At 44.0% G+C, this 251,530-nt stretch overlaps 2 protein-coding genes, 1 non-coding gene and 1 pseudogene across 3 annotated transcripts; 1 reads left to right on the top strand and 3 right to left on the bottom strand.

The window, feature by feature from the left end:
• Window positions 1-25,869: 25,869 nt before the first annotated feature.
• Window positions 25,870-170,538, bottom strand: VAT1L (vesicle amine transport 1 like). The gene is made up of 9 exons (XM_033128944.1): window positions 169,969-170,538; window positions 147,997-148,126; window positions 143,423-143,638; window positions 106,613-106,755; window positions 98,653-98,756; window positions 96,435-96,490; window positions 92,559-92,753; window positions 30,218-30,301; window positions 25,870-28,482 (listed from the first exon to the last, which is right to left on the bottom strand). The coding sequence occupies exons 1-9, from the start codon at window positions 170,193-170,195 to the stop codon at window positions 28,384-28,386; spliced, it is 1,254 nt and encodes a 417-aa protein (XP_032984835.1). The 5' UTR covers window positions 170,196-170,538; the 3' UTR covers window positions 25,870-28,383.
• On the bottom strand, window positions 131,159-132,213 carry LOC117035191 (high mobility group protein B1-like; annotated as a pseudogene).
• On the top strand, window positions 144,267-144,414 carry LOC117035675 (small nucleolar RNA SNORA15). Its single transcript, XR_004425245.1, has one exon. It is a non-coding gene; the product is annotated as a small nucleolar RNA SNORA15 (small nucleolar RNA).
• Window positions 170,539-207,110: 36,572 nt separating the features above from the next.
• NUDT7 (nudix hydrolase 7) lies at window positions 207,111-218,019 on the bottom strand. The gene is made up of 7 exons (XM_033129225.1): window positions 217,926-218,019; window positions 214,814-214,995; window positions 213,586-213,835; window positions 212,989-213,277; window positions 209,914-210,067; window positions 208,952-209,110; window positions 207,111-207,779 (listed from the first exon to the last, which is right to left on the bottom strand). The coding sequence occupies exons 1-7, from the start codon at window positions 218,017-218,019 to the stop codon at window positions 207,411-207,413; spliced, it is 1,497 nt and encodes a 498-aa protein (XP_032985116.1). The 3' UTR covers window positions 207,111-207,410.
• Window positions 218,020-251,530: the final 33,511 nt, after the last annotated feature.

Genomic DNA, 251,530 nt, shown 5'->3' with positions numbered 1-251,530 from the left:
AGAAACCATCATTCTCATTCCTAGGGAAGCTCTGCTTGTCTTGTAGGTGCTTGGACCTGAGGCCAGACAGGGAGGGGAACTTTCCTTTCATTTCTCTTCCTCCTACAGAGATTCCACGTCCAGTTCATCCTCCTTCAGAGAAAAATCAGTGGAAACTAAATGGCTGCAGCACTGGCTAGAAGAAAAGGAAGAGGGATGGGAGTGAGGGGTTAGAGTTGGATCTGAGAACATTCTCAAGATAAGGATTTTTGTCCCTGTCCCAAATGTCAATTGACATCAGACATGGTCTCCCCGTCAGACATGGCCTCCCCGCTTTGGGTGAAACCCCACTCCCAAAACCTCAACAGGAAAAGAATTGGAGTCATGGGGGGCGGGTATCACATCAAGAGCTAACTAACATACATCAAAGATCATGGGGATGGGTGGCCTTGTCCCCACTTTGTCCCTGGAGAAGGCAGACCTCACCTGGTTTTCTTGGAGGCTGAACAGTCCCTTTTTTGTGCAGCAGGATGATGTCACCCGCTCATCTCCTGGGCTGGACCTGGGCTTCTGAAAAGGCTATTTAAGAAGAAGCACACATTTATAGCCAGGGAATAGAAACTATAAAAATATTGCCTTTAGTCAAAAAGCGTTTTGGTGAAGATTTAAAAACTGTCACCAGCGTTTTACTTTCTTTAATAAATTGCTGTTTACAACATATCCCCTGACCATCCTGTGTAACCGGTGTGTTTATTCCACTGCTTGCCATTTTAAAGTTGCTCTAAGCTGTTTTCCCATGTCGAACTCTAACAAACAAGTCCATCTGGCTTCATTGCTGTTTGTCTGTTCAGACTCAAGGCTGAATCTGTTTGGAGGCTGTATTCAGAGGTTCAAGGGCAGCATTTAGGGGGAGTGATTGCACTGAACTTGACTATAGTACAAGCGCGGTTGAAATGCTTGGAGGGAAGATTGGTTATGGTGTATGTGCAAGTTTTCTCATTTCTTTTTAGAGCTATTACTTGTACCTGTGACTCGTAAAAGCGTCAGGGCATTTGAAGAGAAGGCTGGGGATAGGTTATAGGGAAGAGGATTCAGAGACTCTGCTAAAATGTGGCAGCATTGAATATAGGTAAAGAACAGAGACTCTGATAGTTGGGGTTTAAAATTTCAGATCCGTTACTTATTAGTTGTGTGACCAGGGTCAGACTTTGTCATATCTCTGAAACTTGGTGTCCTCGTCTGTCTTGCAGAATGGTTGAAAAAAATGAATCTGTATGTAAACTGTTCAAATCACATCTTGTCACAGTAGGTGATCAATCAGGGGGAGCTTGGGCTTCTCTCACTGCCATCATATAGATGTATGAAGCATCATAGCCATACAAGGTCGTCAGACTCACCCTTGCCCTGACCCCAACCCCACAGATTGGACTCATTTGAGCTCAGACTGAACATACATCTATCACAAAACTTATAAGCATCTTATACTTATTTTCTACTTGGCTCCCCACACTTTTTACCTTGGACATGGATCTCGCCCTGTTCTCTTCTGATTTGCTCCATGACACCATCTGACAGTGGCTAGTGGCCGCCACATTGGGTAGTACAGTTTGAGTGCCTCACAGAGTGATTAGTGCTTAGTGGACATTGAATAAGTGTGTTACGGGAAATGGTTCGACCCTGAGGATTTGGAGTACAGAGAGTGGTGATTTAGATTCAGTTAACCTCATCCTAACTATTGTGTTAGAATTTTTCATCTAAATCCAGTAAAGGAAGGCATTGTTTTGCCTGTTTATAGAAGATGAGCCCTGGCCTTAGAGAGTGAAGTGACTTAGAATCCTCAGCTTCCAAGTGTTAGTCAAGCTTGGGTTTCCTACAGCAGAACTCTGCTGAGGTGTGAGGCCCCCCGGTGGGAAGGAGATTTGGGGCTTCCTGGGCTCACCTAGGAGGTCGGTGTGAATATTTCTGGTAAAATCAGGGTGGTGGGATTAGAACAATGGAATCCCCAGTGTAGGAGAGACAAATCTCTGCTTTGAACACTTTCATGCTGGAGAATTCACTACCCAGCAAGGCAGCCAGTTCTATTGCTGGAAAGTTCTGCCTTACCCAGAAGACACCCCTCTTTCTCTTCTTTGTTTTCTCCCTTCTTATTGTGACCCGCTTTCTTTCTCTGCAACCAGGAAGGGAAAATCACAGCCCCCAGTTTATGACTCACATGACTGCCTGGCTTGCCTTGTTGACACTATTTCCATCCTCGCTTTAATTTCTTTGTGTTCTTCCTGATGTTAGTGACAACAGCCTCTGCCTGAGTCCATCTGCTTCCGCTCTAGGCCTGTGGTAGTTACTTCTCTGAGCTGGTTTCTGGTATGTGATCTCATCTTGAACCAGCTCCCTTCCCTCTTCTAGGAGCAAGTGTTCTTCTGCCCCCCTGCATTTTTGTAGGGCCTCTCAGGCAGTGGCCGAAGCCACTGCATCCTTGGCTGCAAGCAGTCAGACACTTCACTTCAGTCTTATTTCCTGCAGCAACATGCAGTCGTGGAAACTGCACAAATGACATCATACAGACCTGGGGTTGGATCGTGGCTCTCTCCTTTGCCAGCGATGTGATTTGAGTAAGCTCGTTAGCCTATCTGAGCCTCACATTCCTGTAAACTGGGGAGCAGAATGACTATTTGCCAACATTGTTGGGAAGATTGAAAAGCTGCCCTAATAACAAGCAACAGAGTGGCGGATGCATTAGAGATATTTCATGTGTGCACTGATTACCATTAGCACCATCAGCATTATAATAATGCCCCAGCTCTTAATGACTTCGCCGTGAAATTGTTCCTCCTCCGCCACCTAACCTGTCCCATCTGGATACCCCCGCTGCCCCTGCCTCCAAGAACTCACTGCGGTGAACAGTGCATTTTTTAAGTAAGGCAAACGTTCCGTTGGTCTGTTTTTCCTAGGTGTACCCATGTTTCAAATTTATTGTGAGTGTTGCCTGGCCTTGCTGCCAAGATAGTCCAAGAATACAAGTAGGTCAGTATTCACCTCCCTTCCACCGAGAGCAAAGGCAGCACACAGTGGAAAACCTTCCTAATTCCTCCCTGTGGGCCTCCCAAGGTTGGACGGGGTGAAAGGAGTTTTCGACCTTCAGGGGACAACAGTGAGGTCCTTGTTCGTCCTCAGAGTTCAGAGGCTTGCAGACTCTGCCTGTGCTTGGAGCGAGATGACTGCAGGTCACAGAGTGAACCCCTGAGAAGGTCTGCCTTCCTGGGTTTTAACTGATTTTCCAGTTTTCAATCTATGACCATTTTACTGGTGAAAATTTAGTGACAGAACCAAAGTCATCTTGTGTTCCCCTTGAGCTGCCTCGAGCAGACAGCCAAGCTGTTGCTTTTGGTGTAAATGGCATAAGAAGGGATTGCCTTTTGGTCACCTTTCCAGCAAGTGCTTCCTGCAGCTAAAACCCTGAATGGGGAAACTGAGGAAATTGTCCTTAATGGGTAAACCAAGGAAATGATGTCCATGATATCTGTTTCTCATAAAGAATAGGAAACGAAACCAAATAGCTAGATAAATTGTATGTGCAAGGCATTACATACTTATATTTCTTTTGAATCTGAGACGAATAAAGAGAAAGAGGAAGAAAAGCAGCCGGTGGAGAGGATGGAGGGGTTGAAATAAGTCTGATAACAGTATTGATCTTAAGGTGGGCATGACACACTCAGCGGGGTTTATCTATTCGAGGATTGGAAGTGATAGTTGGGCCCTTCAATGAGGTAGAAGAAGGAAAGAGTTGAGTGAGTGAATCAGTAATTTATTAATAGAGAATCGATGGTATATTAACAGTGGGAAACTGATGACATGTATGAAGCCAGGATACTTATGTGGGAAGAAGAAGAGGATCAGGCACAAACCCAGATATTTAAGGGGCGGGTGGAGACAGGAAAGGGATTCAGTGGTCAGGAAAGCTAGAGAAAAACTGCATTTCCTTTTCACTGATTCAACAAACGTTTTTTTTTTTTTTCAGCGTAAGATGAAGGTTCTTAAGGAGGAGGGAGAAAACAGAACTGGCAAATATGTCAAAGAAGTAAAATAGGAAAAGGGCTAAAACATCGGTCTTGGGAGTTAGAAAATGACTTCAAGCCATTTCTGTAATGCATGAGACATGGAAGCCAGATTGCAGTGAGGGACATAGTAAGCAGAGATTCAAAAGTTAAATTTGAATAGCTGTTTTAAGAGTGGTTTTAGGTTCACAGCCAAAGGGAGTGGAAGTTACAGAGATTTCCCATATACCCGCTGTGCTTGTGTGTTAGGGCAGATAGGTAGGGTGTGTGCGTGCAGGGGTCTGGGGAAATCTGTCCCTTTTCAGTCTCCTGCCTGAGTCTCTGCGTTTACCCCATTCCTGACAAAGACCCAGGTCCAGACCCACATTCTTGCATTCCTGCACAACCTCTCAGTGCAGGAATGTGCCGACCATGGGGCCACACACATCCGCGCCCACAGGCTGGTGGGCAGAGCTCTTTGCTGAAAGGGCTGTGTGGGGTGGTGGTGACAGCTGAAGACTCTGGAAGCAAACTATGTACTTTGGTTTGGATTCGGGCTTTATGACTTCTCAGCTGTGTGCCGTTGCTGCGGCATCTCCTATCTCAGAGGAAGAGAAGGTGTAACAATAGTTATTAGGTTGGTGCAAAAGTAATTGCGGTTTGGGGCAGTTATTTTTAACCTTTTAAACTGCAGTTATTTTTGCACCAACCCAGTACCTACCTCCTAGGTGGAGATTACATTAGTGAGTGCACAGTCGTGCCTGTCCAATAGTAAATGCTAACAATGCTTATTAAATAGGTGGAGATGTTGAGGTCCTAACCCTGGGCTGCAGTTTTTTGTGTTTTTGTTTTTTTTTCTGTCGGGGGTGGGACTAATTGTGCATTTAGTGAGTTGTCCTAGACCCTCTCCTAGAAGACTAGTAGGCTGATTCTTCCCTAATATTATAGGACAGTAGGGGGCTGGATGAGGGCTCAGAGGACCCCTGCTCTTTGTATCAGGTAGAAGCCTTGGGTAGGTCTACAGTAGACATAGGTTTATACCTGTTAGCCTGCCAACAATCCAAGTGACTACACATCATTTTAATGGACACATAATATTTCATGTATTTCATTTTACAAAAGTTTCTCCAATGTTTTAACTGATTTCAAATTTTCCTTTATAAATAATGATGAGCTACACCTCTTTGTGTGTTCATCTTTTTTTCCCCTGTACTTTAGATTATTTTCTTATGACATGCTGTTCTGTAAGTGGATTTGCTGCAAGGTAGCATAGTCTAATGCTTAACAATGCAGACTAGAGTCTGGATTGCTTGGAATCAAATGTTGTCTCTGCCACCAACTCTTGAATCATGGGCAGTTTGCTCAAGCTCCCCACACCTTTCTTCATCTATAAAATAGGAGGCAATCGTAGTACTTACAATATAAGATTACTGTGGGGCTTAAATGAATTAATACTTGTAAAGCACTTAAAACAATGTTTAGCCTAGAGTAAGCATTAATAAATAATAATTAATATTATTGGGTCAAAGGGGATGACTAATTTGAGACTCTTGGTACATATTGTTACTTATACTTGTTGGGAAAGAGGAAGAGGTCTTAGCTTATTTTCTTCCCAGGAGGAGGGACCAGTAATTAGATTGGGTCAGTTTCAGGACACAGATTGCACCACATGGACCAGCAGGCATGGTCACTGATTCTTACAAGGGTTCCACATGGACATGGCTGGCCCTTTCTCTTTGCTGCTTCACATGAGCATGTCTCCTCGTCTCTTTGCTCCTCTGTGACACTATGTGATATCCCCTGGATGGATGGTGCTAAGGCCCTGAGATGTGGGTCTGGGCTAAGAAAGACACAGAGGCTCCTAAATTTGGGGCAATTTTATGTGTTCCAGCCCAGTATACTGAGAAGTGCTTTGTAGTAGAGTTTGAGACACCAGCTCTGTACTAGCCAAGCTAGTGTCCACTCATCATTGTTCCTCATGCATGGATGACGGGGTTTGGGGGGCCAAGGCAGGACCCAGGTATTTCTGTACTCCTGGACCACGATACCATCTAATAATGCCCCAAATGTTATCACCGCACATAACTCTATTTAAAAGGGATGTGCTTGTTTTCCCACCAGGAAAAATGTATGTAAGAAGCACATTTCAATTTTATATCTTTTATTAGTGGTATGGAGAAGTCCCACAGGTTAGGGAGCAAGATGAAGGGCTTAATGCAGAATTGTGCTGGTGCCGAGAAAACACTGTTCTTTTTCTCAGAGGCAAAGCCTTTAGGGCTTTAGAATATGAAATTTAGAATGTTTCTTTTCTTTCAGGAAACCATTAGTACGTCCATTTTGAAAGTCTGATAAACAGTGAAGGAGTCAGTATTTTATGAATGTCTAGGTTTCATCTCAGGAGTCTTTTTCAGCTTCTGCTTTCTTCCGATGAGCAGAGAACCATCCAATTTGCACTGGATACTGTTTTTTTGATGAAAGCTTCCTTGCAGTGGAAACCAGACAGGAAACGTTCCCAGAGCCTGGCTGCTTGGGTGTGGAGACAGCAAGTCCAGGAGACAGCCTGATGGCTCTGAAAGACCCACATTCACCACGTCTGTTTCTTTCTATAATTTATTTCTGCACAGGGAGGCTAGGCCATCCTCCAAAATATATACCAGATATCTGGGAGTGTTGAAAACCCAGTACTTACCTTAAGTATCTCTTATTGGAAATAAAGGAGCAAACGGTCCTGGCTTAGGTCTGTTGACAGTAGTTTAGATGGAGTAAGCAAAATAATTATTTTAACAACCAAAAATTCAAAGAGGATTACTCAAAGGGGATCAATCTATTATTAATTAATTAATTTCCTATGCCATCATTAAAATTCTATTACAAAATAATATTGGTTGACATGGAAAATACCCAGTGAATTTTTAAAGGGGAAAAAACAGTTATAAAACCGAGTCACAGATAGAGAGGTGCACATATGTGAGTTTCTGTATAGATTAGGGATAGGTCAAAATAGCAATAATGGTTGTATTGGGTGAGGAAATTAGTTTTTTTTTTCTCTTTGGTTTCCCAAGTCTTCTGCATAAAATATATATCACTGAATATAAAATATATATACATATATATACATTTATGTATAAAATATATATACATAAACTATATAGATACATTTCACTGAAGTATAACACACAGGAACATGCCTTTCTGATTATTCATAAAATGTAAGTATGGCTCTGCTACTAGTACCTAGATAAAACAAGCAGGATATTCCCAGCACCCCAGAAGCTTCTTTGTGCCCTGTTCTAGTCACTATTCCTTAAAAGGTAAGCCACTGTAGTGGCTTTGGAAAATATCAATTCAGCCTGGCTCAACTGTTTCCCAGAATCCCCTTCCCTGTGTGTTTTAGATTATGGTGAGGCACCACCTTTCCCTGCAAAATGCCCACATCCTCAAAGTAGAGGGCACGAGAGACTGCTAAGTGTTCTGGCTCATGCTTCTGGGTTCTAGTTTGTCCTCCTTCTCTTCCACTTTATTTCCATCTTCCCTTCCCCACAGCCAGCCCTGTAGACTTCAAGTCCCAGCCTCAGACATGGACACTACAGCCTTGTGGAGATTCTTTCGCCAGTTTCAACAATTGCATCAGCTCAAATCTCTGTAGTAAACTCTTTCATGTGTGTATGTGTGTATCTCCTAATAGTTTTGCTTCTCTGACTGAATCCTGTCTCATAATAGATTTAGACAGGGAACGATAGTAGCCAGTCTTCAAGATGGCTCTCAATAGCTGGTCCTCACTTGTTGGTGTTCACACCCTTGTTGGTCCCCTCCTATGAGCAGGACTGACCTGTATCACTGTTAGGATATTGTGAAAATGGTAGTATGTGACTTGCAAGATTAGATCATAAAATATGTTGCCCCTTTCACTTCTTTTTCTCTCGGTTTTCTTGTTCTGGAAGAAGCTGGCTGCATGCTGTATCATGAAGCTATTCATTCAGTTCTCGGAAGAGGTCCACCCTGAGCCAGAACCACCCAGCTAAACTACTCTCAAATTCCTGACCCACAAAAACTATGTAAAATAAAAATGTATATTTATCTGGAGTAGCTAAATGTGGTGGTAATTTGTTACACAGTATTAGACCCAGAGAATTGTGAGTCGATGCAATGGTTGTTATTTAAGACCACTAAGTTTTGGGGTGGTTTGTTACCTAGCACTAGATGCAGAAAATCCTTTCTAACATCCTGGCAGTCATGGTACAAATTTGAATCAGTTAGGTGTGCGTTCTGCTGTAAGTAACATCTTCTTGAACAAGTTTGGTTGGGGAGGGAGTATATTTTTCTGACACAATAAGAAATCTAGAGGGAGATATTGCAGTGTGGGCTCAGCAGCTCCACGTTCGGGTATCAGTTCAGTCACCTTTGCAATCCTCTAGGCTTTCTCCTCAGTTCTAAGATGGCTGCAGTAGCTCCAAGCTTTGCATCTTCACAGCATCACTCTGAAAGCAGTGAGCAGAGGGCTTTGTGGGACAGAAAGCTGGTCCTCACATGCGTCCCTTTTATCAGGGCGAGAACCTTGCTTTCAGATGTTCCCTAGCAGATTTCCCCTTCATGTTTAGGTCGCAAAGCCCCTCAACAGGGACCAGGTCCACTTCCCCTGAGGTGGCAGGTACATTACCAGATACTTGAACAAACCAGGCATTCTGTTAGCAAGGAAAAGGGCAGGGGGATGGCTTTCAGGTAGATACCAATAGGGTCTGCCACAAACTCTTTACCTGCCCAAATCCTATTTACCTTTCCGATTCCCACCCCCTTGGGAAGGACTTCTCTGACTGCGTCAGAACTTTTAAACTCGTGGGGGCGTGAAATAGTGGGTACTTTCTTTTTGGAACGACAATCACTGTAATTTGGGTAGTTTGTTATTTCACACCACCTGTATCTCTTGCTCGACTGCACATCTCACGATTCATACCTAAGGATGCAAGATCTGATACACTGACCCCAAGAACTTTATTGTCCTCTCCCACTCTCCCTCTCTTGTTCTTTTTTGCTATTTCTGATCAATGGGCATCATTGTGAGAAATAACACAAAGTCAGTTTTCCACTGACTTTTATTTGTATATCTGTCCCAGGGATGTTCAATTGATTTGTTGGGCATAGCTGTTTAATAGAGCACGATGTTGGATGTTTAGCAAATGCAGCGTTCCATTCTGAATGAGAAGTCCCATGACAGGGGGATTGGATTTATCCTTTACTTTACATGACTGACAAGGCTTGATGAAATATTAAACAGACTCTCCCGGAAACAGGGCCTGAGTTTAATGATACAATTCTGGCTCTTATTCGTAACTTAGGATTCACCCTCCTGACTGCTTTCTCTGGAATAATAATGCCATTTTCCCTAAGGCTTGTCAAGTCAAGGAGAATAGACAGGGGCAAGAAGAGGACATGTGTCAGACCTGGTTTGCTGGACAGTGAATGGAGAAAATCATTGATTGGTTTTGACTGGAATACGGCCTCTATCTACATACATCTTTCCATTTACTAAATATCCGTTGGGCCCGATTATGTGTCAGGAAGTGTTCTAGGTACAAGGATACAGTAGCAAACCGCACAGACGAAATCTCTGCCTGCAAAGAGCTTACATTCTAATGTTTTCTGATACCTACTATTTCAAGAACTATTACATGCAGTCTTTATCGATGTTCACAATTACCCGTGAGATATAATTTATTATCCCCCATGATGGACATACACAGCAGTATTTTTTTCTGCCCAACATTTTTTTTTTCTTCCTAGTTACAAAACATCTGCTGTAAGAAACACACCCTTTGTGGTTTGGGTGGAGATGAACCATCCCCATGCCAGTGTTCCTGAAGTGGAGAAGTAAACTAGATATACCCAACCAGGAAATCTTTTATCCAGGTCAGGCCAGAGTCCCTGGGGTTCAACCACCAGAACTATCACCAAGGCCTGATTTTCCCCTTGCTGAGATTACTAGATAGTCACTAGCAGCCAGAGAGTCACACGCTATCTACTGCCCCTCCCCCCACACCCGAGAGAGAATGAAATTGTCTTACTGACATCTTTTTAGGTTCCGCATTCAGTTGTGCTAAAGTCAAATATCTTCCTGAACGGACCTGCTTACTTACGGTTTCTGTCTCCCATTTTTCTTCCTTTTTACTTCCCTCTCTCATCTCCCCACTTTTCAGCAAAATTGTATTGAACATTATTTCAGTTTCCTATTGCTGTGTAACAAGTCACCACAAACGTAGAGATGTGTTTATTATAAACATAAGTTGATATTATCTCCGTGTCTGTGGGTCAGGAGTCCAGGCTCAGCGGGTCTGCTGCTCAGGGTCTCACAAGGCTGCAATCGAAGTATCAGCCGGGCTGTGTTCTCAACTGGAAGCCTGACTGGGGGAGAATCTTCCTTCCACACTCACTCCTTGTAGCTGTATGGCTGAGAGACCCATTTTAGTGCTGGTTGTCAGCCAGGGTCCACTGTTAGCTCTTAGAGGCTGCCCACAGTTCCTAGCCATGTGACCCACTCACAGGCACTTTCTCAACCTGGTAACTTACTTCTTCTTCCAAGCCAGCAAGGGAGAATCTCTTGCTTCAGTTTGCTAAGATAGACTATTATACGAGATAGCCTAATCTAGGGGCTGCCATTATCATGCTTGCCGTATTCCTCTGGTTGGAAACAAGTCACAGGTTCTGCCCCACTCAAGGGGAAGGGATTACACAGTGTGTGACCATTGGGGGTCACCAATGAGTGTGTCTGCTATAAGTACCTGCTTTATGTACCAGGTGCTATGTACCACACTGGGGGATGCCAAAGTGAAAAAGAGAAAAGAGATATAACTCCTGACTTCTTAGAGCTTTCATTCTCATAAGCTTGGTACTTGTTAATTATATAAGCCAATCAAATACTCCCTATTCCCCAGTCCCCCCGTCCCCGAGCTAGCTTGAATTCTTGACAACAGAAAGAATCCTGACTGACACAATTCTGTTTTGTGGAAGGGACAAGTGTGTAGGTTGTAGAAATGCAGGATCCCAATGTAGAGCTCTTTCCCTGGGTCCCTACTCATGGAATGAGGTAAGACTTTGGGGTGAGATGTTTGGACTTAATTGTCTTTTATCTTGGCTCCACCCTTTACAAACTACCTGACTTTAGGCAGACACAGCCCCAGCTTTCTCATTTTTAAAATAAATGTAGTACCTGTCCAATATAGGTCCATGCTGTATGGGTCCTATGTGACAATGTTTACAGGAATAGATGTAGACTTAGGTAAATGTTGCTAACAGTCCTTGGAGACCAGCACTAACATTATAGCTATACACCACGTTTCTATGCCACCTGGTGGTTTACCTGGATCTTCCCAAAGTCAACATCTGGAGAATGGGAACTCTGCCCCTTTTTAGCAGCTTTGCTTCTTCAGTGTCGGACACACAGAATGTGCTGAACGAGTGCTGGTCCTTCCAGGATTGTGTGCATTCTTTCATCAAAGTGTTTGTGGTAGGCAGAAACAAAGTGTTTGTTGTAGGCCCCTCGAAGATGCTCTCATGTCTTAATCCCTGGAAACCTATGAATATGTTATGTTCCGTGGCAGAAGGGAGTTTCCAGATGTGATCCTGTTAAGGATCTTGAGATGGAGAGATTGTCCTGGATTATCTAGGTGGGCCCAATGTCATCACAAGGGTCTGTATGAAGAGGATGGCAGAAGGGTCAAATTAGAGAGAAGGCTGTGATGATGGAAGCAGAGGTTAGAGAGAGGCCAGGACTGAGAACGACTGACCACAGCCTAAGGAATGTGGGCGGGCTCTAGAAGCCAGGAAAGGCAAGGAATGAATTCTTCTCTAGAACCTCCAGCAGGAACGCAGCGCTGTTGACACCTTGATTTGGGCCTGTGAGGCTCATTTTTGAACATCTGACCTCCAGAGTTATAAGATAATAAACATGTGTTGGTTTAAGCTGCTAAATTTGAGGTAATCAATTATAGCAGAAATTGGAGACGAATACAGTGCTAGTCTGATGTGGTATCGTGTTACCTGCGTGGCTGTCGTGTGTGCAGGAGTCAGCTCCCATCAGCACTCCAGACCAATCTTTAAGTACTCGGGAATTTTGAAAGCTCACTGTCAAACTCTTGAGAGCGTGAACGTGACCATGTTGGGATTATTTACAGAAATCAGCAGCTACAAAATAGAGTTTTAAAAAGATGACAGAGAGCTAAGTCGCCAGCACAGCACTGTGAATGGATGATTGTGTCTTCCACAAGGGTACTGTGTGGGCAGCGAGGACTAAGTGGAGATACAGGTGACAGTAATCTCAGAGGACAATCTCAGGACCTTGAAGGCAGGGTATGTGTCTTGTTGATCTCTAAGACTGTTCCTTCCCTATGTTTGGACTTTGCAGGTTTCCAAAACATCTATTAAATAAAAAATTTTAGATACGTAATTCTTTAACAGCTGGTCCAAACGGGGATCAGTCCCCAGTCTGGGCCTCATGCATAGTATTGTCCAACTCACCGTCCAGGGACAGCCCACGATAGCAGAAACGATGAGATCTGAGAGCCTGCCTTATTGCTGATTAGTTATGCGACCCTGAGAATTAACCTTTGTAAAGTCCAGTTGCCTCGCCTGCAAGATGGAAGTTATGCTTGCACATGGTTGTGTGAAGGTCAAATGCAATAACGCCTGTGAAGGGCATTTGCAAACTGTAAAATGCTATGAGCAGAGATCCTTATCAGGTAGAAAACTAGGTAAGAGCCTCCTGATATAAAACCAAACTTTTCAACTTGGGGTGTGTGTGTGTGTGTGTGTGTTTGAAGGGACGCAGAAGGAATACATATCTGTGGAGCTTAAAAAATATATTTACCACGAGGAGGCCCATTTTAGGCTTTCCGAATATGAAACTCTAGGAGCGGGCCTCTGGACAGGTGCATGTTATAAAAAAAGCCCACAGGTGATTCAGACTTCCACTCCCCCAACCCCCCACCCCCACCCTGTTTTGTGGAGGAAAGCATGAGTGAGGTAAGTTGTCAGAGATGTTGATGTGGGAACTCTGCAAGTCCCCTCAGCCCCCAGGCCTCAGCTTCGCCCTGGGAGTGACTCGACTTACCTAAATGATTGGTAGGGTTCCTTCCAGCTTTATAAACAGAGTCTTTTTTACGTCTGGAGTCCGTCAAAGGGACTGGCAACACCATAGGTGCTTGACCAAGGTTTTCTGGATGTAGCAGGACTGAGTGGAGGGTAGATAAATTGACGGTGTGTTTTGGACTTACCTCTAGGTGGCAGGAGGATCATGCCAAGCCCAAGCCCAGGTGCCCAGCTGCCCGGGGTGGGGGTGGAGACACCTGGCTGGGAGCCTTCCTTGGGAGGCCTTGAATATCTTTTTTTGTCTAAGGCTTGTCGTGGGGAAAGGGGAAGGGAGCAAGGAGACCTCTTTCACAATAGGCCTCTGCCTTAGACAAATGAATTTACTTCCATTGTCATAGAAATTCACAGATAGAATTGGGAAACTTCATGTAACTCTAGATCTGTATATTTTTCTAAATCTAGCATTTCTTCAGTTCTTTAAATGTATGAACAGTCTCAAAAGCGGAAGGGACAGGCCCTCCTTCCTCTTTTCCTGCCTCCCCACCAACATACAGGCACACCTGAGGGGTCCCGCCTCCTGACTCCCTACAGAGCCGGGTGTGGAACCGGCCTGCTGATTGTGAAATGGCCCTGGGCTGTTCAGCTTCGGAGCTCATTCCCATTGCAGGATGAGCCTGGCTTTTAAGCAACGTTTTTCAGAACACACCTGCATCACTTGGGGCTGGAGTGTATAAAAATGCAGATTCCTGGGAATCACCAGACTCCCTAAACAGGAATCCCTGGACGTGCTTTAGGCTGCAGTTACATTGGCTTTTAACAAGCTCCCGTGATTTTCTTGTACAACTGAAGTGTGAGAACCACAGCCTTAGGCTTTCTCGGAAACCTCTTTGGGGCCCTGTCTGCCCTCTCAGAGGTCCACTGATGACCCAGCCACCTCTAGTGTATCTCTCTCTCTCTCTCTCTCTCTCTCTCTCACACACACACACACACACTCACATGCACATAGATACATACATATACTCACAAGTTGTATTTTTGTTTGTTTGTTTCTGATTACATGTGCAATAACGCCAGGGGCACTCAAAAATGTACACCAACTATATAGATCGATTGTGGAGTGAGACAATAAAGTCTCACATATATATGTATATATGTGCGTGTATTATATATACATACATATGTGTATGTATGTATGTATATCCACCTACATATGGCCATTTCATGAATATTTCATCATCACTTAGGATGACGGTAAGTGTAGGAATTGCTGGGCTAAAGATTTTCCTTTTCATGACAGAGTCTTTCCCGGCTAGTGGCTGCACGTGACTGTCTGGGAGGGGTTCTGATAGCCAGTTCCCACAGAAGCTTCTATCAGAGAATTTTGGGTATACTCTAGGGAACCCTGATCTAGGATCATCTAGTCCAATTGTTTATTTTCCATTACCATTTTCAATGTATTAGTATATTTTAAAATTGAGGTATAATTCACATGTCATAAAATTTACCATTTTAAAGATATAATTCACATATCATAAAATTCCCCGTTTTAAAGTATATAATTCAGCGGGTTTTAGTATATCCACAAGGCTATGCAACCATCATTCACTGTCAAATTCCGGAACGTTTTCGTTACCCTGAAAGAAAACCCCACATCCATTAAGCAGTCACTCCTCATTCCTTCCTCCCTCTAATACCCTGATCTACTTTTTGTTTTTATAGATTTGTCTGTTATGCACATTTTATATGAATGGAATTGTATATTACGTGGCCTTTTGTGTGTGCCTTCTTTCAATTAGCATAATGTTTTCAAGGTTCATTAGTCTAGTTGGTCTTATACTTTAGGATGCATCGGAGTCTATTGGAGCTCTTATTAAAATGCAGTTTCCCTGACTCTTACCCTAAAATTTCTGGTTCAGTTGGTTTGTGATGGGAGCCAAGCGTCTACCCGTTTGAAAAGTGCGCTGGGTGATTCTGGTGCAGGCAGCCTGGGGATGGCACTTGGAGAACTCCCCACCTAGACCAGTGCTTTCACTCCACATATGAGGGGGTTGAGGATCAGGAAAGGAGAGCAGTGTAACACAGGTCCCACAGTGTCACACAGGCCATAAAGCTAGGTCCAGGGCTTATCTGGGATTTGAGACTCGAGGCTCAGTCTTTTCGGTGTCACTCACCAAACCTAGTACTGCAGGGTCACTCACAAGCACACCTTGGTTCTTTATAATAATTACGTGTGGGATTCTCTGACATTTTTCTAGAACTCATATGTCCCCACCCAAAAGTTCTGAAATGACCAGAAGAACATTGGCCGTGTCGATGTTTGTGAAAGATTCCAGAAGACCTAGGTCCTGCTGAGCCCATGTCCTAATGGTTAAGCCACGTGTCTTCTGAGCCAGGAGCTGTGGGTTTGGGTGCTCCCAAGCACAGGGTTTCCAGATTAGCAACTTAAAATACAGGATGGACGCCCAGTTACATGTGAGTATCCGAGAAACAAGAAATAACGTTTTCGTATAAGTATGTCTAATGCAATACTTGGGGCGTACTTATACTAAAAAGGTATTCATGGTTTGTCTGAAATTCAAGTTTAACTGGGCATCCTGTATTTTCCCTGGCAACCCACCAGCGAGGTGCCTTGTTTGTTTTCCGTGGGGCAGTACAGCTTAGTGGGTGGTGGTGGTTGAGAGCACGGACTCTGGAAGCAGACAGCTTGGGTCTGAATCCTGGCACCACATAGCTGGCTGTGGAATCACAGCGAGTTGTTTAACTTCTCCTAACCTCAGTTTCTTCATCTGCAAAATGGGAGCATATAGTGAGAGGCTTAAATGAAATAATCCATGCAGGGTGCTTAATGGGCCCCTGCCTTGTGGTAAGGAATAAATAAATATGAATGGGGATGACGCTGGAAATCCCTAAGACTCCTGCCACGGCCACAGTGAAATGTTCAATGGACATGGTTATGGTTTCCTTTCCAGCGCTCTCTGGTACCACTGACATGTAGCCCTTTCAAACTACGGGGACCATTTTAGGGGGCCACTTGGGGGATTCAACCCCAATTCAGGGACTACAGGTGCTTGGCAGCTAGAAATGGGCTGCAGAAGTGGCTGACAGATGATTTGTCTTTCCATCTGAGGTTCCTGGTGTGGAGGAAACAAAACTTTCGATGATTCATTGTTGAAGTTGGCTTTAGCCAGCATTTAAATAGAAACGGCTGGCTGTAGAAAATAGTGTCCCCACCCAGAAGCAAGATCGGTTTCCAAACCGTTGTGAGCAAATTTCTTACAGAGGAAACCTGGGTGTTAAATTATATGTGTTGGCATGCCTTCTCAGCCAAGCACTAACAAGAAAGTCAGATGCCCTGGCCTCCCCCTGACACCATCTCCCGCCTCCAGCTTCCAGCTGGTCAACACATCAAAGCTTCTGCAAGCCTTGCTTTCTGGAGAGCAGTTTCCCCAAAGTTTGATATTCATACCACAGGGGCCCATATGTTAAAGAACCTGGATCACACAGCGTGAAGGCTATTTCCTTTCCAATACTCTTTAAATCCTCGTCCTCTTTAAATCCTCGTCATGATGTCAAGGAGACAGTTTTCATTTGATGTTGCTATGTCTTTTAAAACCTTTCTAAAACTTGCTAATCTCTTTTTTATTAAGAAGAAACTGGCCTCGAGGTTCTCTGAAATTTGCAAAAATTACTGCTCTTGCATTGTGGGTATGTTGGTTCTCTTTTTTTTAATACCTCAAATATTTGATCGCTGTGTCCCAATTAAACACTTGGAATGTTTTTGTATTCTGGCACGCACACGCACACTCTGTCTCTTAAACTGCCTCTTTTCCCCAATGCGCAGTAATAATCCTTTGCCAGGCTCCGTGTCCTGACCTTCCTTTGGGAAGTAAAGGTTCTGTGTATATGGATACAACCAGTACCAACCCAACCAGTTTATTCAAGGCCCAGTTCAAAGGCCCTCTTCGGGTCAGGTGGGGTCCTTTAGTTGTGTGCCATAGAAATCAGGTCTGGCTAACTTAAGTTGTATGTATGGATTGCTCACAGACTCCAAGACCAGCCTGCAGACCTAGGCTAGGGAAAAAAATAGAAATATGGGCAGCTTTGGGTCTCTGGGTTGCAGTGAGTCATGGAGAGTCTTTTTAGGGCACCACCATCAGCCTGGATGGGCTCCATTCATTCCCTGTGCTTGCGTTTCCCTCCTTAAGCTTCAAATTTGTAGGAGAACATCCATTTCTCCTTCCCCGAGTCATGAGTCCCATTTGGCTAGAGGAAGGCAGAGCACTTTTATTCATAGGATCCCCAACACAACATACAATGGGTGGGTCACTCCCCAGAGGAAAACCGGATGCAGTGGACAGAACACCTCACAGGTAGAAATGCTTATTGTGTGTTAGGCATTTGGTTAAACATTTGACATCTGTTGATTCGTTTAATACATAGCACAACCTGACAACATTGTAATGTTATCCCTCTTTACAGAGGGGGCAACAAAGGCGCAGAGATTCAATAACTTGCTCAAGGTCGTGCAGCTGGTAAGTATAGGAGTCAGAATTCAAACTCAGGTCATCTGTCTTCAGAGTCCCGCTTTTGACCACTGAGTTATATATAAGTAGGTGCAATCAATTCACGACAGGCAAAACTTCGAGTGTCCACCCCACTTCCATTCCGTAGAGACTGTGTCATCCTTTGTCCAAACAATACCTCTCCCCATTTTGCCCTCGAGCCCATGTACCTCTCCCTTTTGGGTAGGTAGCCTTTTTTCTGGTCATTGGTGTCCCAGTCTCACAGCCTTCTAGACAGTGGGCTCTTGGCCAGCAGTGACCAGGCAGCATTTTTCTCTGAATCCTTTACAACGCGTAAAACAGGGCCATGCACATAGCCAAAGCTGTAGCAAATATTTGTAGAATTAAATTTAATCTCCTTAATAATATTTGCCCTAGCAGAGATAGATAGATAGATATTAATAGATAGATGGACAGACAAATCACTTGATCCTGAGTGAGAATGGCAACTGTGATATACCTTTAATTCATCTAGTTAATAAACACTGTAAGTGCCAATTTGATGGGGCACTGACTTCCCTGTCTTGCTGGTTGATTAGTCTCAAAGGATCATCGGGGTATCCAGACTTCTGCCCCTACACAGAGACAGTAGTCAGACCAGCTCTTACCCAGCAGCAGTCAACCTGACCATTAGTCTTGACTCTGTAAATAGGTATTTAGGCTTGTTTTTGCAAAGGATGAAGAGATCAAAGGTATTGTGATTGTGTGTGTTGGTCCGATTCCCTATTTCACAGCACGGCCCTTTGACTCATCAAGTCTGCTGGACCCCCTCCTGCTGGCCTGGGGTAGAATTCTCCAGAGTCAGGAAAACAGTAATAATCCCGTCTCACTCCCTGGGCAGGCGTTTGAAAAACTGAGAAGTGCCGGCTCCAGAAGTCCTTTTAATTGACACGACGAGCTTAGCTTTTGAATCACTTTTTCCAACTTGTTAAGTGGTATTGTGTGTTTTCAGTGACGTGGGCATTAGAGAGAGCTTAGCTTGATTTCTCAGCCCAGTCCTGAAATCTCAGTTGCTATGTGTAGTTTTAGGTGTTTTATTTAACTTTTCTGAGTTCATTTTGTCATCAGTGAAATGGGGATACTTTATAGGGTTGTTATGAGTATTTGGCAAGTTAATACATGGAAAATGGTATTTTGTCACCTGGGTGCCCCCAAGATAAGATAAGACTTGGGCTCAGGTAGTTTCTTTGGAAGGTGGTGTCAAGAAGCAGGAGTGGGGGCGTGGGGGCGTGGGGAGAATGAGCTAAGGAAGGAAGAAGGGCCAGTAAGGACGTGCTAATGAGTAAGTTACCACTGTGAGTAACTTAGGCCTGACCCCAGCAGGAGACTCTTGACATACCGTGTGGAACGTGCCTCAGAATCGTGACACCAAGAGAAAGGGAATCTGGACATTTACCCACTGGCTCCCTATCCTCCATGGTTGAGGCTGCCTCGGGGGTGTTATACCCCACGCCCCACCACAGAAATTCCGGGTTACCTTTGTGCACTTGTGCTGATGGTACTGGAGTAAGCCTATAGGCATCGAAGAAGAAAGACAAAGGCAGGTGCTCGAGGCGGGAAGCTGTCAGCATGCCGGTAACTGTCTGCAGCTGGGGGTGGATTCTGGCGTACCCAGACAGTAAGGGGTGGGGCAGCAGTGGTGACTGCTCCAAGACCATGAAGCAGTATCTGGTGCGTTATGAGTGCTCCATATACTGCAGCTATAGTGAACACAGTTTTTTCTTTCTTTCCTTTTTTTTTTTTAAAGATTTTATTGGGGAAGGGGAACAGGACTTTATTGGGGAACAGTGTGTACTTCCAGGCCTTTTTTCCAAGTCAAGTTGTTGTCCTTTCAGTCTTAGTTGTGGACTAAGTTACCGTTTCTAGTTGCAGGAGGCGCAACCCACTATCCCTTGCGGGAGTCGAACCGGCAACTTTGTGGTTGAAAGGATGCGCTCCAACCAACTGAGCCATCCGGGAGCTCAGCGGCAGCTCAGCTCAAGGTGCCGTGTTCAATCTTAGTTGCAGGGGGCGCTGCCCACCATCCCTTGCGGGAGTCGAGGAATCGAACTGGCAACCTTGTGGTTGAGAGCCCACTGGCCCATGTGGAAATCGAACTGGCAGCCTTCGGAGTTAGGAGCACGGAGCTCTAACCGCCTGAGCCACCGGGCCGGCCCTGAACAGTTTTAACTCCATCTTCCCTTCCTGTGGGGGTCTATCCCCGTGTCACTTGATGTGGTTTTCTAGGGTTGTCAATCAGGTTGCCAGCTCCTACCATAACCTGTCACAGGGGTAGTCACATGACTCAGGCTAGCCAATCAGAATAGCCACCCTTCTTCATCGATTGGTTTAGGATGGCCCTGTGACCCAAGCTGGGCTAATCAGGGCCTTCCAGAGAGCATCTTGATTCACACCAGAGCTGTGGGAAAGGAAGTTCTTTTTCTTGGGGGATGGAAGGGAAGGGGGGAGAGAGTGTGGGAAGGTAGGTGTAATGACTAGCCTGCCAGGAGGATGTTAATTTGGAACTGTGGGCCCCATCTTTCCCAGCTGCTGGGGAAAAAATCTTTCTGCCAAATGGAGTCCTGGGTTCTAAACAGGGTTCTTCTACTTCCTAGCTGAATAAACATGGGCAGGCTACCTAATCTCGCTGAAATGTAGTGTCCTTGTCTGTAAGTGGGGATGATGTCTACCTTTCAAGGTACTGTTTTTGTTCAGTGAGGGTATGTGTACAATTCCTGGCAAATAGCAAATCCTCAGTAAATTTAGTTTTGTTGTGGTTTGCCTGGATTTCATTTCACTTCATGGAAACCTCTGAACTCTTAAGCTGGGACAATTTCTTGACAATGAATCCTATCTTTACGAATGTGAGTGTTTGTGGACACGTCACAGGGGCCATTGGCCTACTGTAACCACAGAACCAGTCCAAACTGGCCCTCTCCTGTTTCTAACAAGACCCAGAACCAAAGTTTAAACCTTGGATACACCACACACGAGTAACACTTGTGAACCCTTCACTGCTTCCCCCCATGGAACCCAAAGAGCAGGACATGACCCGAACCTGAATGCCAAAACCTGGCACAGGTGAAGGGTCTGAGATCCATGAAGATCCAGTGCAGAAACCCCTTAAATCTTGCCCGAACCCTGGATGGGGGAAACAGATGTGAGCCTTGCCTTCTGTCTCCTTACCGGTTGATCTCACAGTAAAAGCCTTTTTATTTTCTCAAAAACAGTGCCATACTATTGGCTTCAGGCACATCAGGCAATGAGCCCTTGTTTGGGAACATTATGTTAGTTTGGACTCTCAGCTCTGATGGGTGGTGATTTATTTCCTTGGGGCCTCAATGGACAAGCATGCCCACTCACCAGGAAAAGTGTTCATCACCAAACCCTGTATTCCCACTCCTGAGAGGGAGGCATGTTCCTTTCCTCCACTCACGCTAGTTTCATGGCCGTCTTAACTCATGACCAAGTAGACTACGATGGACCGTGGGGGACTAGCCAAAAAACTATTCTAATATGGCCCACCTATCTGTTCCAGCTCCCAAAACTTGACCAAGTAAAATGGTGAAGTTCATTTTGGGAAGATTTCTCATGGTCTTCTCTGACATTCTCCAGTAGCCCCTGATGAGTCCCTTTGCTTTAGTACAAAATCCAGAATGCTTGAAGGGACAGTCAAGGATTTCTACAATCCAGTCTTAATCTTTTGTTTCTTCGCTCGATACACGCAGTAGCTAATGGGCCATGCCATGAACCTCCTTGCACTTCCCCACTGTGCCTAAACATAGTTACTTCTCCTAGACAACTCTCCTCAGCTACTCCCAAAGGCCAATTTTCACCAATTATACCACTCTGTCTCATTCCACCCACAGAAGCTCATAGTTCCAAGGCAGGCTCCACCAACAAATTGCCATTCGCACAAGAAGTAAAGCGTATTGTTATCACATCATTAAACTCTAGGCTCCTGGATGGCAGAGGCTATGTATCTTATTTTTCCTGCTAAGACACTAAAAATGCTGTGTCGGGAACATGCTAGGTATTTGATCACTGTTTGTTGAATGAATGTAAAAAAACAAACAAACTTGTTTTGAAAGCATCTACCATCTGGTTTCCAGACTGGAAATTGTGGGTCACGGTTTCAGTCTGGTTACACATACACTGTTACATTTGCTCTTCATAACAATTCTAGGAAATAGACAATACGATCATCCCCATTTTAGTAAGGGAAAGCTCAAATGCCGAGCAATTTGCCGACATTTGATCCCTGATTTGTAAGATTCCAAGGCGTACGCTCTGAATCACTGCACATGGGTGGGTGCATATGCATGTGGCCTGTTGAGGTTTCAGCTGCTCCTGTCTGAGTCACTCCTTTGTTTGGGTGTTTGGATGCCAATCTGAATAACTCATGGGATATACTTCCCAGCGTTTTTGCTTGGCTGGTACAGGAGCGCTGATCATTCTGTTCATGGCAGAGAGAACGCAAAAGCACGTATGTTTTAGTCCGGGCTGCTCTAATGAAGTATCATAGACTGGGTGGCTTATCGACAACGGAAATTTATTTCTCATAGTCTGTAGGTTGGAAGTCCAAGATCAGAGTGCCAGCAAGGACAGATTCTTATGCAGGCCTTCTTCTGGGTTGCAGACTGTTGACTTATTGTATATTTACGAAAGGGAGAAAGAGAGGAAGCCAGTTATGTCATGTCTGTTAACAGGGGCACTAATCCCGTTAGACCTCATTTAAACCTGATTACCTCCCAAAGGCCCACTTCCTGACACAATTAAAATGCTGGTAGGTGGTAGGATGGGTGGTAGGGTTCAAAATATGAGTGGGCGGGGGCACACACACACATTCAGTCCATAACAACTTATTTTTCCTCTTGCAAACAAATTTGGGTGCAAAATATTGAGACCTATGTATTCTCTTTTGCTAAAAAAAAAAAAAAAAAAAAAAGGAGGAAAGCTACTACTGAGTATTCCCCAAGTACCTCATTCTTCCCAGCACTGGTAAATGGGAGTAGGGAAAGGAAGCTCATGTTTATTGAGCACTTACTATGTACCAGGCACTGTGCTGTGTGCTTTAAGTACCTTACTCTCAGGAACAACACCGACTCATCTTAAAAGATGTCACTCAGCATCCCTTTCTTCCCGGGTGCTGTCTTTGCCATCCCCTTCCATCACAGAGTTGACCCCTTTCTACTTTGTGCCCCGCTCCGCCGTCTAACATTGCCTCATTGGAGTCACGTTCCATATCTTGTTGTCCTTTTCTGCCTTTCCTCTCGACCTACCTGTCCAGAATGGAAGCCACTAGTCACAAGTGCCACTGAGCATTTGAAACGTGTCTAGTCTAAGCGGAGATGTAATGTAAGCATAAAATACACACCAGGTTTTGAAGTCTTAGTATGAGAAAGAGAATGTAAAATATTAATAACTTTTACGTCAACTATGTGTTGAAATAATAACATTCTGTATATATTGGGTTAAATAAAATATTGTTAAATTTCCTCATTTCTCTTTACTTTTTAAATGTGACTACAAGAAAATTTAACTTTTTTACGTGGCTCCCAGATATTTTTATCGAATAGCATAGTTCTGGACTATAAATTTCTTGAGGAAAAGTCTGTATCTTTTCTTTCTATTTCTAGAACCCGGAACAGGATCCTGCACCCAGTAAATGTTCATTAAAATTTTGTTGAATAAACATGTGGTTTCATGTAACATAGAGCCCCCAGATTTTCTGGCCCCAAATGAAGAAGAGACCTGAAAATTGGCAGGAAGATCCCAGTGAAACAAGTCATCATGATGAGATGGAGAGGCATTTGGCTGTGTCTTCTGAGCAGACACTGTGCTCTCTGAGACAAGAGACCAATGGACAAAACAAAAGCAAAAAAGAAGGGGCAGTGTGAGTTAATAGGATAGCTGGAGTCAGGGGTGTGGTGAGCAAGATGGGAGTACAGTTCGTGGAAAGCCTCCAAAGCTCCCCCTTTCACTTCAGAATAAAGAGTAAATTCCCCGAAGCTGTAGTAGCAGCACTTGTTCCATATCTCCTTGCTTCTCCCATATGCACCATAACCAAGATATGGAAGCAACCGAAATGTCCTTCGCTAGGCAACTGGATACAGAAGAGGTGGTATATAAACGATGGAATGTTACTCAGCATAAAAAAGAATGAAATCTTATCATTTGCGACAACATGGATGGACCTAGAGGATATTATGCCAAGTGAAATAAGTCGGGCAGAGAAAGACAAATACCATATGATCTCACCTGTATGTGGAATCCAATGGCTGTCTGTCTGAGGGCATTATCTGGCCACAGCAATGTGCTTGGTTCACACAAGGGGAAGGTCAAGAGTGTCAGGGAATCAACACGTTTCCCCGGGGTTCCCCTCAACCAGTGATGTATGGGAATTGATGAATAAACACAACTTCCTCACCTTTCAAGTGTGACAACTATGGGGCACGTTTGTGATCTCCCACAGTGCTAACCTGCTCATCCACACACCGGAATGGCCTTCCTCCCTTTCCGGCTTTATGTTCCCCTTTCCTCATCCATGTTTCTTGGGATCACCTCCCAACACTGCCGACAGTCAAATCCCTGTTTCAATGTCTGATTCTGAAGGACCCAAACTAGGGCAGAGGGATCAGGGTACTTGACATCTAACTATGGACCACCTTTAGGCACCTCTCGTGTCCTTCTTTCCATGACACCCTGCATTTACTCTTAGGAATTGCCTCCACACCCCAACTTTTCATGGGACAGCGTCACACATTCTTCTTCCTTTCCGTGAAAATCTTAAATGATCAGATTGGCATTCAAAGCCCACCAAACCTGATACCACCGACTTCCCACCATGCACGTCTCCCACGCCACTCCCTCCCTGCATGTCTGTGTTTCATCTACACCGTTCTACTCTCCATTCTGTCAATGTGCCCTTCAAAAGTTCACACCTCTTTGCTTTTACACAAATGTTTTCGCTGTGCCCTAAATGGCTTTTGAAGGGTCTCCATGACTACCCTAATGTCCTCCACACTGCTGAAAAGAATTTTGTTTCCAACTGCTAGACCTCTTCTTCCCCATTTTCAGTTACAAGTAAAGTTGTGGAATTTAGTGGAGATTCCAGTTTTTGTTGGTGGCCTGTGTTTAAATGTGACAGTCCACCAACACTACCTATGTGAGGCCGTGAGATTTACATGGACAACATGAGCATTAAACGGGAACACGCCAGAAAATCCTTTGTGCAGTGACTTTGTAAGAATTTCATTGGCAGTGTGACTAACTTTCCTACTTTGTAAATTCAGGTTTACATATGTGGCGTTTTACTGACATGCAACTAGTTTTTTTCTTCTTCTTCTTCCTGCTGAAAAATAGGATAAATACAGTAAAGCCTCCCTAATCACACATTCTTCTTTCGTGAAATCTTAGCCGTTGGAGATTTACTTTTGTGTATCTCTTTGATAACCTTGAGGATATTTTAGAACAGAAAAATGAAAATGGTTGAGATGTGTGTTTTAAAATCAGTACTTCGCTGAACACTTGGATGGAGGGCCAGAAAAAGAAAAAAGTGCTTTTTGATATGCATATTATTTGCTACAAAGCAAAACAAACTTACAAACATATCCTTGAAATCAGAGGAAACAGAATCCCCGAAGAGTTTCTGGTAACCAAGGGATGGTAATTTGAAATGCATCATATTTTAATGTTATTTAAGCCAAGACAGCAAGATAGGGCTGTTAAGGGCATGAATTCTAGCTTGGTTCAAAAATCCTGGCTCCATCACTTACTAACTGTGTGATCTCAGGCAAGTGTAAAACCTTCCGATGCTTCAGTTTTGTCACCTATAAAAGGGGTGTAATGATAAAGTCCACCTCTCAGGGCTGTTGGGAAGGTAAGAGAATTAATACATACATAGCTCTTTTTCATAGCATATTATATATAGTATATATAATAGCAATTATAATGGCACTGTAAATGCCATTATAATTATACTTTTTGTTATCATTACTATTATATGACGTCTTTAGTAGCTCTTTTATTTAGTGGTTTTATTTTCTTCCTTGAGGGAACTTGAATGTCTTTTTAAAGGCTTGGCTCATCTCAACCCCAGTTTTTCTGTGTAGTCTTTAGTTTCTCATCTGGAGATTCTTCTATCACATGCTTTTTATTTTCCTTACATTTCAATGGGGTCGGGGGAGCGCTGCTTTTCCAACAACTATTTATATGGAGTAACTGATGCCAGGCCAGGGTATGCTATGCTGAATACTTTATTTATATTTTTATGTAAACATAATTTGCTTTGTAGGCACAATATAACAAAAGCTCTAAAGCCACAAATACATTAGACAATGTTTCAGTTCACTCCAATCAAGCTTAAATTACAGAGAAGCCTTCACAGTTCCTTTAAGGCAAACTGAGACATTCTTTACCCTTCCTTCAGAAAAACAATCACGTGATGGGAAAGAAGGTGCTTAAAATGACAGTGCCCTAATTGGTTAATTTTGATATATATATAGATGTAGTTTTTATTCTTCGTGGCATAAATCGATCAGACTCTCTTGGTCAAACTCTAGTTGTTTCTTCTCATTCTGTATTCTGAGGATACGATAAAGGGTTTTCTATAACCGACTGGTATTTTTTGTGATTATTATATTAACCTTGCTAGTTGTAAAAACAGATTTGGGGAGGAGTGACTTTTTATGTTTCTCCTCTGGATATAACAAAGGCCGTCTGGATTCTGAATCTAGAGTTCCCTCTCACCTGGCAGCAGAGAGCACTGATATGGCCAGTGGCTCTTTGTTTCCCCAGCCCTGGAAAATGCCATTCCTGTCCAGCTCACCAGGGGTATCACTTGGGTTGCGGCTCTTCTTAAGACCCCCACTGTCAGCTAGGTTATGGGAGAAACATGACTAACAATACAACATTTGGCAAAGGTATTTGGGGGAGAAAACATCAACATTATCTCTCTAAATGGCCCAGAACTGGAATATTGGTGAGTCCTGGGGTAGGAAGAGAAGAGGATCCTGTCCTCTCTGAGACACTCATCTCTCTGCACGTCAGATGGCAGCACCCTTTCTCGGCTTCATTTTTCACACGTACAGTCACAATGAGGAGAAACTCCCTTCAGATAAATATTTGGCATAAATAAGTCATCATCACAAGCTTAGGATAGGAAAAACAGAACATGATTAATGAGGTGACATTTGTTATAAAAGGACTTTGGACATAAAACAGGTACTGGCTGAAATGCGTTCATTCCCATCACTTTGGGGGAAGAGTTGGATCTACCCCAAGGCTCATTGCTGGCGAGATCGGGCAGTGTGGGAACCCTCCAGCGTCTTCCAGGAGGGAAAATGAGTTGGGGGCGCTAATCACCTGGGCTTCTTGGGTCTCCAGCATGGTGTGTGAGTGATAGAGTCAGCATTTTGGGCCAAAAGAACTAGGAGGAGGGAACGAGGCACCCCTTGGTGGAGACATGGAGCCTCTTTCTCTTCCTGCAGGCGAACTGTTCACCTCAAGCCATGTAAAGTCGGGTGGGGTTGAGGATGGGTTTTCTTAGAAGTTTAGGAGCTGGAAAATGGGACAAGCGTGTACAGTCAAGTAGTTTGGTCCCCATTCCCCAAACGAGGGGTCCTGCAAAGAGTAGGCACCATAATTTCATATTTCAGAGGAGAGGAACTGCACGTTTGGCATCTGATACTGAGCGTCAACCTTCGTATCACTAGAATTTGTCACATGGTAGAACGTGCCTTGGCAAGTAACGAGATACTGATTGATTTTTTTCCAAATATGGTCTACAGAGCGGTCTTCCTTGGGGGATCCACAGCACAGGTGGCTGCTCACTACTAGGAAAGGAATATAGTAAAATTGGTAAAGCCAATGGCAAGTGTGCAAACATAGGCGAGTCTCAGTAATGACTTCTGAAATAGTCCCACACGTGGTGAATTTTCTTAGAATTAAAATGAAATATATACGGCGGATATCGGGGTAGGGGGAGAGGATTTTGCTTGTGAGATGTGGTTTCAGAGGCGAAATCTCCATGGCTGGTCCTCAGCCTCATGCTGTTGACCCATCCTTTATCCTGAAAAATTCATATCTGTTCCATGTGTCTATGGCTAAGAACCAGTGAAGGGATCAAGCATCAAAGGGTAAGAGGCAAGTAGGTCAAACTTTGGACCATGGAACAACTGAATGGATGTAAGGAAGTTGTTGCCTCTTAAAAGGGGAGAGGGAAAGTATTATTTGGAGAGGTCTTAAGTTTACGGGCTCATGGAAACATCTCCTGGCCTACCCTCTTTCTGCCAGCCAAATCGGCAAAAGCTCTCATCAGAAGCATGGGTGGCTGGCAGTGAAAAGTGTCACTGGCCTGAAAAATTCTAGGATGTGGGTCGCGCTCTGTGACAATACCTTTCGATCCAAACTTGTCTTTGCCCACATCTGGTCTCTTAGGCATAGGGCCTGGGGGCTTGTATTAATTTGCAAGGCTGTTCTAGAACCATCCAGAAGGACCCAAAGATGAACGGTTTTGAAACAGGGGAGAAGGGAGAGTGTCACACACAGATGGGGGAGGGACATAATACTATATGGAGGGGGTTGGCACTTAATTTCAAAACACAACAGTGATCAACAGCTTTATAGCTCAGCTGACTGCAGACAAACACGATACACTGGACTACAGCATTTGTTCACTGGGGCACAGAAGAGCTTTCTCAGCTGGCTTCTCTTCTTCCAAACCGTCCTTCCTTCTTCTGCCTGGGTCCTGGTTACTGGATGAAGGGCATCCGCTCCTTGTTCTCACCATCCCCCTCGTGGTCTTCCTCCTCTTCTCCCGCCTCGCTGGTCTCTGTGCTGTCGTTGGCCATCTGTAATTCAACAGAGGACTTGTGAGAGGGCTCTGCAACCTGACCGCCACCTTCTCTAAGCATCTGACGAAGCCATGTGGGAGGGCGTCTTTAAAGGCCGAGAGCTAGCGCTGCTTGCTTCCCCAGGAAGGCAGTGTGGTGTTAGCTGCTGTATGTTGGGCACCCTCAAGAAGCAGGCTCTGAGATAAGCATTTGAGTGCCAGGATTTGGAATTTGGGAGACGATTCCTTCGAGCCCAGTCTTCTGTCCAGGTGGGCAGTGGCCTCCACCCACCACAGAGACGCTCCAAATACCACAGATCTCATAGACCCACTCTCCATCATCTCGTTGTTTCTTTAGGTCCCAGGGTAAAAGTCTTCCCGAGATTCAGAAACAAGGATAATGGCATATGCCAAGGCAAGTTTGGAGTTGTCACCATGAAAGGTGGGCTTTTCATCTCCTGCTCTAATAAAATCCTCCCCAACCCCCCACGCCCCAAGCGTGGTCTAGCAGGCCTTCCTACCGGCCAGAGGACCCAGCAGGACCTCATGCATAATGGAAGCAAGTGGGAAGCCACTATCAGCTATTTGGCTTGAAAGCAATAAGCAGTCCAGGACCTGTCTGCCTTGTACTGATGGACCTGAAACAGACTTGGTCACGTGTTTAAAGAACATAATGCAGTTACATAGAAGACCCGGGATCCCAGCTGCCTTCTCCTCTTTAACCTGATTCCCTCATCTGCCTTCATACATTTGCTGGGCACAGTCCCGGAACTTAGTAAGCATTTCATAAACTATATCCATATTGCTGTCCGTCACTTACACGTTGTAAAATGCCCTCTCATTAAACCGTCCGTTGAGAGAAATGGCCATGATACATAAACTACGTTATGGTTATAAAATCCAAATAAACACTTTAAAAAATACACACGTTGGACGATAATATGCAAGAAATTTTAATTCTTTCTCTTTCGTAATGACTGATGCAGCTCTAAGACTAAACATGTGAGAAAACAAAACAAAACAAAAAGCCTTCCTAAGTATTTTCTCTGTAAAACCTTTCCTAGGACTTAGTGTGTATGCGAAAATGTTTTATGCATATCCTTCTAATTGACTTGTGAGATTTGATCGATCTCCAAAATACAGACGGGGTCGCTGAAGCTGGAGCGGCAAAGTAATTGCCCGGGGCCCACACAGGGGCTCAGATCGTGGCTTTGAATCCTGCAGTCTGGTGGCAGTCTGTGTGGTGACCACCACACTACACAGCTCCCTCAAGTGGTCCTTGCAAGACCAGCTGGGATGTGAGTTTGACAGGCTTCCCCCCGTCAGGTCCCTGAATAGAAAGGTTTCATCCTGGTAAAAGCTAACGAAAATCAATGGAATCATCAGGAGGCATCTCGAAGCAGTTGGCATCAGCCTGTCGAGCATGTGAATGTGAATTTATTGGATTTTACCAGGAATTCCTTCTACTTGTGGCAGCCAAGAGATAGCACTTAGAGTAGACACAGGTCGATTGTTTCTATCCTTTCCCGACTGCCCTCAGAGTGCTCTTGAAATGCTCTCACGGAAGCATTTTCCTTTCTTTCTCAGTATCTATCTCAATTTGTAACTAACCCCTCATTTGCAAGATCATTTGTCCACCCCTGGTCTCCTGCGCCGGCCCAGGAGCTGCCTGGATTTCCCTCTGCTCTACCTGTGCCTGCACCTGATAAGACCTCTTGTGTTGAACTGAACGGATCCCTCTGCTGTTGACTCACCAGTGGAGTTGGGGTCTTCTCTACATCCAGAATTAACTTGCCAATGTTCCCTCGGTCGTGGATCCGCTGCATAGCCTCCTTCACCTGAGAGATGGGGATTAAAATGGAAATGCTGGTGAGGTGAAATGTCACCCAAGTATAAAGGGCTGGAAAGCCAAGCCACCGGATGCCCACCAGGGCGCGCTGTGGTTTAAGTTTAGTTGCTAAACCTGAGAGGGTTTTGGACATTGGGTGCAAATAAATTCTGGTTGTGTCACTCACATACTCTGATCTGTACAAGCAACTTGGTGTCCAGGGTCTAAAACATGAGAGTGATAGCTCCTGAAATAAGTACACTAAAATTTCCTTTTAAAAGGGGCGGAGGCAGGCGGGTTCTGTGAAGTTCCAAGAGGTACACGCTGCAGAGTGGCAGGGCACATCAGTGTCAATTTTGTCCACTAAAATTATTTTTTTGAGGGTCATTTGTGCCCTGCTTACCATAGTGTTATATCACTGTGACTCATAATTTGGCTAAAGTGACTCATTACTCAGGCTGAACTACATTCAAGAAAATTCCCATGATTTCTGGTATTGGGTGAAAATTTTGTCTCCACTGAACTAGTTCAATGGAGTATATTTCCCCAGTATTAGTATCTCCCCAGAAAAAAGGACCTACTTTTTTTTCCCAAATGATGGGGGCCAACAGATGTCTAATGGGACATCTTTATCAGAGCAAGAGTGTGACATAATCTGATTTATGCTTTGAGCATCGCTTTCTGCAGCCCTATGGAAAATGAACTGCAGGGGGCGCTGTGAGGATTAAATGAGATAAGGGAAGGCAGTGCTTGGCATCTTACGTCCTCTGCATTTCTTAGTGATTTCTAAATGGAAAGTCAACATCTCTTGATTTAAAAAAAAAAAAAAAAACACAAAACAATTTCAATAGATCTAGTCTAAATATTTTCCCTAAAGTCTCAGATTTTTAAAATATTTTTGTATATTCATTCAGTCCACAACACTCATTAAATGTTGCTTATAGGCTAGATGCCATGGCTTAACAAACAAAAAAAAAAATTAAAAGCTCAGCTACGGTATCTGCCTTTGAAGAACACACTGTGGGGCTGATAGAGCAGTGTTTGCTTATATAAAAACCAAAGCCGTTTTCTCATTTGGATAAAAACTTGACAGAGCCATTAAAATATGTGTATTCTAATTGCTTTTTTAAGGCTTTATCCTAAAGACATAATTCAAATTATGGGGAGAAAATCTTGCCGCACAAAAGAAACTCAATCACAACATTGCTTTTAATGGCAAAGCACTGAAGCGACTTACGCATCACAGAATACAGGAACGCTTAAGTAAACCATGGCGCTTACATTTATCAACTGAATGGAGCTCTTATATAGCTGTTAAAGTGCTAATTATAAAGAATGTACAACGGGATTTAATGCCTTTATAATGGTGTTAAATGGGAACATCAAGATGTATATTTTTATCTGCATTCCCGTAAAAACATGGACATCCTAAAATAACTACACTGGGATTCAGATATATGATAAAACATTACGTAGGGAAAATGAGTGCCTTTTCACTCTAGTGTCCAAACGTTGTTGTTTGGTAACATGTTATGAAATCTGTATTTCATATAAATTAAACGGATCTTTAAGAGTAGACTTTGGATAACCTAGCATGGGTTAGCATCAACCTCTTTTATATACGGATAGTGTCGTATGATTGGTAAATTTCCTGACCCTAAAACATAATCCGGTAGATTTCTTCTATTTCCGTGTGAATGTTGCTTTTCCAATTTGGTCATAATAATAGCTACCGTTTACTGAGAATCTTTAAATATCATGGCGGAAATCTTCTAAAATGGCTCCTAAGTGACCCCACGTCCTGACACTCACACACATGTGTCATCCCCTCTCCATGAACGTGGGCTAGACCTAGTAACTTGCTTCTAACCAGTAGAACACAGCAAAAGAGATGGGAGGTCACTTCCAAAACTAGGTTATAAAAGATGGTGACCTCTCTTGCAGTCTCTCTTTATCTGGCTCTTCTTACCTTCTTGCTCTGATGACATAAGCCACCACATTGTAAACTGCCCTATGGAAAGGCCCACATGGCAACTCTTGCCAACAGCCAGAGAGAAACTGATATCCTCAGTCCAAAAGCCCCTGACAGACTGGATCCTGCCAACAGCCAGAGAGAAACTGATATCCTCAGTCTAAAAGCCCCTGACAGACTGGATCCTGCCAACAGCCAATGAGAGAGCTTGGAAGCAGATCTTTCCCCAGTTGAGCCTTGAAATGAGACCACAACCCTCGCTGACACCTGAATTGCAGCTTTGGGATAGACCCTGAACCAAAGGACCCAGCTAAACCATGACCAGATTCCTCACCCACAAAAACTGTGAGATCATAAATGTTGTTTTGAGTCAGTAAGTTTTTGGGGTAATTTATTATGTAGTAATAGATAACTAATACATTCTTACCTTGCATACGTAATTCTTACCTTGAAAGATATATATTACACCCATTTTACAGATAAGTACCTGATGCTCAAGGATATAAGCAATTGGTCCAAAGACTCTGTGGCTATCGACAACAGAACTGTGGTTCAAATTCAGGTTGTCAGACTTCAAAACTGATGCTTTTTCCCAATTCCACCCAGACTGTGTTGCTTCCTTTGATTCTCAAAGGCAAGGGAAGGTGGTAGGTAACATCTCACATAATGGTTTCCCAGAATTCAGTTGTTTATTACCCTGGTAAGTCATTAAACACTTGGAAACTCCTTGGAGGTTAAGAACAATTTTTAAAGCTGCTTCTCCAGTAAGACAGAGCCAAAAAAAAGGGAAACGCTGTTTTCCTACCAGTTAAAGCTTATTGTGCTGCCAGAAAAAAGTCCCCTGCAGGGCTGGCTCTAATCTGCATATTTTTTAGACATTTCTTTCTGAAATGAACTGACTCTTTGAAGTCTCTTACATGGGGAAATGGAGAAAGGGTTAGGAGTCCTTCCAAGAGATGAGGAAAACAGTCTGACCCCCAGCAATGCTGTTTGAGTTTACATCTCTTGGAGATGTAAAGTCTTTTATGATGATAACTTAGAAGGAAAGAAACTATGACTTCTTGATCAGTTCTTTATCAGTTGCGGTGTAAGGCATTTTACATATGTTACTTCATTTTATCTGCACACGAAGCCTTTGAGGTGAGTACTGGCATTATAGCATTATAGTTTCACAGATGAGAATCCCAAAGGTGAAAAATGTAAGGCATCTGTCCCAGGTTGCCATCTGAAAGGTGGTTAGAAACCACATGGAAATTCAGAGAGGAGCTTCCGCTTTTCAGGACTCTGGACAAAATCCAGGACAGGGCTCTGCAGTCTGCGCCCTAAAACTACCCTCAAATAATAGCATCGCAGGGTAAAGTGTGCAAAAAGAAATTTTACTCCCAAGTTACCAGTTTACAAACGGAGGTGCTCCAGCAGATGACAGTATCCAGAAGATGGAGGTGACAGCCTCCATGAAGCTACTTGTCTCTCTTGAGGCTACCAGAGAGATTTTTCTAAGGCGCCCTTCTGCTTAAGACCTTTACCCACAGCACTCAAGAGAAAAGTCTCGGAGACCTGCATTGCCTGATACCGTAGCCGCTCGTGGCACTGAGCACTTGCAGTGCGGTTAGCACAAACTGCGATGTTCTGGAATGTAAAACGCACACCAGATTTCAAAGACTTCATCACAGTAAGAGAGAATACCACCGACCTCATTGAGAATTGTTGACACTGATTACATGTTAAAATGATAAGATTTTAAATATTCTGGGTAAGTACAACATATCAGTAAGGTTCATCCCGTCTGCTTTTCACTTTTCTGAATGTGGCTGCTAGGAAATGTGACACGTGGCACGAGGCTCACGTTATAATCGTGCTGGACGGCACTGGACGCAGTTGTTAGGAGCTGACATCTCCTCCCCTTTCTGGCTTTATTGCTTCTCCTTCTCCTCTGCCAGCTCTCTCACATCCACCACTGCAGACGTACGTGAAGTTCACGGGGCCTCTCAACTTGGTGCCTCTGGGTTCCTTCCTGGAGTGCCCCGGTCCTGCAGCTCACTCAGATTTGTCTTGCGGCTGTCAGTTTCACTGTGAACTCTGCTAGGGAGCTGCTCTGCTCTCCTCACCCCTGCCCCTCACATCTGGGCCAGGTCTCCTTTGGGCTCCTTCAGCCCCTCGGAGCAGCTATAACATCCCCCTGACCCTCGGCTTGGGGTTTTTTTGTCAGCCGCTCTCGTCTCCGTCGCAAGTCTAGACCATCTGCGCTGTGCCACAGATGTAACCAAGATTTCTCTAATTAGTCATATTAAGCAATGTAGAGAGAAACCGGTGAAATTAATTTTAACCACATATTTCTTAGCCAAAGCTATCTAAAATATTAGCATTTGAATATATGCTCAACATAATAAAAGTATTGATAAGATATTATATATTCCTTTTCTTTTGTTACCAAGTGTTTGGAAGCCAGGATGTATTTCACGCTTATGGCCTGTCTCAGTTCAGACTAGCCTCACTTGAAGAGCCTAGCGGCTGCCTGTGGCTCATGACGGCCGTATCGGAGAGAGCAGTTCTTAGATGGGCAGGACAGTGGCACCAACCTCAGGACACCAGTGCAAAGGAGTATCTGGCTTATGATGGACTACAGAACGAATGAATGAATGAGTGAGCACCTGGATGTGTGGAGAGAGTGAGATGCCGTGTTTCCATCTTGTCTATCTCACATCCCAGAGTCCCTGGCCCAGGCAGCTGTCTGTTGGTGGCCTGCTCGGTGCTGCCTGGGGTGCCCAGTGGCTTCTGTACATAATCAGGCCATGGTCCCCCACACCCCATCTGAGATACCACTGCCAGCTGCATGGCTGGCTACGTATGGTCTTAGCAGCTGGATTTTGCAGAGCTAAGGATTCTGGGCACACTCAGGCCATCTCCACTGCAGCTGGTTTCCCGTCCTGATAGTGGGAGTCATGTCATTGAAACACCTCAAGATGCCAAGATCCGGAGTACAGAGGCCATCTGAGTCTTTTCTGACGCTTCTTCGTCCTGGGAAGCCGCCTCAATACCATCCCAAGCCGATGGTGGCAGGAAGCAGTGAGAATATCCCTGAGTTCTCGGCTCTGCTTTGATTCAGCGATGTCACTCTGGCAAGTCACTTTGTCTCTTTGCCCCTCACTTTCTCAATATGGTAGGTGATAACAGCTATTCTTCTCTCTCTTCTGTTCAGTCACTCATTCAACGGTGTCAACACCCTGTTCTAGCAGCTGAGTATAGAGCAATGGGTGAAACAGATATGCTTTCTCTGTCCTAAGGGAATCACAGCTTCACTTATTAAATAGGCTAATAATAAGAAGAAATTCACAGTTTGAAAAATGTGTTCCTAATGTGTTTATTTAAACTGCTAGAGTTGGTCCTGTACCGTTGGTTCTTGCTTCCACAAAGTCCACTGGCATTTAAGATGGCATTCAAGCATGACCCATGGGAAAATGTCATTGGCTCAGGCCGTGTTTGCAGAGGAGCAGTAGTGTGATTGTTCTGATTTCTGGCTGCGATGGAACTAGAAGAGGTGGGGTTTCTGGAAGCCTGGTAAAACGATGGCGAGCAAACATCTACAAGACCCCCTGCCCTCATGAAGTTTATGGTCTTACAGGAGACACAGACTTACTCAAAGAAGAACTCAAATAAATGCAGGATTGCCACTTGACCATTCTAAGGTGGAGCTATGTGAATGCGGATAGGGGATTTGAACTGGTTGGGAAGATTGGGGAGGGCTCTCTAGAGAACTGATAATCGAGCCGGGATTGAAAGAATGTGTAGGAAGTAGCTAAGATAAGAAAGGAGAGTGGATGATTCCAAGCACAGGGCACAGAACGTGAGAGAAGACTGAAGAGAGGCCAGTGGCTTGAGGACAAAGAGCAAAAGTGAACATGGGGAAAGATGCTGGGAAAGTTGTTTGGGGCCTTTGGAACTATATTCCAAAGAATCCCCAAGGATGAATTTGCCCACACTCAGCATAGAAATCTAGAATACCCTGCAGTCACTTTCTAACTGAATGGTCAGTTCTTTCACACTCGGGTAATGAGGGTTAACAATGCTCAGTCTTTGTTTGGAGCCTCACTTAATGTTTCATAATATTCAATTTCCTTTTGAATGGCGTGTAAGGCAAAAAGTCATTAGGGTAAAAATAACACCACTTAATAATCAGAGCATTTGGCTTGTGCTATGAATAGTAATAAGTCTAGCCACCTAAAAATAGGAATAAAATAAAGATGGGTTATTCCATGGATCACTGTGCCTATTAGGTGCTAAATTAAAAGATTTGAAAATAAAAAATGAGTAATACTATGATTAAGAAGCACATCTACCAAAGTCATCTGTGGAAAATTATTGATATTAATAATCCCAAAGGATTGTGTAAACTCCAAATTGGGTGTTGAAAGGTAACACATTCATTGCAAGAAAACCCGAAATCTGGAATTTCTGTGTTCTGTCAAGTAGCTATGGGAGTCTAAAGTGAGTGAGCCCCCAAGATTTTGATGAAGATGGAAGAGCAATCAGAAAAGGAAAATGTCGGGGACCGTGGATTGACCCATGGGGAAGGCAGAGAAAAGATTCAAACGCTCAAGTTCTTTTGGACCACTTGTACATAGGGTCTTTGCAATATGCAGGGCATGGAGTAGGCTGGGACAAGAGAGGTGACAGGTGCAAAGTTTAAGGTGGTGCTCACTCTCAGTGTCGAGCAAGTGCTGGGTCAGGACCTGAAAATGAGGGTCTCCTTAAATATTGCACTCTTGTCACCTTTATTGCCCAATGCTCGTCCTGGCTGTGCAAGGATGGTTATTACTTTTAAAGGAAGGGAAACATTGAGTAGCTATCATAAGTATCTGCTTGGCCACAGGACAACCAGTGGAGATGCTCCAAGAGGACTTTTAAAGGGGCCATTAGTAAGAACGCTGGCTTTGAAGAGGCAAAAAACATTCTAAGAGTGAGGACAAAAGGAAGGCAAAAATGCAAATGTCAGAATCTGGATGGAGTGACTGGTCCTTTCTCCCTGGGTATTTGGATGCCACAGACACTTTGGATCAAATATGCCTCTCAGGGTCATGAGGGGTTCAAATGAATTAAACATTGAACCAAAAGCCAGGACATCCTGCAGAAATCTGCAATCCATAACCGAGCCAAACCGTGCAGTTTTATCTTATTGTGAACTAAAGCAAAAGATGAGAAAAAGCAAGTTAATTGTCTCCAATGTTTCATTTAGCAAGGTTTCCCAGTGTTGGATTTGGGTGGTTGCATAGAACTGAAGTAGACACTCAATGGATGTTTATTCTAATATGTGAACTGAGGCCTCAGGAAGAGGATAAAAAGGTACATGAGATGATTTCTAGTCCCTGCAGAAAAACATCTGTTGTACAACCTGTAGGACTTTTGAATTGTGATGGGGCACAAAAGAGGAAGTAATTGGGCATGGGAGAGGGATGAAAACCAGGGGAAACTATTGAGAGGAAGTAACTTTTAATCTAAGACTTGAAGGTCAAGTAGAAGTTCGTCATTTAGCCAAATGAATAATCTAAGGAAATATTGCTCTACTCAGAGAATGAGTCATTGATGACCATAAGAGCACGGAGGGTGATGATGGTGAGGTACATTTTCAAAATCGTCATGAATTGCTTAAGTTCTTCCAGTGCGCTAGACATGCGTTAAAAAGTAACCTGAGCTCCTTCCTGCTGCTCCTAAAATTCCACATGAAAATGGAAACACATACAAAATATAATTTCAACTGGTTCTTGCTTTGAATCTTTTACCAAAATCCTCCAACCAGGGAGAGATACTCTGTGTTTGCACCTGGAGGACTCTAGTTCCTTTTTAATGATGTAACTACCTTGCTTCCAGATCCTGCTGGAATTCATGCCCCTAAAGGCTTCCCTGGAATTGCCAAACATGAGAGTTTATGGGAAAGGGTTAAAAGCGTAAGGAGCCCAAAGATCCTTCAAAGCCTTGAAAGTTCTCAAATGGGTAGCCATTTTTTCAAAAGGATGACAGCCAGACCTGCTGACATTTACGAAAGTACACTTTGAAATGTAGAAGTGATCTTTCTTCTGGCTTGGAGAGAAAGGGATTTTTGCAGGTGTTTGCAGGCATTTTTAGTACCTAAGGGAATGGAGATATATTGACTATGTCATTTAGACATCGTTGTCATTTAGACACGTGCTAGGATGTGGAATTAGAGATGGTCAACTGAGGCAGATAAGTCTGGGACCTGTGGAATGGTCTCAAGTAAGGAGTGGAAATAAAAGCGTGATTGTGTTTGTGTAAGAGGTGTTTGCCAAGACAGTGCTTGTGTACAATGCTGGTTCTATCAAAAGCTGGTTCTTGACCACTTTGACCGAAGTGGGGTTTCTCGTGGATCCTCCCACTTAGAGGAAAGAATAGCGGGGGAGTTGGCTCTGGACCGAAGACCATGGTGATATGAGAGTCACCACTGCCTGTAAGTTGTATTAGGAGAAGTTGAGAGTCTCCAGGAAAGAGCAGAATCTGAAAATTAGGTAAATCTAAGGGATGAGGCAGGGGTGATAACGAACAACGTTGTTCATGGTATCACAGCAGCTGACAGATGACAAATGCTTAGCAGGTGCTGTCACTGAGCAAAACACCTTCATGCATGATCTCATTGCATTACATCAACCCCGTGAGGAAAGTGGGAATTTGTCAGACTGTCAATCAGAAGTACATAAAAATATTCCACCTTTTCTTCTTGAGTACTTGTTGATCGTAGAGGAGAGCTGAGATACAGCGAGGGTAAATGGCTTGTTCACGGTTAAATAGTGAAAAATGGGGAAGCCCGATTTCAAACCAAGCTCTGTGTAACTGGAGGGCTTACAGCATGGTTGGCAGGTATGTGAGAGTGGGATGGACAAGGGAGAGTGAAGAAGTAGAAGAAAGGAAGGCCGTGGGTCTCTGGGTACCACTGGATTGTAGACCCAGGGACGCCTTATTTGCTCTGCTTTCATATGCACCTTGCTTCTTCCTTGGCTATGACACTTATTCCATTCTGTCTTGAAGAGTTTCTCCACCTAGGAACTATTGACACTTTGGGTCCCATAAATCTTGATTGTGGGGGGTGTTGTGTGCATTCCAGGATGTTTAGCAGCATTTCTGGCCTCTACTCACTAGATGCCAGTAGCACTCCCCAGTGTGACAAACAAAAATGTTTCCAGACATTGCCGAATTTCCCCTGGGGGTTAATCACCTCCAGCTGAGACCTATGGTGCGCTGGGAGCAAATTCCCCACCTGCATCAAAGGTGGACAGCTGCCTCCTCTCAGTACCCATGTGACACCTGGAACAGGGATTTGCCCACAGGAGATTGGGTGCTGCTCTAGCCCCAGAACTAGGAATAGTGCTGTACACAGCAGGTGCTCCATAACAGAAGAACACAATGTGGTCTCTGACCGCCCAATGCCCATTGGTTAGATTAAGTTTTCTCCAAGTGTGGACTAAAGGCTGCCTGCATCAAACTCACAAAGTGCGGCTTTTAAATAGTGATGTGTTGGCCTCCCCTTACGAACCCCTACTTGTCGAGACTGTGATTCAGGGGTTCTGAAGGTACAGACCCTTGAACTTAACTGGTGGTTCATTTAACACTGCCCACCGCGAGTCAGGCCGGCCCTGGGCTTGGCTGTCTCACGGCGAAGAACAAGTCCCCTGCTTGGCTGACTAAGATGGCCCGAGAAGCTGGGCTGGTGCTCCATGTTTTACTGTCGGAATAGGGTGCACTTTAACACTTGACTTAAATATCCTTGTAGGTTGGATAGTGGCCGAGAGCCACAGCTACAGCCCCTCCCAGGTTAGGGCAACTGAGAAGGCATCAGATCTCAGCGATGGTTCCGCAGGTCTGGGCAGAAATCACACACTTTGATTTCTCCTCAGTGCATTAAGAAACCTGAAGGATATTGCTTGACGTTAGTTAACGCCACTCAGTGTCTCTAGGTGACCCCTCAAAGGCCCCAGCAGCTGAGTTGTGTCTGCTTATGGTTCCAGGGGATGGTCTCTGTGCTGAGGTCACAGGTTGTGTGCATATAAGTTAGTGGGTCACAGTGGGTTACTCGGGCAACCCACGAATCATGGTGTAATGAGCCAGATCTTACTGTGACGTAAGCAGAAAATCAGAAGCAGAGTTGCATGCTGCAAATGCAGTGGGAAGGCTTCTGCATGTTGAAGAAGGAAACAATAGGATCTAGGGTGACCCAATCAACGGCTAGGAGAGATGCATACCCTTAATAAGAAATGCAAATTAGCGTTCTGTCCATTGAAAACAAAAGTCCAGAAATAAAACAGTATTTGACTCCAACTACAGCCAAGTGAATAATTGTTTGTATATGGACAAGAACCTGGAAATAATACCTTGAAAAATCACACCTAGTGTACACCTAAAGTAATGATTCTTTTCATTTAAAACAGTTATGCACACCTGGTAATGTTTGGCTAGTGTATTAGTTTCCCAGGGCTGCTGAAACAAGGTGCTTCAGACTGAGTGGCTGAAAACACCAGAAATTTCTTGTACGTTCCTGGAGGTTAGAAGTCCAAAATCAAGGTGTCGTTAGGGCTGGCTCCTATTGAAAGCTCTGAGGACAGACAGTCTTTACCCTGTTTCTCTCCCTGGTTCTGCTGCTTGCTGGCAGTCATCGCACATGTTGTCTCATCTCCTCCTGTGTGTTGTTTCCACTCTTAGTAAATACCTAGCTCAAAGCCCCAGCGGCTCCCTCCAGGATGAGTTTTCTAGTCTCCTATCTGGTTTCTAAGGCTCCAGTTTTCCCCAGTCTGCCCTCCTTTAGCTGTCAGAGCCATGATAACTGATTGATACAGTTATATATCTTTCACGTCACAAGTGCTTGCGACTGTGCTGCACATTTAGGAAAGATAATAATAATAGTGATTTTGAGGGCTAACACTGACCATTTGGCACATGAGCTGGGCATGTGCTAAGTGTCAAGTGTTTGTCCAAGAATAATCAATCCATTGCTCCTCATTACAGCCCTACGATGGATGTATCACAATCATTCTCATGTTACGTATGTAGAAAATGAGGAGCAGGGAGGTGAAGTAACCTGCCTAAGGTCACAGGCAGGGTAGGTGGAAGAGCTGGGATTTCAACCTAGAATGGTTATGAAATATTGAAAGATGAACTGATGTTATGTGGGGATTTACCTTAAAATACTCCAGAAAAACAATAGGGGAAGGGAAGACAACAACAACAACAAAAAATGGGTCAAATGTTAATCACTGTAGAAGCTGAGTTGCTGGGTACATGGCTGGGGGCAGGGCTGTCGGTATTCGATTATCGCTACTTTTGAGTATGTTTGGAATCTTCCAGAACATTTATGAAATGTGAATTCTGAGCTTTGTTCCCCAAACAACAACCATAGCAACAATTGCAGCACCCAAAGGCTCAACTGTTACACCATTGTTTCAGGACCCCGGTGCATGTTTGATAATGAGGTTATAAATGAGGGTTTTGGGTTTCTTAGAAGCTCAGTGCTAGAACAGTTCAAGGTGTGATTCTCATCCCCCGATAGAAAAATGTATCCTTTTAACCAAATAACCCAGCTTTGCGAGGGTAACAATTTCCAGGATTGGACACCTACCATGTACCCGGCAGCGTTCAGGTAGAGGAACACACACAGCCTCTGCCCTAGACAGGCCCACAGGCTGCCACGGAGGGAGGGGCCGCTGAAACAGTCAATTCCGACAGAGCGTGGGAAGAGCTATATTCTAGATATGAAAGAAGAGGCGTGTAAACCCAGGGGAAGAAATGACTCAATTTAGAGAAAAATGGCATTTGCCTTGGGTTTTTAAGAGTGGGGAGGCGTTTTCCAGGAAGAGAAAAATGCACGTACTCAAGGCAAGAACGGAGTCCTCCAAGGGAATGGATGGCTCACCCAGGGAACTAACAGTTAGTGAGGGGGGCACCGTGTGCCCTGGGGGATGCTGTGTGCCCAACGTAGTGGGCTGGGCTCTCTTCTGGGGGGAATAGGGAGCTAGGAGAGGTCTTCACTTGGCCTTAATCAGAAGTTTCTCTTGAAAAGATGGCCCAGATATTATAGTATAGTGGGCAGGTGGGGCCCTGGTGGAGGAGAAACTAGGAGGCCAAGGAGAACTAGGAATTAAGGATACTGGTGAAGTGATACTGACAAGATTTGAAGGTGGGATCTAAAGATATGCTGTAAAATCCCACTTCTCCTTTAAGATCATTTCAGGCTATTTAGAAGCCATATAATTCTTCAAAAGGTGGAAAGATTCTCTAAAACGATCTCTGTTTTGAAAGATTCTCCATCGAGCAGAAATGAGAGCTGAGGTAATTTAATTTACCTTCATCCATTTTAATTAGCATTAGAAATAGATGACCTGGCTAGCCCTGGAACCTTCCTTATGCCAGGGTCTGTGACGCTAAAGTCTAATTTTTAATTATCTCTGCCCACTTGCTGAGGCGCAGAGGAGAATCACGGAGCTAACCTTTTCTTTCCTGCATCTTCCTCGCTTGTCTGTCCGCTGATATTTTTTCCTCTACGTACTAAGGCTAATATCTATTGTCTTGAGATTGTGTTGTCATGGCAACCAGACAAAAAACAGGGAAAAATAGAAGTGGACGCAGAAGGTGTTGTCTTCCAGCCACTTTCTATTCCTACTTAGGGGCTCCCTGCATTAGCTAACTAGGCAATGTGTAGGAGATGGAGTCGGGGTACTCTTGTTCCAAACTAGGGTTCTCTGGGTGGTCAGACTGGACTGATCTTCGAAGGGTAGCTTTGGATAATAGTCAGACCCTCTGGAGTCATGAGGAAGGATGGATCTGGGAAGGTCCCCATAACAGACAGAGAATTTGGTAGCAGGTGGGGAGGTGGGTGGCCATCTACTAAGACACCAAAGTCGTATCCACAACAAGTCGTACAGGAGATGTTCACAGTGTCTTTAAAGTTCTGATAAACACTTTGCACTGTCTTTAAAATTCTCTGACCTAGCAATTTCACTTTTGGAAATATATCCTTAGGAAATAATCTTATATCTGGAATAATAAGAACACAGCTTTATATCCAACATGTTTGTTACAGCTATAACAATAAAAATGATGGGCCCTGGAGGGGCATACTGCTCCCCAAGAGTCCCCAATTAAACTAAAAAAACAAAAAACAAAGATAAAGAACCTAGATGTCCAAGAACAGGGGAACAGTGGAGTAACCTCTGATATACCCATTTGTTGGAATATTATGTGGCCATGAAAGCTTAAATGCTTATATGAGTCTAAGAGGGGAAAAAAAAACAGTCTGCAAAACTTTTTACACAGTGTGATTATAATTTTGAAAAAAATGTCAAACCTCCAAAACAAAAGAAAAGCAAAACAAACAGTCAAAACAAAGAGATAATAGAGGGGAAAAATATGTACACAGGGTTATTATTGGGTGATAGGAATATAGATTTTTTTCTTCCTTTTATTTTTTTGTCTTTGAAGGGGAATATTTTTAAATGGGTCTATTGAGTATGTGTCATTTTTCCTATTGGAAGATTTCCTGATTAAAAAAATGAATGCTACGATTAGGAACCAGCCATGTTTCCAGGTGAACGAGTCGATGCTCTCACCAAGTGCAGATACCACAAGCCACGTATTCCCCTTTTTGAGGAAGTGGGGGCTCTTCTATGTGTCAGAACAACTGCAGGCATTGTGGGAGCTGCAAAACCAAATGATATGGCATCTTTGCCCTCACAGGTTTGACAGACTAGGTCTGTTAGCTTCTGGATAGTTCTGTAATTGAGCACTCTGGATGGACCTTGGCTCAACCCAGATAATGTGTATGAACACACACAGCAGACAGACCTGTGTGTCACACGGAGTCTATAATTAGCCTCATCATTCTTCATTACTTGGGCTTCCAGGCTGGTTTTAAAGAAATTATCCCGTGGATAATTCTGTCAGAAGAAAGCCTGAGAGAGAGCGATCAGCTTCTGTGCATATGCTCAGGTGGAATGACGAGCAACCTGCCCCCACGCAGGTCCCATCTGCCTGGACTGTCTTCCTTTCCCGCTGCTTATCAGTCTGCAGTCTTGGCACAAAGATGAGGCAAGCCTATGTGCTTCTCAGCCACCCACAGCTATTTAAGACACGGAAATAGATCTAGAATAATCATGTGGACAAAAATAGCTACTTGAACTCTGATTACTGTAGGCAAATATAATAGTAAAAGTAACGATGATAATGGTTATATTTATTGACTAGTAACAACATGCCAGCAATAACCAGGTAACTGGTTTATCAGCATCATCACAACTTTGTACATGGCAGGGACATTATTTCTACTTTACGAGCGAGGAAATTGAGAATCCTAGAACTTCATATGCTCAAGGTCACACAGTTAAAAAGGTGGAAGAAGTAGGATTTAAAGATGGAAAGTGGGGTACTTAAAGTCTGTTCTATCCCGACCATTTAGTCCTTTAGTGCTTCTCACAAACCTGAGAAGTGTGGGGCATCATTGCACTTTTAAGGAAGAGAAAACTGAAGCTAAGAGAGCTTGAGTAACTTTCCCTGGTGTTACACAGCTAAAAGGCAGCATAGCTGGGATTCAAACTCATTAGTATCCATGTGTCTCTAGAACCTGCTTCCTTTCCTCTCCCACAGCACGGTGGCCCTGTCACCTAAGTGTGGCAAAGAATGTCAGGTAAATATTTCATTTCTGACACCTAACACTGGACCCATTACAGAAAAGGTGCTTTAAAAAAGATGTGTGAAAAGGATGAGTAAGTAACATATGGATGCTGAGAATCTCGAAGCAAGGCAGTGAGAGGGTTCAAGGTGCATCCTTCCTCGAACAAAATAATCAATCAACGAAACAAAAACAACGTCTTTGAATCACTACCGAAGGAGTGCTGTGTTGTACACCACGCATCAGAGTGTCCATCCATAGCTTGTGACTGAAGCGGGGAAAATCTCTCACGTTCCGTGATTAGTTTTTCTCTCCCAGAAACTAGGTGCTGCTTTCTGGGGCTGCCTCGCTGAGAGGTGTCTTTGAACCGTACCCGGGAGCCAGTCACCAGAAGAGAGTGCAGTGGGAGTGATTGTGGGGAGATGAAGCAAGTGCTGTTGCAATCCCTGGGGAGTGTGACACTCATTACAACCCGAGAGGCCATGCCGTTCCTCCTCAGGATGCGCACGCTAAGGGTTTCTCTAGTAGTCCCATAAAATAAGCACATCTTCCAGAATGACCCAGCTCACTCAATCTTTAAAGTGGGGTTTTTCACACTTTGCACTAGTGGCACAATGGGCCAGAGACTTTCTTGTGGTAAGGGGCGGTCCTGTGTGTTGTGCACTGCTCAGCACCACCCCTGGCGTCTACCTTCTAGATATCAGTAGTGTTCCCCTGGTTGTGAGAACCGAAAATGACCCCAGCCATTGCCAACTGTCCTGCGCCTCGGACAAAAGTCACTCTCCGTTGAGAACCGCTGCCTTCGAGGTGGGCATTAGAAATGGGAGGTTGGAGGGGAGCCAGCCTGTGACCAGGCGTCAGGTGAGCAAGCACAGGCAGAGACAGAACTCAGAAGGTCTAGCATCTGTAAACAATTCTCCTTTGCGCAGGTTCTGCAGTCGCGGGACGCAAATAGGGATGGTGATCTTAATAGCATCCTAAGAGGTGTCATTTGCTGTGTGAGCGCTCGGTGCTCTGTACACCTTTATTGTTTTTGACTTAAAAAAATTTTTTTTTTATCAAATTACAAGTGGTATAATTGGTGCAGCCACTATGGAAAACAGTATGGAGGTTCCTCAAGAAACTGAAAATAGAACTACCATATGACCTAGCAATTCCACTTCTCGTGGTTACTTATCCGAAGGGAATGAAAACACCACCTGGAAAAGATGTCTTCACCCCTCTGTTCATTGCAGTATTACTTACAATAGCCAAGATATGGAAGCCACCTAGGTGTTCATGGAGGGATGAATGGATAGAAACAGCATTGCTACTGGAGGTGAAATGACATGCCTGAGGACACACAGCTAGTAAGTGTCGGGTCTCTGAATCCAAACCACTGCACAGCACTGCCTACACATATAAGTGACCCTGGAGCTTTCCTTAACTTGAGCCTCCTAAGCTGACAAGGTCACTAATTGGAGAAAGGGGGACAGAGAACTGTGGCTGCAAGACTCCTGTTTCCCCAAAGAAGTAGATCTCTCCAAAAATTTCACACTATCACCACTGCCATTACCACCCTGACCTGTGGAGGGCGCTGCTGTCCTTCACTGTCTGGCCCAAGGGTAACTGTCATTTTTCACTTAATTACTGAATGAGTTGTGAATTGGTTATAACATGTAAATAAGACTAACAAAAGGCTTGGACAGCACCTTCTCCAATCATTTACTCATCTTTTGTTTGAGACCATGGCATCTTCTCGTAGTCTCATGATAACCCTGCAGTGATAGAGAATAAAAAATACCAAAGAGGAAATGATTAGTGAGAGGTAAAGGGACTTGCCTAAGGCCACACAGCTAATAAGTGACAAAGTTTGAATGAAAATCCAAATCTGTTGGACTTGAAAAGCCTGGTTCTCTTCTTGGAAGATGGAAGTCAGTGTGGAGGCTTACAACACAGGCCAGCTAATGAATGACTTACAAGCAAGCCACGTGATTCCGGAGCAGCAGCGTGAGGAAAGGGAAGGCAACTGGTCTAGTTCTGCCATGGAGTGACGGCTTCACTGCCTCGGGAATTCTGACCTGTTGCCAGTCATTTCTCTTTGCTGCCTTCAGGTTTTCATCTGAAATAGGATGAGACGGAGTGTCTATGTGACTCATAGGTGCAAGTTGAAGAAGCCTTTGGCCTGTGGATCTCATGAATCATTTAAAGAGCTAATGAGAGCTTGTGTACTGCTTTTTCTACAGGGTTCTAGCACCCTCACCCTCCCTGCCTCCAGAACCGGCAGAGCCACGGTGACCTTTCTAGTAATGATTGTGTTTGGGAAGGCTCGGATGAGCCATCAGGGGTGCAGCCACCTGCCACAGTGTTAGACACCAGTTGCAGAGACTCCTGCCTCAGGCCACACGCTCCCCCTCTGTGCAGCCTCAAGACTCCTCACTTCGGAGAGCTTGTCTCTGAGACAGAGCGCCTGGGCGAAAAAGAGACACCAACCCAACCAGTATCGATCGACCCATGCAATCCATCCTCTGCAAAGGGACAACACCTCCTCCCTGGCCTTAGGGGCTGACTATTGGGTGGCAGGGAGGGTCAAACAGATAAACACACTTACAGGCAGAGCAGTGGGGGCTCCTGCAGGGGGATAAAGCAAGCACTGTTGGCATTTCAAGAAGATGGTCCCTAACTCTGCGTGGGGACTGTGAGGTTTAGTTTCAACCCACAGGGGCTATACCGCTCCTTCTCAGGATGGAAATCTGTGGAGTCCCTCTAATACTCCAGTATAATCTACACGTTCCAGGGTGATTCAGCTCAACAAACCCTGGGAATAGCTTTGCCAGTGGGAGTCCTGCAGCCATTGCCCTGGGAGGCCCAGGCTTATGAGGTCCACTGACCTCCTCTACGGCCCTTCTGCCCTGTACCTTGTCACAGAAGATTATGCCTGAATTTCGTGTGTTGGAGTTTGTGCCGGGCTCTGGGGCAGAGCTAGTCTAGTGGACTGGCTCCAAGTGGGCTTTGGAACTCCAAGCACATAGTGGGCGTTAGAACTCCAAGTCCAGCCTCATCACTTCCAAGCTGGGTGACCTGCAATGAGTCACTCAACCTCTCAGAGCCTCAGTTTTCTCATCTTCAAGTGGCACAACAATGCCTAACTCATGGAATGATTGTAAGGATAAAATGAGATAATGGGGTAAAGCCACAAGCACAGAGCCAGGCATAGAGCAGGAACTCGATAAATAACAAGTCCTTTCTTCCTCTTTGTCCTACTGAAGTAGGATGTTCAATATCGTGGCCAGGGTGAACGTCAACTTTAATGGCAGGGAGATCACTGGGCCTTTCTGGGGCCTGAACCAGGGCCTAGTGAAAGACCTGGTGGGAAAAAAAAGGTATATATAAATTACATGGATGGACTTTGGGCAGCAGATGTGTATCAAGAGTGATAAGGCAAGATGGACAGAGTTTCAAGTGCCACAAAGAGTGTTTCAGGGCTCACGTGGTAGAAGAAAGTGAGCTGTACTCCTTATGCTGGGGACGATGCATCTGAAGGGATGCCTGAGGACGATGCATTGCGTGCAGTGGTGCCCGCTCCAGTGCTGGATTAGAGTGCCCGTGGGTTCAAGCCCCAGATCAGTCACTTACTGTCTGAATGAGCTTAAGCATGTCATGTAACCTCTCTGCCCCAAAGTTACTCATCTGCAAAATGGTGATAATCATTATTAGCAACTCCAGCTTTGGGGGCTTGCATGAGGTGGCATGTGACAGTGCCTGGCATAATCCAAAACCCACGATGAGCGGTGGTTCAATCCAGTGATGTGCTGGAGATAGCTCCTGTTGGTTCATGAAAGCTGATTGTGTGCATTTCCGCCCAATTCTGAGTTCAGCAATGTCATATTGGTTGCTTGAAATCAGCCATGGTAGGGATACGTGCACCATGGAAATTGGCAAGCACCACATATCAGCATTTAACAGCACACCACTGCTTGAATCTAAATCTGTGTGATTTAGACCAATGGGAGTAGGAGATCCCAAAGATGGAGTCGAGAGCTAACTAACCAGGCTGCCTCAGGCCCTTTCTGTCCCCAGAGGGCCCTACAAGCACACCCCAGGAGAAGCTGGGTCTCATCTTCTGAAGAGTCCTAACTGCAAGTGACTTTTGCTTCATCCAGATACTTCCTAGGTCCAAGTAGCACATTTAGTAACATGTGCAAAAGAAAACTCTGTGCTACTTCCATCAATGGAGAAAAGTCAGTATTATTTGCCATAAAAAAAAAACTAAACATAGGAAGTAAAATAAAAAGAAACAATTTTATTACATTATACCATTGTCTGCCTGAAGACTTGAATCTGAGGCTGGCTCCCTCTTTGTTAAAAAGGGAGAACAGTGTTCTAGAAGTGTGAAAGCACATGAGCACCCCTGCGACTTTACTCTTGACACAATGAGGGGGATTGAGCGAGAAACACAAAGGAAATGCCTTTCCCACTGAGTGATTCAACGTGCGGCTGTTCCATGTTCCTGCTCTGCCCCGCTCGCCACCACACATGAGAGTAGAGCTCACTTTGGGAAACACTATATTACATGATGCTAAAAGATTGGAAGGCAGAAAGAAAACTATTATTGTTTTCAGATTAACCCTGGATGTATCATTGAATACAAAATTCCTATCAACTGTAAAGCCAAAGTCAAAGAATCACTGGTTACATTTTCAGGAATTGAGCAAGTCACTTGACAGCACATTGCTAGCTTGAAATTGGCTGTGGTAGGAATCTTTACACCATGTAAATTGGCAGATGCTACACATCCAAGCTTCCCACACTCCGAGATATGATTGTTAAAACATTCACTAGTGTACCACTAGCTAAAGCTTTCCATGCCAACTTGAACTTGTGTAAACCTCTTTAGACTTCTGGGGACGTCCATTCCCTTTCTCTCGCCTTGGAGAATTTGTGTGGAAAAAACTGAAATGCACCGAGTAATGTCCTTAAGTCTGATGGTCTTATTTTCATTACTGTATCTTAGAGAAAAGTAATAGAAAACACTGCTGAGAAATTTGCTGTAATTGATTATTGTATATAAAGTACACTTACAATTCTTCTTTCCAACCCATACTCTTTAGTGAGCTATTTTAGTGCTGGCTCTGCTAAATGTTTGGAATTTATAATGCCCTGGAAAGTCATCAATTTCTGAATGTGTAGTGACTACCAGGAAACAACAACAACAACAATAAACAAGACATAAGACAATAAATTGAGGACAGGAATTTTTCACCCTTTGTGTTCCCTCATATCAGTACTGTTTTGTTCCAAGATTTCTGTGTATTTCTTTGGTCCAGAATCTCAAACCTGTTGGTCTTTTCTCAGCTAGAAAGCATGGGAGGGACCACTCCCAGGTTACCTGATGCAGGGAAAAGGGTGGGACTTTGGAATTAAGTTTCTGTGTGGCTATATCTGGCACCTAAGTTACCATTGGTGTGATGGTAAATTTGTAATAACATATTAGTTTTGAATCTTGGGATGTGTGGGGTGGGGGAGCTCTGAGTTGTAGCACTTGCTGATTTCTTGGTGCAATTACTCCTACCAAAGGCGATTTTAAGCTCCAGTGTAATTTCACTAATGCTTACCAAGGGGTTGTCAGGAGAGGGCTCCAGCAGACCACTGAGTTGCTCCAATACATCTCCAGTCCTTCCAACATTTCAGAGAACTGGGAAGTGCCTACCCCTACAGAGAGGTGTAGACGGGTACTTTCCCAGAGTTAGCTTGGAAAGATGGTGACAAATACTGGCCAGCAATGACAGGGTTACCCCAGTGTCCTCAGTGAGTGGAACCCCTGCAGCCATAAGGGGCAGCAAAGCACTTGCAGGGGAGGAAGCAGCTAGCAGTAGGAAGCTGAGATCTGAGCAGTCCAGGTGGGTGCAGGTGGCAGAGGTCTGAAGCCTCATTCCAGGAGCCGGGAAAGGATTCACTGGAGAGAGCCAACTCACCCCTGTCTCCAATCCCCGCACTCATGTGCCCACTTTACCCTCCTCTTTGTGTTTTCTTGGCATCTATTGCCTCCTAACATAAAGTGAAAAACAATTTATTTATTATGTTTATTGCTTATTATTTTCCTCCCCCACTCACCCACCCCCATACAGTAGAATGTAAGCCCTAGAGATATTTTTCTTTTTTGTTAGTTTTGTTTACAGATGTAGCTCAAGTATGTAAAACAGAGCCTGACAAACAGTTGGAATTCAATAAATATCTGTTGAATCAGGATCCAGTAGGCAAAGGAGAGAGACACAAGTCAGGAGCTGAGAGCAGAGGTTTCCAACTTGCAGTGGGAATTAGGGTCGCCAGGGGAGCATAATAAAATGGAAGATCCAGGCCCATTGCCAATAACTTCTAAATCATTGGACCAGAGGTAGGGCTCAGGAATGGGCCCCGGGTGGTCCACCCTTAAAGAAACCCAGTCTTTATAGTCAGAGGGAGTAAGCAACAGTGGCTACAGCTCGTAGGAGGAAGGGTTGGGCTATTCATGCTCTGAGAGTCACCCTTCCTCGATGGTGGCAGGAAGCTGAGTGGACTTGCTGGGGGGTGCTCGGCTGGGGAGATGTGAGCCAAGCTGTGGTCTTTTCTCTGAGTGGGTTCAGACCCATTTCAATTATCAGTGGCTTTTCCAGTGCCTGACACCAGCATCAAATAGACTCAGTGGTAAAATCAATAACCATCTTACCTGTTCAGAGCAATGCTGCTGATTTTTGGAACCGTACATGTTCCCAATTCCTAAACCTTCAGTGACTTAGCATGGTCTTTCAGAAGACTATGGTTCTGTCTCAAGTCTTTGGGCAGGTTCCTTGAGGTCACTGCCACCTCTCTTTATACCTCTGGCTTACGAGCCTCTGGTGTTAGTTTAAGGTTCAGCTTATTTGCCTGCTCCGTGTACCTCTAGACATGCAGCTCGCCTTATCACAGCGGTCTTTCTCCTGGTCTCAGAACTTGGCTCCTTCTCATCACTGTTGCCTGTACACGAAGGTGGGAGGCAGGTGCAAGGTGGCAGAAAGAGCTGCCTGCATGGTGAGTTGAGAAGATTCAGGATCCTCTTACTGAACTTAGAAATCCTGGGCAAGTCAGGAAGCCACTCTGAGCCTCAGTTTCTCCAGCTCTAAAATGGGATACATATCACTCCAGAGGGTTTTCGCAAGGAGGAAATATGGCCCCGAAGCACAAGTGTGTTTTAACCTTAAGTCTCAGTATATTAAGATAATCAGGAAGGTCCATGGGTTTTAGAAACTCCCACTGTACCCATAGGTCTTTCCCCAATCAGTCCATGGAATTTATAAGACTTATCAGTGCTTTGATCTCCCTACAACCTTATCATACCTCCCTACCTGCGTTCCTACCTGCGTTCACCTGCGTCCACTTTCTTCCTACCTGCGTTCACCTCACCCAGTCATATGTCACTGACTCTTGGAAGAGAAAAATCAAGGGGGGTCAAGACGAGAGAGCAGCAGGATGTGCTGAAGAATGAAATTAACATTAGGCTTCTATATGTTTTAGAGAGTGTCGGCCACTTTAGACACACTTGGATCATCGCATCAGAATTCTCAACAGCCCTGTAAACGGGTGTTATCACTCCAGTTTGATAGTTGGAAAAACTGAAGCTCAGAGCGGTTAGACATCCTGTCCATGGCCACATGGGGTAGTTTATGCCAGACATGGGCTTCCGATTCCGGTCAGCTTGATTTCACAGCCAGTACTGATTTTACCGAGCAATTCTGTCTCCAGCAATGGCTGTAGACACAGTGCAGTAAGTCGGAAACTCTTACCCACATTTCTCACTTCCCCTTTCTGATCTTCATTCTCTCTCTCTCTCTCTCTCTCTCTTTCTCTCTCTCTCTCTCTCTTTCTCTCTCTCTCTCCCCCTACTTCCCCCTGCCCCGGTCTCTGTCTTGCTCTGAGATTTGGAGTAAGGGTAGGATTTTCTCGTAAACATCAATGAATGGACAGCAGAGGGATTGTGGAGTACCAGGTTCTTGCTGGTCGGAAGATGTTAAAATAAATCCTGGTGCCCCAAAGAGGCCGCTCCCCTCTGATTTCCCAAAGAGTTATAATTCTGTACAATACCAATTCTCTTTCCTACACGTCAATTTATTTCATTATCTATAATAAGCAGTAATGACATTTCTTAATTGCACTCCATAAAAATCTCAATTATCACTTTAGAATGATATCAGCTTAGATGAAGAGACATCTCATACAACCAAAAAGAAAATTCATTCTTCAAATGAATCTTCTATTAGTTTTTCAGAGATGCCAGACACTCTCTGAATCATTTTCCTGGTGTCAGTTGAACATCAGAACCAAGTGGAATAAACTGTACATGGTGGAGCAAAAGCAAGAGAGAGAAAAAGACCTGCCTGAAAAGGAACTCAGCATCATGAGGCACTTTTTTCTCCATTCAAACATGAAAACTAGACCAGAGCCCCTTTTAGAGGGAAAATGAGAGGCTGCCACGACATTTTTCCCAGGCCTGCAGTATTTGTCCATGAGACCTGGCCCTGCCATCCTTACACCTCCTTCATGTGATGCAGGACCTGCCATAATTGACACCCCCTGCTTGGCTTGGAAACTCTAGGATAACACACGATTAAGGACACTTCCATTTTAGGCTTGAACAATAAACCCATCCTTTCTCCCTCTGTCCTCTCCACTGTGATTTTCAGTTTTCCGGGGTGGTTATGGTTAGTGTTTTACAGTTGTCAAAGCACTGGTCCACGTACCACTGTATGAGTTTCCTCTTGCTGCTGTAACCAATTGCCACAAACTTAGTGGCTTACAACAGTGCAGATTTATTATCTTACAGTTGTGGAGGTAAGAGTCCAGTGGGTTTCACGGGGCTAAAATCAGGGTGTCGGCAGCACTGTGTTCCTTCTGGATGCTCTAAGGGGAGCCTGTGTCTTTGGATTTCACCTGCATTCCTTGGCTTGTGCTCCTCTCCCCATCCTCAGAGCTGGCAGTGGAGCATCTTCAAATCCGTCTGACTCTGACCCTCCTGCTCCCTCTTCAAAGGACACTTAGGATGACATTGGGTCCACCTGGGTCATCCAGGAAAATCTCCCCCTCTCAAGGTCCTTAACTTAATCACATCTTAAAGTCCCTTTTGTCATGTAAAGTAGCATATTCATAGGTTCCAGGGATGAGAACATAGACATGTTTGAGGGGCTATTATTCCATCTACCACAACCCATGCATCTGGCTTTTCGGGTTAAAAATAGGAGTTTTTCTTAACTTTCTTCTCCTCAATCTTTACAACTAATCCACCAATAAGTCTGGTCGGCTCAACATTCGAAATATATCCTGAATTTAACCATGTTTCACATCTTCCTTTTTACCACTGTAATCCAAGCTACCATCATATTTTGTCTGAATGACTTCAGGAGCCATTTGTCTGAATGAATGAATTACTCTCCCTACGTCTACCCTTTTCTCAGGATAACCTATTCTACACAAAGGAAACAGAGGCACTTTTAAGAACAAGAAAATCAGACCATGTCAGTCCATTGCTCAAAAGCTCTCCAATGGCTTCCTTCCTATTCTAGTTAGAAAAGTCCCAGGTGTTTTTTTTTTTTTTTTTTTTTTTTTTTTTTTACTGTGCCCCCTAACTCTACACTATGCACCATCTGCTTGCTTCTCTGACCTCACCTACTGTTCCTTCCTTGTCTTAGTCCTTTTGAGGTGCTATAACAAAACACGGTAAACTGAGCAGCGTATAAACAACAGACATTTATTTCTCATAGTTCTGGAGGTTGGTGAGATCATGGTGCTGACAGATTTGGTGTCTGGTGAGAGCATGTTTCTTGGTTCAGATGCTTTTCAATGTGTCCTCACATGATGGAAGGAGCAAGGGAGTTTTTCAGGCCCTGTTTCATAAAAGCACCAATCTCACTTATAAAGGTTGAGTCCTCATGACCTAGTCACCTCCCAAAGGCCCCTATCTCCACGCCCCTGTCATCACTTGGCAGTTAGGTTTCAACAGATGAATTGTGGGGGGCGCAAACCTTCAGATCATAGCACTCCCTCACTTACTCCCTTGCTCCAGCCATATTTGCTTTATTGCTATTTTTTCAAATGTTCCTAGCCCATGCCACCTCAGGACCTTTGCACTTGCTTTTCCCTCTTCCTCCTGCTCTCCTTAAGACTATTCAGTTCCTCAGGTTTCTGTCCACGAATCCTGTCTTCAGGCTTTCCCTGACTCGCCTATCTGAAATAGTTGCCCTCCTCACCCCCTTCTGATTTCGTCCACTTATCTCATTTAATTTTTCTTTCTAGAATGTGTCTTTAACTGAACTCAGTTATTTTCTTGTTTATTATTTTTACCACAGGATGAACTTAAGCTCTATCAGTGCAGTGTCTATTGAAATCCCCACATGCTGAAAAGTGACTGTTACATGTAGGTGTTTGATATTTGAAGGAATAAATTTAAATTTAATTGGTCCTCACAACAGCCATGTAAGGTAAATACAGCTTTTACAGTCAGACAGATATGGGTTTAATTCTGGCTTTCTCACTAATTAGCTGAAGGACCTTGGCAAGTTACTCAACCATTCTGAGCAATGGTTTCCCTAGTAGAAAATAAAAATTAAGATATATTGCAGGTTTACCAGAAGTTCAAATGAGATAGAGAAATGAAATGGCAAACTGTGATATTTGAAGTGTTCTATCACATTAATTTCTTTTGTTCTCTTGGCCACTGAAATTATCAAGAACTTAGAGGCTTGAGGTTGAGACATTTGTGCTACCGAAATCTGGACACTTAGGAAAACTACATTTCCCAGCGTCCTTGCAGTTAGGTGTGATCATATGACCAGTTTTAGCCAATGAGACTTGTGTGGGAGAATATTCCCCAAGTCCTTGAAATCCCACTGCATTGTCCCTCTGTGTGGAGTTCTGGCATACTTGAGTCCTAACATTCATTCTTTTGCGTGCTATCTCTGCACTCCTGGTTAAGAAAGACCCCCTTTGTTTTTTCCCTTTGGATTTCTGTGAATTCATGGAGGCAAACAAGAATGCAGTTCTGTGGGCATAGAAGAAAGAAAGAAAGAAAGAAAGGCCTGGGGGTGCTATGGCTGGCATAAATACTGAGTGGTGATATCTCAGGGATTGCTTCATTGGTAGGAGGGGACATTCTTTTCCCCAGACACACTGTTTCTGTGAGTTCTAAATGGTGAAAAATTAGAACTATTGCATCCCAAATTAGAACTATTGCATCACTAGGATTTGACAATCTGATAGCAGAAATATAGTTACATGTTTGTAAAGAAGTTAGATTTTCAAACTGTGTTCCATGGAACACTCACGTCTCAGGAAATTTTATTAAGTGAGCTGCAAAGAAAAATGTTTTCACAGTCAAATAAGTAGGACAGTGCAATATACTCTATCGACAAGAAGTCTTGCAAGAAAGGAACCTGTTGAACTTTGTCTAATCTAGTGTTTCTCAAACGTAGTTGATTGCAAGCTTATATAATGCATTTCCTCTTACCACCTTGCAACAAAAGAGTAAGAATCCAAAAATTACCTTGCACTAAATGCCCAGGTATAGATGAATGAATGAAAACCCAAGGCAAAATAATATACGATGACTCCCTTTGTGGACAAAACAGGCAACCTAAAAAACATCAGTCATTAGATCAGAAGTTTTCTTATCAAAAATAGCAAGGTAAAGTCTACAGAGCTGTGTAAGCTCTGTAGAATTTGGATTTCCTCCCTAATATTTTGCACTTAAATCTATTATTACTAAGCCTACCATGTGCCAGCATTCACTAAGACCAATATATTTCTTTTAACTATGTGATTTTCATATCCCCTCAGGGGTTTATGAGGCATTGCTACGTATCGAGATTTATGATTTCCAACTAGGATTCCACTATATAACGTTCTGCATTTACATGTGTAAGTTTTTTCCCTCAATGAAATCGCTTTCCAAAAAGCGTGATGAAAAGTACTATTTTGCACATAATTTATGAAATGGAGGCATATCTCATATAATGTGAATTTTGCGCACCAGCAAATGCCGTATTTGACCCCAGGACCCTTCTCACCCCCTTCCCTGATCTACCTTTTAACATCTCACAGGCCTTATTCTTCCATGGAACACACATTGGAAAATCTGATGTAAAAGTTAATGCTATGTCGGCTGTTACTGTTTGTTTCCCAAAGGAAAAACGTATGATTTTGGCCAAGTTCTTTCCTCTCTCTAGCCCTCCGGTTCCTTACCTATTAAAAAAGGGAGCTATTAAAACAGTTAAAGCCTAGAAACATTCACTGCCAACATTCTGTCATTCCGTGTGTGCCGATGTCATTTTGTATGAGGCTAAGCTGCTTAAGGCCCACTCACCCCCTTCAATAGAAGAATGTTCTGTTGAGGCAATAATTCTGCTCTGGGAGGCAATCAAATAAGAAGCTTAAGCCATTGGCCTCTGGAGTAAAATGATCCTGGTTTGAATTTCAGTTCCACCACTGATTGGCTGTGGGTTCCTGAGCAAGTGACCATGTTTTTAGCCTCATCTGTAAAAGGGGGATAATACATTATCTACCTCTAGAGTTGCGAGGTTTAAAGGAGACCAAATTGCTTGACACATCATAAGCTCTCAATAAATTATGTCACATGTTATATCTTTGTTGGGTCGAGACCAATTCAGAGAGAATGAAGTGTCACGAGACCAGCCTATCCATCTTTCTTCATCTGTTCTTTCTAGAAGGATGAATATACACAATAGGAGAGGGAAGGCTGCTTACCTGCATGCTCCCTTGGATAACTCTGCAATTTCTGGGTGGGCCAAGGGGAGACATACATCTCCTGGGAGCGCGAGTGGTCTTCTTAACAGTCAAAGCTTTCAGTGCTCTGGGATTAACATCATCCAAGCACCAAAAGGTGACCCATGTCTTGCACGGGGTTTTACTGGGTGTCAGGGAATTCCCCCTGAGACGTGAGACAGGAGCCCCGGGAACCATCTAGAACACTGGATCAGGATTAGGAGTGTATTGTTGAGCATGATTCGGCAAGGTATCATCTATGGGACACCCCCGGGGGAACCTGCCTCGCCTGCCACGGCAGAGAGTCAAAGGACTGGGTCAGGCCAAACTCCTGCTGGCTCTCCTCCCTCACTGTGGTGAGAAACAGGACCAGTGCGTGGAGGGGGAAGGGGCCGTTGTGTGGAAAACAGTTGAGAACTGCCACCCAAAGAACAGTGATAACAGTGGGGAAATGGCTGCCACCGAGGCCGTGCATGGCCAGGAAGCAAAGAGAAGATGGGGTCGGGGATGGGTGTGGATGATTCATGCCAGGAAGCGTGAGGTGTATGAGCTTGGTGTTGGTGGTGGTGATTCATTCCAAGAAAGAGAAGGAATTTGGGCTTGTGGGGGGAGGTTGGTGATTCATTCCAAAAAGGAGAAGGAGCTTGGGCTATGGGTGTGGGTTGGAGGATCATTTGGAAATACGGTGCCTTTTCTGGAAAGGTGTGCAGGAAGTAGACTGTATCGTGCTGCATAGGAGAGTGGCGGGGAAGGCAGGTTTGAGAATCCTTCTGCTGACTTCAAATCCCAGTTCTATCACTTACCAGCTGGGTCTCCTCAGACAATCTGCTTAACTTCTAAGTGTTTCCTCTACTGTAAAATGGGGGGTAATTACAGCACCTACGTCATGTCATCTGGTGAGTATGAAAGCACTTAGCGAGCGTGAAGGTGGACTCTGAGGCATTCTGGGAGGGGTTCTCTGCCCCACCAGAGTGCTCTTCTGTTTCCTTATCTGCCACCCTCTCCATTCTGAAAATGTCAGTGGATTGAGATATGTTGACTACTTGGGAAAATGAGGCTCTTTTCTTCCGTTTGGAATTGACTTGTGTATCTTAAATGTTCTCTGGAACACATCCATGATTTGCTAGAGCTGAGAATTGCTACTAAGGCTGTATTTATGAAGTATTAAACACTGAAAGGAATTCAGCATGTCTTGAAACTCCTTAGGGAATAAGGTAAATACACGCTCTTAACAACGCATGCACAGAGAGCTCGTGTAACTGCTGTTTCTGCCGATGTAGAAAAATGTTGCTGATCTTTTCCTCACTACTGATCCCTGCCTGGAAGAGAGTTGCCTCATTGACACTGAGCCAAGAGACTAAGGTATTGAAGGGGAGGGAGGGGGATTTCCTGAGACAAAGGAGGTTGTGTGCCATCCATCTAGAGAATTCAGAGCTCGAGTAAAGAGCATTCAAAGTCCATCAGTACCAGAGCTTCCTGGTGTAACCACCTGGAAGCTTTTAGGTACCCATTTAAAAAAAAAATCGTATTTTTCTGACTCTTCTATCAATATAAGACATTTTGTGCAATTGTTTTTAAAATTGACTTTGGTACTCTGAAACAAGCCATTTAAGAGGGGCTTCCTTTCAAATGTCATTCCCTTGATCATAACTATTTCTTTAAATGTCATCATGGTGGGGAGAGTGAGGCACACATGTTTTAAGGGAAAACTGTTGGATGTACCACCCAAATAGAGGCTTCTGAGATGGCAGTTATGGAACATTTGGATATGGCTGTTGTCTCACACATAATACAGTGTTACAAAAAGTCTCACACTTGATGGTGAGCTTTAAAAAGCTGAGAGACACCCTCCTTCTATCCCTGAGTTCCCCCATCCATGACTTAATAATAGTAAGAGAGAAATAATAGCAGTAACAGCCTGAGGCTAGGAAACAGTTATAAGTGCTGACACTGTGCTAAGTGATTATATGATCTTTCTTATTTAGAGTTATCCACACACTCATTTGTCAGAAAGGTGAGAGGAGAGATGATGGCTTCTCTAGTGTCTCCTGGGTCTCCCTGTCCTCAAGTCTTCACAAAAGGAGGCCAGCTCTGGGGTCTTTGATTGAGCTCAACTACATTAAAACAGCCTTGTCAATAAGTCCTGCTGTGAAAATGTTCCACTTGAGCTAAGTAGACACTAAAGATACTAAATTGCTTTATTGTTCTGATATTGTGACGAGGACTCCACTCACAGTAAAGGGAAATGATAGAAATGGAGGTCAAAGGATTTTTGATTTCCATGAAAAAAAGGGAGCCAGAGCCATAGATCAGGAATGCTAATTACAAGAACTTGAAAATAATTTTGAAAACTTGATGGCTATGGCAATTTTATTTTCCAAAATGCAAATCAGAACTGATGTGAATTAATGGGTGTATCTAGGGCGATCTATGGAAAGAACACAGAGTCGTGGCTAAAAGTACAGGCTGTGGAGATGGACTAACGGGTTTTGATCGTGGTCGTACCTCTTACTAGCTGTTCAAACATCACCAAGTTATTTAACTTTGCTGAGCCTCAGTTTCTCCATCTGTAAATGGGGACAGTAGCAGTACTGACGATATGCAAAGCTCTCCTCACCGTGCGATGGGTACTAATGTCTCAATAAATAGCTAATGATTGTTATGTTGTATCGCATATTCCTAACCAGACAGGTAGAATATGTAAATGTTAACAGTCCTCAAAAATCTGCAGGACGTGATTGGTTGATTTATAACTTCAGGGGCAGCCATGATGAAGTGACCTGAGGAGCTGGAGTCTCTTTCAGGTCACATGTGGAGAGAGAAGTGCCCCACAAAGGAAGATAGCAAGCGTTATGAGACATGGCTGTGTCCCTGGGCTGGAAACAAATGCGCAGGCAGAGCTCTAGGTCGGTAATTTGCGCAGTCAGAAAAGCCAGTGGGCGTGGGGGTAGGACTGCAGAGGGCTGTGAAGCCAACTTAATACCAGCAAAGATACTAGAGAAGCCATTATCTCTCCTTTTTTATTCCGAGATACTTTTAAAGAAATCTGACCACATTTCCATGAACTTTATCAACTGCTACATCTTTGAATGTTCCATTTTTTTCCATTACTTTTTAATGATGGGTCATTAGCAGGAAAGGATCAAATGAACATATACCATTGATCATCAAAGGACCAAATAAGCGTCTAGTCAATTTCATGGTCAAGGACTTTCAAAGCAAGAAGAGGGGAGGGATTAAAGAGAGATGATGTTTCCGGTTTTTTATGTTGTTTTAAAGATTTCTCAAAAGGCACCACTGCTTTGTGATCCAGCAACGAGTCCCCAAGTCCACAATCTATTTTACTCCCAATTTCCTTTCGTCTCCCCTCTAGACTTTTATGTCATTTGCAGTGCTGGGGGAAAGCAAAATTGATTTTTAAAAGGGAAACTGTGAAAAGTGGTTCTGGGTTAGTCTCATCTCCTGCTGAGTTCATTTTATTAAACGAAACAAAACACTGGAACCTGGGAAACTGATACCATTCCTTTTTTTTTCTTATATTAGCTCTGGGCAGAGGAAAGCAGCATTTATTCAATGAAGTGCTCTACATTTGTGGACACCTTTAATTTCCCTCAAAAGCCGTTTACATTTCAGGGGTAGAAGCCCAATGTTATAGATAGGTGAAGCTTAAGCAATTTGATTAAGTTCAGATAGTGGGGATGTGGTAAAGCTGGGATAAATTCACATCTGTCAGTTTCAAATAAGCACGAGGGGCAGACAGTGCTGTAACAAGACCAAGGTAAAGCAGCGTGTAAGGAGGCACTCACTCTCGAGGTTGTACATGAATCTGAGAGCGAGGACCTCCTTACATTTTGCACCCTGAATTCCTCATCCTCGTTCTTGCACCCTGCTGTCAGCACTGGTGGGGTGGGGTATGGGTCCCTCACTTTAAGGACCTCCTGCGAACTGGACACTGTGCCTGGAGCTCTATGTAAAGGACCGCCCATCCCCTCAAACACCTTGAGAGAAGGTATATTTACCTTCAGTGTACACATGATTAGATAGAGATAATTTCATGCACCAGAATTACTCTTAGGGAGAGGGCCATATGTTTGGAAAGAAATCCTTTGATCAAACAAAAGGGACAGAGAATGAGCGGGCCTTCTTCCTGCCTCAGGGCTTAAGTGTTTGCTGATACCAAGTCTTAAGAGAAATTACTTTGCCAGAGAGAGGGAAAAGAATGTGAAAGTCTTGGGAGGTCGGGTTGAGGGGAGTTGGAGAGAAGGGGGAATGGATGCAGGCTTCAAGAAGGCTGAGGGTTCATGCATCTTGATGGAATCCCTACCCCCACCCTCGTACGCCCCTGAGTCTCAAGCAACTTTTGCTAAAGCTCAATATGCTCGATTTGTGTGTGTGGTGTTGGGGGCAGAGGGGGTGGACTGTGGAACTCAGCGAAGGTCCTGGGTTGATGCCGGGGTGCACCCAGGTGAAACAGAGGCCTTGCCCATGGAAGAAGGAAGGACACCCGATGATAAGCCCCCTCCAGGAAAGAGCAGATATAGAAAGAAGAGGTTCAGAGATTTATAGACTACAGGATTGGCTGGAGGTCTAAGTCAATATGGCTCTTTAAGGGGGAAAGGGGCTCCCAGCGGGCATCTATATATATACAAATGGGGAAAAGGAGGTTCAGAGAGGTTGAGTCAAGTGCAGAATGTCACACAGCCAGTAAGACTCAGTCGGGATCCAACTTCTGGTGTGTCTAGTTTCAGAGCTGCATAAACACACATCCTTGTCTGTGCTAGGGAAAAAGGAAGGCGGGAAGGTGAGCCCCAAATCAGAATGGAGACATCAGGACTTGTGGAGACAAGGCTAGCCTGACAAAGGACTCTTGTACACTGGCCACTAAGTTTAAAATACCTGTCCTGGGACAGTCTTCTCAGGAGTCATTTATTATTTTTTTTCAGCGAAGGCAGTTTGTTTTCAGAAGCTGCGTCTACCAACTTGGGTAGAAACTTGAATAAGAAGGAGCCTTGGGGACGTCCTTGTCCATCCCCCTCGTTTTATGGACTGGAAAACCCAGGCCCAGAGGAAAAAACCCAGTGACCAGGCAGGAGGCTGGCTTCTGAAAAATGCCAAAGGGATTCTACAGAAGCCCAACAGAGAGAAGAAAAAGCCTGACAAGTGAGGACATCAGCTTGATTTTGTTAAATCCTTCCTCCCAGGCACAAGGGTCTGAAGACCTGATTTTCAGCCCCCAGATTGTTCCTTTTAATGGATGCTGTGGCAGTAAACTCAGAGCTGCCTCTTCTCCACAGAACTGCCCTCAGGAAGCTGCGTTCTGAGGGGGTCTTCAGACTCCGTGGCCTGCTGTTGGGGGAAGGCATTGTGAGGTGCGGGGACTTTTCAAAACCCACTACCTACTGTGGCAAGAAAATGTGGGCTTTCAGAGGCCAGCAGGTCTAGTGTCATGGCTCAAGATTGAGTACAGGTAGGAATCAACCGAGACGCTGAATTAATGGGTCTGGATGGGGGCCCCAGAATCTGCATTACAAAGCTCCTGGAATTCCACCTCAGGGGGTTCACAAACCACAGTCTGAAGGGCATCGGTAAGGTCAAATCCCATGGGTTGGGAGCTGGACTAACCTAGGATGAAATCCTGGCTTTGCCTTGTAGTAGCTATGTGGCCATGGGGAACGCGCCTGGTCCATTTGTGTTTAATTAATCTCCTCCGTCTCCTTACCCAATTGAAATCCCCAATTTCTTAAACGAATTTATACAACAAAAAGATAAAGGGGTGCCGATTGTCCGCAAGCTTCTTCATCCACCAAATGGGAAGTTGTTGAGGGTGAGAACATTTAATGAGAATTTCTAAAAAGTGCCTCACACAGTGCCCGGCACACAGTAGGAGCTTTATAAATGTTAATACGTTTTTCCCTCTGCCCCCCTTTGAGAGGCTGCTTTCTTTCCTGCGTCTCCCCTAATGTAAGCCCTGTTCTTGCCAGCACCGACCAAATCACCTCTCTCTTCATCACATTCCCAGCTGTGACAAGCTGCCAGCAGCTGCCTATTTTTTCATCCTAAGGAATTAACCTCCTTTGATTCTGAGACCAAGGAAGAAAAAGAATGTTCCCTTAAAGCCATTATTAACAAGCAGCACATTTCTAACAAGAGCTTAGGCTGCCTTCGTCTGTTCCATTGAAACGTGGATGGCTCAGCTGCCTTGATGGAACGAACTGGCCTTATGGTTACTGTAATTCTGTCACTCTGCGTAGCTGAGCTTCAACACTGTGTCTTTTCACTCCAACCCCTGCTAAGAGCCACCTGCATTTTACACACACATGTGCGCACACAGACACACACAAATATACAGTTATTCTTCATTTATCAAACACAGTGTTAAACATGCTTGAATTTTCCAGACAGTAACAACTTCTCAGAGGTGCCAATGTGAAAAAAAGCTTCTCTCAAGTGCACATGATTCCTTAGTTGTATTTATTCAAGTAGGATTTGAGGTGGCTTCAAAAAATATAAATGCCCAAAAGTCTCAAATAAAGTGATCAAATCAGGACAAAGGGAAAAACATTAATGAAGACATAAAATTAAGTTGGGGTAAGATGGGCCGATAAAATACATACATAAAATACATAAAACTAAAATACATAAAAAGGTCCTGTGCAGGTTTACACGTGAGCCATCACAGAGGGAAACCTAATTCATTACAGGATTTGTGGTCCCCAAAAGGCCAGAGCAACCCATTTCGTGAGAGAAACACAGTGCTACCTCCCACTGGATGTCTTTCTCCCAGGGTGTCCTCATAAAGAGGAATCTCGGAAGTGCATAAAGTTCTTCAAGCACCCCTATGAGGTACACAACAGAATTTCTTCTTGCAGTATCTCTTGGTGAAAGATAGGAAAATGTCAACACCGTTCAGTGAAAGTAATTATCCAAAGAGATGGAGCAAAAGGATCTTGATTTACAGTATTCTGAGCTCTGACTTGTTCCAACTACTGTGTTTCCCCGAAAATAAGACCTAGCCAGACAATCAGCTCTAATGCATCTTTTGGAGCAAAAATTAATATAAGACCCAGTCTTATTTTACTATAAGACTGGGTATAATATGGTATAATATAATATATAATATAATATAATAAACATAATAATATAATATAATATAATAGCGGGTCTTATGTTAATTTTTGCTCCAAAAGACACATTAGAGCTGATTGTCCAGCTAGGTCTTATTTTCGGGAAAATGCGGTAGGACAGAGTAGGAAGCCTGTCATGACTCACTTCCCTCCCAAGTCCTATGACATGCATATCATTCATCTATCAGTAATAGTCTTTCTTTCTTCTAAGATAAGATTTGGCAACACAGATTCCCCTGTGTGAAGAAAGAATAGTTTTTCTTTCTTCTAAGATAAGATTTGGCAACACAGATTGCCAGTGGGGAGCCACTGGCAACCCACTGAAACTGGTAAATGACATAAAACTTGGTTGCCACTGCTGGTCTAACAGAATGGATATTTGTGTTAACTTCTGATGGATTCACTGTGTGTGTGTGTGTGTGTGTGTGTGTGTGTGTGTGTGTATACACATTATATATATACACATACACACTATGTACATTTATAGAATATGCATTCACATCCATATTATATACACATATACATGCACAGACATATTACGTATACACACATGTATTTAGATAGTCTGCTGAGTATCTAAGACATACCTTTAGGAGATACAATACAAGACATCATTATGATTGTCAGGTAACATCTTGTTCTGTAACTCAGTGGGACTTTCAAGCACTAATGAGATGTGCGGAGTGTTTTCTGCTCCTGTTATAAATGGTGGCTGCGTTTTGGTGAGAACTTTGGACGGCTTTTTGGAGGACTACTCGGCTTCTCCTCCCCCCTTGCTGGGCTACTGGCTGTCACCCTGGCAGTTGTCACTGGACCTGCCTCTGTCAGTTTCCTCCACCTTTTGAAATTTCACGCCCCACACCAGACCAGATGAGAAGCAGCCAAGATTTGCAGTGGTTAGAATTCTGTGAAAAGTGAAAGGTCCCAGGAGCTGAACTAGGTCTTGCCTGACTTATGCATATGCTTTTGGCAGCTCTGTGTGGTCCCAACAGCGCTTGCTTTGCCCCTCCTTCTAGAATTATGGCTGTGTCTGGACACAACTTGGTTTTTAGACAAATGAGATATATTGAGTCTGTCTTCATAGTTCCAGGTATTTCTTGCTTTCTGAACTCCTGCTCTGCAAATCCAGGAGCCAAGGAGATTTAGATAGTAAGGGATACTTTTTTTTTTTACAAGTTTTTCCTCTGTCACAGTGATCTTTTCTCAGTTTTACCTATAGCCTCACTTTAATGCATGCTACATGCTACAAGAGAGCCCCCACGTGCAGAAAAGGGTTCTGAGAAGACAGCTCAAGCTCGCTCAAGAAGCCTCACATATTCCCATATGCTATTCCCTGTATCCCAGCCCTGTGAGTAGCGGAATAGTGGGTGTTCTTCCATTCCACATATCTCCACCTATAATTAATTTTAAATAGACTGCCTGGCAACGCTGTCGCTGAACACTTCCCATTCCAGCTCCAGACTCTAGTTCTGTTAATTGGAGAATGTTTTATTTCAACTAATGAGCCCAGCATCCTTTCCAATCAAAACAGCATTCTGGTCTAGGTACAACACCCATCAACAAAGGGCCTGGTTGGATTTACAAATCGGGAGCTTTCTGTTTTCCTCTGGACGCCCAGGTTGCAGGCAAAGCAGCCCTGAACACACACACACACACACACACACACACACACACACACACACAGAGGCACCTAGATGCTCTGGAGGGACTTTTAGCCTTTCATTAGTGGCTGGTTGGCTGGTTTCATTACTTTGCCTGTCTGGCAGAGCCTCTACTGTGATAGCTGATAGAAATGACCACGTTGTTTATCTAGCCAAGGCTCTCCTGAATAAACAAGAAGCTAGATAGGAAGGAATGATGAGCAATCTACTTTCTGAGCAATTTAATTTTAACTAATAGCCATGCTGAACTCATGAGAGCTTATTCCACTGAACAAACGTTTCCTGGGAGCCTATCCTGGGCCAGGTATAGTGCTATACAGTCTGAACTCTGAGATGAATAAGGGAAGATTGCCAAGGAGCTCCCCAAGGAGCTCAAAGTTGGATGGAGGAGACAGACAGGCAAAGTAAGAATTATGTAGAATGTGGTAAGAGGTGAGGCAAAGAAAACCTGGGGGTCCTAGGTGCATGGCAGTAGGATGGTTGGCTCTTTCTGGGGAGAAAGCCTAGAAAGCTCTCTGGAGGTGGTGATAACTTGGTTCGAGTCTGAAAGAATTCCTGGTAGAACAGGATTTTCTTTCTCTTCTTGTACCCTTCTTCCCCACTCCTCCTCATCATGGTGTGTGTGTGTGTGTGTGTGTGTGTGTGTGTGTGTGTGTTGGAGTGGGGTTGCCTCTAAGTAAGAGACTAAAAAGAAACAAACAGCTTATTAGCATAATAACATATCAAAGCTGTATTCTGGGAGGGGTGTCAATATCCCCAAGAGAAAGATCTGTTTGGCTTATCGATGTCCCTTTTGGAGAGTGTGAAAGGCAATATGATTCTTTGAGTACATACAGTAGCAGCTCCAGCATCACTCCAGGATGAAGCCGTGACCCTGTAGGGTGTCAGGGGAAGGGGAGGACCCAGGAAACTGTGGGGAGGACAGAAGGCAAGAAACCTGGAAGCTCATCCCAAGGAGACTCTTTATGGACTGAACGTTTAAGAAACCCAGATCCTTGTCCCATGGGAGTCATGCTCATGATCAGCTTGGGAAGGCTGAGGCATCTCCTTCCCATTTTAAGCCTATTCAGGGATGGAGCTGGATGTTGGAAACCAATTGTGAGGGGATTTTTCCATCCTTTCTACGCTCAGGTCAACCAAGTACACCATGGGTAGTACCTGTCCTCTCAGCAGGTGTTTGGACCTGACACCCCAGTGTTGGCCACAAGGACATCAAGGGGACAGGAGGCAGGAGACAAGCGGCCAGTGACACAGTCTAACTGAAGGAAGATGGTGGGTGGAACTACAGCAGGGCTGTGCGAGTGACAAGAAAGGACTAGATTCAAGAGACATTTAGAGGGAAGAATGGACAAAATATATTCATGTGTCTGTGGAGAAGGAGTGATTTCTACCATGGTCACCTATGTGGATGGTTAATTGGGATGTGCTGAGAATATTTCGCAATGTCTGAATCAGTACCCAGCTTATTGGGCTCCTGCATCATCTTTTCCTGGCCTCTGAGACAACACAGAATAAATAGCTTGCCGGTCCAACTGGTGTGAGGTCAGTGAGAAAACCTAGTTTCTTGAGCCAATTAACAAATTCCTTAATGCCTTTGCTTTGCGTTCCCATACCTCCCCATTCACACACTACTGGACCATGAAATTGTACAAAGTGTGTCTTTTTGATAAAAAAGCCAAGTATGTCTCTGCTCTTTGTCTCCCCGCGTAGTTGGGTATCAAATAATTGATTGTTTCCTAGGATGACAGGAAATGACTGCTTAGATCTAGAGTGTCATATCCAAAACTTCAGGGTCTGGCTTCAATGAATTTCCATTCCTGGTGTCCCCCCCACGTATGAAGATGGGGAAATTGGGAATCCTGCCAACCCATGTGTCTACCACTCAGAGGAAGAACAGTCATATATGCTCATTATTCCTCTTCAGGAATAATCTCTCCTACATTCTGAAAAATTCATCAGAACCAAAAAAGCAAGGCAGCATAGTGGAGGGACCCTTAAATTAGACAGAAAGAATCCCAATCTCTCTCCACCCTATACCTGCTCTTTCTGAGCCTCAGTTTTTCTATCTGTAGCCTATTAATGGAAGCTGGAAACAAAGCACACCAAAGAAAATGCCATTGGAGCTCTGAGTTGGATTGAAAAGTGCCTTCTTAATTGCAATGATTTGAAGTTGAACAGGGATCTTTGGGACTGCACTGGAATGAATTTAATTATCTCTATGAAATTTGCAGGGAGACCTGAGTCCCTTTAGCAATTTTTATTATCCAATATTAAAGGGGATATGGTTAAAGGAAATACTTTAATACAAGGTAATATCATTGAAATTATAAAACACAGATATGACTTTCCACACCATACAGTGTTTTTGCTTTTCGGGGTTTCCGTTACCCACACTCAACCACGGTCTGAAAATATTAAATGGAAAATTCCAGAAATAAACAATGCATACGTTTTAAATTATGTGGCATTCTGAGTAGTGCGATGAAAGCTCTTGAAGTCCTGCTCCATCCTGCCCAGGATGTAAGTCACCTCTTTGTCCAGCACATCCATGCTGTATATGTTCCCCACCTGTTAGTCACTTAACAGACATCTCGATGGTCATATAACTGTCATGATAGACCAGTGTTTATGTTTGAGTCGCCCTTATTTTACTTAATAAAGGCCCAAAGGGCAAGAGTTGTGATGCTGGCCATTCAGACAGGCCACAGAGAGAAGCCATAAAGTGCTTCCTTTAAGTGAAAAGGTGAGTACAGTACAATCAGCTACTTTGAGAGAGAGAGACCACAGTCGCGTAACTTCTATTACAGCACATCTTTATAATTGTTTTGTTTTTATTAGTAGTTATTGTCAATCTCTTACTATGCCTAATTTATAAATTAAACTTTATCATAGGTATGTAGGTATGTATAGGGAAAAGCATAACATATATATAAAGGAACATATACCGAGGGTGCCAAAAAAATGTATACACATGACTTGTATTCATCTTTGTTATCGGCCTATATTGAGTATTACAATTTTAATACAGTTTTTTCCTTTCTTAAAATGTGTATACATTTTTTGGCACCCTCTGTATATTATATATATTTATATTATATTATATATGTATGTGTCTATATACATACATATATATGTGTATATATATGTGTATATATATATATATATATATATAGAGAGAGAGAGAGAGAGAGAGAGAGAGAGAGAGAGATAGTTGTACTATCCATGGTTTCAGGCATCCACAGGGGCTCCTGTAATCTGTCCCCCTCCAATGGATAAGGGGGGACCCCTGTAGCTATATCTTAGAGCTCACAATAGCTTAACCTTCCTTTTCTCATCTCTTCCTGTTTTTCTTCCCTCCTGAGAAATTCCACCTCCCATCTTCCATCTTAATACTTACTACGAAGATGAGCCTAGATTTTTTTTAAAACCCTTCCTTTATTTTTTTTCTCATCACCCTTCCAAATTGGCCCTCAATTAGTGAAAGTGAGGCTTGCAAGGCGACACTGAGAATCTAGGTCATATTTCAGAGGCTCCATTAGGCCAAGGAGACAGATTACTCAAGAATATCTCTTATCTAAATCTTTCAAGTGCTGGTGGATGAATAATAAACTTTGATTCACTGAAGTAATATGCAGAGATGGTTTTTTATCAAAGCAGCGTCGGTTGGAACTCCTGCCTGTGGGCACGGTTGCTACTGTGAAGATGACTAATGTCGCTGTAAGTGCAATTACCACTAATCAGAGGGCGCTCTTTGCACAGAATGCCAACAACAAAGTGGAGAAATGACACAGGTCGCTTTGAAGATGTGCCTGCCTTTAAAACAAAACAAAACTTCATGGGTCATTAGAAGGATCCCTTTAGGCTTAAAAATAAAAACTGCTATAGATTCTTTTGAAAACCTCATTCTTTCTTTCTTTGAAATGTCTACATTCCAAAACAAAATACCACTGTACAAAACACCCTCATATATATTGGGGGTGCCAAAAAAATGTATACAAGTGGACACTTTGGTCAACGTTGCTCAAACAGTAGTTTGCCGTAATCAGAAGTGTCTAGACACTGAGAGTAACCACTTTGAGCACCTCTTGTAATTGCAGAAGTCAAACGTGACTTGTATTCATCTTTTGTTATCGGTATAGAGTATTACAATTTTAATACAGTTCCTTTCTTAAAATGTGCATTCCTTTTTTCGGCACCTTCTATACAAGTGTATTTTAATCCTCAGAACAACCGTATGGGGACATAGTAATAGTCCCATTTCACAGATGAGGAGGAGACAAGAACATTCTGAGTTTCATAGTCATACAGCTACAAAGTGGCCCAGGTAGGACTTGAACTCAGATCTTCTGAACCCAAGCCTGGTGCACTATGTTCTGTACCGTGTCATAGGGATCCCATGTAGGGGACAGTCCTTGGGAGGCAGCATTTCCCAGGATACTTCTTTGCTCAAGAACATACAGTGAATCCCTATTGCTGAGTTCACTAAACCCAAACTGACTTACGGATGCAGCAGAGGTTATCACTGCCCTAACCTTGCTTGATCCCTCATCCCTACTGATCTCCCAGTGCCACTCATCCATTTCTTTGTCTGAAGGTTTTCTCTTGCTGATGCTGCCAGAACAGAGTGCCAGAAGTGCCAGAGGATGAATGTTCCCCGTCCTCGGGACAGCTTTCAGCCAATGACTGTAGGGAGTTGATGCTGAAAAATCCCGACCCTCCGTGGGATTGCCCTGTGGTGGGAGTTTTATGGTCCTGTGCATAGTTCCCCTGTGGGCTTAACTTCCAGATCCCCACAGGTGTAGCCGGCTTGCAGCTGCACCTTGCAGATTGTCTTCCCTTTCCTGTCTCACTTTCCCACCTCTTCCACCAGGGTGTTCTAGATCCCAAAGAAATATCTTGCTTTTGACTGCTTCTGTCTTGTGAGACCCTCTATCTGGCCCTATCTCATCTTTTCCACCCCGACATGCCATTAGTTCTCCACCCATCTTCTAATTTACAAGATGTCTTCTAATTAGAAGACATCTTCTAATTACAAGACCGATCCATCTTCGGATTTGTAATTTACATAGTGAGGGGACAGCAACGACACACTCTCCTGCGTCTAAGCCTTTGCTATGCTGTGTTCATCCACGCTCTGCACTGTCATGTTCTATGTGTCCTTCAAAGCTTTGTTCCACTTCAGCTCCTCTGTGAGGCTTTCCCTGATGACACTCACGTGGGTCGCTCCCATCTGCTTACCAGGCCTTTTGCAACATTTCCCCACATTAAACAGTAAACTTCTTTGTTATGTATTTTCTTGTCCCCTAATGCTTCTTTCATCCATGCCGTTTGTTCCCCCCCCCAAATAGACTTTAAGTTCTTATGTATTAGGTTCATGACCGCAGCCAGGGGTGTGCTGATAAATGTTGAATAACTGACTCTCTGAAAATAAGAAAAGTATGCATATATGTACATACATATGTTTATTATAAATTTTACTGATATAGAGAATGTGTCAGGAATAAGGAAACACACAATACTCTTTATTTTAAAGTTTATATAGTGAGTTCATTAGCACAGACTTCTTTCATTGACTTTTGCTGAACTCTTCTATCTGTAGCCAACCTATGTCATGATCCAACAAACTGAGTTGCATCCTGATCCAATGACTCTTTAACCCAATAGATTTGGTGTTATTGACTCTGAAGTGTGATTGATATCTGGTCTACTGTTAAACCATTTCTCACTCTCATACAAATTTCACCTGATACATTATCACCTCTTTTAGCTTCAGCAGTAGACATGACACATTTTTAAGTTTTTTCTGCATTATTTACATTTTCCCATTATTTTCTTAAATTTAGACACTCAACAAAATGGCAAATCTAGCCCTGATTTTCTCGATGTGAATATTCCCAGCATGGCTAATTTTCAAGCTACCCAAGTCACGTCACTGAATGTAGAGCTGGGGAGTGACGCACGACAGCACACCGTTAGATAGTACTTTCCCCATTCAGATAAAATAAATGGGAATAACCTCAAGAGCATAGATAGTAAAAAAATTAAGAAGCAATAAGCTTTTAGTTTTTAGAAACTGTGGTTGTAATTTTTTAATTGTATGTTTATATACTTTATATTTTTGAAGTTTAAATACTTCAATATTTAATAAAAAAGCTTTGTTGAATGACCGGCTCACACAATTCATAGACATTTAACACTAGGTTCTTGTGAGCTGGTACAAGCCAGCTCCAGCACACCACTGCGTCTATTTTTTAATTCCGAGAGGCTAGCATGGTTCTAGGCTGCAGTAAAAGCTCTCTGAATATTTGCTGTGTGAGTGAGTGGCTTTAGCTTTCAAAACGCAGATAACAAAAGAGCTTGAGAAAAAAAGGCAGCCCTCACCCACTGTCTCAATAAATGTTGCCAAACTGCCAGAGGTAGAAGGTTTGGTCTCTGGGCTGATACTGGGGGAAATGACAAGTAAGGGAAGCTATCAATCACCTCTTTGTTATTTCCTTGTTCTAATCATGGACCTTGTCTGTAGCATTTGGATTCCCCTATTTTGTCCTCAACTGGGACACCAGGATGAATTTCAAAGGTATTGTCTATCTGAGGTTGAGGGTATGTTTCTCACTGCCAATTAATAACCTGATGTTCTAGTTTGGACACTGGTCTTACTAGGTGGTGTGGGCTGGTTTAGACACTGGCTGGTTACTGCAAACCGGTTTGGGTTCAGATGCCAATTATTAGCCATGTGACCCCAGGAAAATTATGTAATCTCTTTAAGCCTTTGCTTCGTCATCTATAAAATGGGGATGGTAATTGTACCTCATAGACGTGTTAAGGATTTAATGTGAAATTAGATGTAAAGCTCTTAACCACAATGCCTGGCATGCTATTCTTGTATAGTATGTGCTCCAATCACGTAAACTGACGATAATAACAATAGCAATATACCAACAACTTTGGGACATGGTAGTTTAACTAGTATTGATGAGGTTTCTTTAACGCAGGACTTCTCAAAGTCTTTAAGATCTCACAATACCTAGTGTATTCCTAAGAAGTGATATTGTGTGCTGAATTTCTAAAACCACTGGTATTCATGTTTGTGAAACCCACTGGGAGAAGCCCATTTTTAGCTTTATCTGGAACTCTTTGAACTGTCCCTTCAGGAGACCAGAGCAGCTACTGTCTCCCAACTTTTTATGTTCCTTTCCCTTGAAGCAGCAGTGTTATTCATGCCCACACAGCAGCTCCAGGCCATGGAGTGGAGTTTCAGGGATCCTCGTTTTCCTTATGGGAAGAACTCGTATGTTTGCCAAGTATATGCCAGCTCCGATAGAATTTCCCCTTATTGGTCATTCTTGTTTTCCAAAAGTGACCAGAAGAGGAATTTCCTAAGACACCCCTCTCTAGCAATTTGGCTGCTCGCATGTTCATGATAAAAGGTTTCCAATTGTATATTTCCAAGAGCCTGAGGTTCTCATAGGAGCTGCTCTCAGGCGGAGTGAGAGCAGGGCGAGCTGACAGGACTGAGGGGACCGAGACAGTATGTAGGCATGGAGAGATTCAGTGTGCCAGCAATGTGGGTTCAAATCCCACCTCCTCCACTGAGTAAATGTCTAGTCTTGGACAAGTTACTGAATCCCTCTGAGCTCCCATCTCCTGACCTGCGAAAGTGGTTTTGGTTGTGAGTGAATTGCATGAGAAAATACACATAGCGTGCCCAGCACTTCGTAGTGCAAGAGATCTTTACAATCCTTATTGTGGAGAAGTGAGGGAAAGAAGTACAGAAGGAGGTAAGGGCTGGAGGAAATACACAATTTATTGAGAAGGAGCTGTTACCAAATTTCAACAAGTTAATTAAAAATTAAACTCATTAAAAAAAAAAACCTCTTCAAAAATAAATGAGTGCCTTATCTTTCAGGTCTTATTGTGTGACGTTGGGCAAGTAACTTTACTCCTCTGCCTCATCTTCCTTCTTGTGGAATAGGGATAAATAATACCATCTACTTCCTGTGGTTAATGTGAGGATTAACTGAGATACATATTAGTTAGAGTAGTGCCCAGTTCACAGTAAGTGTTCAGTGTGTGTTCATGATGATAATGATGATTTATTGTTGTCATTATCATCATTCTCTGCTCATCCTTTCCTGCTTCCCCTTTCTTCCCTCTCAATTCTACTCTCCTTTGCTTGTGTTAAGTCATTGGAAGATCACTGCTGTCAGAAACGACCACCTACCCTTCCACAAGTGTCCTCCACCTTTTCTGCACGCTAACAGCATCTGGTATCTATTATCCACTTGACAGTTAATCATGGAGAGCCTTCTAATGCTCTTCTATGGTCTGAGCTGTTACTCCAAACTTTCATTGCCACTCTCTGCTTTATTACCTGCCATTCTCTCCAAACAGGCACTAAGTAATGAGTACATGCCCTCTGTCTAATCACCGATGCTGAGAAACACAGCTACAGCCTTTTTATTTTCACAGAACAGAACTGACCAGCGTAGGGGCAAACTGCACTTGGCACTATTCAGTCTTCCTCCGTGAGCAAGAGACGAGAACTAGTATTTATGAGGTTTCAGACACTGTGCTAATAAATGAGATGCTGGGGAGGTGAAACCAAATACATCTGCACCAGCCTTTGGGAAGCTTAAGGTTTGGTGGGGAATATGACTGATGAAAAGACACTATATATTGTTGGCAGTACAGGGTGCTGGGGCCACACAGGAAGGGTTTGTGTTGAGGGGTGGGTATCCAAGAAATGGGAGCTAGACAGAAGGCTAAAGAATTATGCCAGAACGGTCCTGAGGCCTGGGACTGCTGAGGGAGGTTCTGCCTGGATACTGAGGTGTTTTTTTGTTTTTTTGTTTTTTGTTTTTTTAATACAGTCTCACAGTAAACATTCTGGAATGTTCTGAGGTTGTTTCTCCCAGTTATATTGCACCAGGTGGTTAAGCAGGTGCATAGCCAGGGTTTCTCCACACAGAAGACTAGCAAAAGTGAGCTCTATGCCTGGTGGAATCCACACTCCATATGATCCTATCTTCAACCCACCCCATAGAACTTGGGGCCAAGGCCTGTGTCCCAGGGGGGCTGGCTCTGACAACTCATTGTGTGTGTCCCTTCCCCACTGGGCATTCAGTGATGTCCTGTTCTTGACATTGGTGATGGAAATTGGCAAGTGTGACATATCAGGGCTTTTGTTTCCAAGGCTGGTTGTTAAAACGTGGACCAACGTACCGCTGCGTGTACCCCCATTTGGGAGTCTTCTGTGCTGCCGCTAGCAAGAGGTAACCACTTTATAGGTTCTCTATATCAGATTCCATGAAAGAAACTTTACTTCCACTCTATGGGACACCTCTTGTGCGCCACTTTAAATCTTCTGAGACCCTTTCATTCTCCAGTTACTGCTGCTGGAACCACACAGGCATGCACCAGCTTCATGCAGATGCAACCTGGTACAGTGCCTTGGGTCCTGCCTCTACCTGTGTTTCACCCTCAGGGGTCCCTCATGTGACAGTGGGGAGTCCACTCACATGCGTGCACTGCCCAGGCGGGCTGGGGAGTTGGTACCTGTGGGGCCACCTTGATTAATGGGGAGTGACAGTCTCTGACAACACTTCCACCTTTTGTTTCCAGGAAGACGTTTCTGAGATGTGTTTCCGAAACCTCCCTAATACTTGAGAACTCTACCTATATTTTCTCATGCAATCCACCCACCGCCAATCGGACATTAGCAGGGAAGGAGACAAAAGCCCAGAGAGGTTCACTCGTTCAAGATCATGCATCTGCTTGGGGGGAGAGATGGGATTTGAACCCATACCACTGGGACTCTGAACCTGTCCACACCTGCATACTGCCTCTGCCCCTCCACTCAGTCCTGCCAGAATACCCTCCCCTCTCTCCTTCTGAGAGTGGCTCCTACTGGAACACCTCAGGCTCGTGGAAGAATACAGTTGGAAACCTTAGACAGCACATACTTGCTTCATTTCCTGAATGCTCTCTATCTGCCTCACTCGTCCTCCCTGGGATCACTTCTCACATAAATTATTGCATCCCAGGCTCTGCATTGAGAGGATCCCAGCCTAAGATATCCTCTCACTGAGTCTGTTGACATCTGCCCATCAGTCACATGATAGTCCTGAGGTGATACCCACAGTGATAAGTAGGAAGTGGCCCAGTGATGGCTAACCAGGTCAAGTGCTACCACCTCCTCTTTGAAGCCTTCCCTGGTTCCCCCAGACCTGGTCATGCTTTGCTCCCAAGGGAACCACTTTGTACTGGAATTGATGGATTTACACGTCAGAACTTCTGCTCTCCAGGCAGACTCTGGACACTAAAACAATGGGACTTGTGTTCCTCACCTGACAGCATCCTCTAGCACAGAGTAGGTATCAGTAATCTTTTGGAAGCATGAGTAAGGAAGCATTTTAAAGAACTGTTTAGCACATCTGGGATGACCCATTCATTCAACACGCATTGTTCGGGGAAGACAGTGATTTCCTGATGTGCGCCAAGGCCTTGCAAAAATCACAGAGCAACGGTGAGAGGAAACTCCAACAACAACAGGCAAGAAAAAGTACACAATTAAACCTGTAGTAAATATAAGCGTGAATCTCCCAGATCCAACAAAATGCTTGGACTGTCAATGAGAGAAGCCGTAGACGTTGCTCGTGATGATTTTTGATGACTATTTGTTAAAAAGCGTGTTTCTCAACACTGCAGATCTGTGATAAGCTTGTGATCATTTTAGGGGAAGCGCACACATAGGTGAGGAAAGCTATAGAGAGTGAGTCATATTTGCAAAACATTGAGGGAAGATCCCGTAACACAGCAAACCTAAATTGCATCTAATGATATAAACAGAAAATAATGACGCAGGGAAGCCTGCCAACCTAAAACAGAACAAAGAAAGTCAACCTTTGAATCACAGGACAACAGAAGACACTGAAAAATGGCGGCCAAGTGGAAACCAGGACAACAATATAAACATCGATCTGCACAGAAAAATGATCCTCGCGGGGGTCACAGGGACTAGTCTATATTGGCTCTTGGAAGCTTCCTACAGGGAAAACCTGAAGAAAGCTCCTTGTCAAATTTTTAAATGCAACAAATAAGGTTAGAATCTTGGCAAAGAGAAAAGGACAGTGAGAATCACTGTAGGTGTCTCCTCTCAGCTGTTGCTTTTTCTTTCTTGATTCTGCTTCAGATTCTTTTCCTCTTTAAAGAGAATGAAGCCACGCCAACACATTTCATGTTACCTTTCTTTTTTTAGCCATAGGAAAATTATTTCAAGATCTAGAGCACCTAAACATTCAGTTGTCTTTGTAAGTTGCCAATAGGAGGTGTACAAATGAAAGTTTGGTCCCTGGACAGGGAGGGGATGGTTTATAAGGGTCTTTCATAGCCACATAACCATTCAAGCACAGTGGAATTCCTACTTGCCATCAGTATTTCTTAGGAACCTCTCCCATCACGCAGCTTGCGGCACTATACTTTAAACATCTGTTCTCAGATCTACTTTACCACCAGGTGGTACTCTCCTTGAGGGTGCTTTGCTTTTCTCGCTCTCCAGGGCTTAGCTCTGGGCTTGGCAAATAGTAGGTGCTCAAGAAATGCAAGTTGGTTTACAAATGAATGGAAAACTATTTCATGCCACTTCATGGAAATTGAAAAAAAATTTTTTTCTTAAATTAAAAAATGGGTCAAGGAAGGAATCCATATGCAGCCCAAACAATACTGGAAGCATACTTCTTTACCTGACGTTCTTGTATTAGTTAGAAAGCAAAGGATTGATATATAAGTCTCTCTAGGGAATTCTGGAAGTGTCATGGACTAAATGTTTGTTCCTCCCCCCAAATCTGTATGTCGAAGCCCTAACCCCCAAAGGTCCAAAGCAAACACCTCTTCCATTTTGCTGTGACCCATGTCTCTCCTTAAACAAGCATCATAACATACTTATAATGTGCTCATGCAGACTCACGAGCAGAACTGGGCATTTGCAATTACAACTGTGGGGGCACATATGGATAGGAATAAAGACAAGAATGAAGTACATTAACACAGTAAAAGTAGTTTTGGTCAGGGTGGCACAATTATGGATGATCTGTTTTCCTATTTTCTAAATGTTGTCTATTGTGGTTATGTGATATTTATATAATTTAATTGCAAGAAAAAAACATTATGCTGGGGAAAAGGCAAAACAAACACATAAACAAAGGACACACACAGATATACACAAACACACACACACATACTCACAAACACACACGAGCTCCAGAAGAAGAAACCTGGCTTGGATTCCTGGTTGTACCACCTGGTTCAAATGACCTCAGTTCCTCTTTGTGAAGGTCTGTACAATGGGCACAATGCCACCTGTCCTACCTATCTCTGTGGGTTTACTGTGAGGCTTGATTGCCACGAGGCAAGTAAAATGCTGTGCAAATAGAAGGTATATGGTGTCTGCGAATTGTCAACTCTACAGTTTCCAGCACAGCCTTGCATTCAGTGGCTTGGATGGTAAAGGTGATCATTTGGAGTGTGTCCAGTTGCCAAGCAATAAAAATGCAATGAAATTAGAACCCAATTAATTCATAGTGGTAGGCACTAAAGCAAGACAGAGAGGGAGGTAGGGAAACTCAAGCACTGGCCTTGGAGTCAAGGGAATTTGTGATACCACTTAGAGGCCTGTGTCTTGGAGGAGGTATCAGTTCTCCTCGCCTCGGTCTTCTCATCTGAAACATGGCCATAACTACCCCAACCCCAGCGGGTTGAGGTTTTCATCACACGACTGTCAGCTTTGTCACCATGTCCCCATCCTCACCCCCGTGGTGTTTGTTGAGCAAACTTGCTGAATGATAAGGCGTGTGAATGTGCTAGGGAAGCTATGGAAAATGACACGGTTTGGGAAGAGAAATGGAAAGGAAGAAGCAAACTAAAGTATTAAGCACCCGCTCTGAGGTATTTCTGTACAGCGTGCAGTTTATCGCTTACACATGGCTCGCAACAGGCTTTAAAACTGGCAGGAAGCGCAAAGGTTACCTGCCCCATTTTACAGATGCAGAAAACTAAGGCTTGAGATGTAAAGTCACCTGTCTGCAATCATAGAAGTCAGAAACTGATGGACCAGGGTCTTGAAAACTAGTCCTATTCCCTGAAGCAGGATGCCTGCAATCGGGGCGGGGACAAGCAAAGTGAAGGGCCTGGGACTGTCATCCCCACTCCTGGAGATGGTTGAGGCTTTGGTTATGAGGATGGCTTCAGGAGAGAGCCAGCCTGAGAGTCCAGTTTGGCTCCACCACTTCTTGACTGTGTGACCTTGTGTAGGGCCTTTAACCCCCATTCTGAGCCTCAGGTCTCCTGATCTGTAAAATGGGGAAATAGCTCCTTACAGGATTGCGGTAAGTCTAGATGAGCAAGTGCATGCAACGTGCTCAGAACAGTGCCTGGCTCCGTGTAAACACCACACTTTAGTCACTATTGTTACTTTGTCACTTGTCCAGGGCTCCACAGGCAGCTGCTCACTTAGAGTTTATTAAATGACTAACCAGAACATGGCATGTTCCTGGCAGCACCTTCCAAAATAAGCTAACAGTTTAGTAATCAGATGGTTTAGTGGTTAGTAAGCAACTAGATGGCTGGAGGATGGTAGGATCCAAACACCAGCATGTGTTTATCATTTGTGCTGCTTGGAGCTTCTGTTCCCTAAAGCAGCTCCCACGGATGCCTTTGGAAATGAGTGAAAGCATAAGGTGGGAGGAGCACCAGGGAGCCTGTCTGTCTCTTGGTGGTGGGAAATCCGGGAGGAAAACGGCCCTGGGTAGTTTAACTGCAAGGGGATGGAAAGACCGAGCCCCACTCGTGTGCCAGAGCATAAAGCTGTCCCCTCGCAGCCTCGTGACATTTTCACCGTAATCCCACAGAGTAGACGCTGCGATTATCCCCATTAAAGATAAAGGGGAGCCCAGAGAAGTGACTGTTCTGAGGACTCCCAGCTATTACTGGAGGAAGGAGGACTTGAAGTATTCTGGAACCTGCCCTTTTCGTCCTTAGGCTCAATGTTGTCACTTCAGCCCTTTACAGAATATTTCCCCATGTTGAATCACTGTGATAGATTGAATTGTGTCATCCCGGTTCCTATCCCCGGCCCCCAGTAAATTCATATGGCGAAGTCCTCACCCCCAGAACCTTAGAATGTGACATTATTTGGAAGTAAGGTTGCTGCAGACTTAATTAGTTAAAGCAAGGCCACACTAGAGTAGAGAGGGCCCTAATCTAATATCACTGGTGTCCTTACAAGAAGAGGAAATCTGGACATGGGCACGCACACAGAGAGAACCCCATGTGAACATGAAGGCAGAGACTGGGTGATGCTTCTACAAGCCAAGGAACACCAGTGATTGCCAGCAAACCACCAGAAGCTAGGGGATGGGCCTGGACGGATCCTTCTCTCCCACCTCTCAGAAGGAACCAGCCCTGCCAAGACTTTGATCTCAGCCTTCTGGCCTCCAGAACTGTGAGACAATAAAATTCTGTTGCTGGGAACCATTCAGGTTGGGGTACTTTGTTACGGCAGCCCTAGGAAACCCCTACACAACTGCTCTGGGAAACAGGGTGCATTGTTCCTACTTCATAGGCTGGCAAAAGGAGGCTCAGAGGAATTCGAGTGTCAGAGGCCAAACAGCCAAGAAGTGGGAGGGTGAAGAATGCACTGTTTCGGTCTCCTGTTCAAATGCTTGTGCCTTCTGATGGGAGCCGCTCCCGCAATGCATGATACATTTCCTGTTGGCAGAGTGGTTTGCAGTTTATAAGAGTTCAACACAGATGGACTCGATTGTCCAATAACCATAAGCTCCTTTACAATAATAGGGAATGGCCCCGTTTTCAACGGAGGAAAGTGATGCTGAGGGATGAAGGTGGCTTTCAGAAGGTGGCAGTGGAGCTCACGTCCACACAGTGTGTTTACCTGCCAGGATATGCCCTTTACTCACACATTCTCTGATTTAAACGTATGTTTTGGTCTCCACACGATGGTCTGTAGCATAGTTATCCTTCTTATCTGGTCTAGCAGATAGGTCAGAATCTGTGATTAACACATGAGTGCAGACACCTTGGAAAATACTGGAAAACAGTCCCTGATGCCACCTTGCAAGTAAGATGTATAAAATGATTCCTCCAATGACTTGGAAGGCAAACAGAAACAAATAGACATTTCCAGCCTTTGAAAAGCAGCAGCACCTCGCCCGGGTGTTCTAAACACACATCTAAGAGCAGCCTGCCCCAACTCTGTCTCTGGTTCACAGGGAGATCCAGTTTTGTGATGGATTTTCAGCCAAATGCCAGGCGTGAAGGCGAGAGCGATCGTTTTCTTCATAACAGAAATATATTCAGAGCTGAGCTTCCAGACTTCTAACAAGGAGCGCTGAGCTGTGAATAAACCTAATCCTGCAATACACTGTGGTTTCTGGTAGAGACGAAATTGTCTGCTGAGGACCTGGGTGGCAGATGTTGCACCAGGCTGAGGGAAACGCCTGCCCTGAGGCCCCAGGAACTTTTTTGTGTCCCACCTCCACTCCCTGCTTGCTGTCTTGCCTGAGGCCCTGACCCCAATGATCTCAACTGTGGGGGGATAGGAGGTGGGGCGGATAAATTTGCAATGCACTGTAAAAATAATAGCTGGTGGGCACTTACTATCTGTACAGCATTAGGTCCAGTATCTTTTGTACATTAGGTCGTTTAATGACTCCACTTAGGAACTGATGGAAAGTACTGTTATTTTTCCGTTTTCACAGGTAACTGTCCACGAACATGTCAATGAGGGAGGCAAGCCCATGGGACCTGAAATCAGGACTTTATAACCCAGGGTTGTGGGTCAGGATTGGGGGGTGTTGGGGATATTCCTGCAGAAGAGCCAACTCAATCCCTGAGTCTTGAAAGGTGAGCAGGAGTTTTTCAGGACAAGGATGATGGAAGGCATAGCAGGTGGAGATAACAGTGCAAACAGGCAAGGAGGCAAAAGACTCAGGTTTCTGACGAACCACAATGGTCCAGGGAGGCTGGAGTGATGGGTATAGTGGAGCAATTGGTGGGACTTCTGACCTCACCTTGTTTCCTCTCCCTCCCTCGTGCAGACCTGCCTACCTGGCCTCTCCATCACTCTGTGCTCAGCCGGATGCACCTCTTTTCTGGGCCTCGATGTGCCAACCTCCCCCTCTCTCCCCAGCTTCCAGGCCTTTGCCCAGGTGATGGAGCATGTCTAGGTCACACCCTCTCCTGCTTTCATCCTTCAGGCTGCACTTCCTGCTTTACCAATTGCCTGGCTGTTCATGTCTTCCATGCTGGCAGCCCCGTGAGCTCAGACCCAGGCCTTCTCACTTGCAAGTGTGGTGTCTTCAAAGCTCAGCCTCTGCAAGTATTTGTTGAATGGATGATGTATTAATTTTTCAATGGCTGGTATACCAAACGACCACAAACTTAGCAGCTTAACACAACACCAATTTCTTCTCTTACGGTTCTGCAGGTCAGAAGCTTGAAATGGGTTCAAATCAGGGCTAGTTCCTTCTGGGGTCTCTGGGGCACAAGCTGTTTCCTTGCCCTTTCCAGCTTCTAGAGGCCACCTGTTGTCCTTGGCTGGCGGCCTCACATCCGCCTTTCTCCCTCCGCCTCCTTTGTCCCATTCCCTTCTCTCTCTCTGGCTCTCCTGCCTCTCTCTTATAAGGACCCTCATGTTACCTCAGGCCCAGCCAAATCATCCAGGGCAACCTCCTCGTCCCGTAGTCCTAATGTAATCACATTTGCAAGGTCCCTTTGGCCATGCAAGGTAACATGTTCAAAGATTTCAAGGATTAGGCCGGCGACATCTTGAGGAGCCATTATTCAGCCTACCACAGATGCATAAGCTGAGCCAGAGCTGTGCCTCAGTTTCTTTGATCTGTTGGATAGATCAGAGCAGGGTGAAGGGCAGCTGTAGGACAGGGCTTAGGGACACGATAGTGCTAATGTTTGACCTGCAGAAAAGACATGTGACCTGGGTGTGCTGGGAGAATGTGTGCGGGAATTGGGGCTGTGTACATGGGCTGTCGTGCAGGGGTGATTCTGTTGAACTGAAAAAAATCGAGGATTCCGTTTGAGAGAAAGAGGGATGTGCAGCAAATCAAAAAGGAAAGTCAGGGACAGAAAGCAAACATTAGCAGTTGCTTCTGCAGACTCAGTTTACTCATCTGAAAACTGGGAGAAGGGGCCAGGCTGTATGGATGGTTTTACAAGGCCATGCAGCTAGGATATTAGGAAGGACTGAGGTAGAGATCTGGACTTCCCAGGCTGTACCTCCTCCCTGTCTCCCAAGTTCCTTAGCCCAGCTATAAACAGCACCTCTCCCTTCCTCTCTCTCTTTCTGTATACCACAGGTTTATTGAGATATAACTGCACACCGTACAATTCACTCATTTAAAGTGCACACTGCAGTGATTTTTACTGTATTCACAGAGTTGGGCAACGACTGCCACGACTAATTTTAGAACATTTTTACCCTTCCAAAAAGAAATGCCTGCCTGTTAGCAGTCCCTTCCATTGTCCCCTCCCCAAGCCCCTCAGCCCTAGGCCACCACAAGTCTACTTGCTAAATAGTCCTTCCCCAGACCTTACTCCTCGGCCTATCTTTCAGGCCTTTGTTTTGCTCAGCGCCAAATGGGAGGCTTATGCTGGCTGCCAGCCTCTCCTACCCACGCAGTCCCCTCCCTGACCTTCTGCGTTTGACTCACGGCCTCATCATTCTACTGAAAGGACTTTCTGAAAGGTCAACAGTGACCCCCCCGCCCCCCAGCCAAAGTGAAAGGCTGTTCCTCTACGTGCTTCCTGACTTGTCAGCAGCAGCAGACAGAGACCCGTCAGATGGTGGTGCCTGTCTGTTGTGTGGAAAAGGGTGGAGGACGCTAGGGTTCTGGCTTTAAACCCCTCCCCGCTGCAGTAAAGAAGTTAATGCCCGTGGCACGGACTGGAGAGCCACGCTGTCTTGGTCTGAATGCCAGCTTTGCCATGTGCCAGCTGGGGAACCTGGGGTAACTTACTCCGTCTCACGCTAAGTCCACTGCCTTATTTGTATCACAGCGGTGGTAACAGTACCCACCCCTCAGGGTGATTGTGGAGATTAAATGAGTTAATTAATGAAAAGTGCTTGGAAAAGTACTTGGCACATGCTATGCTAAGCACTTGCTAATATAATTATTTTGCTTATTCTTTTGTTCAGTGAGTTTATTCATGGTCCTTTTTCCAACAACTTCTATGCATTAGATTTCCCTGGGGTTCAAATTCCCATTCAATTCAATTAGAAGCAGAGACTCTGGGCAAGGGAGTTCCTGCATATAATTGAATTTGAGTCCTCTGGACTCAGCGACCCAAAGACTCAATATTGTGACCTCAATATTGTAAGATGAGGCTAATAGTAGCTGGGTCTTACGGTTGTTGGAGTGTGTAAATGAGTTAATACACAGAAAACACAGAGCAATGACCGGCACATAGCAAATCCTCTAGAAATGTCAGCAGCAGTAGTAACTCTCCAGCCCTCTTCTGTCTCCTCCATGTGACTGTGGGTTTGAACTACCTGTGGACATCTCCACCTGCACGTTCTACTACAACCTTCTATCAAACTCACATCTCAGCTCGCCAATTTTTCACGGCAGCTTCTATCACTGCTAAGCAGCATAGCTGGCACCCCCGTCCTGATCTCCCAGACCATTGGTCATCTCTGACTCTTGCTTCTCCTTTGTCCTTTATTTCTGATTTCCATCCTGTCCAATTTCTGGGATTCGCTCATTCGCTCCCATTCTGTGACCTCCACTTTAGTCACGGGCTCACCTACTCAAGTAAAAAAACTGCAATGGACTCCTGGCCAGACTGGCTACCAACCCCCGTCCATTCTCCAAATGAATGTGCACATGATACCACACACATTGCTGGCTTTTGGGTGGTGTCTTTAAAATACTCTCCCCACCTCCAACTGTGCCTCAGTGCGAGCCTCTAAATCTTTAAAGAAGGTTCACGCCAGCCAGTTGCCACCTGCCATAATTAAGTGGGATTTTCCATGCTTTCTCCTTGAGTCTTTGCTTCTGGGTTAGGATTTGGGCATCTGTTTTAGATGCTTGACTTCATGCTCTCTTAACTTCCCAGAATAGTGTTGGAGTGGAAGCCTGTAGCTTCTTTAAAACTGACAATCCCGCCCACATCTAGCCATGTATATTGGGTCATTCCACCCTCCTTGGTGCTGCTTCAACATTAATCTTCCTTTTATCAAGTCACCCTCTTGCTCCAGGACAGGTAAGGGTCCCTTTCAAGCCCACGTTATTTTTCCTTCATTTATTCTTTTAGACAGACCTATCTCTGTAGGGGTTTTGTGATGGCATAGAATGAAGGACACACATATCATTAAACCACAGTTATGAACTTGAAGGCAGAAATGCAGTGAACCCATAATGGGGGATTAGAGACACTTAAATAAGTGACTGCATTTGGGCAGTGAACTTCCTGGCAGCCGAGGCAAAGAGAGATATACAAGAAAGGGCATAATTCACAAAATTTACTAAAAGGTAATCATGCCAGATTACTGGGGGGCAAATTTTTTCCTCCCTTCAAGCAGAAGGATGGCATCCTCTCATAGACCAGCTCCAACGGAATATCTACAATGACGGGAACATTTTCCCATCTCTGCACATTCCAATATGGTAGCCACCAACCACCACACGTTGGCTATTGACTGCTTGAAATGTGGCCAGGACAACTAAGGAACTGAATTTTTAGTTTGATTTCATCTTAATTTAAATTGAAATAGCCACGTGTGGCTGGCATGCCGTACCATATTAGAAAGTGTTGTCACAGACATTTATGTGAATAGTGTTGTACAATACTACAAACAATGCCTTTAATAGAAGATTTTAAAATTGCCAAGATCTCCGTGCAGCCCTGTATCAGTTGGTTAGGGCTGCCGTAACAAAATGCCACAGACTGGGCGGCTTAAACAAGCGAAATGTATTTTCTCACAGTTCTGGTGGCTAGACGTCCAAGATCAAGGTGTCGGCAGGGTTGGTTTCATGCTGTGGCCTCTCTCCTGGGCTTGCAGATGGCCGCTGACTCCTCACGTGGTCTTGCCTCTTGCACACATCCCTGCTTTCTCTCTGTGTGTCCTAATCTCTTCTTTGTATAAGGACCCCAGTCAAATTGGATTAGGCCCTACCCCAAGGCCACATTTTAACTTCATTACCGCTTTAAAGGCCCTATCTCCAAATACATTGATAGTCTGACATGCTAGAGGTTAGGGCTTCAACATGGGAATTTGAGGGGGACATGTTTCAGCTTATAACAGAGGCCTCTGTGTACTATTAAATGGCAGCTGGGAAAGTAAAGTTTTAAGCAGGGTAAAGTTTTACCGCTATACATAGTGCAGCTGTGTATCTTTCTAGTGTCGTACATCGGACCAGGGTGGGCTTTCGGGAACTGGAAGGCTACACTCTCTCTAACAAGCAATCCCCTCCCTCAGCATGTTGACACCAGCTTCTCTACCTGGCAGCAGAGACCTCCAAGATTTGACTCCACTGACCAAACCAATCTTATATTCGCTCCTCCTCAGTCAGCAAGCTCTGCTTGGCTTAGCTTACCCTTCTCAACTCCACCTACCCCAAACTCACTCCTACTTCTGTGATTTTGTTCACACTGTCCGTCTTGCTTCTAATACCTTGTTTTTTAACCTCGGCATCCCCTAAGGAATTACATCCTTCCCTTCTCAACCAAGCCCCCCCTCATTCTTGAAAACATCTCTGAACATTCATTCTTCCTTCACAGCTTTCTTCCCTGTTTTCAAATCCAGTTGCCCTGGAAACCAACACCCCACAATTGAGCCATAAATTATCCTCTCCTTGTTTCATAGGTCTTAGAGTTGACTCAGAAACTAAATCATAAACTCAAGCATCCGGGAACGTGTGGTCTATCCCTTCTGTAGGCTTGCCATCCTAAAATAGGACTAGCACATAGTAGGTGCTCAATAATATCACTGCTGCTTGGTTGACAAATGTAGGTATTTTTCCATCCCTTTCTGTTTGGAGAGATTAACTTTTTTTTCCAACTTCATGTACAGCTGCACGTTTAATATCCGGAGGCAAGCCTGAGGCTGCAGCGTATCCACTCTGCTTTGTGTATTAAATTTACAATAAAGTCAAAGACAGATGGCTAAAAAGGAGCCTTAGTCATCTCTGATATTATTAAATCTAGTTGGGGGCTCAGAGAGCCCAAGAAAAATTTCTCTTAGTCCCTATGGACCTTATATTCCACAGATGAAGCTCTAGAGCTGGCCTGAAAAGCAATTTTGTGAGATCATTTACCAAGGGGGTGGGGGAAAAAAGCATTATAGTCTTCCTTCTGAGGTTCACAAATTATAAGCACGCTCTACTCCCTTCAAGCCCAGAAGAGCTGTGTGGGTTTGACAAATAGCTGCGTTTGGCCCAACTGGAGCTCTAAACAGATGTCTGTAAATATTGCAGAAAAGAACCCTCAGAAAGTTGGTGTGTGTTGCTGATGAGTGGCTGTGGATGCTTTTGTTGGCACACAGGCAGCAGCTGTCTGTCTTCCATCCGTGGATGCCCAGGCTGCTATGGAAACCTATAATTCCTTTGTTTTCCTGGTGTCTATCTTAACTAACATGGCTTCTTTTAAGGCAGTGGTCCTCAACTCGGGGGGATTTTGCCCCTCTTCTGTCCCACCCAGGGGACGTTTGACAATATCTGGAGATGTTTTTTTATTGCCACAGCTGGCGGTGGAGGTGCTCCTGGCATCTAGTGGGTAGAGGCCAGAGGTACTGCTACACGTGCTACCATACACAGGGCAGCCTCCCTACAAAGAAGTTTTCAGCCAAAATGTCAGTTGTGCCCGTCATCTTACAGTGATAATATTGTCGTATAGCTTGTTCATTCATTTATTTATTCATTCAGAAACGTTTATTGCTAAACATAGAAAAGATCCAAGTAGCTCTGTTTCTGTGTCTTGGTGGATTCATTAACTCACTGACGTGATGCAAGTTTATTGATTATCCATCGCATTCCAGGCACTGCGGTCTTAAACAGCATAGCCAGGACTTTCCTCATCTAGGGTTTACATTCTGGTGGAAGGGATACAAGAGTGTAAACAAGTCGACAAACAAATGAACAAGATGATCTCAACCAGTGATAAATACAATGGAGGATATCAAACAAGGTCAAGGGAGAGACGATGACCCGGGCAGGGTGGCCATGCTGGATGCTACTTTCGGGAGTAGTAAGGTTTGGGAAGTCCTCTCCATATAGGTCACATTGAAGCTGAGACATAATGATGAGAAGGAAGCAGCTCTGAAAATCTGGAGGAGGAATGTTTCAAATAGAGGAACAACAGGTTCAAAAGTCCAAGATAGGAAAGGCTCGGTGGGTTCAAGGACCAGAGATGTTCATGCCAGTACATCTTGGATGGAAGAGGCAAGGTAGACAGTATGAGGTTGATGAGGGAGGCAGAAGGTACGACTGCACAGGGCTGTTCAGGCTTGGGAAAGGAATCTGGACTGTATTGCCGGTGCCATGGTAAGTCATGGAGGATTTTAAGGAGGGTGGACATGATCTGGGTTAGGCAGTGATAAGTCAACCTAGGCAGCTGGGTAGAGAATGCCCTGTAGAAGGGCAAGATGGAAGTGAGGGGCTGGTCAAGAGCTCCTTACAGGAAGGAGTCCAGCTTAGGCTACTGTGACATGAGTGAAGATGAAAGGAAGTGAGTGAATCTGGGACGCATGTGGAATCAAGTCCCCAGACTTGCTTGTATATGATCCGTTACTCAGTCAACCATGGCTGCCAGTCTTAGCTTTCTCATCTCTGATCCGTGTGGGTACTGAGAACCTTTGCGCTGCCATTCCTCGGTCTACTCAGTTCTTGAGCCCATCGTGACCTAGCTCGAGCATGCGTGGAGCTCCTCTTTCTGCAGCTGCTTTACATGTATCAGAGGGCCTGGTCAGACCCTCTCTGATGAGGGCTGAGCTTAGTTTGGTGTCCCCTTCCCATTTCTTAGTCAGACAAAGATCTTCCTTGGATATCAGACTTCTGCAGCTGGAGCCAGGGACCCTGCCTACCAATTTCTGCTACTTCCCTTGTGGACAATATCCTTGGGGACACAATGTGGCACCTGCTGATCCTGACATTTTAGCACCTTCCCATGGGACTTAAAGTAAAAGTCACATATCCAACTGGCCCCTGCTGACGTAGTCAGGCTCTCCTTGCACCATTTCCTCTTTCACTTACAATAATCCAGGGAAACTGGCCACATATCCATTCTTTGAATCCACCAAGATCTTTTTTCCCTTGTCCCTTTGCTTTTGAGGATCTCTCTCCCTTGTATGCTCGTCCAGTTGTGGGTTTTTTTTGCCTCTGTGGTGTCCCAGCTCAAATGACACCTAACTTTCCTTCTATAAAGTCACTCTACAGCATGCATTCTCAATGGGAGTGGTCCTAACTCCAGAGGGGTAAAAATTGGTTCCTGGAGGATGAAAAAAATCTTACTCTTTTAATGTATAAAGCAGATATACATACAGGACATAAACAGATAGATAAATAGATGACAGGTAGGTAGATAGACAAATATGGATAGATAGATGGTATACCTAGGGTGTTAAAATTTCATAGGAAAAGGGGTTCATTAAGGAAAAAAAAGGTCTAAAAAGGCTCCTTAGAGGGGTAATAATGAAAAAGAGGTTCTACTCTATGGAAACTTTCTGCCCCCGCCCATTTACTTACCAATATACACCCTAATTTAACTCCTTCCAAGGACTTATTATAGTTTGTGAATACCTTGCTTATTTATGTTCCCTTCAGTATTTTCTGACCCTCCCCGCCTCTCTGAATCTCAGCTCCATGACACCCACGGATCTTGGCCGTCTGGTCACCACTGTATCCCCAGCCTCTACGTGCACAGTGCTGGGCAGGTGGTAGTGATCGAATGCGTATTTAGTGATCAATTACCACTGTGACCAGGGACTGACCTCAAGTGCGAACGAGGAACCACTGGGGCAACCGGATCGCTCTTGGGTGTCTGCCTTTGTTTAAATGCTGTCAGATTTGTTGGGTCTCTTTTGGGCACTGAGTTTAAGTATTAGCCCTTTCTTCACCCCATGGTCAAGTTCATCTCTTGTCCCTGGTCTTGAGTATTCCCAGTTTTCTCTCCTTCCTGACCACTGAGAACCCAATAACCGTGTAGTTTAGCTGTACTCTGTGGCACTGGGTTACTGTAGTGCGGGGGTATCCAAACTTTTTTGAACGTTTTTTACCAAGGGCCATCTGCAGTAAAATACACAAACAGCCGGGCCACTCACTCGAGGTGAAGGACATATTACCTCACCTGGTTTATTTAAGTAAACTAAATATATTTTTGGAATTTGCTGTGGGCCAATTAAAAATGGATTGCGGGCTGCAGTTTGGACACCCCTGCCATAGTGAATATCATACAGATGTCTGACTCTTTAAATTAAAAACATTAAAAAATAATGTAGTGATAGGCTAACCATCTTGGAAATTACACAGCAGAAGACATGAATGATTATATGATTTGATTTAGCAAAAAAATTGAATCATAGTGAGCATATGCAATAGAAAAAAGACTGGAAGGAAGCAAACCAAAATGTTAACAATGTTATCCATCTCTGGAATATGGACTTGCAGTTCATTTTCTGCTTCTTCTTTTGGTGAATTTAGGAGTTTCCAACAATAAGCATTTGTTTCTTTTATCATAAGAAACAAGGGTTTTGGTGGTTGGGTTTTTTAAGACCACTCATGACACTGTTGTATCAGAGAGACATGTACAGGTATACCACTGGTCCATGGATCCAGGACCAGTCCATTTCATTACACAGTGACCCCCAGAAAGCTTTTTAAAGAAGGACATCTGTACTTAGGGAAGCCATAGGATTTAGGCCAATCTAGTCCATTAGGCAAATACTGTGTTTCCCGGAAAGTAAGACCTAACCGGAAAATAAGCATGATTTTTCAGGATGACATCCCCTGAACATTATCCCCAATGCGTCTTTTGGTGTAAAAATTAATATAAGACCTGGTCTTATTTTCAGGGAAACATGGTAGCACTGGCTTTCTTGCCAGGAGAGCATCCACGATCTGTACCACAGAACTTCATATTTGTTAGATTTTTCAAAGGTGTCGTGACTTCCAAAAGTACTTGTATTATAAGTACTCGCTCATGCAAAATATAAAACCAAACAGAAAAAAAATGACACATTCCCACATATTTTAAAATATTCCTCACGGGTTTCACGGCTCTCTGAAGCCAAGATTATAAAATCTTAGCTTAGGGAGATTTCTTAGTGAAATGCCTCTTGAAACTTAGGCCACATCTCTTTATTTTCTCCTCACAGGCAGCTACCATGACTGGTTTCCAAAACTTCCTTTGTCTGAAGGATTTTCTAAACCCTGTCTCCTCCAAGCACATCCCACCTGAATGAAAATAACCAGTTTATGATTCAGCATCCTTCAGAGTTACATTAGCAGTTGTTAATTTTTTCATAATCAAGGAATGGTTTCATATACTAGAACTTTTGACACTAGTAAAATTAATGACAACACTCAGTCCAACAGTAGATGCAACAATTCATCAAAAATTACAATGCTCACCGTGGCAGCTAACAACATCTTGCAGGGACCCCAAATCTCGGGGCTCAGCACACAAATTATTTCAGTTCTGAGCCCTTGTCTGCCCGGATCTTGACCTCTGACCACAAAGTGACAATATAAATGACACGGGAACAATAGCCGTGCTGTCTTGTAACCAAGGTGAATCGTACACATCCATTAAAATTTGGTGGCCTACGTGGGAAGGGTTCATGGTACAAAAGGTACGGCGAGGCATGTGGTTTATGGAACCAGGGAACTTAAAGTATTTCTTGCACCCAAAGCACTATACTATGGGACAATGACTTTTAGGACCCTCCTTTAAAACAAACCTGGAGAAAAATCATGTAGTAAAAGATTGTATCTGGCTGCCCAAACCTGACTGGACTGAAAAGAAGAGATTATTCGCTGGGGGAAAAGCACCATTCTTACCTCCTCCAGGGCCCACAGGGAATCCACAACGGGCTTGATCTTCTTCTGGTTGTAGAGCCCTATGAGTTTGTCCACCACTCCTCGAATGTGGCCAGCGCGGCCCTGTTTGAAGAGCAGATTTAAAAGGGAAAACCCCGCGATGACTTTGTTCTCTTCGTATAGCTTGATGGGGTTCACTTTCTCAACCTGCCACCACTGGAAGGAGAGAAGGGGCCCGGTTACAAGGACGCAATGCCAGGCCATGTTCTCAGCCGTGCGGGGAGAGAAGAGGGCTGCAGTTGGCCAGATTCTAGCTGGCCAAGAGGCAGCTCTCGTTGGTGTACTTTTTAGAGCGTCTGTTTGACTAGGCACTGCTGCAAGTGCACAGGAAGTGACAGACAGTGATGCTTCTGAGAAGAGCTCAGGACCTACCTAGCTGGGAGAAAGGGCCCTTTGCAAAACAACCACGAGACCACATGGAGTTGGAACCCTGAGGCATATGGTGAGCATCAGCGGGTCTGGAGTAGAACCCTGGCTCTACGACTTGCTCCCTGCTAGTCTCTGTGCTTCACTGTTCTCAGCTACCTGCAGTGGCAGGATATTGTCTCCGACGTACCCGGGGAGAATTTAGTGTAAAACGCTTGACTTAGTGAATGGTGGTGGTGGTGGGTGAAGGGAGCAGGGTGGCAGAGAGTTACACACTGTGGTGGGGCCACAGTGTGGTGACAAGTCTAACTGTAGGAGCAGCTTTCCTAGTGAGGAACAATGACAAGGCTGGAGCGGGGGTAGGAAGGCGTCAGCTAAAGAGGAGTAAGGAAATGCAATATAGGAAAAAGGGACAGCATGACGGAGTAATGAAGCCATAGTGATGGCACTAAGTCAGTGGTTCTCAACTGGGGGCAGTGTTACCCCCCCCAGGGGACATTCGGTAATGTTTGGGTATATTTTTATTGTGAGGGGGATCTACTGGCCTCCAGTGTGTAGAAGCCAGGGATGCTGCTACACACTCCACAGTGCAAAGACAGCCCCTCCCAACAAAGAACTATCCAGCCCCAAAGGTCAGTAGCACGAGTTGAGAAACCCTGGACTAAAGCCCTCCAGGGGATACACACAACGGGCAACTATGGCTGCCCCTTTTCCAGTCTCCATTCTCCCCACATCAGACGTGAAAATAAGTGAAGACTCCATCAACAAACTACAGAATGGTTATCCAACTACTTCGTGCTGATTTAATTGTATTTCTTTTGGAGCTGGGTAGAATGTAAAGAGTCCAAGTTCCAGTTTCTGGAGGGTTCTGAGAGGGGAAATGGTTAATACCGGTTTAATATAGGAGGCAAAAAAGGAATGGGGCCGGGCACTGATGAACATTGATAATATTTGTGTTATTTCTCTGTTTATTTACATCCTGCCTCCTTCCAGGATTGAAGAGGTTCAAAAGAGTTAGATCTTGAAGTTTTTTTTAAATGGGAAAAACATATTGTTAGGAAAATAAGCGTGAGAAAGACAGGTCCAAAACAAGCATCCAGCTCGTGCCCCAAATTCTTTCCCAGTGTCCATTCCCCAAGGGCCTGAGGGTTGGTTCCAGGAGAGCCATGTAATTTGGCCATGGGCTCCTTGCCACAACAGCAAAGGTAGAGAAATGATTCATAACTTGATTGAAAATGTATCTGCCATCCCTCAACAAATGTTCGTGAAATTTAAGGCTGGCCAAATGTACAACAGCTACACAGCTGTGGTTCAGTGAGTGCTAGAGCCACATGCCCGGTTTGGAATCCCAGTTCTGCCACTTCCTAGCTGTGCAACTTTAGGCAAGTCACTTAACCTTTCTGTACGCAGTTTCCCAACTGTGCCTCATGGGGCCATTGTAAGGAGTAAATGTGTTACTACATACAAAGTGCTTAGCTCCGTGTCTGACATGTATTGGGCGTGCTACACATATAAACTATGTTTATTATCATATTAAGTTAGAAGGGATGGTTTTGATTTAGTGAAATTGTGAATTTGGAGTCAGACTGCTTTGTATGTTAACTTTACCTGTTAGTATCATCATCGTTAGGGTCTGAAAGCAAACAGCATGTTTGACAAAGAGTGTGCACAAGCTCTGCGGGAGTTTTAAGGTGGAACGTAATTAAGATAGCTGAGCAAGAAGTTCCTGTATGATTCCAAATATACCTTTTATTTCTAAGCCTTTCTTGCATGTATGGAATAAAATTCCTTTCTGGAAACTTCCAGAACAAAGCCATCATTCCATTCCTTGGCATGCCCTTTCTTCAATTTGCTTCTAACTCACCAACCAGAATTGGGCCAGGCCTCTGAAAGGGAACTGTCTTCATTCTTGACCTCCAACTATAAAGCGTTCTGATAATCAGCACCCCTGTTTTGGGGCAGGAAAATTGCAACCTCCATCCTGACTGTGTTTTTGTGAGTGCCTTCATCCAACCTGGACACCCTGAAATTATTTTATTAACACTGTGTGTTGTGATTGTGCATTTAGGAAAGAAAGGGAAAACACTTTTCGCAAGTGTATGTAATTTGGGACCAATTTGGTGACCCATGGCAGGCTGTCAGCATCATGGTAATTACAGCCACAGCAACAAAGCAGCTGTGAGTGACACAAAGCCTATCTTCAAGGGACATGCTCCAGACAGCATCCTTCATTAGACTCCATTCTTGCTCCCTGTTTATTCTGTAGTTGAGCTGATCCTTGACCAGAACTTCAAAGTTCAAGTGCAAACAGAGGTCCTTTAATTCTAATCTCATGGGGCAGGAAGTACTAATCATTCCAGGATCAGGGAATGTTTGGGGGAATGACACCTTTGGCAGCCAATGTTGGCATTTAGGAGGCATGCGAATACCCCGTAGCCACACTTAGAATGAATTCTAAACCTCGTACCATGGCTTTCCCTGACCACCCTATTCAAAATGCCTCTACTCTATCCTGCCCTTTTTTATTTCACCACCTGTTTGTAGCCTGTCAGAGCCTTTATGACAATTTACAATCATGTTGTTAATACGTTTTACTTATTTCAGTTGTCTCCCTCATTAGGATGTAAGAATCACAAGGGCTTACGATGCACCTGTCTCCTTCACTGTGATACCTGGTGCCTGGCACAAAGCCACAAATACTAGGTGATCCTAAGATGCTTGCAAAGTAAGTGAGTGAATCATCAATGCTACAGTGGCTGTTTAGGAGGCTGGGAGGAGAGAAGACAAGCTCTTCTGAGAAGCAGCAACCCTCTGTTGTCGGAAGGAAGCGGGTAAAATTCAAGTTCAAGCCCAGATTAGTTTAATTCTAGCAAGTGTAGCTCTAGGTGGGAATGGAGACCCTATTAGGTTCATAATGGGGTGAATGCCCACGCATGTGGCTTTTCCACGGCAGACTAAGTAACCACTGTATTTAGAACATGATTACCGAAGACAGTGGTTCACAAACTTGCCCATGTCTAAAAATCACCCCAGGAGCTCGCTCAAAGTGTAGGATCCCATTTGTATCTCTAACTCAGTAGGATGGGGATACAGAGAAATCTCAGGTACCTGCAGAAATTTGGTCAGAAAGTGGCCAAACCCAAAGGTTGGTCTCTCCACGGAGCAAAGAAAATACACTAATGCTAAGTTCCTTTTCGGCCATGATTAAAAACACATAAGCAATCTTAGTTGCAATCAAAATACTGTAAAGCTTTCTGGGGTTTCACTGACGTTCCCACATGTCTGCCTCATTTAGACAAAAGTAGCCCCAGTCAGGGTCCTGCCCGTGTGTAGTGAGCATGATGGGAATGCAGGCTTCACGGACTAGGAAGGACAAACAAGGTCAGTAGGTCAATGTCCTTAAGATGGAAGAGCTCACAACGTGCAAATCACTACATCGCCGTAGTACGTGAGATGTGCGTGGATACTTACTGATTTTGCAAAGCTAAAGAAGCTCTTGGTCTCTCCAGTCACCATGTTGGATGAACCTGAAAACAGAAGATTCCCAAATCAGACTACTGCTAATGAAAATCAACAGCGCTTGTTACGCATGTAGGAATGGCAGTTGTTTGGTCCAAGACTATCAAGAGCTTGAGTCAGCCTGGAAAAAAAATGATGATAATGAAGGGGTGGGTGGTGTCAAGTTGACTTCATTTTAACTAAATATCACTGGATCAATGAGGAAGTAACATTTCTCAAGGTGACTGTTTCATTACTTCGGAAACTTGGGCATGTGGTAAAAATGTGATCTAAGCCAACATTCTAATAAAAGGATGAGTTGCTGAAATGTCTTGCTGGTTCTGTTCTTCGAGACTGAGAAATGAACTCTTATGTAAGCTTTCTTTAGGGTTTGAATTTGATCCCTTGGCAAGTGAGAGGTTTGGGTTTCTGACCTAGGTTGGGCATGTAAGTGGTGGGGAGAGGTTGGGCTGAGCTAGGATTTAGATAGATGGAAAAAACGGGGTACAGAGGAACAGAAGAGGATGAAGCACGTTCAGAAGCCACAGAAATAGTGTGAACAATATGTTAGCTCCAGAGAAGTCTGAGCAGAAAGGTAAAAATTACTTGAGGCAAATGGTGTGAGAAATTGAGCTTTGTTAATTGGAACATGCACTATTCGGAAGGAAGGTGGGAAATGAAGTCGGGAAAGATTGCCTAAGATGCTCTTATAAAGAGAAATGACCCGTCTGGGGGGTTCCTAGAGGGTGAGTGAGAGGGCTCTTCACAGTTCAGTTACCATACTGGGGTCTTTTCAAGGACTGTCCTTCCTTGTCCCCAAAGAATTTGGTGTAAGTCCTTCTCAGAGAACTGCTATTTAATGAATGAACAGTACATATTTTAAACTTAATAGTTTGGCCCGAGTAAACTAGTAGGCAGTCAGTTAATCACTGCTTCTAATTTTATGTAGTGACTACCACCAAGCCTCATAGTACTAGGCTTAGACGACTTAGTAGTCAAGTAATCAATATAATGAATTAGACACTTGCAATATGATCAGGTTGTATTCCACCAAAATGAAATGAAACTTGGGCAAAATTATAATCAGTAAGTAAGTAAGGATGAATAAATTGTCCATCTGCATTTGACTTGTGTTAGTCATATCCAGTATCCTTACATTATGCACTGGTGCTTAGAGCTTCTTTTCTCAGTAATAAAATTTTAAAAAATCATGCCTCTGCTGCTAAGGACTTTCAAATACGTGACCACTATTGAAAATACCGAAATGCTCCAGCAGTGGTAAGCTTATTTCCTCTCTTTCTTTCATAAGATTTAATGAAAACAAAAAGATGCTTGAATATTTACACCTCTCCAATGTCTCTTTTATAATCTTCTCAACTAATAGCAGGAAAATTAGGTGTTGTCTTTTTTTCTGAGTTATACAGAGCCCCAAGGCTCAATTTTCTATCATACCTACAGGGCAAAGAGGTGCCAAAAATCTCAAATGTTGGAGAATCCCACTAACATTCTGCTTTCGACTGTGACATCTGGCTTCAAATACGCTTTTGTGACTTCATGGCAACTCGCATTTAAATTAGTTTGCATGTCTCAAAAGAAGAGAAGAAGAGGGAGAGGGGGCTCTGGAGTCTCATTCTGCTAGAGAAAACTGACTCCCAGATGTCTTTCATAATCCCCGCCAAACCCAAGACTCAGAAGCAGATCTGTGCTCAATCCATCCAGGGCTTTGGTCTCGATTGGGACATACAGGAGTAGTTTAGAGGTAGGAGAGTCTGGACTTCGTCATTTCACCTCCAATACTGAAAAACCTCCCTTAACCCCCCCATATCTTAGCCACTCCTCTCCATCCTACTGTGGGTCCTTCATTCCTTCATTTTTTGATGTGCCTTTGAAGCCATTAGTATGTCCCACCTGTGCCACTTTCCATGGGTCCAGTCCCATCCCAGTGACTACACTGGTCTGGCTTTATCCCTTTTGGAATGAGAAGTACGCATGGGAATAACACGGCAGTAGGTGCATATGTTACTTTTATCATTGAAAACAAGTAATGGCAATAGCAATATTATGGGAAACATCCAAAAAATTGAACACCCTAATCTCATTCCCCTAACATAGCAACACGCCTCATTTTTCAGAGCTTTTGTCTGTAAACACATGTGCAGTGACCACGTCCCCGCTACAATTTAGCACTCACCATATAAAATGTAGGTTCCCAGGGGTTTGAGAAGGCTGAGGCCTTTCCCTGTGTTGTCCCCACAGAGGCAATCCAAAACAATGTCCACTCCTTCAGCAGAGATTCTGCATGGTGAGAAGACAAAGAACAATACTATAAGCTGTCAAAGACCAAACAGTCGGTCCCTTTCCCTTGCTGTGCCATATTGTTTACTCCCAGAATCAGGAAGTAGCTCTCGGAGTAGCAGTGAATTGGGCAGAGGCCTGGGAGGTGGATTTATCGTGCTGGGTCCAACTAGAAGAATTTTACAAAGCTGGAGGCAGCTAAGAATCTGGCTGGTGACTGATATCGGGAACCAGCCTGAGCTAGGAGAACAAGCATGGAGGTCACTGTCAGACAGTCTCAGTTTGTATCTAGCTGCTTCACTCAGCTTCTCTAAGCCTTAGCTTTGTCTTTTGTAAAGTGGAACTAACATGTTTCTTTGTGCTAAAAATGAAGTGCGGGGACAAATGAAATGCTTGGGCCATTGCCAGCATTAGTTGCGACTGATAACATAAGACCCAGTCTTATTTTACTGTAAGACTGGGACTTACATAATATAATAAATATAAGACTGGGTCTTATATTAATTTTTGCTCCAAAAGATGCATTAGAGCTGATTGTCCGGCTAGGTCTTATTTTCGGGGAAACAAGGTAACAGTCACCCCACAACTCAGTCAGTCGTGGACAATTAACATTTGTGGAGCTTGAATTATGCGCCAAGCAAGCTCTGTCCAAGGTGCTGGAGATACAGTGGTGAAAAAAGCAAACATGTTCCCCGTCTTCATGGGGCTTCCGGTCTCATAGGGATTGGCTTTCTTCCCTCCCCACATCCTTCCTCAGTGAAGATATCAAAGGCACGTTAATTTAACTTGCAAACTTCTGCTTGTCTAATCTCCAGGTTCAGTCTAAAACATAGTCTTAGAGGAAAAGGGTTAGATAGAGAGGCTCCTCCTATAGCGATGGAAGCTTCCAGACTCAAGAGAATCCACATACTCTATTAAGAAGAAGATCCTTTCTTCCATTCATTTATTTATACATTCATTGATTCACTCACTCACTCACTCACTCGATCACTTACTCATGCATTTAACAACCGTCTACTGGGGTTCTATTGTTAGAAGATATTACGCAGGAGGGAGCTGTTGAACAGGAAGGCTCTAAAGATTGTAGAGAAGATATTCATGCCCACAGAGCTCCCAATTGTGGCCGGGCCCTGCGCTGCTCAGAAAAGAATGGTGTATCCCCAGATTTGTGAGTTTGCAAGACTGTCTTGTCTTCGCACAGCTTTGTTTCTCTATCCCCACCCTCACCCCCCAGCAAAGGGCAGGCTCTACCGTGCTGATCAACGGCTGTGTCCACAGGGTCACTCACTAGGAAATGTCACGCGCATCTCCTGAGTTCCGCCACTGCCCCATGCCCCACGCCAGCTGAGTCTTGATGTGAGTGTGCCCTTCAAAACGCTCGAGCCCAACATCTAGCCCCTTACAAAGTTGCATCCAAAATGATCAGCTTAGCTCCCACCTAAGAGAGCTTTTATCTGAGCAGGGATGTCCTTTCAAGTACCACCTGTAAGTTCAGAACTAAGACGTTCGGCCAGGGGATCTCAAACCTAAGTGTGCGTCAGAATCTCCTGGAGAGTTCTTTGGCCGGTTAAAACACAAATTGCAACTTGCCCGTCCTCCCCTTCTCCTCCTAGCTTCTGATTCAGTTGTTCAGGGGTGGGGCCCAAGGAATTGCATTTCTAACAAGTTCTCAGGAGATGCTAATTCCACCTCCACACTTGGAGAACCACCGGTCTAAGCCAGTTACTCAGGAGCCAACCCAGCATTTTTTTATTATTATTAGTAAATAATGTGTTCATTAAATATTAGCATTGGCACTGCACTAGGCACTGGGGGATATAGTGATGAGCCCAAACAGATTTGGTTTCTCCTCTTTTGGAGCTTACATTAGGCCGACATGAACCAATAATTATACAAATAAAAATTAAGTCAACACTGAATGCCACAGAGGTATTGTGAGACCATTTAAATCCAGAGTGTGCTTAATCGGGGCTGCCAGAGAAGGTGTCCCTGGAGAAGTGCTGAGGGGAGGGTGAAGGAGGTAGCTAGGTAAAGAGTGGTGGGAATAGTGTTCCAGGCAGAGGGAACAGCATGTGCAAAAGCCCCATGGTGGGAGGAGCCTGGCAAGCAGGAAAACTGGGAAGCAGCCAGTTGCGAGGGCTGGAGTAGAGAAAATGACAGGGAGCTCACTGCAAGACGAGGCTAGAGAGGCAGGCAGGAGTTGAAACAGACGCACTGTAGCAGTAGGTGGGCTCAAAGCTGATGCCTCACCCCTGGTGAGCAGTCTCCGCCTTGCATCCTGGGCTGAGTAACTAAGCCCTGGCTTCCTCACTTCTACCAGCTCCATTTTCTGCCAAGTTCGCTCACTCCTCTGGAAGTGGGACCCTTCTGGGCCACCAAGGCCTCCTTGTAAACTTCATTTCTCTGAACCCTCTCTCCTGGCCTGCAGAATGTCCACCTGTGCTCCGGAGCAGCGTTCCAAATGTTAGGCTGTGCGCACCGTCCAGGGCACTCCTAATGGACCTGCCCAGTCCCAACTTCTCACTTGTTGCCTGATGCCCCTCACATCTATATACTACTTGAGGGTCCACATTTTCTCTCAGAACCCGCCAAACACACCTTCTTGTATTAGTTGCCACCCCACCCCCCCGCCCCCGGGGGCCTGTTGCTCTATCCTCTGGATTCTGGTTCTGCAAGAAAGCAGGGCAGGCCCACAGCAAAGGGTGACCTCTAAGCTCCTGCCCACTTCCTCACCCTCACTCCCCACTAATTGTTCGAGGCCTGCTGACCTTCTGGCTCTTCCTAAAACCCTACGTCAGGGCTTTTGCACATGCTATAATCTCTGCCTGGACGGCCTTTCCTCAGCTCTCCTTAGAGCTGGCTGCTTCTCATCCTTCAGGTCTCACTCACATGTGACCGCCCCAGAGAAGCGGTAACCCACTACCCCATCTGAAGCGACAGCTCCCACCCCCAAGTTATATCTATTTTAGCTCCCTTTATGCGTTAGTGTCTAGAGATACTTTTTAGTATCTATCATGGGCTGTCAGTATTCTACTTATTCACTGACTGTCTCTTCCACCAAAATAGAAGCCCCATGACACAGGAAGCACATTTGTGCTGCTAATTTGTGTCCTCAGCCCTTCTCAACCTGCTGGACATAGCATTGGTTCCCAAGAAATAATGATTGATTGTATGAATTAATGATTAAATGGATACGTAAATGAATAAATGAAAGAAATGAAGAAAACATGTTAGACTAGTATCCCACATCTCTCTACCTGTGCTTCCTTCAAAGGACACATTTTTTGAATTCTACTGTATACCAAGAATTTCATAATTAATCATCATGACCAGCCTATGAGACGGGCATTTTTCTTTTTAATTTATTGGGGTGACAATTGTTAGTAAAATTACATAGATTTCAGGTGTACAATTCTGTATTACATCATCTATAAATCCCATTGTGTGTTCACCACCCAGAGTCAGTTCTCCTTCCATCACCATATATTTGGAGACAGGCATTTTTAACTCCTCCACCTTTTCGGTGAAGAAATAAAGGCTCACAAAAGCAATGCCTTGCCCAAGCTTACATAACTAGCACAGCTGGAATTTAAAGGCTGGTCTAGTTTAACAGCAATGCCGATGGCTTTTTCACCGCTCTGAATTTAAGACATAATAAATGTTCAGACCAGTATAATTATGGAAGTACTGCTTTAGCAAGCAGCTCTGGGGAGCCATCAACTTAATTTAGTCTTTGAAGAATTTGGGCTTAAACTTTGTCTTTTAAAATAAATACACATATATGCAGAATTAGACCATGTTTTTCCGTACAGGCAGGCCTAGAGGTTTCTATTTTCAATCTGCTTTTTTTTCATCCTAGCTGATAGGAGAGGTCCAAGGTCAGGGTCCTACACACTTGCCCTAAATTTCCAGCCACGGGACAAACATTCAGGAAGTGTTCACTTTCTGTGAGGCTCTGTGTGTGCTGAACTGGGAATTACACAGATGGAGGCTCAAGTTTATTCCTGCCATCTAGTAGCTCACAAGCTCCTGCTAGCAGCTCCTTTCAATGGAATGATTGTAAAAAGCACGAGCAGAGCAAGGTAACTTCTCAGCGACACAGTGTCATCCTCATTTCTAAGGTCCCCAGTTTCTGGGGGTGTCCACCTTGCCTGTACATGTCTAATCACAATTACATAAACATGGAGAGGGTGAGCACAGAGGGCCAAATACCACACTTGCTATGTCTGCCTTCTCTTGTCATCAATCTCTGTAGATTTTAAACAAACACCAGTAGCCCTAGTGCAGGAATTCTCTGGGCCAGATTCAGCAGCAAGATATTTTGGAATTGCTGATCCGAGACTGACAGGTCTGTCCTCCCTTGGTCCCCAACCCCTTTATTCTGAATGCCACCTCTTTGCTTCCCACCCACCTGGATTAGTGAAGAATTTCTCTTGAATGGTGGCAGGTCCCACAGAGCCGTTACTGGGAGAGAAACCCTTCCACTTTGCCAAATTAATTCCGCTGAATTGTAACTTTCATTTCCGATTGGATCCTTGGCTCACCCCTCAGTTCTCTTTCGGAATTCCCTTTCCTCGGAGAACTCACATGTGCCATAGCTTTAACCATCACCTCCAAGCTCATGATGGAGGGATAGGCTATTCCAGGCACCGGCACACAGTATGCTTCTTAGCAACTGTTTACTATTAGTGGCTTCCACATGTACTTAACGATACCGTCTCTAGGAATTCTTCATCACTTTCTCTTTTCTTTTCCCCAGCTGAGGGCACGCTCATTAATTTCCACTAAGTCTCAGTTTCTGTAAAGGACAAAGGTTCACTTGCAGGATTGTCTGAGGTCCACATAAAATGGTCTAATCAAAGTGTTCAGCAGAGTGAGAGGAGACTAGCAAAGCCTGGTGGTACTATCCACCGTGCCCTGGGCTCATTCTCCTTGCCTGGGACTCCTCCCTGCTTCCTCCTCTGCCTACTGAATGATTTCAAGCACCCCTTTTCAAGCACCCCCATCTTTCAAGCAGCCCCCTCAGGGGCTATCCACCCTGGCACTCTCTCTGGTTTTTCTCTCCTCTTTATTTTTGTGGCTCTTATCGTCAGCTGCCCACGATTCAAGGCTTCTAACTCTTCCACTTGGTTTTAAGCATAGTCATCGCTCTCCTCCCAAAGAAGGAGAAAGTGATGTAAAGGTTAGGTCTGTATCATAAATAATTGCTCCCTAGTCCCTGTACAATGCCTGGCTCAAGGCTGAGAATGTGTTCAAAAGCAGCTTACCGAATGAATGGTTTATAAAAGAGTTTTCATCTCAAGGAATTCTGTTATTATTTTTTCTAGTTTACCACACACATAATAGTATAACAAATAATATCCATGATCAAAAAACTAAAGAGAAAGGGCTCCACATTCCACTCCGATTGCATGTTAGTGGTTGGATTTTTTTCTCCCTTTCCTTCCTTTTTCTGTCCCTTTGAGCCAATAATTTATACAAAGCCGCGATCACAGTGTGGATGGAATTTGGCATTCTGCTTTTTTCACTCACTATGCTACCACGGGTTGTTTTTTTTTTTCTTTTTTTCCCGTTTTGTGACAGCTTCATAGTTATCTTTTTTTAGAGGCTGCATAATACTCAAGCGTGTGGGTGCAGCATAATCTACTGAACTGTTTCCTTTCTGTTGATAATGGAGGCTGCTTCTGCATTTGCAGGATTGCAGACAATGCTACAATTCACCCCGCAGGCATATGCTGAGCACCTACGGGGAATCAGAAGCAGTGCTTGGCTCTGCAGTAGGCGACTGTGGACCTGTTGCTTTTCTCTTCTCTTTGATTATTTCCTGAGCTTAGAATTCGTGAGACAGAGGGAATCAACATATTTGCAGATCCCCAGTCATTTTTAGCCTGATTCTAGGGTCTCTACTTAGAAACACAAAGAATTGTTGGAAATCCTCTTTGAAAGAAGGTGGTAGTGAGGTAGGTCTCAGATGCTGTTGCCTTCTGCTCTCCTGACAGTCAGTAGAAATCATGGAATCAGGGGCTAAGGGTAGCAGGTCCAGGACAGCGGACAAGGGGAGGGAGCAGGTATATGAGAAGTGGGGAGAACAGGAGCCCCCTGGTCACGGACTGTCACTTCTGACAAGAGCTGCCCCTCCTCTTCCCTCAATACTTCCCACATTCTACTACCTCTGGCTGCGTTGGTCTCCTTTCAGATTCTTGAATTGACCAACCCTTTCTCACCTGGGCCCGAGCACGTACCACTGCCTATAGTCAGAAATGCTCTTCGTTTGGCCAAATTTTCACCCTTCGATTCTCAGCCCAAATCTCCCTCTTTGATGGCTGATGTGTCTGATTTCCCATCTGCAGTATGTTTCCTAGTACCTTGCATTTCTCCAGCAGGTCACATAGCCAAAGAGTAAATCAGTGAATTTTAAAACTATTTCTTTTGTTCCCTCTTCCTCACCTGGACTCAAACTCCCTGAAGACAGTGACTCTCAAGGTGGTTTTGCTGGAGGCCCAGCCCTGGCACCATTCTGGCCCATCACAGACATTCAGTATTTAGTAAGCGGTCGGTGCATGAATAAAGGGAAGGATGCTTACAATAATATTATGAGGATGGAAGAAAAGATTGTCGACGGGATAGTGGTACATATTGCCATTATTCAGACCACAGCTTGAGTGATGCTAGCTAAAAGAAGGAAAAGCTACCTGCGGGTTATGAAAATAGGCAAAGGTATATCTAGGAAGTCTTTAAAGTATGCCTGCAATCTCTAGACATCTGAGAACCAGGCAGCGAACTTCTAATATCTAGCTTTAAAGCTCTCGGTTCACGTCCCACTGGAAATATTGGGACAACTTTAAATTACGTGTAAATCTCTACATCAAAAATTTAAAAACAATCCTGAAAACTGAGATTATCTGAAGACTCTCATTTCTAAGAAACTTCCCGAGTTTCACTTACTCTGGTCTAAAGCTGTCACCTCAAACAGCCAGATCGCCTACCCATTTGTCCTTCAATTTTCTATCTTACTGTGTCACTTGGAGAAAATTCTGCTGCTATTATTATGATGCTACCTGGACAACTTAATTCCTTTGCACCTTATAATGTAGGGCTGAGAAATGAAACTACAGAAACACTGGCTCTGGGACATCCCTGAATTCCGTCCGGAGCTGTGAGGGGAGCTGAACCTAACCATCAGCCTCCAGCTCTGAGCAGCAGAAGGAGTGACGTGCACCAATCACCTGAGCGGGTGGTGGCAGCTGGGTTTGCCATCTGAGTCCCTGTAGGGACGTGCTCATGGCCATGATCAATACCTTCCGGATTATAAGTGGGTCATGTTATAGGCTAGCGTCCTCCTGGGTGACCGCAACAGCTGGCAGACTGACCTCCCTACCTCTGGCCTCCACCCCGCCCCCATTCATTCTCTACCCACCACCGGTGACTGTTCAAAACCCAAATCTGATCATGTCACCACCTTTGTCCTTCGCTGGTGCTGTCATACCCAGGTTGGAGTGGACGTTTCCTTAGGCTGTTGTGTGAATGAATGAGACCTACGCTTCTCTGTCTTAAGGCAGTGTTATCAGCTAGCGTAAGAGCTTTGCAAGTTATCACTTAGCTTTGCAAGTCACTTACCTGCTCTGTTCCTGGGTTTTATCCTCCGCAAAAGGGGGAGAGTAATGGGGTTGTTGAGAGGATTAAATCAGCTCAAAATGTGGACTATTTAGTCCAGAGCTAGTCCGACTAAGCCCCCGATAGATGTTTAATATTATCACTATTATTAGTGGTATTAGTCCTCCTAGATGAACACCACTGTTCTTTCAGAGAGAGAAGAGCAAGGGGCGACCTGGAGCTCTTTCGGGCCGACACCTTACCTTTTCACTTCCTGCACATAGTCTGCATTTCTGTCGAAGAGGTGGGTCACAGAGTCTTTAATGGCTTCGTGCTTGAAAGTAGAAGCTGTTCCAAAGACAGTCACATTGGGGACAGTGGAACACAGCTGAGCCACAGCTTGGCCCTGGAAGTGGAATACAATAGACAAGTCACACAGGAGAGCTGTCACCCAACAACCAGTCTTGCTGGGTGTAGAGCAGGATGTCTCAACCTTGCCACTATTGACCATGTGTAGGCTGGATTAGTCTTTATTGTAGGGAGCTGACCGGTGCCTGGGATGTTTAGCAGCCTCCCTGCCTCCACCTACTGGGAGGCAGGAGCACCCCCATGTCCCCCCTTTTGACAAACCAAAATGTTTCCAGGCAGTTCAAAATGTCCCCTGGGGAACAAAACCTTCCTTGGTTGAGAACCACTGGTGTAGAGAAAAGTCAACGCGAGCCAGCAAAACCCCAACACCAAGACTTAACACCTATTATTTAACCACACTGAGCCTGGGGTTCCGCATATAAAGTAGCAATGATGGTACCCTGCTCCGTAGGGATCTTGGGAGATGTGTTAGTTTGGATTCCCCAGAAGCAGACCCTGAGGTAAAATCCAAGGGGCAAGTACTGTATCTGGAATGAGATTGCAGGAAATACCAGGGTATCAAGACAGAACTAGAAGTACAATAAAGGGTGTGTGATCGAGCCGGCATCCACCTCGGGCAACTGGGAGTCAATCCCTCTGAAGAACTCAGTGAGCAAGTGGAGAATACACTTCAGAGTTATCGCAACCGAGTGGTGAGGAAGCTGGAATACTTATCCGCAGAATTTCCAACTGATATCAATTGAGGGTTGCTTCTACAGCAGTATCTCTTATGCATGTCTGGCTTGTCCTTTTGGGCCAAGTACGCTGTCACAGCCAGACAGAAGCCCTAAGCAAACAACCTTTGACATGATGAATTGAGTGTAGAGAAGATATAGTGAGGCTGACAGCATTGGTTACAGGGGTGTCAAATGAGGCACTATGTAATACAGGCCACACACCTGGCACGAAACACGACACTTAATAGGTGCTCAATAAATTTTAATCATCTGTACCCCTTAGTGGCTTATTACATACCAGGGCTGAGATGTCCAGGCATGTAAAGAAAAGGCCAATGCACGAGGTTTAAATATTAAATGATCAGGAGAAATCATAAATGCAGTTAGAAATGGATGATTTTTTCCATATCCTTTTCCAATATGGTCAGAAATTTACGTCATTGAATTCTGTGACCATGTGCATTCAGACACCTTCCAATAAAACCCAATTTGCTGGTAAATAAGATGCATTCTAAAACCAAGTACTGTCACTTTCCCGTATCTCATCCGTTATCTCCAGGAGGCATACATTATTAAGGAAGGAAATTTTTCTACCAAAGTCATCTGTGATACTAATTTCTACCTCTAGCTTTATTTACATACTTTCAGATTGGTGGACTCAATTAGATTGGCAGGTCAATTTGCGGAAATTGAATTCTTCCAACATTCACAATTAAAGACAACATTGAGAGAATCAGAATGTCAGAGTTGGAAGATCATCCAATTACCTCCTTCCATTTTTATTTTGTGGATGAGGGAAGGGAACTCAGGAAGGTTAAGGTGACCCAGTTCTTCAGAGACAGATCTGAGATTTAAAGCAAGGTCTCCTGATTTCCAGTTATTGCCATTTTCTATTGTGCCATGTTGTCCATTTATTTTGACATTTAAGCTAAGCAGACTTTTAAATTGCTACTTAAAATGGACACAGCATGGACATACTCACTTGGAGGTCAACATTTCAGAACATGGGTGTGAAGCTAAGACTCCAGACAGGCTATAATTCTCCATTCCAAAAATAGCTTTGCTATTTGGTTAAGTTTTTTTATCCCCTGATTTTAGAGAACAAAGAGGGAACTACCCTAATTACTGAATGTAAATATCAGTAACCGACGTAGCAATCCTCTAAAATTCAACAGGGCTTGAGTTAACCTTTTTCATGCTGGGATGGAGATAAGAACCAGTTCCAATATCTGTGTAGTCCCTTCTGCCCTCTGTCCTTAAGCAAACATGATATTTATCCACTCAACTATTTTCCAAATCCCTATTATGTACTAGTCACACTGTGCTATAGATGCTAGAATGTCAGAAATGATTGACACACCTTAATCTCTAATTCTACTCCCAAGCCCCTCACTGCGTCCCAGACTTTTGTATTGAACTACCATTTTGGCACCTAGCGCCACCTAGGTTTCAAAAACAATGCGTCCAACTCAACTGATCTAAAACATAACTCAGAGCCATCTCCAACTGAGTTACTCCTTATATTAGTTTAAGACTTTTAGAACAAAGTACTACAAACTGGGTAGAATAAACAACATAAATTATTGTTTCACAGATCTGGCGGCTAGATGTCCAAAATCAAGGTGTTGGTGGGTTGGTTCCTTCTAATGGCTGTGAGGGAAAGAGAGAAGAGAGCTGATCCAGGCCTCTCTCCCTGGCTTATTGACGGCTGTCTTCTTCCTGTGTCTTCACATGGTCTTTCCTCTATGTGTTCCTGTGTCCATATTGTCCCTTCATGTAAAATAGATGCTAGTCATATTGGATTAGGGCCCACCCCGATGACCTCATTTTAACCTGATTACCTCTGGAAAGACCCTACCTGTATTTGAGGGCACATTCTAAGGTGTTGGGGATTAGGACTTCACCGTATGAATATGTGTGTGTGTGGGGGGGCATGATTCAACCCTTAACACTCCTCTTACTGCATTTCCTGCCTCGGTGGATGGAATCGCACCATTCACCCATCCCTAAAGCCAAGCATTATGGGGTTAATCTGGATTCTTCTTCTGCCCTCACCCTCACATTCAATGAGTCAGCAAGTGTGTTATTTACACTCAACATCCCTTGTGACTCTCAGACTTTTTCTCCCAGATTATGGCAACACTCTCCTAGCTGGCCTGGCTATTGCCAAGTGTATTTTACACTGTGGGCAGAGTGCTTTTTCTCTTACACAACACTGAGCATTTCACTATTTGTTTCAAAGCTTCCCCGTGCCTATCATGGCTTTGAGAATGAAATGCATACCTTTCACTTTATTGCCCAAGGCCAGCCTTCCTGGACCCGACCCAGTCTATCTCATTAACATGATTTCCCTCCACTCTTCCAACATCCGCTCCCTAGCAACATACAGAGCCTGAGCCATCACTGACTGACATTCCCCAGGAGCATGGCCCTCTGCAGCCTTCATCCCTCCCACAGCTGTCTCAGAATGAGCTCTGAACCTTATGTTACTGAGGGAGAAGCTAAGGTTTACAGAGGTTAGGTACCTGGTCCCAGGCCACGAGGATGAGTTGTGGCAGACGGTGGCCTGTTGTGCTTATCAGCTGTACAACTGTGAGTCACATATCGGTCCGTCTAGTCCCTTGTCTTAATATGTGGAGAGCAATACTATGTATACTCTGAGACTGTTGTGGGATTATATAACATAATGCATCTAAGGGCTTAGAACAGCGAATGCCATCAACATTTGCCGTTGCTACTACTATGACTACCCTGACTGGTCTTCTTGGTGTTTTTATTATATCAGCAGTAGGAGCGCCATCACCATCGCACCGCCAGCTCCTGAATGCGTCATGCTATCTTCGCGTCACGCTGATTTTCTCACATGCGTTTCCCCTGCCTGTCATGCCAGTCCTTCCACATCTTCAAGATCATAGCCACGTCCCCTGAGGCATCTCCCTCCCCAGCGTCCCAGGCAGTCTCTTGCCTCTTTTTGTACCACCATAGACCTGTGGTTCTTTCCTCCAAGACAGCAGCCACCACAACCATCTGTGGCTACTAACTGACCCATCTGTGAGCGCCACGTGGTTCAGGGACTGTGTTTCATTCGGCCCTGTACCCCAGGGCCTGTCACATAGCAGGTGTTCGCTAAAGCTTTTGAACGGATGCTGGAGACATTAGAGGAGTTTGATGTAGTGAGGAAGCCCCGTCATCATTTTGCAGATTTCTGTGTCCTCCAAAGTGCAGAGCGGGAACAAAGCAGAGACTTAATCAATACGTCCAATCTCTGACCCAGAACTTGACCATTTTCCATTTTTAAGAGAAAGATACATGTGGTAGAAAAATGAGATGATAGAAGTGACTGGGTTACTTATATATTTATCTCATTATTTAATAGATAATATTATGAATATTTTATATGTCATATACAATACAATAATTGTCAGATACAATTATATATATCAATAATATGTCATTAGAATAATGTATTAGTATTCTATGTATATATGTATAATTAGTATACATACATATACATATATAATTAATAATAACATTCCATTTATCATATGTAATTAGCATAATAATACCGTTGTCCTCCCTTATCTGCGGTTTTGTTTTCCACAGTTTCAGTTACCTGCAGTCAACCACAATTCGGAGATATTAAATGGAAATTCCAGAAAGAAACAATTCATAAGTTTTAAACCGTGCACCTTTCTGAGGAGTGCCATGAAATCCCTGCCTGTCCCGCTCCGTCCCGCCCAGGCTGTGACTCATCCCTTTGGGCAGCATATCCACACTGTACACGATCCCTTTCCATTAGTCACTTAGGTGTCCTCTTGGTTATCAGATCAACTGTCACCGTGTTGCAATGCTTGTGTCTAAGTAATTTTTATTTTGTTATCATTGTTCTATTTTATTATTATTGTTAATCTCTTACTGTGCCTAATGTATCAATTAAAATTTATCATAGGTACATATGTATAAGAAAAACCATAGTATATATAGGATTCGATACTATGCAGTTTCAGACGTCCGCTGGGGGGTCATGGACTGCACCCACCGTGGATAAGAGGGCACTGCTGTAATTCATAACGAATATGATTGTTATATGTATACGTAATATATAATTATTATAATATATAAGTATATGTAAATAACAGGCGGAAAATACAAATCCAGTGCACATCTATTTGCAGCATACCCCCCCCCCCACCTTTTAGCTCTGCATTAATTCAGTCAGGCAGTGACTGGCCCTTGCAAGACCCTCAATGTCTAAAGTAAACAATGTTCATCATTCTGCATTTAAGCAGAACAGTGCTTTCCCTCACATGTATAGAAAATCTGTACTCTCCCTTCTCCAACTCCCAAGGTGAGTGCAGGATTGTCACCTAATTTATCCTTGTTTCTCCCACGTGCCCAGCAAATGGCATAGACTCAATAACATTTGTGGAAGACAAAATGAATTTTCAATAGAAAGGATTTTGCAATTTACCTGCAGACCCAGAACATAAAATGAACAAGACAATCCATTCTCCGAGCAATAGCAGTAAATGGAGATATGCATGTACTTGTTTTTAATTGATTTTCCTTTCCTTCCTCAGAATGTAAGAATTCTACAGCAAGCCTCTGCTTTTCGTCGCTGTGGCTAACAATACAGCGGGAACAGCAGCTGCGGCTCCTTTTGTCTCACCACAAGCCAGGTACTGTGCTAAAGGGCTTCGTTAAATCCTTAAACCACTCGTAGAATATTTTTGTTTCCCTTTTATACCTGAATATGGGGATTCCGAGAGGGAAAGGAACTTGTCTAAGGTTGGATGGCTTGTAAATGATACAGCAGAGAGTCAAACTCAGGGGCAAGGCCACTCTATTTAGTTTTCTTATCCATCCAGAGAAGCACTCAAGTTGGTGACATGGAACTGAAGTCTTAGAGAAAAACCATGGGTCCTTCGCATCAATCTGGAAGGCTTCATTGATCCACTGTTTGGATAGCGTGTCTCAGGTTCATACAGGTGAACGTATTTCAACCAGCCCAGTCCAAATTTCAGGGCTCTTGAGGTTCCCTCAAGCAGAGCATAGACAGTGAGAAATCCGGGAATGGTAGTTACAAGAGAGCTGTCTTACGTAATCTGACTCATCAACAGACTGGCAGTTCAAAGCAAGATCCTAGTTCAGAAAGGCTAGGCATAGTAGACAAATGATTATAAGACCAAATACATCTACACAGAAGGCTTAGTACATTGCCTAGAACATACTAAGTGCTCAAAAAATACCCGTTAGCTATAACTGTCTTGGATTTAGGCCTGAGCCTGGTTGAAATTCTGGTCACCTCCTAAATGGAAATTTAGGATAGATGATACCTCAGTGCACTGAGATTCAGGATTCAGCATCAGCGAGTCAACTAAGGAAGAGATAAAAAATGGTTTGCTTAGAAGGATGTCTATAATGCAGAAACTATTTATCTCCGCAGCCAGGTTTCTGATTGTATACCAGGACTCTAGCTTTGATATATGGAAAAACGCTCAGTCTTTGCTAAGGGGCACTCCCTCTCTCACCACGGAACCTTTGCACATGCAATTTCCGCTGCCTCGAATCCTTCCTCCTTTCTTTTCCCCTGGCTGATTCTAGTCCTTCTTTGAATCTCAGCCTCTCTGTTACTTCGTTGAGTCATTCATTCTATCCTGATAGGGCTATTTAATGAATGTCTCTAATTAGACACAAGGAGAGGTGCTTGAAGCTAAACAAAGTTATTTATTTTTATGTATATCTTGGAGTTTGCATTCTAATAGAGGGAACAGATATTAATAAAATAAAATATGCTATTAAAAGTACAATTATACACCTATACCAATAGGGTGAGAACACCAGCATCAATCCACATTGGTGCACTACATTCTTGCGAATGTGCAGAAAATGAGGGCATGCACTAAATCATGTGGGAGAGACCAGATAAAGTGGGAACTTGAACTTGATGATCTCTATGGTCTCTCCAGTTCTAGAACTTGTAGGTCACTCTGACTGGTCCTTTAGCTGGGCTCAAGAGAGTCTGTGTGAAGAAGCCCCCAAAGAGAATGAAAGTTTACTCCTTTCCCTAAGCTTGGTGAAAAATGGAACCCTCTCTTGCTAACTTGACCATTTCTGAGTCCACTTGAAAAACAGAATTATGTGTATCTCTTCCAAAAGTTGTTTTGACTTTTAAATCGCTCATGGAAACCACACACCATTCATGTGGTCAAAGCATGGAAAAGAATGAGCAGAATGAGCTTGTGCATGTACTGAGAAGACACCTAAAGGAAATAGTGAGGTGAGCTATTTTCTTCCAAAGGATTGTCAGTTTGCTTTTTCATCTTCATTAATGCATAGAGGTACTTGGACGAGAAAAGAGAACTGAATGTTATCGTGAAACCTAGTACACTGGCTACCTTACGCTTTTCTTATGGCAATACAAGCTTCCTTGTTGGGATTTAGACACAAGGTTAGAAAGATTTTTTTTTTTTTTTCAGATTAGTGCTGTCATTTTCCTGTCAACAATTCAGTTGACTCAATTGTTTTAAGGAGAGGAAATTCACATCCCACTGTGTGGGCTGAGCCATGTGACCTGCCATTAAAGTAGCAAAAACTATTCTATGTTCTCACCTCGTACAGACTACTGTGTTTCCCCGAAAACAAGACTTAGCCAGGCATTCAGCTCTAATGCGCCTTTTGGAGCAAAAATTAATATAAGATCCGGTCTTATTTTACTATAATATAAGACCGGGTCTTATATAATGTTATAAGACCCGGTCTTATATTAATTTTTGCTCCAAAAGGCGCATTAGAACTGATTGTCTGGCTAGGTCTTATTTTCGGGGAAACACGGTAAGAATCAATTAGCTTTCCTTTGTCTTTACCTTTTGTCACTGCAAACTGTTGAACTACACATGACACTCCCTGCAACATACACGTGCGGAGAATTTCCACAGCAAGAAGCTTTCAGGGGCACATGGCTGAGGAAGGAGAGAGAAAAGGAGGGAAAAAAGTGAACAGCAGGACAGGCATTTTTCAACTGCTTAAGATTTGAGTATGGAAGTTTTTTCTCTTGTTTTGTTTTGTTTCTTTTTTAAATCCGAAAAGCAGTAGCCACATTTTTGGGGGAGACTTAGTAGACAATACCTTTTTTTCCCTCTCTGTTATTTATTATGTAGATCAGTGCTTCTCTATATGTGATGCCAGGACAGCAGTGTCAATATCACCTGGAGACTTGTTAGAAATGCAGATTCTGAGGCCCCACCCAGGAACTCTTGGGGGTGGGGGGTGCAGCCTGGCAATCTGAGTTTTAACAAGCCTGCCAGGTGATTCTGATGCAGCACAAGGGCTCCAGCAGAGAGCCACAGATGTGGATCATCCTCAGTGGCCCCACGCCACTCTACAGGATTTAGATGCTAAGGCCCTCCTGATGCTCAGAATATCTTGATATCAGATATTTTATTTAAGACCCGATTATTGGTACATATTTTATAAGTTCCCTGGATAATTAGGATGTGCAGCCAGTGATGAGATCCAGCTCTCCATAAAGTTTTCCCTCTTCCACTTTGGTCAGTTAGGGCCTTGTGACAATCCTCTGGCCCTAGCTGAAGTCGACGTCACAGCACATGGGTTTCGTGTGTGGGATCCTGTACATCAGGGCGTGACTAACACAGCCTCCTGTGAGTCAGAAATGCAAAAAAAAAAAAAAGGAAATACCGCCCCCCCCACCCCCCCACCCCATTTGCAAGGTCTGAAGCTCTGGGTGCTTGGAGAAGTCCAGCTTCCTTGCTCCCTGGGCCTCAGCTATGCTGCTGAACCCCCAGGTTTTCCCAGCCCCTCACAGCTCGGCCCATTAGTTGACTGCAAGGGTGACTATTTCAACCTTTTCCTCTGCTCAGCCTGGGTTGAGCTCATTGCACAGAAACTCAGTTGAAAAAGCAGTCAGGCCAAGCGGTGAAGAGTGTAGGATTATTTATTCAACCTCCTCTGCCCAGAGCTTTCTGTGTGCCAGGTAGAGCTCTTCATGCTCTGTCAACACCCACTCATTCGATCCGCATCACGAGCCCCATGAGGCTTGTACTACCGCGTCCTCCTTTCCCAGATGAAAGAACTGAGGCGAAAAGCAGCTGTGTAACTGCCCGAAGTCACACAGCAAGTAAACAGCAGACACGAGCCGTGACCCAGGTTGTCTGGCTTCAGCATCCAAAATCTTAACCCCTGGCCTGTGCTGCAGGACAGTCATGGGTCTGGAGACTGCAGGGAGGCAAGGAGGGGCTCTGACTGGCTAGCTGCTCTTCGTCTAGTGCTGTGCTCGGCACTTTGCACACATTTCATCCTACCTCCCAACATATTTCCGTCACGGTGTGTGTGAGGGGCCAAACGACATGGAGTATTTGTGTTTGCGCAGTGAGGAGAGGCAGCCCCGAGACAAGGCCTGGGAGGAACACAGCGGAGGGGCCGCCAGGAAACAGAATGTAGGAGTTCCCCTCTTTTAGAAGAAGACCCAGAGTGGGCCGACGCAGAAGGGAGCCTTGGACACACAAGCGCAGAAAGCTGAGTCCTGATCCTCCTTCTGACGTTTCAGCCCTTTGTACCTCGAGTTGCTCCCACGAACAGGAGTGGCTGGGCCATGGCATTTCTGGGGGCCTACATGCGGCAGCTCAGCACCCAGGGAAAGGACAATATGAACTTTTCTAAAATTGAGGTGTGACCGATGTAGAGGAAAAAGCTGTATGTATTTAACATATACATCTTGATGAGTTTGAAGATAAGTATACATCCATGTGAATGTCACCATCACTGCTAAACTTTCCTGCTTCCCTCTTTTTTTCTATTTTTTTTTTTTTTTTTTGGTGATAACATATAACAGGAGATCTACCTTCTTACAAACTCGTAAGGATGCCACACGGTGTTATTCACTATACACGCAATGCCATTCAGTGGATGTCTAGGACGTACTCATTCTGTGAAACTCAGACTACGTGCCCTTCCTCCAACAGCTCACCAGTCCCCCTGCCCCCAGCCCCTGGTAACCACCATTCTGCTCTCGGCTTCTCTGAGTTTGACTCTTTCAGATTCCTGATGTAAGTGGGATCATGCAGGATTTGTTTTTCTGTGTCGGACTTATTTCCCTTAGCATACTGTCCTTCAGGTTCATCCACGTTGTGGCAGATGGCAGAATTTCCTTCTCTTTAAAGGCTGAGAGATATTCCATTGTGTCTAGACCACAGTTTTTCATCCACTCATCTGTTCATGGACAATTGGGTTGTTTCTATATCTTGGCTATCATATATAAAGCTGCAGTGAACACGGGGGTGCAGCTATCCCCTCAAGATCCCAATTTCAACTCTTTTGGACAAATACCCAGAAGTTTACATTTTTTGGGGAACCACCATACTGTTTTCCGTAGTGGCTGCACCAACTTACATTCCCACCAACAGTGCATGAGGGTTTCCTTTTCTCCATATCCTCGCCAACGCTTGTTATCTTTTCTTCTGTTTTGATAATACCGCCCTCACAGGTGTGAGGAGGTGACATCTCCTTGTGCTTTTGACTTGCTTTTCCCTGATAACTAGTGAAATTGAGCACATTCTGAGTCAGGCAAACCTGGATTCGAAACCTCGGTATACCACTGATGGGCTGTGTGACTTTGGAAAGATACTTTCCCTCTCTGAGCCTCAGTTGTCTCATCTATGAAATGGAATATGTGCAAAGTGTGGGTCAGTACAGACTAGAGTACTTAACACCATGCTGGGCACAGAGCAGATGCTCAGTAAATTTTAGGGCTTTTTTGTTCTTCTTACACTTCTTACACATAACAGATATATGCATGCTGTTATGATCTTCAGCCTACGAGGTCCAGGTTAAGCAACTTTTTCTCAGGGCTTTGGGGGTTTAGGATAGCCCACTGCAGGGCAGGTAGCTGGGTTGGAAGGGTTCATTTGTGGTCACCACGCCCCAGTCCCTTACCTCCTGGCAGGCATAGCTGTGAGCTCTGGCAACTGGATGTGGGTATCTATTAATATATTGTGTTAAATTTTTAAAATTGTCTGTCTATTAATGATGTTTCAACATCTTCAAAACCTTTGTGGCTGGGGAGAGACTGCCCCTCCCTGGGTTCGCCAATTTTTTAGAAATAATAAAGGGCCCAACTGGGAGCCTGCCATCGATAGGCAAACTAACCAGCCCAGAGCCAGACCTTCTCTATCGGGTCCAGACACCCCAGGAGGCAATATCCCTCTGCCTTAACCATCCCAGGGCCACATACCAGGCAAGTAGAGACCGTCCCTACAGCCCAGACCCCACTGAAATTATTCAAGCAAGCCAACCCCTGGCTTGCCTTGCCTTTTCCACAGAAACCTCAATGAAAGCCATGGCCTGAGCACTTCCTCTGCTCCTATCTTCTGCCTCCTGACCACTCTGGCATTTTCTGTGTGGCCCTGTGTGGCGTTTTGTGCCTCCTGTCCTTAGGAACTGTGAGAATAATAAATATTGTTTTCCTGACCTTCTCCTCTGTTTCCTCTTGTGGTCTCATCTGACTAACCACCTTGTAAAAGAATACCAAACAGCATCCCTCGCTTGCCCCAGGAGTTGAGTGTTTTTGTGCAGTGTACAATTTGCCCAACTGCACACGGTAACTCCACTAACCAGCCCTTGTGGGGATCACCCCAGTCTTATGTCTCTCATCAGCACTACTTTCCAACTGAAGGAGACCATGGGTGGCCACAAGACAACCCATAGCCCACTGACTCTCACGTTGCCCAAGAGTTGGACTGCAGCAACCAGGTGGCTGGAATCCTGGCCAGGGAGCTCGTCCAGCCCACCAGATGGCAAAGTCCCCTCACTAGGCCTCTAACTCAGGGTAGGTCAAAGCCACAGCCAGGCGGGCTGCCTTCCAGGCAGTGCATCTGGATCGATTTCCTGGATGATTACATTTGCAAAGCGGGATGCCGGATTCACATTTCCAGCCAAATTACAATTTGTACCCAGAGTTTAGAGCCATGGTTTTGATAAATGTACCTATTTCAACCAGAAATTTGTGAAGTAGGGTGATCACACACTTTATCGTCTAAATTAGGATACTCTTTGAGAGTGACGGGGGATGCTGTTTTCACTTTTTTCCCGTTCAACAGGCATAAACTGGAAGTTCCCTAGGCAAATTGGGTGACCCTATCAATCAGGGTGTGGCCACCCTAATATCAAGTGAAGGAAAGGAACTTATAGGGGGTCCAGGAAAGGAGAGCAAAGGTGTAGGCATCTGTGAGACTTGGATTCCTAGATCTACCATTCATCACTTGAAGGACTGTGGCCCAATTATTCCAACCGCCTATCACTAAAGTTGGGATAATACTACTTACCTCATAGAGTTGTTATGCGTATTAATAGACATAGCAGAGAAAGCTCCGCACAGAGTAAAGCACAGTGAGGGCTTAGAAGTAGAAGCTCTCTTTCCTACCCCCGTCTTTGCCCGTCTACTACCTCCTCTGCACCCTGAACACAGGGATTTGTGAAAACAACCTGCAACAGCGCCCGGCAGGAAGTAAGTGCCTTTTCTTGGGAAGATGGTTTTCACCCCTCAGTGGTCTGCCTTCCTGCCTTTTTCTGAGTGTCCCTGTTCGTGGATGGCTCCTCATTAACTAGACCTCTCAACAGGAGCCTGCCCTTGGTGTCAGCACCCTTCTGACATGATCAACAACTCCACTGAAAGCACCCGCTCTGGGCAGGAAATACTCAAGCTCTTAAATCGCAGCTCTCCCCCGCCAGCCATCAGAGATCAGACTTCGGGACTCTCTGCAACTTCAAATCCCTCGGCTGAGGTTCTGCACTGCGTGATGAAGAGCCCCTCGCAGCAGGAAAGTGATAGCATCACATGCTTCTGGATGAGAGTGTGTTTACTATTCAGACCTGTAGGGAACAGAAGTGCCGCGGCCCTCTCTCAGGGGGGAGTTCCCACGAAGATGTTTAGCCCGGTCCACTGACCTTTCCTACCTCCTCGTCCTCAGACCTACCCTCTTTAAAGAACAGTGCATTTCTCAAAGCTGTGCCCTGCCATTTCATATGGGTGACGAACATTCGATGTTAACTGACTTTCTTTGTAAATGTACCACGTGTAAAATTATTTCACACTTAATATGGTTTATCAAGGGACGGTCTCCCTTACTTAGAGTGACGCCAGCAGGTCCAACTCTATGTCTTTAATCACCTCTTTATCATGGCCCCAGGCACAAAGGAGGTGTTCATAAAAATGTGGGGATGAATGAATGAATGAATGAATAACAATCTCTTGGCATTTTTTCCTTCTTTGATATATCTCAGTAAGCTCGCACCCTATTCCTTTCATGGTCTCCTTTTCAGTGCTCCACAGATTTTACGTGTTCTTTGTTGGTTTTTTTCAGTGAAAATTTACGTGCCGTGCACATAAATCCATGCCACACACATGTATCATGGTGCTCTGTGCCCACATACTTTGTGCCACACACTGTACTAGGTGGTAGGAATAGAAGCGGCAGGTTACGGACACAGGTGCCTGTGCAGTTCACCTGACTACACTTACCCGCCATCTGGAATTGGGCAAGTTACGTCAGCATTCCGAACACGTGTTAGTCGTCGCACACGTGTGGTTGGCAGTGGTGTTCTCCTCCAGGTGAGTGTGAGGAGTGAAGAGTGAGACCCTATAAAGCACTGTGCATTCTGTCTGATGCCCGCTGATGTTATGGTTAAGGACGTCGGCTCCTCTTCTGTCTCTTCTACAAGGTCTCAACCAGGCAATCACACGTGGTGGGAAAAGAAGGGAGAAACCCGAGGAGCACTGAGAGCCTAGACTGGAGACCCTTAGGACCTCCACGTGTTCTTGGGTCATCCACTCCATCTCCTACCTGATGTAGGAAGCCTGACCCAGCTCCCTCCTGTGTATTTCCAGGAGAAAACTACGGAGATGGAGAGGGAGAACTAATTGTCTCCCGAGGTGGCCTGTTCTATTTGGGGGCTACTGGGCGACTCAGATTGTTCTGAAGGCCTTATATGGTGCTATGGATAGCCTCCCTGCGGATTCTGCTCCTAGGGGGTGGTGCACAAAACAATAGACTTGTGTGTCCCACACCCCTTATTATTACTCGGTTGATTTTTCCAACATCACTCTTGCATCTTGAATCTTCCTTTTTGTCCAGCCTGACTATGTTCAATCCCTTCAACTCTTCTCTTTGGCAAATAAAAGGATGTCCAGAGGACAATGGCCTGTAGGGTAAAAATCCTCTTAAATGTGGCACAAAGAGACCATCTCCCTCCACTTAAGCATTAGAAGTTCTAGATATTTCTGTGTTCACAGCCTGCTTATGTAGTATCACATAATTTGGGTTAGTACACTTGAATGAACCCAAAAAGATCAAAATGATACTTAACAAATAGAGAGCACTCTTGGGGGTTGCTGTTCACAACCACAGCGTAGCGACAACTCACAGTCTGTAAAGCCAATGGCAGTCACCCTACTGGTCCCTTGGCTTTGCCCCTTGATTTTAGGACCCTTCCGTGGCCCCACCAGGCTCTCTTTACTTGTACGCATAAGACACATTCCTTGCATGGCCCAGTAAATAGGCAACCTTCCTTTGGCAACAGCTTCCATTTAAGCTTCTCCTTTTACTCACAGCAAGCGGTATCACATGTTACATGGCATTTTAGAGCTCTCCCATGTCTACTGTCTGATGGAGAGCAGGATATGCGTCCTCCTTTGTAGCAAAAGTCTGGTGTATATATGGGTCCATTATTGCCAAGGTTCTGAAGTGCAGTATTGCTGGTACAGTATTTGGGCAATTTGAGGACTATGGGTTTCTATATCAGAGGCATGGGGGACAGAGGGAGGGGGGAAGGTTTGCCTTTTGCCTCCCTTCCTCACCCCTGTGCCCATTGATTTTAGCCACTAAATATTTATTGGTCACAATCCAGAAAAGGGCTAAAGGCAAACCACTCACAGTTTCAGAGTTTCCCGTCTGCTTCCTCCTTCCCGAAAAGCTCTTGGCAAGACTGACGCCATTAATTATTTCCCCAAGCACAGCACAGACTGAACATTTTAGTAAGCTCTCCTGATATATGAGAGAACGAAATGCCATATTTTGCAGTGGAAGGATCTATTCTGATCTCTACTAAGCTGTTTTACAAAAGTATTATTATGACATCAACACATGTTCATGCCCATTGAAAAGAATGAAATTAGGAAAATTCAGAAAACTATAAAAATGTCAACTGTAATGCCGTATCTCAGAGATATGTGTAAATACTCTACAAAATTTGGCTTATTTTGTTCCAGTAGCTTTCCAACATGTATATATCAGTATTTGGTTGGCCACAAAATTGGAATCACACTCAATATACCACTGTGTAACCTGATTATTTTTTCTTTCTAAGCTTGTTGTGAGCATTTTTGTGGGTCATAAAACATTCTTTAACATCATCATTTTGAATGGCTGGGGAATATTCTGTTGTGTCGATATATTATATTTCCTTTCTTGTAGGAAATTAGAATGCTATGTTATTGTAAGCCATATTTCTGTGAACATCTTTGTATATAGATCTTTGTAAGTTTCAGAAAGCAGAGTCTAAATCTGTTTTCTCTGCTCCTGTATATTTTGAATCTAGCACATTGTGGGACAAACTGTAGGTGCTCAGAGTCTAAATACAGACTGGCTACCTATTTGACTCTGTGATGATTTCTTTAAAAGATATTGCCAGTAGATAGATAGCATCTTGTATTTTATATGGCAACCCTACCAGTATGAAATTACAAGGTCACATGGCTGGATACAGTTCTAAAGAGAAGGTTTGGCAGGGAAAACAGGATTTCTGGGCTCTGGGTTTCACACAGTGATGAGCCTGCTGATGGCCATTTCTGCTGGGAAATCGAACACGGTCAGTGACTTAATGGCTTACAAGCTATTTTAAGTAATGAAACTGTCTATATGTCATTCACATTTTGGTGGTAACATACTCCTTTATTAATTCCACATGCTTAATCAATGTATCCACCTCTATGTAATTAAGAACCTCATTATCATTACACAGATGCTGTCTGCCTGGAACGGGGGAAGTTCATCAATTTAATATGACCAAACAGTTGCCAAGCACCCACTTCATCCTGGATGCTGTGCTCTGGGCTGGAAGCACAGAGCTGTCTAAGACCTACGGTGACCTCAAGAAGATCCGTCTAGACAGGAAGACCCATGGACAACTGCAGTATGCTAGTGCCTGCCTGGCATATGGAGGTAGCTAATACATATCTATTGGATGGGTGGGTGGGTGGGTGGATGGACAGACGGACGGACGGACGGATGGATGGATGGATGGATTGATGGATGGATGGGTGGATGGAGTCTGGTGAAGGCAACATCGGTAAAACAATGTTAAAGCTGTAGAGATGAAAGAGCAGGGAAGGCTTCCAAGGGGAGGTGATATTTAAACGATGAATAGGAATTTGTCAGTCAGTGAAATAAGGAGAGTCAGCAAAGGCTGTCAGGTTGAAAAGTGTGTGGTTTGTTGCAAGGGGAAGATGGACAGACAGGCATTGCTGGAGATAAAAATGTGTGTGGGGAGGAGGTGATGGGGAAGGATGCTTGAGTTAGTCTTTGGCCGATCATGAATGACTTGTTCAGAGGGTTTGAATTTCCCCAAAAGCAGATCCTAAGATGAAGATTTGTGTGCACATAGTTTTTTTGAGAGAAGTGACCCCAGGAAGTGAGATGAAGAAATGAGGTGGTGAGGCACGGAAGGCGGAAATCCTATAAAATGGCTTACCCCACTGACCATGTAGAACGCCCCTCTTAATTCTCCCACTCAGTGAGGAATGTCAGGTATTTTATCCCCCAGCTCCCATTGCTCATTTGTTGAGGGTGCTGCTGGGGGCATGAACTGCCAGACACTTCCAGCCTGCCCCAACCAAGGGCCAAGCTGCAGACAACGACCTCAGGCCAGGAGCTGCAGGAATCTGCTGCCTTCACCTGGGACTGTCTGCACTGACCGCAGGGAAGGGGGGATGGGTGGGCCCCCAGGGTGTCTGCACAAAGTCTAGTGGGTCACAGGCTAGAGCTCAGCAAGCCAACTCTGTGATTAGACAAGAATAATGCTATAATTCAAGGTATTATTTTTGAGAAGATCTCTCTGCTTTTGCTTCTTCCCCCATTTTAATCTGCCTTGCAGTGTGGGAATTTGATTGAGTGGCAGTGTCTAAGCAGTATAGGTGTAAAGCATGGATTCGCATTTCAGAATTAGCCGGTACCAGCTTTGGGAATGTTAGCAGTTCTGGGGCTTACTTTCTGTGGACCACATCCTGGGCAAGTGTGTTGCCCTCTGCTCCCCTTGATACATAAACTTGCAGGAATGGGCAACCCAAGAGCTCTTAACTTTCATGCTGCAGAAAGCTGCTTGCCATCCTCTTTGTGACAAGAATTATTTGTCATTTTGCATTATACACTGCTGGCAAATGTTTTACAGTCAGTAGTCATACGTTAAATTGTGCCCCTCCCAAAATGCATGATGTTTGGCCTGATCGCCAGGCAAAAGGAGTGAGATGAATCAAAATCAATGGACTTTTTTAAAAAAATGTTTTTAGTTCCCTTCTAACCCAGTGTATTAGGTCAACCAGGAGGCATCTAGGGTTAAATAAATTAATACATTAATTAAAATTTTTAGGGGGGTGGCCAGTTAGCTCAGTTGGTTAGAGCATGGTGCTAATAACACCAAGGTTGCCAGTTCGATCCCCACATGGGCCAGTGAGCTGTGCCCTCCTTAAAAAATAAAATTATTTCCATATCCCATTGTTTTTCAAAGCCCTGAAATATGACAAGTACTGCATATGCTTTCATGCTGAACTCATCTGGATAAAGAAATTTATTATCCAAGTGGCTTTTTTGACTCCAGTTTAAGCAAAAACTATTTCTGATTTACCCAAAATTCCTTGAGGATCAAAACCTGCCGATGCCTCCTGATCAGACATAGCCCCAACTCCTTCAAAACTATAACAGGAGCTGCACCGTAGAAACCCAAAGAGAATACACTCATTTATTTGGTATCCAAGCCACAGGTTCTTCTGTCCAGTGAATGCTGGCTATTAAATACAAGCCCTCATTAAGGAGGTAACTTTTTTTTCCCAGGAAAGGGGGAGGAGGAAGAAAATTTCAAAGGCATCAACTTTTGACCAAAGAAATCTTGTCCTTGTATGGCTGCAGCTCTCTTTCTACCCCACCTCTGGCAAGATAAGAGGGATCATTCATTATATTATAGAAGAAAAGCAAGAAAAGCTCATAAATGCAACTTTGTATCTCACTGGAGAGTATGGGTGACTAAACACACAGTCCTCTTTGCCATCCCGACTTGTCAGCTGGGGGCCTGTGGGTCCCTCTGAAAGCAGAGATTTTAAACTGAAAGTATTACTGAAGTCCGGCCTCTGATGAGGAGTGGCCCTCAAGCTGTCTGGGACCCCAGTACCGGACAGTCTGGGACAGGCAGCTGTCCAGTTTTGGTGCTCGGCTCTTGACTAGGAATTGTTAAATGGAAAGATGCTCTAAGGACTAGCTCAAAACCTAGTCTCTCTTTTTTTTAAATCCCCCCTCACAATAAGGAGCTTTTGTTACTTCTGGAAACTGTCTTCATATTGGGTGTTTATTTTAAGTAATGGTAATATTTTTCCAATGGTTCATTTGCATGAAAACTATTCCCTATTTTTAATATTTAAATACCATCCAGCTCGTGGTTTAGCCTGTAGCTGTACAGTTGTGTAGTGGATTATGGACTGTTATACACCTTGCTGTCATCCTCTTTCCATACACTCTGATGAAGAAACTTTCTTGCGTTTCCTTAAGGAATGGAACAAGTGTTTTCCAATATGATCTTCCATGGGAAGAAATCAGGGAGAAAGAAAGCTAAATATGTCTCTAAATTATTTTCAAGTTGGTCCTGCATCATAATATGGGTTGGCCCCAAAGTCTGTGGGAGAGGGGAGGTAACTGGTTCTCAATATGTATTTGTTTCCAGAATGAGTTAGGGGCATCTCTCCTTTGCCATGTGCTTTGTGTTTGATGCCATCACGCTTGGGTTAGAACCAGACCACTCAACACAACACTTCGTGTGTAAGTTGTTGGCAAAACACCTTTGTCAAGCAAAATATTGGCCTAGTGGGAGCTGAAACAGTCAGTCACCTTTTTGGTGCACTTAAGTGGACTTTGGTGAGCTTGTAGTTCTACTTGATGTCCTTAAAGATAGTTTTTTAAAACTCCCAAAGAAAATCCACTGTCCCAATCTAAAAACTCATCTTCGGGGTAAAGAGTTAAGTGTCCGAAGGTTGCAGCAGTTCAGGAGGTCAGGGAGCTAGCCTGTGTGTGGCCCCTGGACTCTGCCCCTCCACAGCTGACACATTCCAACAGAAGAGTATTTAAATTCTCCAGCAGACAATACTGGGCAGGGCAAGGGAAGGGGTAGGGTTGGGTCCTTAGGACACAGGCTTCTGTATTTTAACCACCAATTGTGGGGGAGCGGTGCCTGGAGAAAACAAAGTCGCTGTTCCCTTTTTTGAAACAAAACTAAAACTTGAAAACAAATGTATATTTTTGTTCAATAAAAATGGGATATATAATTTCAATGTCCCTAGCTACAACGACCTTTTCCACTGAGACGTGAAGCGTGGGGACTCAAAATTTTGAAAGCCTCTGGAGAAAGGGAACACTGGCTTTCTGTTAATTGGCAAATGTTCCAGAGGGGCTCTGTTTTGGTTGGATTGTGTTATGTTGTACGTACACATATGGACCTGAGTCTCTGTTGAGTTTATAAAGTTCAGGAAAGGTGACTGATAAAATCTTGATTTCTGTTAATTTGTCTCAATAAAAGCCCACTGAACCACCCCCCCACCCCAGAGGAAAAAAACACATTTATTGAGTACTTATTATGGTCAAGCATTGTTTAAATGTCTTACAAATACCGATTCATTCAAGCCTCCAAACACTATGAGCTAAGTATCTTAACCATATTATACATGAGAAAACGAAAGCACAGCTACATGTAAGTCATAGAAATCAGGATTCAAGTCCAGGATGTCTGCTCCAAAGACTAAATGCTTAACAACTGCTATTAACTGTTTCTCTTGTTCTCTAAGAATTTAAAAAAGGAGATGATGGTGGGGGCAGAGGGTCAGGGGAGGGGTACAGACAAGGACAGTGATAGGTACGGGTTTTCACCTAAGGTAAAGACTGACAGCTTTATAAGGAATACTGCTGAGTTTATCATGGAGTGAGCTGTAGGACCGACACAATCAGAGTGACCAGTGGCCAGACTGGGGGCTGGGGAACCCAGGGCCGTGGCTGACAGCCTGACTGCTAATAATAGCAGTGACGTGAGAACAGACATGGCTGCTTCTTGCTATGTATTGTATCTTCCCCAGCTGAACTGATTTTTCATCTTAATAAGGGTAATAATATTCTGAAAAGCAACTGCGGCCTTTTGGGTGTCTCGATGGGGAAGTGGATGGGTCCCTGGCGTCATATAAACTCCGCAAAGACTAGTCCTCGTGTTTAGAGTTCTTGGTGCGTGTCCAAGGGTTGGAACTATAGAACTAAATTTTCCTTCAAGTCTAATTATGCCGCATATGTTTGAGGAGAGTGATGTTTCGAAAGAGGCTTGTGTGACAACCGCACTAATACATGAGAACACTGAGCTGCCCACTGTCGGGCAAGACACACAGGGGAGCAAGACACACAGGGGAGCAAGACACACAGGGGAGCTGACATTGACTTTATTGGCTCCTTGCTCCATGTTTCCACAACCGCTGCCAGTTGGCTGTCCTATTGGCTGCGCTTTTTCTTTTTCTTCTAAGATTTTTTTAATTAAAAATATAGTTAACATACAATATTGTATTAGTTTCAGGAGTACACAATAATTATTCAACATTTATAGACCTAAAGAAGTGATCAAAATGGTAAGTCCAGCAACCATCTGACACCGTACCATGCTGTCACAATATTGTTGACTATATTCCCCATGCTTTACATTACATCCCCATGACTTATTTGTTTGTTTTTTTAAAGATTTTTATTAAAAATATAGCTAACATACAATATCATGTTAGTTTCAGGGGTACTCCATAGTTATTTAACATTTATAGACCTAAAGAAGTCTAGCAACTGTCTGACACTGTACTACGCTATCACAATATTATTGACTATATTCCCTATGCTGTATATTACACCCCCATGACTTATTTTATACCTGGAAATTTGGACCTCTTAATCCCTTTCCCCCCTTTAAAAATTTTTCAATTGCAGTCGACATTCAATATTATTTTATGTTAATTTCAGGTGTACAGCATAGTAGTTAGACATTTATATAATTTAAGAAGTGATTCCTGACTAGTACCCATGAGGCAGTATACATATGTAGTTATTACCATATCATTGACTATATTCTGTATGCTTTGCTTTACATCCCCATGACTATTTTGTACTTCTTAATCCCCTCACCTTTTCCAGCCTGTCTCCGAAACCCCTCCCATCTAGCACCCCAACAAATCTACTACCCATCTGAAACCATATGTAGTTATTACAATATTATTGACAATATTCCTTAAGTTATACCTTATTCTACCCATAACTACTTTTAACAACCAATTTGTACTTCTTAATCCCTTCCCATTTTTTCACCCCCTCCCATATGGCAAACATCAAAATGTTCTCTGTATCTATGAGTTTATTTCTGTTTTGTTTGTTAATTTTGGTCTTAGATTTCACATATAAGTGCAATCACGTTGCTTATGTCTTTCTCTGTCTGACACTCCACTCAGTACTACACCCTCCAGGTCCAGCCATGCCGTGGCAGAGGGTGAGAACCCATTCCCTTCCATAGCTGAGCAATATTCCATTGTATATATGTACCACTACTCTTTATCCATTCTTCCATCCACAGACACCCAGACTGCCTCCACATCTTGGCCATTGTAAACAATGCTGCAATGAACATGTGGATCCACACTTCCTTTTTATGGTTCTTTTTTTTATGGTTTTTATGTCCTTTTCTATGTTTGCTATCTTTGTGTTGAAGTTCTCACTAAGTTCCCTGAGCATCCTTATAACCAGTGTTTTGAACTCAATGTCTGGTAGGTTGCTTTCCTCCGTTTCGTTTAGCTCTTTTTCTGGATTTTTCTCCTGTTCTTTCATTTGGGACACGTTTCTTTGTTTCCTCATTTTGTCTGCTTCTCTATGTTTGTTTTTATGTATTAGGTAGATCTGCTGTGTCTCCCAGTCTTGGCCAGGTGGCCTTGTGTAATCGGTGTCCTGTGAGGCCCTGGAACAGTCTCCCTGGTCACCTGCTCCAGGTACTCCAGGGTGTCCATTTTGTAGGTGTGTGTGTCCTCTGTTGTAGTTGTTACTGGCACATCAGTGGGTGGGATTGACCCTTAGGCTGACTGGCTGTGGGGTTAGGCCACGTCCACAGCTGACAGGCTGCTGTGAGGGGGGCTTACCCTACTGAGTGGAATTTGCCCCAGCAGGCTCTGGTGCCCTTTGAGACTACCCTTTGTGTGTGCTGCTTGTAGGGCTAATTGGGTGGTGCTCTGCTGTGATCTGAAGCCAACCTCCAAGTATGTTGGTTCTGGAGCCTCTAGGGAAGATTTCCAGTGCAGCCCCAGGTCACCCACTGCCTATGACCGACTGGGTAAGAGCTAAAAAGTGATCTGCAGTTGTTCGCTGCCTATGCAAAATGTGGAGACACATGGGAGGGACCACAGTATGAACGGAGAATGTTTGCCACCATTACTGGGCTTGGGGTAGCTCCGCAAAAAATCAGGACACCTGGATTCCTGCTGCTACCTGCTGGCTCCCTTAAGGTTCAGCCGCTGATAGAGCCTCATTCAGTATACAAGTGGGGTGAGGCAGGGTCCCAGGGAGTCACTAGAGTGGGAATAGTTGTGGTCACCAGGTTAATGTAAATTCTGGTGCCAGTGCTGAGCCTGGAGCTACTCAGCAAAAGCCTCAGAGCACACTGAGGCCAATCACCCCCTGCCATGGGCCAGCCAGACTCTGATAGTTTTCCAAGAAATAATGCGATGCAGGCAGGGTTGGTTGCTTGGGAGAAAGTGCCTCCAGAGTTGGGGGAGTTGCGTGGGGAAGAGTCCCACTGAGTCAGCAGAATGGAGCAGCAGAGCTCACCAGCCAATCAGATTCAGGTTTGGCCGGAAGTGTAGGGGGCGGGCTCAACACAGTAAAGATGGCGGCTGCTTGCCAGCTGCACCGGTGGAGGCGCTCACACAGGGAAAATCTGACTGTCGTCCAGTCCTCCCCACAAACCCACACACCTCGGTCTGGCCCTCCATCTGTCTCCAATGCCATCATCCCTCCCTCCGCTGGAGCCCAAGGTGAGTACCTGCGAGCCAGTGAGTCTGTGCGCCTGCCATTTAAAAAGACGTTTGGGTTTTCCGTAGCCTTCCATCCCACCTAGATGGTCAGAATTCCCACTGTTTTTCACAGCCAGATGTTGTGAGGGTGCCTCTTCCCGGCACCAGTACTCCGGGCTGGGGAGTCTGGTGTGGGGGGCTGGGCTCCCTCTTTTTTCTGAGGGAAACCTCCATGGCTGAGATATCCTGCCTGACTCTCAACTGCCACAGGGAGGTTTGGGCCCATTCCGTGTCTCTACCTCTATTATCAGTCTCGATGTGGCTTCTTCTTTATAGTTTTAGGGCTTATTTTTGGCTAGACTTCAGATGGTTCTCCAGGTTGCCAGTGCTATAATTTAGTTGGGATTTTAATGTGTTCACGGAAGGATACAGGCACAGTGTTTATCTACTCTGCCATCTTGAATCTCTCCGACTTATTTGTTTTATACCTGAAAACTTGGACCTCTTATTCCCCTCTATCTTCCCTCGTTTTAAAATTTTCAATTGCAGTTGACATTCAATATCATTTTATATTAATTTCAGGTGTTCAGCAGATTGGTTAGCCGTTTATACAATTTAAGAAGAAATCCCCAACTTGTTTAGTACCCACCTGGCACTACGCATAGTTATTACCATACTATTGACTATATTCCTTATGTAATAATTTGCATCCCCATGACTATTTTGTAACTACCAATTTATACTTCTTAATGCCTTTCCCTTTTTGCACCCATACCTCCAACCCCCTCCCATCTAGCAGCCATCAAAATGTTTTCTGTATCTATGAGTTTGTTTGTTTTTTGTTGTTGTTTGCTTTGTTCTTTAGATTCCATATATAAGCAAGCAATAGGCAAGTAATAGTCCATTGTATATACGTACTACCTCCTCTTTTTTTAAATAAAAAAAATGTATTTACTTAAAAGCATTCAGAATGGCAACAAAACAGCTGCAATTTTTTTTGGAATTACAGAATGGTATTCAGTTAACAGAACAACAATTATTTTGTATAAGCTACATCAGAGACAACTGAAGATGAAAAAACTACCATCCCCATATATAACTAATTTGTGCTGTGAACCAACAAGGACTGGTTTTAAATTTCCATGCCAATTTACAACCCCCATACTGTACCAGGCAAGGTTAGTGGCTATTGAAAATACCACCAGGACAGGGCTATCTAAGGACACATTCGGTCATGTGTTAACTATACAAAAAAAGATACTGTACAGTTTAAAAACAAATCTTACACAGGCTTACATTTCAATTTTTTTCTTTAAGATAAATGAGTTGTGTACAGGGGGGTTAAATGCTTTATAGACAAGAAAAAAAACTGCACTAGAACCAACTTATTCATCATCATCTTCATCTTCCTCTTCCTCCTCATCCTCGTCTTCCTCCTCTTCCTCTTTTCAGCCTTGACAACTCCCCTTTTTTTTTTTTTTTTTGCCACACCGGGCTTTCCTTTAGCTCGGTATGCAGCAATATCCTTTTCATAGTTTTCCTTCAGCTCTGCAGCCTTCTTCTCATAAGGCTGCTTGTCATCTGCAGCCGTGTTATTCCACATCTCTCCCAGCTTCTTTGCAACATCACCGATGGATAGGCCGGGAGGCTCTCCTTTGATTTTTGGGCGATACTGAGAACAAAACAGGAAAAAGGCCAAAGGAGACCTCTTGGGTACATTGGGATCCTTGAACTTCTTTTTTGTTTCCCCTTTATGAGGGATACAAGTTTTCATTTCTTTCATAATGGGCCTTGTCCGCCTTTACCATGTCTCCAGATTTTCCTTTTTCTTTAGCAGACATGGTCTTCCACCTCTCTGAGCACTTCTTCGAAAACTCTGAGAAGTTGACTGAAGCATATGGATGCTTCTTCTTGTGCTCTGCCCGGCAAGTTTGCACAAAAGATGTATATGATTGACAGTTTGCCTTTTGGCTTCTTAGGATCTCCTTTGCCCATGTTTATTTTTCCTCCGTGAGCACAGGGTTGCCCAGTGCCCGTCCAACTGGCATTCGGTGCTGTCTCTATGGAGCTCAGTGTACTGCAATCGTACTACCTCCTCTTTATCCATTCTTCCATCAACGCCAGGCTGCCTCCACGTCTTGGCCATTGTAAACAATGCTGCAATGAACATATGGATACACAGGCCCCCGCCATGTCCTGGTTTTTTTTTTTTTTGGGGGGGGGGGCATAAATACCCTGAAGTGGGATTACTAGGTCCTTCTTTGTCTCTTGTGATAGCCTTTGTTTTAAAGTTTATTTTTCCTCGTATAAGTATTGCCACCCCAACTTTTGTTTTCTTTCCATTTTCATGAAATAACTTTTTCCATCCCTTTACTTTCAGTTTGTGTGTGTGTTTCAATTTAAAGTGAGTCTCTTGTAAGTAGCATATGTAAGGATTTTGTTTTCTTATCCATTCAGCTCTCCTATGTCTTTTGATTGGAGCATTTAATCCATTTACATTGAAAGTAATTGCTGATAGATATGTAGCTACTGACATCTTATTATTCATAATTTTTATCTTTTTCTTCTCTCCTGACTTAAAGAATTCTCTCTGACATTCCTTGTAACACTGGCTTGGTGGTGATGAATTTCATTAGTCTTTTCTTGTCTGGGAAGCTCTTTATTTGTCCTTTGATTTTGAATGATAGCCTTGCTGGGTAGAGTATCATTGGTTTAGGTCCTTGCTTTTCATCACATTGAATATTTTGTGCCAATCCCTTCTAACCTGCAAAGTTTCTGTTGCGAAATAAGCTGACAATCTTATGAGGGTTCCCTTATAAGTTACTAGCTGTGTTTCTCTTTCTGCTTTTAGGATTCTCTCTTTGTCTTTAACCTTTGCCATTTTAATTACAATGTGTCTTGGTGTGGGCCTGTTTGGGTTCATCTTGTTTGAGACTCTGCACTGCCCAGACATGTATGTCTATTTCCTTCACCAGGTTAGGAAAGTTTTCAGTCATTATTTCTTCAAATAGGTTCTCAATCCCTTGCTTGCACTCTTCTCCTTCTGGTACCCCTATGATGAGAATGTGGTTGCATTTGATGTTGTCCCAAAGGTCTCTTAAACGCTCCTCATTTTTTTTTATTCTTTTTTCCTCTTGCTGTTCCTGATGGGTGTTTTCTGCTACCTTGTCTTACAAATCACTGATTCTATCCTCTGCTTCACCTAGTCTGCTGGTGATTCCTTCTAGTGCATTCTTCATTTCAGTTACCGTATTCTTCACTTCTGACTGGTTCTTTTTTATGGTTATGTCCTTTTTAAGGCTTGCTATCTTTTTGTTGAAGTACTCACTAAGTTTCCTGAGCATTCTTATAACCAGTGTTTTGAACTCTGTCTCTGGTAGGTTGCTTACTTCCATTTCATTTAGTTCTTTTTCTCCTGTTCTTTCATTTGGGACACATTTCTTTATTTCCTCATTTTGGCTGCCTCTCTATGTTTGTTTCTATGTATTAGGTAGATCTGCTGTGTCTCCTGTCTTGGCCGGGTGGCCTTATGTAGTAGGTGTCCTGTGGGGCCTGTGGCAGAGTCTCCCTGCTCACCTGCTCCAGGTGCTCCAGAGGTGTTCCCTGTGTGGGTTGTGTGTGCTCTCCTGTTACAGTTGAGTTTTTATTGCTACTGGCATGCTAGTGGGTGGCATTGGTCCTCAGGCTGATTGTCTGTGGGTTTGACCATGTCCACAGCTTATGGGCTGCTTACTGCACTGAGTGGGAATCATCCCAGCAGGCCCTGATGCCTGTTGAAACCACCCTTTGTGTGTGCCGCTTGTGGGGCTAATTGGGCAGTGTTTTGCTGTGATCTGAAGCCAGCCTCCAAGTATATTGGTTCTGGAGCCTCTTGGGAGGGTTTCCAGTGCAGGCCCAGGTCAACCACTGCCTGTGACTGGCTGGGGGCTACCTGGTAGGCACTACAAAGTGATCTGCAGTTGTTTGTTGTCTGTGCTAAAGTTGGAGGCACATGGGAGAGGCCACACTGTGAACCGAGGATGCCTGCCACCAGTACCAGACCTGGGGTAGCTCTGCTTAAAGCCAGGACACCCTGAGGCCTGCTGCCACCTGCCAGCTCCATTAAGGTTCAGCCTCGTGCTGTATGTGAGTTGGGTGAGGCAAGATCTCAGGAAGTCACTAGAATGGGAAGAGATGTGGTCACCAAGTTAATGCAGACTCTGGTTTGGCGTCATTGATGAGCCTGGAGCTAATCAGCACAAGTCTCAGAGCACACCAAGGCCAGTAGTGCTCCCTGGGGCCCACAGGCTCCAATAATTTTCCAAGAAAGAGTGCAATGCGGGTGGGGCTGGCTGTTCGGGAGAAAATGCCTCCACTGTTGGGGGAATTAGGTGGAGTGAGCTCCCAGTGGAGTTCAGCAGGCCAATCAGATTTAGATTTGGCTGTGGTGGGGGAGGGCTCAACACAGGAAAGATGGCACCCACCTGCTGGCTGCAAGGGAGAAGGATGCCACACAGAGAAAATGCTGACTGTCCTCCAGCCCTCGTGCTGAAGCCACACACCTAAGTCTGTCCCCCCTATGTCTCCAATGTCTCCAATGACCCTTGAGTCACTGTCCCTCTGCCAGAGTCTAGGGTGAGTGCCTGGGAGTGAGAGAGTCTGTGTACTGTACATTTAAGAGGACATCTAAGTTTCCTGCAACCTTCTGTCCCACCCAGATGGTTGGAATCCCTACTGTTTTCACAGCCAGATCTCATAGGAGCTCCTCTTCCAGGCAGCAGTACTCCAGGCTGGGGAGGCTGGTATGGGGCTGGGTTCCCTCGGTCCTCTGGGGGGACCCTCCATAGCTGAGATATCCTACCTGATTCTCAACTGCCACACGGAGGTTTGGAGTTAGCCCATTTTGCATTTCCGCCCCTTCTATCAGTCTCTATATGTCGTCTTCTTTATATCCTTAGTTATAAAATTTCTGTTCATCTAGACTTCAGATGGTTCTCCAGGTTGATTGTTGCATAATTTAGTTATAATTTTAATGTGTCCACATAAGGAAGCACGCATAGTGTTTATCTATTCTACCATCTTGAATCTCCCTCTATTTGCTGCTCTTTTGATTCTGGCTATAAATGCCAGAGTACCATCGAGTAGTATTTTCTAATCAAATAATAACAATGTGATAACAGTAATAGTAACAGAGGCAGCCGACATACGAGTTCTCTTTGTGCCAGAGAGCACGTTAAGCCCATTACATAATCCTCTTTTTGTTGTTGTTGTTGCAATATTTATTCATTCTAATATATGATGTATACTTATTCTTTGTTTTGTATTACTTTTAAAGTTGATAAATAAGAAGACCACATTTTCCAACTTGAACAGGGCCGTTTGATATGAGGCAGGAGGGATGTATTTCTTGATAGCTGATCTGTGCTAGGTGTTTTATCCATTCATTCACTTAATTTGATAAGCAATGAGTTTATAAAATGGATTTTATCATTTCCACTTTAAAGAAAATAACATAAAACATAGAAAATGATGTCATATATCTAATTAGTGACAAAACAAGGAGTTCAAACACATGTTTATCTAAGGCATTTTTTTACTACACATTTTACTTAAAACTGTTTAAAATTACATAATCCTCTTTTAAAGCACCATATAAGAACTATGAGCTAGGTGTTATACCTATTTTTATAGATGAAGAAACAGGTCCAAAGAAGTTAAAGTACTTGTTAAAGGTCTCTCATTTGGAAACCAGAGAACATAAGATGAAAACCAGCTCTGGGTTTCCAGATTCTGGGCCCTTAAGTTCCATACTGTCTCCATAATGTAAATGCTGCCTTTTTTGGCCCTTCTTTCTCCTTTCTCTTTCTCCCTTCACTCCCTCTACAAATATTTTTCAAGTAACACCCGTGTGCTGTGCACTGGGCTCAGTATTCAGGATGCAGGGATAATGAGATCACACCATCCCTACCTTCATGGACATGGCAGCCTGGGGTTTAATTTCGGCTGGATAGTTAACATCAAGGGCAGCTCCAGTGCTGAAACTGCCTGACTTCTCTAGAACTCAGCTGTGTCAATAGAAGATTTTCCCTTCCTCCTGAGGATCCTTCAGCTCCTGGGCAACCCCTGGTTGTCCTCAGTACCTGGGGAAGAAAGCTCAACAACAACACCCATGGTATGGAATCCATTCCAGCTCGCTCTAAGCAGAAGTAGGCCTTCTCTCAGCACTGCCTACCTGTCGGCACAACCCTGTAATTAAAAACATGGGCTCTGTATTCAAAGGTTTCATACACCAACTCTTCCTCTTTATAGCTATGTGACCTGGAGCAAGTTACTTAACCTCTCTGTTTCTCAGTTTTCTCCATTGAAGTGAGGATGTAATAGTATCTACCTCATAGACAGTATGTGTAAATTACAGGGCTCAGTGTATTTTAGCTGTTAACCCCTAATGAACTGATATATTTATTCAACTAATATTGAATGAATGAATCCTGTCTCACAGGCCAAATTCAATCTTTATAATATTTATGATAAAGATTGTCTCTTTGACCCAGTCATGATTTACTCTAAAGGAGTTAAAAGCAACTAGAGTAAACATCAAGTGATGCTTTTGCAGGCACAGACACAGTTTGGAAGACATATTTTTAGATATAGTTTTTCTTAACCTAAGGCATTTTGCTGACTTGTGAGGAGTCAAGGCACTGGCTGCCAGCATCAGAGGTTTCCAGAAGCAGGAAGGTAGGGCCATGACATGTCTCTGAAGCATCTCTGACATTTAGGAAGATAAGGACCTGCTTTTTGGGGTCTCATCCATTCCAGTCAGTCCCCAGGCCACAGCCCTTCCTGCTAATGCTGAGATACAGTTAATCCTCATCCCTTTGATTATTCATGAAGGATAAGATAGAGCCACTTTGTTCTCTTTAAATTTTCAGAGCTTCCGTTTCCTACAGTTGCAGGCCGCTGGGGACCACGGGGTCTTGCTATGAGAAGTCCCTCTCATCTGGGGGCTCAAGGTGGGGCAAGCAGAAGAAATGAGAGAGGTGCAGTTGTTTCTGAGGCTGTTGCTGTGATGTGGTACCAAGGATGCTGGATCGGGAGTTCCTGGCACTGGATATTTGGGTTCAGATATGACCCCTCCCATTAATTAACATGGCAGCCTGGGAAACACCACTGAACCTCTTAACCTGGAAATTCTAACAGCTAAATTTCACTGGATATTTATCATGTGCCAAGCATGCTCCAAGTTCGCAAGTACCATGTAAGGCTGGCACTAATATCACCCCACTTTACAGATGTGGAAATTAAGTCTTAGAGTGGTTGGGAAGGTAGAACTGGGATTAAACCTATGGCGTCTCACTCTAGAATTCAGAATCCGATCTCTTCACTGTCACATACTATCCAGTGGGGTACGATTGTTATAAGACTAAATAAATAATGTTTTTAAAGAGTCTAGTACACAGCTCGTGTGTGACACAAATTCACGTCTGTCTTTGTTTTCTTCCTGCTCTGAGGCGTCACGTATGTGCCTGCTAGTTGTGGTCCTAAAGGATACAGACTGAGCATAGATGGACCATGGGATGATGGAGGGGGCGCTGGCTGGGACAGCCCCACGAGCCAGGAAGAGGTGGCCTCATTTAATTGACAATGCACACTGGATACTGACAAAATTTGGGCAGAATATTCAGAACGTGGGATGGCGTGAGCAAGGGCACCAAAGACTGCTTAGTAGATTGAAATCACTTAGTAGATTGAGATCACCAGGAAGGATTTTATTTTTCCCCCTGGGATTAACGCAATGACAGGGCCCTCCTTAGCTCTGCCGATAGCTTTTCTAGAATGTAGAAAAATGGCTTGCAACAGCTGTTTGATTCACAAATATTTACTGTGTTTATTATGGGGCAGGAAACAGGAACAAAAAGAACAAGACCCAGTTGCTCTGACCGAGGGGCTTAAAGGCTGGCGGAGAGGATAAGAGGAGGAAATCAACAATTCATAGCGATAATGATAATTGCTAACACTTACTTTATGCCTGCCCTTATTTAAGTGCTTCCTAGGCATCAGCTTATTTAACGTGCATAGAAACCCTCTGGGGAGGAAATGTATTGTCATTGTTCCCACTATGTGAATGAGGAAACTGAGAAGTCGAGTCGGTTGCCCAAGGGGGTGGGCTTTGGACACAGACTGTCTGACTCCAGGGCCCTTGCCTTAGCCATCACCCGTAGGAGAGCAGAGGGAGAAGGAAGGTGCAGCCTGGAAAGGTGGAAACGTCAGATGCCCTGTGCGTGGAGTAAAGGGAACGCTAGCTGCTTTAACCGATAACCCCTGGAATGTCAGGAGTTAAGATAACAGAAGTTTCTTTCTTCTCCTTTCTCATATAAAGTCCCAGTGGCAGTGGGGCAGGGACAGGACCGGGGAGGAAAGTGCAGTTATTAAGGTTCTTGGGAGGGTGCAGGCTCTGCCATCTTTCCATGTGCTCCCAAGGTCAACCTTGACATCTGCCAGGAAACTGGGAAGAGAGAGAGCACGGAGGATGTCGTCAGAAGGGGCAGGCCTGGAAGTGATACATATCACATGACTTCTGCCCTCACCCCATTGGCTCCAGCTCAGGTGGCTCCAGCTAGATGCAGGGGCAGGAGGTGGGGAAGGTGGCTTAAAACTGCAGTCCCTGGCTGGGCAGTCACCTGCCAGCAGCAACTCTACCTACAGAAGGCGAGCACAGAGCTTGGTGGGCAGCCATTTCGGCCACACCCCTAGGGAAGCTGCAAGCCCTTCTGTACTAGTGAAATAAAAGGAATACGGAGAAGTGGCCAGAGAAAGACAGAGAGAAAGAGAAGGTTCAGATGACAAGGGCCATTCGTGCCAGGAAGCTAAAGAGAACTTTACCCTGACAACAGTGGGAGTCTGTCGATTACAAGCGAGGAGCGACAAGAGCAGATTGGGGTGTTGGGAAAACCACTCCGGCTGGGAGTAAAAAGCTGACTTAAGAGAGGAAACTGTGGGCAGGAAGCCAGTTAAATGGCTGCTGCAGTAACCTGAGTGAGAGATGCTGGGACCAGAAGTCAAAAAGCAGTCGATAGAACAGGGAGAGGCAGGAAGATATAAGAAATGTCCTATTGTCTGAAATTATGTATATGAAAGCCTACCTGGCCCCCACCTCCACTTCTGATAAATACCCACTCCCCACCTCCAGTGCTCACCTTTGCCCTACCCTCCACCTCCACTCTTGTCCATTTACCTGTTTATCAGCCTCAGAATGGAGTGCAAATGCCACTTCCTCAGGAAAGCCTTCCCTGATTTCACCCACCCCCCCACTTCTATCCCAGGTCAGGTCTCTACTATAAACACTCATATCACTTTGTATCTCCCTTTCATAGAACTTGGCCTTTATTCGTGTGATTGTTTGATTTACACGCCCACCCTTGATTTATAGAACGTCTCCTTGCAAGGAGAAACTCTGTCGTGTTCTCTATTGAATACCTAGTGCCTAATTCGATGTCTAGAACGCAGTAGGCCCTCACTGCGCATGCCTTAGAAGAGTGAATAAATAAGAGAATGAATCAGGGGATCTGGGACCTTGTAGCACGTTGGAGAAGAGCTCAGCACAGTTGCTGGCTTGGGTCACTGGGTAGATGTTGGTGGCTTTCATGATCAGGGATGGTTATTGTTTCCCACAAAGGACTTTACGGTGATTGCGCAGAGGGTCTTGTCTTTTCTGCTGAAATTGAATGACTATCCAACATGCCCGTCCTCCAACACACTGAGGATCCCTACTCACCCCAGGCTGTCAGAGGTTAATGTTAAAGGGCTATCTGATCAATCAGTCTTTCGGGAAGGACCATTAGCACACAGGCCCACATATGAGGTCGGGGAGCCTCATGAGGCCCCTCTGTAGTTTCTGCCCCTCCCTTCTGTGGTTTCTCCTTTGAAGTGATTTGAATGACACTGGGAAATGCCCCATCCATAATGAATAGAATTTAATAACTGAGTGGTAACCGTCTAAGCTGTCTGAAAGTTAAGGTCTGCTTTCCTTTCCAAGATCTCTGTTCAGATGAGATGATGGAAAAGGTAAAAGGACTCTAAAAGCTGGAAAGCATCAAATGTCAGGCATAGGTGCAAATAACCACATAATAACAGTAATGTTACTCTCCAAAAACTGCGCACATCCCCAGGCAAGATACTCAAAGTCATACTAGGAGCTTGTTAAATGGGATTGGCAGCAAAACCCTCATCTTGAAGTTCCTGACATGAGCCCAGCTGGGTTGCTTATTTTGTTACTTTTCCTTTAAAATATTGTAAGCCCATTTTTAGCCAGGTTTGAAAGATTGGATTAGGGGATTACCCTCTCAAATCGTCTGGCTGTGCTACTGTCAGAGAAAAACCGTGTCATCACAGATGTAGAGATACTTGGGCAATTCCATTGAGAAAGAAACTTGCTCTGGATCAAACTATTTTCTCATCCTATGTTGACATTTCCTTCAAAAGTACAGTGTAGGCTGGCATTTCTTATTTTCTCTGCAAATTCCCCATCTCAGCCTTTGATAAAAATCAGACAGAAGTCTTGGTACCATTAGAACTCCATACAGAAGATTAACTCAATTTAGGAAACTATGCTAATTAGGTTTAACCTTCTTTGTCACCTCATCAATATCAAGTAAGGAAATGTGTGCCCGGGCCACAGTCTCTTGGCTCTTTAAAATGTCTATAGTTAGCACTAGGTAGAAGTTGAACAGATATTTGTTAAACGGATGAATAAGTGAAGGGATGAATGACTTGGGTTCTCCCAACATTCTAGGTTGTAGAATGGAAAGAGAGTCGGTTTGGCAGTCAGCCAGATTAGGATGTGAGTCCTAGCTTGGCTACTTGCTACTTGTTTTTCTTTGGGCCTCTGTGGGCTCTCCACAGTGAAAAGGGGGGCAGCCCGGCAAAATGGCTGTATTAGTTTCTTATTGCTTCTATAACAAATCACCACATACTGAGCGGCTCAAAACAAACAAACAAAACCCCACAGATTTATTATATTACAGTTTCAGAGATCAGAAGTCAAGAAAAAAAAACCAAAAAAAATCTCATTGGGCTAAAATTAAGGTGTGAGCAGGGCTGTGTTCCTTCTGGAAGCTCCAGGAAGAGAATCCATTTCCTTGCCTCTTCCAGCATCTAAACCCCACCCGCATCCCTTGATTCATGGTGATTCCTCCATCCTCAAAGCCAGTAGTGCAGCATCTTTAAATCACTTTCTGACTCTTCCTCCCTCTTCTATCTTGAAGGGCCCGTGTGATTACATGAGGCTCACAGGGGTAATCCAAAGTCCTTAACTTAACACATCTGCAAAATTCTTTTCGCCATGTGAGGTATCATGCTCACAGGTACCAGGTATTTGGTCATTAGATCACTGGGCTTTCCACTGTGAGGCAATGAAATGGTCTGGGTTCTCCTTAGGATTCCTTAGATTTTGTAAGACAGTGTCAAGTCCACCCAGCTTGGTTGCGTATGCACGTACATGGATGTGTACTTGGCCAAGTCTTTCCTTTAATGGTCACGTGGACTCAGTGCTGCACGCTACCTATCAAATCCTGGTTGGGAGAAACGCTATTCAGGGGGACCCACTCACCTAAGAGATGGGCAGTTCAACCACACTGTTAAACCGGCCACAGGTTAAGCCAAACCACATCCTTCTGACCCCAGGATATTTGCTTTCACTAAATGTTGCTTTACTTAGGCACCATTAGACTACATTAGGGGTAGACCATAAGAAAAAGCATCATGGCAATCGTTGCATTTACTGTAACAGTTTTGTTGAGGATGTTCTTTGCATGTCAGCATACATTTCTTATGAGAAACCACAGGGAAATATTCCCTCAGTCTCCATAACGCAGCACTAGTATGGTTTTCCTTAATAGTGACTGGTTTATTTCTATTAAATGAGCACTAGCTCACGTGGCTGGTCATTTTTCCTTATTTGTGCGCACTGTTAGGAAGCTAAGAGCCAAGACCGTCGTCCATGTTCAGCAAAGCTTTAGGATATCAGAGCCTGCATTATACATGCCAACTGATTTTCCTACCCTCATTATCCTTGTCCCCCAGTTCCTTCATCTGTTTCACATTTTAGTTCTTACTGTTGTAATGTCTGTAAGCCCAGAATGAGACACGGTAAAAACTTTTATTTCCCGAGATTTTTTTCTCTTTTGTGAGAGACATGCTCCTGACACATTCCTCTTTGTTCCAGGAACAAACTCAAATGAAAAAAAAATGAAATAAAAACATGAAAGGAAACATCATCAGTGCCAATGTTTAAACACTGACTCTCAGCAGAACTGAGTTTAGCACCATTGTAAAGACTGGCACTTATGCTGATAATATAATATGAAAACAAACCTCTAATGCTTTGTATGCTGAGCACACTAGGATCATAAATGCCAGAATTCTAAATGGCTTGCTTGCTGTTAGCAGATTAACTGGCACTGACATTCATTTCTTTTCTAAGGGATGTTTAGCTTTATTATATCTTTACTCATGGTCAAAAGACATCAGCACATTTTGCTAAAGTGATTGCAGATATTCCTCTCAAGGCTTTCCTAAAGTTTTGTCTCTTGGCCTTCCTGTTGTTTGTATGAGAGCTTGCCTTCTCAGAAAGGAAGAACAGAAACAGAAATGTGCTTCATATTATGTAGGGTTTTGATCATCGTAGAAAGCCAAGATGAAAAAAAAAAAATTCAATGTTAGTGTAACCTCCAGCGAAAATATCTTCAAGATAGACTGAATCATAAGAGTTCATCTCTGAGTTCATCAAACTACGGAATTCCGGACAATGAGAACTTCTCAAACCCTACTAGATGGTATATCGGGACCTTCTCTTATTTCGAAACCGTCGCGTCCAGAACATCATATGTATTCACTAAGTACTTGTTGGATTAATGAGTAGCCTCTCAGTCTCGGAAAGGCTGGAGTTCGACGCCAACCCCAGCAGACCGTGATGGATACACAGTGCTTGCTGTGTGGCAGGCATGCAGTATGCACGAATGACTGGCTCTGAGACACATCCAAATCACAGAAGGAATTACTGCCATCCCTGAGCTCCAGAGCAGCAATTTTTATTTCTATTATTTTCCCCTTCATCAAAGACACACCTGATAGATGGCATTCACATATGCAACCACCCTCACGGGTGTACTTAGGTGTACGTGTCATTCCCATTGTGCTAGTACAATCGTCTCAGTCCACCTCTCTCCCACTCAAGAAAATATGTCAGAACACAGATGAATAAGGATGTCATTCACATGGGAACAATCTAGAATCCATGGCAATTTATTAAAAAAGTAAATCATCCACCACTTTGGCATTTCAAATAAAAGTGGTTCAGGACCGTGAGGCATCTCACGATGATTGACACCAAGACTGAGAGTTCTTCTCGACAGAAACCATCTCTGAGGCTCACTGAGTCCTAACATGCTGCCTTGGAGACTTCTCAAACTCCAGAGAAACCATCTCTGAGGCTTACCCTGTCCCCAACGCAACCATCTCTATGAGCTCCTCTATCCATGTGCGCTTCACCAGAACTATAGAGGTTGTCCCTATGAACGGGCACAGCTCACATCGGCATCTCTTTGTCACTTGGGTGTTACCCCACTTTCACCACCATGACCTCAAGGAAGAGGACTGACAAGCAGTCCACTTACCACGCCACCTCCAGCCGAGTGCACGAGCACAGACATCCCTTCCCGGAGGTTGGCAACTTCAAAGAGCATCATGTAGGCTGTGACGAAGTTCGTGGGGAACGCAGCAGCCTCGGAGAAGCTCATGTCATCTGGGATTTTGTAGACAAACTCCACGGGCGTGCAGACCACCTCTGCCCAGGCATTATAATTGACAAATGCCATGACACGGTCCCCGATCTGGACACAGGGAAGCACAGGGTTAGTTGGGGTTTCGTCACCTTTTCTGAGGAGTTTCTCAAATACTCAATAATCTGATGAAAACTGTAGATTCTTTCCCAGAAAACAGAGAACCTCAAATATGCACACCCTGCCCTGCCTCTCAATTTCATGGCAGGCTCTGTGCTCCTCTTCTTGAGCATAAATGCACAATGTGCATCACATCACACACTGGGGAATGTCAGTGTTGGAAGGTCCTTTTACTGCTGAACCTCTCCTTTCATCTCTGTTTTTGGAACTGAGGAAAACTGAGCCACAGGGCAGGTTAAACGTCAAGGCGAGGAGTAAAATCTACTCTGGTTTGTTCTCTGCCACCCCACATGGATGTCCTGCCAGGCGAGTTCACTGTGGCATTTGCATCAAACGTTAACCGGTTACTAATCACAGTGGACCTGAATGTGGTACATCAGAAGAGCCACATAAATCTAAGTGCAGGAGACTGCACAAGAACTACCAGGTTTCGAGTGAAACAGCAGCCACCAGGTGTGACGAACAACTAACATTTATCGCACAAGTACTGTACGGCAGGCATTGGCCTAAGGGTGTCACGTGTTTCAACTCATGTAATCTTTACAAAACCCCTATTAAGGCATGGCTGAATACTGTGTTCTTTTTACCGATAATTTATATAGCCAGACACCATGTCAAAAAAAATAGAGCTGTCCTCCATTTAAAATGGTTATGATGGTATGCTAAGCTTTTTTCATAGCATATCATTACTAAAGGGAAAAACAGATAAATGAACTAGTATTTGGTAATAGCGTGTAGGAGCTGCCAAGTGCTAGTTAAAGCGAACCATTCTGCTATTTGGTATGTTAGTGGCTTGTACCATGACTTCCAAATCTAATAGTCAATGTGCTGTGGTCGTAGTGAATTCTTAATAAAGTAATGGCTTTTGTATATAGCATTTCTCTTCTACCCCTATTCAACAAACAACAAAAGCCTCCTATGAGAGGGGTGTGTACGAGTCCCTTATCACAGATGAATGAACATAGAATTTACAGATATTCAAATTGATGCAAAGAGAGATTACAGCACATGCCCAATGCTGTGTAGCTAGAGAGGAGATAGGCCAGGATCTGAATCTGGTTAGGCTGACGCAGATACAAATAATTAATTCATCACACCTGAGATAAGTGCTGCGAAGCAGACATGAAGTTATATAGGGGTGTACAACAGGGAAATCTACCAAGTCTGGGACTGTTGGTTGAATTCTTTCAGTCTCAGTTTCCTCACCTCTGAAAAGAATATAATATTAGGAAAAGGTCCTTATGAAGATTACATAACATATATGCATGCAACGCACTTAGCACAGTGCATGTAAAATGAGGAAAGAGCAATCAATGTTAACTCTTAAAAAGAACAGGTTGGTTCCTGATCTCATGGAATTCACAGTTTGATCAACAGCTAAATATAGACCCATTATATTTCATGAAGCAGAAGGAATAGCTGTCTCATGAAGAAACTGATGCAAGGGAGAGGCTGTCCCCCTGGCAGTGAGTGTCTTAATCCCTGGGAAGGTTGAAGACCAAATGATGAATGTTGGGAATATCATCTTAAATGCAATGGCTTGGACCAGGGGATCACTGAGGTCTAACACTGGCATCCTCTTTTGCACAGAAGCGTGACAACCCAAAGATACAGACTCAGTGCCCCCGAGTAGCCGATGGCCTCCAGCGTCAACGCCGAGGTAATGAAGAGTGTTTCATCCACCTTACAGTGGTGGTCATTGTCATCCCCGTAGGGCTGACTGCTCCGTGTCTCTCAGTCACCTTTGCTTCATGTCATTTCCATTGCATTGTCAACATGGAAAAAGTGGCTAGGCCATCAGATCAGCCCCAACCTCAGAGTCCAGAGGTAGGCAACTTAAAAAAAAAAAATCCGACTCCCTTCATGATTTGATTCTATTAAGGGGAAAAAAAAAAAATGAGCCCTAGGCGACGGAGCCCAAATTATTCTTGTACTGCTGTGTCTCTGGCAACAACTTCTCAAGCCTCCCTGGCCATTGATCAACCAGAAGAGCTATTCAGCATGCTGCTGCATGGAATTCCATCTCCAACGTGATTAAAACTCTTAAGTCAAAATGATAGAGAAACTATTAGTATTGGTTTTCTCCCAAATCACACCCTGATGGGAAACCTGTAGGTGGTTTCTTTCCTTTGTGCAGCTGAAAGGCACCGGAGGGAAGTGGGGTGAAGGGGAGGTTTGACAAGAAGCAAGTCAGAGCTAAGTAGCCGAAGAAAGATCATACAGAAGGGAAAATATACAGCGGGTGCCAAACAAATATGTACACATTTTAAGGCAGGAAAAAAACTGTATTAATTGTAAGACTCAATATATACTGATAACAAAAGATGAATACACGTCACGTTTGACATCTGCAATTACAAGAGGTGCTCACCGTGGTTACCATCAGGGTCCAGATACTTCTGATTACGGCGAACTACTGCTTGAGCATAGATAACATCTCTTAAAGTGTGTATACATTTTTTTGGCACCCCCAGTATATAATTAAACATAGGAAGTCCTCCCTCTAAACCAAAGCCAACGACATCCGTATCTACTGTCATATTCTAAGATAATGGGTTGTTTATTTATTGCGCAGGATTAATGGAGTTACTAGTATGATCTTGTCCTTTGGGGCCATAGGGCAGAGTAAGAAGAAGATAATACTGTATTTCCCTAAAAATAAGACCGGGTCTTATATTAATTTTTGCTCCCAAAGACGCACTAGGGCGTGTTTTCAGGGGATGTCTTATTTTTTCATGTACAACAATCCGCATTTATTCAAATACAGTCATGTCATCTTCTTCTGGAACATCGTCACAGCGTACTAAATGCGTCCGTCTGGCTGAGATCTTAACTGGGGCTTATTTTCAGGGTAAGTCTTATTTTCTGGGAAACATGGCATTTCTTATACGCAGCACTTTCAGGGAGAGATGGTGCTGCCTCCGGTTATATTGTTTACCTGGGGACAGAAAATATGAAGTCATATGAGAGGAAAGAAAAAGCCTGTTTACTTCTTCTCTCTCAACATTTTTCTGCTGTGTTAGCTGGAAACCACTGACAAAAAGACTGATGGGTGGGATGAGATGCCCAGACGTTCATCATCATGAATTTGGAGCACATTGATGTTTTTTCAGAGTGCACGGAGGCTCAGATGCACCGAGACTGAGTAGCAGGCTCACGTTCAATTCCAAGGGCGTTTTGGCATTGCATTTTATAGGAGTTTCCTTCCTGCATTTAGTTTTGCAACATTTGTAGGTTGGGAGCAAGGGCAAAGATCAGGATATTTTAAGAAGAGTGAAAAGGTTCTGGTGACTTGAATCCAGATTCACCTTTTGGGCCTCACAGAAAATGACTGAACCCGTATGCACCTCTTCTCTAAGGAGATAGTAACAATCTTTACCTGGCAGGATTGTGGTGAGGCTAAAAAAAAAGATAACTTGCCCAAGTTTCCGGTGATAGCAGATTCTCAGATGTTAGCTTTATTCACATCTCCCTGGGGAAGCACTTAGTTACAAGCGAGAGCTCTTGTACCTGATTTCTATTGGTTTTTCTGACTCCAAACTACCGTAGTTTTGTGCAATTGATTTGCCCACAGTTTTTCAGTTTTTATAGACCGGATTCTATTTTATTTGCATTAAAATGGTATGAAGGATCATATATCCTCTCACCGACTGAAAATTTTTTTTACTATGGAGAATTTTGAAGGTGTACAAAATTAGTCAGAATAATATAATAATCCTTTTTGTCCATTGCCCTCCTCCCAAATCCATCAACCCATGACCAATTTGTCCCATTATCAGGTGCCTTTACCCTTTGGTTTTAAAATTTTTATCCAAAAATGCCACTTGGCCAATGTCTGAAATAACGATTTATAAATGATCGTTTAAATGCACAGTAAGTAGATATTTAAAGGAATCCAATTATGAAAACAGAGGCTATTTCTCCTCAGCTTTTGTGTTTTATAATTGATTTTTGAGCCTGAAGTGATGGGAAAATTGGAGCCATGGGTGGGAAGAGGGAGTATACACACTTCGTTAATCCAAAACCAAATACTCTTATTTAATAGCTATCTAACATGAACAAAGAGGATGATGAGATGTCCTCTGGCCACCAGACTGTTGCCAGAAGCATCAAGATGGTACATGAGACACTTGGAGAGTCCTATCATTTATAAATATTGTTAACAAAACCAAACAATAAAACAGCAATAACAATATGCGTCACAGATTATTTCAAGTGCTTTCGCATAAGTTTTCTCGTAGTGGATTCCAGATAATTATTACTCTTTCCGTCAAAAGTCAGAACGTTACCTCGTATCCTTTCACGCTGTCTCCCAGAGCTTCGACAATCCCAGAACATTCAAAACCTGGCACCAGGGGAGTCTTGGGAGGGTTGTCGATATTCCCTTGTCGCACCATTAAGTCAATGAAGTTTAAACCACTGTGAACAGCAAATGGGAAAAGAGAGAAATTCAAAGCGAGATCCCCAAAAAAGTAGTAGCCTGGCTTTTCTCCTCTTCTTTACTCCTCTCACTCCCTCCCCTCATTCCTCTCTCCTTTCTTTTTCCTTTCTCGAAAAGCATAACGTTACCTAGGCCAATGTCACCAATAAAGCAAAACTCAATTATCTCTCTAGACCAGTAACACTTTCCTGGCAGTTAAAATAGCAGTTGCATCTGATTCCAAAGATAGCCCTTTTGTCCTCCTCAGAGCCCGCTTACTCTGACTTTAGAAAACACATATTGAATAGGCCAGTCATTAGCGATTCTAGCACTTAATCATGAGTGAAAAATACACTAGGAAGAAGTTATAAGAAGACACGTGGAAAGCAGCCAGACACAATGGCTACCAGCCAATCTATGAGAAAGAAAGAGAAAAAAAAGACCTAATTGAAAAGGTCTCAAAGCAACCGTCACACCTCTCATCACACAGATTTACACCAGCACTGGGCCATAAACAGCAACCATAATGATGACTATGAGCCATCGAGAAAGGACATTATGTCCAGCTGGATGAGAGTGACTCGAAGAAGAGAGATCAAAGGGACGGACCAAAGGATAGGGGAATGCTGGAGGATTTGTTTCAAAACTTTTAGTTATCTCTGGATAAGAAGTTATTAGGTATTGTCTACTAACTTATTGTTTTTGAAATAAGAAAATTATTAAATATATCAAAGTCATTCCCTTAGAAACCCATATACTTAACTCTAATGATGCTACCAATACTCCAAACTGTGTGTGTTTTTAAAGAGCTACAACTGGGAATTGCATTTAACATTTCACACATATTTTAGCTCACTGTATCTTCCTTTGTATGAAAACCTATGATTTCCCAAGACCCTGACGGAGAACTGCCAGCAGAAATTACTTGACAGTTCTGTGAACATGCCAGAACCCTGGAGAAGGCTTCATCCTAGACGCTCGTTGTGCTTCTCAGTGAAGCTGCCTTCATTCAGTCTCCATCCATCATGAAATGGGCACCTTGATGGGAAACTGAGAGCCAGCTACCCAAGTCCAGTGAGCAGAGCTAAGACTGACTTTATAAAAGTCTGTAGCATCCCATTTCCTCAGTGAGGCATGCAGTGATTCCATGAGGGTCGTGGAGAGTACCACCCACCTTCAGGAAAGAAATGTGAAACAGATATATGCTGGGGGACCGGGATGGGTCAGTGTTGTTTATGTCAATGCAGAGGGGAGGTGAACAATTGTTCATGCAGTACCTTTATGTGTTATGCCAGACCTGTTTTATGGGGCCTGCCAACACACCTCCTCCTGATATGGATGTAGCTGGCATTTACTGAGCAGTCAATCTGTGGCAGAAATGGTGCTAAGTGCTTCACTTTTGTTATTTAAAACTCAACTATACTCCTATGACGTATAACTATCATATCTATTTCTCAGATGAGGAAACTGAGACTTGGCAAGGTTAAGTAACTTGCTTAAGGTCACATCTTTAGAAACTGTCAAGTCAGGATTCAAATTCAAGCAAATTCTAGAATCCAAGCCATCACACACAACCTGTACTACTACTTTATGAGAACTTGACCCACCATCCTTGCTGAAGAGGCACACTCAAGGTTCCATGTTTATGGCTTCTTATCTCTTTGACAGACGATGGTGGACCCAACTGGGGAGGAGTGGCCATGCATAATCTAAGCATGAACCCATTTCTTAGCAGGAAATAAATGAGCGGCTCCAAGAGCTCGATGTTTTCTCAAAAACTATGAATTGGGAAACATGCCGCTGGTGAACAACTTAAGTCCTATCAGAAAGGATGTCGCAAAAGAGAACTGAGCTTGAGGGACTCTGGTTGACCTGTGCTTTGGGAGAGCATACGTGAAAAAGCCAGTGGGTAAGGGAGTTACAAGACAAAGCGCGAACAGCAGTAGAGTCAAGCCAACAGCCTACACCACAATGAGACTTGACAAACTTCACTGCTGAGTTATAGAGAGTGGGAGGGTCCAGTGTCTGCACTCGCTGCGCCTCCTGGTCTGTGATTTCCAAGAGTTTTTGTGTTACTTCACACATCTGTATAATAGGACTTCTTAGTGTGGGTTCTATGTGTGGTCTTGGTCTCATAAAATCAAAAGATACACACTAAAACAAATACCATCATAACTCTAAATCACCCACTCCACCAACATGTCTGACCTCATTGTTTTTTGGGGTTTTTTTTTCCAGAAAAAAACAAAAAAAAAACAGTAACATTGTTTAAAGATAATCAGGTATTTTCCCAAGACCACACAGCCAGTGACTAGTGAAACCCTGGACTTAAACTTGGGTCTACCACCTTTCTTTCCTCCCACAACAAGAAAATAACAGGGGCATATCAAGCCACGCATCTTCACAGTGATAGTTTCTGGTATGCTCTAAGATGATTTGATTTTTACCTGGAAGTTTTTGGGTGGTGGTAAATGACTGTGTCTGATGACTCAGACTGCCAGAGCGGGTGACATTAAGGTTTCTCTCTTAGCTAATTTCTAAATATTTGAGATCATTGAAAAAAGTCGTGTGAGAAACTGCCTGACATAACGTTCTGCTAGGTATCTGTATATATCTCAAAGACTGGTATAATTTTACTAAATAAGACTTTTATTTTCTCTTCCTCCCACACTAAACTATGAGTTAAAAGCTAGGCTTCCAGGGTGATAGCCTGCTGAAGGAATAGAGGCAGAGGTTTGAGAAAGGGACCCTGAAAAACTCAAATCATAGGATGAGGGAGGGATGTGATAGATGATACAGGGAAATTTGGGGACTGTTTCTTTAAATAATAGCACTCTTCGATTTGCATAGCATAGTGCAGTTTACAGTGTGCTTTCATACACGTCTCATGAAACCTTGTAACAATCCCAGAAAGACAAGAAGTGCAGATATTCTCATTCTCATTAAACAGATGTGAACACTGAGACTCAGATGAGAAAACTGACTTGTCGAAAACAACACGATGAGTACCTGGCAGAACTGAGACTTGAATTAAGGTCTTCAGACTCCTTTTTATCGTGCATGCCATGCCACCATGAAATCGCAAACGTGAGCAAATCAAATGTTACTAAAACCAATACTTTCAAGAGGCAGGGACAAGAAGACTAAGAGGAAATGGTGAAAGGAAACAGACAGGGTGCATGGGTCACAGTTCCGACGCTGCCTTCAGTGAGCTGCCGGGCGTTGGCTGAGTCCCTGCAGTCCTCCCAGCTCTCATACTCTGGTCACCTGATGCTCCTTTATCCTGTGGGCTCTGCTTAAAATATCATCAAAATCAAAGCTTAGATAGAAAGGGAGAGATGCTTGGGGGTCTTGGTAAAAGACAGCGACTTGGGATACTTATCTTCTCTTTAGAAGCTGCAGTAAGGCAAGCTAGCCTGGGCCTCTGTCCTTTATTTTCTGTTATCTATTAAGTGATGAACGTGAACCCTGTAAAGTCTCATGAGAGAGGCTTAGCTGCCTTCATTTTGTGTCCTACTAGTGTTCTCGTAGAGTCTGCTGGCATCTCCATGAGTCAGCATCTCCCATTAGGATGATGCTGCATGTTAGGTATGATGTGTGGACCATTTTAATGTCCGTTGTGTGCACGAGGAAGATGAGGCCTAGAGAAGGGAAAGTATGTTGTGCAGGTCGGTACCAGACTGGGATATGAGCCTTTCTCACATGACTTCCAAGCTTGAATTTTTGCTTGGCTGTCATTCTGCGGCGAGGCTGTCATTCTGTCATCTGTAAACCATGGTAGTCTGCTGTGTATTCTCCCCAAAGCTGTGGTTTGGGGTCTGTTCATTTCTTTTAGATACGCTCATAGTATTAGAGAAGACACAAATGATTTCTTAAAGGATACACTAAGTGGATGGCAGAAGCCACCTGGCTATAGTTTATTACTTTCCCAATTTGAAATAAAATTGACCCAAAGAACGAGTTAAGCAAAGAAGAGGCAAGTAGGTATGGAAAGGGTCCCTTGTCTTTTTTGCTCCGGGTGAAAGGCGGGCAGGGGGAGTTTACATAAAAGGATTTTCGGTCTCTTGCCATCTTGTTCTTTCCTCAAGTTGTCAGTATCTTCAACACTGACCACGGGAATCTAAACATTGTCAGAGAACAATATATGGAACATCTCCCTCTTCCAGCAGCCTGCTTCTCTATAGACACAGAGCTCCATCATAGATTTGATCTCCTACTCAGTAGAAATCCCAAGTCTTGCCCCATCACTGGTCCCATTAAGAGACAGATGACAAAAGAAATAACCTTCAGAAACCCATTGCTTTACTTATTGAAGGGGTGTTCTTGAGCATATCATTTGTTACAATACATATTTGCTTCTTCATGAAGACAGAGGAGTTTTCTTCGAATCTCACCACAAAGTTTGTTGTATGGATCTCACAGGCCCAGTACAGTATAGAACTGATTATATGTCTTTCTTTGCAATGGCTATTAGGAAGCTCTGAGCCAAATTGGTAGCTCCCTGCTCCCAAAACTGCAGGACTTTAGTCATTCATTTTCTATGTTATTCTAGCACAACTTCCTCTTAATTTTCTGAATGCTTTGGACTTTCCATTTTTAAAAATCTTAAACTCTGTTACAGTGGTTCTCAAATTTTATTGTGTATCAGAATTCCGAGGAGGTAGGTTAATACACAGATTAACCTGAGCCCTGAGATCCCTGAGTTCCTGACTCAGTAGGTCTAGGGTGAGGTCTAAAAATTTATGTTTCTAACAAGTTTCCAGGAGGTGCTGCTACTGGTGGTCGGGGCACCACTTAGAGAATCACCGCTGAATCATTTCTTTTTAAGCTATTGCAGGTTCTTGAAACAAGGCAAGTTAAACAAATTAATAGATGATTATTAAACAGATAAGAAAATGAAAAGCTCTCTTATCCTCTAGGGCATTTGAATTTGTTGATCCTAGTCCAAAGGATGGTATTTGCCCTTGTTAAATGTGGTCATATCTGTGGTCTTATTAGATTAGGTTCATCATTCAATTTGCCTGGCTCTTTCTCGGATCCTAATTCTTTTCATCCCAAAACTTGGCTCTTCCTCTTGGATTTGTATTCTCTGAGAATGTAATTATCAGGCCATTGACTTCTGTGTCCCACTTGATGATAACAATCTCCGCTAGGCTGTCACATTTCTAGTCACTGAGGGTGTTTATGAAGACCATGCAAGATGCCGTGGAGGGGATTTAGAACACAGGACTCGCTGACGTGCTTTCAGTTGTCTTGAATCATGAGCTCTTAGGAGTCTATGAAATATCTCTGAGACACTTTGAATTCATGTGTAACAAGTACTCTGTAAAGACCATGAAGCCTCACTGTGAGCAATGGCAGTTCATTCCCCTCCCCCATAGAAGTAATTGCTGACCACAGGAGGGTGCAGCCTAACTGAGCCTCTAGTACAATTTCCTGGAGGCATGTCAGGATCACCATGGTGTTTGTTTTCTTCTTCTTGTTTCTGTAAATGTGCACACCCAGACCCCAGCTCTGAGAGTCCCTTCAGCCCAGGCTCACACTCTCACGTGCCATTAGGATAGAGAAAAACTTCTCTAGTGGCCCATTGTCAGCTCTGCCCATGAAGGAGAATGTCCAAGAAGAGGTGGACCCCTTCAGAGAAGGGTCCTCACACAGGACTTGGTGCTGGTGTGAGGGACACAGGAAGCTAGCAGATGTTTAGAAACCCCCATTCCAAGTCCTCTGATGATGGGATATGGGGAGAAAATATCGTGGCTACTAATTGTAATAGATAACATTTAGGGATTGCCTACTATGTGTCGGGCATCATGCTAGGTGCTTTGTAGGCATAACAATGCTCAGAGACAAATGGTATTTCCCATAAGCACAGAGAACAAAATCGAGGCACACTGAGGTTCACAAAACCAAGGTGTGAAAGAAAGTGATGTGACACCAGAGGCTTTGCCCTTGACTACTTTGCTCTCCTTTTGAGAGACCATCACTCCATTTTCCCAGTTACAAGGAGGGGACTTCTCAACTCATCAGTCACACTGAACACTGGCTACTGTGTTTCCCTGAAAATAAGACCTAGCCGGGCAATCAGCTCTAATGCGTCTTTTGGAGCAAAAATTAATATAAGACCCGGTCTTATTTCACTACAATATCAGACCGGGTATAATATAATATAATATAATATAATATAATATAATATAATATAATATAACATAATATAATATAACATAATATAGCATAGTATAATATAATAACACCAGGTCTCATATTAATTTTTGCTCCAAAAAACGCATTAGAGCTGATTGTCCAGCTAGGTCTTATTTTCAAGGAAACAGTATATACTGAACATACATTAGGTACTGGATATCCAAAGTTAGCAGGGGCTCAAAATTCCCATGGGGAAACAGAATCATCAAAGCTGATTACAAAGCTGCGATGAGTGGTTTTATAGATGAGTGGTTTTATAGACGTGTGGGCTGAGTGCTCACAGCCACCAGGAGATGTGCTACACGCAAGGAAACCATGAAGTCTAAAACAAAGGTTTCCCCAAAGAATTGTTCCGGTGGTCCTCTGTAGTCCCCAAGGCTGAATTTAATTCTTAGCTTTGGCTTCCTGCCTGGCTCCTCCTCAAGTGGGTGGTTTGACCTCCTTGAACTTCAATTCTCTCATCTTAAAAATGGGACAGTGACATACTTACCCTACGGGGTGTTGGTGTGGATTGCATGTGGCACTACATGCAAAACAGAGTGCCTCACACACAGTAAGTGCTCAATAAGCATGAGCTGTTATCATTGCCATCACCACCGCCACTCTGTCACCATCATTATCACGCAAAGAAGGTGCCAGAGCCAGGGAGCAGACTCTGAGATTTGCATGCAGAAAGTCTGTTAGGGAGGGCTCCAGGGAACAACACCCATCTGGGTGTGAGGGAAGCTGGACTGAGTAGAAGGGAGAAGCCGAAAACTGATGTAGTAGTAAAATGGACTCAATTTATCCACAGAAAGTTCCAGAGCCAGGATGGTCCATCAAGTCATCATGAATCAAGGCAAGGGGATGGGGCCTTTTTACCCTTGCATCAGCTAGTCATCAGATGAGAACTGCCTCTGGTGGGTCTGTGGGGGGTGCAACCTTGGGCAAGGAGGCGTCCTTCAGCTGAGGGCAGTTTCTCAGGAGGGAATCAGCCATGAGCCCCCAACAGCCATCACTCCCAGTACCTGGGGCAATGAGTGCTTGGGTCTGGAAAGGGTGTCTGGGTGACACCCAGCATCCACTACAAGAGGGGTGGTATGAGCTCCCTTTCGGGGTTTCATTCCATTGTGGTCACAGAGCAGTTGTCACTGATGGTGAATATTTATGGAGCTCCTTTGCACAGCGGTCCCTGAGGAGGAAAGCTCTAGGGTATCTTATAACTAATACTGGGAAGGCAGAAAGGAGACGGAGATCTTTAAATTGGGACCTGAAAGAATGAGAGGAAAGGGAAATGGAGGAATTAAAGAGATCAAAGAATCAAGGAACGGATGGAGACGGAGAAACAAGAGAAGGGTAAAAGCAGATGAACTGTCAAAATGCATGCAGGAGTCGATCTAAAATGTTACCACAAAAAAGAAATGGTAATTATGTGACAAGCTAGAGCTCCGAGCTGACACTATGGTGGTAATCAATTTGCAATGTATAAATGTACCAAATTAACACGCTGTACACTTTAAACGTACAAGATGTTCTACGTCAATTGTATCTCAATAACGATGCGGGGGGGAGAGTGGGGAAGAAGAGCCTTTTACAGGGTTTTATAAACAATTTTCAGTTATTAAAAACATACATGCAGGATGGGTAATCGCTGGGACAAATCCATGGACAACAGTAGTAGCTCAGGGCTTTGTAGGTGTTTGTGGGAAGCTGGAGATCAGGGAACGCTGGAGGAGACCTGCCCTGAATCAGGAGAACACTGCCAAATTGAACATCCATGATCAGCATCCAGCGGAAGCCTCTGTCAGCTCTAATAAGAGCAAGAGGGCCTAATGCGAAGCTTTGCTCTGAGCAAAAGCAGCCCTGGAACGTGTGCCCTTCTTTATTCTTCTCAAGTCCTGCTGCCGCTATCTGCATCAAAACATTTAACTCCAAATCAAGGCAGGGGCAAAGAAGCAGATGTTTGATTCATTCCCTTATTTCCCCAGGACTGAAGTCTTCGTTTTTTTTTGTTTGTTCATCTCTGCTGATAACTTGAAAATGCCTAGGACAATATAGGCATTGCTGTCAGAAAAACTTGCTCCCAATTCTTTTTGTTTGTTTGTTTAAGCACCCTTTTGTTATCTCAAGACTGTGAGAATAGACTGATAACAAATCTGCTGTGAAAGGACAAACACTCATTGTCTAAAACAAGGACAAACCTCCAACGGCATTGTTTGAGAACAGCCGGAAGTGTCCTGGATGGACCTCAGGATAGAGCTCACCTGTGCTCCCCCCAGAGGTAGAAAAGGGTATGTTAGAGGTGCTTAGACTCTCTTCTCCCCATTGCTGCTCTATGGCTCCTGACTCTGCTCCCCTTGGTATATGGCTCTACATGATGCTGCGTCACACCCTCTGCAACCACGGTTTTAGACAAACAGACCACTGTGGCCATGTGAGACGTATGAAGTTCTCTGACGCGTCTGACGTGTTTTGTAACCGACCACTTTACCTATTAAGAAAGTAGTGCTTGTTTATCCCTAAAACCCGGACTGATGACGAGGGCAAGACAGCTTGGGCGATCATTGTACAAGTCTGTTCTATTCCCTCTAAGAGAGGAGATATATTCTGATCATAAGCCCAAATTCGTGTTCAAAACACACGTCGGTAGTATTTCAACACGGGAACAAAATGGCCAGGGAGATACATTGAGAATCTAAATATCAAGAGCTACTTCTCAAGAGAAACAGAAAATCACGGAGCAAATGGGTCCGACACAGATTCTCCCTGATGCTAAGACTAACCCCTTGATTTTGGGACCTAGAGTTAGTTAGTGTTAGCTTCTCCTGGGTACACAGCAGGTATTTATTCCTAAGAAGGTTCCAGAACAGGAAATTCTGTATGTTCCATGTTAGATGTTGACCAAGTCATTGACTTCAAACAGGGGCCTGGCAGTGAAAAATATTGCTTATGTAAAATATTCAATCTAATTCAGTTTAAATCCAGCAGGCCCTCCATGGTTTGGCACTTGGCTCAGTACTAATGTTACAACAGTGACAATGACATCTCTGCTTCCCAGCAGTTCAGAGATAAACAAATAAATGACTTCACGGCATGACAGTTCCCCCACAGGAAGGAGTACAAAGGTCAAGGGTAGCACAGAGAGGGCCGCTGTCACTTGCTTTGCTGGACTCATGGAGGCCTCCCCAGGAAAGTATCAGGTAGGAATGGGTATGCCCTCTGCTCCCGTTCTCTCAACCTCCAGCCTCCTCCCACCTCTCCACAGAGCAGGAACGGCAGTGAGCATCTCAGCGCAAAGTGGTTCCTGATTGACTTCTCACTGGAGACCCAGAGGGGCGGGGTCCCCATAGAAAAACCGTCAGTTTTTGCTATAACATGACAGTGATCTCCCGTGACATTGCTGCTGATAAAAGACAGTGTTTGGTAAAACAGCTGTTTCAGTAGGAAAAAATGGAGTGAAGACTGAGCAGCATTGCTCACTAGAACATTCTGCAGGGAAGGAACGGTTCTGTACCCACGCTCCAAGGTGGTGGCCACCTGCCATACGTGGCTACAGAACACATGAAATGTGGCTACTGTGACGGAGGGCCTGGACTTTTTTTTTCAGTTCATTAATATTTTAATTTAATTAGCCTACGAAGGAGGCGTGGCAGCATCACCCCCTACTGTCTTCCCCGTACACTGTGAGTAGCTCCAAGGCAGAGGTTGGTCTGAAAGGCCATCTTTCAGTGTTCACTGCTCCCAGACAATAATTCCTCCACTGAAGGTGTAAGTAGGAAAATACCTAGGAGTGGCTCAAGCTCTTTCCTTCTTTCTTCTTGCTCAAGGGAAGGATCTTTTAGCAGGCAAGCAGCCTTGTGTGTACCTAGGGTAGTGGGAAGGGGGAGAACTAAGATCAAAGCCCTGCTTGATGGATGTGCTGTGCAAAGAGCCAAGATTTACTCCCGGAAGATAAAAGAACAAATGTGAAAGGTGAGCAAAGATAGGTGCAAAAGACAATAGATAGCAAAGGCAGGGGTTGAGAGTCCAGGAGACTTTGAAGAGCACAGGAGGAAAGTTCGGAGGGAACTGGAGGCACTGGGGAGATGTGGATGGGAAGGGAATATTCTTGAAACGTTTTTCTCTGTAGCGTGAATGGATCCAGCTTTGGTGTTTTCTGAAGGACCGAACAGAATTTGACAGTGCTTTTCAGTTATGTTGGAAGTTGGGCTTCTATGCAAGAGCTTCAGGCCCCACTTCATCAATGACACAAAAAGAAGAAAGAAAAAAAAATAGGAAAAGGAAAGTGTTCAGAGTGCAAAAGAAAGAAGCCGAGTCTCCCACAAACACTGCCGGCTGAGGACGAAATGTTGCAGCTCCCAAGAGGTGAGAGGGTGAAAATCGCCTTTTTTCTTTATTTCCCACGAGGCACTGACCATCTCCTTAGTGGTCTGAAGGCAGATAAACCTGAAAGCACTATTTCGGGATACATCACTAGCTGTGTTCCACATCCCTGGTTCTGGTGTGGCTGCAGAATGTTGAGCCAGAGTTATTATAAGGGCCCCAGTCAGAACAATTTTAGCAAGTTTAGCCAGGAGGATAGAGTATCCAATCACAGTATCACTCAGATCAATCAGAACAGTAGGTTTAATAGCACCTCATTAGTTGATTGAACTAGACATAGCATAGATAAATGAAAAGCAATTCTTTCAGATCTCAGACAAGGGACCTTTTTTTTTTTCTTTTTAAGAAAGTCTGTGACTTGATGGGTGCTCTATAGAAGCAAGTGTATCTGCGTAGAATGCAGTTTGAAAGGCTCAGAGTTCACCGTGGAATGCAGACTATCTCATGCAGGCAGTGGGGCCGCTCCACTATGTATCTATTTGCATAAGGAGCTGATAAGCCTTCTGGGTTAAGGGGAGACAACAAGCATCCTAAGCCAAATGTGAGTTGGAGACTATAAGCCTGGGTGAAGACGCCTACGGCAATACAAGAGGAAAGCTTGATTCTGAATACGGTGTTTGCCACAACTCAGACTACCCTTCTGCTCCAGGAGCTTGCGGCGAGGAGTGAAGCTGTAGGCCCTGGAGAGAGACAAACCCTGGCTCCCATCACAGCTCTCTTTGCCTTGGTAGTTGTGTGATCTTTAGCAAGTTCCCTCATCTCTTTGATCCTGTTTTGTCATGGGTAAAATGTTTGCTGTCATAGAAATTCTCCTAAAACACTTAACCCAGTACCTGTGGCACACAGAAAGTACTCGATCAAGGTCATTATGATGATAATGATGATAAACAATTAATGCCAAGAATGTCATTATTAGTAACTGCCAACAGCAGGCACATTAAATACAGGTGGCATACGCTGCTTTGGAACCTGTATTGAGTATAAAGGGGGCCGCAGTTCAGAGGGGAGGCTCCCTGTGGAGTGAGGAGGAAATGGGGACCCCATTTCTGACTTCAGTGTTATGGTAGCAGGAGCAGAAGAGGGCAATGGGAGCGGGGCAGAGTCAATGCGGAAATCAGGAGTACTGTTTCTCAGTGCCCCTGCCACAGCCCCTAGGAAACCCTGGCAGCTACTGAGACTTATTGAAGGGTGGGATTTGGGGTCCCTGATACCTACAAAGAAAGGTAGGGACAGAGTCCTGGATATACTGTTTGTTTTAATATAGTGTTGTTTTCTTTTTCCCAGAAATTTGAAATGTTTATTTTACTCTTTTATTGAGATGCAATCGACGTTGTATTAGTTTAAAGTGTACAACATAATGATTTCATGTATACATATATTGCAAAATGATCACAACAATAAGTTTAGTTTACTACTAAACTGTTTTAACATCCAGGCTGGAGGAATACCTGGGTCCCCAGGTATACAAGCATTGCAGCAATGCTGGAGGAAGTGTTTGTGGAAAAACAACCATCAGAAGTAGCACAGTGGCTTCTCTCCAAGAGCCCTGGCCTCCAGCACTGGGTAGAGCTGATGTCAATCAGGAGAAGATTACAGAGCATCCTGAGAAGTCAGAGACCCACATTTTCCAGCCTAGGGCAAGTAGTTCTTAGAGATGAACTTCTAGTTTCAAGAGGACAGATTGTGTGAAGGACAGGTAAACCTCCCTGAAAACATGGCTCCTTTGGTATTCTTTCAAGTTCCCCTGAAAAGATCTGTATGTCAGAGAGATTTAGGCCTCTTGTCAGAGAAAGCTGAGATGACAGAGGGGAAGTTGAAGTCACACTGGCTTGGAATGACCACTGTTTGTGTTAAGAAAGCCGTATTTACCAGTGAAACGGCAACTTCTGCAGAAGCGTGCACCTAACATTTGGGGAACAGTCAGTAATATAGTCACTCATCCTCCAACATTTTATTGAGTGCCTACTGTTAACCAAGACCAGACTTGGCGTTCATCAGTTAAATGATAACAGAGAAAGTTTCTGAAATTTCCAGGATTATCAAAGAGATTTAAAAGGTGATGGGTCTCGGGCCGGCCTGGTGGCTCAGGTGGTTAGAGCTCCATGCTCCTAACTCCTAAGGCTCCGCCCCCTGCAACTAAGATTGAACACGGCACCTTGAGCTGAGCTGCTGCTGAGCTCCCGGATGGCTCAGTTGGTTGGAGCGCATCCTCTCAACCACAAGGTTGCCAGTTCGATTCCTTGACTCCCGCAAGGGATGGTGGGCTGTGCCCCCTGCAACTAGAAATGGCAACTGGACCTGGAGCTGAGCTGCACCCTCCACAACTAAGACTGAAAGGACAACATCTTGAAGCTGAACGGCACCCTCCACAACTAAGATTGAAAGGACAACAACTTGACTTGGAAAAAAGGCCTGGAAGTACACACCTGTTCCCCAGTAAAGTCCTGTTCCCCTACCCCAATAAAATCTTTAAAAAAAAAAAAAACCTGATCAGTTAGATATGGAAAAAAGCAAATAGAAATCCTAGGGGAAACTAATGATCTTTAAAAAAAGGTGATGGGTCTCGAAGTTGAAAATATTACATATTTAATATGATTGGATAACTTTGTGCTGAGAAATGTAAGGTCCCAGGATAGGGAATGGAGCTGTCTTCTCTAGTCCCTTCTCTGATTCTTCATTTTTCTGGGTAAAGAAGCGACTCTCTTACGCTACCATTTTGATCAGTCCAGTATGTTTCTTAATGCTGTCTTCTGGTCACTACCCCCCATTCCTTTTGGAGTATCTACCCTACAGCAACACACACACACACACACACACACACACACTCACACACTCACACACTCACTCCATGCATTTCTGGTGGGGCTATCAATCATGATGCCCCATTCTCATAGGTCAAGATAGGAGGGCATGAGATAGAGAAGTGGCCACTCACAGCACCTCATTCCCTTGGAGAGAGAGAGAGAGAGAGAGAGACTGAGAGGGAAGGAGATCTGGGGGCTGGAATGTGATTCACAAAGGGCCAGACTCCTTCCTTGATAAATGAAAATTGGGATAAAAAAGTTCTCTCTGCACGGGGGCCTGCTAAACTTGCACCAGGCAGTTGTAGCAAAAGGACACCGTCTTCCTTAGTCTCAAGAAGGAAGCTAAATTCAGTAGGGGTGCCTGAAGCTAACTCGTGAGAAGAGAAAAGATAAAAGACGGAAGGGAAGGGAAGGGAAAGGAAGGGAAAGGAAGGGCCTAGAAGTCCAGGGACAAATTTGTCATGATGGTTAGCATGGCCAAAATAAAGAAAAATCAGGGCAGAAGTCATTGGTTTTCCTTTTGAAGATTTCTAAGCTTGGCCCAGTTTCCAGCACACAGTAGGAACACAGTGCTTTTTGATTTTGTTTCCTCTCTTGTTTTATTAGGAATTCATCTGGATCTTGTTTACGTCATGGCAGGGTGGCACACCCCATCTGGTCTATTTTTGATGTCAAGGTCTTATACCCTTTGGGGGAGACACACAGAGTCTGAATAGGGACTCCATTTAGAAAACTTCATGAAGTATGGAGGGTCTTTCTAATGTCCTATTTTTTCACATCTTCTTCCCACAATTAATATATGTTAAACATAAGCTGTATGGCAAGGACTTCATTCATTCAACAAATATTAAATGTGCCAACCTCACTGCTAGATACTTTAGATGCATTATCTTTTATTCTCACACACACACAAAACTTGCCCCACAGGTATTATTATTATACCCATATTGCAGAGAAACAAATTGCAGTTTCGAAAGACTAAATCCTTTTCCTAAGGTGATAGAGGCTGCTAAAATGATCAGATCCAGGACTGGAACCTAGGTCTATTTCACCACCAACATTAACTATTTTATAACCCAAAAGCATACTGCCTCCCATCCAATTTGGGTGTATAGTCAGTGCTAGTCCGAGAAGGAATCATTATTCATTCCTCTCACAGAAGAGAATGAGCCTGCGCTGCGCTCTGGGGACTACATCCGCTGAGAGAAGTCAGGAGTAAGAGGTCCCAGTGCTTTACTTGCCAAGGGAGTTCTGCTTGGGAAAGCCCTGGACGGCATATTTGTAGCTCTAGAACAATGCAAGGGATGAGGCTTGGCTAAGGGGTCAAAGGTCACTAACAGAAGGACATTGAGAACAGCAGCTCAGCGCATTCTTTCATGGAGATAACATCACATTCAAAGATGAAACAGCCCCTGTCAATGGAATATCTAGTTGGTCTCCTGGGCCTTCAGACATTACATTGACTCATTTTAATAGCACGGCTCCGACCGATTTTCTGTGTGAGATCACACACAGAGGAATCAAACTAATTTGAGATTACACGCCTGCTGCCCTTTCCTATGAAGAGTCTCTTCGTGCTTCTAATTGAACTTTTCCTTTTATGACAAATGCCAAGATGCCAAAAAAAGATCCCTATTAAGAATAAGAAGTGCCAGGAACTTGGGGTCATGGGGTGCTATTTCCCCATGCCTGGGTGAGCTCTGTTGTCAGTGTTGAATGTCGGTGATGTGCCAAAAGGTCATGGATTTTTGGGTCCTTTGAATGAGCGTGAACCAAACTCCAGAGGCTGGACTGACTATGCACACTGGGCCGCCAGAGAAATCTCTGCTCGCACTCATGGGCGGTATGCAGAGGGCTTGCATGAGGGTAGCAGGAGATCAGTTTAAATCCTTTTACAACCCTGGGAATAAGATTCAAAAGCCAGCACCCTGTGGAGTTTGGTGGGAGAACAAGAAACACGAGGATGGCATCAAGTCCCGTGTCTGTCTTTTACAGACTGAGAGACTTAGGGAGGAAAATAACCTTTCCTGAGCACCCACAGTCGGGACGTTCAAGTATCTGAGCTCGTGTTCATAACAATACCGGAAGTGGGTATTATTACCAGGTGGGGATGGGTGCAAGTAGAAAGGGTTGTTTGCTTAAGATCACACAGCCATGGTGAAGGACGTTAGGGGCTGTTGTAGCTTCTCCCTAGTTCCACTTCATCTCTGAGTCCCACTGTCCTCCCTTAGGAAGTAAGGGTAATAAATAGCCTTACGGAGTTGGGAGAGGCAGGTGCAAACGGGACGAGGATATAAGGCTTTGTGGCTGCCAGGGTGCTGCGCGTGGAGGGCAGGGTGAGCCCGATGGCCCGGCACCATTGTCCCCGCCCACCATGATCATGCCCGTGGTTTCTGGCTAGTGCCTGAATAATCAAGACCAGGCTGCTGTTTATGAGAACCTGCTACATGCCAAATCTTCTGTACGGTGTCCTATACCTCCTTTGCCTATGAAACACCGGAATCACTGACTCTGGGCTTCCTTTCTTCGACAAATGGCAGGGAGACAAGAAGTCCATTCCATCGCTGGTTTAAGAGCAGGCATTGTCACCATCCCCAGCCCTCACCAGGGAGGACACAGTTAATGGAAAAATGTAAATATCGATGAATAAGAAAGACCCCGGAGGGAGCATCTCCACCTTCTCATCACCAAATGGGGCTCAGTGTGACTCAGCACAGTGTCACCCTTTTCTGTCAACTCCTGGTATCTCCATCCAAAACAGAGTGATTCAGAACACTTTATTCCAGTCTCTGTGCCAGAGTGGCTCCTGGCTTGGGCATTAAACACCCTCCAAGCAATTTCTCAATTTTAAAAACATCTGTGTCACTTAACCTCATGCACTCTCTTTGTTTATTTGATAAAAACAGGGGAGGTGATATTGACCATATTTCTTTGGATTGACCTTATCGGTGGCAGTTTAATGCAGAGTTATTTTGGGACATCCTGCCCTCAAGTTGCCAGTGTAGCAATAGCCCAATTGAGGCAAAGCTGGCAGAGGAAGGACTTGGATGTATCGAGTGGATCCAAGGAGGGGTGATTGTCTGTAATCACACGTAGCATGAGTGTTCTGGGTCAACAGTCATGGCAATTTGATCCTAGGTGGATCCCAAAAGCATCCCATACCTCAGAAATGGAGGGAAAGCGGAAGTGGTGCCGAAACACAATGGCAATTTGGGGTGGGGGGCAAGACGGCACTGTGCAATTCTGAGTCTTGTTAGTTACACTTCAAATCAGCCAAAGGCATTCATGGTTCTCTCTCTGTGTTCCTGATTCCAGTCTTTGTGTCTGTCTGCCTGTCTGTGTCTTGGTCTCTCTCTCTCTCTCTCTCTCTCTCTCTCTCTCTCTCTCTCTCTCTCTCTCTCCCTCCCTCCCCTAAATGTAAGAGCTCAGGGACAAGGCAGAACTTAGAGTTTTCCATTGCTCTTCCATGCCTCTGATCTTAGCACGCCTCTGAAGGTCAGTTTCCCCATCTTTAAAATGCAGATGGTAAGTAATGCTGATCTTGTTGACTTGCTATTAGGATAAAATAAAGCAAAGTATATATCAGGCAATTCAGTTCCTGGCTCACAACAAGTGCTCAATAGATGTCAGTCCCCTCCCCCCTCTCCAATACACTTTACTCTCGTGATTTATAGGATCCCATCAATCTGTTGGCTTTCCTCTACTATGGCCTGCCCTTGGCCCATTTTCAGATCAGCCAATGGAGCCATGACTGGCTGGAACCATTTTTCATCCGATTGGTCTCATTCCAGCAGTTTCATGCAGCCTCTCACTGTAAATCCGTCCGGGAGAATAAATGTCCCCAATCCATTAGTGCCTTTCTACCACAAGCCAATCTGAGCCACAAACCAGACGAGGCTTGTTAATGGCCACCTTAATACATTCTTGCAGCCCGACCTGGAGACCCTCAGCCTCATATCCTACCAGTTCCTGCCCAAGAGAAGCTCCCCTGTGACAAGAAGGCTGACAGCAAAGGCATAGATCTGATCCTTATCAGTTCGGGGGGGGACCATACACCTGGTTTGGTCTACAACAGTTCCAGTTTGCTCCTGCTGTCCCAGAGTAATTATTTTAGGGTCCCTTTCAAAAGAGTTCCAGCTTGAATGATAAACTATAGAGAGTATCTATGGAAACCAAAAATACTAGTGTAAATAATAATAATAGCTATCATTTATTGACAACTTGCTATGTGACAGGCATCATCAAAAAGGTCTCTATGTACTATATCTCACTTAAACTCCATTGCGCTGGAAAGGGAGGGGCTATTATTAGACCATTTTGTAGACCAGTAAATTGAAGTTTAGAGGAGTGAGCAACATGTTCAAGGTCCGCCTGTGTAGAGAGCAGCTGTTTGTGCCTCACCCCATTCCTTTGACTCCCGTCCCCCAGCTGCTGGGAGTACTGACCGATGCTGGCTGAGAACAGTCCTCTTCCCCACTGCCCTTCTTCAGTCAAACAGAAGCCACCTCTGCTTGAAAGACTCCATGCCCCTACTCAGGAAGCAGCCCACAGCCCATAACTAACTGAAGAATCCCCCATTACTTCAAAGCCAGATTGACTCTGTAGTGCGATTCCTGCTCCAGAACGCCTGGGGGGATCCAGCTGAAACCAAATCCTTACTTGGCTTCTTCCCTGCCTTCTCCCACTTCCCTTGCTCTCATTCTTCCAAAAGCACCCTCGATCAATCATTTAAAAAAGCATCTATGTCTCAGGCTCTACTTCCAGGGACCAGACCTAAGACATCCAGTTAGCAAGTGGCAGAGTTGGGACTCATATCTTAGAAGCTCTTAATCACGAAGCAGATGTGACATGATGTGATTGCCTAATTATTAGGTTGGTGCAAAAGTGATTGCGGTTTTTGCAATTATTTTTAACCTTTTAAACCGCACTTTTGCACCAACCTAATATATACATGATTAAAATGATGGCCTCCCAGTTATCAATCTGCCAAGAAGTATGTCATATAGCCATAGATATGACAACAAAGATAACAGTCACAACAATAGCTACTACTTATTTAGTGATGTCAGTGGGCCAGTCTCTTTCTTGCATCTGATCCTCTCAGTACCATGAGTTTCACCTTTATCCCCCTTTTGCAGTTGAGGCATGGAAAGCCTGAATAAGGTAAGAGATACGTCCACTCATGTTACACAGATAGAAAGTGGTGGGAGGGGTGGCTGGCTGGCTCACTTGGTTAGAGCGTGGTGCTGGTAGCACCAAGGTTGCCAGTTCGATCCCCGTATGGGCCACTGTGAGCTGTGCCCTCCTTAAAAAAAAAAAAAGAAAGTGGTGGGGCTTGGGCTTCCATCCAGGTCCCTCTTTCTCCAAAGGCCACATGCTGCTTCTGGTTGGCCACTTAAATCGCTTGCTGTGTAAATTGTTTGTTCAATGAATGGTTGATGAAATGGGTTCCGCATCAAAGCTGATGTTCTTGTAACAACTTAGACAGAAGACTCTGCTATCCTTCCCACCTTGTACTCCCTGAGGTGGTTCTTTTTAAGCTGCATTTGACCATGATGTCTCCACTTTAGGGGGAAAGCCATATTACTCTGGGAACAGCCAGAGTGTTCCCTTAAGCCAGACATAAAATGATCAAAGGAGCCATATTCATTCAAGAAAGGAAAGAAAGCAAGGTTACATGCCAAAGGTCTAGAGAGGTAAATCACATGTGTCTTCTACCTTTTCCAGGGAGGGAGACAAAATAGAATAAAAGGAAAACAACAGAGCCTGAAGGAGAAACAGACCAGGATTCAGATCCTAGCTACTATCTGTGTGATATTTTTGGCAAATACCTCAACATCTCCAAGCCTCAATTTGCTCCACCATAATACCTCTCTCATTGGACCACAAATAAGAGGGTGTGAAAGAGATAAAATATGTATTTCCCTGCCTCTTCTCTTCCATTTCCATAAAATTCATAAAGTAACCAACTGGGACCCTCATCTCAGGCTTGAATAATACTAGTTCAGATGGACTATGCTTTATTCCCAAGCAAAAATCATATCCTATTTGGTGATAAAAGGTTTCCATTAAAAATCGAGAGCACATAAAAGGGAGACCTTCATCCACGAGGCCATCAACTGATTCATAAAAATACAGAATGAATCATCCTGTCTCTCAAAGCTACACTTAACAATCAATGGGCATCTTTGGGTAGCCAATCCCTGCGTAGGGGAGGAGGAAGGGCCCAGCAGGGGATCTTCACAAACCTATTCCAGCTCCCCCTTGCAAAACCGATTAACTCTGCTTCCAGCTTGGCGAAATGAAACTAAATCTGGGCCCTTTGCAACACTGCATTCCAAATGGCCCCCACCCCACCCCAGGTCTGGTTGGCTTTCTGACCAAGGTGGGGGATATCTGCAGTGATTCCGTAGTGTGTGTGTGTGTGTGTGTGTGTGTGTGTGTGTGTGTGTGTGTACATGCGCATACAACTCCAATTAAGAACAGGCTTATGTGTCTGGCTTTGAAAATCAGTCTTCTGGCCTTCATCTTGATATTTATTATTTCAAAATGCTTCAGTTCCAATCAGTATTTATGCACTTAGCATAAGGCTAGAGAACTCAGACCTACTTACACTGCAGCTGATGCTCTTTGCTTTAAACAAAATAGCTTCAACTCTCTGAATTTTCACTCTCTGAATATATACACTGATAGAGTCCTAGATCCCGGTCCTGAATTTCGATGGCAGGTCATAAACTACGTGTGTGTGTATGTGTGTATACATGTGTTTACACACATACACACACACACACAAAATATTTTTAATTGGTGGTTAAGGAAGGCGAATTATCAATACATGGTTTTGATTTTACTAGGCAGCATTCTTCCAACAGTAAATGAAAAAAAATAATGATGCAACAACCCCCTCCAAGCATGTTTCCTCAGTTCATGCATTCAGCGATAACTTATTTAGGATGTACTGTGCTGGGCATTGGGGATTTACCCGTGCAAAGGGCAGACATGTAAGCTCTGCCTTCTGGGATCCATCAGCTTGGTTCAGCAAGAGTTAACAAAGTAGAACTGTATAGGAGCCCCCATTTGCAAAAGCCTCTTCCCTTACCCTGAATTCCCCCAAGAAAGGCTCAAGAGTCACGTTTAGAGTCAAGCATGACGAGCTACATGTATGGAGAGTGAGCCAGAGACCCAGGCAAACCAGAAACCAACCGGCTTCTGCTTCTTTCACCAGCTGCCTTCCAGCCCGGCAAATGAAACCTGCGCATGAGGAGAGGCACTCTCCTTGGCATTTTTCTTTCCTCTATGGTCCTAGATTCTGGATTTGAGACTCTAAGGTGGGAACGTGTAAGGCGGCTGCTGCTTGAGGGAGCAGTATCTGTGGATGGCTGTGCTACTTTAGCAAGCTCCTCTTAGGAGCCTCTCACGCCGCTGCGTAGAGAACTCAAGAGTGTTGGGTCCAGTGAACCCTCGGGCGTGAGCCTGCCCTTCCCAGAACTTCAGGGATAGGATCTTTATAATGACAGCACTCAGGGAGACAGAAACACAGCAGGGGGAAACCACAGTTCCCTTTGTGTCTGAAGAAGTTCCCCCAGGAGGAGAGGGTAAGGGGACACTCAGAGTGATGAGCTCCTTCTCAGATGGGAGCAGTTCCGGAGACTGAGCAGTTTGATTTTTTCCCCCTTCCTCCCCCCCCACCCCCAAGAAACACAGAAGATACTAGTGGGGAAGAGGGATGGTTCGGCTGCAGCCTTGGTACCTAACCTCCTGCTTCCCAGTGCCTTTGCCCAAACCAGGCCACAGGAGGGTAGTGTGCGGAGCAAGGGGAAGGACGCATTTCCCCAGCTCTGCACCCTTTCCCCAGGCCCATCCCAACCTCGCACAGAGGTTAAACAGATCGGTTATCAAATGCTGGCCGTGCCACTTAGTGGCAGCAGAGAGATCTTGGGCACATCACTCAGCTGTCTTTGAGCCCTGGTTTCCTCACCTGGTACGGGGGATACTGATGGTACCTAACTCACTGCGTCCCAGAAAGTATGAAATCAGATCGCACACATAAAACTCTAACAAACAATGGCTGGTCCTTAGTCAGCCGAGGGTTATTTTTTAACCATGTTATCATCAACTCCCTTATCCTGGCAGCTGAGCTGTCCTACCCGGCAGACTGCTCCCGCAGCGCAATCTTTCAGCCCCCAGTGCTAGGCGCCACTATGCACCCCTCCCCTCTCCTCCCGAGAGGGCAGTCTCCTGAGGTCACCCCTAGATCCGGCTTGAGGGGTGGGAGTGGGGAGAGGAAGGCCAGCTCGCAGCATCCTCCCCACCATCGGCAGTGGTGGGGAGCGGGAAGGCTCTAAAACCTGGGTCAGGGCGAGGAGGGGGGCACCCCCGGCGGCTGCACCCCTGGCAGCGTCCCCTCCGAGGCTCTGCCACCCGCCCCCCGGAGCGCAAAGAGGGAGAAAGCAAGAAAGGCGTGGATACTGGACCAGGCTTTGACGCGAATCTTGAGCTCGCCGTCCTGTGGCTCGGGCATGGCCTTCCTGGTGACCCGCAGTTTGTTGAGCCCCCCGAAGCCCGCCAGCACCACGGCGCGCATCTCCTGTGCGTCCCCGAGTCGGTGCGAGCCGCCGCCGCCCTCCGCCGGGTCCTTGCCTGCCTCCTTCTCGATCATTTGCTCCGTCTCTTCCGCCTTCTCTACACCTTCTTTGGCCATGGTGCGCGGGGGCGCGGGGCGCACGGGCTGCGGCGGTGCGGTGCTGGGAGCTCGGGTCTCCTCTCCGGCGGGTTCCTCCTGTTGAATGTGGGATGCTCTGCTGTGCAATGGCTGCAGCCTCTGCGAGCGGCTCGGCGGTCCACAGCCTCTGCCGTAATCCTCACAAGAGCCGCGCCCCTGCTCGCTCCCCTCTTCTCTTCCCTGCCCAGCGAAACCTCAGCTCCACTTCCTGAACCAGTCTCAAGTCGAGCTCTTGATCGCCGCCCCAGAGCCCAGATTTGCCCAAGAGTTGCGAACAAAACAGCGCAGAGAGGCCGCTGTGTCCGCTCTGGTGGGCGTCGTACTTGGTTATATATGGCGCAGGCTCAACGCCTTGAAATGGACAGAGATGAATGTCTGGGCCTTGAGGATACCTCCCCGAGACAAGGTTGCCACCTCTTCCACCTACTGCGTCTACAGGAGCAGACGAGATAGTCGGGAAATTATTAATAGACTTTCCCAAACTGCCGGTCCTGGCTGGAAAGGCGGAGAGGTTCGGGAAGCGGGAAGCTCGAGATCCCACCTACCGCCCTAAAGAGTCCAAACCCAGAGTCTTTGCTCTGGACTTCCAGTGTTAGCGCGGATGCCCTTTTCCCGGCATCACCAGGAGCGTCTTATGATGGCTAATTCTCACCACGCGCACCATTTCGGGCCATTATAAAGGCTCCAGAAAACAATGCTGTACCAAAAAGAGTCCTATGCACTTCCTCCCAGACACAGTCTCAGTCTCTCTCTCTCTCTCTGTCTCTCTCTCTCTCTGTCTCTCTCTCTCTCTGTCTCTCTCTCTCTCTCTCTCTCTCTCTCACACACACACACACACACACGCACACACACCAGTAACTGGCTTTTTGCTTTATTGTTTGTTATTGAGCCCTTTGAAAAGGAGCTCATAGGAAAACTTGGATTTTCTAGAAAAAAGGATGGGGGGTGGGTGGGGGTGAGTTGCGCCAGTTTAAAAAAGGCATAGTTGAGGAATGATAGGTATATATTCTCACTGCTGTGCAGCCACTGCCAGCCTAGGGGTCTTGGGCAACTCATTCAACCTTTCTGAGCCTCAACTCCCTGATCCATATGTGGGTACATTCATTTTATTTGTTTGCATGGTGCTAAGTGCTGCGGTAGGTGTGCCTTTCAGTGACGCGTAGTCCTTACGTGTGAGGAGCTCATTTTACCAGCATGAGGCAGGGATGACACAGCCAACAATCTGACAAGACATAATGAATGGTGTAAGGGCCTCTTCTCCGTCCATCCTGCCTGTGCCTCTCTGCATGCAACACCTTGATCTTCTATTCCTCAAAGAATATTGTGTTCCCACCTACTTCCTGTTGTCCCTAGGTTTGGAACATATGTCCTTCATCTGGTAATGACGTCTACTTCACTCTCAACTCAAGCACCCATTCCTTTTGGAAGGCTGGTCAGCGTCCTGGATGGTAAACCTCGTGGCAGATTTGCATGGAACTTTTATATGATTACCCGATAATGTCTGTTTCCTTTTCCTGTGTGTTCTTCACGTGATCAGAGCTACTTCTGTTTTTATCCCGGATGGTTTCCCCAGGGCTTAGCACATGATAGGTATATAGTAGGACATGCTCAGGAAACACTTGTTGGATAAATGAATGAGTCCGTGGGTACAGATGCTCTGGTGACCACGCAGAGGAGGGAATAGTTCACTCGCGCAGAGAGTTGTAGATAAGTCTTCATGGAGAGGGGACATTGGAGCCAGACCTTGAAGAACGAGCCAGGTTCTTCAGACAGCGGAGATCACATGTACAGTCAAACACATCAAAATGTGGCAGGTAAAAGGGCTTCGAGATGACACTGGCTTGTTCTGTGTGGGATGAGCCACCCCTGGACATGAGGCTGAAAGGTTGGTTGGAAACAACTTTTGAGGGGTTTTACATACCATGTTATAAAATTTATCACATAATCATGGAGGCACCGAGCACCACTGAAGTCTTAAAAAACAAAAGCAAGAGAATGACATTGCCAGAACTGCATTTTAGGATAGTAACTTTGGCAGTTAGTGAATGATGTATTCGGTGAGAGAGGTACTAGAAGCATGGAGATCATTAGAGACTATAGCTCAGACAAAAATTAATAACGCAGTGAGAAGAGCCTTCACCGAGGCAATAGCTGTGGGGTAGAAGAGGAGTTGAAAGGAAGCTGAGTAGACAAGCCTTGGTTAGTGAACTGCACATATTATTTTAAACCCAACCGTCCAAATTATGAAACCTATTTACATTGTGAGTATAGTGTTCAGGACAGACTTTATCCTGAAACAAGACTTTGAATGCCGGGGGTTATTTTGGAGATAATCTCAGGAAGCTCCTGTCAGAAAGTAGGAAAGTGAGACAGGGAAGAGAGAGAAGCCAATGCAGGGTCCACTAGTGAGCAGGTTCCTACGGGAACACGTGGGGCTCAAACCCACAGGAGACCCTTGAGAGGAAGAATGGAACAAGCCTTGGAGTTGTCCTGCTCAAGGAGTGAGGAAGTGGGTATTTATCACTAAATTTTCTGCATGGTTAGCCAAGGTCTGTTCCTGGAAGTGTTGACTTCCCTGCACTTCCTTCCTGCGCTACGTCCCTAGGCTCAGAATTCCCAGGCAGAGAACTTGGGATCCTCTCAGTAGGAAGCCGTTATCTATATAGGTAACGGTGAGTTCCAAGGGGATATGGGTCAGCAGTGATCATATCTGATATATGGTATTGTTTTGGGGTGTCTACTGTTCTGGACACTTTAGGTATGATTTGTGATTTGATTCTCTGAATAACCTTATTAGCTAAGCATTATTATTCCCACTTCTCAGAAGAGGAAAGTGAGTCTTAACATATGCATTATAATGTTCCAAGGAACACAGTGATTGTGGGGAGACACAAAACCATCTCCAAAGTAATACTCTAAACATCTCACCATGCATGTTTATTTGGATGGGTCAAACCAATTCTGCCCTGATTGATAATTCTCCATGGCATTTAAAAATTTTTATTTTGCATGAGTTTCAGGTGTACAAAACAACGTAATAGTTAGATGTTTACACCCCTCACAAATTGATAACCTCCCTCCCCCAATCTACTACCCTCCAACATCGTACATAGCTGTTCCAATTCCATTGATTCTATTCCCTGTGCTGTACTCCACATCCTGTGACCGTATGTATTTCATTATAGTTGCCATTCCATATATTCAGCTCCGTGGCATTTTTAGCATTCTCTACTCTTTTATTGGCCACCTCATATCTTTGTCCCAGCAAGATTCCTTGCCTTGCCTTGGTTCTGAAGGTTTTCCTTTAGCATCAGTAAAGTAAATCTACTTTGCAGGCAGCACACAGCACGTTTAAGAGAAAGTGTTTGCCCTGTAGTATGTTAAAGGGAATAGAATTACTCCCTCCAAGGGAATCTTCTGGCTCGTTACAAACCCCAGGTTATAATTGGTATGCAGCAGATTGTCACAACTGAAAGGAAACACAGCACAGCGTGTGCTGCTTGGGGAGGAATACTTCCTCTGAGTCCTATGTACCACTTATTTGGATTGTTAAGTATTCCCAAACCTGCTCCTCCCTAGTGGAATGTCACAAGAGCCACACTGTAAGGCATCTCTCCAAATAAACACAATAAATCTATTTTCAATTTGTAAAATTGATTCCGTGGCATTCACTCAGAGCTTCACTTGTGAAACATCTTACGCGGTAGGGCAATGTCAAACAGCGGCCACTCCTGGTGAAATATAGTATTACAGCTCAGCTCAATTAACTTGGATATGGCTTGGGGACAGATGTATGTGCCTGTGAGAGGACTGCAGAGAGTAAAACTCAGGAACCCCTCAAGGTATTGGCCATCTGAGGGGAATGTCACCCGAGAGAGGTTATATATTTGAGTAAGAATATATGGGAAACAATTTGAGTGCAATTTTAGGGATGGGTTTTATATAACTTGGAATGGTTCAATAATTTTCCAGAGAAGTATACGCATATTACCTGGGGCAGACAATCAATGTCTTCAACTATATCCTTTAATATTTTATCTATTGTATCTTACTCAATATAATTAGAATCACTTATTATACATATATTGTTTCATCTTCAAAATAATCGTCTGCCATAGGTAATACCATCCCTATTTTACACAGGAGGAAATTTGATAGAAATGGGGTAACTTCCCCAACGTCACCTATTAATCGGTGGCAGAGTTAGGATTTGAAGTGGGAGCCATTTGACTCTAAAATGTAAATCTTTTAACCACTATGTTATACTATCTATGGTTTTATGTGATGCTATATCTTTCAGAAAAGCCATAGGTCAAGAGAAAGGAGACAAATTTAGAAGGTCAATAATGGAGAGAGGTAACAGATTCCGGCAATGGAATATCTTAGTAAAATCCATGGGCTCATATTAAAGGATGTGTGCATAATTTTTTATAGTTTGTGTCGACGCCATTTAAGAGATAATGGGCCATGATGTCATGAGCACGCCTTGTCTTCAGAGAAGTACTGGATAGGTGTGTAGCCTATCAACCTTAATAAAGCTAGTGTTCTAACTGAGGAGACAAATATTGGTTGAGGTTGGCTTCCCAGAAACGAACCTTCCTTAGTACAAAGATCTGAATGCACATGGTTTATGTGAGTGGTTTATTCCAGGACGTAGGGGTCTGGGGAAATGAGACAGGAAAGGGAAAGAAGTCAACGCAAAATGTGTTATCCAGCAGGTTATCGCTGTTGTTAACACAGGGTAAATCCTGTTGGATGACTCTAGAAGACTCTAGTGTAGGACATACCTCAAAGGTATCCCAGTCAAGAGGCAAGATAAACGGAGCGTCCACCAACTCCTGTCAGTTCTGGGTTGAGGGCTGTTTGTGGATGGCATTGGCATCTGACTCTTCTGATCTGCCCTGTACATGAGCTGTTTGGCAATTGGCACCTAGACAAGCTATCCTGAAAGAGTTGCAGATATTTCAGTTGAAAGCCATTGGATCATTGTGTGTGGTTATGGTGAGTCCCCAAAGGGTGTAGGTAGATAGAGCACCAACAGTCTGTGCTACTTATATTACACCAAAAAAAAAATCACATAGTAATTAATCATTTACTGGTACGGTAGTGCTGTAAAGAAAAAATACAAGGTGTTGTCTAGAGGGTCAGGGAAGGCTTCACTATGCAAGTGATGGTATCATATTAGATTTAGTTGCAAATAAAAACCCCCAATAAAAAAATGGTTTAATGAAGATAGACTACATACGCATGTTATGAAGCCTCCAGAAATTCATCAAGAATTAATATTCTGTCCATCTCTGTACTTCAACCAGATGGAAGATCGCCCCTCGTTCTCATGGTTCAGGATATAGCCATCACATCCATGTTTCAGGTAGCAGGCTGGAGAAGGGTGGGAGGGGGAGAAAGGCCCCCATCCTTCTTTTCAAGGGGACTTCAAGAGTCCCTACCACCGTACATCTGCTTACCTCTTACTGTCCAGCCCCTCGTCTCATGGCCACGTCCTGTTGCAAAAAAAGACTTGGAAATGTAGTGACAATGTCCCAGGGAAAATCAAGGTTCTATAATCAGTGGGGAAGAAGAGAGATAATATTGGGAGGTATAGCAGTACTATATATCAGATGCCATAGAAGGGTTTTTAACAAATTAATGTTAGACTTGCATGGAGAATGGAGGCTACTTCCTATGCCTCCTGAAAGCACACTGTCCAAGGATATGGACCTCTGGGATTCAATGCCATCTCAACAATTCCTCTAAGAGCTTTTTTACTCTATTGTGTCTTCTTTCCATAGGAATTCAACTGTAATTTTATAATGGAAGCTAACAGGAAAATCCAATTCTCTTTCCATAACCAAAAGATGCTAGTTATATGACACTGAGAACCATTTCTGCTTGTTACGCATCTGATCATGTATTAATGTAATTAGAAACATTGCACCAGCTCTTTTATGCATAAGTGACTGTTATCCATAGAGAGATCATCTTATTGATTGTTTACTATTGGTTGGTAAACATGGTCCCCGAGTAAGGAGGAAAATGCGTCTGCCACATAGGACTGAGTAAGGAATTTAAATCGAGTAGTTTATGTTTTTGAAGGCTTGTTTATGCTAAGAGGTAATTTCTGAGTGATTTCTTTTACCCCCTCCCCTGAATATTATCTAGGGTTTCCCCCTTCGAGTGAGGCTGTATGATTTCTTGTATGAATCACCGCTACAATGGTGCTGTCTGCTTCTTTCAAATGCTGCAAAGAGCTGTGTTTTCCCCAAAGTACTTTGCTATACATCATTGTAAATAACGGTAATGGGATGGGGATGTAAAATTCACGTTCAGAAGTAAAGCATTCTTTCCTCAAATGGAGTCCAAGAGAAACCGGAGAGGGGGAGAATTTTCTCCCCTACCCCATCACCACCATTTTGTTTTCTTACAAGCTGACAGGATGAAATAATCCTCCAGCTAACTCAGGCTCTTGTTTCCCTGAGGTCTCTGGTTTGGATGAAGAGCTGATTTCCCTGAGAGTTTTGTTTCTTTTATTGTTTTATTGGCCCATATCTAGTTGGTTGGGACTTTCTCAAAGTAATGACTGCATGAAACTACAAGATCTCAATGTAAACTGAAAATGCTCAGTATGAAAAGGGCACATTTTGTCTCACCTGTTCTGAGATTAGAAAAAAGCTCTTTGGGAGGAGGCATTCTCCCCCGTTCCTTTCAGTATGGCTTTCCTCTTCACAAAGTTTAGTGGGATGCTTTACACAAAGTAAGTGGGCAAGAAATAATGTCCATCCATCTATCTACCCATCTATCCCTCCAGTTCCTGTCTTCTTACTCTGCAAGAAGGTACATGGATGGAACATGTACCTTCTTTCCAGAACTTGTCCAGATCCTAGTTTTCCATTTACTAGTTTTCCATTATAGGCTCCCAGAAGTTAAGAGAGTTGCCCAAATTAAATGAGGATCAAAAGACCTAATTTTCAGGCATCATGTAAAAATCTGCCTGAGCTACCATGACAAACTCTTCCCTGAATTTCCCACGCGTAGCAGTTGGTGAATGGACAATGATTCCCCTTCTGCTTCCTTCATGAGTAAGGCCTGGTACATGCGCTGAGGTGGGGACAGATACATCAACAACATGGCACAGTGTCCTAGGGAAGCGGGACAGTGTAAGGAGGTAAGTGCACAGGCCCTGGGGTCAGACAGGCTGTGTCCCAATCCTGGCTGGATTCTTCCTACCTGTGTAACTATGGGCAAGTTCCTTTACTTTTCTGTTGCTTTATTTTCTAATCTGTAAGATGTGGATATTGATCACACCTACTTCTCAAATTTGTGGGGGAAATTTAAAAGAGGTAATCCAAATAAATGTTTATGCTTGGAAAAATTACTCTTTATGTAATTTTGTAATTATTGCCTTTGTCATAGCACCGAATGTTTCAACAACTGTCATTGCCTTTGTCATAGCACTGAATGTTTCAATAACGGCCTTTAACGTGGAATGGTTAGAGTTCTAGTCCAACCTTTCCCAAAGCAATTCAATAGGACAGTAGTTCCTTGGGATATTGACTGATGCTAAAAGGGGTTCCGTGGTCAGATTACCTTGGAATACTTTAGGTCAAGTGCAGTTAAACAGCTTTCTTTAATGCAGAGCCTTTTAGGGTAAGATGCCCGCTCCTGAATGTGCAATGTGACTTTTGTATCTCTAAATGGGGATACAGAAAACAGCTTCACCCCAACTTGCTTGATTTTTACTTGAAGTCCACAAGAGTAGCACCCTGCAGGATATCTAGCTGCTCTAGACAAGTGAATGAGTGACCATTTCTGAGTATCTACTACAGGGTAGGCCCTCTACAGGAATCAAAGGAGAGTGATGTGGCCTGCTCTCAATGAGCTGTGAGGCATACTTAAGAGAGAATAAAACTACAAATATTAATAGTTTTGAGGTCTTAAACACCAAACAGGGGCCTAGGAAGATTATGAAACTAATACCGTGTTTCCCCGAAAATCAGACCGGGTCTTATATTAAGTTTTGTTCCAAAAGTCACATTAGGGCTTATGTTCAGGGGATTGCCATCCTGAAAAATCATTCTAGGGCTTATTTTCCAATTAGGTTTTCTTTTTGGGAAACATGGTAGAATGGGTCTGGTGTGGGGCACAATAGAGAGTGGTGGGGCCTGTGGCACACAGGAGTGCAGAGGACCATCCTGAAGGGAGTAACGTTAGCTTCAGTTCATCGCTGCCATGTGAGAGTGTGTGCTCACGGTTGCCATGTCTTCTAAATGTTCAAGAGAAACCAAAAGTCTGGGTTTTTAAGCAAAGTCTCCCCAATTTTTTAAATCCTGACAACATTGCATAAGATAAACAAAACATATCTGTGACCCAAATTTCACCCAGGTAGCACCAATTTGCAATTGTTCCTCTCAGCCAGGGTGCTTTGGCCCCCCTGGGGACTTTTGGCAATATCTAGAGACATTTTGGGCTGTCGCAGCAGGTGCTACAGACATCTCATAGGTAGAGGGTCGGGATGCTGCTAAATATTCTACAATGCACAGAACAGCCCCCACCACAAAGAACACTCCAGGCCCAAATGTCCCTAGTGCCAAAGTTGAGACATCCTGCTCAGCCAGGGATCCGTAGATCCTGGAGCGAGGAGATCTTTGGTGTTGGCTTGCTGCCTGCGTGACTTTGGACATGCCCTTGTTCTCGCTGGTGAAAGAGGAGACTTAGACCATCTGATGCTCAAGGGACTTCCCAGCCCAGGGGCTGAGGTCACGTCCGTCATCAGTGTTGGCAGTGGCCTGGCACAAGGGCTCTCTCTGCAGAAATGACATCGATCAGAAATGATAGCTGCTGAAAGGAACACCACGCACAGGGGGTTGTTTCCAACCGGCAATACTGTTTGTCCTTTTGATGCACCCAGAAGCCTGTTTCATGTAGGTCTTCCTCCAGACACTTGTATAAATTTGAAGCTGATTTTAGAAGGCTACTAAATCCTTCTGGGCAATTTTGTTTTAGAGACCGTTCGTATTTTGTTGAAGGAAAAATCAAAGGACACGTTTTAATGTAATATACCACAGCCTTTCCAAATACAGGCAGTCTCTCGGATATTGATTTTGAGCTTTGGCATTGCATGAACCTGTTGATCCAGTTCATTATCACAAACAAGTTTTTTTTTTTTCTTTTATATCTTAAAGATGTAATTCCATCATGCCCACAGTATAACTGAGGCAGACTGCAGGATGAGGTCTATGGGGGTCGGGGTGGTACCGTGCCCAGGATAAGCAGTGATGGAATAGAGTAAAGGAGGGTAATGGAGACTGGAGTCTCCAATACATACACCCCGCATGTTACTGCTGATGTCACCTCTAACCCCATCTACAGGCAGTGTGAGTCACCCACTGCTCAGGCTGACTTTGTATGACATCATTCCTCCTTTCCTCATTATGCAGTGTTTCTCAAACTGGGATAAATTAATAGAAAGAAAGGGCTTTCTGCAATCCTTTCTGCAGAAAGGCAGGGGGGTTGTGTAGGGACTCCTGGGCACTGACCCTCTCTAGCCCCCACCCCCACACCTCCCCGAGGGGTTGTGACCTTGGTGATGCGTAGCTTCATTCAGGAACCAGGAGATCCAGGTGTTTGTAATGTTTCCTTTAACAGCAGCCTATAGATATTAATAGTTGGGGTAAGTTCTTCTGGAGTGGTGATATAAGCTTGAAGATACAAGAGCAGTGGCAAAGCCAAACCTCATGCTATGTGACAATGTCATCAGCAGCTGTGCCCCTGTTAGAGGTTCTGGGGCCCAGAGAAACTGCACCAAAACATGCTACATCTGCCCCCTCCCTGGGCAGCAGTCACTCTTCCAAAGCTCCCTGTGCCCTTAGCTTACTGAATCGAGAAAGAAATCTAATTGTGTGGTTAGGTGTATGAGCGGATGCAGGCACTCCCCGCCAGTCCCACACACTGGGGACGCAGTCAGGGGACCGTGCTGACGGATGGGCAGGTGTCTTAGGCAAGGTTTCCCCTAATGCAGACCCTGAAACTAGGATCCGAGTCCACCAGTTTATTTGGGAGAGGATCCCAGGGAGAACTAGGAGTGGCGTGGAAAAGTTCGATGGGGAATGAAAGGAAACAGGCGAAGGGTGCACCCTTAAGCAAGTGGTCAGCTGGGGCCCATCCCCAGTGGAAAACTCTGGAACACAGTCTGGAACATGCTTTTGAGTTATCCCGTGTGGGCACTGATAAAGCTGCAGTATTTATGCACCAATAATTTTCCTTCTATCATTTGTTGAGGGCTCCTTTCAGGAGCATTAATTTTTCAGAACTTCCTGCTCACCTTGCTTTCTGGACAAACAGGTTCTCATAGCAGAAGCCCTAGGCAGGGAGTAGCAGGTGTTCTCAGCTAGCAGCGTTAGGAGCACAGAGGGGCGTGTTAAGGGCACAAGGCCTGGGCAGTGCTGCAGCACCTTGATTTAAACGATTGCTATCATCATATTACTTATATGAATGAAGCCAAGTGTAATATCCTCATGCTTACAGCTCTTATAAACAACTCCAAAAAAGCGTAACACACTTATACATTTTTAAACGGTAAAAAAAAAAAAAAAAATACAAGTCAAAATTACAATAACTTGATGTGATGGATAGTATTGTTCAGTCAAACAAAATCAAATTTTGCAACACACGTATGGTACTGACTACCAAGGGGCACGTCATTTTGAATCCAGATTTCCAGGGATACCCTGTTAAAACTAGATTTTCCCCCACCTTTCTATATTCCAGCTTCTGCAAAAATTGCTCCTATCACGATAAGGTCATTTGGTCTTCACATGACATAAATGTGTCATTTTGTATGGTCTTTTTATCGATCAGTCCAGGTTCTTCATGAAACTGTCTGATTTAACATGTAAAGGACAGGAATTCATTGGAGGCATGTTAGGTAGCTCACAGGGTCCCTGGGAAGATTACAGAGGCAGTCTCTGCAGTCCTGCTGGAACAATGAGATTGGGAAGCCGCTAAGACACCAGCAAAATCATGCCCTGCAACCTGTGTGGTGGGGGCACTGCTCGCATCATTTCTGGTAAACATGGGACACTTTTGCTTGTGCCACCAGCAGCACAGCCGGCACTGGGTACCATGGTTACTCCATCGTCCCATCATTACTAAAACATTGGCCTGCTGCCCCTGCTGCCCCTGCTCCAGCCACCCACCATCAGAACCAATTCTCTGCTACCTTGCTGCAAAGCCCAGGTTGGGTGTGAACCTGATTGGTGGAGCTTGGACCATGAGCCTGCAGCCTACCTGGCAAAGCACACACCTGTGTCATCAGATTCTAGAGCGGGATTTGGGTTCAAGGTGAGGCATTCCCCAGACACAGGAAGGAGGGTGAGAGGCTGGGCAGTCAAAAAAGGGGATGAAGGCCCACTACGGTCTTTCCCTTTTCTTTTTTCATAAGCGTGTCATAAGTAAAGAAGCAAAGGAAAAGTTTGGGGGACTGGTTACAGTCCACAGAAAGTATCCCCGAGGGTTATTGAGGTGGTCAAATTAAAAAAAAAATTTTTTTTAAAGTTTTAAAGTTCCCAAAATAGGGCAATGAAAGTGCTCAGTACACGAGGGCAGTCGAGCCTTGGTTCTGCGTGCTGTTAGCACTTCTCATCCTGGAAGGCAAAGGTTACATCTCATGCATTGTTTATGGGTAGGAATAAGCATGAAGTGCAAGCGTAACAGAAGGGGAAAAGGTGGCAAGGGAGGAAAGGCAACAGTTTACATTAGGTCTTCAGCTCCTGGACAGGAATAGATGGGGCACCGAGTTAGTGGGAGCGAGGAGAGAAGTGCCATTTTTAGAACAAAAGAATTCCACGTGGTGTGAGAAGAGGGACCAAGAAAAGGTGCTTTGAACCCTAGCGAAACTCAGCTACGGCTTGAAGAAAGAACACGTGGGTATTAGACCAAGAAAGACCAAGGTGTTTATAAAAATACCAAATGTTCTACGGGAAAAAAAAAAAGTGCCAGGGGAACAGCCAAGGATAACTTGGCTTTCCACACTTCTTGCCCTAGAAATAAAACTCAAAGGAGATCTATTAATCAAGACTCTTTGAGCAGTTAACTGACTTCAGTTAAGAGCTTAATGAAGGTTTTATTATTTTCATACAAAAGAAATTCTAGGGTTCCAGGTAAATTTACTTTGCCAACTTTTCTCTAATTATGTAAAAATAAAATTATTCCCATAAGAAGAGTTTTGGGAACCGGTGGGCTGCATAATCTTTTTAAGACTTCTCCATCTGTAATTTTTGGACATCTGGGTATTAACTTGGGATTTCATGGAAAGGCATATGCTCAGAAGTGAAAGTCATTTTCGGGTAGACGCAGCTCTAGAGAGGAGACCATCCCTGTTCATGAAAAAGGCCCAAGACAGACAACCCGGACAGGGCAGCGATTTATTTAAGAATGTTCCAGTTGGTGAGCAAGAGGCGTCTGAAAAAACAAGCTACAATAGCTACCAATTTAAATGCTGACCCTTTTTCTTTTGCAAGGAAATTTGAAAAGTGAGTGAGAGTGTGTGTGTGTGTGTGTGTGTGTGTGTGTGTGTGTGTGTGTCTTTGAATGCTTCAATCCAGTGTGGTTGTACCTATAGGGCAAAGGCTCTGCATAGTGTTTTTGGAGGTAGAAAACGGTACAAACATTTGAGAGGGGAATTTCTGCATGTAAAACAAAAGCCTTTAGAAGATGTAAACTCTGGACTCAGCAATTCTCTTTTTAGAAAGATATATTAAGGAAATAATGAAAGACGTGTGTAATAAATATTTCAGTTCCAAGCACTTTCACTGCAGCCTTAGTTATAAGACACAAACTTGGAAATCTTCTGGCAACAGGAGTCAGGAGAAGAGATTTCTTTTTCATACCCATGCAATTGAAAACCATGGGACCTTTGAAAATATCATCAAGGCAATGATTTTTTAAGCCGGTTGGAAAAGCACCCAGATAAGTGATACCTACACATATGCAGAGGTACTTGATGTTAAGAAGATCTGAAAATATCCAGGAAAGTCTGAATGGTGATTCTCTCTGGTTGATGACTTTATGAATAGCCTGAAAATGTTACTCTTTATGCATGTCTGGACTTTCTAATTTTTCTACAATTAATATATACTGCTTTTGTACTTAAACATTTTGAAATGACCTTGTTTTAAGGAAAAAGAAAAACATCCCAGCATACATCTTCCCTTCCAGTTTGATTGCTGAGAGAAACAATAAGCAGTTTTTAATAAGTAAGTGAGTAGCTACATGGTGTTTGATGTTTTTATATACATCATTTCATTAATTAACACAATATCCTGTGAGGTAGAAAGTACAGTTTTATCTTCATTTTATTGCCATTTACAAGAAACTGAGGTGCACACCGCTAGAGAGTAGGAAAGCTGGGTTCAACCTGGGTCAGCTGGTTCCAAAACCCAGATACATTCACCACACCATCTGTTACCCAGTCCCACGGGATCTTCCAGAGGACTTTTTTACCCATGCTTTTCATTTGCTAGAGTTCTGTCCTCAAATTGGTTTTGAGTGGCTGTTTTTCAAGAAGAGAAGAAAAGGAAAGACGACAAGAGTTTAGTCTATCTGATTTTAAACACCCAACAAATATTTACCCTGGGGGTGGGATTATCTCTCCCCTTACCCGTCTTCCTAGGACAGAGAGTGTATGTACCAAGTCTAGGGAAATAGACAGTATTTGGTATCAGGATACAGAGAAAGAGGTAGACTCTTCTGGACAGCACAGAGGAAAGGCTGCCCGAGGCTGAGTAGTGCTCAGCTGCCACCTTGATGCTTCACAGGTGGGGGGGGGGGGTCCAAGATGAGCCAGTACCTTCATTCCCAAGGTCCACCGGAAGAAACTGAATGAATGAAAGAATGAAAATTGGCACCCCCTTTTGTCCCAGGGGGGAAAGAGCGAAAGGATTAGAGACGCCAAGGGCAGGGGAGGGAAGGAATAGAGAGAATTTCTAAAAGAGGTTAAGTATTTCTTAACCTGCAAAATAGGTCGTGGTAAGACATGACTTCAAACCCATCTCTCTCTGTTGCTGGGAGAACTGGTACCAACTGAATAAAGAGGGGAGCCTTTGGCCCTAGGGTTGGTGTAGGTCGTATGGTGTAACTCAAAGCTCCAAATTAGGGCTGTTTGGCAGCTGTCAAACCTTATCTCACATTGACCTTGAGCGTGGAAGTGATCGCCTCACATTACGTGGCTTAGCACTGGATTGTACCACTCCTCCCTTCTTGCCCTTTGTTGGTTTGACTTTATTTTTTTTGAATATGTAGAGCATTCACATACTTTCAAATGCCAAAACTAGACAGTGTAGGAAAGGTATACTCAGAAGTGTTACTCCCTTCTGCATCCCTTTCCCTCCCTTCCCCCGTTCCTCCACCTACCCCAAGTTCGTTGTTTTCTGGCTTACCCTTTGTGTTTGTTTTTGAAAAGATTAATGCACATATATGTACATTTTCTTTTTTTTTTCCTCCTCTGACACAAAAAGTAGCATTTTATATACGCATTTTTCATTCTTTGCTTTTTTCACTTGACAATCTCTCCTGGAAATCATTCTCTAACCAGTTCAAAGAGATCTCACTTCTTTTTACAGCTGCTTAGCAATCCATTGTATGTTTGTACTAAAGTTTATTCTTACCCAGTGTTTTAAATCCTGACAACAAATTCAATTTTTAAAATGGAATAAAACACATCTGTGGACTCTGAGTTTATGATTTCTGACTTGTGCATTTTGCATGGGGTTGAAATGTACCCAAGGGAAACAGAGCGTTCTGGGGTTGGGAGACAGGACGGCAGAAGCAGCCAGCTCATAGATGGGGGTTGAGGAACTTTCCGGAGACTGAAAGAGGGCTGCAGGTGCCAAGGGTGATTGGGACCCACACCCCACTCCCTCACAGTGCACCAGAGAGGTGACAGACATGAGAGGAAGTGGCTCTGATAGGGCGGGAGTTCATTAGGGAGCTGAGCTCCAGGTACCGGGACCTTCAGCCTCGGCTAATCCTTACACTCACACCAGCATGGAAGCAATAGAGAAATCCTCCTTGAGGAGCCTATCAGGAAGGATCAGGACCCTCCTGAATGAATGCTCTGCCCTTCGGAAGACCTCTAGGGCCTTCACAAGGTGGGAAGAGTCTGATTATTGTATTTCTGCCATCCTAGGGAGGGGATCAGCATAGATTTTTCCTTTCTGTATTTACTTACTTGTTTATAGCTGAATTGCCAAAGGCTGTTAATAAGTTAAATTTTATTCAGAGAAACAAATGTGACATTTCTTACACCCTGTATGTTGGAGCTAAGTTCATTCCTTCATATATACTATCTCATTTGAGTCTTCCAGAACTCCTGCCAGGGAGATATTATTCCCACTTTATAAATTTCACATTTATAATATGCACACAGACTAAGTTTCTGGCCCAAGATCACACAGCAAATAAGGGGCAGCACTGGGATTTGCACCCTATGTCTGACGCCCAGATCCCCAGACCATCTTCTCCAAAGAGTAAAACTTCTCAATAACTGAACCTACAATAAATTCACAATCATGGAAATCACAATCTTTCGAGAGAGTGAAAAACCACGCTTTGGTGTGTTCTGTCACTGTTCAAAGCTTAGGAAGTACAGAGCAGTCCAAAGTGCTAGATGCTTTCAAGTCTCTATGAGTAAACCTGTAAATATCCAAGAGAAATTCTGAATAGGCAGATGCAGCAGCCATGGCTATGTGGCCGGTGTATTTTGCAAATTACATGATTCCGCTTTACCTCTTGGTTGGGAGACGGGCAACTTGACTCCAGGTCGGAGGAGAAGCAAAGAACACTCCAGGAAGACCGATCGATGCATTCATGAGATTGACAGTGAAAGCGGGTTTTGCTTTTTCGTTACTACTGTCTTCGGTTAAAAGTTAATGAAAACCTTTGACCGTGAGTTTAAAGCCAAAGCAAGGTTGTGTTGGGAAAGATGCCAAAGGCAGATGGGAGAGCCAAACAAGGCCGTCTGGAGCCCAGACTGCGCTTTCGGGGACGCTAGGGCCGTGCGGTGTTGGGTGTCTCTTGGCTTCTCTCTGAAAATGTGCTTCTGGTCTTCCCCCTTGTCTTTGCTCCTCCGTGCACATGGTGGAAAACGATTGTTCAGCCCCTCAGCTCCTTCCATTGATAAAGAAGGAAATAAGTCAACCGGTGGCAGACTTACAGTGAATGATGGTGAGTTCAGTAGGAAATGAAGAGCCTAAAAATAAAGAGATGTTTTCCTTCCAAGTTCTACAAGTGACATTTCAGTGGGTGCAAAGTGAGCTCTGCAGTGGTGGGCGAGTCCAGGAAGCCATGCGGCAGGTGAAGGTTTGGACGCTCTGGAAAGGGACATTTGCCAGTGGCCGTAGGTCACATACTTGAAGAGGCAGATACAGGATTTGAATCTCGGTCTCTCCAGTGAAAACCACCGCTCTACGACTATAAAACAGGAATCGCTTTCCTTTTCCTAATGCCCTCTTGGATTGGCTGGGAAATTCAAGTAAGATGCTACTAGATGTGAAAAGTCCTAGCACCACCATGCCCACCAAGTTCACACTCTACCTATAGATCCAGGGTTAGGATTAGGCAAGTGAGACTGAGTTGGGCAAACACAGGGGTGGAGCCTGTTCTTATGAAAATATTCATGTTTCAGTTATCATGGATTTTTGCATTCCTTTTGATTTCTAGCAATAGTGCATTAGAATGTTATTTACCTGGATTACTTTTTGGCATCGTCTTACATATTGCATCCAAGGCAAGTCCCTCATTTACCTGCCCCTAGTCCTGCCCCTACAGTGGTTTACCTTACAGCGGGTTTTTACAAAGTGTGGAACACACACAAGAAAATTTTAGTCCTTGGGTACTTGCCATGATATTCAATAACATTAGTCACTTCAGGAGAGAGCTGTTTTTTCTTCTTCCCATTCTTTTCCACAGCAGTGTTATATTTACATATAAACAAGCTCGAATACCCAGAGAGGTAAAGTGACTCACCCTGGGCTCACACAGCAAGTGTGAGAAGAACCTGGGCTGGAGTGCAGGAACCTGGCCCCGTGCCCTGTGTTTTTCATGGCCTGTGGGTGCGATTGTGTGGTGTGCAGAAAAGATGCTGTGTCAGCTCTGGCCCTGCTCTTTGCTCTGCAGCCTGTCTGGCCAAAATGGCCAGTCCTTCGGACTCCTGTTTTTGGAAGGCCTTTGAGGCTGGCCAAGCTGATGTTTCAGAGGGTGATACCGAAGATGGAAGTTTTCCTTGGGCTTAGTCAGCTCAGAGAAGGAAATAAGAGGTCTCATTTACTAGTGAGTGAATGAATGAATGAATGAATGAATGAAATCAGGGAGATGGGAGGTTTTTCATCTATTTAGTACCCCACCTTTATACCTCCTGAACACTCCTTACCAGCCATAAGCTGACTTCCTGTGACATCTTCTCCTTCCTGGAATCCATTTGAGGAGATGTGGTCTGGCCTGGGCCCCTCAGCCTTCTGGAATCTTGATTAACCTGCTCCTGAGATGGTGTTCTTCTCTTCACAAATACTAACCAAGAGCCTACTATGTGCAAAGCACATCGTTCAACACAGAGAGAGCCCCCAAGGATGAGCAAGAAGGAACACGGGTTTCCCTTTTCCCCCGCCAAGGACAGGGGTAACAGATACCGAGCCACTCATCCTGCCATGACCAGTCCCAGGGACCTCACACACAGCCTACCCTGCAATCCTCACCGTAGTCCTGAGCTGGGGAAACTGAGTCTCGGACAGTGATGAGCTTATCATACGGGTCCTATTAACGTGCAGATCCTCACAGCTGCACCAGGAAAATGGTACCACCGGTCCCTCAGTTTACAGATGTGGATGCTGACACTTGGAGAGATCAGTGACATGCCCAAATGGACTACATTCTATGTGCTGATGGGGGCTAGAACCAGGGTTAAAACCCAGCACTGTGACCCCACATCCCATATTTTATCATCAGGGCCTACATGGCATGGCAGCTAAGAGACTCACATCCCAAGTGGCCCTGGAAGGGACAAACCTCTGCTTGAAGAGTACGTGTTAGCCATCGGACCAGACAGCTATGTTACCTTTGCTGGAAAGAAACAGGATTTTTTTTTTTTTTTTTTTTTTTGACAAAATGCCCTGTTGTATCAGGTTCCTTTTTCTGAAGCAGGGAACCCCATGACTTTCATATTTGCCTCCTTTGATGAAAGGACAAAGCTGAGGGCTTTGCGTTTTTCCAACCTCTTTGCAAAGTGGGCCTTTGAAGGATGGTAAACAAGTAAAGAACTGACATTTGCACTGTTTACGAAGGACTTTAGCACTTCTGATCCTTAATATAACTAATAAGAGGGGCAGGTGTGGTGAGCTGCAGTCAGGCGTCATCGGTCTCCGAGAGCAGCTGAGCAATCTGAGACCGCAGTTCTGACACTGGAGTTGGTTAGTGAGCGTCAGGGGTGAGAGCTGAGCAGATGCAAAACTTCCAGTGCTCCTTCAGTATGTGGCCCGTTGCATTATGTTGTCTCTCTGGTGCTATTTCTCCATCACTTAAATTAGGCAGCACGCTACACTTCCACTTAGCGCAATGGTTACCATGTCGTCTGGGCTTAACAGGTGTGAGCTATTATTATGTTTTTATGTCACTGCTATGGTTATCATCACTTCTCTTCTGCACTGAGGCGTTTGTCCCAATAGCAGGGGCTCTGTAATGTGGGATGAGGGGTGACATGCCGGGAAAAGCATGGAGTTTTCAGAGGACTGGGATTTGTGTTGCCTTGAGCACGTTGCTTAATCCATTTCACCTTTGATTGTTTTGCTAGGATAAAGCGGACAACCATATTCACCTTTCACTCTTGAACTGCAGATCACTACATCAATTTAGTGCCTGATGACCGACATTTAAAAAACAAAAATACAGCGGAATGGAATAGAAAATGCCATAGTGCATTGCACGCAGTGTGACGTTTGATGGAATGTTTACAAGCATATGTGTGTGGAACACATTGCAATGTAAAATGAATTTCTTCGTGTGGGCAATATTCAACAGTATTGGGAACTATTATAAAGATTACAGGCAACTTGGGTGAAGCAAGTGCTAGGCCCGTAGTAAGTGGTCAAACGGCCATTGTTATTTATCGTCGTCATCTTCCTCATTGTCTCTATCGCCAACGAACCAGTAAAAGCCGTGGCTGCCTATCTGTGCTGAACCGGATAGCCCACTGATCTCAGACACCTGAAGGACAGCTCAGGTGGCTGGGCCCGTGCTCCTTAACCCTGCTGGCCATCAGCGCTGCCTGGAGATGCCCCTTCAGGAGGCAGATGATTAAGAGCAGCACCAGCCTTCTGGATCTAAGCACCAAGCTGAGCTCGTCCTGAAGAAATCAAGGTGCCTTCTAGATACACTGTGTGCCAGAGCTCTCTCACCATTTACTACCTGGCCTCCCCTCTCTGGTTAAAAAGGATTGAAACAGAAACTGGCATGTTGTTACTACTGAGGAGCTGTGTCCCCAGCTCAGAGCAGAGTGGCATCTGCTTGGAACAGAACATCTTGTTATTCTGGGTCCCTTTTCCTACGGCAGTTCAAGCATGATGGTACATATGAGAGACATTGAGCGGATAATTACTCAAACACCTACCATGAACTGAAAAGTTAATTTAGTTGCGCCAAGCTTCTGCAAAATAGCCTCCACACTGTCGCCAGAATGACCTTTCTTTCCCTGTATTCTGCTTTTGTCAACCTCCCGATTGTAACCCTTCGGTGATTGCCTGGTCTGTGCACGGGAGACACTGATTTCTTCAATGAGGCATTCCAAACCCTTCCTAACGTGGTCCTTCCTGACAACCTCTGCTTCATCTTCTGATCACCTGGCTTCATATTTACACTCCAGTTCCCCTCATACTTACAGCTCCTTGAATAGGCTTTGTTTTCGTGTCTCCATGCCGTTCAAATGCTGCCTCCTCTGCTTGGAATGTCTCTCCCTATCTTGGTCACCTGCTGAATTTCTATTCACTTTTCAGGGCTCAGGTCACCTCTTTTGTGAAGCCTTCAAGGTTAATTACTTTTTCCATTGAAACCATTTGAACCTAAGGGATATGTTCACAGACACTCACTGATGTTAAATTATAGTCAACTTCTTTAGCTGCCCATCCCCATGGTGGGCATATACTAATGACACCATGCCCCAAATAAAGAAAAATGTCAGCCAACTCTTATTAAAGACCTACTAAGTGTCAGATTAGAGACCCAAGAATGGTAGTCTATATAAGGATCCCCCAAAATATTCACGTCGTAACCCCTGGAACCTGTGACTATTACCTCATATGGCAAAAGGAACTTTGCATATGTGATTAAGTGAAGAATCTTCAAATTACAATCCAGAGAATATCCTGGATTATCTGGGTTTTCATTGTAATCACAAATGTCCTTACAAGAGGCAGCAGAGGGAGAGACAGGGCAATGTGAAGACTAAAACAAGATGCTATACTGCCGGGTTTGAAGGCAGAGAAGGGAGCCATGGCCAAGGAATGCTGTTCTAAAAGCTGGAAAAAGCAACAGAACAGCTTCTCCCTGAGAGCTTCTGGAGGGAGTATGGCCCTGCCAACACTGTTGTTTCAGCCCAGGACACTACTTTTGGATTTCTGGCCTCCAGGAGTTCAAGAGAACCAATCTGTGTCATAAGCCACTAAATTTGTGATAATTTGTTATGGCAACAATAGGACTGTAATACGCCAGATATCGTGTATGAGAGGGACAAAAATTACAGACGGTAGTTACAGGGGAAGAGTAAAACAGAGCAGTGCTTCTCAAACTTCAGTATGCGTAAGCATCACCAGAAATGTGTTGCAGAACAGATTCAGACTCACCAATTCTGGGAAGGGTCTGAGATTCTGTGTTTCTCACAAGTGAGGACCATGTTGTTTGTCCGGGGACCGGGCTTTGAGTAGCTATGGACTAGAGAGCAGTGGGGAGAATATAAGTAGACTGATCAAAATGAAGAGTTTTAGAGAGGTAGCTGTGGGCACAGAGTGTCAGAGAAAAAACCCTGATGAGCAGGAGGAGAGTATGCAGTGATGGCCCTGGAATGGCTGCATGATGGTACCAGCGATGACTGCCTATCTTGGTTGGGAGTTCGGAGGCCGCTGGCGTTGACTGTCTCTCTCATTTCCAACAGCCCTGCAGAGTAGGCACCTTAATGCTTCTTTGGCAGATGAGGACACGGAGACACATAGGGTTAAAGAACTTTGGCCACACCCACCTGGGATCAGACCTGATGGGACCAGAATTACCTAACTTCAAAATAAGTGGATTTTTTTCCTCCTTCCCTCCACCATCTTTTCTCGATCATCAGCAATGTACATGTGCTACAGGCCTTTTTGCAGAGAGAACAGTGATTTTCTGTTTTCTATAATGTCTGGAATCGACCTCAATGGAGATCTTCAAATCCCCCAATGAAATAGGCTCATATTATCAGGGATTGACATTGGACTTGCCAAGACCCAGGCTGAGAAGGAATGAGAGATTTGGCCAGGACATCATCCTCTTAGGTAAAGTGAGACTCCAAGTGCTGAGTGGCCAGAGAGAGTCCTCCATCGAGTGTAGGGCTGAGAGGGGGAGAAGTAAAAGGCATCCGCTTTCTGTTGGCGGGTAGAAGAGAAAGTAGAAGACTGAGCATGGGCTGACCCTTAAGAGGCTCCAAGGAGTCCGATCAGAGAGGCCGAGGGCATTCAGCAAGTCCAAGGAGCAGGAACAGGGATACAATGGAAAAAGAACGTGCAGATGCGGAACTGGACTGGGACAGAAATGGTGTCAGGGGCCAAACAGCTGCCCCTGAGGGAGACCATGTCCTTTACCCTCCCCCGGTCTGTGGCTTTGGTGGGGCTCCTCATCATGGAAGTGGATGTACTGGTGCTGTAGGTGGTGGGGAAAATCAGGACTAATCTCCATAAAGCTGTTATTCTCAAGCTGTTGTGAAAATGACTGACGCCTTCAAACAGCCGCGCTGTCTGTTGTTGGTCTTTATGCATTATTGGTTTTATGATCCGAGATGGAACAGAATGACCTAAGTTGCACATTTGCCACAGTGCCTACAAGTGTTGAATGCCCAAGTCCTGTAGTAGCAAGCTTTACTCTCTTTTTTTTCTTCTGGTGGTGTTTTGTTTTGTGTTGTTCTATGGCATAAAATGTATTTTTAAAAATCCTTGAATTTTTCTTAGATTTTTTTTCAAATCATCAGATGTTAGGAGGAGAAAGGAAAGAGTACGTTTGGGCAGAGAAGTTTCAGTTTTTGTGATGACATCTTTGACTGCTGGCTGATATGTATACGAGTATAATGCATGATACAGAGGGGCCTTCCCTCTAACTCCTCCAGCACTTACTCTTTCAATCCTTCTTTTAGAGGATTGTATCCTAGTCCCCAAGGCTAATTTTCTTGCCTGAGCAACAGATTTTATAGGTTTCAGAGAGCACTGGTGGTAAGGAAGGACAATACTAGGGTAGGCATTAGGGACAAGAAAATGGTTCTATGGAAAGTAACCTCACAGGGTGATCTGATCCTAAACTCCTAACTGGGCAGGTCGTGGCGGGGAGTCACGCCCAGGCATATAAATTCTTTAGTAAAAGGTTTGCCTTTGCCTTAAGCAAGCCCTGTCCATTGTTTCTGTGCATCTAGGTTAACACATCTTTGAAATCAGTAATAACCACCCTCAAGAGAGCACATAGTCTTGTTAACTATCCTGAAATCCAATCACTGCCTTGCTTTCTCCCACCTTCATGTAATCTTCCTTACATCCCCCCCTTAATTTCAAATGTATAAAAGAAACTGCAAGACTGTTATTCTCCGGAGCACTTGAGATCTTGCTTTCCTGCAGTTGTCATCAGTTTTGGCTACAGGTGTGTACATTCTAATGTCAACAGTGGATTCATTAAATGTTGCCATTCGAAGCGGATGAGCCTCAGCTTTACTTGGTGAAGTTACTTAATCCTCTCTGGGTCTCAGTTTCTTCATCTGCCAAGTGGGAATGGAAATAGCATCAGCGTATACCTCATAGTCTCCGTGAGGGTCAAACAGGAAAATACTGGAAAAGCAGTTAGGCAGGGATTCAGCAAACTTTTTCTACAGAGGGTCAGAGAGTAACTGTTTTTGGCTTTGCAGGTCACGCACTGGTCTTTGAAGCAATAGAAATAGAGCAAAAACAGCCACAGGCAATATGTAAATAAACATGCTAGGCTGTGTTTGTTCTAATGAAACTATTTACAAAAGACAAGCCTTGGGCCATAGTTTGCAGATCTCTGCTTTAGAAAGATACAAGTAAGCCTTTAAACAGGGCGGTAGTAATTCTGATTCTACGGTGTGGTTGTTAGAAGCATCTGCATATTGGCCTCAGCCTTAGTCTTTCAAATTGTCAAAAATCAGGGCTGGTACCAATCATTTTTATCCTCTTTGGAGTGATTGGTTTTGTGGAAGTGCTGGTGGAGAGGGGGTGGATTCTTTCTTTTGGGCTTCAAACCTGACAACGGAATTAATATGTTGGCCCCTTAATGATTTAATTTTTATTGATCAAACCATAGAGTAACTGGATAATACAAGAAAATAAATAATAGATAGCATGGTTCATTTCTCATTAACATTGCCGAAATTCAACTGCAGAGCTGGAGAAGGATAATTTTATAGTACAGAAAAATTAACTACAAAATGGGAATAGATCGAGGTAGTCTAATTTGTTGATTTTGAGCTATCCCTGAGGCCTGAGTTCTCATAGCCAAGAGAATTTATTTGATGACTTTGGTCCAAGAAACACAACTTTATTTTCCCTCAACTAGCGGAGCATATGCGTTAATTTAACAGCGTGCATGCCCTACAAACACTGATGGCCTTATGATCCAAATGGAAAAGTTCATCAGTGAGTGAGCTTATCTCCTGATGCGTTATTAGCTGGAAGCCAAAATTAATGAATTTTATCAGATTGCCCTGAGTAGAGACAGGAAAGGATGGAATTCTTTGCCAGTCCATTTCCACTTTGTCATCTGCTTTGTGAATTTTCTTAATGTTACTCCTAAGGGTCTTCTGAACTTCTACTTGCCTAGTATTGTGTTTCCCTTACCTCCATAATGTCCTTTAAGTTTTCTGAAAGTCTGCTGCCCAGGCAGGAAAAACAGCCCGGGGATCTCTGACAAGAAACCTCAAAAGGCGTGATTAGGGAAAGTCAATGATGTTGGTCGTTAACGCATTTGAGAGTTCCTTTGGTTGCAAGGAACAGAAACCCAATTCAGACTAGTTTAAGCGAAAAATAATTTAATGTTCACATATAACCAGGAAGTTCATTAATGACAGATGGCCAAGGGAGACGGGAAAATATGCTGGGCAGATCAAAAACAGAGCTACCGCAGAGTCCTGTGGCAATGTACCTGATTCTCTTCTGTCTTTCATGGTAAATTTGAGGGAGGTGGAATTGGAGAACAGTCAGTCTCTGCAGTAGTGATCTTCACTTAAGCAGCCTTGTGTTCTTAGGCAAGCATTGAACTTCACCAAATCACTGTCTTGCACATAGGATTATATGGACAGCTAAACAAGAAGCTGTGTGAAAGGACTCTGTAAATACACACGTGTTCATTCTGTTTGTTACATGGGTCCTTTTAGACCCACCTGTTTCCAGTAGGAGTTGGTGGAAGAGGAGGCCCTGGGGAAAGAGATGTCTGATTAAAGTGAAAAGAGAAATGAAGGTTTTCAAAATCTACACATCCCCCAAAGGGACTTGATCTTAGTTTCCTATTAAAAATCTATGGAATGAGAAGCAAGTCTCTTCTGCGTGTGAAGTCTAAGATTCTTTTTTTAGTGACAATATTTTTTTCCCTCAAATAATTACCCATAGATGGCCGTAATTGAAACCCATATCTTTAATTCAGGATGCTTGTGACTGTCGAGTGGCCTTGAAATTTTGCAGGATTACAAAGCATTCCCCCCCCATGTTGGTGAACTAGTCTTAAGGTATGGTCTTGGCATAGATATACATCAACATTGTTTAAGACAGGTGAGTGGCATGAACCTCAGAACCTGCAGAAGTTTCAGACATTCAGCTCTTGAAGGCATGTGCTTTCCCTTCTGAGGTTGCACACGTTGTGCCCTGCTAAAGCGGCAGGGGCTATACCAGGCAGCGCTGTCCATCTTGTACCATGATTTCCCTTTTCAAAAATGCAAAAGGACCCTCTGGTTCTTTTGTCCAGTCTCAGTCTGTTATTCTAGACACTCTTCCTTTCAGGTTGCCTTTTCTCCTAGGGACCCCGTGGTTCTCCTGGCAACTTGTTTGCAGTGGGCTCCCCACCAAGTTCTGACGTACTGACACATCGCTGGACCCCATGGTTGCAAGTTTTAATTTACTTTCCCAGGACAGGGCTCAGCCCCCATGTGAATTAGTTGATGAAAATAGGTGCCCAAGAGAGGGAGTGGGCACAGCCTCATATACCTTCCTTGCATTTAGAAACCTTCTCAAACTTCTCTGAGTGTTGTATACATGACAAGTCTGTAATGCAGGTATGTGATTACAATAGACTGGGGTGTGGAAGGACATTGTCAGGGCATGCAAGGAATGGAGTAGGAGAGAGAACAAAAGGAAAGATGGTCTCAAAGCCATCAGTATTTGATCATGGTCTTGTAGCACGCTCAGCCATCAGCTAAGCCGATGCAATACCTGCCAAAGATGAACCTGGGATTACCTTCTCTCATCACCCCAGCTGAATTCTGCAGCTGAAAATCTTGGTTTCAGAATATAGAGTTTTATTTCCTGTCTTTTTTTTTTTTTTATGTAGGGATTAGGATATTTTTTAAATCTCTCTCTTCCTACTCAAACATTCTTTATATTTTATAACCATTCCAAGTTTTTGTTTTAAAGATTAGTCATGATCCTAACTTCATTCCCAAGAAGAGGATTTTAAACACTTTTGTGAATATTCTTCTCAATAGAGAGGTATGGATAAAATTATACTGACAAAAATACATACTTTTCTATAATTTACCATAATTTTTTTAAATACCCACAAGTTGTTGATTGTCCCATTTTTCCCTAATGTATGCACATGTGCAGCTGGGCTAATTAGACACAATGGAAAGGTACTAGGAAATTTTAAGCCAAGAAGGGACATGATGTTACTCATATTTTCAGAAGATCACTCTAGATGTTGAGTGAAGGATGGAGCGCACGGGGCAAGAGAAGGCATGAGTCGGAGACCAGTTAGGAGGCTGTTGTAAGTCCAGGTGGGAAGTGATGCTGGCTGAGACCAAGTGTCACAGGGGAAATGGGAAAACCTGAATGAATTTGGAGTATGAACTGCACGCAAAATGAACAAGGCTTGTTGATGGAATGCAAATGAAGGATGCTGGAAAAAAAATGAACGGAATCAAAGATAATACCAATGGAACTACTGAGAAGAATAGTTACTGTATCCGATGATCATTTTGGGAAAAATAGCCTGCTCGGGCTATTATAATGCAAAGCATAGTGCGGGGCTTTTTTCCCCCTAATACTTATAATAGTACCTTCTGTTTATTAAATGTCTACCTTGTGCTGGTCACTCTTTTCCTTACTGTGTGTGCAGGGGGAATACAAAACTGGATATCAAATTAAATTCTATTCCTTTCACCTCACTTACTGAATTATAAAATGACCCATGTTTTCCATATGGCCTTTGCCCCTCTGAGGATTGCATTGCCAAGGAAACAGATTGTTAAGCAGAGGCGCTGTAGCTAAATCCTATTAAACATGCAATAATTCAAGCAAAACTCACAAAGCCAACCAACACTTGGGTTTGGAATATTGGCTCCAAATGTCTCCTTCTTAAGGCCGAATTATATACCTAATAACGTTCAATATTTAGATGCCTGTCTAATTCTGCTCAGAGCTCTGGACTTGTACATTCCTGCCCCAAATCCCTGCTCTAAATGTCAGAATTTTTAATTAATCTCCCCAAATGGTATTTTTTCACCTAATGAACTCTCTGCATGCTGCTTCGCTTCAAACAGTAGACAAAAAGGCGATTCTTTTCTTTTCCTCAGTCAGATGTTTCCTTTGTAAAACATTGAGCAAAACTGCTCAAATATCTGTACATGTTCAACTATGGCTGGAAAAAAAAAATCCAAAATTAGAAATTTTGGAAGTAGGAATTGTTTAGAGACCAACTAGTTCAAAGCCACTTTACACGTAAGGAACGTGAGGTTCAGAAAGATTGATCTATGTCCCCAAGGTCACATAGCATATTAATGGGCAGTGCCAAAGCCAACGCCCACTTCCTCTCGCTGGTGACCCAGTGTTCTTTCTGCCTCAGGGTTGCTCCTCTCACCATCCCTCTCCTAAAAGTTGTCCTTCAGTGTAAAGTCTTCACTTCCTGCCCTGTTACATCTACATGCTTTGCCCTCCCGTCTGCCCATCCCTGTATCCTCCCTGCCCACCCTTCAAATGCAGCTTCTCACTCCAAGTCTGACTTCTGATCTTATCATTCACTCCCACCCTCGTTTCTCAGGCTCACCTAGCTCCTTACAAGATCAGTGCATTTACACATCAAACGCGTTTTGCACAAAAGTGTTTTTTTTTCAATCCAGAATCCATGGGGGTTGCTATAAGGCTGTCCTCACTTGACCCTGTCATTTCATTTAAAAAAGAAAAGAAAAGAAAAAGATAAAGTGGAGTGAGAAAAAGCATTGGAATCAATGTACCATTTATAGATAAATTCTTCTTATTTAGAAAAATTCACTGCTAGGCTTATTGGATGTGGAAGGTGAGTCCTAGGGAGCATGAGATACAAAGAGTCAGATAGAGATAACTCTTCTGCAGAAGAAATGAATGCCGCTTGGGTACTGAGAGCAAACAGAAAAGCAAGGGCAAGAGTACTGAGGGAGACAGCGTCGGCCTGGAACCTGATTCAGCAGAAACGGGCAAGACCTATCAAGAACGAGAAAACACAGTATTCAAATTTAAGTTCTGCTCCCTTGTGCTGCAATACAAGTTCACCTGGATGACCCCTCCTATGTCTCCACCTAAGGTCACTCAGAGATTTATATAAAAGGCAATCTTGGGAGGAGCAGCTTCTGTCCTGGATTTGGGTTGCCACTCAGGAAAGGGAAGATCTCCAGATACAGAATGCAGAACTAAGATTCACGGAAGCTGGAAATGGAACCAGAGATGATTAGAGGAAATGTAAAAGCCTTTAAGGATTTGAATCAATCTTGGGAGAAAAATGAGCTTTGCGCTGGAATTACAATGGGCATTCAACTGTCTAGATGTGCAGGAACATGGGCCCCAAACATATGACAAGAGCTGGGGATAGAAGGATGGAGAGGATCTAATTCTTGCCGTCTACTAGCTCATCAAGACATATCTAAGTTACAAGGCAAAAATTGGTTAAAGATAGGAGCTGCTCGTTCATGGCCACTCTTTGGAGGGCACTGTATACACTTCATGCAGGAAATGGGAGAAGACGAACAACAGTGTTTGTCACTTTCAGTTGATGTTTGTCAAGTAGACTGTTGGGAAGAGACTGAATTTTTCCTCAGCCTACTGAATTGGCTATTTGATTAGAAATAGCTGCCTTTTTATTGAGTTAGTTTTATTCTTTTACTTAGTAACTATATATCAAGCAACAACTTTTTGCCAAGCACAGTAGTGAGTGTTTGGGGTGCAACGATGGACCAAAACTGAGACATGATCTCTCCATTATGGAGCTCAGAGTCTAGAGGAGGAGAGGGGCCTCAATCAAAGAATCAGACAAAAGGATATAATATTGAAACTGTGATAGGAGTTATGAAGGAGAGGTACATGGTAACAAGAGAACTTATAAGTAGGGGAACTGAGGATGCTTCCCTGAGAAGCTGAGATCTGATCAATGAGCAAGAGTTAACAATAGGCAAAGGCAAACGGGAAGTTGTTCCAGATTGAGGGATCAGCTTGTGCAAGCGTCCTGTGGCATCCACGAACTGAACCAAGGCCAATGTTTTAGGAGTGGGATGAACAGGGAGGAGGCATGTGGTGCAATGCACAGCTGGCCAGGTAGACAGGAGCCAGAACGCAGGGCTTATAAGCTCAATTAGTCTTTGTTATAAAAAATAATGGGAAGCCATCAAGGTGTCTCAAGGAAAATATCATCATATTTAAATGCTGAAAAAATAACTATGGCTGTCGAGGAAAATGATGCAGACCCATGGTTACCCGATAGATATTTTGCAGAAGTCTGTGATGGTTTAAACTAAGTTAATGTCAGTAGAGATAGGAAAAACTAGATTAGACATCTATTCAGAAGATAAATACAGTAGAATTTGGTGACAGTTTAGATATAGGAGTATCTTAGTTTGAGTTTACCTAGAGACAAACTCTGAGACAAAGACTCAGGTAATTTATTAGAATATACAGGGCACATTTGTATAGGAGTAGGGAAATGAGATAAGGAAGGGAAGGCAGCCACTAAACAGTGAGGTATTAAATCAATTACCATAGTGGGTAAACGGAGCTTAGTTCATTCTGGGGGCCAGTGAAGAGTTATGCACCAGAACTATGCCACCCAAAGGGCAAAGAAGCTGTGCTATTGACCATATTCCATCATTCATTGGTTAAGGACCGATACGGGGCATTTCCAACCTTCCTGCTATGGATTTAGAAAAATTCTTCAGGAACAGAGGTGTTAAGAATTGGCTGTTGGAAGTGGCCTGGAGCGCCATGCAACGGTAGGGCCTGAGGGATATGGGAGGGCATTGACTATGTCTTGAGCTACTGAGACAAGAAACATTGGGAAGTACTGTATACCAGACAATACCGGGCCCTAGGAAGGTACAGTCCCTGCTCTCATGCAACTTACAGTCTAGCAATGAAGCTGGTTAGTGAGAATTCTCTCTTCTCCAGGGAGTAGACAGATAGACCCTGGTGCTGCTTGGTCCTAATCCCAAGGGAATTACTGAGGGAGTCAATCTGATTAACTGAGTGTGGGCTGGGTGCCAATCCTTGAACAGTCAACAGTAGACTGTTTCCATCTTAATCCTGAGACAGAGGGAAGAGCTATACCTAGGGCTGGTAGAACGGAATCACCATGACTTTAGTGGCTATTTATAAAAACTATAATTTTAATGGCATTTTATAAATAGTATTTCAATATTTATACCTTATATATAAAAACTTAGTGGTAGGTATAAAAACTACACAAATTTATTCTTTCCTAGTTCTGGAGGCCAGGAGTCCCAAATCAAGGTGTTGGCAGGACCACACTCCTCCTGAAGGCTCTACGAGGATACTTTCTGTCTCTCCCTGCTCCTGGTTGCTCCAGGTGGTCCTTGGCTGGTGGCCACCTCACTCCAACCTCTGCCTTCTTCCCTGTGCCTCTGTGTCTGTCTCAAATCTCCATCTGCTTTCCTTTCTGACACCAGTGATTGGATTTAGGGTGATCTAGGATGATCTCATCTCAAGGTCCTTAACTTAATTACATCTGCAAAGACCCTATTTCCAAATAAAATCACATTCAAAGGTACTACACACTAGGACTTGGGCACATCTTTTGGGGGCTAGTACAAGGGAATAAGATGGATTGATATATTTTTACAACAGGTTAGGAGTTCTAGCAAAACTATCTTCAGTTTATTATTTGGTCCGATGTTAGGCCATACAGATTTATAGTCAGAAAAAAAAAATGAAGGTAACTTCTCAGAATGTTTTATAGGCTCCATGGCATGTAGTAGAGTTAGAAAAAAAAAAAAAGAAAAACAAGAAAAGAAAAAAAAAAAAAAAACCTCCATGCTGGTGGAAGGAGATTAAATGAGCCCAGAGAAGAATCTGTTTACAAATTAATAAAGAAATATAAATGAATTCAAAAGGTGGAACAAAACGACCAGAAGGAAAACTTCAAGACTCACATGGGAAATCAGAGAAAAAACAAACAAAAAACAGGAAACAGAAGAGCTATTGACAATCATGATGAAGTAAGGAATAAAGGCTTGAAGATATAAAATGAAAAATAAGGAAAGTTATAGTCAAGGAAATATCAAGCCAAGGCTACACCTATAAAATAAAATTTTGTGGACTTGAGTATGAGAACTTTAAAAGGATCTTTAAGTTGCTTCAGGAAATATTTCTTTTTCTTCCGGTTCTATCTAGTGGAATCTCTGACATGACAACTACTGCCCAGATCAAAGACATACTTTCACCAATTACCGGCCAACTAACCTTTAAACTCTGACTTCCTGGGCTTACTCATCAGCATGTAGATGGCCAAAATAATTCCCAAGCCTCAAAGTCTAACAATTAAGTTTGTGAACTCATTCTAGAAAAAGTGCTACATGCCTCATTGCTGAATATCACTACGGTCACCTTTGAAGCACTCCCCTTGGGAAGCTATGCATCAATGCCAGCGCCTAGTCCACCCTTCAAAGCAATTTTGGAACTCTTTTTCTGGAATGGCCATAGAGCTGTCATCGTATTGCACTTGATGTCCTGAATGTCATCAAAATGTCTTCCTTTCAATATTTCCTTTATCTTCAGGTAAAGAAAGAAGTCATTGGGGGCCAGATCAGGTGAGTAGGGAGAGTGTTCCAATACAGTTATTTGTTTACTGGCTAAAAACTCCCTCACAGACAGTGCTGTGTGAGCTAGTGCATTGTCGTGATGCAAGAACCATGAATTGTTGGTGAAAAGTTCAGGTTGTCTAACTTTTTCACTCAACCTTTTCAGCACTTCCAAGAAGTAAACTTGGTTAACTGTTTGTCCAGTTGGTACAAATTCATAATGAATAATCCTTCTGATATCAAAAAAGGTTAGCGATATTGTTTTGACTTTTGATTTGGATTGAAGGGACTTTTTTTGGTGGTGGAGAACTGGCTGACTTCCATTGCGCACTTTGACGCTTTGTTTCAGGGTCGTATGGGTACACCCATGTTTCATCACCAATGATAACACGGCCTGGCAAACTTTGACTCTCCTTTGCTTTTGTTCATCGGTGAGCTCCTTCGGGACCATTTTTGTGCACATCTTTCTCATGCCCAGATCCTCCGTGAAGGTTTTCCTGTTTCTCTGTCGATGTTTACTTAGTCTGCTATTCTTCTCACAGTCAGCTGATGATTTTGACGTACAATTCAATGAATTTTTTGCAATGTTTCCATCAATTCTGCTTGTTACTGGCCATCCTGACCTCTCTTTATCAGTGACGCGTTCTCTCCCTTCAGAGAAATGTTTAATCCATTTGTACACTGCCGTTTTCTTCATAGCATTATCCCGATAAACTTGGACTAACATGTCGCTGATTTCACTTCTACTCTTGCCAAGTTTAACAGGAAATTTATTGTTTGTTCATTGCTCTCATTCAAGCTCAGACATTCTTGTGACGGCATCCCAAAACATGCAACAGCAATAATGAATGCCACTCAGCAAGACACCACCACACATCGACATGAGCACAGCTGTGAGACACTGCTATACCAAGGTTGTGAAACCTTACCGAGCTGTTTGTGTAGTGCTGTCAATGTAAGCGCATGGTAGCCAGATCACGAACGTTAATTGTCAGACATCGTATGTTATCTTTTGGCATAGTTCAAATTCTTTGGAAAATCTACTGTGTTTCCCCGAAAATAAGACCTAACCAGAAAATAAGCCCTAGCATGTTTTTCAGGATGATATCCCCTGATCATAAGCCCTCACGCGTTTTTTGGAGCAAACCTTAATATAAGACCCGGTCTTACTTTCAGGGAAACACGGTAATAGACTTAGCCATTTAAGTAGACCACACAAGTCGTAGATTACTGGCCATTAAGTTAGATGCTACCCTCAAGGAATATAGTCAATAATATCGTAGTAACTATGAATGGTGTCATATTGGTACTAGATTTATTGGGGTGACAAATGGGAGGGGGTTGAGGACAGGGTGAAAAAAGGTGACAGGATTAAGAAGTACACATTCGTTGTTATACTGTAGTCATGGGGGAAAAGAATGGATGCTATCTTTGAGTTGGCCATTGATCTCTGGTCCATTCACCAGAGGCCAGGGGAAGTCAGACGGAGGGGTTTCATGTTATGTGGATCTGTCTCTTCCATGGTGGTGGCCAGAATAAGCACAAAGCTATACATATATTAAACAGGTATGCAAAGGGGTGCAATAAAGCAGTGTCTGTGCTGTAAAGTAGGAGTGGTTGAAGAGTGAGCATAGAGGAATTGACTCATGTAATCTGAGTAGTGTTCCGCAGTGGGAGGTGGCTGAGTGGTGATGGGAAGGCAATGAAAAATTCTGAATGGAGGATACACACAGACCCTATTATTAGGGACCCCAGGTGTGCCACGTCTAAAACAGCTGGGCCAGGGGATGATCACTCCAGTAGTTTTACCAAAACCGGGTGTTATTGTCAGGTAAGAAACCAACTGGAAACAAAAAACAATAGACTTGAATTATACGTAATCATTTTATTGAAGGGATAGAGGGATGTTTTCCCATCTCAGTTCTTTAACTGGGAAGCTGGCACCATGAACAGAGTTGTTAAATTAACAAGTATGCCAGCACTTTCATTTATTAATTGGTATGTTCTATTTTAATTAAAATCATCCTAGCTAATTACTCATTTCACTGTGTGCACCATCAGCTGAATGACCTGGAGGACATGACGAAAGTTAAAAAAGCTCTGCTCTCTCTTTATTAAGTTTGTATTGCTTTCCCTTTCACCTGTGGTGATTCAAGGGAAACATAAATGTAACCTTCTATTCTTGCCTCTCTCCCTGTGAAATGAGCCTCATCTTGGAGTAAGTGAGCGTAGTAGAAAGAGGATGAGCTTTGAAATTCATACATGTGGGCTTTGGGTGTTGGCTCTCCCATGTACAAACTGTGTGACCATGGGCAAATATTTAACTTCTCTGATCCTCAAATTTTCCTATCTACAAATGGGAATAATAATAGTAGTCACTGCAGAGATTTGTTGTGAGGGTTAACTGAAATAAGGCAAGTGAAGAAACAGGTATATAGCAGGTTTTTAATAAATGTCCCCCTCACCAGCACTACCATCCTGCTTACCTGGGGTAGCATCTCCTTATCCATCTAGGCTCAGCTCAGCCACCACCTCCTCTGGGGTGTCTTCTGTGTCCCTTGTGTCCCCAATCTGAGGAGATGACCCTCCTCCCTTTGACTCTGTGTTTGTCCCTATCATAGGTCTATATCTGAATCTCCCATTTACTTGTGTGTCCAACTGGGGCACCCAACTAATGGGGTGCACATACACCATTAGCAAGCAATTGCCATTATTTAAGATCGAAATAAAATAGTATTTTTCTTTCAATATACATACGGTATATTTTCAAACGGTTACCAAGTTAGTAGGACATAAACATTTATGAAATTGTGCTTATAACAAACAAATCAGGTCTTTCTTTTGGCCTAGATGTGCCGTGAAAAAATTACTGAGATCACAAGGGCAACTGTTATGAACCACGGAAGTTCAGGAACCTCTGGTATAGGAACATGATGACGTTCTGAACTAGAGACATGACAATGCTTATTATTATTGTTATAGTAAATGTCCCAGTTATAATGTCATAATCACTAGACAGTCGAGCCCTTACTATTTCCCAGGCACTGTTCTGAACATTTGGGAGTGCTTAACATAAAGGGGTCACATGCATTAATTCCTTTAACCCCTCCACAGCCCTGAAACAGTTCATTTCTCCCACATTAGAGAAGAGGAAACTGAGGCTTGTAGAGAATGAGTAACTTGCTTCAGGTCCTCAAATGGGCTGATGTGGGAGCTGGGATTCAAGTCTAGGCATCTTGACCTCCAGCCTCAGAGCTCTTAACCACCTGCTTGCGTCGGCTGTGGGGATGCAAAGGACACAGAGTTGAACTGTCTGGATGGCAGAAACCACAGCATTTCCTGATTTTAGGGACTGGAGAGAGTAGAGGTTTTGTAATGTCCACCTGGCCCACGTCAGAAATGCTCCCACCAGCAGGATGACACAGGACTTAGGGAGACGTGTGCATTCATGGTCCCAACTCTGACCCAGCCCTGGAACGTAGCGACAGGAAACCTGCCAGGTGAGCCACACTAGGCTAATGAAGATTTCTCCAAGGAACGGGGGACGGAATCCTTGAGTTCCTATTGCTTTTCTAGGTCTGTATACATCAACCCACACAGATGGTTACTGTCACAATGACAGGACGCAGAAGTGAAGGTTCACAACCTTTTGCTGTTGAAGTAGCTCCCCGTTGCTATGCTTCTTAAGCCTGATTTGTTCAGTGATTTTGTAGATTCCCTGAGATTGGTACCCTGCCAATAACTTCTTTAATTTGAGCCAGATTTGCCAGCCTTGTTTCTTTTAATCAAAGGGTGTTCAACCCTGAACATAGATGTCATAAAATATACCACTTAAAAAAGGGGGGGAGGACACAGTCTCTCCATCGCTAAATGTTCAGCCCCTTAAACCGGGTGCCGATTTGTCCTTCAGATTGTAGACTTCAACTGGGCCCACTCCTCTTATGTGGAGTTCATAGAAACAGTTGAGAAAGACCACTTTCTGCACTGCCACGCAGGTCAACAATTGACTGGACAATCACACCACTGTCAGATTGCAAACAGACATTTGCAAGTGACTAATTGTTCAGAAACAATTCAGGACTGTACGTGCAAGCCCAAGTTATACAACGTCAACGGGGAACCTTACCCAACATCTGCTTTTGTGATTGGAGCCAGATTTCTGCCGTTTCAACACTTATGGGTATAAAGCAGCAGAACGGATATTTTCCTCTGCCAATTCTCAGAAAATAAAAACTCAGCAGCAATGGGCAGTTGTATGGCTGGTTGATGGGCCGAGGGTGGGCATCACGTTTTCAGCTATAACGAAGGCTTACTAGAAGTGGGTTGGCTTTCTGAAAATCTAGTAGGTTAGTAAGACGGGAAATTGCCATCAAACAATTGAGGTTACACCGCTTTACTCACCTGCTTCCCTGACCTCGTACAGGATGGTTAACACCCTAATTAAACAAAGAAACTCCTGTTAACTCTAAAACATGACATATGGAGATGCCCGTGTACAAACCGTGGAATTCATGGCATGCATGTCAGAATGTCTGCCTTTTTGACTTTTGAGGGGCTTGTGCTTGACATCGGGGTGTTCCTGCTGTCATCATCCTGAGGTAGGTAGCATTATTTCTCCTGATTGGCAGGCGTACAGGCCCCTCATATTCCTCCTTTTCAGCTGCTCGGGAGGACTGCCAAACCCCACCAACACAAAAGGGCTTCCTGTGCATGTCACAGAACCCTATGTTAGATGTCAGCTCATCCCAAATTCTAACTACTGGCAACAATTCAAGTTTAGGTGAATACCCCTCAAGCCATTTTCAAGTGCTATGGTATATTATTTAGGATTATAGATTTGCTCAAGCAAAATGACCCTAAATTACAGTGGCAGAAAGAATTTTATTCTTCTCACATGTAAGGGTCCCTATGAGCAGCCAAGGGTGGAGGGTTGCTTTGTTCCAGTCATTCAGAGATCCAAGCTCTTACCATCTTTTGGTTCTGCCATTTCTCTAGGAATTGTCCTCATCTGTAGGTTCAAGGCTGGGTTGCAGATAAATCCACGTTGCAGATCATGGAAAGGGCAAAGAGAGTCCAGGGAAGCTGGCTTATCTCTTAAATTGGAGATGACCTGCAAGGTCAACTTTCACTCGCATCTCATTGGCTTAAACTAAGTCTGAGAGCCACATTTAGCTGCAAGGAATCCTGGGTAATGCTGTTTCTACCTGGGAGCTTTGGACTTAGCTTCCAGTCTACTGCCATGGAAGAAAGAGAGGATAGATTCTGATGGCTCGCCAGAAGTTTCTGTCACATGTAACAACAGACAGAAAGGGATAATACCTTTCGCAAATAAGATAAAAGCCACATGGTCATATGTTCAACAAATATTTATTAAGTACCTATGTGCCAGATATTTTTTCTTGCATGTGTAAGACAAAATAGTGTTAATATATTGAGGGGTGAAATTATGCAATATTAAAAACACATTTTCCACTTTTGAAAGACTTGCTCTTTCAGATAATAGAGAGTAAGTGGAAATAAGGCAAGGTGTTTACCTTCAGATTGCAGGAAAAATATTCGTGCCTGTCAAAATCCACCAGCTGGCATTATTGTTGTTCTGTGGATAACCACACAAAAAAGCTGCTTAGTTATTTGCTTGTTGGTTTCATAAATCATAACTTGCTTGTTGCATGTTTATGAAGCTTCAGGAAGATCTCTTCAGAGGATGACATTAGATCGTTGAGATTAAAATCAACCTCAAAGGTGGGTTTTCTTTCCAAAATAATTAAGGCAACGAACACAGCAAATTTTGCAGTTATTCCTCTGATATGGTAAGTCACACCATCTTCAGGGTTTGTGTACTCAAAGCAATGAATAATAAAATGACGACCAGATTGTGTCAGGTGATTCTGGTGGTAGTCATGTGGATGCAAGAAATATTCCAGAGGCACCAGGAACACCTTCTTAACTTCATCAGGATTAGGCTGGGCCTGGAAGTGGGGGTCTATAAACCCTACAACTGGTGTTATCAATGTATCTGTCTAAAAGCAAAAAACAAAATACACAAATTAAGAAATGAAGAGATATTGTTTCAAATGCCGAAGTCATGCCACTCCTACGTAAGCCAAGAATACAGGCTGAAACAGTTAATGCCTAAGGTGGGTAGGGAGGAGGAAGAACTGGCTGCAGATGTAAACGCTATGTTCCCCATGAAATGGGGGATGTCTCTGCCCTACCTGAGGCCGCATCTGTGAGATGACTCTGAAAATGATTATTTTGTGACCATAAATTGGCACAATCTTTTGGAATGGCAGCTTGGCATTATGAAACTATTGTCCCTGTGACTTAGCAGTTGCATTTGTGTGTATCTGTATGATAAATTCCTACCAGTGAGAAAATATACAAGTACAGCAGGTGTTTGAATGACACTGTTTCCTTATAACATAGAAGAGATGCTATGGGAACTTAATTTTTGTTTATATCAATTAGCCTACGGTAAAATTGGTTTCATTATACGTCATTTCGCTTAAAATTGCAGAACCTACCGACAATGTTAAGTGAGGACTTACTGCACAAGACTGAAGCATTATTTGCAACAGCCCCAAACTCTAGTTATCACTCAATTGATGGACATTTAGGGTAGATCAATTATGAGAATATCCATATAATGGGATACTACGCAGCCCTTTAAAAAGAAGGCAACAGACACCTTTCCCTATCAGTATAGACAAGGATATGCCATTTATCAATAGAAAAGTGACATAGTATTAATTGTGTTATATTCCCATTTATGGGAAATCATATATATAATTATGTATAACTATTTTACGTAACGTGTATGTTTACATGTGGGGAGATTTCTATTTACAATCAAAACTGCTTGCAAATGAATGTAGGGTGCTGTTAAGTGAAAGATTCTACTGGGAATTTTGAGGCCTGGGGTTTAGTATAGAAGCATCTACAGGGTTCAAACACAATACCATGTTTGCAAAGGACTGATGGAGTTCCCCTTTCATTACTGGATGAGTGTCTCAGATAAGAAAAGGGGCTTGCCCAAAGCCACTTGGCTCACGAGGGGCAAAGTCCACACAAGAACCAGTCTCTTGACTCTTATGTATAGACGCTCAAAGGTCATATTTGGCCATCTTTTAGATAGTGGAGCCATTGGGAGCTCAGGAGAATCTAAGAAATCCAGTTCCATTCCAACCCTTACATCAAGCAGATACGGCACCAGGCAGCAGACGACCTCCACCTGATGAGGACACAGCCCCACTTCCTCCTGGGCTTCCCGGAGAGCTGTGGCCACATCATCCACATCTGTAGGCTCGCACTTTCCTCCAGGGAAGCATACCTCACCAGGGGACCGTCTTAGCTGGATATTGAAAGAGCAGAGCTGCAATGTGTGATTCCAATTTTGGGACCATATACTCATTCAACAAGTACATACTGAACTTGTATTTTGTACCATACACTATTCTTAACACTGTTGGTAATAATAGAGAGAATAAGAACAAAACAAACAAAAAAATAGACTGTTTTCTCTTGAATCATTTTTTAAAAAAAGAAATTTGAGAACTTCTTTCACTTTTAATTTTTCTCTACTTGCCCCCCCAAAATACCATACACATAAAACAGATTTACAATGATGGGGAGAAAAAAAAAAAGCTGAAAGAAAGAATTAAAAACAAAAACTTGAAACTAATAATAACTAAAATAAAATAATTTTAAAAATTAAAAAAAAAATAATGAAAAGAGCAATGTGATCAATAGGTAACTTTTACTGAGTGCTTACCATGTTCAGGGCACGTTGCTTCACAAGGATGTTTTTCACTGAGTCCTCAGAACAGTTTTATAAACTGTTGTGTTTTTTTTTAAATTGAGGTGAAATTCATACAACATAAAATTAACCATCTTAAAGTGAACAATTCAGCGACATTTAATATATTTACAATTTTATATAACTACTACCACAATCTAGTCGCAGAACATTTTCATCACCCCGAAAGAAGACTCTATCCATTAAGCTCTTTATCCCAATTCCCCTCTCTCTTCCCTTACACTCTGTCTCTGTGGATTTCCCTATCCTGGATATTTCCTATAAATGGAATCAGACACAATTCTGTGGGGTTTTCGAATGTTCTGAGATTTTAATGGCAGGATCTGTTGGTCACCTACCTTCTCTGACCGAAGGGTGAACAACAGATGAAGTTTTCCTTCTTTAGCCAACAACGGTAAAAGGACGGAATATTTATTAGACGACAAGTGAGAATATTTGATCCCAACATCATACTTTTTTAAGCGGGCTTTAGCATCATCTATCAAACTGTTTCTAAAATGGAAACAAACCACACATTTTAGTCACCAGAGTTATGGTAAAAAGCTCCTGATCCTGCCTTTGTTTCTGCTTCGTTGTGTATCTTCAGGTTTACCATTTCGGAGTCTCAGTGTACTTTTCAATAACATGGCAAAAGTAATAATACCCAAATCGCATGATTGTCAGCAAAATAAAATGAGGCAAAACACTACAGTAGTAGTTCCCTCCCTTATCTGTGGTTTCGCTTTCCGCAGTTTCGGTTACCTACGGTCAACCACAGTCTGAAAATATGAAAAATTCCAGAAAAACACAATTTATAAGTTTTAAATTGTATGCTGTTAGGAATAGTGTGATAAAAATCTCACACTGTCCAGCTCCATTCCACCTGGGACGTGAGTAATCCTTTTATGCAGATCATCTAGGCTGGATCTGCTGCCTGCCCATTCATTAGTCATGTAGTGGCCTTCTTGGTGCTGAGATGACTGTTGTGGTGTTAGCAGTGCTTGTGTTCAAGTGACATGTATTTTACTGAAGAATGGCCCCAAAGCACAAGAGTAGTGATGCCGGCAACTCAGGTATGCCAAAGAGAAGCCTTTGAGTGCTTCCTTTGAGTGAAAAGGTGAGTACAGTACAATAAAGTACAGTACATTCACAAAACTTTTCTTACAGCATATTATAGTAATTGTTCTATTTTATTATTAGTTATTGTTGCTAATCTCTTACTGTGCCTAATTTGTAATTAAACTTTTGCATAGGTATGTGTGTATAGGAAAAAACACAGCGTATAGGAGGTTCGGCACTATCTGTAGTTTCAGGCACTTCTGGGCGTCTGGGGACACATCCCCCAGACGAGGGGAGGACGACTGTACCCGGTACACCGTTTAGTACACAAGTTCATTTGAAACCTAAATTAAATTTAAATTATGGTAAACTATTCTTTTAACAATGCAATAGTTAAATGTTGAAATCCGTAATTATATTCAGGTAGGAGGTTTGCTGAGTAAGTCACTGTAAGGTCAGACCATTGTAAGGTTAAGGACTTTCTCTAAACCTGGCCCTTATGTCATGTTATTAAGCATTCCATTTGTTATCAAACATTCAATCGCCTTACAACAGTGGTTCCCAAACTGTAGTAGCAACAGAATCACCTGGAGGACTTATTACAACAGAGATTGCTGGGCCCACTCCCAAACCATGACTCAGTAAGTTTAGGGTGGGGCCTGAGGGTTAGGATTTATATCAAACTCCCAAGCCATGGTACTGCTGATGCTGTGGACGAGGGGAACTCACTGAGAACAATTACCTGATAACATGCAAGTATTTGGATGTATAACCACAAATGGTGCCCTGCGTCCGTGACTGTGAATTTGTTTTGGTCCTTCTGCAAGGTGTATGTGGTTGCTGGTTTGTGTAGTGAGTTAAATAGTGTCCGCCCCAAAACCTCAGAATGTGACTTTATTTGGAAATAGTATTTCTGCAGATGTAAGTAGTTTAGGACTTAAGATGAAATCATCCTGGATTTAGGGTGGGCCCTGAATCCAATGACTGGTGTCCTGATGAGAAGAGAGGACACAGAGATAGATAGATACACACAGGAAAGAAGGTCATGTGAAGATGGACGCAGAAACTGGATGTGACGCTGCCATAAGCCAAAGAACACCAGAAGCCACCAGAAGCTGGAAGAGGCAAGGAAGTATCCTCCCCTAGAGACTTCTGATGGAGCATGGCCCTGCCCATACCTTGATTTTGGACTTCTAGCTTTTCTAACTGTGGGGGAAGAAATTTCTATTGTTGTAAGCGACCCAGTTTGTGGCACTTGCTTATGACAGCCCAATAAAGTAACAGTTTGATTTTAATTTTTCTATGGGAGAGGCAGTTTCACATAGTGGGCAAAATCCGATGTTTAAGTCAGCCAGAACTGGTCTCAGAGTGTTTAGGAATCAGCTCCCTGAGGCCTCCTTTCCTCCTCTGTGGCATGCTTGAAGATGTCTGTGAGGACTGAAGGACATGGTTCAGAGACTGTGGCTGGTACTCAGCTAGTGGCCAATGAATGGTGACTACTATCATACTCGTCCTCCTCATTACCTGAGGAGTACTTTGCAGGAGGTATTTGCTATTTTTTGCCTCTTTCTATATGGCAGGATGCTCACTGTGGTTAGGTAATAGCAGAGAACGGCAAAAACGGCCAGAAGGCTGCAAACGGCCAAATGGCTTGAAAAGAATAATGGAATGCTGGCACTGGAGGGGACTCCAGCCTGCATCCTATGCACACAGGCCCACATCCAGGAGAGGAAACTGGCCTACCCAGTGCGGATGGACTGGAGCCAGCGTGGTTTCTAAGAGGCCCCCAGAACTGACCAGAGGGACCAGCAGAAGCAAAAGTCTGCAAAAACGTGCCTGCCACATTAGGGGCCGGTCCTGGAAATAATCACCATAAAAACGCCAATAACAGTAGCAGTTACGATGTTCTGAGCATGAGCTCATTCCACACTCTTTTCCGTGCTTTTCTCTTTATCACAACTGCCCAGCGAGATGAGCGCATGATCCTGTCCAGGCTCAGAGAGGTTACATAACTGAGAGACCCAAGGCCACTACTGGAAGTAGCTACAGGGGAACTTGAACCCAGGGTTGCCGGGTGCAGAATCGTGGTTCCTGAGGTTGAACTCTGGATATGCCTGAGCGGAACAGGTAAGGCGGCTGTACAGGGGGAAACGCTTCGCCCTTGGAGAAGAGGCGTGAACCCATGATGATGGGTGTTAACTCAAGTTAGCCAAAGCCCGGCTCTGTTTTGGGCTGGAGAAAGTGCGTAGGGGCGGGCTAGGAGGTGAGTGCACCGAGCGCGGGCTCGGCAAAATCAATAGCAAGCAAAAGGCCCCGGCGACCCGTGGCCCGCGATCTGTTGGGCCCCGCCGCGATCAAGGCCGGGGAGGCTTTACCTGGCTGGCTCCGGAGGAGAGGGTCGCGACATGGTTCGCGTCAAGTTTGTTTCCAGGGGTAGACTCGGAGGCGCTCGGCTGGAGAGGCATGCGCAGATCGGCACTGGGGCTGGGGCGGGAAAGGGGCGGGGCCTGGTGACGTAGGCGGAAGATCTGGGCGGGACCAGACGTGAGAGTGGGACTGTCGGAGCTTCGGGCCAGGCCTTCTGGGTGGCACCAAGCAGTTTCTGGCCGGTGACCGGCTCTGCCTCAAGAATGAGAGGCATATGAGGAATTCCGATGCTGACAACTGTAAAAAAGGGCGCAAGACAAACCAAAACAAAGTGTAAAGGCAGTGCTGATGGGTTGAGAGGATTCTGACAGTCACGTTCACTTGCCAGGAGGTTAAGTTGGTTTAACTTTTCTGAAGAGTCATCGCGTGTTTACTGAGCACCTACTATGTGCTGGGTGCAGATGCCACAGAAAGCGGAAAGACGTGGAGCTTACAGTCAAATGGGAGAGAGAGAGAGAGACATGCATCAAAAAATTACATCGATAAAGCAGGGGCCTTTAGTCCCTAGGGAGAAATGTGACCACATCAGATCCGAGAAGGCTTACGAGAGAGAATGGAAACAGAGCGGACCTGGAAAGCAGCTGTTCTCCAAGTGTGGTTCAGGACCGGCAGCATCAGCACCATCTGGATGCTGTTAAAATACAGACTCTTGGGTCCCACCGCAGAGCTGCTGGATCCGAAATCCGGGATGAAGCCCAGGGATCTGTGCTGTAAGCGAATTCTAATGCTCAGAGAGCCACTGCTCTCATATGTGTGGAAAGTTAAAACAAAGGGAAAGGGGCACTGGAGAGAGTTCTAGAAAGAAGGACAAGTTAGTATAACTACTCAGTGATGTGCAAAGACCCCAGAAGTGGCAGGACAAGAGCCAGTGAGAGCCTGGTTGGAGGTGACACTTAAGAGATCAGATTTCAGAGGCCTAAGGCCAGGCTGGCTTCTCCATTTCACGGGAAGTGCAATGCCTGGGGCCCACAGTAATCTTAGGGGCCCACGAAAATGTTTTAATTTTAATATCTTTTAAAATCAGAAGACACTGAATATAGTAATAAGCACTTTATGTAATAAATCTAGCCTGGATTACATTCATCTTTATACCAATGCAGTCATAAAATAGAATTCATTGTATTATTCTTATTTTATGGAGGAAGGGGTTCATAAAACCAAAATTGCCTATGACTCGCAAAATTCACAGTGTGGCAGTGGGTTTTGGGACAGTTGGGCCACAGCCTTTAACACCACTGAGCTCAGATATTCACCTGGTGAGTCTGCCAAGGTTGGGAGAGGCAAAACCAAACGCTTGATGACATCCCTATAATAACTGTGATGGCACTTCAGCCACATTAGTGTACTTAGTCCTCTGAGCACCCCCATGAAGCAGGGTTGTTTCCATAGAGGCATTACCATCCTCACTCTCCAGATTAGGAAATAATAAATGTCTTGCTTAAGTTCACACAGCTAGATTTCAAGGTTACATCATTCTGACCTCTGAGTTCATTTATTTCGATATCACCTCTCTGAAGCAACTGACCTGTGAATTATGTGGATCTGATTATGTAGGAGGAGATAAATTAACCCCTCATCTAATATCCATTGCATACTTCAATGGGCTTCATGCATACTTCAACTTGACCTCTAAGGCCGCTTAATCCATTGGGGTGGTAACAAACATGACTCTTAGCTCTAGTAATGCAAAGCGTAGTCTCTATATGAGAAGGGAAAGGAGAGTGGTTCAGAGGATTGAGCTGGGAGCTAAAAATTATTCCCTGGGGATTTTACTTTCGCTTCTTGAGCAAACTGAGCAAACTGAGGCTCAGAGTGGTCGAGTGCTTTGCCCATGGTCACACAGCAGGTATGGTGGAGCCAGCTGTTGGTCCCATTCACTGAGCTGCAGCTGGCACTCTGGTAGGTTTTGAGAGGTAGGTGGGATTTCAAGAGGCCAGAATGGGGATGATGGCATTCTGGGTAAAGGGAACAGCAGAAGCCAAACTTGGGTGAAGAGTCTTGTTCAGAGGGGCAGGTACAAGACTGGAACAACAAAAGCATTTTGCAGAGTAGAGCCCTAGAAAGAGGTAAAAAGGCTGTGGGAGCCACAGCCATATGGACGTTGTCCTTCTTCCTAAAGGGAGAGGAATAACAGGTCTGTGTTTTCAGGAAGATGTCTGTGGAACCAGGGTGGGAGATGGATTGGAAGTGGGGAGAGACAGGATCCAATCAGGGAGCTCTTCCAAAACTCTGGTTCAAGGAATGTGTGTGTGTGTGTGTGTGTACTTATACACACACACAGATATATATGTATTGTACGTATGTATGTATGTATGGTATATACATATATGTATATGTGTGTATATATCTCCAAAACTGAAAAACAACACAGGCTTCAACGTTAATGGGAAATGTGTTTGGGGGAAATGACTTGTCTCTGTAGCTTTGCATCCAGATTTGTTGGTAGTGACAAAATTCTGGAAAATATATTGAAGAGAAGCAAAGCTGTAAAAAGGTTCAGGCCGGCCTGCGAAGCCAACGCGGCCGTGTGCAGTTCTCTCCTAGAAGCCCATCCCAGGGGCCTGGGTGGACCTTATCTGCAGTCCACCCACCTGGAACCTTTATTTGAACAGTGCCGCATGGCCAGGCCTGGGTGTTGCTGAGATAAAGAAAATACCCACCAGCCTTCAGGAACAAAGGCTGTCTGGGGAAAAGACCTACGACAAACAATTAGCTTTAGTGCCGGATAAATGCTCTAATCCAGGAAAGGGGCTACATGCTGGGAAGCAGAAGCAGCAGGCAAACAGTTCTGCGTGGGAGCAGACAGTGGGGTCTAGGTAGGCTGTGGAGAGGTGGTCAGAGAGACAATAGGCCACACTTAGCACTTAGCATGTGTTTCTTTCATTCCTGCCTCAATTTGCCGGAAGGTCTCTAAGCTCTTGGAGGGCAGTCTCGGGAGGGCCTTCAGATTAAGTCTCACATATCCATCAGACTATAATGCTCATAATTTCTGTGTTGGGCATCCATCCTCCATGCACTCGCCCTTCCTCCCCTGCCAAATCGGAGAGAGCTAAGGGGGCACAGCCTTCCCCCGCTTTTGAGGAGAGGAAGTCGAGGGACTTCTTTGAGGATTAGGCTTAAACAGGAATTTTTCTATGAATGGGTCAGAGTCCTCAGCATCAAAATCATCCGGGGGCTGCGTGGACAACTCACTGCCCCAAAGCCCACCCTGCAGGTATTTCTCACAGGGTGGAAATTCACCCAGGAACGTACACCTCTGAGTAAGCTTCTAGGTGATTCTGTTGTAAAAATTAGACACTGGTTTAAGCGCTCCAAGGAGAGATATTTGATGTTGAGAAGATAAGGCCACCTCCCTGCCCCAGTGCCAGGAGGCACCACTCCTGGTAGCATTGGAACAATCTTACTTTCTGGTCTTGGGAGTTGGCAACTCAGGTAGGTCCGTCTCAGGAGAGGCTCCAGCAGAGGTGAATGACTTGTTTTGTAGAAAGTGGGCTGGAGGGGACAGATCCCTACCTAAAATGGTCTTTGCTTTTTTTTTTTTTTTTTTTTTTTAGGACTCATTACAAAGGAAAGAGCTTGGAGTTTGGGTCAGTGCGTTCTCCCATTGCTGTTCATCCTTGGCTAGACATGGAGCTGGATGCTGGAAATGTAGAGGTACGTGACATTTGATTCTTGCTCTTGAGAGATGTGGTGTCAACTATGGTGATGAGTGACTTTAGTTTGCATGAGAATCTTCTGGGGGCTGATTACACGTGTAGGTTCTTGGGCGGCAGCCTCAGGGAGACTGCCGCAGAGGGGGCCCAGGCATCTGCCTTTGCAACCAGACCCTTGATTGGGAAATTCTGATTGGTGATTCTGAGGTAGCCTACACTTCGAAGGAGGGTGGGGGTTGGGGGGAGAAGTGGAACTTGAATCTGAAGAAATAAAATCAAAGAATGGAAATCAGCCAGGCCCAGGGAGTCTAGATAGTCACTTTAGCTGAGAAGTCGGTGACCTGAGACAGCCCTTGATTTCTGGCAGTAAATGTGGACTGAGAACTAAAGGTTAGACACAGATTATGGACAACATCCTTCTAGAACTGCCCTGGATTACAAAAATGTAACTTGCTGGAGATTTATTTTGGGGCACTGCAAATGTGATTTTTCAAAGTTAATTCACGGTGTTTTTCATCCATATTTAATTTTCACTGTGTAACAATAAAACAGATATATGTTGCGTACTAAAATGCCTTAAATCTCTGAATTTCCATGAGCCAGGCCTGCCAAGAACTGACAAGACACAATGGGCGCGCGTCATTCACATATTTTATACCATTGTTGGTTCTCCTTTCCGTGCACCTTTAGAAATGAGCTAAAGATTAGTTATGTTTGATTCGTTTGCTGTCATGTAATCTCTGTGTAATGGAACAATCGAGTAGGTTTAATTACCAATAACAACTGTGCTGGGTAATTTGTAATCTAAATGAAGGTTCGGCCTAGGATGTACGTAATGGCATGACTATGCTGTACAATGAGGCGCAGTCTGGTCTCAATTAGCTTGTGAATTAGTTGTGAAATTGGCTTAAGATTTTCCAGCGCATGGAGGAAGCGCAGTGTCTGTGGAAGAAGCACAGACTCTGCTCCACAGGGAATTACCCTCTGAGTCCTCACCTTGGCCTCGGATCTGCCCACCAGGACCTCACAGCTCAACCCTGGTTAAACTCTTGCTTTCATAGACTGGTGAGGGGAGGTGGAAACACATCCCTCCCCAAATCCAGACTCCACCACTTACTTGGCTTGGGGGCCTTGTCCAACCCATTTCATTACACCTCTGCCGTCTGTGCTCTGCTCATAGCAATTATACTCTGGCGTGCAGCCTCTGCTGGTGTATCTGGGGTAATAAATACCCCTGGGTGGGCAGAGAGACCGACAGGCCCTTTGAGAAGGAGGCGTCCGTTTGCTATTGAACTCGAATTTCCCACTTGTCCTATAGCTGGCCATCGTACGCTGGCCACAGCGCTGTGGTTGGGAGGGCGGGGTGGGCATTGGTCGTTGCTGGAGGTCTTCAGTGGAAGCCAGAAAAGAAAGGATGTCATGGAGTGGTTGCAGCTCTGATGCTGGAGGACTGTCCTTCTAGCAGCACTGCCCAGTAGAGCTCTCCGCAACGACGGAAATGCTCTGCTATCTGTGCCTTCTGATACAGTGGCCACTAACCGAATGTGGCTGTTGAGCCCTGGAAATGTAGCTCTTCTGACTGAGTAACTAAATTAAAAATTGTGTTTACTTTTAGGTAGTTTAAATAGCCACATGTGTCATAATTTCTAAGTCCCATCCTGCCACTTTCTTGGAACTATCAGCTCAAGTCCGCCACAAAGGGTGCCATATCTTCCTGGTTAAACACATGCTTTGGGCAAAGTTCTTAGAGGTTTCTTCCCAGGGTATGTTGAAGGGATGGAGGATGAAAGCAAGTGTCATTAATTCTTTTTTCTTACAAAAAAAACAACAACAACAGTAAGTGGTTACCGCCAGTAGGCAAGCACTCTTATCCCACCTGTCATATAAGTGAGGGATTTGAAACAGGCCTTTATATTTACCCAAGACAATAAGCTGTTAGCAACAAAAGGGCATATTTCTTTATGCCTGTTACGTGGCATGAGCTGTGTTATGTGTTGGACACAATGATCCATATCTGTCTTTAGAGAGTTAATATTGTGGAAGGGAAAATACAGTATTTCCCCAAATGTGTTCCAAGCGACCCTGGACCTGTGAAGTGCCCTGTAGCAGGGTGCTAATGTCAAATGCATTTGGGGGTGGCTGCATTTGATACCTCCTCTCACAGGTATATCATCTGTTAACATGGTTAAGTTTCCAAATTTTGTTTAGTCCTACTTTCCCGTGAGGGACTCAGCCAGCCACAGAGTTCTTTTTGCCCAGGAATCCCCACTGACGTTGATCTGCACTGGTGTTTTTGTGCAAGGTGCATCAGAGTCCCGGGGCGGCGTATAGGGGAAGGATGGATAATTTCTCCTAGAGATAAAGTTTCCTTCATCTCATGCAGAAGCCTGGTGATGCTGCCCCAACTAGTACCTACAATACTGCCGTTCCTTGATTCTCTGTCTCCCCCCACTAAAATCTAAGCTCCAGGGGAGAGGGAGCAAAGCCTCTTTTTCTCACTGCTGTGGCCTCAACACCCAGGTAATCAATACGCATTTCTTGACTAGATATAGATATGAAACAAAGCATTTCAACTGGGCTTTGAAGTAGGGGAACAATTTTGATGGGCTGGCGTGAAGGTGACGTTCATTCGAGAAGGGAGGAGAGGCACAGAAGAATAAAGGCACTGGGAGCGTCATGTAGAAGCTGGCTTTGGTTAGAGAAAGGTGGGACCCAGTAGTGAGAGACAACACTGCAAGGACACATCCATGAACAGGGAGAGAGAGGACAGCTGGCTCCCTTCACAGGAGCAACTTCTAAGGGGAGCGACATGTTTGCGGTCTTTTCATGGCTTGAGAGGGTGCTGCTGGGTTCTCTCCCGAGGAAGAGGCAGTGGGGGTTGTGGCCACGGTCTATTTTCTGGCATTCTGGCTAGGTTACCAGCCCACAACACATCCATTGATATGCTTTTAGGAAAGTTTAGAATCGCTTTTAGAAAACGTTACAAGATTGTGCATTCAAAGCGAGCGTGCTTCAGTTTATCTACATGGAAGCACAGTGCATGCATAGCATAAAACCTGCACCCCCAGGAGCTCTCAGAGGATGCCATCCTCATAACTATGTCTCCCCAGGACATTCACTGAGGAGGTGAGTCATCTCTCTGCGAAAGGGCATGGGCTGCCAGCCTGTGTTTCCTTTCTGCTTTGTCATTCAGAATACGGATGTGCTTTAGAGGCAGGCAGAAAAAGCAGAGCGTGTTTCTTTTGACATTGTTTTTCTTCATCATTAAACATACATTTTGTTCCCCAAATAGATGCTGGGCAGCAAACTAGCTTAACCGTATAGCCTCACGGGAAATGAGATGTTTATAGTTTCTACAATGGGAATCCTCCTCTGACCTTGTGTAGAGATTAAAATGTACGTCCTGTTTAATACAGGTAAAAGTGCATTCCTGATCGTGCCCTCTACCACGGCCGCCCCAGGGGTGCTGGTTTCTCTTCCCGAACCCCCTGCTAAAGTCACGGGAGTTTTACACTCCTCACTCCAACCCACGGTCATCACCAATCACAACTGACACCGAGGGCCTGTGTGTGAGGCATCATAGCAAAGCGTGTTCATTGCTTTACGTGGTTGGGGTTAATTCATCCTCATAACCACTCTCCCAGGTAGAGATGCTTTTCTTTCCTTTTGCAGATGAGCATGCAGAGGCAGAGAGCAGATAAACAACTGAGTATCACAGGGCAGGTATAGGTGGAGCTAGGATTTGAATAAAAACCGTTTCATTCCATTGTCAACATCCATTCTGTGACATTTTGATCCTTACTGAACATGCATTTTATACTTTTTATGTCTATTTTTGTGTCTATTTCATTGCCACTTAATATATACATATCTACCTATACATACATGTGTGTATAAAAGCCCTCAGATGTCCTTTATTTGTATGTATGCTCTGCCTATTTTTTTTAAAAAAAAGGTTTAAGGTGTTTGCCTGATTTTAAAACTAAAAACAACAGGAGAACATGAATCGTATGCATGGGAAATGGGAGGAAATTGTAACAGAGGCTGAGGGCAAGATGGCAAGATGCTCACTGCACTTAAGTTTATCTTTGACCTTCCAGGTAGCCAAGGGAAGGAAACAAGAAGGCTCTTCTTTTTTTCATTCCATGTCTACATCTTGCTAAATGTTTCCAACTTACATTTTCCTCATAGCGTGTCCACAGATGATGGGCTCTCTTAACTGGTGATGAAAACCAGGTCCCCATCTCTCTCAGTAGGACAGAAGAGAAAATGAGAATAGATCAGTAGCTAAGACTTGATGCTGTGCTAACCCCTGAGGGGTGGGGGCATCGTGTGTGTGTGTGTGTGTGTGTGTGTGTGTGTATGACTAGTGCTCTTTTCAGGGACCTGACCTTACAAAATCCTCACTGGCTGTAGTCCGCGACTCTTTCCAGTACATAGAGAAGGCTCTACAGAGATTGAGCTCCATCCCTGATAACATCTGATTTAATTACAACATCCAATGAAAGGCATATGTAATCAGAGAGAGCTTTGAAGAAACGACAGGTGACTGGCATTGTTACCAGAGTACTACACATGGGTTGGGTCTGAGTGCCCTGAGTTCAGATGGGACAGGGTTCAAATCCTGCCTCAGATAGGTTATAGGTTTGTGCTAGCTAAATAAATAACAGGGCCACCTCACAGGCTATTTTAGCACCAGTTGATATGATATATATAAAATAGGGTAGTCGCTGCCTAGCCTTCCCTTGGCTACCTGGAAGTTCAAAGATAAACTTAAGTGCAGTGAACCTCTTGCCACCTTGCCTTCAGCTTCTGTTACAATGTCCTCCCATTTCCCATGTATACGATTCACGTTCTCCTGTTGTTTTTAGTTTTAAAATCAGGCAACCCTCTAAACCATATATTTTTTTTTTAAATAGGCAGAGCGTACATTACAAATAAAGGACATCTGAGGGCTTTCATATACACATATATACAGGTATGTATGTATGTATTAAGTGGCAATGAAATAGACACAAAAGTAGACATAAAAATAGTGTCATACATGCTGATTTATAGTGATCTTATTATTGATTATCGATTTTATTATTATAACTTATGAAGCTTATGGGGATTCAAATGCAACACATTTGTACTGCATGTAGAGACATTACTATTGTTCACCAATTTCTAGTTTTCTTTTTCTTCCGGGACATATGAGAGGCTACTCTTCCAGCTTCCCTTGAAGCGAGGCAGAGTCATGGACTTGCTCTGGTCAATGAAATCTGAGTGGAAGTGATGTGTGTCACCTCCAGTTGAGAGAGTGAAAGAGCCTCAGCTAAGTCTCCAATCTCTGTTCTGTATCAATATCCTGAAGCTACCGGTTGAAGTAGCTGTGTCTCAAGACAGTAGAGCTCTATTAGCCTGGGGTCCTGAGTGACTGCATGGACCAGACCACTCTCCCCCCACCCCACCCCCACACACCATGCTGGACATGTACTGCGAGCATGAAAGAAAAAAAAAAAAACACTGAAAATTTCTAGTTATTTGCTAGTTAGCACATTCTATCCTGAGTAATGCAAATTTCCAGTATCCAGAGTCAGATTTGATATAGTGGAAACAAACATCTCAATTTCTATTGAAATTAAACTGAGGACTCATAAAATTGTGATACTAAGCTTGCTTGCATCGACTGAGAAATTATAACCTTGCACCTAACAAATGCTGAGGTCATGTTAATAAGAGTGGGAGATTTTTTCGGTATTACTACATATTAAGCAGTTTTCATTTCTATTATGTTGTTTCATTTAGATCTTGGAAATGTTTGTTAGAGTCAAGTGTGTATTTCACCACAAATCTATCAAGTAGTACAAAGCCTACATATGCAAATATGTGTGTGTGTGTGTGTGTGTGTGTATAACCATATATACAGAGGGTGTCAAAAAATGTATACACATTTTAAGAAAGGAAAACTATATTAAAATTGTAATACTCAATATATACTGATAACAAAAGATGAATACAAGTCCCATTTGACTTCTGCAATTACAAGAGGGGCTCAAAGTGCCATCAGTGTCCAGGCACCTCTGATTACAGCAAACTACTGCTTGAGCAACGTTGACCAAAGTGTCCACCTGTATACAATTTTTTGGTACCCCCGGTATATACATGCATACATACATAGATACATACATTCATACACACACATACATGTACACATATTTGATAGTTATGTACTCAGGCTAACAGTGAATCTGGATAAAGATGGATCTTGGGGGGGCCTGGCTACCACACAATTTACCATTTTGAGTTGCTGAGAGAGGATTTGTCAGGAAGGGATTCTGCATTGCCCTCACCCTCTCCCCCCCATTCATGTAGCAAGTACATCAGGACTTCTTCCCTCCTCTGGAAGTGAGGCAAAATCTCCAGCAGAAGAAAAGATGAAACCATAATTGAAGAAGAGTAAAGGAGAATATACTGCGTCCCGGTGAGTGTGGTTCAGACTTGAGCGTGCGTCATCATCACTGGGAGATGTTATTCAACACAGATTAGTGGGCTCCACCCTCACGTTTCTGATTCAATTAGGCTGGGGCGGGGCTGAGAGTTTGCTTTTCTACCAGTGATGCTGCTGCTGCTGCTGCTGCTGTTCCAGGAAGCACACTTTGAGAACCACTGTTCTAGAGCCTTCTTTGTCCAAGTGCAGTCTATGGATTAACAGATTCTGCATCACCTGGGAGTCGGTGAGGCATGCAGGGTCTCAGGCCCCACCCCACACCTACTGAATCACAACCTGAACGTCACCGCAGCTCCCCGGTGGGTTGTATTCACAGTGACGTCTGAGAAGTGTCACATCGGAGGAAAGAGAAGCCTTTTCTGGCACAACAGGAGCTTTTGAGAACTCCGCTGCTACCAGTAATGGGTCAGGCTCCCTCGGGTCTGCCAAGTTCAGGCATTGTCTGTTTCCATTGTGTGATCACACTGAATGGGTTTTCATGGTCCTCGAATCCCCAGGTGGAAGTGAATGTCCCAGATCTGAGTGCCCGTGATGAGTTATTATTTGTACCACGCTGTGGTGGAGGTTACAGAACTTCCACAGCGTGTTGTACACGGTGGGGCCGACCAGCTGTGAGTCCTGGCCTCACTCCTCCATCACTCTGACTTGGGACAAGATAATCTCCCTAGGCCTACTTTTAAAAGGAGCCTGATGACAGGATTTACCTCTTAGAATTGTTGAGTATTGTTACTGTGCATCAAATTCTTAGAACAATGGTGGGCATATATAATAATAAGTATTCCCTAAACAATCGTCATAATTCTCCTGTGAAGCTTTTCAAGTCTCAGCATCTATCGTGATTTATTGTATAGATGCCTGAACACAAACTGTGAGCTGTGCTGATTGCTGAACTTGCAAATAAGTGTCTCATCCGTCTCTGTATCTTGCTAGCACTTAGCACAAGTCCTCTCGTATGCAAGATGATTACTAAGTATTGGCTGAATGAATGAACATGAAGTGTGTGCATTGTCTGGCTGCTCGCTCTACCCAGCAGGCTGGGATGTGGGATGTCTGAATGAGAGAGATCCAGTATAATCAAGCAGGAGATGGTCTCCCCAGTCTTCCTGCTCTTGTAGCAAACTCTCCATCAGAAAGAACCAAGTCAACGTGCTGTCCAAATTTCAGTGGTACATTGGGGTTAAAAGACACACCCTGGACGAGACAGCCTGGGAGGAAGGGCCAGACCCCCAAGGGATAAGAGGAGCTGAATCAAAACGCAGCCCTGGGCTGGCTGCCTCTCCCTCCCTCCCAGGGGTAAACGGATTAGATTTGTCAGGTCCTGAAACTCACCTACCCACACGGCTGCCATATCTCCTCTCATCACCTCCCCTTTCCACTACCAACACCTCCCCTTCTAACATCCTGGTCAAATACTGATGTAAGAAAACCCCAGGGAGGGTCCCATTATGGACAGCTGTGACACCACAGACTCTGAGACTGTCACTTAGTTTGACTCCAGACTCTTCCTTCCGTGAGGGTAGGAATTGGCCATTTTCTTCACTTCCTGACAAAGACTCTGCTGGAGCAAACTTTTTCCGTCAGGCTCCCCAGAGCCTCCTCTTCTACTAAGCCTCCATCTCAGCCCTTGTCCTGTCCTTGGCCTGTCTAGCTCAGTTTTGCCAAAAATCCTGCTAAGTCAGTTTAGTGAGGATTCCCCCACCCTTGATATCTGATCAAGTTCCTCATCCCCCACCTTCGATGTGCAAGTCCTGGACCTGCCTTTGGCAAGAATCCCTTATATGTTTCCTCTGAGTAATTTTTCATCCACTGACCCTCCACACTGTGCTAGTTGGCTGTGAACCCCCAGATGTCTTTGCAGTTGAGCCCGATCTCTCTCCTGTATAGTTTTGACACTTATTGCAATAGTGCTGAATAAAGTCTTTCTTACCATTTAAACAAATGTCAGAATAAGTTTTTCTTTAACACTCCCCAGACCAAAGCACAGTGTGTGGCCCATGGTAATGTGACACATAGGAGTGAAGAGTGTTTGGATTCAGGGAGCTCTGCCCCTTGCTAGCTTTGTGATCCTAGGCAGATTATTTAACCTCTCTGAATTGCAGTTTCCTCATCTAGAAAGTGGCAGTGGTAGTTATACCTGCCTTCAAGAGTTGTTTTGAGGATTAAGTGAAACTATGCATGGAATGCATTTAGCACCGCCTCTGGCACCCTGTGGGCTAGGAAGAGCTGAGGGGAGAAGGGACAGATCTGACAGGGCTTTATCCACCATATCAAAGAATTGGGAACTGAAGCCTCCATTTCGGACTAAGCGGTCTGAGCATTAGAAGCAGTTTGCTGAAGATTCTCTCCTTAAACTGCCTTTTCGCTGCCATATTTCTGAAAACTGTGTTTATGTGGCAGCTGCTGCACGGAAGCTTTGTGTTTTGTGATTACTTGTCTTCTCTACCAGCTGTCGGTTCCTCCTTGAACTCTGTTTACCTAATTTGGTTACGCAGATAAATGGGCTTTGATATGATAAATGGTCCATGAAAGGAAAAGGCTTCTGCACATAACACTAATTTCTATTCTATCTGGGGAATAAAGAAAAAGGTTGCCAGCTGTGGAAACCCAGGAGATTAGAAGCAGATTTCTGATTGTCAGCCTGCTGGGAGATAATCTTGTCAGCAAGACCTGCAGGAAGTAGTAATAATTTGCAATTATGTACCAGCCTTTCTCTTAGGACACACAAATGCTTTTAAAATATGTCCCTACCACTCTGTGGGGCAGAGATGCTGGGATATTCTCATTATGCAATTAAAAAGTCATTTAACAAAATAAAACCACCTCAATCATCTTTCCCATGCTGCCCATTTGGGAAACTTCTCATATCAGTGGTTTGGGGAGGGAAGTGTTACCTGATCATGCTACGTGAACACCTCAAAGCTTGGTGCGTGCATGTGTGTTTCTCCACTGGCCTATTTGTTAAATATTGGAGCAGTGCGTCTCTGGTTTCTTTTCTAACACATCTGCACCACAGATGTATTCGAACAAAAGTACTGTATCCTTCAGAACCAGCCATGCCTTGGTGAATTCGAGGGAAATAATGGCGACCCCATCTTTGCTCAAGTCTTCAAGAGCTTCCTACATAGTGGTTGGCTGAAGAGTGTGATACTAATGGGGGCTGAGCAAAGCGTATCGTTTTCCTGTTTCAAAAACCATTCTAGAACTGAGACCAGGAGGCTGGTCGACCAGTCATGATACCAACCTCTGTGCCAGGGGTACAGAGCGGGCTCCTGGTAGGAGCCCCGAGAACTGGAGGCTCCAAACCTGGTTTGGAAAGCCACTACTCCTGTATGACTTTAGGAAGATGATTTAACCTCTGAAACTTTTTCCCCCCCTTTATCTAAAATGTCTGCCTTCCAAGAGTGCTGAGGATACCAGATGAGATAATGTTAAGTAAAAAGCAGTTTGTAAACCATGAAGGTTTGCAAACCTTCTGGGGAAGGATTTTTATCTGGGGAAGGATTTTTATCATTTTATCATTTGGGACGGAGACCTAAAATCAGGCATTCTGTCCCCTTTACTACGTGGACCCAGAAATAAACATTTGCCCCATCATCCAGGCCTGCTCTCCCTAGAACTGGAGGGGCAAGTGCGTGGTATACACACTCTCTTTCTCTCTGATCATGCCCTCAGCACCACTGATATTCATCATTCAGACCTGAGTCTGTCTTAGTGCAATACTCTTGACAGACAGTTATAATTACGACAGTTCGGTTATAAGGGTCCTCTGAAATGCAATGAAACCTGCATGGACCTCTGACTCCTCGATACCTAGTCTGAAGCCCCTGAAAGGTACAAAAGGAGGGGCCAGAATGACTATGTAGTTACCACCCAGCAAAGCCTCCTTTTGATCAAGAAAGGATTTCAGTCTCTGGGGAGGGGCCCTGTTAGGGTATGGTGCCAGCCATGGCGATGCTCACCAAACACTTTCCGTGTTTTCTAGCCCTGCCCTTAGGACCTATAGGACTAGTGCTGGCCAACAGCCTTTGCACAGAAGTGGCCTGTGTCACTTGTGGGCCAGAGTACTTAGGAGCTTCCTGGCAGCTCTCCCTTGGTCCTACCAGCGAAAAGACCGTGCGTCCTGCATCGCACAGCTATATAAGATAGTAAAGTCTTCATTATCTCAGGCTCCCGAGGGGTTGCATATTAGTATGCTTGGGCTGCTGTAAACGAGGTGTCTCAGACAGAGCAGCTTAAGTAACAGAAATGTATTGCCTCACGGTTTGGGAGCCTAGACGTCCAAGCTCAAGGTGTTGTCAGGGTTGGTTCCATCTGAGGGCAGTAAGGAAGACTATTCTGTGCCTCTCCCCCAGCTTCTGGTGGTGTGCTGCCAATCTTTGCTGTTCCTTGGCTTGTAGAAACATCACCCCGATCTCTGCTTTCATCCTCACATGGCTCATTCTCCATGTGCGTGTCTGTCCCCAAACTTCCTGTGTTTATGAGGACACTAGTCCTGTTGGATTAGCAACTCACCTACTTCAGTCGACCCATCTTAACTAATTACATCTATAACTATAACTTATTTGACCTTACTGCCAAATAAGGTCACATTCTGAGGTCCAAGGAGCTAGGACCTCAGTATATAAATTTCTAGGGGACACAATCCAACCCATAAGAGACAGTATTAACCCACATTGGATGTGTTGCATGAATGAAAGATAAGCTTTTGTCTTAAGCAAGTGAGGTTCGGGGGTTTGTTACATCAGCAGAGTCTTACTTGTCCTAATTAATGGCGGAAGTTTAAATGATCTGCACACATGAGGCCATCAGCTATAGTGGGCTTGAAGTTGACATCAGCATTTCTTCTGTGAGGTGGGCTCTCCCAGACAGGTGCGACTGCCTTAGAAGTTGTGATGGTTGCCTTTCACACAGCCTCTTAGAACCACAGCTAACTGCTTGGCTATCGAAAGGACTGAACGAGTGCTCCATGCCTGACCTAACTCTCTGCGAAGAATCACACAGCAAAGGAAGGAAGAAAAGGGATATGCTAGTTTCTTGGGACCAAAGGGTGGATATTCCATTTGTTAGCACTACTGAGTTTCAAAGAAAGGTCTCCAGAAATTTTGTCTTTCAAGTGATTTACTTTTAGAGGAGGAAATTGGGATCTTGACCGGTGAGGTGGCTACTTGTTCAAGGTCATGGAGATTTCCTATGAGTCAGAGCTGGGACTGGGACCTTGGTCTCCTCATCTTCCAATCTGGAGAGGGATGTTGAGGCAGAGGATAGTGGCCGAATGAATGACGTTGCTGTGAGCACTGCTATAGTTTGAATGTTTGTGTCCTCCCAAAATTTATGTGTTGAAATCCTAAAGTCCAATGTGTTGTTATTACAAGGTAAGGCCTTTGGGAAGCCATTAGGTCATGACGGTGGCACCCTCATCAATGGGCTGAATGCTCTTATAAAAAAGACCCCACAACGCTCCCCAGTCCTTCCACCACGTGAGGACAAAATGAGACGTCTGGGCAAGAGGGTCCCCGGCACCCCGATCTGGGGCATCCAGCCTCCAGAACTTTGAGAAATAAGTTTCTATTGTTGATAATCCCCCCAGTTTGTGGTATTTTGTTATAGTAGCCCCGACAGACTCAGACAAGCAGCTTATTATGCTTAAGCGACGGACATCAGTGAAAGCACGACTTCCGCAAAACTGAACGCAAAAGAGAAGTCTCTTGCAGTAATAACAATTGAAAGCTTGAAACGTGCCTACTGTGAATTGAGGTCTGCTGTATTTTTGAAGACTTAGGAGAAAAAACGAATAATGTTGTTGATAATGATTGCGTGTTGACACAACAGATATATGAAGTGAAATGAAATATATTAAAGTTAATTTCTTTGGTTTCTTTTTTCTTTTTAAAAAAATGTGGCTACCAGAAAATATAAAGTTACAGATGTGGCTTGCATTTGCTGTGCACCTTATATTTGTATTGGATCGCGCCAATCAAAGCGATTGTTCAAATGCAGATCCCAGAACCCTGCTCTACGTAGACCAAGTGAACGGAGTCTGGTTTTGTTGGTTCAGGGACTTTCTCATTTTAAAAAGATGCCCAGGTAATTCTGCTGCAGACGGCATTTTGAGCTTCAGCCATGGCATCCTTACCTGGAGCTAGCTGGTGGCTACCCCTCAAGTTCACCACAGCCTGCAGCATTCCCTGTTGTCCTCCAGGCATTGAAGCTGAGCGTCCCTTGTCATTTGCTGAGAGTGAAATGTTTTTATATACCTACATCGCAAACTTTTGGGAAAACAGGGATCCTCTTCACCTCCACAAATACTCCTTTTCACTGTTCTTGAAACACAAAATATGCTCTCTAAGTATTAGGTAGTGTACAGGAGGATATAGGTAATCATGAGGATATAATCCCTCCTGCTTCATTAGGATGAGGAGGGAGTGATTAGTCTGACCTCTCTGGCTGGGGAAGTTAGAGTCCCCCTAACCAAGGTCCAAAGCTCTCCTCCGCCTCTGGCACATGCGATTCTGTCTGCAGTGGTGAGACATTATAACTTGCTTCCCCTTTTCGCTCACATCCATCTCTTCTCTTTCATACTGGATTTCTGGGAAAAAATGGAGGGTGCCATAAAGTGTGTTTGCATTTTTTCCCCATTGTGTTTGAGTCTCTGAATCCAGGTAAGGATCATTTATCTAAAGGAGAAAAGTCTATTTCACACTCTCCTAGAACTACAAAAATAGTCTTTCGTCCTATTAATGAAGTTATAGATCTGACTTAATAAATCAAGAAGAAATATTATCCTTGCTATTTCTAGATTCTTCTTCAAAGAATCTAGGAGAAGGAGACTGGACTAGGAGAATGTCAAATGGACTTCTGTAAATGTAGAAATAATCTGTAATAACATCAGTATAATTTCTATGTGATTTTTAATAATATGTGTGTAAATTTGTGTGTATGTCTGTGTGTGTGCATGTAGATTTTGAGATTAATTTTTTTCTGAGAAAGGAATACCACAAATTTGTCTAGAAAACTTGGAAAATAGAAGATAATTAAAGACAAAAATAGAAATAACCCTAAATACTACCACACAGAAATCACTACAGTGTTTACCTTTTTCTATAGTTTTGGGTTTTTGTTTTTTTACATGTTTTTGCTCAAATAAGCCTAAAAGGCTTTTACCTGTGCACAAATTGGAGTATGCTATAATATATACATAGTTTTGTATCCTGCTTTTATCACTAAACATTTATAATATCATCATGGACTTTTCTCCAGATTTTTTTTTCAAAAGTCTAATTTTAATAGCTGGATAATAAAATCTGCATTTTGGATGGATTGGAGTTTGCATTAGTGCCTGTTTTATCAGTGGAAGCCGGGGATCTGATGTCATTACAGTCATCTCTCTACACATGATGACGGTGATGGCGATGGTTGCAACCTCTAAAAGGAAGTACTTTTTCTCCTCCCTTCCTGCTAGAGAGTAAGAGTCCTTCTGTGCACTTTGGTGGGGTGAAGAGCTGCTGGCTTGTCATGGAGTTAATATGAAACATGAGGCTGCAGTTTACACTCACTGGTACTTTCTCTGTAGCTCACGTGCCCCCTCATTACCTGTTGGACAGGGAGGCAGCATAAAACAGGGCTGTGGGCGACCGGAGTTTGAACCCCAGCACCACTGTTTGTAGGCTGTGTGACTTTGGGCAAATTGCTTACCCTCTCTCTTCCTTAGTTTTCTCATCTGTAAAACATGGATAAAACTAGTGATTTCCTCATAGGGTGGTTTACGGATCAGCTATGATGATAAATATAAAACAATTTACATGAATTCTAAACAAATGGTGAGACTTCAGTAAATGGTGGTGGAGAGTCTCCTTTCCTCCACGTCCTCCTTTTTATCATCATCAATCACCGTCATCATTTTCATGTTTTGTTTTTGTCCTTTCTTTTTCTCTCCAGAATGGAAACCTCTCAAGAAGCAAACGTTCTGCTCTGATGTATATCCTGTCTTACCTTCCGCTAGCATAGTGTCCCATACTTAGTTGTCGTTGCTTAAAGAATGTTTATTGATTATTTCGTAAGTCTTTTCTCTGATCTATAAATAGATGGTAAACATTTTTACTCAAGGCTACGTCCCAGGCATTGCTTCAAGGAACAGCAGACTTTTTTATGCAGTGGTTGTACAGTAACACTTTCTTAGTTTACTAATTTATTGCTCAAATACACCAACTAATCTATTTGATCGCATCATCACGGACACCTATTATGTACTAGGTCTGAACTGAAAGCTTGTGAAGTCAGCCCCCGCCGTCAAGAAGCTCAAAGTGTAACATCTTTTATGTCCGTGATGTGCTTAGCGTTTTGCTGGTCTCCTATTGTGAGCCCAGAGAAATTGCAAAAGACTTTGGTTACCCGACAACTTTTACTGTTTTGAGGCTGGTTAACCTCCAGTATAGGGAGCGGTGTTTTTCTGGTCTTACCGATCTCAGTAATATATGAATACAAAGGAAATTTTATTTTGTAGGGGAATTCTGAATTTAAATATTGTACACAAATCATACAGTTCAGGCATGTTGGTGAAAGTAAATTTGTTAGCCCGATTGGACTTCCTACTCACTTCTTCCTTTATCTTGTTGAAATGAAGGGAAATCAGTACCTGTGTGTCACTTAAGAAAGGGTGCAGTGTTCCTGTTATCAATTATTAGGCTGGAAAAGTCAGGTGCAAACTGAGCACCGGGCGGTGCTCTTCCCATTTTTCTCTCTCCCTCTCACCTCCACTTTTTATTCATGCTCTTCTATCTACTCCTTTCCTTGTGTCAAAAATAAAGGTGTCCTCCGTGGCCCAATTCAAGAGTCACCATGGAACTCTTTTTGACAGAAAAAGAGGTAGCTGCCTCAGGGCTCATGATAACTCCTGTTTGCAGTTATTACTCATTATCTTAACCACACAATTAATGTCACTATTTCTTAATTAGGTTAAATGATGAACTCATGGTCTCCAGGAGTTAGTCAGGATTTCTAGCCCATTGAGAGTATCAATCCCCCCCCACTTCATTTTTTTTCATCGCCTAGTACCACCTGGAATTTCATGATGCGTTTTTCCATGTATCTGTCCACGTATCTGTCCATTCTAGTGGACCATTCATTGTCTATGGCGTCTAAAACCCACTAGAATTTAGACACCATGAGAGAAGGGCTTTATGTATTGAGTTTACTGTCATATCCCCGGTACCCAAAACAGCACTTGGTGCCTAATCAGTGCTCAATAAATACTTGTTGAATGAATGACTATACATAATTTTCTGGTGGATAAGATAAATATGCACCTTACCTCTTGTCTCCCTCTTGTTTAAGAAAACAGAAGCAGCAGCAGCAAAACGCCAAGAAAGGTGCTATGCTTTCCTTATCCACTCCTTCTCACATGCAGCCCGTCAGCCGGTCTGAGTTCTGTTTTCAAAGGAGGCTTTCAACCTGCCCATCTCCATGTCCACAGCTCTTGGCCACGTCTAAGCCACTGTCATTTCCTCCCATGGAGGATGGCCAAAGCCCAGTATCTCTGCACCCTTCCATTTCAATCCGTTCTCCTGCACAGCTGCAGAAGGGATCTCCTTAAATTTGAATTGTATGCTGTCAGTTTTCTACGGAAAATCCTTCAAACCCCGAACGCTTAGCAGACAATCCAGACCGGCACCGAGGCCTTTGAAACCCAGCACGACAGGCCCCTTCTTAGCTCATCCATGTCATTTCATGCTTCCCTTTTTTTTGGCCGGCCGTGCTCCAAACGGCAGTGCTTTCCGGCAGTGCTTGGAGTGTGCCAAGCTCTTTTCCACCTTGAGGACTTGGCATAAGTTGTCCCCTCAACCTGCAATTCCCTCCCCCACAGCTCCTTTCTTTCTTTAGGCCGAGACATCACCTTCCCTGAGACACCTCCCATCATTCTCATCTAAATTCCCCCCTCCCCATTCTGTTAGACTCTCTGTCCACTCCTCTTTGGGTTTCTTCATTGCCGATATTGCAGCCTACAGTTATTTGTGTTTCCCTCTTGTCTGCACCCCCCAGAGTACAAATTGCAAAAGGTAAAGGAATTGGCCGTCTCTTCACTGTTCTGTTCCCAGGACTGAGCACTGAGCGGTTAAGTAAGCACCAAGTAGGTGCTTGTATCAGTGTCCTATGGCTGCTATAACAAATGGCCACAAACTCTGTGGCTTAAAACCACACACATGTATCATCCTACAGTTCTGGAGGTCAGAAGCACCAAAGGTGTCTCACTGGCCCAGAATCAAGGTGTCACAGGCTCTAGAGGGTCTAAGGGAGAAGCCTGTCCTTGTTCTTTTTCATCTTCCATCCACAGAGGCTGCCTTCCTTCCTTGGCTCAGGGCTCCCTTTCTCCGCCGTCTTCAAAGCCACCAGTGTTGCATCTCTCTGTGCCTTTCTTTCTTAGATATGTATTCCTTTGATTCATAAATAGTTACATATTCCTTCCACTTTTAAGGACTCTTGTGATTACGTTGGGCACACCTCTATAATCAAGGCTAATCTCACTATTTCTGAAGTCAGCAGGTTAACATTGTTTGGTTGTATCTATGACCTTCATTCCTTTTGGCCACGTAAATTAGTATATTCATAGGTTCTGGGGATTAGGAGGTGGACCTATTGGGGGACGATTATTCTGCCTTGAATCAATAAATGGTCAGCTAGCTTGGAAATTCTTTATGGGCAAATGGCTGCATTTAAATTTCTTTTGTTCCCTCTTGTGGCTACCCAAGCGAGGCCGATATTCAGGCTAAGTAATTCAGGTGGGTGCTTTCTGATTCCCAAAGGAATAGAACAGACTCAGGGAGAAAGTTCTTCCTTTAATTATCAGCCTCAGAAGAGGACCTGGAGACCCTTAAGGTACTGAGTGAAGAGGGTTTCAAGATCTAATTAAATAGCTAATATTCTTTGGAAGGCGTGAGATTTATACTTAGTGCCACTGTAATTGGCGCTGTTTCAAACGTAGTGACAAACGTAGGCATCATGAGCGTTTGCACCTAAGGTGATCCCAAGCGCGGTGATTAATTTCTGGGAGATTAATACAGGGATGCTGAAGGGTATGTTTTGCAATCAAGTAGGCTGCTCTTGCCTTGACCTGGATTGAATTCCGCGTTGGAGTGGAAAAATCATGGCGATAGATATTTCATGAGTTCTCTACAAATGGTGGCACCCTCACCTATGAGGCGGATGAGTGGAATGAAGTAACGTGTTTGCTGAGAAAAGCTGCGGGTGCCCCGCCTCCCATAATTTCGCACGCTTTTCTCAAGGACGACACAGCAAAGACATTTCCGTTGCAAGATGGGTTTTTCTTTTCAGAGGAGACCTCGTGCGTAGCTGTCATATCGCAGGCTATTTTTAGTGATGGCGCTTTAAAAACTTAAGGAGCCTGTCCCCCCTCGCCAGGCTCAAGCACAGGGTTGCTATGCAACAGGCCCATCTCCGTGGTGGTTGTCACATTCTTTTCCTCCCGGATATTCAGGGAACTGGACCTGGGCTGAAACCAAACAACAGAGTGAAGCCGTCTCAGGCGAAGGAAAAGCAACAGCTTTGGAATCCCACAGACCAGAGTCCTGGCTTCCGCTGTTTCCAGTTGTGTGGCCCTGGGCAACACAACTCCCTGGGCCTCAGTTTCACCACGTGTAAAAATGGGGGTGTTATTAGTATCTAACTCATAAGGTTATTGTGAGGATCAGATGCCATTCTACATGTAAAGCACATAAAACACAATGGTTTCCCAAAACAGGGGTCTGTGTTAATTTTCACAAAAGGAGTTTCATAAAATCATGTGTGTAACATTGAGGAAATGCTACTGATGAATGCTTTGGTGCCCCTCTCCCTTGTATATCTATTTGAATCTGTCACAAGATAATTTTCTATGAAACTGAAAATAAAATAACAGCAATGCTAGCTAGCATCAGGAGCCCTGTGACTTAATAGCTTTGCTGCTGAGCATGGTGAAGAAGCCCCGAGTTACTCTGAAAAGAAGGTGTTGGTGCCTCTATGTGTATTTTAGGGCTCCTGAGACAGAGGTCTGGGAGATTCCTTAATGAGCCATGGGAGTCGTCTTTAATTCTCACCCAGAACTGGTGGTCTGGCCTGCCTGCCTGCGAATAGTAGGAATTAACTTCCACATCTGTAGAGCTCTTCACAGTTTACAAAAATGCTTTCACACAGGTGATAACACTTACTGATTCCTTACTATGTGCCTTTTGGTTTTTTTTTCTTTTTTTTAAAGACTTTATTGGGGAAGGGGAACAGGACTTTATTGGGGAACAGTGTGTACTTCCAGGACTTTTCCAAGTCAAGTTGTTGTATTTTCAGTCTTAGTTGTGGAGGGCGCAGCTCAGCTCCAGGTCCAGTTGCCGTTTCTAGTTGCAGGGGACACAGTGCACCATCCCTTGCAGGAGTCGAACCGGCAACCTTGTGGTTGAGAGGATGCGCTCCAACGAACTGAGCCATCCAGGAGCTCAGCGGCAGCTCAGCTCAAGGTGCTGCGTTCAATCTTAGTTGCGGGGGCGGAGCCCACCATCCCTTGTGGGAGTGAGGAATTGAACTGGCATCCTTGTGGTTGAGAGCCCATTGGCCCATGTGAGAATCGACCCGGTAGTCTTCGGAGTTAAGAGCATGGAGCTCTAACTGCCTGAGCCACCTGGCCGGCCAGCCTTTTGCTTTTTAAATGTTACAACGTTTAATCTTCACAATAACCTGATAAGAGAGGCATTGTGCCATTATAACAGAGAGGCCACGCGGCTTGCCTAAGGTTACTCAGGCTAAGAAGTGCTGGACATAGAATTAGTAATTGGGGCTGTTTAAATCCAGGCTCCACGTTCTTAACCATGACCTTGTACTCCCTTCCATTTGACTTTCACGGAAATGCTGCCCTGTGGACAGAAAAGGTAATATTTGCTCTGCTTTGTATCAGAGGAAACAGGGCCTCAGAGAAATAAAGTGATTTGAAGGTAAGTGGCAGGGTCCAATTAGAAACCAGGTTTTAGACATTTAGAATAGTGACCCTTTTGCCCTTCAACCATGCTCCGCTAAATGTCCTGGAGTGGGATCATTTTAAACTCCTTAGGAAGGAAAAGGGGCACTTCTATTATCTGTGGAGCTAGTTCACATGACACATTTCGATTCCTTTCTGGTTTCTCTACTTAGGTTAAGACATTTGTACTAACAGACCTTGGCTAGCAGATAGTTCAGCAGACGAGCACATGCCTGTAACGCAGCGCTTTCCAAACTGTAATGTCCATCCAAATCTCCCCTCGCATCCTGATAAATGCAGATTCTCATTCTGTAAGCCTGAGGAAGGGCCTATAGATCTGCATTCTGGCTAGTTACTAGGTGAAGCTAATACTGTGGATTCTGGGACCGCGCTCGGAGGAGCAAGGTTTAATTTTGTGCATGAGTCAGGAACTAAAAAACCTTTTGTGAGTCGGCTAACAAGAACTTACAGTCTGGTTTTCATGCCCTTTCTATTCTTTCTGTTTTGTTACTCTGATACAGACTCATTAATTGACCAAAATTTGGGTTGTGAGGTTAAAAACAAGGTCTGATATCAGAAAAAGGTCTTTGAAATGTCAGCTGTTCAAAAAGAGAAAAGAAAGGAGGGAAGGTGGGAGGGAGGAAAGAAAAGAAAATCCAGGATATACAATCATTCTGAGATGTGATCCTAGCCTAGGAGAAGAGCCAGAGCTAGGATAGAACAAGTCGTGTGTGTGTGTGTGTGTGTGTGTGTGTGTGTGTGTGTGTGTGTGTGTGAGAGAGAGAGAGAGAGAGAGATAGAGAGAGAGAGAGAGAGAGAGAGAAAGAGAGAGATGGGGGAGAGGGGCATTCCAGAAGCATTCCAGAATAATGCAAGAAGGTGTACTTATGGAAATGCCACTTGGAAGGGTGCTAAAAGATCCCAGTTCTACTCCGGATTTTGCCAGTAACAGTGTGGTGTTCAGGGCAATTTCCTGTTCTAACTTGTTTGGCGTGACCCCAGTAAACCACATTTCCCCTGGTCCCATCATATCCTGAAGGCCTATTTCTAAAGTGACTATATGTCATGGGTTTTGTGGAACAGTTCTCATTTCAATATCCTATCTTGGTGTCCAGCAATGTGCCAAACCTGTATCACAACGTTTGGTTTTGAAAACACGGTCATTGTAATGTTGCCCTAGCAAGAACACATAAACAGTTGATTTGCTTAATTGATGCCCCGTGTATCTCAGTGGTTCTTAACTTTTGGAGGTGGGGAGTCCTGGGCCTTTGGGGAATTTGGTGCAAGCTGTAGATCATCATCTCTAAAAAATGCTCGCAAGCACAGACATGCAAACCTTTGCATATTTTTCTAGGACATTTCAGAGACCCTTTCAAGCCATTGCAGGATGTTATTGGATCCATGAACTCCAGATGAGGAATTCCTGCGCGAGATGATGGATGCTGATGTACATGTAGAAAAATGAGCTCTCTTTCTATATACAGCATATCCATATGCCACCCACCCCCCTAGCAATTTCATTTCTGCCCCTGCTGAATGGCATAGGTGAGTTTTACCCATGGACCTTTGATGTCTCATTAGGATGTGTAAAGTTTACAAGGTGTAAAGTGGCTACATTACAGGTAGGCAGCATCAGTGAGTGAAGCCAACCCGTTGCGTTGTTTCAAGGCACACCTTGTGTGCATAGGACTCATTTAGAAATAGTCTTCAGTTACACAAAAGCCGGTTCCCTTTGCCGCTTTTATTGAAGCAGGTGGCTTTCCTAGTCTATCTGCACCTGTACATACTAACTGGAAAATGAAATGGTTCTCTGCTGTGAGAGAATAGAGTAATGTGAATATACATGAAAAATAACTTCTGTCTCAAGATCAAGGACCAGTATGGGGAGCATGGAAAGGGTGACAAACTGGTTTACCGGGGCCCTGTCTAAAATGGATAGCAGCTACAGAGCTCTAACAGCTGTGTCCATGAGGAATGCAGTTGTAGGGAGCCAAATCTGATTTTTCAGGAGAGCCTGGCAATGTGGGATTTAAGTTAAAAATCTCTTGACTTTAAAAATCTTGTCTGTGTTGATTGTTTGGTATGTTTGCACACACACACACACACACACACACACACACACACACACGGTGCCAAAAAAATGTATACACATTTTGAGAAAGGAAAACTGTATTAACATTGCAATACTCAATATATACCGATAGCAAAAGATGAATACAAGTCACGTTTGACTTCTGCAATTACAACAGGTGCTCAGAGTGGTTACCATCAGCGTCCAGACACTTCTGATTATGGTGAACTACTGCTTGAGCAACGTTGACCAAAGTGTTCACTTATATACATTTATTTTTGGGGCATCCCTGGTATATACTGTGCGGCCCAAAGAAAATGTCTCTGTAAGCCAAATCTTGCCAGTTGGCTGCAAGTTTGTGATTACTGATCGAGTCTGGCTACCTCATTTCACAGGTCAGGATACTAAGGAAAGAAGTGATATCAGTACATACTTAGCAAATGGAAGTGTTAGGGGATTGAAGCCTGGTCTCCTGATTTTCAATTTATTTCTACTCCCATTCTACTATGCTGTTCCATTAATTTCATTCTATCTGCCATTTTGACTTTGCATTAAGGGCAAGCAACATGCTTAAATTAAAGCTATATGCATATGTATGGACCGACGAGGACTGGAGACAGTTTTCAATCACTGCCAAAGGTTCAAGGATCTCTTAGGCGGTATTTTAAGTACAGAGGAGTCACATCATTTCTGGCAACAAGAACAGGAACTAAGAATCCTTCACACAGCTTTCCTCTATAGTCAACCACAGCATTCTGTTCCCTGCAGATAATTTGTTAGAACAGACTGTGTTTGGAAAGTCATTAAGCCATAAATCAGTGACTCTCTGGAGCATCTTCAACTGAATTTATTCAAATAAAATAGTTTTGGTGCTCTGAAACCAGAAGTTCTTGCAGGCTGCAGAAATGTTTTATAGCCAAAAACTTACAAATCAGTTCTTTAGCCGGATGAAATCCATAAAAGCGGGCAAGGATCTGTCAGTATTTCAATTTAGGGCTTTCATGTGGTCCGGTGAATCGATAGAGAGCGCGTCATCTCTTCTGAGGAACAACAACGTATTGATTTTTCATATCCTGCACAATGACTCCGGCCAGGCCTTCCATCCTGCAGAAGAGAAACAAAAAAGTGAGGATTGTAAAGAATACTCCTTTCAAATGTCCGAATGGGCAAGAGGAATTCAAGCAAGAATTCAGGTAACGGGAGAAGGACCCAGAACCACTGTTCTCGGGAGATGGTTCGGACAGGGCCACGGGACTCTGGCTACTGGAAACGAGGAGAACCACTTCCCTTCTGGAATGGGTTACTTGTGAAGATGTTTGGTTCAGGATCAGGAAAGGCCTCAGCTGTTAGGCCAGCCTTTTCCTCCAGCGTCATCCTGTCACTCAGCATAGGACCTGGTGCTGACCGTGTCTCCCCGAAATTAAGACCTAGCCGGACCATCAGCTCTAATGCATCTTTTGGAGCAAAAATTAATATAAGACCCAGTCTTATTTTACTATAATATAATATAATATAATACTGGATATAATATAATATATAATACCAGATATAATATAATATAATATAATATAATATAATATAATATAATATAATACAATACCGGCTATACTATACTATACTATACTATAATATAATACTGGGTATAATATAATATAATATCATATCATATAGTATAATATAATACCAGGTCTTATATAATGTAATATAATATAATATAATATAATATAATATAATATAATATAATATAATATAAGATTGGGACTTATATTAATTTTTGCTCCAAAAGATGCGTTAGAGCTGATGGTCCAGCTAGGTCTTATTTTCAGGGAATCATGGTAGGAAGTGCTCAATATATATCCAAGGTATTTTTATTTTACATTTATTGAGTGCTCACTGTGTGTCAGGCACAGTGTTGAGATTGAGAAGAAATACACATCCACATAGTCCCATGAATCCCAGGTTTTCGCTCCACTGTGTTGCTGAAGCTTCTTCAGTGGACTCCCAGAGCTACTTTTCTTTGTGGCTCGCTGTCTAATTGCTGTTCTTTGTTGGAGGACAGAGGCTGAGGCCTCCTACTCTGCCATCTTGGTCCTAACCATCCTGTTTTGAATGTGCCGTTTGTTTGCTGTGAAGGAGACACCAACACATAAACACAATGGCCAAACTGGGAAATCTGCTCAGAGAAGGACATTGTCAGAGTTGGGTAAAAATATCTATTTCATAGTTTTCAAACTTAAAAAAAAAAAATCAGCATAGCAATTTGTAAGTGATGTCTTCTGAGGAATCATGTAAGAGGGGCTCTGGCTGACGTAAAGTGCTGATGCAGAGCTCAGGAGGTGACTGCAAGTGGCTCGACATTTCTGGAGGGAAACTGGGCCCAGGAGGGCAGTGTTGGGGCAGACAGAAAGGAAAGGACGGGCTCCAGAGCTCCTCAGGAGGCAGACTCTGTAGCCCTTGCATTGGACAGAATTGGGAAGGAGAAAGAAGATGGAATTGCGAAGGGGTCTGTCTCCCAGACTTCCGTCTCGTGCAGCTGGTTGGATGGTGGTATTACTTGCTGAGACAGGGCACCCTGGAGGGAGAAATGTGGTGGGGGATGTTCCCCAAGTTCGGTGTTGGATATACTGAATTTGTGATTTCAAATGGGGATGTCCAGTTGTATATCCAAATGCAGGAAAGTTATACAAGTCAAAGAGGAGGTCAGGGCTAAGAATGTAAATTCTTGTGTATTCAGTGTACGGATGGAGCGTAAAGTTGTGGGCATGAATAAACTTCCCTAGCAAACCGTTACAGAAGTGCTGTAGAGCAAGGTTTCTCAACCTCGGCACTGTTGCCGTCCTGGGCTGGCTAATTCTTTGTTGTGGGGCCGTGGAGGGGAGCAGAGTACACCATCCCAACATGTGCCACTTTGGCATGTGCATTGCTTTGAGCTGAAGCCAATTAAGACCCAACAGGCTCAGGAAAAGGTTTTTCCCTCCCCTTAACTACCTGAACCATTTTCCATAGGGGGACTGTGCCAGGAAGAGAGCTATTAACAGGGATAACATTTTACATCATGAAGACTTCCTTCATGGCACAGCAAACATCTATTAATGAAACATGTGCTCTTCTCATCTTCCTGTGAATTGTCTTCCTGCCCTTTGAAGTCCCAGACTCCTACCCGCTTCTCCTTAGCGAGCCTCACTTCCCTGGCTACCTTTGAGTCTCACAGTTTTATGGGGCTCCCATACTTACAAAATTTCTTTTTCTCCTGCTAATGTCTCTTAATGCCAATTTAATTATTAGACCAGTTAAACAGCCTAGAAGGGAAGAAGGGAAAATATTTCCTCCCCACACCTGTCCTGTGCATTGTACAATGTTTAGCAAACTTCTATACACTAGGTGCCAAGAGTATCCCCAGTTGTAACAACTAGTATGTCTCCAGGTATTTCCAACTGTCCTCTGAGGGGTGAAATGGCCCCACTGAGAAGCACTGGGATGAGCCGAGGTTGTGGTACTTGGTTGCCTGGCACAGCCCATGACTAGCTGTGAGCCCCAAGGTGGATAAGTTCTCGAACTTCTCCGTGTCTCCCTTTCCTCCTCTGTGGAAGAGAGACAGTACAGGAGGTGGGTACATTATTAGCTTTGGCGATATAAAGGAGAAAGCTTGAGAAAACTGCATAGAAGAGTGGCTCATATTGTTTGTTGTCACAGTCCTGGTGTTATTCTTATTGAGCAGTGGATAGAATCTATCCTTGAAACACTTCAACAGTGAGGATTAAATAGAAAAGGAGGAGCCAGCAAGGGAGACAGAGAATAGAAATGAGTTGCTGTGGCATTGGAGGAAAGAGGAGGCAAGGGTGACGTCACGGGGCCTAAGTGAGGATAGGCTGTCAACAGGGCGGGGGTACGGCGGGCCTCTCACCCAGGTCTGGGAACTGTGTGCTCCCGAATGGCCGTCACCAATATTCATCCACACGCGGGCCTGGGAGCAATCAACTCAGTATATTGTATTGAGACAAAGTGCTCCAAAATGCCTTTGTTAAATTTATTAGCGTTTAAGATCTGTCTAGAAGTGTTAATTTGACCGTGCTCTTAAATGGCACTCAAAATGTATTCATGACATGTTGGTAAAGAATTCTTTCTTGCTCTCAGACTGATAACCACTTAAAAACAGTATTACAGAGTTAGTGGAGAGATGTGAACCATTGGTGAGTGGCGTGAGCCCTGAAGAACAAGCAAACTAGGTAGACAGATACAACCCACCCCAGTTGCTCCTTCCCAGTGTACAAGACGGAAGAGCGGGAAGGAGACATCCAGTGGTTACCTGGATAGAAAAAATTTCAAAACAACCCTGCATTTATGGGCAAAATTATTTTATCTATTCAGTTCTACATTTTTGCCACCGATAAGCCAGAAAAACAACAGCTTTCTCCATACCTCTCTTTCCAACTCCACCCTGATTGATCAAACACATTTTCTGCTAATTCTTGAATTCTGATGTGTAATTCTGCTCTAAACCATGAATGGACACAATGTGTGGAAGAACGGGATATTGAAATCATGCACATCTTCCTCCCTACCTGCCTTCAAGTACATTTTATGTCTTAGTGTGTTCTAGGCACTGAACTAGGTGCTAGGAATACAGAGAACAGGGAGGGGGGCATCCTTTGATCAAATGGTCTTTACTTTTTAAAAATGTGAACAAATGCCTTTCACACACACACACACACACACACACACACACACAGAGTCTTCTTTTGAGAACGATAAACAAAATAACCAGAATGTGTTGATAAGGAAAGGAAGAGGTATTTACTTATCTCTACATGGTGACTTGTAAAGGACCCTCTGAGGAGGCAACACATAAGCTGAGATCTGAACAGCAAGCCTTGAGAAGAGCTGGGTGAGAAAGCTGCAGGGAGAACAGGCCCCATGCAGGAGCAGCTCAGCCTGCTTGGGACTCCCAGTGGGTAGGGTCCTGTGAGGGGTTGTCAGGGACCACAGGGCCAGGTGACGCCCACAAGAGTCCTTTGAGGCCAGCCAGGTACACAGGGAGGGAGCCGAATTGAGGTGAGTGGACAGTTGTGAGTCACCACACCTGTTCAGGGAAGAGAACGGTGCCCTGCCGGGGAGAGAAGGCTGTCGCAGGTTTGAGAAACAATTTGCTCTCCCCCTTCTCCATGTGACTATACTTGCTGCAGTCACGCACAGTGTAATGACCTTTCGGTCAACGACTGGCTGCAAATACAGCAGCGGTATACCCTGTAGCCTGAGTGTGTATTTGGCTAGACCATCTAGGTTGTGTGAGTGCACTCTATGATGTGCCCACAATGACGAAATTGTCTAGCGATGCATTACTCAGAACATATCCCCCCTTGTTACGTGGCACGGGACTGTATTAGCATTTAAGACATTGTAATGTCTCATGATGGAGACTTTGGCGAATAATGACACCTAAATTCTCAGCAGATTGCTTTGGGATACAAAATAAATCACTGTTGTGTACTCTTTTGTTATTTACCTGTAAGAGCTGGAGGCTTGTTAAAACGTCATCCTCAGCTTTCATATTCTTCAGTGAGTATCATATCACTTCCCATAGCCTCCTTAGTAAATTAGTACCATGGTGGGGGTGGGGGAGGGAGTAAAATGAAAAACTGCTTTTGCTTTGAAGTTTAATGGAAAAACTGTCCATTCATTTAGTAAGCATTTATTAAGTGCCTCTGTGTACAAGGATGAATAAGGCAGTTTTTGACCTATCAGATGTCAGTCTAGTTGTAAAGTCAGACACCTAAAGAAATAATGTCAGTTTACTCCATGTTTGAACACAGTGTGTGCTAAAATATTATGGGTACAAAGTGGGGCCTTAATTCCAGCCAGTGAGACTGGAGAGACTTCCCTGGCGAGGTGAGATAGATGTGAGCTGTGTTGATAAGCTTGAGTGGTGGTTCACCAGGTGGAAAGGGGAGCAAAAGGGACGTCAGCCATAATGACATAGTATGTGCAAAGGCCCTGAGGCATAAATAAGCCTGTAGGTTCCCACAAAGCCAAGTCATCTTATAAGACACATAGTGATTAGCAACATTAGATGGGACCAGAAAGCTTAGAGTGGGCTGGGCTATGATGGGCAGCTAAGACATTTCAAGTGGTTTGGACTCTGTCCTGTAGGTCGGTGTTTCTAAAACCCAATTTCAGCCATTAAAGTACAGTTCACCCTTGAACAACAGTGGTTTAAACTCTGTGGATCCTCTTATACGAGGATTTCTTCAGTGAATGCCTATACTGTTTTCGATCAAAGTTTGGGAGTCTGCGGACGTGGAGGGCCAACTGTATGCATTCACGTATGCCATTTTATATAGGGGACTTGAATATCTGTGGATTTTGGTATCCTTGGGGGTCCTAGAACCAATCCCCCCAGATACCAAGGGACAAGTGTCGGTGTAAGAATGTCCAAAACCTGTAGAGAATTTTTATAAAAATTTATTTGAGCCAGGCAGAGGATACACTTGGAAGCAAGGTCTCCACAGACTGAGAAAAATGCTTCTCAGGATGACAGTTTGCAGCTGCTTTAATGCATTTGGAATTAAGGAGGGAACACAAGGAAGATTGCATGAGAGAGCAAGGTGGGGATTGTATTACACGATAGTTAACAAGATTATGTGCTCTCCTGAGGGTGATTTCTCTTCTGCAGGGTCTGAAAAATCGGCATTTCAAAGGTGTGTTGAATTAGATGCACAGAAACAATGGCTGGGGCTTGCTTAAGGCAAAGATAAGCCTTTTACAAAAGAAGTTACACGCCTGGGCCTGACTACCTACCATGACCTTGCCCAGTTAGGAATTTAGGATCAGATCACCCTGTGAGATTACTTTCCGTAGAACCACTTTTTTGTCCACACAAGTTCAATTTGGGGGGAGTCAAAAGTTATATATGGATTTTTGACTGCATGGGAGGTTGGCACCCCATCCCTCGCATGTTCAAGAGTCAAGTGTACTATTTTTCATGATGTGTCCCTATAGACATGTGAAGGGGAGCCGAATATACCACCCCAAAACATGCCTCTTTGGCATAAGGATTATTTTAGGCTGATTATTTTTAAGAAACAATAGACATGGGAAAATCTCTGAAAACTGAGTAGAAGATATTTACATTTATACTAGAAATCTCCATGTATAAGGGCCTGTCCCTGTTTGTACAGGAAGAGAAGAACGACTCTAAATCTCTAGGAACTCTTCTTAGTGGAGACGGCAAAGACTTAAATCTGCATAACAGCCTTACCCTTGTTTAACCTGCTTTTCCTGGTAGCCTTCTGTACCTGGCCTCCTGTCCCCATCTTCTTTTGTTTAGCTGGAGATATTACTTGAGCCATTTTGAGGAGTTACTCAGTTTTCCTGCATCTCTCCCATGTATACAGGAGGTATCCATGTTATTAAGTGTCTGTTTGTTTTTCTCCTATTAATCCATATTTTTTTAAGGGTACCCGGGGCAGGAAGGTGCAGCGGTGGCGGGGTGGTGGTGGTGGTCGTGGTGTCTCAGCCAAGAACCTAGAAGAGTAGAAGGAAAATTATTTTTCTTCTCCTACACAGTACTGTTTACTTGAAGTTTTTTTTTATTATTATTTAATTCATTTATGTTGTTTATTTAAATGTATTTGGGAAGGAAAATTTTAAACATAGTTTTTAAGAAACTTTACATTTCAACTGAAATTATGAGCTTGATGTGCTAAGTAATATTTTTGTCTGTTACATATTAAATTATATATATGACTATTGAAACATAAAGGCTAATCTGTACAGAGCTGTTGGGGAGGAACAAACTTTCCTCTACCCTCAAGGTTTGTCTGGCCCGTCTAATAATCAACTAGACATGAGACATGAGCAAGAGAAAATAACCAAATCGAATGCATATATATGCATGGGAGCCCTGCATACATGAGAGAGGCAGAGACCCGCACATACAGGAGAGGTTCAGAGACAGAAAGGGAACATGGGTATATAAGACATTCTGAGCTGGGGATGAGGTAAGATGTCTTGGGAGCTTCCAAGGGACATTGCAGGATGATACCGTTTCCCTGAAAATAAGACCTAGCCAGACAATTAGCTCTAATGCATCTTTTGGAGCAAAAATTAATATGAGACCCAGTCTTATTTTACTATAATAAAATGAGTAAAATAAGACTGGGTCTTAAATAACATAACATAATATAATACCGGGTCTTATATTAATGTTTGCTCCAAAAGACCCTTTATAGCTGATTGTCCGGCTGGGTCTTATTTTCGGGGAAACATGGTAAGAAGATCAGATATTTAGTAGAACAGAAGTTCGCCCTGATCTAAAGGAGGTGATCTCTGATACTGTCCCGTAACTATGGTCAGGGCTCCTAATTCGTTCTTCCAGGTAGCTAAAGGGAGGGGCAGAAGTTTCTCTTGAGCCTAAGGCTAAAGTAGCATTTAGCTCAAAACAAGTACATGCCACAGAGGCACATCTTGGGGTGATTTGTTCTGAACCCCCATACTGCCTACATTACCTCACCCATGGGTGTCTCACTGCAGATGAAGAGAAGGGATGGAAGATTAGAAGCAAACACATGAAATTATCCATCTGTGTTTTCACAGCATCACTTCAGTGGTAGCGTGCAGAGTAGAGTGGAAAGAAAATTAGATTTTCAAAATGCTTCCCATTCATTATTTGCCAAGTTCAGATAATTAGACAAACAAGGCACCTCTACTCTCCCTGCAGAAAGGTGATAGCCCTGAGGCAAAAACACGATACTGAAAGCCTCTGATTTCGTGATGGAGACATCAGCACCCACTTCCTTCCAAATCCAAGTGTCTTTGATTCTGCTTCATCTTCTGGTTGTTTGGGATGAATTCAATATTTAGGGGGCTTTATGACGGGAAGTGATATGTTCTCATTGGAAGACAATGTTTTTGTGAAAATGCGGAATGAAGGAGACACTGCAGTTTCTGAAGCACCCAGGTGATAAATCACAAGGTCTTGTCCCCTGCCCTTCTTCAGGAAACACAGTGAGCCTAGGTGGCCTATTTTGGCTCCAGACCTGGCACATCCCTTTTCAGCAAGATAACGGAAGTCCGATGGTCAAGTCATGATTGCTCACCATTGACTGTAGGAAAAAACCTTAGGCAGCCTCACACCCCAGGGGCAAATATACAGATGCTGTCAGGGACCCAGTAGGTACTTGAAATGAATGACAAGGAGCTGGAAAACTAGAGAAACTGACCCATTCAAAGGGATAACAATTACTGGTCAATACCTGCTAGTTATCAAATATGGCCAGTGGAATGGGTCCAGTGTCTTTAGATTTATTTTTCATGAAAATCTGGATTCTTTTGGTGTTATCTTACCCATTTTTCTTGTTATTGATTGTCTCCCTTCCCTGTCCCCTAAAGAAAGAAAACTCAATGGGCCATACATTATAACCTCTGAACTCGTTTACCTCCCCATCCCATTTTGCAGCATTTCTGACAGAGAGTCGTGGTTTCTACTTGATCACCTCCAGGCCCAGAGAGTTCATTATCTCACACATCAGCCTAACGTAGTGTGAGACAGGAAATATCAATGTTCAACAGAAAATCATTAAGAAAAAAAGCCCAAATGGCTTAGCCTAGCATCCAAGTCTCTTCCCTCCACCATCAAGCAGAGCACATGCCTTAGGAGACCTCCTCTCCTCCCCAGAATGGTTTATCAGTATCTTCTGAATTTACCATCTACCTTCCCAATGTCAAGGTTTTGCTCACACACTCCCACTCTTGAGAATCCCCTGGGCTCTGCTCTTTGATGTTCAATAGCCTGTTTTTAAAAGCTAGCAAAGTCATGTCTGCAAAAGCAACACACTTCATGAAAAAGACAAATTGTGGATTTTGAATATGGTTTGGAAAGCTCCTCAAGCTAAGCCTACCTATTTGAACAAGTCAAAAACACGGTAGGTTTAATGAAGGAATACAAGATGATAAAAACAAAATTTGCAGGTTGTTTCTGTCCTAAATTTTATACATATTTTTCTCAGTAAGATGGCCAAAATTTAGATTTATTATAAGTACGTAGATGAAAAGTTGGAAACCCCGTAAGTCCAGGTAAAAGGGATGACGTAGTGAAATCCCAGAAAATCTCTTAAGAGATGGAGTTGTATTACTTTCGTGTGCAGACAATAACTCTTTGGGAAGAGAAACCATCTCTTTTGTAAAGTTCCTTGGGGAGGCTGCTTCAAAGCACAGGGCAAGAAGTGGTGACTTCGAGGACACTTTGCTGGCTGGTGGTGGGCTTTCTTCATCATCAGTCGCCACTCACTCTTGTTTGTCTCATTCACGTACCTCTTCCTTCCTGGTGACAAAAGAGAATCCATTCAGGTTATCCCCAAATTCCAGATTAGTGGGGTTTGACCGTCCAGGCAATCTGATTACCAGGAAGTTAGTGATTTGAAACAGTCAGTCAGTGATGGATTCATCCAGCAAACATTTCTTGAGCACCTATTATGCGCCAGCCATAGCTCTGGAGACACATATATTGATCAGATTTGTGATCTCATGTTTATAACCATTTAAGCTTCTGGAATCCTTTTTGAAAGGTTGGATCTGCCTTTACAGAAAACCTTGTGCCATATAGGCACACCTACATACATTTTATGTGTTTATGGCCTCCTTGGAGACCATCAATGGATTTCCTGGAGGTGGAGGGGTGAGGGGCCGGGATCCCAGGTTCAGAATCACTGTTATATTCCAATAAATGAGAAAAAAAAAGTTGGAGACCCCATAATTTGGTTTGGTTATTGGAAAACATTTGCATGAATTAGGTATGGATTTTCTAGAGCATTTTTCCTGGTAGGGGTTAATGAGAAGTATGCAACCCTTGCTGAGCTGGCAGAAATGTAGCACACCAATCCCTCCGAGTCTATTGCAGACATGACTAATGGAGCACTGCACTATTACCACCAGAATGTAAATTCCATGGGGGCAGGAACCAAGTCTCTCATGTGCACTGCACCCGAGACAGTTAGTTACTGGCATACAATATTTACTAATCAAAATGTTTGTTGAGTGTCTAACCACTAAGATCAAACTGTTGACATAAGAAATGCTCAAACCTATAGAGAAGTTTAATGAGTTTATTTGAGGTAAACTGACAGCAATTGCCAGGAAGCAAAAATCTGAACAGATTAAGAAAATGCTCCAGAGAATGGCAGTTTTGTAGCTTACACATTAGAATAAAAGGAGGAGACCTAAGGAGGGTTACATGAAATCCACTGGTGGTAGATCAAGGGGGCGGGAGAAAGCACAGCGGGGAAATCTCTGGGATTGGATAAAAAGTGCAATGGAGAGACACATACTTCTTTCACATTGGTGGGTACAGGATGGTCAACATGTAATTAACATGTACAGCACTTAGACATGGTCTGCGGGTTCTGTGGTCTTGGGCTCTGATGCGGTGGGCTGTACCCTGAGGGGTCCTGAAAAACAGAGATAACGCTGACATTCCAAGGGTTTGTCATCTTAGATGCAAAAAGACAATAGACAGGTTTACTTAAGGAAAAGGTGGACCTTTGTCGAGGAAGCTACAGGCCCAGGATATGACTACCCCCATGACCCACTTTCAGTTAGGGATTTTTACGTTCCAACCACCCTGTGTGGTTCATTTCAGTCTCTGAGTTCGTAGGGCCGGCCATGCTGGCCTCCCCTGAGTTTGTCAGGTTGAGTGTTGTGCTCCTTTTTCACCCACAAAACTCACTCTCAGACTCCTCTCCAAAATATTAGGTTGGTGCAAAAGTAATTACGGTTTAAAAGGTTAAAAATAATTGCAAAAACTGCAATCACTTTTGCACCAACCTAATATTTCTCTGGGCACCCCCATTAGTTAAGTAAGTATGCGATTGCGAATCCTGACTTTGAGGTTTCTTTTAGGGGAGGTGGGTTGTTTCTTTTTTGGGGGGGGTGAGAACAAGGAGTGAGGATGGGAGTTCTAGTTTTAAAAGTCTCGTGGGAGGGAAGGTGGAGGTGGGTGGAGAAGGACTTTGGAACCTCGGGGTATTCCCCTGCAAGCTCCCCAGTAAGTGGTCCCAGTGTGGTAAGGGCCACTGAGTGAGGAGCCTCTTACAGGGAGAATTACGTTCTTAAGATGCTGAAATGGTACTTCTAAGACGGCCCTGTGCTACCCAACTGTAATGTACACTCCCACTCAGTAGCTACTTGGTTCATCCCATCTTTCAGCGTCCACAGTGAAGAACCCACTAGGACTGGACGACACAGTTAAATTTAGAATTTTACAGGAGGCTGTGGGGAATTCAAACATCATGGCCCACACGCTCTCTAAACTCTCCTCTCTATACACACCATCTCCAGTTCACAAAGCATGGAGCTGGTATTTCTCTTAGCAACGAGGCGGTGTGTGCATTTTAGACCGCAACTTTGGAATGACTTTACCTGGCAGTCTTTTGGCCAGAGTCGACTTTGAATGGATCCCTGGACCTTCCTGGTGAATGGAACTTACCAACAGTGACTAACTAACAATTACTGATGAGCATGAGGAATTGTGCTAGAAACATTGGATGCACGGTCTTATTTTATTCCTCATCCCTAAGATATAGTGTTCTCCCCATTTCACTGAGGAAGAGGCAGAGGCACAGAACAGATTATAAAGAGGATCGCTTCCTTGACAGAGGCTCACAGGTTAGTTACAGACCCAAGATTTGAATGCAAGATATTTTTGTCTTCAGATCTTGTGCTTTCACCCAGCAAACCTACTGGGCAAAAGGTTATCCGTTCTTCCGTTCCCTCCACGCCCCGCTCAACCTGTAGGTGCCGTCTCTGTTATCCTAATCCTCCCCACCCAAGCACAGAAAGAATTATTCCTATGAATGCTGTTGGTTTTTTCAAAGACGACTTACATTTTTTACGGTCTCCCTTGACTCGACCCCACTGTTTCCTGCATCTGGTGGCCTTTGTGTCCTGCCTCAGGTAGAGGGACAAGCTTGTGAAAAGTCCCGTACCCCACGTAGAGCCCATCACGAAAACCGTCCCTGAGCTGCTGGTGCTGTTACTGCTACTCCTCCCCCCCCTTCCTCTGCTCCTCCCTTCTCCCTCCCCTTCCTCCACCTCCACCTCCTCCTCTTCCTTCTCCCTCCTCCTTTCCCTCTTTTTCCTTCTTCCCTCCTTTCTCCTACCCCTCTTCTTCTGCCTCCCATGTGGATCTCAAGATTTCAGGTTCTGTAGTTGGTTGGCGATAGTCTTGGGATCTGGGGTTAGGGAAAGCGTAAAGGGCAGCCGCAGCCCATGTTTCTGACATCCTGGAAAG

Source organism: Rhinolophus ferrumequinum, chromosome 15 (genome assembly GCF_004115265.2).
Source record: "Rhinolophus ferrumequinum isolate MPI-CBG mRhiFer1 chromosome 15, mRhiFer1_v1.p, whole genome shotgun sequence".
In the NCBI taxonomy this organism is placed as follows: Eukaryota; Metazoa; Chordata; class Mammalia; order Chiroptera; family Rhinolophidae; genus Rhinolophus; species Rhinolophus ferrumequinum.
This window is presented reverse-complemented; position numbering and strand designations above follow the sequence as displayed.

Excerpts from the sequence above, each read along its gene's own strand:
- VAT1L (XM_033128944.1), bottom strand. The coding sequence starts at position 170,195 with ATGGCCAAAGAAGGTGTAGAGAAGGCGGAAGAGACGGAGCAAATGATC. Across the intron at positions 92,754-96,434 it reads TCTTTAGCTTTGCAAAATCA|TGGTGGCAGGTTGAGAAAGT; the intron begins GTAAGTATCCAC and ends CTCTCCTTCCAG. Across the intron at positions 28,483-30,217 it reads AGAAGACCCCAACTCCACTG|ATGGCCAACGACAGCACAGA; the intron begins GTGAGTCAACAG and ends GTTGAATTACAG.
- NUDT7 (XM_033129225.1), bottom strand. The coding sequence starts at position 218,019 with ATGGCCAGCTATAGGACAAGTGGGAAATTCGAGTTCAATAGCAAACGG. Across the intron at positions 213,836-214,813 it reads AGTTTGCTCAAGAAGCGAAA|AACTCTCTCCAGTGCCCCTT; the intron begins GTAAAATCCCCA and ends CCTTCTTTCTAG. Across the intron at positions 207,780-208,951 it reads TGGTGCCGTATCTGCTTGAT|ACAGATACATTGATAACACC; the intron begins GTAAGGGTTGGA and ends TTTTGCTTTTAG.